Here is a 288,358-nt window from a genome sequence, read left to right as displayed (position 1 = left end):
TCTCCGCAGTAATACAAAGGACTGAAAAGAATGGTTAGCCATGATCCTAAGGGAAAGCTGGGGAACCAAAGTAGGAGAGAGTTCATGTGTTTGTATCTTTTATTTTTGAACCGGGTGAACATATTATGTACTACATCAAAGTATTAAGTAAAAAGAAAAATGAAGCCCCCTATTTAGGACAATGGTATGTATTAGAAATCAATAGAAAAATAGTTTACCCACTTATGAAGGAAATGGTTATTAACTTTCTCTTTCTTCAAAAGAAAGAGAAAAAGGAATCATCTGGGTCTCTAGAGGATTCCTCTTATAACATTTTAAAATTCAAAACCTCTGCACGTGACTATAGACACGTGAGTAAATCTAGGCCAGGGGCAAGAGGCCATGACTTTAGAATTCCTTCTTCGTTTATTATATTAATTCTAATGTCCAGTAGCCAAGCCCATCGGCTCGTGCACTTTTGGCCCTCGACAGGGGAAGAGTCGATTACTACTGAAAGCTTTGGGTTACGAACATAGAATTTGTACCTGTGGTTGATTGCTGCCCGGATGCACAGAGGGACAAATGATAATGAATTTTGAAAGACTCCTCTGCAGTTAATGAAAAAGGTATAACAGACCTTACTGGCCCTAATGAGAAGGTCTGAGATAGATTTAATTACTGGGCCAGGCAATGCCTACCCAAGATGCTCCGTCAGTTTCACAACTTGTAAGAACCAGCGAGGATTTGGTTGAGTGTGGACACCGCCTCGGTAAGACATGTTGAAGCTATTCATCATTCTGAAGTTTCATTACAGCTGTGACAGACACCGTACACTCCCTCATGACTGGTGAGTGATCTCGCTGAGCTCCTAAGAAGGCAGCTTCCTGTAAAAGCAGGTGAAACAGGGGCAGTGTGTCTCTTGTCTTCTCCTTCCAGCTTCCTGGCGGCCTGGATCACAGCACACATCATCGGGGGAGCAAAGGTAAGACTCTTAATCCAGAAGGCTGGATGCAAAGGTGGATGAGGCCACAGCCGGCACCAGGCACATTTGTAGAGTAAGCCAGGTCGAGATGAGCTAGGGAGGAAAGGGAGATTTAGGAGTAGACGTAGGAAGAACAGTGGTGGGCATATTTATGTATAAGGGTCATTATACATAAGCCATTATTAATGATTCTGAGAAGCAGACAGAGAGAAAGATAGGGCACTGCAAGCCCCCCCCCCCACTGCCAGGCCTTAACCCTAATCCTAAATCTAAGCCTAAACCTAAGCCTAACCCTAACCTATGCCATAGAGAGAGAGAGAGAGAGCAGACTCTGCACATACAGTACACTTTGTCATAGGAAACTCTGTGTAAAAGTCCTGAAGAGATTCCTTAAAAGTCCTCTCTCATCATGAGTTTAGAAAGATCTGGACATGGAAATGTGGCAGTGGCCGTAATAGGTGTAATAAAGCCCATTGGCAGGCCTGGGTTTGAACTCCTTGCAGTGGTGGTCCTCTTCAAATAAGAAGCCCTGAATAGCCTTGTTCCTCCTTAAGTGTTTATAGAATTATCTTATTATAAAGTAATAATAGCTTGCACCAGTGCTAAAAAGAACAGTGAAAGATAAGGGCCCACAAGCAGTGTGGGGCAGTAATTAAGAGTCCAGGATCTGGGAAAAGAAATCTCAGCTCTATCACTTTCTACCCTTAAAGAGATGGAAGCCAAATTATCACTTTGCACCCCAATCATCTCATCTCAAAAATAGACTAATAATGGTAAGAATAGTATTTACCTTGGGGCACCTGGGTGGCTCAGTGGGTTAAAGCCTCTGCCTTCGGCTCAGGTCATGATCCCAGGGTCCTGGGATCGAGCCCTGCATTGGGCTCTCTGCTCAGTGGGGAGCCTGCTTCCTCCTCTCTCTCTGCCTGCCTCTCTGCCTACTTGTGATCTCTGTCTGCCAAATAAATAAATAAAATCTTAAAAAAAAAAAAAAAGGAAGAATAGTATTTGCCTTGATAATGTTGTTGGGGAGAGAAACAAGTAAGCATATAGTGTGTTTAGCATGATCCTGGGAAATAGGAAGCTTCCAATAAACTCTAGCTGTCGTCGTGATTACCATCACTGTTCCCATCGTTATTATTAATATTATTATGACTCTAGTTTATCTTCCACTTCCCATATTTAATCTCTTAACAAATCACACAGCACAAAATCTGATGGCCAGCTTGGCTCAGATTTTTGTGATCTTGAATGAAAATACATATGCCTGTTGGTCCCCAGTCACGTTCTTCTGCATCTCGGAACTTGGACCAGGTGTATATCCGGAGGTAAAGAAGAATATGGCTGATACACTTGTCATTTACATTATCTGACAGTGTGAGTATTTGTTTCCTAGGAGCCTGATATTGAAAACACACAGCATGGCTAAAAGCATCAAATAAGAGTTGATATAGTTACACTAATCTGTGCCTTCTAAATTTACTGATGGAGGTGAAGAAAATAAGTTGGCATGGATTTTATACAATTTCTGGATCACACTAACCTAAATGCAAACAGTGCATTCAGATAAAAATATTGTTTCCTCCCATGAGGTTCCCAGTTTTGCAGACAAAAATGCCTCTGTGAAGTACATTACTTGAGACTGTGAGTGGTCTTGCATGCTGGAGGAGAAATTACACAAGAACGTCACCACTACATTTTCCAGAAATAAAGATTCTCTGGCATCGAGTCAAAACCAACATGGGGTCCCCGGAAGGACAGAACAGATGGCACCGGTGAAGCCAGCCTCGGGAGAGTGGACAGTAGACTTGCATGGTCAATGTGGACTTCCTGTTTGTGGTCTGGCCCACTGAGATGGGGGTGACAGAAGGCAGGAAAGAAACCAGACCCACAGTTGGCGGATCGGCCAAAGCTCCGGGGAGAAAATAACCACCTCAGAAACTTCACAGAAAATATTTGCCCCGGAGGCTCTTCCTTAGAATGATGCTGAAGGTTGTTAAATGTATCCTGATGTTGGGAAAATGAGAATTTTACTTTTTTCTTATACGGAAAGAAACACCAAGCAGAAAAGCATTGCCCTTAAGAACAAATTATTCATTATAAAAGTAGAAACCTCTTTCTTGCCAAGACTTATATTGAAGTTCCTTCATCATCCCATATGCAACCTTGTGGCTTAAAGGTTGGATTGATTTTTTTTAAGTTCTTAGGATCACCTGTACACATCCTTGTGTGCTCCCTCTGTTCAACAGGAAGACATTTGAAACCACATGTGTGTCTGCTCCCTTTCTGTAGTGTGTAGGCTAGTGTCAACACACTCTGTAGGCAACTCAGTAGACACTGAAGGAATTAGCGTTTCAAAATGAAACCATCATCTCCACTGTTACCATTATCCTTACTTAGTTCAATTCACCAACCTTTATACTGAGTCCGAATACATTATCATCTTTACACTTTGTTAGAGCCATCTATGCAAAACTGACAGAAAAACCTACAGTAAACTAGAGTTCGTAATCATCTCCACATATATTTTATTTTTTTAACCCCAAATCTCACAGCATTTTAGAAAGAAACACTACTGCATTTTTTAATGGAAAAAATAAAGTAATCATAAAAATGAATGCAATCTAAATCATAGCCAATAAAAAGTTAATAAATTATGGTAATTGATAAAATGGTATACTAGGTAGTCATTAAAATTATGGTATAGCTCTATATTAACAGAACACTTTCCTTGGAAAATTTTTTATTTAAAAAAATAAAAGACATTTAAAATATATAAAATACGATATCGGGGCGCCTGGGTGGCTCAGTGGGTTAAGACGCTGCCTACGGCTCAGGTCATGATCTCAGGGTCCTGGGATCGAGTCCCGCATCGGGCTCTCTGCTCAGCAGGGAGCCTGCTTCCTCCTCTCTCTCTGCCTGCCTCTCTGCCTACTCGTGATCTCTGTCTGTCAAACAAATAAATAAATAATCTTTAAAAAAAAACATGATATCTTTTTTTTTAATTTTTTATTTTTTATAAACATATATTTTTATCCCCAGGGGTACAGGTCCATGAATCGCCAGGTCCACACACCCCACAGTGCTCGCTTTGGCAGCACATATACTAAAATACGATATCTTTATTGTAAAAATATGTTTTGGTGTGTGTGTGTCAATAGGAAAGTAATTAAAAGGTATTTAATGTTTGTTTTCTACCATGCATGGGGAAAAGGGACAGACACATTACAACTGATTCTTGTTTTTGTATTTTATATATTACCACATTTTCTTATATATTTCTTATATATTACCACATGTTTTTATAACAAGGGAGAAGTATCATTTTACACACAGAAAAAAAGGTACAGCCAATTTAAAAGAATATGTAGCAATAAAGTTAAAGAATTTTTTAATTATTCAAAACCTCATCACCAACAATTGTTTAAAATTTTTTCATGCTAGCTGTAATGTTCTAGTAACAAAGCACAACAAAATCGACTGCCTTAAAATGCTATGATACCTAATGAATCTCTTTGACATTTAAGGACTCCCTGATCTAGGCTGAGTTTGGTTAATGTTATGGGCTGAATTGCATCCCCTCAAAATTCGTATGTTGAAGTTCTAAACCCTAGTACCTCAGAATATGACTGCATTTAGAGAAAGGCTCTTGAAAGAAGTAATTAAGTTAAAATTGGGTCATTATGGTGGGCCTAATCCAGTGTGATCGGTGTCCTTACAAGAAGAGGAAATTTGGGGTGCCTGGGTGGCTCAGTGGGTTAAGCCGCTGCCTTCGGCTCAGGTCATGATCTCAGGGTCCTGGGATCGAGTCCCGCATCGGGCTCTCTGCTCAGCAGGGAGCCTGCTTCCCTCTCTCTCTCTCTGCCTGCCTCTCCATCTACTTGTGATTTCTCTCTGTCAAATAAATAAATAAAATCTTTAAAAAAAAAAAAAAAAAAAAAAGAAGAGGAAATTTGGACACAGACATGCCTAGGGAGAGAATGCTATGTGAACATGAAGATAACCAACCTACAAGCCAAGAAGAGAAGCCTCAGAAGAAGCCAAAACTGTCAACCCATCTTGATCTCAGACTACTAGACTCCAGAACTGTGAAAAAATAAATGTCTCTTGTTTAAGCCCCATCATCCATGGCATTGAGTTAGGCAGCTTTGGCAAACTAATAGAGCTGACAGGAGTCGGTCTCCAGCTGTAGGTTGGCTGGGAGCTCTTGCTCTAGGGCGAGTTTGGCTAGGTTGTTTTAACAGGGGCAGCTCATCTCCACATGTCCAAATTCCTTTTTCAAGCACCTGGTTAACCCTGGGCTCATCTTTTTCATGGATGGCAGGAACCCAAGGGGATAAGTGGAAATACGCAAAATTTCCTAAGGCTTCATTCTGGAGCTAACACACTATCACTTCCGCCTTATTCTATTGGCCAAGGCAATTCACGTGACTAAGCCAAAGGTAGAGATCAAACACAATGTAAATTAGAGTCCCTAAGAAGTATGTCTACTGTGGGAGAGCATTGCAAAGTGGCACCACACAAAGTATGGATATTCCAACGAGAAAGGGGGGTGGAGGGAATTGGGGCAAATAGTGTAATCTATCATGTCTTAGATGTTCACATATGTTTATATGATCTGAAATTGCCTACTCTATCTATATATTTCCAATGTCATTTAATGTTTACTCTTATTCCACATTTTTAACGGGATTAATAATTTTCAATTTCATTGGCTATATAATACACCACATTAAACCCACTCTTTTCATTAATCAGGACTACACAGGTACAGAATCAATTGTAGAGTAGGTTAGTGAGGAACTAGAATAAAAGCAAATTTTCAATTTGCTTCTAACCATCAATCTATGAAATTAACACATAAATTAACCAACATACAACTTTAATTCAAATGGGAAGTTCATAATAACACAGTATAATGTTTTGTACATAGTGAGCATTCAATATATATTTGTTGAGTAGATTCTTTGTAAATTTATTTTGAATGTGAGAACTGTTGCTAAAATAACACATTAAAAAATGTGAGAAATCTCATTTGTTAAACAAAGGAAAACAAAAAAACATACAAAATACTGATGACAGTATTAACTGCATAATATTAAAATTTGGTATCCACCATCAGCCTTCTGCTTAGAAATACATGGAAGCATTTTATGGAACTGCTAAAACTTTTTACTCACTTCAGTGGAAGACTGACTAAAATTTAGCAATCTTAATAGCAATTATTTTTAACTGTGATATTATTTTGCCCTCCAAAAACAGTCCTACATTTATGCAAAAGAATGCAAGAAATTATCGAGAATTTTGTTTTCTGAAGACTAATAAGCCTCATTTTTCTAAAAGGATCAAAGAATGACAAAACTTTACTGAAGTTTCCTTTCTAAGAGAAAGTAAGTCTTGGTTCCAAGTTCATTTTCCAAATCAGGAAGCAGAAGATTTTTTTTTAGGAAAATATTGAACCTGAGAAGTAGAAAAAAACTTTTTTCCACTGTTTAATTATTTTTATAATTTGGTTTTAAAACATTACCACTATATATATTCCTAAAAAAGATTTTAGTGTCTTATGTAATCAGTAATGCAGTCACTGAAAAAGCATGTGGAAATTGCTGAGCTAAATAGCAGACATATACTTATTACATTTGGTACATGCCCGTGCTCTAGGGATAACTAAATGTGTGTCTGTACTATTCCTTTGTCTCCTCTTAGAAACCCCTCTAGAGCTCTGTTATGAATTATATTGTTTAAATATGTCCACACTCAGTTTCAGGAGAGTTATTCCCAAGTCACTTTCAAACTGAACACATGTTGCATCTGTTTTCTGTTTGGGAACACTGAATGCTTGGCACTTTAATTGGGATATTTTCCTTTGGAATGAAATAATTTCAAATATTTGCTTAATCAAAACATCAGTTTCCTTTTCCAGTTTCCATCATGGATTGTTGGTAGGTTTCCCAGATTCAGTCTCCTCTGCGTTGGAGAAGGACCCACCTCTCCTTGTGTGTAGGGGGGCAACAGAGGGAAATCAGGCGAGAGCTGGGCCATTAGCTCATCCCTTCTCCATACTCTGCCCCTCTCCAGATTCCACTCACCTCATATTCAAATAACTCTTGAAGTTAGAACTGTCTCACCTTTTTTCGATAATTTATAACCTTCTTTTTTTCCTTGACACTTTTAAGGGCAGCAGAAAAAGTTTTCGCACAGGTGAATTCTGTGACGTCACTGAACACTCATAGCTCCCTCCCCTGCCAGATTCAAGCACAAGTTCTTGGGGCCCTTGATCTTTGGGATACATGTGTGTGACAGAAATTAGCCCAGAAGCAGGGACAGGACAGGGCTTGGAGGATCAAAAGAGACTGGAGGGAAGGAAGACACACTGTTGCTGTTGTCCATGGGGAAAAGGAGAAAGGTCACTGAAGTGGAACTGAAACGTGCTTGTGGGTAAAGCTGGTGCTTCAACGACTTGAAGCAAAGCTCAGTCCCTTAGGAGCCCCTGGACCCAATCTCTCTACACCTCCGTTTCTCCACTTAGAAAACAGATGTGAAAATAGCATTTGTAATTGTTTTAAGAACTTAATTATAAAGATCTTTAAATGCCTAGTATTTTTTAAATTAACATATAATGTATTATTTGTTTCAGAGGTACAGGTCTATGATTCATCAGTCTTATGTAATACACAGTGCTCACCATATTAAATGCCTAGTATTTTTTTTTAAGATTTTATTTATTTATTTGACAGAAAGAGAGAGAGATCGCAAGTAGGCAGAGAGACAGGCAGAGAGAGAGGCAGGGGGCGGGGGATGCAGGCTCCCCGCTGAGCAGAGAGCCCAATGCAGGGCTCGATCCCAGGACCCCGAGATCATGACTTGAGCTGAAGGCAGAGGCTTTAACCCACTGAACCACCCAGGTGCCCCAAAATGCTCATATTTAATAGAAGCTCAATGTTAGTATATGATTTTAAATGGACACATTTGAAAAAGACTGTGAAGGGAGAAACAAATGAATGTTAGTGGATTGAATACAGAAATGAAGAAAAAAGATTTACATGAGAAGCTATCAAGCCCACTGACACATATTTCTCTACTTTATTGACCACAGGACACTTTTTTTTCCCCCACAAGGAATCTCAGAGGGCACTGACTGGTTAAAGACCTGTGAACATGATACCTGTTCAGAGATCACCAAGCACAACTTCACCTTCCATACTCTGTGCAGGAGCTCCTGAAAATAAATTTGTCGACATTTAAAGGCTTCCCCAAACTGTTGGAGCGTGGGGCATTTTTCTTGTTTTATCAAGTGCCAAGATGCCATGGAACTAGAGTCCGCAGAACCGACTACGGGAGACACGGGCTTAAATGTGGATCCTGGGCTTTGTTACGGATTTTCAACTTGTCTAAATGAAATTCAGATCAGCTAACTGGAGGGCACCCCTGGAGACTGGTCTGTAGCCTCCCCAAAGCGCAGATGCCTTTGTTCTGTGGCAAGCCTTCATCACGCTGGCTCAACAACAAGTTCAGGCTTTCCGTACATGTTCTTTTGTTATTTCTTAAGATTCTAGTTGAAGGGGTGCCTGGGTGGCTCAGTCGGTTAAGCCTCTGCCTTCAGCTCAAGTCATGATCTCAGGGTCCTGGGATCAAACCCCGCATCAGGCTCCCCCCTGACCCCTGCCTCCTTGTGATCTTTCTCTCTGTCAAATAAATAAATAAAATCTTAAAAAAAAAAAAAGATTTTATTGAAAACAAAACAAAGTGAATCTCAAAGTTTGCTTCTCTGTGGGGATTTTTTTTACCTCTAGCTTTCCCCCCATTATCTGAAAGCTAGAAAATGTTAACAATATTTCAGTGATAGAAAGTGAAATTAATCACATTTTGTGGTCAGTGAGTTGTTTTAAGAAACTATTTTATCAAACTAATATATATTTTCATTGTAGATAAGTTCAAAAATAGAAATAAACAGAAGAAATTAAAAATCACATTATGGATATTGGGGAGGGTATGTGCTATGGTGAGTGCTGTGAAGTGTGTAAACCCGGCGATTCACAGACCTGTACCCCTGAGGCTAATAATACATTATATGTTAATAAAAAATAAAAAAATAATTTTTAAAAATCACATTAATCCCATCATACAAAAACAACCACTGTTAATATTTTGACTTTTGTCCTCTGTACCTGTGTATTTATCACTTGAACAAAAATGTAGTGACATTATGTATTTGTTATGTAACCTGCTTCCCCCTCACTAATTAATATCTCTAAACATATTTCCATGTCAAGAATACAGGTTTAGATCATCATTTTGATGAGATAATAAGTATTCCAGTGAATTAATAAACTATATTTCCTTACAGAAATTTACAAGAATGACTATTTAGGTTGTATTATAAACCACTCCAATGAACATCTTGGAAGTAATTTTATCATGTTTGCCAACAGTTTTTTTAAATCAGGCTTAAAACCACATAAAAATTTACAGTTTCACACGTTCTTCATATTTACAAGCACCATCCTCTCTCGGAGAGCACGACGCAAGAAGATTCGTTAGTCTTCGTGCTTCTGATCAAAGAAGGAAAAGGGACAAGGCTTTTCCTTCTCCTCAGCTGTGTTTTCCCTGGATATTTAAGGCACCCGGGAGCCAGTATCTCTGGGGACCATGATACAGAACAGTCAAAATGTTGTCATCAAAACCTTGCAACTTGCTTTCAAAGTCCCTTCATATCTGGGGCACCTCGGTGGCTCAGGTCACCATCTCAGGGTCCTGGGATCGAGCCCCATATTGGGCTTTCCGCTCAGCAGGGAGTCTGCTTCCCCCCCTCTCTCTGCCTACTTGTGATCTCTCTCTCTGTCAAATAAATAAATAAAATCTTTAAAAAAAAAAAAAGACCTTCATATCTTCATTCACTAACTCTTGTCTTCAAATCCCACGTATAGTTTTGTTATTTATTTTTGTACCTGGCAAGTGTTTGGAGACAAGGTTATTTTAGCCTATGACAAGATGTGCAAGTTTCCAAATCATGATATATTTAATTTTTAAAAGTATATTCTAGCAACAATGAATCTCTACATTGGTATACTATTGAAAAACTAAGTGAATCCAGAAATCACAGATTAACCTTAATTGCCAAATTTTGTTCTGATCTATAGGATAGAATTTAAGTATTAATAATAAGTAACGTGAAAATGGGGCACGTGGGCCCCTCAGTCAGTTAAGCATCTACCTTCAGCTCAGGTCATGATCTCAGGGTCCTGGGATTGAGCCTTGAGCTGGGGAGTTGGCTACTTCTTCTCCCTCTGCTCTTCCTACCCCCCACGCCCAGCCTGCTCCTGCTCTAGGTCTCTCTCTCTCCAATAAATAAATAAAATCTTAAAAAAAAAAAAGAAGAAGAATTGACCTGTTCTTAATATTTTATATAAATGCAGTCCTAAAACAGGTGACTTTTTGTCTCTGGCTTCTTTAACATAGTGTAATGTTTTCAAGGTTTGTCTGTGCTGTCGTATGTATCAGTATTTCATTCTTTTTATGTCTGAGTAAGGTGTCATATTTACATACGAGAAGCTGGTCTATAGCTTTTTCCTTGGGGCATCTTCATCTGGCTTTGGAATCAGGAAAAGATTGGCCTCATCAAATGAGTTAGGAAATGTTCTTTCCTCACCTACAATTTTGGAAGAGTTTGAGGATTGGCGTTAACCCTTTAAATAATGGATAGAATTCACCAGGGACGCCATCTGGTCCTGGACTTTTCTTTGTTGGAAGGTTTTATTAAAGAACTTCAATTGTTCTAGGTCTATTGAGACTTTTCTGTTTCTTTTTGAGTCATTTGGTAATTTGTGTATTTCTAAGAATTTCTCCATTTCATTTGCTTCTCTAATTGCTGGCCCACAATTCTTCATGTCATCTCTTATATCGCTTTATTTCTGTAAGGTTGGTAGTAATATCTCCACTTCCACTGCTGATGTTAGTTATTTGCATGTCCTTTCTTTTTCTTAGCCTAGGTAAAAGTCTGTCCGTTTTATTAATCTCTCCAAATAATTCCCAAATTTGATGAATATATGAATCTACAAACCCGTGAAGCTCAATGAACTCCTGAATTATGACTTCATGGGGCACCTGGCTGGCTCAGTCAGTGAGGTACAGGACACCTGATCTCAGTGTTGTGGGTTCAAGACCCACACTGAGTGTAGAGATTACTTAAAAATATAATTTTAAAAAAATAATTATGAGTCCTCAAAGAGATTTGTACTCAGTAGGGTCTCAGTTTGGTATGAAGGCTTTCATTTTCTCAATATGTCACCTCACCTCCTGTGTTTCTGAGCCCAGAACCAATCTGGTTCAATTTCTGTGGAGGGGAGGAGAGGGGTGCCTGCCAGGCTTCTCAGGGCAGAGAAAGGTAATCTAGGGATCTAATCACTTCTCTTAAAGACATCAACCAATCTTCCCATTTTCACCTCTAATCCGCACTGCGGCATTCATGATGCCTCCCATTCTAAGCCTTTTGGAAGTTCTGGCAGGGAACTGACTGCTTCCTGGCTTTCACCCTTGCAAGAGAAGGTTTCAGTTACTACTCTTCTGTAACTTTCCAAAAATGACCATTTCTCTTCTCTGCTATAGTATCCTCTTACATTCCCCTTCTGGATTTATTTTTGTTCCTTTTTGATATACTAGGAAAGCTTTGGGAAGGACCACAGATAGAGTCATATCTCGTTTAATCTTTATATCCATCTGAAATTGATATTATACCCATTTTATAGAGGAGGAAACTGAGGCTCAGAGAGTTTAGAAAACTTGTCCAAAGTCACAAAGATAGTAAACGATGGATCCCAGTTTCAGTGGGAACCTTTATACTACCTTATCTAGTTTCATCAAGCTTAAGTGGGAATCTTTATACTACCTTGTCTAGTTTCATCAAACTTAAGTAGACACAATCTGCTCCAATGTCATCTGATTCCAGCAAGTGTCTAAAACAAGTGTTATTCTAGAGTTCCCCATGTTCTCTAAGTAAAGTTCAACAAGTTTATCCTCCTAGTGCTCATAACCCCAAGACTAGACAGATTCATTATTTTAACCTTCACTCATACTCAATACTGCTAGACACGGGAATCCTATTAGGCAATTGCCAGCAACGGTTCAAAAGGCAGTAAAGAGGAAACCAAGTGGGAGTGAGAGTGGCTGAAAGATGCTTGGTAGTCGTGCAGGGAAAGAATCCAAAAAAACAAAAAAAGAAATGGATTTACTTCTAAGGAATGGAGGACAAGGCCAAAGTGACTCGTTGGGCAACCTGAGTCCACAGATAACGGTTGATGATTTCCTACTCCACGGCACACAACAGCTAACACCAAAGAGTCCTCTGGAAAGAGGAACAGGCAGTTATCAGTGTATTTGCCTCTCAGCTCCAAACATACGGACGCACCGCAGTGTGAGAATTCAATCTTTTTAGATATTTCTCTTCTGCCACTTGGCGCAATACTAAGCTCTGTCAGTAGAGGGCGCTAGAGGGTGCCGTGGCTTTTCTGGTTCTGATGCGCTCTTAGCGGGTCTTTGCAGGTGCAGGGCTTCTCCAGCACCTCACGGCCAGAGCCTGGGCAACTCTTCTAGCTCTTGGCTCCTGAATCACCAGTCAGCTCTCTAGCACTGGGCCCTTGTAGTGTATGATCAGCAGCACCCAGCAGCTAGTCGTTTCACCTGTACCTAGCCAGGCAGCTCAGCAGTTTTATGGCTGAGTGCCCTCCACAAGACAACTTTCTATGAGTAGTTTTCGCTCCCACCTACAGGGAGGATTTCTGGCAAGCGTCGGAGGGCGGATTTCCGGGAAGCCCCACTACACAGTACCCCAGTGACTTCTCTGCCATCCGGTGGGCCATCAATGCGCCCTCTTCAGTCTTGAGTAGGGGAGGTGGCTCTTCTATGGGTTCTCTCAGTGGTAGGGGTAGTGGCTGCTCCTTACATCTGCTAGTCCTGTATTTTTTTTTTAAACGTTCTCTTCTTTTTTTTACTAGGCCATCCCTCCTTACTTTAATCATGTTATAATTAATGAGAGAAGGATGGTAGAATGGGCATTCAGAAAGCCCAATGCCGGGGTGCCTGGGTGGCTCAGTAGGTTAAAGCCTCTGCCTTCGGCTCAGGTCATGATCTCAGGGTCCTGGGATCGAGTCCCGCATCGGGCTCTCTGCTCAGGAGGGAGCCTGCTTCCCTCTCTCTCTCTGCCTGCCTCTCTGTCTACTTGTGATTTCTGTCAAATAAATAAATAAAAATCTTTAAAAAAAATATTAAAAAAAAAGAAAGCCCAATGCCTTACCATTTACTTAAAGATTTATGTTAATTTGATTTTCAAACAGATCTTAAAAGGGTATTCATCACTGAAGTGAATAGCACAAAAATCACACCTAAGTCTATTGCATGTCAATATTAAACTATACAAATAAATGTGCCTGGACATATTACCTTCTTTTACTTCACCAAAAAGAAGTTTTATTTGCATTTGATGGATAGGGAGGAGAAGAGCTAATAATGGTTTGGACTATGGATTGTAGAGAAAGTCTTTTCCAGGAAAAATACTGTATTTCCACTTGAGGCAAGTCCTATGGTGATCTGAGGAGTTAGCAGTTAGAGGTTAGAAGAGGCTGACTCCGGAAATACTCGGGAGAACGCTCCCATTCTTGCATCTAGAGGGCTGCTGGCCACCACTGGAGCACACAACAGTACCTGTGAGCGTCTCAATCTCTCTTGCAAACTAGTCAAAGGCAAGAAAGTTTGAACTTTCCTACTATCCTGCAGAATGGGATTTTTGAAGTCTTTCCTACCTAAAACACAGCATAAGTACAGTTTAAAAAGGCAAAGGGATAAATTCTTGTCTCTTTAAATCATTCAGTTTATTGTTTACCAGGCCATCGTGACATTTCGCTGGTATCTGTTAAGCCCAAGGAATTCTGACGTTTCCTCTTTTAACTTGAGAATGCCTATCTATACTTGCCTATACATCAGCCAATAATAAGTATAGACCACCTGATTGGAGGTCATCCTTGAAATGTTGATTTCCACCAGAATTTATTAATGATCCTAATCATAACTCTGTAAAGTACCCAAGATCAAAGAGGTTAGGTACACAGTTTAGAGCAGAAGTTGTAGAACAAGAATCCAAGGCCCCGTCCCCCGCGTATTTCCTTCACTATACTAAGCTACATTTCCTACAAATAAATTTCAATTCTCCTTTTCTATTGTGTATATTAAATGATTAAACCCCCATGAAAAATAGAAAATTATTCTTCTTCTAATATTCATTTCTGTCCTCGTTTTTACGAGAGAAGTCATGATTTACTACCAAATACATTCTTTTGTGTGTTATGGACAGAAAGCTCAGGAATTAGTGTTATAATTGTTTTACTTAAAGAAAAGTCCAAATGACTACACCAAATTGTAGCTTAATTCAAATAATATTGACTCCAATACTGCATACAAAAGAGTCTGTTAATATGTGTTACTCTGCTTGTTAAATGGACCAAGTGATTACAGGAGAAAACGCACGAAGAGAAGAGCGTTTAAACAATGGAAATGTGCCATCTTGTGGTGAGGTGAGGAAATGCAGCAATTGTCCCGCAGTTTTAAATACTGTGACTCTCCAGAGCATCATCTCTTCACATTAACATTGCTACTCATGTGAAGAGCCAATAACAACGTAAGTCCTATTTTTTTCTATAACCCATTCAAAGCAATTGTGCCTGACAGATTATCCTTAAGTAAATTGCAGGGGCATTAAGATCTTCCTAATTTTGCCAAATCTTACTGTCTTTCTTGCTAAAATCAGTTCTTAAAAGATTCTCTATTTACCATGACCTAAGAGGTTTAAAAAGCATCAGACTGCACCAAAAGGCTCAAAGGCAACCCATGTGATGTTTAAAGAATACCTGAAGGGCAGCTAGGTGGCTCAGTTGGTTGGATGTCTGCCTTTTGGCTCAGTCCTGGGATGGAGTCCTGCATCTGGCTCCCTGCTCAGCTGGGAAACTGCTTCTCCTTCTCTCTCTCTGCCCACCCCCCACCCCCCAATCTCTCTGAAATAAATAAAATCTTTTTAAAATAAATGAATAAATAAATAAATACCTGAAGATCTAAGACTCTCCTGAATCTTTTCAGCCCCGTCTATCACTCTTTACCTGACATGGTAACAATAGCAGCTAACCTTTATTGATTCCTGTATTTCTTTAATCTTTACATCCAACATGGGGCTCAAACTCATGACCTGAAACCAAATCACATGCTCTATGGACTGAGCTAGCCAGGCTTTCTTAACAGCAGCAGACAACACTTGTTGAACATTAAGTATGTATCAACTCAATCCTTGCAATAACCCTATGACATAAGAATGACTATCATCCTCCTCATTTAAATTAAATAGGAATGGAGGCACAGAGAGGTTAGTAAACTCAATATTATGGTGAAGAAAAAGAGATCGTACACTTTGAAATGCACTACTCGTGATAGCACACAAATCAAAGTTTTTATCTGAAACCTTGAAAACCTATGTCATTTATATCACCATATAAGTTAAGAAATGTTATGAATCCCAGAGAACAGAGAAGCTTCAGGAAGATTTTTACTGAAGGCACTGGAACCAGAAGTTGCGGATAAATTACTTCAATGCAAGAACTTCAAAAACTCTCCTCTATTGACAGAATGCTAGTGGCTTTAGTAGAAGGACAAAGATTAATTATATTATAGTACTTATTGGTACTTAAACAGTACCAATGCTGACTTGGAACAAGCACTCACCTATGTCATGAGGAAATGTGAAAAATTAAGAACAAAGCAACATCTTCATTAAATTAAAGGACCGTTTTTGTTTTGTTTTTCCCTGAGTTGAAGTCTTGGTTTTCAAAGTGCATATTTTAAAAAAGAAATGCTAGTGATAGTTGATAGCTACTCCACCCTGATCAGGAACATGATTCTCCTAGATGGTTTATATAACCTCATCTTGGGCTCAATGCCTTAGGCTCGATGGCTTTTTTTTTTTTTTATTAATTTTTAATTTCTTGTGTCGAGGGCTGACTTCCAATAGATCGCAGCGAGGGAGCTGCTCTGCTACGTACGAAACCCTGACCGATGATGGCTTTTAGCCACATGGCACACCTTCCTTCTTCAAAGAAATTAAACTAAGATGGTCCTTACTGTCCCCGCAACTGAACTGTATGAATCTGCAAGTCATTACAAAAGATGATTTGAGGCAGGAAAAGGAAGCTGTAAGGTTGTGCAAAAATTTCTATCCTTTTGCCTAGAAATTACCTGCTTGTGTTTTTTAATCATTTTTTGTGTAATGTTCACTTGGTGCAACGTTCAAATCGTCATGGAAGCAGCCAATGCTCCGGGGCTCCATTTCATGATCATCTTTGCTAGATATTACCATCAATTTTATCTTTTTTACACTCAAAAAAGATAGTATGGCACGTATTCCACCTCCTCCTTCTTTCTTCTAATGGTCGATTTTGAGATCTTTCCATAGTAGTGTGTACTTCTCATACTTGCTATGGCTGTATTCTTTCGTAACTTATCCCTCAACTCCTCCTCTACATTTAAGTCCTTTAAATCTTTTTATTTCAAACAATGTTGCATAATGACTTCTGAAAGTCAGTTGCACAAGTGTATTTCTCGAAATGGAATTTTGAATCAGATTTTTAATTTTTAAAAAAGATGTATGCATGAGCAAGAGCAGGGGGAAAGGCAGAGCACAGGGCTCCGTCTCACAACCCTGAGATCATGACCTGAGCCAAAACCTAGAGTCAGTCACTTAACTGACTGTGCCACCCAGGGCACTCCAGATTTACTTGTAATTTTGATAAAGGATGTTAAATTACGTCATTCTAGCTTATAGTGACTCTCTCTCTACTACAGTGTATGAGAATTTCCTCATCCTCTCGCCAACATTTTTCAAATTTATAATAGGTTCAAAAAAAAAAAAGGTCAAAAAATTACCTTCATAGATCTTAATTTGCATTTCCTAAGTGGTTTAAGATCTTTCTGTATTTAAAGATTTTATTTATTTGACAGACAGAGATCACAAGTAGGCAGAGAGGCAGGCAGAGAGGAGGAAGCAGGCTCCCTGCTGGGCAGAGAGCCAGACATGTGGCTCAATCCCAGGATCCTGGGATCATGACCTGAGCTGAAAGCAGAGGCTTAACGCACTGCGCCACCCAGGTGCCCCGAGATCTTTCTGTATATAATAACTTTTTATTTTTTCTTTCCCAGTATTCACATCCTTCATGCACTTTTTCCGTCTTTCTCTACTAGTTTCAGATATTAGCCTTTTCAACTATGGCCAAGTTGTAATTCTGCACACTGCCACCTGCCATGTCATTTCGCTCAACGAGTTATTTTGTTAGCCTCAATTTTTTTGTCAAATGTATCGCTTCTCCCGTAGTTTGGAGTCAGATTTTCTCTACTCCAATTCCTCTTTTAAGTCTCTTAAACAGTTTCTAGTACTTAGGGTCTCATTTTCTTTCCAATTTCTATTTTTCTAGTGGAAGGTAGGAAACTTTTCCCATTGGACTAACCACCATCCCAACACTCCTTTAGGAATAACCCCCTTTTCTTCTCTCCCCAATCTGAAGTATTTATCCATTAATTTCCAAATGTACAGATATTTACCTAGTTATTCTGATTTTTCTCATTAAACACCAGAACTTCTCCACTTTCATTTCTAGAAATTGTTACTGCTATTGTAAACAGAGCCTTTGGTCTTTCCACAGTTGTTTGGAGGTTGTACCAAGTCACTTGGGCTGAATGTGCATGTTTCACAATTCTCTTAAAGCTTCAGTTATATATAATGCTATTTGTAAATAGGAAAACAAAAAGGTAAACATGCCCAAGGAGGTTCATTACAGTACTGAAACAGATGTTTGATGTGTCTTTACAATAGAACAGTAATACACAGCAGCTAAAATGAACTACCATTTGCTCAGTGGTGTAGATCACAATATAAGAACCAAGTTACAGAAGTCTATGTATGTGATACTTTGTGTTTCAGGAACACTGAACACATTACCTTAGTCCCTTAATAAAGGACTGAGTTAATACCTAATGTCATCAAGGCTCAGATGCTGGATTTGCAGCAAGAGTAAAAGCATGGATAAAATATCCACGAACTTCAGAAAGTTACTTCTGCAAATTGGGAAAGGGGAGTTAAATGGCAAAGTGTATCAAGATGTTTCATACTGGTATATATTTAAAGGAAAAAAAAAAAACACTTGAAGGAAATATGGCAAAAGTGAAGAAAAGTGTTAAATCTGAATTGGTCCATGGCTGTCCATTACCTAAATCGGGTGCTTCTGTGAATGTCTAAAGTATTTCTCAACACAGGGGCTTACAGAGAAACATATTCCACATCATCTTCTAGAATTTTATGATTTTTATTTCAAAACAATCACTTTAGGTCTGGCAAAAAGGTAATTTCATTCATTTTGACAAGTTCCTAAAACGTTATTTTTTCTGTTGCATATCCTAGAGTAAGTATAAAGTACCCACTTGTCTGCTCCCTACCCCAAGGATGCAGGCTGTGGCTGCAGGCGTTCTTCCATTACCTTCAGTTGGATATCCAAGGCATTAAAATGAACAAATACTCAATGAACGGAAAAATAAACTGCTTATTTCCTTGGTTTGGAAACTTGTGTGCAATAGTGGAACCTGAATGCTATGCAAAATGCAGTAAAAGGACCAGGTTTTGTCTAAATAGGTTTTATTTTAGACAGAGTTAATATGAATACAGGAAAATTCTGGTCAAACACAACCATACAATTCCTTTTCTACTTCGTACATAGTGAGGATGGCAACGAAGTCACATATTGCTCAGTATGGAAGACAGTTTCCCTCTCCGATTAGGATTTCTTCTTTCAATTCAGAATTTTCATTTCCAGTTTTTGGGAATCTTTGGTTCAGCTCAAATATAATTCCTGATTTCAATCGCATTGCTAATATTATTAATTTAGAGATAAATTACTATAAAGAGGTGCCAATCTTCACTGGTGACTGGCCAAACTATAAAAACCAAGACAGCAGAACTGCTATTGCATTAAGAAATAAGTACTGTAAAATACTCTTTCCTGAACAGTAAATGGATAACCTTGAAGTTGTAATCAGTTATCTTTCACTCCTAATGTATTCTAATTGTACAGAAAGTCATGGTATTAGCCCCCCAAAAAGGATTTCATGTTGTAATAAACAGACAAAAGACAATCCAAGTACAATTTTTTAATAAAGATAATTACAAAAGATGGAAAAAATCAGCTCAGAAAGGCCAATTACTTCTTTAATAGATCAGTTTTTGACATAATAACTCACATCAATTTTAAATACTATCACATAAAGCATGGTGGAGAAAAGAAATTTTGCTTCATAATTAGAAAACTCACAATAAAACTTGCCAAGAAAAACAAAAACAAAAGAAAAGCCATTTTGAAAATAAATACAGTCCATGCCAAAGTAGTATAAAATGAAGCCAGAAGTCTTCAAAAAGAAAAAATTTTTCTTCCCAATACTTTCTCTTTTATGGTTTCTGAAATTGGTGAGACACTCAAATTCAAGGGTTGCTGAGCTGTTCTGATTTGGCTCTGTTAAAAGAGGCAACATAGAATATTAGAATTCTATAGGGTCATGCCCAGAAACACATGATAATGCCTTGTTTTGCGGGTACTGATTCCCTTAATCTTTCCAGTGATTTTTAGAATCGATTCCAAGTTATCCCATAAAGGCTGGCACAAAATTATACGTGGTCAAGTATTTCTATGCTTTATGAAAATAAAAAACTGAATTATGATTTTGCTAAACATAACTGCATTATGAATTGTGTTATGCTAGCCCCATGTTTAAATTTATCTACCTCCCAACACTAAAAAAATTCATATATGGAAATTAAAAGAACCATGAAAAGATCACATGAAGTTACTAGCAAAAGGTCTCAAATACATTATGTACAGGAGTACAAACTAATTTATGTTGAGTTATACAGTATTATTATAGTCTTTATCATTTTTTAAGGCAAACTACGTAAGTAACAGATGAACAAATAAACTGGATGGTTAAGATGGCATATATTACCTTACCCACAAATATGGACGAAAATTTAGAGCGCCACATACAACTTACTGATGCTCTCAAGCAAGTTCAGTCCAGCACTTCCCAAAATATACACCCAAAGTAAATGTATTATTTTTATAGTATATAAAAATCACTAGATAAGGAATATAATTTACCCTTTGGTATCTGTTTTTTCACCACTACTGTCCTTAGATTTATCTTCTTCCTTAACATCTAAAAACAAAAATTGGGAAGAGTTTAAAGCCTATTTTAAAATACAAAATATATACATTTTAAAAATATACTTTCCTTACAATATAAAAAGCTGTCATATATAAACAGTATTCAGGAATTCAGTAACTACAGAAGCTTTGCTAGATTCAAAGGTCAATGTAACAACCGAGGTCCTGCCCTTTTGAAGTTCTGTTTCACTCAGGCTGCAGTATTACGGCTGGGCTTGTGTTGTGGGGAAGTTCAGCCTACAGACATAGGCACAGCACTGAGGGAGGCTGGGAAAGGCTATTACAGAGAGAGACCTCTGAGAGGTGTCCTAAAAATGAATAGCTTTTGGGTGGGAAAAGGGATTAAGCATCCTGAACAGAAAAGGAAAAACTTAAAAGGACTTTGAGGCAAGACTGAATTTTTTTTAAAGATTTTATTTACTTATTCATGAGAGAGAAAGAGAGAGGGAGAGAGGCAGGGGAGATCCTGGAATCATGACCTAAGCCAAAGGCAGACGCTCAACAGAGACTGGACCAGCCAGGCACCCCAAGACAGAACTAACAGATTAGGAGGAAGAACTGAAAGCCACTGGGAATGCCGTACCGTGAGGAGACAGGAGAAGTAGGGAAGATAAGCTCAGAGGCACAGTAGAGCCTAAATCCCACTGCTTCCACCATTCACCTCTAACCCTGAAGCTTTTAATTCTAATAAAAATCAATAAAATAGTCATATGAACACTACAAACTCAAGACTATTAAAACAAATTAGCCCACGTGTGCTGAATTTCTTAAAAGCAGCATATGAACCAAAGTTCTAAAGCAATGACCTGACAAGAAAGATCCTTGATTATAAAACACTGTTATTACACATGCTACACAGACATTTCAGGGGACTGCTCTGACAATACAAACGTGTGTGACAATAAGGATACTATGACTTTTTCTGGACTACTGCCTTAACTTGGGATATGTAAACTTAGTAATTCAAAGTACCAAAATGGAACTGAGAAATGGAGGAAGAAAAAAGAAACAGCCCCAATAGGTTTTGATTTACAGATTTTAAAAGTTTTCTGTAGTAATATTTCTTTATGTAAGACAAGGCAATTTAAAACAAATGGAAGACCTTATAAGAAGCACCCCATCATAAAACAAATTTTTAAAAATTATCATTATCAGCAGTAAAAGTTACTAAGAGATCAATCCACTACAAGGTCATTAAGCCAAATCAAAAGAAGCGCTAGAAGCGCAATGAAGACAAGAAGCACCCTAGTGAAGGTGCTTTCCCATTTGAGGGGAAAAAAGCACAAAAAAGCTAAAAAAATTTTAAAATGAGAAGAAACTTCACAAATGACAATAGTATGTACTGATGGTGAAAGATTGAAAAATACTAGAAAAGCAATAGAGCTAAAGCTAAGCCCTCCTTACCTCAAACGTAAGTGGAATTTCTGGATGTCAGTCGGTACGTTAAGAGCAGACTGGAGCCATCATTGTGATACATTCAAAGTTAGAGTTTTAAAAGTTAGAGAATGGTAGGTAGCCTACAGAGGAGTGAATCATGAGTAAAAGAATCGAACTGCAAGTGTCAGTGTCAGATGTGCTGGGGAATCTAACCTCTCTAGTAAAAAAAAAAAAAAAAAAAAAAAAAGAACATGACAGCCAGCTTACTCATGAAACTTCAGTGTTGACAGATATAAGGAAAAGGATGCTGGCCTATCAGTTTTCCACATGCAATAGGGTCAAAATTAACAGTCAACCAAAACTCAAGTTTATCACCATTACTTGTATACAGGTATCAGGTATCAGGTATCCATTCCGTCAAGGAACGCACCAATATTAAGAACATACTTAAGTTACTGTGTTCCCTAACCACGAGCCGCTCAACCTAGCACGGAAGTACATAAAATCCTATTTTGAGGCATTGTAATATATGTTAAATAAAATGACCAAAGTATGTATAAGTACTCTGGGAACTGAGATAAGAGATTCTGGTAGTAAATTTACTGCCTAAGGCATCATTTCGTCAAAAGATAAGCTACCAACATTTTAAAGTTATGGCATCAAAGTATTATACCCCCCCCAACCCAGCTTCCACCCCCCTGTCTTTCCTCAGAGTTTTTATGTTTTCATCAAAACTTCTGAGCAAAGCCTACTCTCTCTCAGCTTTTTCACCATGTTGAAACTGGTCTAAGGATAACTCTTTTCTTGTGTCTTATTCCTATCAAATAAACGTTAGGTAGTTACAAACTACCTTAGAATTTGAGCTCTGGATGTGTGTTACAAACTATCTTAGAATTTGAGCTCTGGATGTGTAACCACTGTGTCTTTACCCAGTCTGTACCACAGTGTGACGTCTGCTGTTCTATGGCTGTGTCAGCAAGAGACAGTAAGGTTTTCTATACTGTAAGAGCAAATGTGACTAGTAACATTAACAGAGCAGGTAAGGTAAGCCCCTTTACCACATGGAAAAAAGTCATAATCACCCTTTAATACTTGCACAATTGACTTCAGGATTTCATTAAAAAATTGCAGTGAAGCTCATTTTTAAAACTTTTACAGAAATTAAAATACTTTTACAGAAAAATAAATCTGACCTGCTTTTTTGTCCTCTGTTTCTTTCTTGTCTTCTTCAATTCTAGCTTTCTTTGCTCCTTTCTTGTGATCAGCCACATTTCTACGTCCTCCTTCTCCTTCATCCTCAGAGTCTGAGAACTCTTCATCACAAGCTATTCGTTTGTCGGATGCTCTAACTGATTATATAAAAATGTTAATGAAAGTTGACAAGGCAGTCAGTCACAGGTTCTATAATTGCTGTAACACATTCATAAACAAATGTACCAACCAATTTCCACATCTAAAAGTAACAGATGCTTAATAATCCTAAGATTAGAACTGAATGCATGGTTTGTTCAATAAATGAAAATTTAGATTTGATCTAGGAAGAAGTAATTCAAAGAAACAGGAAAAGCACTTGGGGAGCTCACCAAAAAAAATTTGGAGGGACAAAAACTATGTTTTACTAATAGGAGGGGGGGATACTATCTTTATATAAAGAGTGACCATTTATTTCAGAGCTAAAAGGAGATGTAGACAGTAACATTAAAAATATCATTAATACCAAGTATGTTAGAAGGTCTACACCACAACATATACCATATTATGCTACAACTCTAGCAACCAATATTAAGTGGAATGAGAGACAAGAGAATCAATCAGAAGGTGCTTAATGTTACTGAACTCATTCTCACTGGATAAATGGCATAATTTTCCAATTCATTCCCAAATACCAGTGCAGGGTCTAATGCGGGGCTCGATCTCATGACCCTGTAATCATGACCTGAGCCATTATCAAGAGTCAGACGCTTAACCAACTGAGGAACCTAGGTGCTCCTTGATTGTATATATAGTCACATGAACTAAAAACACTGACACTCAAATGAGGCTTTCAGATACAAGAGGGGTGCCTGGGTGGCTCAGTGGGTTGTGGGTTAAGTGTCCGTCTCTGGATCAGGTCATGATACCAGGGTCCTGGGACTGAACCCTGCATTAGGCTCCCTGCTCTGTGAGGAGTCTGCTTCTCCCTCTCCCTCTGCCTACAGCTCCCCCTGCTTGTGCTCTCTCTCTTAACAAAAAAACAAAACAAAACAAAGTCAAATTATGTAAGATTAAAAATGGGGAAAAAGGACAACAATAATAGTGTCCTCATGGAACATGACCCATAGTGAAGTTCTTGGACCAACAAAACCTTAATTTGTAAGGCTATTTTTAACAAATCAGAAGAATGTAACAGTACACATCAAGGCATTATCTTACTAGAAATTCTCTTGTCTGGATCCTCTCCATCTTCATCTCCACTGTCTTCATGAACAGCATCTTCTGGAATAGCTTGCATCTGGACGCCAGGTGCATGAGGTAACATGCGTAAATTTTCAAATAAACGCTGTCTAAATTACATATGCAAATTTGTTAGACAAAATTCATTTTTCAAGTTTCTCTTAAACGTAAGAGGAAACATTAAGCAAAAATTTCATCGTTTATCTGACTTAACCGTGAGTTAAAATAATAACATAAAAGCAAGATACTTCACAGACTATCATTAACTCACCTAATACTCAAAATTTTCAACATAGGTACTATTTCATCCCTCATTTCAATGATAAGAAAATATAAGCCTAAAGGCAAATTAACCTGCAAATATCACACACCTAAGTTGTGTCACAGAGAGAGGACACAAACTTGGTGTGTACAACAGCCCTCTAAACACTTTGCTCTTGGAGATAAAGTTTACCAAATGTTTTGAAAAGAAAAATTTCACTTTCACTTTACTCAAGTAAGGCAAGAAAGTATACAATTTACAGTGCCCTTTGAAATTTAAAAATCCATTTTAAAAGAAAATGGAAGTATTTTTGAGCTATGAAGCACATACATTTTCATTATCTCAGAAAAAAATAACCAGTGATCTTACGGTTTCAAATGCTTTTGAAAAAGACAAAGGAAATATCTGATATGTAAAAATAAAAATAAAAAGTTTATCAAATCAATTCAGTGATCTCTTACTTTATCTTTTCCATATATTCTGGAGTGTTCTGGTTTGTCATGTTTGAAGGACTAATATGCAGTTTGAAGTCCGGGCCAAAATACTCAAAGTAATCATTATATGGCAATTCTATTAAAAACAATGAAATAAAGCAACATATTAAAAGCTCAATTTCACACAAACCCATGCACAAAATCCAGATTCAAGCTGTGAAACAGTCCCTAAGAAAACTTTCAAGAGTGACCGCTCTCCTACTTACATAGTTTGGAATCTACTCTAATCATTCATCTGTCCATTTGTATACACTGACAGTTTCGTACCATACAGACAGCACAATAGGACTACTTACCATTCGGAATCTCACAATCAAGGGCAACTGCAGTCTCGTAAGTCCAACACCGAGCAACATTACGAATTGTGTATCCACCTCCCCCAAGCATCAGTAATGGTAAATTAAAAGTTTTCACAACTTCTACACATTTAGCATGACCTGAGTCAAAAAAAAAAGGATTTGGGTAACAACAAATCTAAATATTCTGACAGTTTGACAAGTTTTAAAAAGATAATGGATGCAAACAACAAGTTTTACTCAACTTGTACTGGTGATTTAATAATGAGTAAAGAGAAAACTAGAAGTGAGACAAGAAAAACAACTTATACAATAAAAGATCTGATAAGCTGAAAAGTGCTTTAATGTTGATGACACTGTAAACACTGAATGCCACACCAAAATTCTAGTATAATTACCAGATTTAAGCTATAAAAATGAAGATACTTGAAGGGTGTATGCAAGTACTGGGGACAAAGTGGTGAAAAAGAGCTAAATCCCTCTTCTTCCATGATAGGAACTGAATATACAATGCGAAAACTGAAAGTAACAAAGTCTGGGACACCTGGTTGGCTCAGTTGAAGAAGCATGCAACTTTTTTTTTTTTTTTTGAAGATTTTATTTATTTATTTGAGAGAGAACATGAACTGGGGGAGGGGAGAGAATCTCAAGCAGACTCCGTGCTGAGTATAGAGCCCAGCGCAGGGCTCTACCTCAGGACTGAGCAGGGCTCTATCCCAGGGCTGAGATCATGATCTGAGCTGAAATCGAGAGTCGCATGCTCAGCCTCCTGAGCCAGACAGATGCCCTGAGAAACATGCAACTCTTGATCATAGGGTTTTGAGTTTGAGCCCTATATGATGTTGGGAGCAGAGATTAAAAATAAAATAAAAACAAAAACAAAAATAAAGTTAGTTTGCAAGTTATTTGGAGAAAGATAAACACCAAAACGAGCAACAAAAAACAATGAAAATGGCTGCCTTGGCTGGGATTGCAAGAAGCTTTATAAAACTATTCACGTATGAATTCAACAACAAAATAAAAAACCTAATTAACTGAAACAGCATTCCAAATGCATATATATACATCCGACAAAAACCAATAAAAAATACAGAATGTGTGATTCTGTGTTAATATAGTAGAGGTAAAAAATTATAATTAACTGTAATGGGAAGTTCTCAGAGAGGAAAAAAAAAAAGAAAACATATTCCTGGGACTATCACCCATTAAACCACTTACCTTTCACTGTCAGATTGAAGCAACCAAGCCTATCACCAGAGAGTGAGTCTGCACCACACTGTAGCACCACAGCACTAGGCTGATACATCTCCATCACCTTTGAGATAATCTATGTACAAGACAACAAATGTTAATACCTGTAAAATTATTTCACAAAACTCCATTTTGATTTTAAAAATAAAAATACTTACAGGCTTAAATATCTGCCCATAGGACTCATCATCTATACCATCTCTCATTGGAAAATTGACAGCATAGTATTTGCCTTTTCCTGCACCAATATCCTAAAATATACAATTAAACAGCTCTTAGAGACTATTTCATAGTAAAAATGCCTGACATGCTTATTAAGGAATTTTTTACAAGATTAAAAAACTAGGTAACAATATCCAATTCTGAATTCTTCTTTTAATTTAAATATAGGAGCAAGTGTAAATTCCATTATTAATGGATTGTTTTATTAAGCTGAGCAGAACCAATTCCAATTAATCTGTAACAGCTATTTTGGGGAGAAAGAAATTTAACAATTAAAGGCAGTATTACACATGAGACCAAGAAATAAATCATGAACAGAATATGTAAGACAACGTTATGAGTAAAACTGCAGAAAATAAATACTCTGAGCAAAAGAATCATGCAGGGTAATTGTCTCTATAATGCAGAATCCTTCTTGTGGCTCATGCTCTGGTGTAAGTTTATTTATGATGAAAGAAAAGCTCCAACTTCCCTCAAGTTTTGACAACTGCAGTCTAAAGCACCAAAATCTGCTCTTTAATTGGGCTTGAAATAAATTTTGTTTCTACTTGTTGAATTAAAACCACTCTAGGCATTAACACTTCCCAAAGCAACAAAAGAAACTGAGAGCTGGGTTCAGCAAGATATACACTTAAAAAATATATATACACCCACACACTATATATACTATTTGTATTGTATGCATGTGCAGATGGATGTGTGTAAATGTACCTGAGTGTACACACACATAATTCCTAGAAGAAATGGTATAGCACAAAAATTGAGACAAAATAGTTCTTTAACTGTAACACCAAAGAACTGGTGGTAACTGATTCTTAATGTGTTTTAAATTATGTCTCAGTAAACATGGAATCTTTAGGACTACTACTGCTTTTATGTCTCCCCTTAACTCTCATATAACGATCTGAGTTTGATTCATTTTAAAAAAGCAATTTATCCTTCAATATTAGAGTTTCCATGATCCAACTTCCAATGAAGAAAAAGTGGAGTTAGCTTATCTCCCCCAACAATTTTTCCTGAAGTAATCTAAATGCTTATATATACCTAAATAAAAAAACATTCAGATGTGGGTAAACTAAAGCATGGTGAATCCCTAAAATCCTGCTCTAAAAACTAAATGTGGAATATACTTTGACATTAAGATTTCAGAATACGGAAAGCTGATCAGCACCTCCAACTCCAGCCGAAAGCTGGCCCCTCAGCTGTTGCCCTTGTTGCACTCAGATTTATCCCCTCTAGTTCTTACTCTTAACTGCTACTTTTATCATACCCTTTTTTCCCTTAGACTCTTGCTCTAATAAAGCCAAGCAGTTTTAACAATGACCTAAACTCGAAGTAGCTTTCTTTTCTAATTTCGAATGAACTGGCAGGCAGAAAAGGGAATGTTTAGGGGCACCTGGGTGGCTCAGTGGGTTAAGCCTCTGCCTTCAGCTCAGGTCATGATCCCAGAGTCCTGGGATCAAGCCCCGCATCAGGCTCTCTGCTCTGAGGGGAGCCTGCTTCCTCCCCTCTCTCTCTGCCTGCCTCACTGCCTACTTGTGATCTCTGTCAAATAAATAAGTAAAATCTTAAAAAAAAAAAAAAAAAAAAAAGGATGTTTATTAAATTAACATCAAAGATACACAAAAGTTTTATGAAATTCCAAATATAACTCCATGCATAATGACTGACGTTGATTTCCTTACAAAATTTTGGGGACACCTTTATAATAACCAAAGGGAAATTACTATGATGACATTTCACACAAGAAGTGTAAAATCTTTAGTGAGTAAAAGAGAAATTCAACATCATTCTGAAATCTTTAAAAAACACCTATTCTCCAATACTTTCTAACAACTTCAATCAATCCTAAGAATATTGTCAGAAATGAAAACAGAGGCCACGTTTTACTAATTCTGACATTAATTAGGATTATACTGAAAAGAGACCTTCTATAAGCTTAAAACTAGGAAGAGCCTTCAATGAATTTCCACCGAGTACAATGGCTGTAGACCAAGGAATTCTACCGGTTTAGAGTAGTGGTTCTCAAACGTTAGTGTGCAGAATCAGTTTCAGAGGCCTGACAGGATATTCCCAGTGTAACTGCTAGTTTGAAAGTCATACACTAAGAATCACTGTATGTAAAGTTAAGACCAAGAGGCAAAGGCACTAAAGGAGCTAAAAGGCATGGAACCGAAAATATGTATTTGCAATTTTAAAAGCCACATAATTTAAACTCAAATAAAACAACCAACCTTCCATCCATTTATAAGTAAAAAAAAGATTTCACCATCACAACTCTTACTGAAAGAGCACCATCTTGTGGTCAAATAAAAAAACTCACATATAATAAGGCCACTTTTCATTTGGTTGTCCTATAGCTCGAACTACATACCACAGATACGAAAAAGAACCTTAATAAAATAACTTAGAATACTGAATGCCATGATAGGAGAAATTCCAGGCTGAATTTAAGACGACTATTTAAATTTATGATTAAATTTCAACATGTAAGTAGTTTGGTTTAAGAAAAACCAGCAAAGCGAAAAGCTTCAGAACTTTGTACAAACAAGATTTGACCAGTGGTTTTCACATTCATAAGATTAAAAAAAGCACTAAACTGAAGAAGATAACAGAAGTATAAAAGAAATAAATGCACTTAATGTAACAGGCAGGCAGGATAAGTTACGGTATTCTTTCTCTCTCCAAATGATATAGACTACAAATTTCAGAAGCCTAAGGAAAAAGAGATTAAAATTACGCCTATTAAATGAAGACTCATCACAGAAGGAGGGCAAGAACCCAAATAAAGAGTTATTTTCTTCCCCCAATTTTTACCATCAACAGCAATGCTGGCTACTATCAAGTAGGTCTTAAAGATGCAAATAAACATCAAAAAAACTTCTTCGTGCTTCAGGGATGTTCAAAAATAATTACTCAACCAAAGAAATTATTTATGGCTGAGCAAGAGAAAGCTCTCTCAGTTCTCACTAAATTTTTGCTTATAGTCAGCAAACGTGAATTCTAACAAATGTTACATAGCATATAAAATGACTCAATTCTGCATACAAGTTTCAAATGAATGACTGAAGAACAGTATTAGTTTAGATATGATTATTAGCTTCCTCCATTCTCCTAATTTTTATATCACAATACTTATTCAGACAGAAATTCAGTCTTACCCTTAAGTCTCCTGTTCCGGGAAAGTATTCCCCATATTTATGGAATGATACCGTCATTACACGATCTGTTGTATAAAAAGCTTCTTCAACACCATCACCATGATGGATATCAATGTCAATATATAAGACTCTCTGATGATACCTGAAAACAATGCCATCAGTTAAGTTTCTAAAAGTTTTTAAAAGATGAAAGAACCACCATGGGTTCAGAAAACCCATTTTTGAGCTCTTGCATTTCAAAACGTTTATCCCCTTTCTTTATTTCCAGCCTAAGAGATCAGTCAAATACCTAAAGTTCGAAGTTTGGCCCTTAGCTCTTCAAGTCCTTCCTTCAGCCCCACTCTAGGTAAGAAAATGTATTTACTCTCCCTCTGAAATCTGTCCAATTCTCCAAGTTTTAAAAACATACTACATGTTTCTATATATTAACAACTAAAGATTATACTGTACTTAGAGAATTATTACTTTAAAACATGTCTCTAGTAAATTTTCAGTGTTATAAAACAATGGTTGGTGATCTATTTTACAGCCCAAATCTGACCAACAAAGTCTTTTTGTAAAGCCTTAAGCTAAGAATAGTTTTTACGCTTTTAAACCACTGAAAAGTAAAATTAAAACAAGAATATTTCATATGTGACAAGGGAATGCAAATTCCAGTGTCCATAAAGTGTTACTGAAACATGGCCATGTTTATTTGTTTACAAATTATCCATGGCTTCTTTTGTGCTCTCAACTGCAAAGTAGAGTAGTTGTGACAGAAACCACATCTGGTACTCTCATCATTTCCTAGTGCTGCCTGGAGCACTACAAATTGTTGTGATACCGTTATAGCTCAAATGTGTTTTAGGAATCCTGTATATCACTAGACTGTGACATTTTTTTTTACCAGTACATACCCATGTCCAAACAGAGAAAATGAAATGAACTCTGAATGTCATACTTTCATGGCATGGTGAACTGAGGATTATTTTGTTACTAAATTAAATGGCAGAGCTTTGTGTGTTTTTTATATAATGATACCACCACTACGTTAAAAGAAAATAATATAATCTGACATTATCAAACTAAGCACTCATTAGAATATTCTCAACTCACAGGAAAGCAACATTCAGCAAAGTTATGGGGAAAAAAGACTGTCTCATTATAGTAGATTTTCTTCTCAAAATAATTTAAAAAGCTCAAAAATAATTTAAAAAGCTGTTAGTCAACCAAGTGGTTTGTTTTTAAGTGGCTTATCAACAGTCAATTAAATTATGACTGTTCATACCAGTTAAAGAAATTTGTCTATACAAATTAAATTAAAACCTGTTTAAAGCTATAAGCATGTGAGCAAAACCACTGCCCATAGATGAAGACACAAGAACCAAAATCAACAGGGAATTAAAAACCATTTCAAGTGGTTTCCTTGGCTCTGAATGAGTTAACTGAAACATTTTAGTTCTTTTATCTGAGGACTGAATTCCAAATTTTAAATGACTGAAAAAGCAGCCTCTATAAACAGTGTTCATGGAATTACTACAGGCAAGAACATTTTGATACTGAGAAAAAACTAATTCACTATAATCTGAAGTGGCATCTGCTAAGACATGTTACAACTGATCATGGTTAAAAAACAAACAAACAAAAACAAACAAAAAAACCCTGTAAATTTCCGAATTTTTAAGTCCCTCTATGGAGATCTCTCCAACTGCAGTCAAGGATAACTTTAGCTCTAATTCCTTTAGTTATTTAGAGACAATTACATCTGTTAGTAGAGAACAAAGCCTCATTCCATGTGGAAACTAGGCAATTAGCTAGACTCATTCCCTGAACAAATTTCCTTTAACACAAGGTTTCAAATTTTTGCCTTCAAAAGTTAACTTATAAAATGTTAGGACATAAACTTTCAGGGTCCTGTCATCTTTCATTAGTTGAAACTGTAACTCAAAATCTAAATCTCCAAACTATTTTTGGTCTTTTTTAAAAGGATATTAATGGGGGTTTTAAACATGTATATGCATTTCTCTTTATTAATCCAAGGAATGGGAAAATGTCCTGTTTTTCTACAATGGTTTGTAATGAAGAAGGCTCATCTCAGAACTATTTTTAACCTACAATGTTGCCTTGATATTTTTTAGAAGTTACAGATTTCTATGGTTTTAATTAAAACTTTTTCATAAGAAAAATATCAACATAAATTAACTTACTTTAGTAATTCAAGGATGGCAAGTACAATATCATTAACGTAACAGAATCCGGATGCTTCTGACTTCTTCGCATGATGTAACCCTCCAGCCCAGTTAACAGCCATATCAGTTTGTTGTCGATTTAACTTCACAGCCCCAGCTAAAAGGCAAGACAGGGCAGACTCGGAAGTTTAAAATAAAAAGTCAATACAACTAGACAAAAGCCCTATAGGAAAGAGAATGCCATGTACGAGTAAAAGAGTTTAAAATTACAAAAAGATAAGGCTCATCATCTGGACACCGACAACAGTTTTTTCTTAAATGTATTCCTATAGCTGTGTTCTGATTTTAGTAAGAGAGTATATATAGAAACTGGTAGCTAGAAGAGATATAGAGAGAAATCTCTATGTGAAAATACAACAGAAATAAGAAACAAAAAGTTCAAGTCATTATGATCATAAAGCATGGGGTTTATTTATTTTTAAAGAAAGAAGGTAACTACTTTTATTTATTTATTTTTTTTAAAGTGTGCTCCACGCCCAGCGTGAGACTTGACCTCACAACTCCCAGATCAAGTCACGTTCTCTACCAGCTGAGCCTGTGACGTGCCCCAAACGTGGATTTTTAAAGACAACTGTACTACTATAAACACACAGGCTACTTTTTGTTTCCAAAATCCACTACCACTAGAAAGCTCTGCTTTAAACAAATAACCCAAAAGTTATATACCAAATTTAAATCAACTTTTAGAACTGAATCAGGACACTTACCAACTGAACCACCAGTTGAGAGCTGACAAAACTCAAAGAGTCCATCAAATACTGGACAATCCTCTCCAACATTAACTGTGAAAGACGGATTTCAGTTAGAATCCACTCTATGAATTACAGGTTTCCTTCCAAAAACTACTTCTTACAAACACTTTTTACATTTGATACAACCACTGAACACACATCATAGAAGAAATCTAAATTTTGATATTTAAAAATAATTTGTCATTTTACCCAAGGTAATTAAAGTGTTACGTATGAAACACCACCACCAAATCTTACCAGGATTATTTGTAAAACATCTTTGCTCTATTACTAAAAAAATTAATAGCCATCAAAATATAAAAGGCATTTATTTAATTAAAACATACACTTACATTTTAGGCATTTCTCCTTAAATATACAATAAATTAATCAGGATTCTAAAAAATTTAAGCAAGTTTAATCCCTTTATGATTTACTTTCTCAAAAATCTTTAAGTGCACAGAACATCCATTAACTTTGAAATGTATTTTAATGAGTACTAAAAAAAATAAAGCAGCTGATTGCCTACCCAATCTTAAAGGACGGTAAGAATTAACTAGGTTCGTTAACAGCCAAGACATAGAAGGAAGGGGTATATAAAGCACAATGAAACAATACATACAGATCCCTGACACATGGCAATATATTTAGTTCCTTAGTACTGACCGGATAAAATGGACTTATTATATACATGACCCATTCTCAGCCTCTTCCCACCCCCAATTATAACCTTTTAAAAAATAAGGGTAATTATATTACATAGCATTTTAAACTCATAATTTATTAGCATATAACAAATGCATTTGAGTTTCTTACTGCTCAGATATAATCATAATCTTAATATAGTTATGTAGTAAATCAATCCTGTTAATTCATTTGCCCAATCTACCTATAACTTTTAATTTAAGCCTGATTCTCCATCAAAAAACCAGGGACAAATAATATGCTCTATTTACATTATAGCATTTTACTGAGTAAATGAAATAATCTATAGTAGAAATGCATACAAAGTTCTATAAATGTTAACAATGTCTAGCAACTACACTTTAGTATTATTAAAATTGTTCTTTTTAAAAAAATCATCACTGAGGACTATAGAAGTTTACTATACAGAACAGAAACATGATGAGAATGAACTTTAGTATCCAGCTTTCAAAAACTCTGTTCCAAACATTTTAGGATGACACTTTGCATTCCACTTTCAAGCCAACCACTGCTAATAATAAAATACTTTTTATCTATATAAAAGAGAATACTATATAGAAGAAAATCAAAAGCTTCACTCACAAAGGGAAGGAACAGATTATATATTACAATCCACATTAACTAAAGCACACAAACAAATAGAAGATGAGAAATATATACACAGGCTAAGGCCAATCGAAGTATAATTACTTTTTTTTTTTTTTTTTTAAAGGCAGGGGAGTAAGGTCTCCCCACCAATATCCATTACCCCAAAGTTAAAAAGGGACAAAAACAAAAGAATAGAGGAACATCCAAATAGCGTTGTGGCAGTTTGGCAGACCAATAGGCTTCAGGTAGATTTTGTTTTTTAAAGATTTTATTTCTTTATTTATTTGAGGGAAAGAAAAAAAATCTCAAGTTGACTCTGTGCTGAGTGCAGAGCCTGATGCAGGGCTCTATCTGAAGACCCTGAGGATCATGACCTGAGGTGAAATCAAGAGTCAGACGCTTAACCAATTGAGCAGCACAAGCACCCCCCTTTTTCTGTTATTTAAAATAGCTCTGAGGGGCACACCTAGGTATAGGTAGCTCAGTTGGTTAAGTGTCTGCCTTCAGCTCAGGACATGATCTCAGGGTCCTGGGATCGAACCTGCATCAAGGCTTCCTGCTCAGCAGGAACTGCCTGCTGCTCCCTTTGCTTGTACTCTCTCTTATATGTCAAATAAATAAATAAAATCTTTAAAAAAAATTTTTTTAAAGATAAAGTAGCTTTAATATTTTTACACTGACTTTTCAAACCAACAACTAATTTAAAAAAGTATTTTAGATCAGGCAGAATACCTAGATACCTAGATTTGGATAACTCTAATTATATGCTTCTAAAAATACTCATTTATACTTATAAATACTAATATATACTTTTAACACAGAAACGTACATCTCTGCATCTGCTTACTATACTCAGACATGTTATCTGGTCTTATTGAACGTAGAAATTTGATGTACTCATCACTGTGGTATTTTGTCATTTCTTCAGCAGTGGCTTTATGGGGCCTCTGTGAAGAAAAACATATGTCAGAATTGTGGAACTATAACTGGTTATATCAGAGTTACCAACACAAAGTACACGATTTCCCCTAACAGTCCTCTCAAAAGAACTAGGTCTGCCAGAACAAAATAAATTCCAAAGCTAATCCAAATTTATACAAGTGTTTTAGAAAACAGTAATCAATTCCAAAGCTAATTCCTACTCCTTTAAACGCATTACACAGGTCTGACTCCAACTATCTATTACTCCTACTATTTTAGTAGAAATTGGTCAACACTTACAAAGTTGAATCTGTGTTCAGAAACTACTTTTACTTTTCCCATCATAAACCTGTTCTATGTCCAGTGAGAATGAAATTCATTCTCAATTATAAGTCTTTGTCCACAGTCACTCTTCCTTTCCTTTGTCTATCCTAATTATTCTTGCTCCCAAGAGTTCAATTTCATTTATGACATACTTCTCCCAGATTTGCAGGAAGATTTATCCAACTCCTCTTCTGTAAATGTTTATATTTGAAAGAAAGTAACGCATTGACACCCAGTATTGCTAACTGCTTCAAGTCCTTTCTCTTGTGTTTTAAAAAACAAACAAAAAAACAAAACAGGGAAGGTTAAGGTCTCTCCACCAATATCCATTATCCACCCCAAAGTTAATATATAATTCCATCAGTGCAAAAACATTTAAGGCGGTTGTATCCTAAATGTTAGCTGTACAGTGCATGATCACTAACACACTGTTCCATATGCCCATAAGTATTTGTAGAATTTTCTACATAGTTCTTTCTCGTAATCACTACCCAGGTCAACTCTTCAGCAGCACGGCCAGATCAACCACTACTTTAACAAAGATATTTTAGTATGCTAAACTGAGCTGGTTCTCTAGAATGTGAAAAGATGGGGTATGAGAAACTTTTCAAAAAATGGTTGAGGAAGAGGGACAGACAGATCATAGCTCCCACCCTCTGTTTCCTCTGAAGAGTAAAACAAAAAGAGGATTTTCTGTTTTCTTCTAGAAAACATCGTGTGCTACATGCCCTTCAAAAGGAATAACAAACAAGTTTCAAAGCAGATTAAGGGAAAAAAAAAAAACACTGCTATGTATTTATCAAAAGGTATACTCACATATATTTCCATTTTTCTATATAAGCCATAATTTAGCAGCAAGTTATGGGTCATGCGGATTCTATGAGGTTTCATGGGATGACCCTGTCCATAATAATAATTTCCAATATCACCTAAAATAGAAAAAATACAAACTGAACAATACAGTTAAGAAATCTTAACAATCTAAATTTATGTATACCCATCATTAGAAGGCACTTACCATCTAAATAAGATTTAAAACCTTAAATGATTTTAGATTTTTCAACCTTCAAACTGTATTAGAAAACCAAAAATACTATGTACACATTTACATGTAATAACTCCATTAATGTATGTTTATTTATAAATTAAAGCAAGCAAGCTTTTCTGATTTTCAGTTTACCAAAATTTTATATTAACCCTAATAAAATACTCTATAGACACTTACAAAAGTAGTTTTAGATACTTTAAGTTGATAAATTTTTCCATATTTATGAGCAAATTCAGATGCCTAAAGTAAATTCTGAGTTTCACTGTTGCTATTTAAAAAGTTTAGAGCAAATATTGTTTCTTTCTTTTTTTTTTTTTTTAAGATTTTATTTATTTATTTGACAGAGGGAGATCACAAGTAGGCAGAGAGGCAGGCAGAGAGAGAGAGGAGGAAGCAGGCTCCCCACTGAGCAGAGAGCCCGATGCGGGACTCGATCCCAGGACCCTGAGATCATGACCTGAGCCGAAGGCAGCGGCTTAACCCACTGAGCCACCCAGGCACCCGCAAATATTGTTTCTTGAACATTTACTGGCATCCCAGAAATTCTTTATAGTTGGAATTATGGGGGTTAAAATGTTCTACACATCCATCACGGTCTATAAGAGGAAATTTTTGGCAAATGAAACTCAGATCCTAAATAAAGTTTTGCTCTGGTAAGACACACTCATGACATTTAAGATAGTAAGGATAATTTGTCTCATTCTTCATGATTAAAAGTTGTAACTGCCAGCCTATCTTTCTGTGACATCTTATATACTAGTGTTTTAAACCAAATTTTCATCTATCGAATTTCAAGAAATCAATACTTTTAGGTAATGACCCTGTGTTTTTATAAAATAATATTAAGGAAACCCTTAAAAATATACTGTTTTTTAAACGTAACAAGCACTTTTTGCAACAACCTGTATTAAATTAGAAATCACCATTGTTATTAATTCTAGTCTTTAAGTAATTCCACGATTTTATTAGGTCAACCCGATTTTAATGGCTTGATATTAATCATTCCAACATAAGTTGATATAAAAGCGAGGTATAAAGAATGTCATCTCCCGGGGTCCAGGGCGCATGGGTGGTTCAGTGCGTTAAAGCCTCTGCCTTCGGCTCAGGTCATGATCTCAGGATCCTGGGATCAAGCCCCACATCAGGCACTTGCTGGGCAGGGAACCTGCCTCCCCGCCCCCAGCCTGCCTCTCTGCCTACTTGTGATCTCTCTCTCTGTCTCTGTCAAATAAGTAAATAAATTAAAAAAAAAAAAAAAAAAGAAATGTCATCTCCCCACCATCAGGATAAGAAAAAAATCTTTCAAAATCCTGCCTAAATACACCCCTTTTTTTGTTTAATAGAAACTGAGAACTCAAAAACTGTTTCTCTCTCTTCCATATATTTGATAATAATCCAGGATAAACATTCCTATTGCATAACCTACCTATTTTTACCATCACTGCTTGAGTTTGTTGGTTTACCACTAATTTACTTAATTCTTCATTTCCAACACAAATTCTCCTCTGAAAACAATACATACAGCCATTTTAAGGGAAAGCCACCTTTCTCAAAACAAGAGACAATGACAAGACTAGGACAAGTAGCTAAGCAGGGCTAAGGGGAGGTGCAACATTCCTCCGCATTTAGGACAGTCCAGAGGCTATGGGTGAAACAAGCGAACTGTAAGAGCATCGGCTGCAAAGCTCCTCTCTACATGGCTGCACTACACATAGTTCCTTGAAAGAGGCTAGGTTTCAAATTCTTAAGGTATGGAAAGCCCACTAGAATTACAAGGCATCATGTACCCAACTTAATGCCAGGGAGATACTTCTAAGTTACCATCACTACCAGAAGAAATCCCAAGAGTTGGAATAAAGAAACTGTCTTCACAGAACTTCCAAATACCTCTGTGTAAGATAGGGAATGTCTCTATCTATTACATTTTAAGACCAAATTTCTAGTTATAGACATACTGAGAATCCAGTGGGAAGCCACAAATAATAAAATATGAAAGATGATAACCTACAGAAGGGAGACTACAGTTGGAATTTCTCTGCAAGACTGTTTAAAAAAAAAAAAAAAGAACGACAACTGCAGTAGTTAAATTTACTGAGTGTTCACTAGAAGATTCTATTCCAAGCACTTTACATGTATTATCTATTTATCTTCTCAGTTAACCCTATGATGTAGGTATTATTACTATTGTTCCCGTAGTGAAGAAAGGTGAGGTATAGCTGAGTCAGGGAACACTGCCGAAGTAACCTAACTCGCAAGCCAGAAGAGCTAGATTCAAACACACGCAGCGCAATGAAGATAATCGCAAGCAGTAGATACTAGGAAAGCAATGGCATTTTCAGTCACTAAAAAGAAAGGAAAAGCCTGGCAAGAAAAGGATGCAATATGTAATACAAATATTTTAATCAAGGTTTAGGATCTTTGTTATTTTAGAGAAAATGAATATAAGAAAACTACCTATTCAATTCATGAAAGTAACTCACTTTTTTTTAAAACCAACTGAGTCTTCAAATTTTGTATGAAAATATATAGTTTTCAACAACTTTCTCTGCTATAATTAAGGGTCCCAGGCCCATCAAAACTATGTGCATTTCCTAAATGACACGCGTCCAAGCCAAAGATAAGTGCTATTTCATTTATCAAGAATTCCCTCAAAATGTAAGGGGGTTATAAAAGAAACCTCTCCCAACATTTTCATATCTCAAAATTCTCTACAAGTTGCTTTGTAGCTATCCACTTCTTATTAAATATAAAATTTCTTTTCTTAGTTTAAGAACTTACACATTCCATTCATGATTTAAATGGTTAGTAACATAAGTTGGGCATTTTAAATGTTATCTTGATTTTTATCAAAATACACAAGAATGCATTACCAAGGAAGCAAATACATCCGGAAAAATTTGTGCAAAGTGGTTCCTTGAATATAACAAACTTTAACTCTCAATGTGAAGAAGTTACCATAGAGAATTAGGTACCTGCAAAATTTTAGAAATTGCTCACTCTTCAAAAGAAGCTATCAGAATGAAATGGCTACTAAGGTCTATACTCTCTTATCCAAAGTACTTGGGACTAGATGTAGTTTATTTAGGTTTTTTCCCCCAGGTTTTATAAATGTAGTATGTTACATCTGCTGTATATTATGTGGTATCCTGGGGTCTGCACAGGGTTCTATAATCAAACATTAATGTTTTTGCAGCAAAAGTGTGTGAATATTCACAGCAGAATAAAGACTATAAATATTAATTCAGATTAAGCTTTTGATTCCAAGTGAGTTAGATTTTTCTTCCCATTTTCAGATAATTCTGAATTTTAAGATTGTAAAATGTGACTTTCCCCTGAAAAGATAAGCAGGCTACAAAAATTATCCAGGGGGAAAAAAAACAAAACAAACAACAACAACAAAAAAAAACAAAGGAAGCAAGAAAAAGCTATAGTATTATTTTTACCTTCCACAAACTACTTACTTAGTCCACTACTAGCTTAAACACTAGAAGTCCACTGGCTTCCTTAACACCACTGTTCCTGGACTGTATTCCTACTGCATAGCCACTCTGCACCAACCTTTAAAAATATCAGAAGTTTCTCACGTTCATTCATTCATTTAACAAATTAAGAGACTGTTGTGCGCCACACACTATTAGGTGCTGGATTAGTCAGTGAACAAGCGTGATGCCCTAAAAATCCTCTTCTCTGCAATAAGCCACCTAACTCTTCAATCCATAAACTTAGAAGAGTTGTTCACCCTTTATACTGTACCACCATCAACCACCTCCAGCTCCATTTCTAATCCATCAGCAAGTTCTATCTGTTGTACTCCCAAAACCTCGCCTCAGTGTGCCAATTTCTGTTAGCCACAACACCACTGTATTCTATGCGGACCAACATGCGTTCAGTTCTTGCTTTCGGTCTTCCATTCATCACTCTTCACCATCCTTTCTCCACCGGAGTCTATTTCAAAATCCTTCAGTTGTTTTCTACTCCCTGAACCAAGTTCAAATCTCTTACTACAAAGTCTTTGTGATCTGGCCCTTTCCTTAGCCTAGCATCCCACTGTTCCTCCATGTCTTCCTTTTTGTTTAATGTGCCAAATCCTAACTACGTGGCCTTTGTAGTTGCAGTATCTTACAGGACAACTCTTTTAAGGCTGGCCCATTCTCTTCCTTCAGGCCTTCCTTGTCTTGAACACACTACAAGGCCCCCCACTCTTCTATCTAGCATACAGTTGATTTCCTTCTTAGGACTTAAATAATCTTTTGTCTAGCTGGCACACAGTAAGGACTTTAAGCCCTACTTACTTTCCTCAAAGATAAACCCGAAGTTGATTTCATGACCAAGTATAAACTAACTTATTGAATTAGAGAGGAATAAGTCTTATTAGCCAGTACAAACATCCTTATACTTTTGACTTTTTAAAAAATATTTTCTTTATTTGAGAGATAGCAAGAGAAAGCACAAGCAGGGGTGAGGGAGAGGGAAAAGCAGGCTCTCCGCTGAGCAGGGAGCCCAATGTGGGACTTGATCCCAGGACCCTGAGCCACAAGGCAGACACTTGAAGGCAGACAAAATCAACTGAGTCACCCAGGTGCCCCTTTATACTTTAACTTCTAAATCTGATCTCATCTGTCTTTCAATGCTATTATCATTCCCTAAGAGGTTACCAGTTCCATCTATTTCCTTAAGCAATTGTCAACTGAAGCATTTACAAGTTTTTGTTAGGAAAAAGAAAGAATTACTTAATACTTCTTTTTTGTATCAGTGGAAGGAGTTCCGCTCTTGTGTCACCAAAAGAAAGAAGAAAAATCTTAAATGCAAGATACTGACCTCTTCTTGGACATTAAAACTAGTCAGTATGGTAGAGGATAAGGAGTGGACTGAGGTCAAACAGGGATACTAATCTATTTTCATCTATAAAACAGACAAAATGCCACTGATCCTAACCTGTCTGTAACTCAGAGTGGTTGTAAGCAGAAGAGTGTTATATAAAAGTGCTCGATCCATAAAGATAAGGTATAAATCATTTATTTACCAATAATTCAAAAAATCTTTAATTTTTACTTAGATGGTAGAGATATAGATGTAAGCAAAACAGACTCTGTCCTCAAACTTATATGCTAGTGAAGAGGACAAAATTTTCGTGTTAGAAATAGGGTAAAAGTACAAGTGGTAAGGAGAAAAGCAATAATCAGCATTAAGGTAACAGGAAAAAAGTCTGATTAGGTGAAATCTGAAGGAAATGAGTAGTGAAGTATAGCTAGGAAAGAGGATCCAAATATAAGAAAAGCTGTTTTATTTGAGGATTACACCCTACTACTATGTTTAAACAATGATGTGTGATTAAGACTACTGGCACAAAGGACTCCGTGCTCAGTGCGGAGTCTGCTTGTCCCTCTCCCTCTGCTCCTTCCGCCTCGCTTGCTCGCACTCTCTCTCTCAAATAAATAAAATCTTAAAAATTCTGGTATTTATAAACTGCTGCTGTAAGTCATTCAGCACTCTGCTTTGCTGATTACCTATTTTGGAAGAAATGATTACCTATTTTATGGATGATATTTACACTACAGCTAAGAACACAAGCAATTTTATTAAAGGCTATCTACCAAAAGACTGGCACCGCTGTTACAAATAAAGGTCTAGGAAAATCTGTCAATTAGTTGGGCTGCCAAATAAATTCTTATAATCTCCTAAACTACGGGTATACTGGGAGGCATGATCTTGGTAACTTTTATATTCTTTGGATAGTATTCAGAGTTTTTCACTGCACCACTGGTTTCCAAACATTTTGATGCACCCTATCGAAAGAGGAAAAAACAAAAGCACAGAGCAGTATCTGTACAATTATATAAATTATGTTTATATACAGCCCTATTATGTTGTATACATTATAAAATAGGCACTAAATGTGATTGGCCTAAAGCTTAATTCAAAATAAAGTACACTTAACATTTCTAGATAAAATATTATAAATTATTTTTTAATAAAGATTTTATTTATGTGTGAGAGAGCACACGAGAGAAGGAGCAAGGCAAGGGCCAGAGGGAGAGGGATAATCTCCAGCAGACTCTTTGTGCTAATAAGCACAGAGCCAGACGCAGGGCTCCATCAAGGCCCTGAGGATCACGACCTGAGCTGAATTCAGGAGTCTGACACTTAAGGGACTACTCCACCCAGGCGCCCCCTAGATAAAATACAATTTTGAGTACTGTAATACGGGACTAACACAGTTGGTTTGCTACTTACATTTAAGTACAGAATTCACAACATATAGTCAGAAGGTATCTCAGCCACTAGGCATATCATTTTACAGAGTACCAATAATCATGCAATATATAAAAGATGACCAAGATTTAGAACTAAATTTTTGAAAACTTTGTGGGGGTATGGGTTAAATATCTACAGTAAGAAAAGTGAACTTCTCTTACTTTCCTCAAAGATTTAAGTATACTTCCTCATCCATCAATGCCTGAAGGTTCATCTGGAACCAGCATTCCAGTCATCTAAAAAGTTTAATACTGAACACTGTTAAAGCACGCAGAGAAGAATACATGTCTTTAGACGTTCCTTTCATTTGCTAAATAGTCTGTGTTGCCCAGAGTGTGCCTAATGGTCTCACTAAGCCTAAAGGTAGAACTCCTATGGTTATAGAACCCACTATTTCATTCCTGTATTTATCTTTCTTTTTCCTACTTTATCAAGCTAAAACAAAATAATTTAGTAAGCTAGCAGGTTTTTATTTTTACTTTTTAAAAAGATTTTATTTATTTATTTGACAGAAAGTACAGCAGAGGAAGAGGCAGGCAGAGGGAAAAGCAGGCTCCCTGCTGAGCAGGGAGCCAGATGTGGGTGGGACTCGATCCCAGGACCCTGGGATCCTGTACTGAGGGGAAGGCAGCCACTTAACCAACTGAGTCACCCAGGCGCCCTAGGCTAACAGATTTTTAGTTCTAACCCAATCCACAGTTTACCTTCAAATCTCCGATTTCTTTGGTGCAGAAACTGCTTTACTTACATCTACTCCTCCCCACCCCCGCCAAAAAGAAAAAAAAAATACCACTACCTTTTTAAGATGACAAAATAGGGTTTTTTAAGTAATGAAAATGTAAGCTTTTAGAATTGTTCAAAGTTTAGTATATATACTATCACATACTAATAACTGGCAATAATGATACCCAACCCATTTAATAATTTCTACAAAACGGTTTTTTTAGCCCCCGAAACCCAAAGAATAGTCCAAATGAAAGCAACTAAAAATTCCATTCTGAAAATGAGGCATGAGCCTTAGACAAAAGGCATATAACCTAGTGAAAGATTTCCAATGGAAGATTTAGTGCTGGCCATCAATAAAGTATCTGAATGGTCTAGAATAAAGTATTAAGTGACAATCACTGGACCTGGATATTTCCACTCTACCTATCAAGTACATTTCCTGCCCTAGGCATTCCATTCCCTCAGCAAAGACTCATCATAAAGAGGCCCAGAAACAAACAGCTATTCATAAAACTGCTACATAAGTGTACCCCTGGGTTCTACAATTCAAGTCTGGTAACAAGAAGTTACAAGCAGCTTACTTCATCAGAGCCTATCACTATCAATAGCAACCAACAGCTGTAGGAAGAGCCCTGGCACCAACCTCCCCAACTTTTCAAACCTTTCTCTTTTACCCCAACCCGACAAGAACAAGTCTCTAAACATTAGGAACAGCATCTTTTTAAAAAATTAACTCAAACATACAGTTATTTACTTTTCAATTTGGTCAGGGAATGCAGGGATTGGATTTTACCATTGTCTCAAAATATGCATGAGAACTTAAAAGAATGACTTTACCAAATATAATTCATATTAAATTAAAATGTACTCTTTAGTCCTCCAGGACGGCATAATTGCGATTTGTATTACACATATATGTAGTGCTCTCATAAGATATTTTAAAAATATAGCTGTTAACTATTTAGTACCGCCATTAAATACCAAACAATTCAGATTTCTTCTGTATGAATTTAAGTTCTTCCACAAATGACACAGGTGCTCATTTTATAGTCAGGCATTAAAAGATTCATCTTTGTTAAGTGAAGTAATATGGTATGGCCATTTTCAAATTAAAATCAGACTTACTCTGACCTAGACCTCTACCCAAGGTTTTGTAATATAGAGATAATACACCATATGCAGGAAACATCTTTCAAGATGCGTATTGCTTCAAACAGACCAAATAGGACTTGCAGGTCACTGAGCCTAGGTTCTTAGAAAAATATTCGAAATCCTTCTCTCGAGAGTAACCCAGTAAAAACTATTTACCAAATTAATGTCTTTGAGAAATCTGCAAAAACAGGTTACTACTGCATTTCCACAGGAAACAGGATTCAAGAGATTTAATGCTACTGCTCAACTTTCAAATCAGAGAACCCCTAGAATTACATTCTCTCATAATTTCTGCACCGCAAGCTCCAGCTTACCTGATTATTCAGTACTGCTGCATTACTCCTTGAAGTTTTCCTACACCAAAACTCCCAACACCTAGGAACAGCTTTCACAAACAAGATGCCCATGCTCCCCTAAACCTCCAAAGTAGGGTCTATTTCCTGATGGAACAAAGAGCCACAAAGAAGTGGGTGGTAACCGCCTCTCACAGAGGCAAGCCAGAACCCATCCAGTCTGCTCTGCAACACAAGCACTCACGGCTCCGCGTTTCCCCAACACCGTCCCATTTCCCGCGAAGACGAACTACCTCAAACTCGAAAACCCCATTTTTTTTTTTTTTTTAATCGAGGAAGTGAAGCCTTTTCATTTGAATCCTGAGAAAGTGGCGCTCAAAGAACCCGGCGAACAAAGGAGAGTGATGGAGCCCGGGCGAAACGGCAGAGTCCGTGTGTCCCAAGGCGGACGGAGGCCCCGACCCTCGGTAACTACTCGCCAGGACCGATCCGCTCGAGGGGTCCCGGCTGAAGCGGGAGGCGGAGAAAGGAGCCGAGGCCGCCGGCCAGCCCGAGACCGAGAGGAAGGGAGGGGCGGGGCGGGAGCGAGCGGTGACGGGGCGGGGGAGGGGGAAGAGGGGGCTGGGGGCGGGGCGCCCGCGGCCGCGGGGCTTTGTGTGAAGTCCGGGCCGGGGTAGATATTTTGATTCGGGGGGGGAGGGGGAGGGGTCGGAGCCGAAGCAGGGCACCCCGCACCTCCGCCCCCGCAAGTGGCAAGCAAAGAGAGCCGGCAGGCCATCCCCTTGGCCGCCTCCACGAAGACGGGGAAGGCCGGCACCGTCCCACAGGCGGCCGCCCGCGGGGCGGCGGACCGTACTGCAGGAGCAGAGCGGCAGGACAGAAAAGGGGGCGTCCACCTGGCTCCCGCCGCAGAACCCGCGGGGGCCGCTCGCCGCGGAGGGGCTCCCCCGGATGGCGTCGGGTCGGGAATGGGTTAAGAGGCGGCCAGACGCCGGTCCCTCCTCCTTCCCACCCCTCAGCACCGGCGCCCACTCGCGTCGGCGGCCGCGGAACCCGGCGCGGCTTCGGGCCTGGACCCCCAGCCCTGCCCACCCAGCCTCCTGCTGGCCGGGCCGCTCACCATCATAGTAGTAGCAGACTTTCTTCTTGCCGCCTCCCTGACTGTACGCCATGGGCTCCCCGGCCACCGCCGCCTCCCGGCTCCGGCTCCTCCTCCTGCTGCTGCTGCTGCGGCCGCCGCGGCTCGGCGGGGAGAGAAAAGGGCTGGAGCGAAGGTGGGGGTGGCAGTCCCGCAGGGAAGGGCTGGCCGGAGGGAGGAGAGGAGGGGACGCCGGGAGGACTCGGTACCGCCCGGCCGAGGGGCCGAGAGCTCGGAGCGGGGGGTGGCAGCGGCGCCAACTCGCGACACTGGGGAGGGGGAGGGGGCAGCCAAACCACCTCCGGAGGCCGAGGGGAGGTGGGACGTGTCCACTGTGGCCTTTACAGGGGACAAAGGGGTCCGACTAGAAAAAGAAGTCTCTTCAGTCTTGAGACGAGAGGCTTTCTGTCGATTATCCCTTGCATAGGGCGACGCCAATTGCAGTCGTGAAACGAAAAGAAACGGTTAGTCTGTTGCTCCGCAAGTAGATCGAAGGAGCGCAGAGCCGAGTGAACGCTCCCCCCCTCTCGATCTTCGCGCGGTGGTTGCGCCTATCCGGAGCCTGCGCAGTGGCGTCTTCCCAACCGTAGCCTTGGCCGCCTAGACCCCCTCCGCGTCGTCCCACGCCGCTCCCCTCCCCCACTGTCGCGAAGCTCCCGCCCGAGCGGACCACGTGCCGCAAACCGGGCGGGGAGAGACCACTACTGCACCCCTTCCGGCCTCTTCGAACGCGCGAGCGTGCAGCCCCCGGTCCCTGGGCCGGGTCGCTTCAGGTTTCTCGTTTGTTCTTTCTTTTTTTTTTTTGCTGGTAATTGCTCCGAGATTCTGACCTGTTAAGGGGACGTATTACAGATAAGGAGTTGTAGAGTGTCCTGCCTGGGTTTGAATATTTATAGAACGCATTTGCATTGGGGCGTAAAGCGCCGTTCTGAGCATTTGCGCTTACAGTATTTTCATTGATATCTATATATGGTAGATATCTGTTAATTCATTTACGACTCCCCCAAACTCTGGGATGTGTTATTTCTATTACTTCTTTATAAATGGGGGCAGATTAAGGAACCTGGTCCTCTCAACTGTTGAGAATCTGGGGTTTCAATTCATTCAGTCTTTCCCCCAAATCCGCACACCCTTTCTCCATTACACTACTGCTGCTGGCTGGACACTGGAAGATTGGAGCAGAAAGCTAAAAGAAAGCACTTTCAAAACTCATGGAAGTTAAAAATACCTGTGTCTCATCAAGTCAACAAATATTTATCAAGCACCTATTCCAAGCCAACCACATTGCATGTGAAGGGTGGGGGTACTGACAGCTTGCAATATAGTACTCTTACCCACTCTTACCCCAACTATACCTTTTATGATTTTTCCTAAATAGCCAAATACACACTCTCTTCCATACCCATCCAAAAAAAAAAGGGTGGGGGGAGTCGTCTTGAAGCAGGAAGCAGGAGCCTTTGGAGCCACTACCAAAAATATCGTATTTTGCTATTTGACTTCAAAATCCCCAAAGTATTTATAGTTAAAGCAGCAATTTTCTTGGCTCTCACCCCAAGAAGGTTAGGTCTGAAGTAACCTCTTCCCCCGCCTCCTGCCAGATCTTTTTAACAAGCACCCCATGTAACTGATAATGGTTGGTACCAGAGCAGTGGTGTGAAAAACACTGGCTTAAAGTTAATTAGGAGGTATTGACTTTCACAGTTTTACTCTATAAAGTCCCAAATCAACTTGATAGATTCTGAAAAGAAGCTAATATTCTCAGAACCAACACAGTGAAGTCTTGAAATGAGACTTTATTTACTTCAGGAAAATTTCCCATCCTTTGAGTACCACTCTGCCCCCAGGTCTATTTCTTTGTCCTTCACGTTGTCTGTCCTTGGGACTCTAGCTCAACACCATGTTAAGGTTGCTCACAACTCCTCTGAACTTCTCATTACAATAGTTTAACAAGAGGAGGGACTATGTCTGTCTTGGATATAATTGTATCTCTATGCCTATGACATGGGACAAGTCCCTTAAACTTTTTTTGGTCTAAATTGCCTTATATGTAAAATGAGGCAGTATTATTTGAAGAATATTTTCTCTTATAAATATTGAGTGGCTCAAAATATGGAATTGTTTTTAAACAATGAAAAACCATGTAAATATACGGAATTATTATGATTATTGTTACAGTATTAGTAATAATAATTATTGTTTGCATCCACAGTAGCTAACCTTGAACATGTGAGAAGGGCCTGGGCATATTTTGATTGTTGAAGAACTTGTCATTTATTATTTAATAATTTTACTTATTTTAAAAAATATTTTATTTATTTTTTTGCCAGAGACAGAAAGTACAAGCAGGGGGAGGGGCAGAGGGAGAGGGGAAAAGTAGGCTCCCAGCTGAGCAGGGAACCCAAAGCAGGACTCCGTCCCAGGTCCCTGGGATCCTGACCTGAGCTGAAGGCAGCAGTTGCTTAATGACTGAGCCATCCAGGCGCCCTTATTTAATAATTTTAAACTATTAGAAGCAATTATTTTACCCTTAGAAACTGACATTGGGGAAGGATATCTTACTGGTGATAGGAGCAGGCCAAGAGAATTATGTGCCTAAACATCTATAATGAACTTGAGATTATCAGAGCTAACATACAGTTACTGAAACCGAATGACAAGTTCTAATTTCATTTACCGTATTCAAACTCGTCTCTATCAACCCTTTTTACCATTAGATAAAAGAGTTTTAGACAGTATACAGGGGAAGGGAACAAGTTAAGAACATGTTAATTCACAGAATGCATAATTGAGGATTGTCTTTATTCTCAAACGATTTTCCTTCTCCGTCTATATGAGTTTATAATCTCGAAGATGTTAAGTGCTTTGGGATTATTCAGTGAAAGGATCTGTTAAACATAAATGGGTTATTTAGACTGTATAGAACCGATGAAGTATTTAGAAACTATTTAGAAACCGATTGCCTCAGCTTATGCTGAAAATGAAACCCTGATACTAACTGTAGCAGATATTCTAATTTTTAGTTACTGTAAAGGAATTGTTCATAGTAGCTTATTTCTACTCTAAGGAAATTTAGGTTTCTTGGTGTTAAATTCTATGTAGCAATTCCATAAGGTAATACAGAAGGTGGAGAAGTATAATAACTAACACTAGGGTATTGTCACAAGCTAAACCAGCCTCAAGCTGAATTCTGATTTCCTCAGAAGTGTGATTCCTATTTTTACCCAGTACTATAAGCCATAAATCAGTCATCTGAACAGTAGCACCGAACAAAGATTACAGTGTTATTTGAACTGTGCATTTGTGTAATAAAATTTAAAACTTCCAAATTTTATTAAAAACACATTTTTGGGGGGCGCCTGGGTGGCTAGTGGGTTAAGCCCTCTTCGGCTCAGGTTGTGATCTCAGGTTTCGGGGATCAAGCCCCGCATTGGGCTCTCTAGCCAGCAGGGAGACTGCTTCCTCCCTCTCTCTGCCTGACTGTCGGCCTGCTTGTGATCTCTCTCTCTCTCTCTGTCAAATAAATAAATAAAATATTTCAAAAAGACCATATTTTTGGTTTTTTGTTTTTTAAGATTTATTTATTTGAGAGAGAATGTGTGTGCCCATGATGTGTGGGGGGAGGAGGTAGGAGGTAGGGAGTAGGGGCAGAGGGAGAGGGAATCTTAAGCAGACTCTTCTGACCTGAGCCGAAATCAACAGTGAGACCCTTAATTGACTGAGCCACCCAGGAGCCCTGAAAACATATTTTTTTGAATCATAGCTCATTTGCTGAATTACTCAGTTGCATTGAACTTTTCAAGTAACCTCTGTTAGCCTGTTAACCAATCAATGCTTTGTTCCTGTCCCTTAAAACAAAGTATTACTTTGATCCACTTAAACAAATTTTCTAGTAAAATTCTAGACCATTCTGTGTCTGGGAAAGATCTACGTGCTGGTATCTCCCAGTCACCCTGCATGTGTATCTTAATTCTTCATTTTTCCTATGTCAAATTTTTTAACTTTCCTTCAAATGTGATAATTACTTCTTTCAACTGAGCACCTGCATTCTATAAATGGAGGGGGAGTATGCTTGTTGGGACCAGCAGGTGGAAAGCCAAATGATGAAGATAGTGAAGCAGGAGGATAGGGACAGGGACCTATGTCCTGCAGACCTCATTTATACCTGTACTAGACCTGTACTGTCCACCTCCGGACTTCTGGTTACCTGCAGGGGGAAAAAGAACCCAATTCAAAACAAACATTTGGTTAAACCTTTGTAGTCAAGATTTTGTTAAATGCAGTTGAGTACAATCCTACCTCATGTGAAATAGGAATTAGAGGTTAGTGGCTTCTGGTAATTTCCACCAAGAAATTACAGATCTCTGTTGAGAGCTAGCTTTCTGTGGGTTTTTGAATGTTTTGAGTGGAGGTACTAAATATCCTTCTTTCCAAACAGTCTATTCAGAGTGTTTGTATAGAGGACAGCTTTGGAAGATAGAGAAAATGGCTTCTTCTGGAGCAAAGGTAGGGATTGCTTACTACCCATTATAAAAGATTCAATTTCTCTGAATTCAGGATTCATCTCTTATAATGCAATGCACGACAAGTGTAGGAACTGAGGCTTGGCAGCCCCCCAAAAATAATACTTATACTCTGGTCACTGCTATGGTTGTGAAGAATAAATTATCTTTGTCTTTAGCACAGGAGTCTTGTGCCTTATACTAGCATCTATGAAACTGTGGTTGGGTAGCTTGTTAGCTTGCAAATAGGGTAAAATCTCAGACCCTTCTCATTTCTTTAGTTTTTGGTGATGAGGTTAGGATGCTGAGAAAGACATAACTTTCTAAAAATGGAAAGATAAGAGCTTTGTCAACCAATGGAAGTTGAGGGAAGTCCATGGAAACCGGTGGCAAACATCTGACCATGTTGCATAATCAACTGGGAATTAAATGGCCCTACAGTGTATTGCCTTTCAATGAGGAGGAAACAAGGGATTTCAGGCTGAATACCAGGAAATAGGGTTGTTGCTGCTGCTGCTGTTGTTTTTAAAGATTTGTTTATTTTAAGTGGGGAGAGAGGCAGTGGGAGAGGGAGAGGGAATCTCAAGCAGACTCCGGAGATGTGGGGCTCAATCTTACAACCCTGAAATCATGACCTGAGATAAAACCAGGAGTCAGATGCTTAACCAGGAAGTAGGTTTATAGACAGATGGCTGGACAGTATCCTTCTTGTGTAACTTTCCTCCTGGTGGGGGGTACTTCTTCACCATGTCAGAGACACTGTCAACCTGACCTGTCCTTTGAGACGTAGGGTGATCTCGCTAGGGATCCCCAACAACTGTAATCAACACTTTCTTTCTGGGGATACCCTATTCACTCCCAGGACTGTACTTATGGTATGGAAGCCAGGCATTAATTTTACTGCTTCCAAGATCACAGTAACTTGCACCCTCGCTGTAGTCATAAGAGATTTTCAAGTATTTAGGGACGCACCAATAGATTGCATAGGCTCCAGAAGACAATGGAGATCTCTCTAAAACAGAGCCACCCTTAGTTACCAGAGGAGTAATGGACTCATTTCTGTGCACTCTGTTATCCTGATGATGTGAGTCAGTCGGTTAGAAAAGATGGTAAGAAATCTGTCCCTGAGTTTAGCTAGAGTGATCAGTGATGCTATCTGAGCCTTAGAAGGCAGGTCTGTCTCAACTCACTGGCCAGAGTTGTTCTAGATACTAGAATTGCTCTAGAAGACAGATTTTGGACCATCCTCAATGCATCACCTGAACTTGGATTAATGCCTCAGAGCAGACAGGAAGGTCAAATCAGAGCCATAAGGAGAAAGCCAGTGGCCTTCTAAGGTAGATGCTAATGGCATATGAGATTCCAGGAACCTAGGGACATGATTGAGATCAATATGACAGATTAGTCTCATCCTGCCACTTGGCTATTGGTGACAGGGCCTTAATTCAATGCTGTATGAAACAGATTGAATGAGGCCTCTGCCAGTCAGATTAATCAGAGTGGTCAACAGGGTTGTAAATTCATGTGAAAATGTCAGTTCTGTGAAGAACTCGTGGGGCGGATTGTTAGAAGAGGCTGGCCCCTGCACGTTCTTGGCAAGTGTCCCACACATTCTTGCTGAATATGCTAGATGGCCAGGCTTCTCTGTCTCCTGAGACTGGGCAGTTTCGAAAGCTAGTTGCAATGGATGCCTAACTAGGATGGTGACCATATCCTGTCTAATGTGTCAGTACTAACGACTCACTCTCAGGGTAGGAGAGACTCGCTTCTGGTTGCCTGCTAAGAAATCTGGGCCCTTAGTTGTGGGTTTCACTTCTGCTGTACAACCCACTGTGTGTGCACGTTGTCCTCTGGGTCTATTATGTGTTCTTTCTGGGACTTAGAGGGGCAAAAGCAACAGACACCAGTTGATGTTGCAGCTCACGCAACTTGATGCTCAGGCAGCTTACTGTGCTGTGGGAAGTGAAGTACTTTGGGTCCGATCCAGGAATCTCCTGAGGTAGCCAGAGTCCGTGAAACTAACGAGTTAACTTAATTAGCTTGCAAGACGGGATAAAATCTCCATGGCTCCAGAGTTTGTGACCAATATGAAGTGTTGTTAGCACTGAGAAATGTTTCCTTACACTGTGAACCCACAGATATATCCAGCTTAGGGTGAGTTCTAGATTCTTCTTTGCCATCTTGAGGGAGAAATGTGAAAATTCCTAGAAAACTGCATATTAGCTCCAGATGGGTTTAATTGGGAAACTGCATCCGATTGGTAGTTAGCAGAGAAAAACTGATACACTTTTATCCCATTTGTGCTAATGTGAATACAAGGAAGTTGAGGTATTAAACAAAAGCACTTAATTAGAACCACAAATTATTGAAACTTCAGTATCTTTTTTCCTATGAACCTGGACAGGGAATGCTAACAACCTAGAACAGACATTATGTAGGAGCAGTGAAGGTTAGATAATGCCAACTGACTTTCTCTCCACCTTCTCTTGCTCTTTTCTAACTGACCTTTTTTTTTTCTTTTTTTCTAGTTCCATTGAGCTAGAGTGGACCCATGACCTTTTTCATCCAAATTTTACATTGCCGTGCCCCAAGAGATTACCACACTTCCCTTAACATCGCAGTGACCTCCACCTGAGTGGGCATAATGGCAGAGACGGCATTGTTTAGTGCTTTCCTTTCCTCTACAGTGAAGTCTCGTTTTCTGAAGCATTAAACTATCCCTATAGATTCTGGTCTTAGTTGACCTAGTGGGAGATTTGCTTCATAGGATGTTCACAGCTGATGGCCTGGTACCAAATTTTGCCACCTTGCTTTACAAGAATAAGTTGATACTAGATTTATAGTTTTTCTGTTGGTATAATATATATTTACATTTGTTGGTATATTAATATGTTAAAAAAAATTCATCAGACAAAGCTTTAAAAACAGGATGTTAAGGCTTGGATTTTGGTGTTTGGGTTTTTTTTTTTTTTTCTTCTTTTCCCTCCATCAGTTGCTTTATAATTTGCTCTTATTGCATTTCATTTGTGATGGTATGTTAATTAGCCAAACACATTTTCATTTTTCTTAAGCTTAAGCAACTAGTATTTATATGAGGTTTGGCTCAAGAAAAGATTTTGCTTAAAAATAAGACAAATAATATCTAAATTCACATAGCATTTTCCTAACCCTTCTTCCCTAACTCTCTTTTATCCTCCACCATGCCACGTGCAATTTATATCTTAGCATCTGTATTTTTTTCTTATTCATGCTTATCTCTCTTTACAAAATTATAAGGTACTTCAGGGCACGTATATTAGTTTACTAGAGCCGCCATAACAAGATACCATGGACTGGATGACTTAAACAGTAGAAATTTATTTTCTCACAGTTTTGGAGACTAGAAGTCCAAGATTAAGATGTTGGTAGGTTTGGTTTCTTTGAAGCCTCTCTCTCTGGCTTGCAGATGGCTCTCTTCTTGCTGTGTCCTCACATGATCATCCTTTTGTTTTGTCCATGTCCTAACGTCCTATTCTTTTATAAGGACACCAGTCATATTGGATTAGGACCAACCCTAACAGCCCCATTTTAACTCAGTCACCTCTCTAAAGAAAAGCCCTAGCTCCAAATACAGTTGCATTTAGAATTTCTGGGAGTTAGGGCTTCAGAATTTTGAGGGAACACAAGTCAGTGCACAACAGGAGGGAATCTTGTCTTATATGAAGGCAGATTTTGGATAACTGATGTAAATGCACACACCATTATGTTCTAAAATTAATCCAGGCTTTGTAGTGCATCAGAATACCCCCACTTATGCTGTAACTACTCTATAAAATGTATCAAAACAATTTACTTTGAAATTTCCTAGAAAGGGGATTACAAGGGTCAGGGCTCTTGGTTGCTACTTCTGATTACAATAAACAAAAAGAAATGTACAATAAACAAAAAGAAATACAATAAATGGGTATAGGTGGTTCACAAAGTTGGTGGGAAAGCCAGAGGACAGGCCTGAAAAATTGACAGGAATCAACCAGTGAGACAGACGATGAAACATAGCTAAATATCTTCATGAGAGGGGTCTGGTTACGTTGTTGCTTCCTCAGTGGGCATTGGACACTGTCGTTGCTACCATCACCAATACCAGCTCAAGACCTTGGAGTCAGCTGCCACTGTCATGCCAGGGTCATGCATTTTCTCTGCCTTCTCTGTGTGTTTACTTCAATACAAAAGTCGTGAGGAGGAGCATCCAGTAAATGGTTCTTAGGTTATATGCTCTAGCCATCAGGAATCAATGGGAGCCAAGTGTGTCATTTCAGTAGAAGATGAGAATTTGGCTTCCATAATGCATGAGTGGCAGACTGCCCAAACATAAGAAGGTCAAAATGCTGGTCACCCCAAAAGTGTCCATCTCAGATGTTGTTAGCCTTTTTATATAAGTAACTCTGATGGTTTTCTCTTATCCTGAAGGTCTTCCTTTTTTTTTTTTTTTTTTTTTTTTTTTTCATAAAATAACTTGGAAAACTTAATTTTTCTTATATTCAATGAGAAACTAAGCCATTTGTTTAGGAACTAAAGAAAAATTACTGTTTATCTCAGGCATCAGATCTAACTTTTGTCATTGTGATGGTTAATTTTGTGTGTCACTTTGGCTGGACTTAGTGCTTAGAGATGTGGCCAGACAATATTCTGGATGTTTCTGAATGCTGGTTAGTTTTACATGTCAACTTAATTGGGCCACAGGGTGCCCAGATATTTGGTTAAACATTATTCTGGGCCTTTCTGTGAGGGTGTTTCTAGATGGGATTAGCATTTGGATCAGTCAGTTGAGGAAAGCAGATTGCCCTCCATAATGTGGGTGGGCCTCATCCAATCAGTTGAGGTTTCTAAATGGTAGTAAAGACTGACTTCCTCCTGAGCAAGGGAAATTCTGCCAGCAGATGGCCTTCAGTCTTGCGCTGCAATATTGACTCCTCCTGGGTCTCTAGCTTGATGGCCTTTGGACTTGAAATACAGCATCAACTCTTCCCTAGGTCTCCAGCCTGCTAACCCACCCTGCAGATTTTGGGCATGCCAGCCTCCATGACTGCAGGAGATAATTTCTCAAAATAAGTCTCTGTTTATAGATACACACATCTTATTCATTCTGTTTCTCTGAAGAACCCTGACTAATAAAATCATAAAGATAGAATGAATCCTATGTCACTGAAGAATAAGCTGTGTTACATGACTGAAATCTGGCCGACCACAACTCTCTTATGTTGATGCTTTCTTTAAGCTATTAGGACACTAATAGAAACCAAAGAAGAAAATAACTGAATAGATAATTCAGTTTTTGTATTTTGCTGAATTTCCCTCTACACTGTATTTCCAAGAACTTATAACAGGCAATAAAGATTTTTGCTACTGCCAATGGAAAAATTATTCAGCATCTTTATAATAAAGATTTATCAGAATTTAGCTTAGCTTATTTTGTTCTATTAAACACATTTTCCCCACTAAATTATTTCCTTAATTACTTACTGCTTTCTGTTACATTACTTGCAAACACTCATTGGCTAGGTAGAATGGAAGCTGGGTTAATTATTTACCTTGCTTTTATTTCCTCATTTAATTATTCTACTAAAATTTTAAGATAATAAGAAATAACTTAAAATTGTAGATTCCCCAAAAGTTAATTTGCTAATTTAACTTTGGCATATTAAAATTGTATATTAAATAATTAAAAAGTAATCATGATGGCATTTTCTGATTATAATAGTGCTTGCCCTAGGAGCTTAGTTGGCACGTAGCAAAATTCTAGTAAATTTTTCCTTCCCTCTTTGTTCCTTCCTCCTTTCTTTCTTTTTCTTTCTGAATTATCTATTCTTTCAAGGCTGTTTTGCTAATATCATGGTTATAATCCTAGAATGATTTCTATAATGTGAATTTTTGTGCACTTTATGAATTTTGATCCCGAAAAATTTGGAAGTATTCTACTGGAAAAAAAAAGTTGAAGCCATTTATGTAATATGATTATTCTATTTTTCAAGTCAAAGATGTTTAATGACAACTTCATAATTTTCTGATCAGTGTTCATGTTAGAAAAAAGATCTGTGCTATTGATAATAAGCATAATATAAAGTCCCTGGGATGTATGACAATCCTTTCTTGTCAGCACAATTATAATTTATTCCTTTCTTCCTTCCTTCCATTCTCTTTCTTTCTTTCTTTCTTTCTCTCTCTCCCTCTCTCTCTCTCTTTTTCTTCCTTCCTTCCTTCCTTCTTTTCTTCCTAAGATTTTATTTATTTGAGAGAGAGAGACAGAGAGAGCACAAGCAGGGGAAGAGGCAGAGGGAGAAGCAGGGTCCCCGCTGAGTTGGGAGCCCAAAGTGGACTCCATCCCAGGACCTGCAGATCATGACCTAAGCCAAAGGCAGGTGCTTAACCGACTGTGCCACCCAGGTGCTCCAGCACAGTTAAAATTTCTTATTGACCAAATCACTTTGTCCAAATTAACCAGGTGAAGGAGTGAGGCCTGACACCGACCTGTTGTGAAACTGACTGCCTCCAGGCCCCATGCTCGTTTGAAAGCGATTAGCACTTGCAACTAAAGTTGATGCATAAAACTTTGGAATTATATAGAATTTAAGCTTTGTTTTACATGTAGTTCTATAGAAAAATAAGAAAATATAAAGAGGCAAAAAAAAAAAAATCATCTATCATTCATCTCTTTCTGGCCTGAAATAGCCTTTTGTAACATTTTGTTGTATATACTGTCCTACTTTGTAAATGCACATAAAGCTATGTAAGCAGGAAGAAAATACATTATAAAACGAAAATAGTTTTATCAAATAAAACTGTTGATATACTGTTTTATACATGGATACTGTTTTAAACTTACCTTTTCCTCTCAGTAATGCATTTGCATATAAATAAATGGCAAAGCTATTTCATGAATAAAGTAAGATTTGTTTAACCAAATCTCCATTAGATTTTTAAAAATCTCTGGCTCTTATAAAACTGTGCCTTCTTTAAATCTATTATAATGGATCTTTATACATTTGCTCAGTATTTACCTTAAAGAGCTTTTGATACATGGTTACCTATGTTTAGGTCCATTAGAATTACATTATAAAACTCTGCCTTTATCAAACATGGGGGTTTTTAGCTATCGTTTTTGTATGTACTACATTTTCCCCTTTTTCTCCTGGTTCTTTAAGTGAACTACGCCTAGTAACCTACTACTCCGTCCCCCATCTAGAGCCGGGATCCTGGAAGGGCTGTAAGTCACATGGCCTCCCTCCCCCCCCTCCCAGAGATGCGCTTGTGATCCAAATTGGACCAGACTATTACCCCAGGCATTGCTGATAGAGCACATCGAGAGACTTATTCTATCTGCTCTTGGCTGTCTTCCCTGGCATTAAGGAGAAGGCTGTTTGTACAAAGAGTGAGAGAAATAAAGAGGAAAATAGAACAGTGATAGATGATAGGAAGGAAGGACAGAGGGAAACAAGGGAGAGGGGAGCGAAGGGGGAACAAGGAAGGAAATATTGAGCTTCTGTATCTAGCCATGCCCGAGAGTTTGAACCACCTCTTGGACTCCCCAGCTGTATAAGCCAATAAATTCCTTTTTTGTTTTGTGTCTTGCTTAAACTAGGTGATTTGGATCTTTTTCACTTTATAACCAAAACAGTCTTGACAATACATGAAGCATTATAAAAAAATAAAAGTTGTAAAGACTCACCAGTCTTATCAATAAATTATCGTAATAGCTATACACACATTTATTTTCTATCATGTGCTCCACTATTTTAAAACACAGAATTTCTGCTGTCAAGCTTACATGGCTTATCACTAGTCTCTATTTTAAACATCCGACTTTGCAGGAATACTGCCCTTTACAGAAACATGATGTTTTCAGAGACTGAAAATTTGGCTTACAAAACTAGAAAGTTTGAATGTCTTTACATTTTAAAAATGTTATTCTATAATATTTTTTAAATGCTTCTCAGTGCAAAGAAAATATGATTTCAATTATACAAATTCAGTTTACTCATAACTTTTCAAGAACACAACATTATGCCAAGGGACTATTACATAATTTGTTTTGCGGTTGCATTTTTCCCATTCATGAGAACTTATCCAATTGTATTTTCGTCATCTTCTCTTGGCACATGCTCTGGTTGCGACACAGTTGTGGGACAGGAACCGACAAAGCTAAGGACTGGCATCACGTTATGAACTCAGGATATAGACGCTGTGACATCTCTTTTCTCCCCACTTTGTCGTTTGAAAACTCACCTACTATATTTAATAGGAAATATAATGTCTCCTTAAGGTCTTTTCTCCCAAATTGTTCCCCAACTGTGGGAGGTAACTGAGTTCAGAGGTTAATCCTGGCGAACAGAGATGGCGCTCAAGTCTGCAGTAGCTCTTCACTGCCACACGGTGTCACAAAAGGAAGAGCTTGCACACACTCATCACTTTGCTCTGGGAGTCCCGTGCTGGTCCAGATTCCTGTCCAGCATCCATGACATCCTCTGTAGTTTATCCCCATTCCCTGCGATCACCCATTGTTTCCTAAAGCACAACCAGCTTGTAAGTGTTGTTGGGATTCAGAGAACCTTCTAGAAGCAAGTATTGCCTGTGCCCAAATGAGCCCCATCCCCTGAACATTTATGTCCTTTTCGTCTTTTTTTTTTTTTTTTTTTTTTTGCAGGGGGGGAGGGTCCAGGAAGAGCTTTGTATTTTGACATCATTTTAAACTTCCAGTATAGTTGCAAGGATCTAATGAGAAACTTCTATATACCGTTCTTCCAAATTTGCCAATTATTCCCACATACATTTTCCTTTTTCTGAACCATTTAAGAGTAGGTTGGAAACATTCGCATCTATATTTCCTAAGGACTACGAATTCCCTTACACAACTAAAGTAGAAATATCAAAATTAGGAGGTAACAATAGTTATGTAATGCTATTATCTAATCCAACATCTATGTTAAATTTTCTATATCCCCATAATATTCTTATAGTTATTCCCTCATCCCTCGCTGCCCCAGTTTAAGATGCAATCCAGGATCATATCCTGTTAGTTAAAATGCCTGTTTCATTTCCTTTAATTCAAAACAGTTTTTGGTCTTCTTTTATCTTTCTTCATCTTGCCACTTTTGAGTACAGAACAGTTATTTTATAGAACATCTTTCTCTTTGTTTATCTGATGTCTCTTGTTATTAAATTTATTTTTCTTTTTTTTTTTTTTGCAGAAATACCATTGAAGTGATGTTGTGTCTTTGTCAAGTACATTATGTCTGGAGGCACATAATATCTATTTTCCTCATTAGAGGTCATGTTAACTGGTTTGTTAACTTGGTTAAGGTAATGTCCACTGGGTTCCTTCACTATATAGTTTTTATTTTTCCCCTTGTAAGTAAGTTATTTGTGAAGAGATAGTTTGAGATTCTCCTTGTGGCTGCTCGGTGTTTCTTATAGCATAGTGGCTGAGTTCTATGTAGGAACATATCAAGAGAACAAAGTAAAAAAAAAAAAAAAAAATGATCTTGCCTCCGAAGTCCCTTCTCTTCACTTCTACAGCAACTTGCATGGGACAACCACAAAAGTGCACCCCTATTCAAGGCCAGGGGATATAGAGCCCACTACACAATGGGTAGAATGTCAAGGTCACCTTTAAGACAAAAATGGATTGCAAGTCTTGGCAGCAATTTTTGGAAGATGCTGTGTGGCGCACGAGACAGCACCATGCCTACTGACTCGTAGCCCTTTCTCCAAGCAGTACCAGCCCTCCCACTGTGTGGTCAGTCCATTTAGGCCTCTGAGAACCCTGGCCTTAACCTCCAGTGGATTTGTTGGGGATCCAGTCATCTTGTGGGCCCTTCGCTGCCACCCAGTGCGGTCATCCAGATGGAGGAGGTGGCACACTCCTCTGAGCCATGTTGGCAAAGAAGAGAACACAGACAGAGAATGGTTGGTATTTCATCTCCTTGCCTTTCAGTTCCCATTATACGCACTTTTATGCTCTGGTGCTGGGGTCTGTGTGTATCTAACAATTGACTTCTTGTACCTTCCTCCCCAAGCCCTTCTAAGTTCCATGCTGTGAAATTCCTAAAGCAGTGGAAGCTTTTGGAGGAAATTGGAAAAGTCTCCTATTCAAGGTATAGAACATAGATTAAAACTTATCAAATTGTATACTTTGGGAGTGCCTGGGTGGCTCAGTTGGTCAAAGCCTCTGCTTCGGCTCACATCATGATCCCAGAGTCCTGGGATCTAGCCCCAATCAAGCTCTCTGCTCAGCGGGGAGCCTGCTTCCCTTCCTCTCTCTCTGCCTGCCTCTCTGCCTACTTGTCAAATAAATAAACAAAATCTTTAAAAAGAAAAAACAAAAAAACAAATTGTATACTTTGAATATATACAGTTTTGTGTTCATTGATTAATATCTCTAAGTGGAAAATAAAGAGTACTATGTACTCTAATGTATATACCCATTACACTTGTTTGTAATATGAATAGGTTTTAATTCACTGGTTAGAGGATAAAAATGGCCAAGAAAAGCATTTCTATTAATTGATAATATAATTTGATGTTAATTGATAATATAATTTCATATTAAATAACCATAAAAGAGGGCCACCACCTAAATTTCCTTTTACTGAAAACCTTTTCTTCTTCTTTTTTTTTTGAGGGAAGATTGTGACTAACTCTACACTCAATCGATGCTCATTGTTCTTTATAATCCTTAAAATCCTAGGCTGTAACATCTGTCACAGATTTAAGGTGACCTCAAACTAATCTCTGAGGACAGTGGATGGTTACTAGCTAGCTTTATTTTTGTGTAAATAATCCCCTGAAGTTTTCCAAAATGAATGGCAGCAAACCCAAAGGTAATGGTGTCTTCATCTCTAGGAACTGAAATTGCCATTAACTGCACAAAAGCCATTCCCTGGTTGAAAAGTAAATATTTTAATAAGTTTTCCTTGAAGAAGCATCACACACTACGGGGTCAAAAATTTGGAACTGGCCTTGGGATTGGCAGAGGATCATGCTGTCTGTACCTTCAAGTGTTGCAATTCAGAGGTCCTCGTGAGGTTTCCCAGAACCTGACCCATCCCGGTCACCCTTCCCCAGGGCAGGTGCTGTGTAGATGCTAAATTCCAGGGGTTGAGCCAGCTAAGGGGAGCCCAGTGGTCTGCAGAGCTCTGAAGATCTTAAATGTTTCTAATACTAAGAATAAAAACAAAGGCAGTAGGGAGAGTGTAGGAATGAACTAGCCGCTGCCAGGAGTCCTCATGCCTTAGTGGGCTGCTTCTGGATAAATTCAGTTGGTGGAGAAGAGGAAGGAGTCTCTTAAGCGACTGCAGGGCTGGAAACGTGTGTGCTGCCATCTGTCACCTGGAGTAGCCTCCACATAAAGGGACAGTGTGAACTCTGCTTCAAAACTGCGTTGTCACGGTTCCAGCCGCCCTTCCGTGTAGGGTGTCAACTTGGTGCCGTGCTCTTTTCTGGCACACATTCACCTGCTGGGCCCTTGCTGGGGCCAGAACCCGTCACCTGTCCTCTGTCACTTAGGAGAGGCTCCCAAACGGTGGGGTTAAAGAGGGTTTTCAGGGTTCCATTCCTGCCCAAACATTTGACGCCAGGCAGCAGGCTGAGGAAGAGGCAGGAGAGTCGTGGGCAGCTTACAGAGATGCCCCCTGTGCCTGCCCTGCTGGCTTCTTCCCGTCTACCACCGTCATGCACCTGTGACCCCTTCAAGAAGGTCACGTCATCAGAGGAAGCACAGTCAGTCACGGGCCATCTAGATAGCAGGGACTCCATGTCATCCAGGTTACTGAGTTTCACGAACTTCAGTCTTTCTACAGTAGGTATGGCATTTCCAGGAGCGAGCTCCCCCAGGGCTAGCCAAGGAACCAGTTGACACAGACAGTGACTCTGTAGGTCCCAGTGGTTCATGCCCTGAACTGATCCAGACCTGTGGGAGGACACTTGAGTCCACCAAAAAGAAAACCAGAATCTAAATGAGGTAAAGACGGAGCAGTGTTTAGTTGGAAATCTCTGCCGTGGAAGGGATCCTCCTCTGAAAACCCAAATATAAACCCTGCAATGATCTGAGTTCTGTGGCCCATAACACTGATCACTCAAGTCACATGTGACACTTTGCATTTCTCAGTCAGATTTCGTGAATTAACAGTGTTTGAAAACCTGTAAAATAGAGCAAGACACTGAATCCGTTAGGATGTTTTGTGTTGGGTGTAACTGAAGTCCTAACTCAAAAAAATGGTTTAAATAATAAATGCACTTACTATCCCTCCCTAAATAGGGAATCCAGAAAAGGGCACCCTTTGGGGTTGGTTGATTTCAGCAATTCAGCCATTCGGTGAGAGACCAGATTCCTTTGTTCACTTTCTCTGCCTTCCCTGAAGCCATCCCCATCCTAAGGCTGGCATCAGCGTGGGCAGTGGGCTTCCTTTCTCTTATCTGGTGGGAGAGAAAAAGACACAATGGGCTGTAAATCTTTCTCATCAGCTTTCTAGGCCAAACTAGATCACAGGTCCACCCGGAACTGGTAACATGGCCATGGAGAAGACATACACCTCTTGGCTTAGAGTCCAGAGCTGCTCACTTTGTGCTGAGAATGGGTCACGGGTAGAGCTCTTGATCGCTTCAGGCCCTGAGGCTGGCATTGACTCCTGCCCGGAAGCGACCGTCACGCCTGGCCACTCATCGCCAGCCAGAGTGGACTATTCCCTTTATCCCACGGTGGCGAACGCTATCCTTTTCCATATTTGTCATGTTGTGAAAGACATGAAATAATCTGATGAGTTTGTCCATTTCCACGTGACATGAAATATGCCTCTATGTGGTTAGCTCTCACGTACTTCTATGTTTTTAATATCTTTGATAAATTATTTAGATTTTCATTGTTTAAGAGTAGTTAATACTAAAAAAGCACTTACCCATGTCAGGCAATAACTATATTCATTTCATCTTCACAATGGGCCCATGAGGAGTTATTATTACTATTATTATTTTAGATTTTAGTTTATTAGAAAGAGAGCATGAGCGAGAGAGCACAAGCAGGGAGGAGGGGTAGAGGGAGAAGCAGATTCCCCAACTGAGCAGGGAGCTCCAGGCCATGGGGCTCGATCCCAGGACCCTGGGATCATGACCTGAGCTAAAAGCAGATGCTTAACCAACTGAGACGCCCAGGAGTTAGTATTTCTATAACCATTTTACAGATTAAAAAAATTGAGAAGTAGAATGGTAAAGTAATTTGTCCAAGAAAACACACTAGTGCCCTATGACCCAGCAATTGCACTATTGGATATTTACCCTAAAGATACAAACGTAGTGATCCAAAGGGGCACGTGCACTCAAATGTTTATAGCAGCAATGTCCACAATAGCCAAACTATGGAAAGAACCTAGATGTCCATCAACAGATGAATGGATAAAGAAGATGTGGTATATGTACACAATGGAATACTATGCAGCCATCAAAAGAAATGAAATCTTGCCATTTGCGACAACATGGATGGAACTAGAGCGTATCATGCTTAGCAAAATAAGTCAAGCAGAGAAAGACAACTATCATATGATCTCCCTGATACGAGGAAGTGGTGATGCAACATGGGGGCTTAAGTGGGTAGAAGAAGAATCAATGAAACAAGATGGAATTGGGAGGGAGACAAACCATAAGTGACTCTTAATCTCACAAAACAAGCTGAGGGTTGCTGGGGGGAGGGGGTTGGGAGAAGGGGGTGGGATTATGGACATTGGGGAGGGTATGTGCTTTGGTGAGTGCTGTGAAGTGTGTAAACCTGGTGATTCACAGACCTGTACCCCTGGGGATAAAAATATATGTTTATAAAAAATTAAAAATTAAAAAAAAAAAGAAAACACACTAGTCAGCATGGGAGCTTGTGGTTGAACCCAGATAATTCCTAAATCTTTCCTTCTAAAGTTTGATTTGGGATTCTCTGAAGAAGATGGCGACCTAATCCAGTCAGTACTCAACTTTTGTCTATATGTATCAGCTCATAATAAAAAAATTAAAATGTTAATTGTGACCAATGCCCATACACTAAACAAAAAATCTTAATACTTGCTCTTACTAGGGAGGCAAGCTTTCTGCAATTTCTACTCCATGCTATGCGCCGCCATTCTTTTTGTTTGTTTTTTTGAGGGGGAGAGGGAAGGGCAGAGAGAGGGAGAGAGAATATCAAGCAGGCTCCACACCCAGCATGGAGCCCAACACAGGGCTCTGTCTCACACCTGTGAGATCACAACCTGAGCTAAAATCAAGAGTTGGATGCTTAACCAACTGAGCTGCTCAGGCACCCCTATGTTCTTCTATGCTTGAAGGAGTAGGTTGTGACTCTCAAAGTTAATTCTAGTCCTACTAATAGGTCATGATTCACAATCTTTAATACTCTGATAATATAATGGGATTGATTACAGCGATGACTTCAGATGCTCAGTAATCATTTCTGAGCCAGGGCTCCAGTTCTTCAGGAAAAGTAGGGGGACACAGGCACAAGGGTAGAGGGATAACTGTGGTTCAGTGTAAATTAATCTCAAGGTTCTATTGGAACCTTGAAGGTTTTGCACTGTGACAATAGCAGGAAATGCAGGTCTGGGAGTCAGCAGCAAAGCGTTGAAAACCAGTCAATTCTACAAGAATGAAGTCGTGGGGAGAGAACATGCAAAGTGAGAAGATAGAGACCCAGGACAGAAGGGCAAGGAGCACCAATATTTATAAAAGGAGCAAATAGGTGCCCGCGGGACTAGTTGGACAAGCAGGAAGCCACGGGACAGTGTGGTCTTAGAGAAGATGAGGAAGCCAAGAGGGGCTGGAGAGGTTGGTGTTGGGGGACGTAGCAATCACATGGGAGAGACCCAGTTGAGTGTCCAGTGAATCGGTAGTCATGAGTCAGAAGCTGGTGGGAACTACCATGCTTCTTCTGACCCAAGTTTTCTATTGAGTTTCTAATTCCCGCTATTTTAGACCACATACCTGGCTAGCAGCCTTGATTCTTTTCTTGATTTCTGATCTTTCTGCAAGGTAGGTTCTGCCAGGAATCCAGCCTAGATCGACACCTGCGTGCCACCAAGCCCTATGCTGGAGATGAAGATACCCTCAGTAAGGCACACATTCATTCACCCCTTCAGGGAATCTCAACCCCAGTTCTGTGAAAGCAAGAATAGTTTCCTGTCCTTTTATAGATAAGAAAACTGGGGCACCTGGGTGGCTCAGTGGGTTGAGGCCTCTGCCTTCGGCTCAGGTCATGATTCCAGGGTCCTGGGATTGAGCCCCGCATTGGGCTCTCTGCTCAGCAGGGAGCCTGCTTCCTCCTCTCTCTCTCTCCCTGCCTTTCTGCCTACTCGTGATCTCTGTCTGTCAAATAAATAAATAAAAATCTTAAGAAAAAAAAAAAAAAAACCTGAGGCTCCCAGAGGCACAAGTACTTGTGCCAAGTCTCACCAGAGGTGAATAGTGGGGCCAAGACAGGAACCCCAGTGTTTCTGGCTCCAAAGCTAGTGCTTCTCCTTCACTCGTCTGCTTGCTGAGCCCCCAGAGCCCATCATGCCTTTAACAGCCACTCTCAGCTGGTCAGGCCTGGATCTCCTTCCCCAAATCCTGTTGGCTGCTGGCTAGGTTTTTCTTCGAGTTTAATGGGCCGCTGGACTATGGAGTGGTTAGCTAAGTGACTCCAGCTGTTGGAGCCATCCAGAATTATCTGCTGCAGTTTTCCATTCCATAGATCCAGTCAATGTTCAGACCCTTACCGTGACTCCAAGTTTCCTGTGCTGCCTACTGTTTGGTTCCCCCTTTCTACTTTCTCACCAGCCTGCCAAGGACGTCCAGCATATTCTAGGCTAAAATCCTCAAGGAGTATGACATTTAAGGTCTAAATTGATTACAAAACTCAGTGTGAGATGAAGATACGAAGTAGCTACCAGAGAAGTGAATGCAATTATAGACTGCTTTAATAAAAAAATTTGTCTGATGAAAGTTTTGGAGTATTGAACTTCTGAGCCATTCATAAATAATTCTAAAACAGTGTAGACTGTGTGTTCAAGGAGTCACAAAGTAAAAATGGGAGACTGCTGACTCCAAAAGGCCGGGAAGATTTGATCTTTGAAATGGGCTCTAAAATAGTGGTAGAACTGATAGGTGGAGATGGAGGTCAGACCTTCCAGGCTAAGTTAATGGTAGAAGCAAAGAAATAGAGGAAAAACTCATGGCCTCTGTGTGCAGCAGAAAGTGGGATATATGGGAGGAAATCAAGGCTTTAAAAAAATGAGGTTAGAGGCGCCTGGGTGGCTCAGTGGGTTAAGCCGCTGCCTTCAGCTCAAGTCATGATCTCAGGGTCCTGGGATCGAGTCCCGCATCGGGCTCTCTGCTCAGCGGGGAGCCTGCTTCCCTCTCTCTCTCTCTCTCTGCCTGCCTCTCCATCTACTTGTGATTTCTCTCTGTCAAATAAATAAATAAATAAATAAATAAATAAATAAATGAGGTTAGGTCATTAAAGACTTTTAACACCACCATTATTTCCTAGGTAGGCCATTAAGAAGTTAGCATTCTGGCTTTTCTTGCTTAGCAATCAGTCATTGGCGAGTCTGGAAGATTGTCTCAGTCCTCAGAGCCTGTTCAAGTCTGCATGAGCTGAAAGGAACAACAGTCCCATGTGTGAGGCAGAGAGAGGCAGATCAGGATTTGCGGCGACCTCAGGGGTGTGCTGGGAGCCTGCCTCGGGTGTCCTCCCTGGGGAGGGTCTGCTGTGAGTCCAGTAGCTGTGTAGCTAGGCGGCCAAACCCCTCCTTTCTACCTAGTGCTTTCCCCCAAGCAAGGAGTGCTTTCCCCAAATGCTTCTCAGCAGTTAGGGCTTCTTTACTATAAGTAACAGGGGCTTCTACTAAAGAAGAGTTTATTAAAAGAATTCAGGGGTGTGTCACAAACAAAAGGGCCAGTGGCAGTCCTGTTTTAGGTATACTTCCAGATCAAGGGTGGTGAGGACAGGAGCAAGGATTAGGGCTTCCTCATCTCATTGTTTTCTTCAAGTCTGCCTCAGTCATCTCTCTCTCTGAAGACTGGCTTCTTCTGCCTCTCCCATCCCCCCGCAGGAACCATGGCCAACCTCAGATCCTGAACCCCCCCATGGAGAGCCTGATTCTCTGTCATTTGCCCAGCATCTAGGAGAGGACAGTGACTGACTCATGTTGGTACAGTGCTTACCCCAGACTTAATCAACCATGGCCGACAAAGAGGAAAAATTATTTGAACCTGGCTGTGCAGAGCCACCTGAGTAAACTTGTGGTGGAGAAAGGCGAGGCCAGTGAAGACAACATGTGAGCTGCGCCCACCCCCGCCAACCAACAGAGCCAGGTTGTGCAGGACATGGATACTGGCCACATGTGGTTCGTTATAAATGTACATTTCTCAGAATTAAAATAAAAAATTCAGGACCACAGTCATATTGGTCTCATTCAAGTGCCCGATAGCCTCCCGGGGCTGGTGGCTACTGTATTTGGCAGCACACGTGGAACAGTTCTAGTATCGCAGACATTTCTGTTGGACACCTCTCATCTAGCCTATGGCCATTTCCGGTTCTAGCCCCAAAAGCCTCAAGCACCCCAGCTACTGCAAACAGCCAATTTTTTTTTTTCAGGAAATGGACAAGTCAAGAGTTAATTCTCTTTTATAATCAGGAAAGAAGTTCTTTGGAGACCCTGGGCCTAGTTCTTGATTACATTCCACCTGAACACCCAGCAGTGTCTCCTCAACCTCATCAGACCTGATTTCGTAGTCAGTCTTGCTCCCAAAGGTCAATGCTAATTAATTTAATCATGCATTGCATCTTTGTTTTAAAAAGCCACCAGGGAAATGGCATTCCCTTCAGTTAACTGTCTTGCCTAGTTCCCACAATGTTCTCTGCTTCTTTGGTTACTAGTTTCCAGCTCAGTCCTATCTATTGTCCCCTCTCAGACCTTTGTGTGGGAGAGACAGTCAATGCTCCAGCACTCAGCTCTCTTTCATTGGGTAGAGATGTCACTGGGAGGTGGCTGTCCAGCCAGGAGCTGTATCCCCCAGCCCTTCCCACATCCAGATGTGGCCATGTGACTAGTTCTCACCAGTGGAATAAGAGACTTATGTCACCCTCCAGGTGATTTTTAAAAAGCAATATGCACCTTCCCTGCTCTCGTACTCCCACCTGAATGGGAGGGTTCTGTCGTTTTAGGGATTGGCAGAGCCACAAGATACAGGGAGCTTGGATCTGGGGACCACTGCACAAGGTGAAGTTGCAGCCCATGATGATAATCTGCAATGGACTGAATATGAGAAAACTAGGCACTGACGTTTTCGAGGTGATTTATTACAGCATTTGTCTAGCATCCCTCTAATGGATACCTAAGTAACTTCCTTACATCCTCGACCTCCTTGCCTTAAATGTACTCTCCTACTCCTCCCTTAAGGGTTCAGTTCTGTAGCCTCCAGAAGAGGCTGCTCATTGGCCCGCCATCCAGAGACCAGGGGGCTGAGAGATGGCGTTTGCATTTTCTTAACTCCTCATTGTATCTTTCAAACCACTGCACCTTTGAAACTAATGCCATCCAGCTTTTCCTAGTCAACAATTAGGACGCAGCATCGACCTTGGGATATAGTCTGTGTGTGCTCAGGGAGAGAAAACGTGAGGATGAAAGGGAATATCAGCCCTGGGCCAGTGTCTATGGCAACCGTAAGAAACGTAGGAAGTGGGGTGCACATTCAATTCCCTGATTACCAAGAGGAGAAACACTAATTCCCTCCCAGGCTAATCTCTCTTGTTACTCTCACCACTGCTCTCTCCACTCGCTCATCACCTCAGCTATACCACTGCTCCAGAGGGTAGCCAAGGGAGATGCAGCATAAGACATCGGGTTGAAAAGCCTTCCCCCAAAAGACCAAAGACCCAATGTAGCAGAAATCTCTAATGTTTACATATCTCCAGGGTTTCATGTTTGTGTTTAAATCTCCCAGTGATGGGATAATATACTGATGATCCACTTTGAAAAAAGGATACTTTCATATATCTGTGTCTGTGTTTCTGAAAAGTCCTAAAATTCAATACTTTTCTTGCATATCTCGACTATTACCCTGTAATTGCTGATCTTAGGTCAGCACTTTTTTTGCAGGCTGTCTTTAAAAAACCTTACTTTTCTATAAAACCATCTAAGTTTCTTTGCCACTTATTAGATTTAGAGCTGATTCTTTCAGAGCTGACTTTCACCTTGACCTGCAGACAATAGCAGCATATGAAATTTGTGGAAGGCAGTAGCACTATCCTTTCTGCCTCGTCCACCAGCAACAACCTAAGAAATGTTGCCAACCTGGTGCATATGGTTAAAGTAACTCCCATATAACCTTTTTTCCTCCTTTCTTTTGGTTTGTTTCTCTTGTCTCTAGCAGTTACTAAATCTTGTGCCACTCATATCCTGCTCCATCTGATCACAAAAAAATGTGCATCGCAAGATGGTGTTCTCGTGCTATGGTAAAACCCATCTTTAAACAATGGGTAGAATGGACACCAATAAAGACGAGCATTCCTGAGTGGCAGAAACCAGGTAGGATGGCAGTCATTAGATGTAGCGAATCCTTGGGAGAACAATTTCTCCTTCAAGGTCCTGTGCAGGCATTTCAATCAGTGGCCATCAGACAGGCTCATCATAGTTCAGGCTCAATTATAGCTCAGATTATTTTTTTTTATTTCTAAGTAACTGAGAGAAAGAGGAATTGGGTATCTCTCTTTTTTAAAGATGTTATTTATTTCACAAAGAGAGAGCATGAGTAGGGTGGGGGGTGGCAGAGGGAGAAGCAGGCTCCCCACTGAGCAGGGGGCCTGATGTCGGGCTGGATCCCAGGACACTGGGGTCATGACCTGAGCAGAGGGGAGACCCTTAACCTACTGAGCCACCCGGGTGTCGTGGTATCTCCTTTCGTGTGAATTTTGCTTTTTCAGAATGAAACAGCAACAAAAAAATAAGTAACTGGTGTAACAGCAGAAGCACGGTTTCTTCTAAAATGAGGATCGTAGGGGTGCCTGGTGGCTCAGTCAGTTAAGCATCTGCCTTTGGCTCAGGTCATGATCTCAGGGTCCTAGGATCGAGCCCCACATCGGGCACATTGCTCAGCAGCGAGCGAGTCTGCTTCTCTCTCTGCCCCATCCCCTTTCATACGCTCTCTCTCAAATAAATAAATAAAATCTTTAAAAAAAATAAAAATGAAGATCATATTTAGAGCATCTCAAATCATGATAGTCTGACAAGAGGTCAGAATACCAGAAAATGGAAGTGTCTTAATTAAATAACCCGCAAATAATTCCATGGGTAAGCAGTGTGTTTTAAAAGGTTCAAAGGAAGCAGGATCCCTATGTAGAAATACGTAGTCCTGTCGCTTGCACTGTTGCACAGTTGTCACCATCTTTGTGTCCTATAGTCATAGATGCTGCGCGCCAGCCAGGGATCTTTACATTGTGGCTCCTGGCATAGATGCATCAGAATCACTTGTGTTGATGATATAAAATAAAGATTCCCAGGCCCCAAGTGTCTGCAGGTGTGCAGAGGGGGGATCTGAATTTTTAAGAAGTTGGTCTGATTCTTCGGCTCACTCCTGTCTGAGAACACCCGCCCTCTGCTCCTTCTGGAAAGGCAACAGTCTTTGAAGAGCACTACAGCACAGCTCTCCAAAGAGCACTACAGCATAGCTCTCCTCCACCCGAGAGACTTCTTGTTTCTCCCAGCCGAGGTCACCCTCCACCTGCTGTGTTTAACTGCTGGCTCCCAGCCTGCGGTCTGCTCACCGCTCTGCTCTCCGCTCACACAGTGGAGACCGGCCGGGGGGCACCTGTGGGCTCCAGCTCCTCCACTGGGAGGCCGGGCTTTGGTTCTGCATTTACATTTTTGCAAGCATACCCTCTTTTTCTTGGAGAGAGTAACCATTTCAAATCTCACACTAAAACAAAAAAAATCACCTCTACTGAACTCTACCAAAGCAGCTTATAACTAGCTTTTTTAGCCACTGATTCAGACAACAGAAAGGTCAGCAGCAGCTGGATGCTTGCCAGTGGGGCTGTCTTGTGCTTTCATGCTTAAAGAGAAACACCACTGAGCTAACATGAAGATGCTCCTTTTTTTATTTAAAAAAAAAAATGAGAGCTCTATCTTACTAACAAAACTAAACCACTTTCGTTCTTGGGGTTTCATTCTTATGGCACTTACAGAAATCTATTGAGAACTTCTTACTGAACTATAAGTTTTATCAATTGGTTATCATTGTGGAATAATTTATTTTCTAATAAATGTATAATTGAAAAACCTGATATGATTTCAACTCTGGAAGAATAATTAATAAGAGCACTTGGATTTTGGATCTCCACCCATATCTAATGCGAGTCACTAAAAATAGACCACTATCTAGGAGTTAGAATTTCTGGGCCAGTTTCCCCTGATGACCTTTGTCTTGATGTTTATGGAACTAGTCATTTCCCAAATATTTCAGCTCTGCTCTCCCGGTCTTTAGAAGAATAAAGAAAATCACAATAACAGGGATAGAATCTCATCCCCTCCAGAGAATTAGTGGGGAAATGAGAGACGGAAGAAAGCAAATGGAAATGTTCGAATTGGGGAAAATGAAATGAAAAGCCAAATGGGAATGGCAAGAGCAGTTGGCAAGAGGAGAAAGGTGGTGTGGAGGACAAGTGTGTCGCTGGGGAACGTGGAAGCTGAGTAGCACGCAGCCTCCTGAATGTTTTTAAGTCGGTTTCGATAGTGGCTAAGACAAGAATATTGACACATCACAGAAGGGGACATGCCAAAACTCTGAATAAATTTGAATGTCAATAATGTCAATAACAACGGACTACCTTCTATGATCACATCAGGGGCCACAGAGCTCCAGGAAGCAGAGCCTTCACTGGAAGGAAATTCTTCACAGCCTCTTTCAAGATGGCACACACATACTTCATTTATATTAAATTTCAAACACGGGGCGCCTGGGTGGCTCAGTGGATTAAAGCCTCTGACTTCGGCTCAGGTCATGATCTCAGGGTCCTGGGATCAAGCCCTGAGTCGGGTTCTCTGCTCAGTAGGGAGCCTGCTTCCCCACCCCCCACCCCCCAGGCTCTCTCTCTGCCTGCCTCTCTGCCTACTTGTGATCTCTGTCTGTCAAATTAAAAAAAAAAAAAAAAAATCTTAAAAAAAAATTTCAAACACAAAAATAAATTAGAATGAAATTCATTTCTGTCCTCACAACCTGACACCCTTAGAAATCTGACTCAGGCCAACCTAGAGCAAAAAAGCAAAATTGGAGAATTGTAGAGTAAGAAAAGACCATGAGGAAAAAAAGAGGAAAGAGAGTCCACAGAAGGCAAGACTCCTGGAGCAGGTATGGCAGCACAGTTTAATCCATAGACTATGTGAACCACCATCTGCAAGGAGAGACCCCATCCAGTTGGTGTGGTGATAGTTCTTTCCCTGGCAGCAGCTTTCTTTTCTTCTCTTTGCTAGAAATTTCCTTTCTTTCCTTTCTACTCACAGAGGGAAATGGAAGCCCGCTAGCAGAACACATCTTTCCACAGGACTCTGACACAGGAGTCTGCGTTTCCTGGTTTACACGACCGTCCTTGAGGAGAGGAATTTTTCATCGCACTCCGGAGACAAAGGAGCCTCGGGGATAATCAGTCAAGATCCTAAACATGGCGGCAGGCAGTCTTCTTTGGAACTCACACTTCCATTTCCCACAACTGCCCACAGGGTAGTTCAAATAAAACACTTGGCCAGCATTGGGGAGAGACCCTGAGGGGCATATCTTTCTCTTTTCCTCCGCATTTCATTGCCTGTAGTCACTCGTGGGAGGAGTGTGGCCGGATGAAGACACCGCCGTCTGGTGTTGCTGCCTGCAGGGAAGATGTTGGGTCTCGAGCCCAGCTCCCCAGTTTATCGCACTGTATACCCCTCTCCTGTTCTCTCAGTTTTGCTGCCTGGGGGGGAAAGCAGTGTTTGCTATGCCGGAAGTGGCTGTGGCAACCATTTGGATGTAACCTGGGGCTATCAGGGATACATCCATCTGTCAGGCCTGTGGGAGGAAGGAGGAGGAGTCAGCCGAGGTAGCAGCTCTGACGGGGTGCGCCTTAGAACAGATGTTCGAACTGCCAGGCCTTCTCGGTGGTGTGACATACACCTGGGCAGTGTTGGTATGGAGTGAGAAAGTGACAGAGAGCGGGGCTTCGTCTTTGCAGCCATTTTTTTTTTTTTTTTTATTTTTTTTTTTTTAAAGATTTTATTTATTTATTTGACAGAGAGAGATCACAGGTAGGAAGAGAGGCAGGCAGAGAGAGAGGAGGAAGCAGGCTCCCTGCTGAGCAGAGAGCCCGATGTGGGACTCGACCCCAGGACCCTGAGATCATGAGATCATGACCTGAGCCGAAGGCAGCGGCTTAACCCACTGAGCCACCCAGGCGCCCCTCTTTGCAGCCATTTTGTTGTGGCTCATTGCGGTGGTCTGATGAGCATGGATTTTATTTTATTTTTAGTTTTTTGAAAAGATTTTAGTTTCATTCTTAATCTTTTTTTTTCTTTATCTTTTCTTTCTTTCTTTTTTGGGGGTGGATTTTAATTTTATTTTTAATTTTTATTTTTTTTTAATTCCCTTTTTAAAGGGAATTTAGCAATCTGTTGAATTTCTCCGGTGTCGAGCACCTTGGTAATAGCTCATCTGCAAAGGGAAAGTTCCATTGTGGGTTGTCTCATTTTGTAAGAAAGCAGAGCAGCATCGATTTATTATTTTGCTCTATTTTAGGGATCCTCCCTCTCTAGAGATTCATTTTTAGGTGTCACGCTTTCTCTCTCTCTCTCTGTCTCTGTCGGGTGTGAGGGAAGCTTTGCAATATGTTTCTGTGAGACTTCTCAAAAGTGATAAATGAGATTTTCAATCTTCTCATTCAAACGGTAACTGCCTGAAAAGCCAAGAAGTGGAGTGAGGGGGCGGAGCTGGAGGTGACAGATTGATGAAGATAAGGAGAAATGCGTTTGGAAAGGGAGGGAGGAGCAAATGGAGCAAGAGTTGTAAAAACTAGAAAAGCAGTTCTAAATTGGATTTAGAAATGGCAGAATGACAAAGTGAAGTTTTCTATAGGGAGAAAGTTGCTAGGCTGCCACATTTGAGACAGCCTGGAAATTCTGAAAAGTGAGAATTCAAAAAAGCCAGAGAAGGGTGATTATTTCATAAGAGGCAGGCATTGATCAGAGGATCTGAAGAGACAAGGCTGGCCTGGCTCCTCTGGAGACGTTTCCTGGATTCCTTGTTGTGATTTGATCAAAATAGCTTGTGTGTCTGGAGAAGGTTAATTGCACATCCATTATGTGGGTAATACTTAGTCGCAGAGAGCTGACCGCACGAACCCTGGCATGAATATGGGATTTCTAAAGACCCCTCATTCTTGTCTTCCTCAGGGTGCCTTCCTTCCAGCACTGCGGCTTATATTATCTCAATCTCCACTGGTTTCTGAAAACTGCTTGGAAAGGAAAGATCCAAATGATCCACCCCCTTCAAATCTCACTGCCTCACAAATACATCCTTCTCCTCACCCCAGCCCGTGTGGGGTTAAAGGAAAATCGATTGGAAATCTCCATCGGGACCTACAGGAGAACACTACTGCCCAGGTTCGCTGGCTGTCTGGGCTTCCGTGACATCTCTCCTTTTGTCTCCAGTAGGAAACTATCCATGCACCTTCTTCCTGCCCCGCAGTCCTGTTGTCCTCTGGATATCGTCTGAGTGTCTTTGGGTCTCGCAGGGCTCAGAGCAAGGGAGCTGGACACACCTCATCTCTCTACCTAGCTCCAAGGTTTCCACTGAGAACCAAATGAACTATTGTATCCAAAATGCTTGGTAAAGCAAGGCAAGCCCATATATGTGTGATTAAAGTACTAGTCTTTTTTTTTTTTTTTTTAAAGAAGTACTAGTCTTAAAAAAGTCTCACTACAGAGCTCCTTTTCTTGCCTCTGCATGTCTCTATCTCATGTGTGTATATTTAACCTCATCAGCCCAAGAGTGCATCTGGCCAAGCATAGTTGCAAAGTTTCGGATGCTTTATTTTTTAAACAGTTCTTTCTGTGTCACCATGGAAGTGTTATAGGGTTCAGATTCCAATTAGTACGACTGATGGTCAACTCTTCATTATCAATGGACTTTAGGAGCAACCTGCATTGAGAAGAACAGGAGCTGGAGAAAGTGCTTTTATAATGAGCAGTGTTTTTCATCTACCTTAGCATCCTCAGAGCAAATTGAATTCGGTAATCCCCAAAAGGCCTAAAGATGAACTATCTTATTTTTTAAGACAAAGATGAACTCAGTGTCAGGGCTGTGCAAGAATATTATTGCTGTTTCTTTTATTATCATATATAGTACCTTTCTGTTGAAAAGCCAAAAGGCATTTTACAAAATCTGACAGTGATCCTCATGATGTCCCTCTGGGCTCAATAGGCTTCATTACAAACAATAAATAATAACTGCCCTCTATTTTGAAATGTCTCCTACAGAATTTATTAACAATGGAATGGATAGTCATGATTCATGGGTTCTAAAGGGAGTTTATTTCCTGGGAGTTAGAGAAGATTGTAGATTTCCATGGGTCTCTAACTGTTCGAGTTGTTTTGGTTCAAAGAGCTGGTTGCATCAGAAGGACTCCAGTGCACTTGAAAAGTATCTCTCGTAATTACTGGCATTTACTTTCAGATTGGAAAAAGTATAGACTATGATTATATTACATAAAGTAAATATGGGATGGTTATGCAATTTACTGACTCACTGAGGATCTGCCAACGAGATAAGAGCTACCTACGGGCGTGTCTTCCAACTGACTTTTCCTGATTTAGTGTTTTGTTTTTTAAAAAATATTTATTTAATTTTTATATTAGAGATACCATTCACACTTCTTGGCTACCTTTCAGATATTCATGAGGGAAGCACCTCATCCTCAGTACCTAGGGAGGAAAGAGCCCTGGGCAGTCATACTCGATACTATACATCCTTCTCTGTCCTGGATGTAAATGGTTACATAGTAGGATGGGCACTTGGCCCAAAGGCAGTCAGTGTATGCATTAGTCACCTGGGCACAAAAAAGGTAATCTGAGACAATTAGATAGTCTTTCTTGGGCATTTCATTTGGGATGTGCCAAGAGAATAAGTGTGTTAGCAATAGGGCAAGAAAGTGAAAGGGGTTGAGGTGGGTAATTGGACGGGGAGACAAACCATGAGAGACTGTGGACTCTGAGAAACAAACAGGATTTTGAGTGGGGGGGGGTTGGGTGAGCCTGGTGGTGGGTATTAAGGAGGGCACGTATTGCATGGAGCACTGGGTGTGGTGCATAAACAATGAATTTTGGAACACTGAAAAGAAATAAAATGGAAAGGGGTTGAGATAGAGCTAGGTCACGAGTGACATAAAACTATACACGAGTTACAGTTATGCATGAGCAGACACCTCAAGACGGAGAAAAAAATCAGAGATTAGAGAGTGAAAAAGCGAATTCATGCAAAGAGAAAACAGAAGGCAAGTGGAAGACTTGGTGCTCTGTGGACTGTGGAGCACTGCGGCAAAGACCTATTGTTGCTGAGGACTCCAGAGAAATCTTGGATTAAGACCTACCCTTCAGTTTATTCTCCAAGACTTGAACTTGAACCCTACTCTGACTCCTGTTTCTGTATACCTATGGCTTCTTTTTCCTTTATCCCGTTTGTGTGTCCCCAATACCTGGGCCGGAAATTTCCTTAGGACAGTGACCTTTCCAGTCTGAGATGGAGAATCAGCTATGTTCATTGTTGTGTCCACTTCACCAGTGTGTGGGTACAAGCCATAGCCATTCACTTAAAAAAATAGAAAACAAATAAATAAATAAATAAGAGAAAGGAAAACCCAAACCCGTATTTCCAGGATATCATTCAACAATCTTTGAGATTGATGCCTGCTCTGTAAATAACTCCTAAAGAGACCTCTTGCAAACTGCCACCAAGCTGAGGTGCCAGCTTAAAGGTATGAGGACAGGCATGTGTGCACAATCTCTGTGCATTCTCTTCCTAACCAATTTTTTGTCCTACCCAATGACGTTAACATCGGAGCTCATACTCAAAACACCTGACAAGTGTTGTTATACTTAGGTCTTCTCCCCAAACACCACTTCCAGATTTAGCTATTTTCTTTGGCCATATAATCTTCAAGAGCCATGCGACTAACTCTTCATTATCATTCTCGGGCTTTGATTAATGTTCTTTTGTAAATTGCTGAGTATAATTGTTGCTTTTGAGAAACAAAACTAGAAGGACTCATAAAGTGTTCACCATTTCACTAATGTTTACTCTCCTTGGTGTTATTTATTAAACAATTAAACTACTATTAGCAAATGGTAATTGCAGGGTATATAATGCGACTGTGTATGATATCAAGTGAGTATATTTTGCTGATAGAGTTTAATTTAAATGCTTATTGTTGATTGGTCCTTTTCTCTTAGAAAAAAGATAATAAGGGTGCCTATTCCATTCCACTTAGATTAATTAATGCATTTATTCAGGAAATTCTGGTGGTGTCATGAGTTAATGATGTGGAAATATAGTGATTTTTGAGCATATGGTCAGTGTGCAAGATAATTGTGCAGGCACAGAACAGGCTAGGATCGAATGGCTTAATCTCTGTGAGCCATTACTTCTTGTCTGTCTAGAGAGGATAGCACTCTTGAGTCATGACTAGCTGAAATCCTTTACAATTCCTTGAGGAAAGGAAATGTTTGGACATCAATGACCTCTCATGTTTTTCTCAACAATAACCTTTTAAAGTTATTTTTCCTTCATGGATTCCTTGTTTTAAAGGTGTCTATTTTTCGAATATATTTTAGTCATTAATTGACAGAAAACTATTGAGGGGAAGTCTGCCGATTTAAACTCATAATGGTAGGTATGTGACAGGAGTCTGCCTAGGAAGAAACCTAATGGGGGAAACTTTATGGAATTATTTCTTCATTCTTAAAATAAAATGGAAGGGGTAGGCCTGGGTAGCTCAGTTAAGTATCTGTCTTTGCATGAATAGACACTTCTCCAAAGAAGACATACAAATGGCTAACAGACACATGAAAAAATGTTCATCATCATTAGCTATCAGGGAGACTCAAATCAAAACCACATTGAGATACCACCTTGCAGCAGTTAGAATGGCCAAAAGCAACAAGACAGTAAATAACGTGTGTTGGAGGGGATGTGGAGAAAGGGGAACCCTCTTACACTGTTGGTGGGAATGCAAGTTGGTGCAGCCACTTTGGAAAACAGTGTGGAGATTCCTTAAGAAATTAAAAATAGAGGGGAACCTGGGTGGCTCAGTGAGTTAAAGCCTCTGCCTTCAGCTCAGGTCATGATCCCAGGGTCCTGGGATCAAACCCCACATCAGGCTCTCTGCTCAGCAGGGAGCCTGCTTCCCTTCCTCTCTCTCTTCCTGCCTCTCTGCCTACTTGTGATCTCTGTGATAAATAAATAAAAATCTTAAAAAAAAAAAAAGAAATTAAAAATTTAATTTAATTTAATCTAATTTTAATTTAGAGCTACCCTATGGCCCTGAAATTGCACTGCTGGGGATTTTTACCCCAAAGATACAGATGTAGTGAAAAGAAGGGCCATCTGTACCCCAATGTTCATAGCAGCAATGACCACAGTCACCAAACTGTGGAAAGAGCCAAGATGCCCGTTCACGGAGGAATGGATAAAGAAGATATGATCCATATATACAATGGAGTATTATGCCTCCATCAGAAAAGATGAATACCTAACTTTTATATCAACATGAATGGGACTGGAGGAGATTATGCTGAGTGAAATAAGTCAAGCAGAGAGAGTTAATTATCATATGGTTTCACTTACCTATGGAGCATAAGGAATAACACGGAGGACATTGGGAGAAGGAGAGAAGTGAGCTGGGGGAAATCGGAGCGGGAGACAAACCATGAGAGACTGTGGACTCTGGATTTCTTTTTATGTGACGTGGCTTAAGTTTCTCTAGCTGCATTTTTCTAGATATCTCTGTTCCTCGAAGCTGAGAGTACTTCAGCTGATATATAGCTTATAAAATATTAATAATAAATCTTTTCATGGAATCTCAGAATTGGGAGGAACTTGAAAAGTAATTTATCCAATTATACAAATTAAAAGTTTGACATGCAACTTATAATTGCCATTAGCTGTTGTGACAGTAGGCTTGCATTGACACCCTAAAATTGTCACAGTGAGCCAAGAGGTGGTATATTATCTGTAAGAGGAGACCTGTCATGAACTGAATGGTGTCCCATTCCCCACCCTCAGCCCTCATTTATGTGTTGAAGCTCTGACCCAAATGTGATTACATTTGGAGACAAAACTTCTAAAAAGGCAATTACAGTTAAATATAGCCATGAAGATGGGACCTTAATCCAAAATGACTGATGTCCTTATAAGAAATGGAAGAGACATCAGGCACGCGCACACAGAGAAATGCCCATGTGAGGACACAGAAGAAGGTGGCCATCTACAAGCTAAGGAGAGAGGCTTCTATAAACCTGCCAACACCTCAGTGTTGGACTTCTAGACTTCAGAACTGTGAAAAAAAATTTTTTTCGGTTGATTAAGCCACCCAGTCTGCAGTATATTATTATGAGAGCCCTAGCAAACAAATATGAGATCCAAACCAGATTGCTTTAAATGTAAGAAAATGTATCATCCCATATAACAGAGAGAGTTCTAGAGTTAGGACATTTCCAAGGCTGACTAATTAACAGCTCCATAATGTGAACAAGGAGCCAAGCTCTTTCCATTTTCCAGTCTGTTATGCTCAGCATATTGACTTCTAACCCCTAGGCTTGTCCACGCATGGAGAGCTGTTATCAGTCCAAGTGTTCTTCCGCTCACAGCTATTACGAAGCAGAAAAGCCAGCTTCTCCTCCTGCAAAGTGTTTGAATGAAAAAGCTCCTCCAGAAGCCCATCCACCAACTCACTCCCCCTCCCACAGTCCTAGGGTCACGTCCTGTTAGTTAGAATTGTGTCATATGCTTTTGCATTAAGTAATCCCTTCAAGGAGAAGGGGGATTACTGTGATTGCTTTAGATCAACTGTGATTCACTCCAGGGACAGGGGCCTCCAGTAACTGCTAACTGGGAATCATGGGATGGGGAGAGGGGATGAGTCTTGAAGAGGCAACCAACAAGATCCCTGTTGTGAGCTTATTTCATTTCCTGCTTTGATCAAAGAACTCTGACACGTCTTCTGGTATGTAAAATCGCCAGGGCAGGGAAGACAGTAACATCCCCTAAGATTCCCTAGCTTTCTCTGACCTTATTTCATGCTGATTAAACAGTTTTCTCTTGATTCATGTGGCTACCTAACCACCTTGATACCCGGTAGGAAGAGTCCTGGATAGCCGACTGACATCATCAGTGCATTGGAGTGGGGGATCCCATGTTATCCATTAATAGCTTCATGTTCTGACCCCACGTCACAGTGCCAGGAGTGTCCCTACAGTAAATAATTTGTCCATCATTCCTTCGGCACTTTTTGTGAGCTGGAGACTACAGGAGGCACAAGCCATTCCGAAGAGACTGGGATGAGCATCTATCTCTCTGCTGGGAGCTCACCGTCCAGAGATGGCCTTGTGGCTCCCGCTGTTACCTTCTGTTCCTGCTTCTTAGGATTCTTTCCCTTACTCGTTCTGCTCCTGTCACTGGTCCACGAACTCCGGAAGCCACATGTTTGGAAATAATTCCTAGCCTGGAATGCCTTTCCTGCAGGGATCCTTGTGGCGAATTCTCTCATCACTGTCCAAGATTGGTTCCCATATTATATTCACAAAGAGGCTTTTTTCTGTCATTCTGCTGAAGCTTCTAACTTCCCAATGCTTCCCATTGCCCTTCTCTGCGTAGACTTTTGCCATGGCACTTCGGACCACAGAGCATGCTCCGTATTTCACACATTCCTTTTATCTACTGCCAGTCTTCCCCTACCGGAATATAAGCTCCTCAAGGGCAGGGCTTTTCGTCTGTATCCCTCATGTCTACAATAGCACCCGATACATGGTAGAATCTCAATAAACACGTTTTTTTGAATAAATGAATTATCTCCTCTAAATAGAATTGATATTATACACGTTGCTCTTGATTACAAAGCTAGAAAGTGGAGGAACTAAGATTTGAATCCAAGTCTTTCCAATGAGAAAGCATACCTGAAATTCCTCATCATCTTTTGAGTTTATAAGTCTGCAAAGACAAGTACCAGACCCTGGATCATGGTGACCACTGGGGACCTTATTTCCATGGAGTCTTCACGGAGGTAGAAATTTTCTTTGAACATTTTATTATTTATTTGTCAGAGAGAGAGAGAATGGCACAAGCCACAAGCAGGGGGAGCAGTAGGCAGAAGGAGAAGCAGAGAGCCCCATGCGGGACTCGATTCCTGGACCCGAGATCATGACCTGAGCTGAAGGCAGACGCTTCATCGACTGAACCATCCAGGCACCCCTACACCAGCAATGTGAAGGGGGAAAAGTTAATTTGAAGAATTACTAGCTTGCTAAAGTAGTTAACAACTAAAAGGGGCAAAAATGGACTCCAAGAGGTAAAGAAATACTCAGTACAGAAAGCAGCACCCAGGGGCGCCTGGGTGGCTCAGTGGGTTAGAGCCTCTGCCTTCAGCTCGGGTCATGATCTCAGGGTCCTGGGATCGAGCCCCGCATCGGGCTCTCCGCTCAGTGGGGAGCCTGCTTCCTTCTCTCTCTCTGCCTGCTTAAAAAAAAAAAAGAAAGAAAGAAAGAAAGAAAGCAGCACCCATCCCTGGGCTGAGAGAGAGTGCACACGAAGGACACTGAGAAGTATTCACCACACATGCCAAGTCCCCCGATGGCCTAGTGGAAACCTCACACCAGGGTAAAAAAAAGAAAAGAAAAAAAAAAAAGAAAATCTTGGCCTCCTATTCTGGCCCTTGCACAGTCTCTCTAGTACCCTCTGTTGGCCAAGCCTGTATGATCTAGCCAGCAAAGGAGATGTGTTTATAGGGACCTGCTTCGGAGTCACAAAGCAGGGGCACCTGGGTGGCTCAGTGGGTTAAGCAACTGGCTTTGGCTCAGGTCATAATCTCAAGGTCCTGGCATCAAGCCCCGCATCAGGCTCTCCGCTCAGCAGGAAGCCTGCTTCTCCCTCTCCGACTCTTCCTGCTTGTGTTCCCTCTCTCACTGTCTCTCTCTCTCTGTCAGATAAATAAAATCTTAAAAAAAGAAAAAAGGGTGGATTTGCTGTGAGACAACCCATTAACACCTGGCCCACCAACGTAAGAATGGCCCATGAGGCCGTAGCTAAGCAGGTGATAGTGACTGCGCCTGTGTCTCCTCTCCACAACATCGGGAAGTTCACTGTCTTAGAACCTGCCTTAGCTGTTCTTGTCCATTTTCTTCCCACATACAATTAGAGAACAGTTGCTTTAGTCTTTTTGTCGGTCTGCTCAGGATTTCCATGTAACCAGATGGGGCGGCAGATGATTCAGCTGGAGAAAGCAATATTTGGGTTAATATAGTCTACCCCAATTTTTTTCCACAGTTAATTTCTTCCCAGTCTTATGTCCTTAAAGGGAGGATTGTAGAGCTCTTATCCCTGCCACTCCCATACACTGTACCCTCAGTTTGATTTTCTAGGCCCCGGGATGCATGGCGGTTCCAGGATATCCACGCATCTCCCGTCAGGAAGTAGAGACTGATTCTCTCTCTGTGTGTGGACATACAGAGGTTTGTGCTTTCCTCCTGAGGGGGGCTATAAAACATACTGAAACTGAATCTCCTCATTATTATTTTAATAAATATCAATTTATTAAAGTTTCTTTTTCCTCACGTCTTCAGATCGTTTGCCTGAAAATGGTGTGCCATGCTTTTTCCATGTCTATGGTTTCATCTTGCTGTGGGGAAGGATTCAGGGTATCATTTTGATGTCTGCGCCTTTCAGGCAAGCCATTTATAGTTTTGCTGCATGGGCATAACTGTAACCTTTTCAAAAGTAGCAGAGCTGGTTTCGGGGGAGAGGTGAAGTACATTAAAGACAATAGCCTCTCTCATAGTCTGAACTGAACTACAGTTTGGGTCACACAGTTTTCTAATTGGTTTGGATTTTCAGTCCATTAAAGGAAAGCTCTGATTACATTTTAACAGCAGGCCACTAGGCAAAAATCCGCTTTATCCGCACAATGACTGTGGTTCCATTTCATTTGAGAGTGCCATTGGAAGACACTTACTGTGTGCTGGGGAGTAGATGCGTCCTCTGGGGTCTCCCATCCTCCCCCCGCCTCAGAGCACTTGCTACACCCCAGAACCCTGAGGGAGGACACTCAGGAGCACCGTCTGATGTTCCATTAGCCATTCCAATGCCTTCCACATCAGCCTTGAAGCTTACAAACACCAGGGTGGTCTCTGCATGAAGAAAGAAACACATATAGGCCCCAGATCCCAAAGCGAGGTGACCTCCCCACAAATCCTTGGCTTTCCTATGCCTGGAAAACCAAGTCTCTCAACTTTAATAGCTAGTTGAGGAATAAGAAAGGAAACCATAGCCTGGGAACGTTGCAGAGTCCACTGGAAGGAAAGCAGGCAGGGGGCCTGGATGGCTCAGTCGGTTAAGTATCTGCTTTTGGCTCGGGTCATGATCCCAGAGTCTTGGGATCGAGCCCCAAGGTGAGCTCCCTGCTCAGCGGGTGGTCTTCTTCTTCCGTTGCCCCTCCCCCTTCTCCTTCGCTCTTGCTCGTGTGTTTTCTCTCTCTCAAATAATTAAATAAAGTCTTAAAAAAAAAGGAAAACATGCTTGAGAGTGTCCGTCATTTGTTATCTGAGATAGTCTTAGAATGACAAAAAAAAAAAAAAATGAGGAGAGAGGAGGTAAATAACTAGGATTTTCAAAACTATGTACCTATGAGCCTGGGATTTTAGGATGGCATGCTGAAATGCTTCCTGCAGGCTTCGATGTCACTAAAAATAATTATATTGAAAAATCACTTCCAGCCTTGGGAAAACATCATCCTAAAGACAAGCAGACTTTCTTTGCCTTTCAATCCTTTGTGAGAGGGGATTTGTCCTAGAAGACCAGTCCAAAAAGACATTTGTTTTTTAGAATGCCAATCCATCAGGGTTTTGAGACTTCACGAAATAGTGATAGTTTCCTGGTCAAACGAAAGCGTCCACATGCTTTGTGGGCAAAAAATTATAAGAGGCATGGCTTTTCTTTGTTTAAGATATAAGTGCCTTACTAAACTCCGAGCTCCTCAAGGGTGGGCACCATGAACCTGCTGGTATCCCTCGTGCGGGCTTGGTACGACCTATAGTCAGTGATCAGCAGAGGAAAGGAAGAGAGAAGAAAGAAAAAGGAGGAAGTGGAGGCAGGGAGAGGAAAGGGAGGGAGACTTCAGACAGGCACAGAAGAAACCAAGCCCTTCAAACAAGAGTGAGAGACCATGGCAGAAAGTGACGGGTCCAAGGTGAGAGCTACTTTGTCCTTTTTCCCTCCAGTGTTTTTTGTTTTTTTGTTTTTTTTCTTCTGTGGGGTTATTTTTCGTGTTCTTCAACACATTTTAGGGGGTTCCATCTGCTTTTCATAGCTTCATAGAATACATTTTTCTGTAGTGAAAGGAGCAACACGGGCTACCAAGAAGTGTCGCCTGACGTGTCCTTTCCCGCCTGCCCCACCGAGTCTGTCTATCACGGTGTGACGGGCAGGAAAGGAGAGCATTCTTTCGTCATTTAATCTTTCAGAGAATGAGGTACCTGGGAGCTGGATAAATATCTGTAAAGAAATTAAAGCTTTTTGGATTGAAAAAAGAGCCAAGGAAAGGTGAAGTCTTATTAGAGAGGACTCACTTGTTGCGTGTTACTGAGAATGAGTCTTTTGTGGAAAATGCAAATGACTTTTGTCCTAATAACATTTCCATGATGCTAATTTAAAACAATTCTTAAAACCTCAATTAAAAACAAATGCATTTCTTTGACTTTTATGTTTTAAAGGAAGCCGAATTTTAAGACTATAATTGAGGATTAATTACACTGCCCTTTTCCATAGACCTCATAATACAATACTGTGCACTGTTTTCCACACCTACAGAAAGCATTTCAGCGCTTGATTTTAGAGTAATTTTTCCTAGACTTTCTCTCAAAAGTAAATGATACTTAGCATATAACCATAGCGTATAACATTAATTAGTCAGGATTTCTTCTTACAAGTGACACTTCTTTGTGTGCCTTCTGAAAAGAATAGATTAATTATTTTGTGGTGCTGACTCCATAACATGGGGGTTGTGATTGTGGATTGAAATAAAAAAAATAGTGCACCTTTCATACTCTTAATGTACCTTCTCCACACCTATTGTCATCCTGGATTTCCTCTCCTGGAGCCGGGCTTATCAGCCTCTGAGAGCCAAAACGCACACCTCAACCTAGAAGCCCTCAGGGGTTCTTTTCACCTTTACAACGTCCCACAATCCTGCCAGTTATCAGTCCTGTAGACCCTGTCTTCTTGTCATTTCTTCTCACCATTCCCTCTCCTCCTCCCCAGTGCACTGAGAGCTCGCTCTTACCAGCCTCTGCCCGAGTGCACGGGGAAACGGAGCCATCCCCATCTCCAGTGTATTATTCTGTAGACTTGATGAAATGAACTCCATGCACCACTTGCCCAACATTTTGTACATTTGTAAAGATAAATTTTAGATACAGATGAATGATGCAATAGTTTTTTAAAAGTTGAATGTAGTAACAGCACAAAAAGCAATTTTTTCCACAAATTATAGAAACGTGTTTACTTTCATTAAACTTCTTACATTAAAAAGTTTGCATGTAAACCTTCATTTAGTTTTATTTAACATGCATGGAGAAAAGAGGACAAATCATTAAGTTTCTAGCTCGATGAAGTTTTGCAAAGTGAATAGAGGTGTGTGACCGTGTAATTTAAATTAGGTCCAGGAAATAGAACATTCGTAGAAGCCAGAAGTTCTCCTGTGGTCTCCTCTATTCCATACAGTCCGCCTCCCCTCGCTGCCAAGGATAACCACTAGCCTGATCTCCCTGACCTCTGCCACCGCAGACAATGTTTACTTGTTTTGAACTTTATGTAGTAGTCAAATTGCGGTGTAAGAGGTCAAATAGGGTGCCCCCCCCCCCCCGCATCTGGCCTCTTTTGCTCAATTGAAAGTTTCTGGGACAATTCATGTTGTGAGTAACAATGTATTTTCTCATTCTCATCCCTGAGACATCTTACCAGTTTTTAGGAATTCACCCTACCAATAGCTAACATCTCAAAGCACAACCTACCATCTAGGTAAGGCTTTCTTTATTGCTATAAAGTAATATTTCAAGTATTATGGACCATTGAAACTATTGTGACCAGTGTCTCGCCCGATCCAGGCCTCCAACGTGGCTGAGGGAGAGCTCCAACTAGGAGAAGAAATTTGGCCGTGCCATTTCCTTGGGCTTGAATTATTCGTATCCTCTACAATCTGATGTCTCTTTGCAGGAATCCTTTAAAAACCGTGTGTTCAACCCTGTATTCTCTTCACAGGGCTAGTTTCACTGGAATTAGATAACATAATCCATAAATGCACTTGACTGGGCCCTCATGAGGTGCACTATACCGTCTAAAGCGTGTGAGATGAGGAGGGCCCCGTGGGATCCTCATGGAACTTTCTCTACTCTGGCATGCAGAAAAAGTGAAGGCCTTCACATTAATTCATATATTAAATGCTAGTAGGGACACCTGGGTGGCTCAGCTGGTTAAGCAGATGCCTTCAGCTCAGGTCATGATCCCGGCGTCCTGGGATCGAGTCCCACATGGGGCTCCTTGCTCGGCGGGGAGCCTGCACCTTCCTCTGCCTCTGCCTGCCACTCTGCCAGCCCTTCCAAGGTATGTCCTGCCCGTTTTGGAAAACTCGGCTGAGAGAAATGGCTGTAGGAGCATCCTTCTGACTCTGCTAGCCTCTTATCCCACTGAAGTGTACCCTCCAAAGCTGCTAAGTCCCATTTTTTAAATGCATATCTAATCGAGGCATTTCCATGCCTGAAGCTTCACGCCCCAACCCCCTTCATTAGCTCTACAAATGGCCTCCAGCCTCCACAGCCAAGCTCTTCGCTCCTGCCCTTCAGACTGAGCTGAACCCTCTGCAGAACTTACCAGGCTGCCCTCTAGTCATAAGCCAGGCTGACACAGGCCTCTTTAACTTTTGCTGCTCTGCCTTCCTTGCCCAGAAGGCACTCTTGCAACTTGCACATGGGACAAATGCTTTTTTAGTTTTGCAACTCATCTTCTGATCTTAAGAAGCATCTTTTCCGTGCAGTTCCTCTTTTTCTGCGCTGGGATTTTTGCAGCCATTCCATGCAACAGGCTCCTCTCTTGCCCTAGTTTCTGGTGCCAGCACTTTCTCAAAAGGTACACTTTCAGCAGACAGTGATGGTTTATAAATGACCACATTCATTAGATATTGAAAAAAAAAGATGACTGACTCTCAAACTTTAGAGTGTAACAAAATCATCTGGAAGGATTTTTTTTTTTTAATTTTATTTATTTGTCAGAGAGAGAGAGAAAGAGAGAGCGCGAGCACACAAGCAGGCAGAGGCAGAGAGAGAAGCAGGCCCCCTGCCGAGCAAGGAGCCTGACTCTGGCATCGTGCCCTGAGCCGAAGGCAGCAGCTTAATTAACTGAGCCACCCAGGTGTCCCACGGAAGGATTTTCAAAGCACAGATAGTTGGGGCTTACTCCCAGAGTTTCTTATTCAGTCTTGTGCACACCACAGAAAAGATACTCCAGAAACTTCCATCAAAGCTCCCTTACACTGTTGGCAATAGTAGAGCAACCTGGTTGAGGTGTGGATACAATGATGCTGTGGAAAGATTATACACCATATTTCAAAGACTAGATGCTAAATAATGCTCCCCGGCAGCAGCACTATTGATATTTGGGGCTGGGTAGTTCTTTGGTATGGGTGGGCTCTTCTCTGATGTGTGCTTTCTAGGGTGGTTGCCACCATCCCTGACCTCTATTCGCTAGTCGCAAGTAGCAATTCTACCCTCATCCCCTCTGTGACCTCTCCCCCCAAACCCCCACCCCAGGCTGTAATAACTCAGAATTTTCAGACATTGCCCAATGTTCCATGTGGGGTGGGGGGGAATCACCCGTAGTTGAGAAACACCGTGCTAGATTCACCACTTCTTAGCTATGTGATTTGGGGCTAATTAGAAAATCTATGTTTTGGTATTACCCGTCCAATGGGTATAACACCCCCTTTAAAAGCTGCCGTGTAGTTTACATAAGCTAATGTGTTTGAAGGGCCTTGCTGGGCTCAGCTGGGCTCCCCCAGAAACTCAGTATTCTCCTGGCTTTCGAACCCTAGACAATTACATTGCTTCATTTGCCTTTTCCTCGCTTTCATTGACTTCCATTGCCTTCAGCCTTGTAATCCTCATGTTCTCCAAGGATTGTTTTTAATGACTCCATGGTTTCTTTTGTGCAAACGACTATAAAATCTAAATCTCTAGGTCCCATCCGTTTCAACTTCCCATTGTGCATCGGCAATGGCCTGTTGGATATTTGGACTTTGATTTTTCTTGCTGATACCTCAAATTCAACACATATAAAATGATTCATTCTATTCCTTTTTTCTTTCTGGTTTTCCTACTTAAATGAAATGCGTCATTCCTCCCTTTTTTTTTTTTTAAAGATTATTTATTTATTTATTTGAGAGAGGCTGAGCACCTGCACAAGCAGGGGGAGGGGCAGAGGGAGAGGGACCATCAAACTGCCCACTGAGTGCGGAGCCCACCTCGGGGCTCCATCCCAGGACCCTGAGATCATGACCTGAGCAGAAGTCAGACGCTTAACTGACTTGAGCCACCCAGGTGTCCCAAGGTTTTGACTTTAAGAACAAAACTGGAACTGAAAATTAATAAGTATTTTAATTAAGTGTCTGCAAACCCGGACATATTATCAACTAATCAAATGCAAATCGACTTTTAGACAATGAGGTACAGATTATACTTAATGTGGGATTTGGGTTCTCTTGGATATGTTTGACAGAAGATGGGGTTGGGTTGCCAAATTCAGTGCCTAGTCCCTAGGGACCATGATAGTCTTGAACAGTTCTTCTGGAGAAGTTGGAAATTCAGTTTTTAGTGGGAAATGTTTTCATTTTAAATGTTGGCAACTTATTTGTTTGAATTTTTTAAAAATGTATGTAAGTATTTGGGACAATATGGATAGACCTTGAAGGCATTGTGCTAAGGGAAATAAGAGAGGGGAAAGACAAATACTACATGCATGATACTAGTTATACATGGAATGTAAAAAAAAGTTGAACTCATAAAAAAGAGAATTAGAATGGTGATTGCCAGGGGCCAGGGGTGGGGGAATTGGGGAGATTTTGTTCAAAGGGTATAAACCTGCAACTAGAAGATGAAGTAGTTCTGGAGAATTAATGCACAACATAATTATAGTCAACAATACTCTATTATATACTTCAAAGTTGCTAAGAGACTAGGTCATAAACGTTCTCACCACAAAAAAGAAATGATAATTATGAGACACGATAGAGGTGTTAACTAACACTACTGTGGTAATCATACTTCAGTAGATAAATGAACCAAATCAAACTTTGTACATCTTAAACCTACATAATGTTATATGCCAATTATATCAATTTTAAAAATAGTTCATAGTCTAAATAAAATCTGTTGTGGGCCAGACAGGGCCCTTGGGTTACCAGTGTACGAATTTGGTTTGATTGGTTTGGATTATTGCAATAGTCTTGCTGATTTCTCCACCTCCGTCCTTCTGACTCATCTTGTTCACAGATCTCCCTTCAAACTTTCTAAATCTTCAATCCATTTATCCACAGGTTAAGTACAAATTGCGAAGCCTGACTTTCAAAAAATGACGTCATTTTGCTTTTAATTACCTTTCCAACTTTATTTTTCGTTACACCTGCTACAGGAATTCTACACTGTATTTAGATTGAACAAGCCAGGTGAATTACAACCTCTAGAGACTGGCTGACATGTTTTCCTTCCCCTGGATGCCTATATTCTCTTCTCCATTTATTTAATTCTTCCAGGACTTTCAAACTCATTTCATGTCTTCACTTTCTGTAAATTCTTTCTTGACTTTTCCAAACCAGTGTTACCTCTTTCCGGGATATTTGTTTTCTTTAGCATTCATTTGGTAGATATTTTATTCCACTTTGTTGTTTTAATTCATGTTCATGTGCATTTTGATTTTGTCTTCTTAATAAATGTTTGGTGTTATTGACAAATCTAGGGTAGTATATCCTGGTTCAAAGTCTAGAAAATTAAAAAATGTCCTTGAATAATAATACCATGACACCAAAATGGAGAGTCAATACGTAAAAAAGGTCATGACTCAATTTGCCTGGGAACATTCCTAAGACTGAGGCAATGTTGGACTGAATTGGCCAGATGTTCTGCTCCAAGTAAAATGTATTTTTTTTCAAGAGTGAAAGTCTGTGACAAGAAATATAAGGCACTTATTTTGCTCCAAAGCTTCTATGTATGTGCTTTTGTCTGCTTATGCCTTCTCCAGAAAGCAGTACAGATAAAATATAGCCCCAACTTACCATGCTTTGTATTGGATTGAATTTTCACTACTCAGTCACGGTTCTTGGTATCATATTGTCTATTACATTGTTACATGGGTCTTAGTACTATATTATCTATCACATCATAATGGGCTTTAAAGCTAGTTGTAATCTATTATTTATATTTAATAAAAACCGATCCTCCATACATAATAAGTTCCCATGTAAGGTCCTGCTACCCAAACCTTCCAAGAGTCGGAGGTTACAGAATCTTTTCGTCTTGCATCTGAGGGTTAACACGAGTGCCGGCAGTGTCATTACTAGCGGTTCGCTGACTTTGACCTCTGTACCTTTCCTCTGAGTGTGAGATGCTTTCATACTCCTTGTGGCAATCTAATTATGATGTTGGCTTTTCCTTTTTGTCTTCCTCAGCTCTACTACCTTGAAACGACATCTCGTATTACCTCTGTTAGTGAAAGACCATATTTTTCTGCAGCCAGGTTAGTTCCCCTTAACAGAGGGAAGCTTTGTCCATTAGTATTCCTGATGGGTTCCTAAAAATACAGCCTACTACTTTCTTTAGGACAGGAGTTAAACCAGCCAGTCTACAATTTTCTGAACCTAGAGCATCCCTGGATCTTTATCATTGTTACCTAGATTCAATTCCCTGAGAATTTCTCTCGGATTCCTGACCGATAGCACACCAATTAAATCACCTCAGTGTTTCAGTGTTGTGCTATAACTTTGGCCAATCAGGACTTTTAAAGATGAGTGAACACTAATTTTGACCACGTGACCAGTAAGTGTCGACGCTGCCGTCTTGTTCATTCTCTTGTTTTATGAGCAAATGAGCCTTGTGAGGAACACAAAGATGGTTTCCCCTGCCTGCTTGCGGAAGTTGATGTACTTCTGATCCCCTAAAGAGCAGTTTCAAGTAAAATCAGGCAGAATACATTGAAAGTAGCGAGCTTGTTTATTTCTTTCATTTTGAGTTAGACTTTTTTTTTTCTTTTCTTTCTCATCCTTAGCCTAATGGTCCATTTCCAAACTGGAGTTAAGTAGCTTTCTGTTCACTGGTGTTCTCCATCCCATCTGCTCGTTATCTGCTTGGGGCAAGTTTTCTAAAACAATTCCATTTTGTCAGTTTCCACCTCATTTAAATACATTCAAAAAGCTGTGAGTTACTGTCCTGAACATTCTTCCAAACTTTCAAATTAATCTGCCATTTAAAACCCCTTTGTTCTTCATTTTAACTTTTGCAACTTACCTTTCTCCAAGGACCCTTGACGTTATTATAAATGATTCCAGCAGAGTGTGGCTTTCTACTTCCTCTACTCCCGCCTTGCCTTTGGTCTTGGGCATTATTAAAAGAAAAAATATCCAGTTTCTCTTTTCTTGCCTAAGCTGTGAGTTTTTCTAATGTTACATTAACCTGTTTGTTAAAGTGGTCAATTTTTTCTAATATTCTATTTTTTATAGCCTATAAATATGACTTTGAGGCAGCAAATATCCCGGTTCAAAGATTGCTCTCACCAATTCTTTTTACCAGGATGCATACAATCTTCAGACATATAAATATTTTTATGCCAGAGATGGACGAGTCTGAGAACAGAGTGCATTTCTGATGAAAAGAATTGCTCTTGCATAAGCCCCAGAATACATTAATGAAAATGGCACTGAGGGAGTTGTCTGGCTGGTTCAGTCTGAGGAGTGCGCACTCCGTCTCAGGGTCGTGAGTTTGAGCCCCACGCTGGGCCTAGAGCTTATGTAACAAAAAGGGTACTATGGGCAAGAGTGGGCTGTGGGTGTCATTGAGTGAGAACGGTCAGAGATGTCTCCATGGAAAAGCCGACACGAGAGCAAATTTTTTTTTTTTTTTTTTTTTTTTTTTTTGTGATGGAGGATCCAGATAGGCAAAGGGCAAGGAAGAGGGCATCTTGGTTGGGGACAGTGATGGGACTGAAGATTACAGGCAAGAAGCAGATGTGGCAAGTCCTAATGTATGCTATTGTCAGTTAGGAGTGAGACCTAATTCTGAAAAGGCATTTGGGGCCAGATTATGGAGATTGAAAACAAAAAGGAATCTGGAGTTTGTCTTAAGACAAATAACATGCTGTTGGATAAATTATTAATCCCTTTGTATTTCAGTTTACTATGAAGTTAGAATAATAATAGTTCCTGTTGCATAGGATTGTCGTGAGAAATAACTGAATTCATGTTTTAAAGTTATTTTGTTCCTAGGGGCTCCTATTGTAAATTTACGGTGACGTTGCTTATTAAAAAATAAACACCATCATATTTTAACAAGAAAAAGTAACTGATCACAAAAATCACAACCATAGCAAATCTGAATTCGTTGAAAACAGTGGTTGAAAGTTATTGGATACTCATCTTTAGGTTCATTGTGTAAGACATTGACTTGATTAAAAAGAATTAAATTAATTTTGTGGACTGGAATGGATTTAGGGAAAGGAAAGGAAAATGAGAAGAGAGCCTGAGGTGTCGGGGATCTATCATTCTCCTCTAGATGATGACACAGGTCATGCTCTGCCTAACCTGGTCGTCATATCTAGCGTAATGACACTTTCGGAAACCAAACTGACTCAGTGTTGATGACCTTCCACACATCCGTGTTCACAGAATCGCTGAATTCAGTGGACCTTGGCATCCATGGAACACAATCTGCTCTCTTAAAGAATGAAACACGTTAAAATCAAAATGTTTGCCATCTGAGTGACAGTGCGGTAGAATAGAGTTATAAGGATTTGGAGGGTGGAGGTCACACAACCATTGTTGAGCTCCGTGCTTCCAAGCAAGTCGCTCAACCGTTCTGAGATCCTTTTCTTCATCAGGAAAACAGCAACTATTTCAGAAGATCACAGTGAGGATTCATGAAACAGTGTATCTCAAATGATAATCCTGGCACCAGGCAGACAGTAAGCAATACTCGGTGGTGTGTTGCGCGTGGCCTATACCAGCTGTCAGGAACTGATGGATAAATGATTAGGAATGTTGAGAGCTGGTAACCTACAACAAAATAAGTTATATTGAAATATACACAAAACAAATCACTTTGTAATCATTTCACTGTATTTTGTTATTATCTGTCTATGTTCTGAGGCTATTTGTATCTCTTGGATCTGTAGGAGGGAAATGTTATGTAACAATGGTCCATTGCACTTGTCTTCCCAGCTCTGCACTCAATGACTACTTGGTGGTGTGACTTGAAATCTCGGTGGAAGTATTTGTACCACAGATATTGGAAAATGCTACAAATCAGGGCTTCCCCCGTACCCGTCCCTTTCCTCTATCCTCCTGAAAAGAGCTGGTGGCTAAACATTTCCCAACACACCACTGGTAACCAAAAAAAATGTTAGTTTTCTTCCCTTTAATGTACGTGAAGTATCTGGCAGTGTGCAAGTGTAGTATACGGAATATGGTGGTGAAAAAAGTCTTCATCATTTTCCCCCCCCAAAATATTAATTTATTTATCTGTTTGTTTGTTTATTCATTAATTCATTCATTCATTCATTTTAGAGAGTGTACAAGTTGGGGGAGGGGCAGAGGGAGAGAATCTTCAAGCTGACTCTCTGCCCACCCTGAAGCCCAACTTGGGGCTTAATTCCGCCACCCATGAGATCACGATCTGAGTCCCTGTCAGCTCTGTCCCAAGCCCCAGGTTTGGTAACTCATCTTGGGCCTCACTCTACTCCTCAGAGACCTGGCAGCACTGCCAAGGGCATCTCCCCTGCTGGCCCTGCCAGGGGCCCTGTCTCAGGACCCTGAATCTCTACTGTTCGGCCTTTGCCTTGCCCTCACCAGGTCAATCTTCTGCTGCAGGGACAGCCTCCTGCTGGTGGCTACCTGCTGCCCACCCAGCACGAGTGAGTCTCAGGATTTCACTTGCACGTGGATTCACTTCCCCCAGAGCCTGCCCTCACTGTTAGACTCAGCGTTCTAGACCAGACATGGCAGCACCCATTTTTATAAGATTGCCATACTCAAGCTACCAACCCCCAACTTCGGCCTGCCGGGCTGAGCCGATTCCTCCCAGTCCCTGTTTGCCTGTTTCCCAGTTTGCCTCGGGGTCACGTATCCTGCTAGCCTCCTCCTTCTGTGGTTGGTTGAGGCAGGGCAGATCCTCTGACAAAATATGAAAAGAGCAGAACTACAAAAGGCAACTAGCTCTACCACACATTAAAATATCCTGTAAGTCCTCTATAAATAAGAGAGTTTGGGGCTGGCTCCTTGGAAAAGTCGGTCATTCCAGAACCGGGGCAGGGATACTACAGATGAACCGTGATGCCCTATGATCTTATTTCCTGGGGAAACACCAGAGTTTTTCTGCCAAGATCAGATACAGACGCATTTCTACCACACTTTCAAAGACCATACGGTTCACATGCTCTATAAATTATTCCTAAACAGGTGTCAACAAGCCCAGTCGCACAGATCAAGATCAAATTGGGCTCACTGCCACCTGTTTTTATAGATCAAGCTTAACTGGACAGTCACACTCAGTCACGGCTGCTTGTTTCCTCATTGTCTACGGCTGCTTTGGGGACAAGTTGAATTGTTGCGAAGGAAACCATGTGGACAAGAAAGCCGAAAATATTTACTGTCACTCTCGACCCATTATGGCAAAAATGTGTTGATACCTGTCTTAATATACTGAAGAGGAAGGAGAATTTTCTGATTCGTTTTTGGAAACAAGTTTAATGCTGATCTGTAAGCCAGATAAAGACAGCAGGAGGCAAGAGCCGCAGACCGGTATCACTCATGCATACTGAAGCATACGGACTAACAAAAATATACCAAAGAGTTGTTTTTCCGAAACCTCACTGACAATTGTTTTGATCAGAAATGTAGTAATTATGTTCAGCCACACACATCTGTGTCATCCCTGGTGGTAGTGGTTTTGTTTTTGGGGGGTCACTGTGCTTAGTGTTGGGGACATGAAGACAAATAAATTATAAATGAAATTATAAATATACTTACTGTCCATGGAGGGGAAGTAGACCCTGAAAATATTTTACTCAAAAGTGATGCTATTTATCAGGGTATAAATGGGAGGTGTATAAGCCGTTATCAGGTCAGGGAGTTCGAGGAAGCCAGTGCCTTGAGGATAGGTATATGGCCTTGTACATTGCCTTGTTCATTTTTTAAAAAAAGATTTTATTTATTTATTTGACAGAGAGAGAGTGTGTAAGAGAGAGCACAAGTAGGCGGAGAGGCAGCCAGAGGGAGAGGGAGAAGCAGGCTCCCAGGTGAACAGAGAACCAGACATGGGGCTCAACCCCAGGACCCCAAGATCATGACCTGAGCTAAAGGCGGACGCTCAGCCGACTGAGCCAGCCAGGCGCCCCTGCCTTGCTCATGTTGCCGGCAAAGAAGCTGGCACACATCTCTCATCCTGGTGTTCAGCACCGAGCCTGACTCCGTTCCCTCCAGGTGAGTACATTTCATTCTGCTCCGTTGGGCTTCGGGTGCCCGGCATGGAGCCTGGTCTTCAGCTCCTTGGGGGAAGGCACCAGTGTCGTGCACCGTCCAGTTCCTCGTGCTCAGGACTCAGCCAGCTCGCAGCCCCTCAGGGGTAGATCGGTTGTGCACTGCTGTTTCCCATGTGCCCAGCGCTGAGTCTGATGCTCAGCTCCTTGTGGGCAGGCATCTTGTATCATGTGCGGTTGCATTCTTTGTGCCAAACGATAAGCTTAGAATAATGGCTTTCTTGGTACATGGTTCATGGGGCCCGCTTGTGAGCCTGGCTCACAGCTCCCCCGAGGGTCTGCATTTCGCCTTGTGCACTTTCAGGTTCCTTGTGCCTAGTACCAGGTCTGGCACAGAGGAGTAAATGGAATGATTCTCAGTTGACTCTCAAAGGGACAGCAGAGGTCCCCTAGGGAAATGCAGGTAACAGGATTCTGGGTAAAAGAAGTAACCGGAAGGAGGCAGGAATGTAAGTGTTGAGTTGTGTATTGACCCCCGCCTCCTACTTTTATTCCTTTCTCTTCTTATTTGCCCTTCAGATTGTTTGCCCTCCCTGGCCAGCGGGGCACGGGGACATCTTTCCGGCAGCCTGCTGAGACCTCTACTTACCATTGGGGGCTACATGTTGGGGGGCTTGGTTCCACTGGCTGTAGAAGGTGTGTCTTTGCAGTGAGAAAAGCAAAGCTCAAGGAGCTTTCTCAGAGATGACTGTTAGGCTCAAGAAGCAGAACACACACACACAGAGTCGTATGTACACACACACACACATGCACGTGCGCGTGTACACACGCACACACATACTCCCTCTGGAATTAACAGCACAAGAAGCAACTTACTTTAACTTACTTTAACTTTCACATTCCCACTCCTCTATCTAGAAACAGCTTTTTGTTATTTCATGGTTTCCTGATGAAAGATGTCGCGGGTGGGAAAATCTTCAGCAACACTCCGAGTGTCAGAAACGTTCAAAGAGGAGGGAGAACCTGCTCTGAAAGCTGAGTTAAAACCCCTCTCTCTTCTGAATGCCCTTCACAGCCTCGGGTCTGGTCTTTTCAATTTGGCTTTTGAAGTTCTGTTATCTTTCAAGCTTAATTCCTCTTGGAGTGTGACCAACTTACCAGAGAAGTTACGTTTTTCAAAAGGAATACCCAAGCATTTCCATAGGAATAGGGATTAGTATTCCGGTGCTGCTTCTCCCATTGGCCTTTGCTCTGTTCAAAAGTGTGTTCTTGTGCAGACCTGTGAGTCCCACGCTCTGGTTTGCAGAACAGATTGACAAGGTCAAGCCCCATGAGTATGTCACAGGGATCCTGCCCTCCATCCTGCCCATCCTGCTGTGATGGAGTTTAGGTCCAGGTATATGAGGGCATCGCTTCTCAGAGATTATGGGGCCTGCCACCATGTTTTGAAGGTGTGGGTGTATTAAAAAGTGAAATATGTCAAAATATGTGATATGTGTCTGATTTTTCAGGGACTGCAGTCTATTCCTCCCTGGAGGTAATGCCGGTCTGACCTCTTTGCCAATGGGAGGCTTGGAGCCCGTGGCCCTTCTTTGACCTCCTGCTGCAAGTGAGGAGCCCTACATCAAACGCGTGCATCTCGGAGGGTCCGTATTTGGGGGTCCCTGAGTGGCATTGGGCATCAGAAGTACTTTTCAGCAAACAGTGATCTTTTGATATTTTTTATATAATTTAAATAGTTGAATTTTTTTCATTCACAATTAAAAAAAAAATCATTTGCTCTGGTATGAGTCTCAGGCCTGCTTGGGAGGGGGAGGTGTCTATGACACAATCCTTATCCTAAAATTGCTTATTGATACAGAAGAAATGTCAAGACACCATTCTCTTAATTATGCCGCACTGATTAAGACAAGGAAGTCAACATGTACATTTTAGGATAGAAAATAGTGGTTCTCCACCTGGGCTGCCTGTCTGTACCACAAGGGATAGGAACTGACATACCCATTTCTTTACAGTCTCTTCCAGAACTGCTGGTGGGATACTGAAGTAAGCAGCCCAGAGGGTCGGTGTTAGCCATATTACCCATTGTGCCTTGACAGGTGTGGTTCCATTGACTTGGGTAGAAAGTCAAGTCAAGACATTTCTTCTATGCACAGTCACAGCCTCTTTAGTTGGTGAATTTTCCAAAATCATTCATTCACCAAAGTATATTCCTGAAAGGTGTGCCCGTGTCTGTGTGATATAACCAACCAACCGAGATGCAAGAATCAGCTAGACTCATAGAATGACAATTTCAAGTTGCAAGTATTTTTACCATTAGCATAAGTAAGTGGACTAGGGGCCTGGGTGGCTCAGTTGGTTAAGTGACTGCCTTCGGCTCAGGTCATGATCCTGGATTTCTGTGCTCCCACAAGTCCTACATCAGGCTCCCTGCTCAGCAGGGAGTCTGCTTCTCCCCCCCCCCCACGCCCCAACCTCTCTCCTCTCATGCTCTCTCCTTCTCAATCTCTCTCTCTCAAATAAATAAAATCTTAAAAAAAAAAAAAAAGAAAGAAGTGGCTCCTCTATCATTTGGTTGTTTTACTTGTACATACAGGGCCTTCAATAATAAGTTCAATTAATATAATTCTTTCATTAGTATCTATTAATGATTTTCTAAACATGTCAAAGTAAATAGAAGGAAGTATTTCTCCTGCTCGAAGGCAGGAGCATTATTGTGTATATGTAGATCCCTGTTACTCCCCAGTATTCTGGGGGCTCGTGAACTGTCTACGTCTCATCCGTTATATTGCCCATCATACTGTGTCTGCACATTCCCAGACTAAGATGCATTCACATGCAAAAAGGTAGATGTCAAGTGTCCTTGAAAACAAAACCAAAGAGCTCTATTTCTATTATAATCCCCTAAACAGTGAAACTCAGAGCATGGTTTACTATGACGAACGTGGCAATTAGTTTATTGTTTCTGAAATTCACAATTTTAACTGGTGCTTCATTAAATGTAAAACCTAACAGTTTCATAGAGAACATTTAGAGAGCTGTCTCACGGGTGCCTGGCATGAGAAAGTAGAGAACAGAGTTTGAAGGAAGCCCTTGGTACTTAGCATTTGTATCGTACAGTACATTAAATATATAATGGGCATTTGGGAGCCCAGCAAAAGCCCTCCATGTCCACGGCTGTTTGGTGGGTTGGCCACCAGAGATCTAGTTGCACAGAAGACCTTAGCCTCTCCTGGCAGAGAACCAAACTTAGTCCAGCAGTAAAGCCTCCATCGTCATAATGAAAGAGGATTTATTCATTCAATCCATAAATCTTTACTGAATACCAATCATTGATTCTAAGTTTAATATGGTAACTATTCTCCAAATTTGTCTTCTGCTCTAGCCTGGCCTTATGGAGAGGGTGATTCTGAACATTGGAATGGGAAGAGATGCTTTGCTTGTATCTCCATAGGAAGGTTTAGGTACTTTTTAAGAGGCAGTAAAATAGGAGATTAGAAGGATACCCCCTCACATACATTCATACACTGGGGATGTGGAGGGTATGCAACACTGACTGGGGTAGCCACAATGCCCTGCGAAGTTGGCTGAGGTGCTGAGTGAGAGAGAGCCATAACTGACAGGTGCTCTGTGGTGTGGGCTGGCTTGTTCGTCAGCAGAGCTAAGACACTCTTGAGGACCTCTGGGGATGCTTTGAGAGCACGTTGCAGGGGCTGGGACCCATGTCGGGCATAAGCCAGCCAAAGAGATTGTTATTCATTATTTTCACATAAAATAAAAATTAATTATTTTCACATAAAAAATTAAAAACATTTTTTAAAGCTTTTATTTATTTGTCACAGAGAGAGAGCACAAGCAGGGGGAGCAGCAGGCAGAGGGAGAAGCAGGCTTCCCACTGACCAAGGAGCCTGATGTGGGGCTCGATCCCAGGACCTTGAGATCATGACCTGAGCCAAAGCCGAAGGCAAACGCTTAACCCACTGAGCCACCCAGGTGTCCCCGCATAAAGAATTTTAGGTTATTTCTCCAAATATTTCAAAGACATTGTTTGAAGGAGAACTTGAAAAGATTAAAGTGACTTTTTTGAAGACGATCCTAGTCACCAATAATTTGGCCAATTTAACATACTGTTCAAAATGAGGGTTTGTGTGGCTGAATTCAGCTGGTTAGTGTGTGTGTATAAACACAGATGACACTCAGTGTGAGTTTCCTCCCTTTGTAGTCTTTCCCCTGAGGGGGCCGCGGATGAAAAGCCAAGCACTGGGGCTATTCTGTCCTTGTGATTCTGACCACTCCCCTCAAATGCCATTTGCCTCCTTTAGCACAGAGTTCCCAAAGACATGCCCCCTACCCCCCCCCCCCCCCCAGTTGTCAATTCCACGTTCTGTGTCCCTATGAATTTCACACCATTTTTTACATTAGTGCCTCAAACACAACAGCTACAGATAATAATGCCAAGTAAACATGTTGTTCTTAAATTTATCTTTCAATTTAATTGTGCTTTCAGAGAAACTTGATACAGTTCAGGTGGAAGACTCAAGGCGGTGATCAAGCCAAAGTAACGCGATAATCACATGGGGAGGAGACACTGTTCCAGAACTGCTGAGAATCACAGCCATGCACACGTGTGTCCATGCACATGCACACGGTCGTGGCGTGAATAATTCTTCCTGTGTGAGCACCTGCCGTATCCTCGAATTAGCAAGACATATGTCTACCATTAATACTTCTTATGTTCGACGTAACGACGCTTTAATTAGGCAAGTTGTATTCTTTTATCAAAGTATTTGTTTCCAGATCAGTTGATGTGAAATATGAATTTATTGCGTTTTTCTTTTCTTTATGCATATTCACTTTGTTTGGCTGGACTGTGACACCTTTGGAATGGAATTTTTAAAAGGCAGCTGTGCAAATTTGATAGGTAATCGCTAACAAAAGAATGGTTTTGATTATTCCCATAATGAACCATTATCATTAGCTTCTTTCAACAAGCTTACAAATACAAATATGCCCATACATATTACATGTGTAATAAATGTGAGTACATTTTAATTTTAATGCTAATTCATATTTTTATACAGACTCAATACATGTTACTATTCAAGGTTGATTAAGTACAAGAGGGAGGAAATGCAGCCAATAAAACAAGATTAGAAAGAGATTAGAAACAAATTTTAATTAGAAAATCACCACCTCAAATCCTTTTAGGAAGTAGGCAGACATAAATAATAAAGGGAACCATTTAGAAACTTCCTAACAAGTAGTCCCAGGCTGGAATTCTGGAGGGCAACTTTCTGGTCACTCCTCTAACGCTAGGTTTTTCTAGTGACCTTTAGTCATTGTTTGCTAGATCTTTCAGGAGCTGGGAACATATTAGGTAATCAATAAGTGCCTTTGAATTTCATTAATCCCAGGAGAAAGGATCTCAGCTCTTTGTTTTCTTTACAGGATAATTTTTGAGGCCATTTGGAGGAGGTCCTGGGACCAATATGAAAAAGACCCAAGTCTCCCGGCTCTGAGCTTTGGAGACTTTGGATATTCTGGATCAAGGCTAGATTCTGTGGACTTATGAAAAGACTGGAAATATTTTCTCTTTCTAGTGTACTAACCTTACTGTTAAAGATACTGTTACATAATGTATACCTTATCATAAGGTTCTCTGCGAGTTACCATTAAGCTGTTTTTGTACCCTTTGAGCTTCAGGGGGATGTCCCAGATGGAATGAGGTTTGCTCTGGTTTTTATTACCAGGGAATTGTCCCCTCAAGGGTCACTCTGCTTGCATTTGCCCTTGGGAACTTGCAAGGGGGCCCCTGTCCTTCAGGACTTCCGCTTGCTTTGTTTGGAAATGCCCTTTGGGACTGATGCCTGCTGCTCTATTACCCTGTGAAGACGAAGGAGCATCAGCTGTATAAACATGCCAGCACTTTGGAGAGGACTCTGTTTCTCCTTATTTTGTGATTGTTTTCTACAGCTGCTGTACCAAATCACTGCAAGTCAGTCGTTTAAAAAGACACAAACTTGTTCTGACATTTCTGTCGGTCTAGCAATCCAACACAAGCTCCATTGGGCTAAAATGAAGGTGTTGGCAGGTGTTCCTTTCTGGAGGGTCTAGGGGCAATCCATTTCCTTGCCTTTTCGAGCTTCTAAAGGCAGCCCACGTTCCTGGGCTCACGGCTCCCTCCCTGTATCGTCCAAGCCAGTAATGCTGCATCTGTCTGAAAAGGACAGGAGAAGCAGAATTCTGTGCACTCGGAAATGTTGGAGGTGAGCCTGCTCTTTATAAAGTTACCAGGCTACGGGGAAGCCTTCCCCTTCGAGGCGGACGGCTGTTAAAGTGGGGGTGGCATGTGTGTTTAGAAACAATAGCCCTTTCACCAACGGTTCCCCAAGACCTGGTAGACAGACATGGTTCATGGACTCAGGAGGGATAGAAGGAGGCCTGTCAGGGACCAAGTCTGCTGCTGCTGACGTGTTGTACCTGAAAGAGTGTTTCTTCTCAGCTGAGCTGCCTGTACATAACAGACACTCGTTCTTTGGGATACCAGTCAGGGGCTTTCTATGGGAATGCATACTGTCGTCTGCTCACTTCTGCCTCTTCTGCTCCCCACCCCATTTTGAATTATTATTAAATAGCACTCTTATTCCTAAAAGGTACCCTAAAATGTCATTGGAAAGAAATCTTTGAAAGTGCATTCGCATTTGTATTTGTAACATGTGTAATAAGACACCCTTGATTAGAACCTTACCGAATGACCCTATTTGGGCCTAAATTTCATCCTTGGCTTCGCTGTAAAGGCTTCCTATGAAAATTGATAAACAGATGTTAGAGGGCCTGAGCAACTTGCTTAAGAGAACGGACTGTTTTGAAATGCTTGAGGAACACCAATTTAGAAAAAAAAATTATGCCAATCGAGAGGCTTTTATTCCATAAAGTGGATGCAATTAGATATTTTTCAATATATTGTTAGGGTAGTTTTGCGGCTCATCCACTTGGGAATAATTGCAATGCGTTTGCTTGAAGATATTCTATATTTTCACCTTGTTAGCCCCAGTTGCTAGGATTTTGCCGTATTTAGTCATTTTTAGGGGGAATGTTTTCGGCGAAGTTTTCTTTTTTGCTTACACTGTGGACTGTTCTCCTGAGCAGAGAATGGCTGCTGAGTGTGCCGAAAGAGTACAAGAGACTTCAGCAGGAAGACACTATTTACGATCATTTGAAATTCTCCATCCCTGGGAAATTCTCAAATCAGGCTTATGGAAGCAATCCAATTTGGCTAACTGCTAATTGGAGAAAGCAAACGCTTACTGGCAGGACTGGCATGTGGACTTCCCTTGTCCTGGGTTCCCACCTTCCCTTAGCAGCAACATGCCCCCCCACCCCCACCCCTACCCCGGGCCCGGGTAATGCTCCTCAGAGGCCCATCTACCAGGTGCAGCGCCCAACAGTGCTCTCGTGAGGCCCTGTCAACCTTGCAGCAATCAGTGAGGGTTCTTGCTGGTCGCGCCACGTGAAAGGTGCCAAGTCTAAGATCAGATGTGATTATGATGGTTCACACGCCTTTGCTTTCTCATACACAAGTAAGGACCCTAATGTCTTAGGTGTTTCCTGTATGGCAGTGAGGTTAGTAGGGAAAGTGAGTGTTTTCATCAACGGAGGGCTTCTGGGAGGTGATTTTGGGTTGAGTAGGGGACAGACTTGGAACTGGGGATGTGTGCCTCTGGGTCTGTAGGTCTCTTTTTCTCTCTGATCCCTTGGGACTCTCATTCCTGTTTGTGTATTTGTAATCAGAATTCCTTGCCTTCCAAAATGGTGTCATTTCAGCATTTTTGGTCCAGCAGAAACTTCACCATTGCTTAAAGTTTTTTTTTTTTTTTTTTTTTTTTTTTTTTTAATTCCCTCTTTGCAGTTAGAATGATGTCACAAAGCCGTATGGTGCCACCAAGCCTCCAGGAGGAACACAGAGATTTCATGATGTAAAAGGAATGACTTATTCAAGAGAGCCCTGGTAGGGCTAAGGTAATGAGCTGAGCATTTCTCTAGAGGTCTGCTGCCTGTTTGGTGACAACAGGAAACATTTTTCTAAACAAGGAGGTTTAAAACCTCCAGTGGAAGTCAGCTACTAAGTTATAGGATTTTTACTTCTATGTTGCTCAGTCAGCAGTGACTGTGGCTGTTTTTTTTTTTTTTTTTTTTTTTTTTTTTTTTTCCAGTGCAGTGAAACCTGTTTCCAAAACATCCTTCCAGTCCAGGCCCTCTGATTTAGGCCACTGTGGGGAGGCTCCAAGGTTTAAAGCAATTCTCAAACTTATTCAGGAAGCAGAACTATTGGAAATCACAGACCCTTTTTTTCCTGAGTGTGTTGAAGAAATGTTGGCTTCCTGGGCCAAAAATAACCAATGAGAAAAGTCAGTATAAGTCAAATAGAATCTTTGAATAAACTCGGAGAGACACATTGTTGGAAACTGCAGCAAAATTTAAGAAAAAATGTAGAACATAAAAGATGATCACTGATAAATTTCTATTCATTGTTTTAGAAAAATTTCTCTCATTGCCTTAGGAAAAGGCTGCCATTTATCAGTTTTATTGGTGGAATACTCAGGCTGACTTTAGGAAACACCTGTGTTCCAGTGGGGCATAATTTCACAGTTACTGTTATAATAATGGTACGAGCTACGCAGTGCGCTATAAAGAGTTCCAATAGAATTGATGATGGCATGTAATTACGACCTCGAGTGTAGTATTCAGAGCTTGCTGACAGTTGAGGCACAAGGAAATCTAATGCTACATTCATTATGTTTGATTTCATTCATGGCTTGAGGGAGAAGGGATTGGCACCTAGACCCGAGACCCTCTCTCCAGAGTCGCTGCATGGTAAGGGAGACGCTGGCCTGTCAGCCTGTGCTGGTGTCACGTCTATTCCATGCTGGGAGAATGGCATCATGGCTAATGGAAACGGGGAAAGATGATCACTAAGGCTGTAGCCTGAGAAGCAATATATACCGACACCAGAGGGGGAAAGGACTATTTATTTAGAAAAGTTCACCATCAAGTCACTGGACAGGAGAAACAACTCATGAGAAAATCAACACTTACTACAATCAAAAGGGAACCCATTGTAATTCGCTGATTTCTCTAGGCACACTCAAGGTGATGTTGAACAAAACTCCCTCAAACACTCAAACATCTTCTACCGGATAAGTAGCCATGATTGGGAAAAAATCCGTCTTTGGGTTGCTGTTGACATACCTCTTTCCAGGCTTTTCGGAATTATATTTAAGCATGATACAGAATATCTGATATTAGCACACACCCAATTTAGCATTAATTTCTCTGGATGGGAATAGAAGCCATATGTTTACGTTAGTAACAGCACCACTATGTATTTGATCATTTCTGAGCAGACTGATTTTTTTTTTTTTCATCTCAAAGAGGGAGTTCTGAGAGTTTGTATTCATTTGTGAAGCATCAGCAGCTTTCAGTACAGACGCCACACAAGTTTCCTAATCTTATTTCATTTAATTTCTCCACTGGTCTGACTCTGATTAGAGGTTCAAATAAAATTGTGATTCTTCTATGCCTTGATTATGTTCAAATATTTCTGTCTCTCTCCTGACACAGCAGCAATTGCATGTAAATTAATTGTTACAAAGTTGTAGCAGAAGAGCTAGTATTCTTTGAGGTGGCTCTATGACTAGATTTCCAGATGGCTGAGTTTTTTTTTTTTTTAATATATTCAACCTCACTTCATAAAAACATTTTCACAAGGGTACAGAAATCCAGCGGAGAAGCGTTATCTTTCCAAGCGTGCTCATTCGCACAGGAACAGCTTCGATTTGGGGAGCCAGCAGGGGGCGTGTAAAACAAAACGAGTTAAAAAAAAAAAAAAAGGTTGCACATAGAGTAATTTTAATCCATTCCATTTTTAAATACCACGATAAATTTAATTTTCACAATAAATTAAATAGCCATATTCGTTTACAAAATAGAATTACTTAGTGTGAAACCAGTATTTACAACAATATACATTATGTACATGACATTTCTCTTTGTTGACATAGAACATGGAAGTAAAAGGACTTTAACTTTCCAAAGTGTGATTGACATGCTACAAGTGACACCATGGTCTATACGAGAAAACAATAGTGCAAAATCACCACAGGAACTTTGGGACAATGTCAATTTTATGAGATATGACATTCTTTCAAATAATAAGAAAACAGTATTTTCTGTTTTCACGGCACCGATTCAGTAGCTGAACTAAAGAGCCAGCTTTCCCTTCGAAAAGAATGCATAAGTGGGTCCTCTACTTCCCGAAGCTTCACAGCCATTGGTACGTTTTCACACATAATCTTTTGGCTTAACTCTATGAAAATGGCGGGCGACAAATTCTGACTCAAAGGAAGACTAAGCTTTTTGAGAAGAGCTGAAGTCACTTTCCCCCAATACCACCACCTTTTCTTTTTGTAAATAGCTTAAAAGATGCAACTAGTCGGACAGCAAATTAATTTTTGTAACTTTTCAATAGAAAAAGAATTGATCTCATATTTGGTCACACACTGTGTATGTACAAGTATACATGGAAAAAAACGACTTGGATAGTTGTGTCTAAGAAAAGTGCATATTTTAATCTAGAGGAGACATTGTGTGTCTCCAGCCACAACACATAGTGTTATAGGACTTACTATTTTAGGGCCAGTTCAATGTCCTCCCAGTGATCTGGTAAAATTTTTGATTGAAAGGGTGAAAAAATTTGCGCAATTTGGTAATGACAGAGGGGTCCACCTCTGGATGAATGCGCCCCTTGCTGCCCGCCAGGCACTTATTAAAGATAATGTTAAATCGCAAACAGTAAAACCCTCTGGTGGCGTTAAAGTATAAATTGTATTGACTTATCCTCGGGGGAAGGTTTAGGAACTTCTCCACGAGCTGAAGTTCTGGCAGAGGTTCCGTGATGAGGCGATCTCCATCGACGATGTGAAATTGCTCAATCGGAAAGTACTTTAACCACCGTTCCAGGTGTTTGGTGTAGATGCTCGTTCTCACGGCCTTGTACTTTGTGTTCACTTCGCAGGTATTGGGGTCTATTGCCAGCTTCTCGAACTTGTAGTACGTTTTATTCTTCCTCTCCTTCCCCTCTAGCACCTGAGTGTAATCCGAAATAGCTCTTGTGGTCGGCTCCCTGACAATGATCAACAACTTGATGGATGAGTTCATTTTGTAGATCCTTTCCGGAACCTCCTCCGTGATAAAATACGCCGGGCTCTTTTCAATGGTGATTTGCTGTGGGTAGGAAAAAGGCATCTTTTTCCTGTACCACTCAATGCCCTTGGCGTAATTCTCATCGTTGTCAAAAAAGTGGATTTCTTGAGAGGCTTTGACCACAGCTGGATGGAGGTTCAGCATCTCCAGCAGGGCCCTGGTGCCTCCTTTCCTCACCCCAATGATAATGGCCTTGGGGAGCTGCTGGACCAGGTCATGAAGGCGAACCTGATCCTTGGAAGCGTTGCCCTTCCGGAACTCGTGCAGCAGGCCACGCTTAAACTGCAGGGCTCGGAGAGGGAATTCGGCCTGGCTGCGGGCTCCGAATCGGCCTTCGATAGGGCAAATGGGCTGTAGCCTGAAAGCAACAGACAGAAGCTTTTAGAAGCTCATGGCGACTAACGTGTCATTTTTCTGCTTCCCGAGTTGGAGTAAGACTTTAAATGCATAAATAAAACCACTGGTTCCCAGCCTGCTGCCATCCATAATGAACATATGTTTGGGAAATTTTATTTTAAGCAACCCAGTATTAAATGGAGCACACAGAATTGATGGGATTATTTTTATTAGTGCTCCTTAAAATTTTTATCCGTCAAGTACTTAATTGACTACAGCGTGTACTTATGTTCGCAGTCCAGGACAGGCAAGTGACACGAGCCATGCTAATAGACTTTTAACAGCTCGCCAGTTAACATCATTGAGGAATCGTGAAAGGCAGAAGAGGAGCTTCTCCAGCTGGGAAGGTGAAGCCTGGCTAGGAGGCCACGTCTTTTGGGTTCCGTGGGGTATGACTTCCTTGCAACTCTGCAGCACTCAGGTGGCTCTTAGAAATCTGAGATCTAATCTAAGAGAGGTCCTGGTCTCAGCCTGTGGCTAGTTGTATCGTCAACCTGCAAAAATCCAATCTTGGGACTTGCTGAACTTTTCGCTCTATGAGAATTCCTGCCATGGGCCTTGGGGACAGCTAGGTGGATGCTGTATTTCTTCTGCCTCTCTCTCTTTCTGTCTAAAGGGGTCGGGATTATGGTTTGACTCCACTGAATGTGAGAACAAACCCACTGCCATCCCCAAGCGCCGTCTCTCACCTCCCCGGCCTGACCAGAGATCAACCAGACCTTGGCAGAGCCAGAAGCTTGGGTCCTCACTGCCAAGCCCAAGGGTATCAGCGACTCAAGCGTAGGAAGGAGGGAATGCAGTGGATGGAGCCAGGAGGGAGGATTTCCACATCAGCGTTGCCCAAAATAATGAACAACCACCACTGCTTTTTTCAGAGAGAAAGGCATGATAACAATCGTAATGATATTAGATTAGAGTTACGGCTTGATTTGGCATGGCCGATGTCTAGGGGTGGTATATGGTGTTTCCTTTTGGGTAACACTCTGGAACCTAGCTGAAATTCATTATAACTTCCCCAAGTTTATCTGAAAAGGCATTTCAGCCTTCTTGCTAAAGGGTATAAGATTAGTCAAAATGCTGCTAAGCCAATCCTGCAGCTGAAGCTTCTAGCTAATGAGGCTGTCTCTTGCTTTTCCCGAGAGACCTACTCTACCATTCTCATCTTCTGTAATGTTTATAATTAAAGGGAGAAGAGGAAGACTTCGTCATGCCACAGCATTCTACAGAACTGAGGGAAAGGAGTTTGCCCATCTGTCTGGACGTCGATCTATCATAAGGCTTATGGAAAACTGTACTTTATATATTATTTGTTTGTGGTGTTTGTTTTTTTATGATTTTAGAAACAATTCATGCTCATTGTGAAAAGCATGAAAATATGGAATCGTATAAAAATGGGAATCACATTTGATATTTTAGGTTAACATGAATTTTGTTTTTACAAATTTGTTAATAAGTATGCTAGAGCTCTACATGGAAGATATAAAAGTAGCAACACATACATAGTCAAAAATATTTTTAAAATTGTGACATGGGGATATGACAAATTCATCTTTTAGCTCTTCTTGGGTAGTTGAGAATTAAGCCCCAGCTCCCCACACCATCCACTGGACGTAAAGGATGGACCTCTCGACAATGCATCTAGAATGATGGTAGTACCATCCTTGGGAGAATTGAGGAAGTAGTCAAATCCTTTTCTCTAAGGACTTAATTCTCTTGCAGAACTCTGGCCAAGAGAGGCTGAAATAGACTACTTCTGTCCTATTAGGGCAGGAAAGACTTTCTCTACTTCTAGAAAGGGCAGTTCCTTCTTTCCTTCCTTCCTCTTTCTACCTTCCACTTTGGGAGCCCAAACCCTGCAGAACAATTGCCTTTTTGACTTCCTAACTCACCATAGGAGAAAATACATTATTACCATTTCTTGAAGAGTAGATTCTGAGCATGGGCCTCAGATATGGAAAGAAACATGGGATCTTAGGACGGGAAGGGGGAGAGCTCAGCCCCTCACCTAGAGAGCAGGTCTTCAGTTACTGAAGGATAGGGCGAAGTAAGTGTGTGCTGATTTCAGATGTAATTTTGTCCATATTCTCAAATGAGAGGTTTTGGGAAAGCCCCAAACCCATCCCATTAGAGAGAAGAGACACCAAGTTAAAAATGAAAAGAATCGGGGCACCTGGGTGGCTCAGTGGGTTAAGCCTCTGCCTTTGGCTCAGGTCATGGTCTCAGGGTTTTGGGATCGAGCCCCACATTGGGCTCTCTGCTCAGTGGGGAGCCTGCTTCCCCTCTCCCTCTGCCTGCCTCTCTGTCTACTTGTGATCTCTGTCAAATAAATAAATAAAGTCTTAAAAAAAATGAAAAGAATCTTCAACTGAATAACTACTGTGCTAATGATCATTGAATCAATTACTCAATAAAAAGGAAATGACTGGAAGCTAACGAAGCGTGGGGGACGAACTTGACATAAAAGTTCCATTAGGGGCATAGGACAGTGGTGCCCACCTCAAGGCTCTTCACTAATAATCAAGTACCACTTTAAAGAACTACTTAAAGTCAGTGACAAGCTCTGGATTATACCATTTCCCATACTTAGCAACCAGTGAGTGGGAAGTTCACTTAGGAATTTTGAGTTGAAAAGCATCAGACGGATTCACTTTACCAGTCAAACCTAACACTGGCTGAAGGAAAATAAAACCACTGCAATATTATTTGTTAAATAACCTAGTGATAAGATCTATAGATTAGAAAAGGAAAACTGTAAGGAAGATATTTTCATTGTAAGTGTGGCTGGATTTTCATGGAAAATGGGAGTTGAATTCATAGAGAACATACTTCTGTCTTTCCAGTGCAATAATTCATTTTAAAGAGCAAAGAAGGGAGCTTCGCATTTCAGAAATGAACTTTTCTGTCTCTTCCAATCATACCAAATGTGAGACAGTCCAGAGGTACTCAGTGGGAGGGCAGCTGATATTTGCCTGGACTTCTGCAAGTCTAGTATCTCTCAACGGTTTGCTCATTTACAGTCAAGTGCTAGTTCTGTAAATTTCCTTTCCCTGGATCTTCCATTGTTCTCCGGGCAATTGCCCTGACCCGGCAGCCTCCTCATCTGCTACTTTCAGCTCCTGGAAACCAGACCTAATTTACATAGCTAAAACTGCCCAAGCCTGCAGCCATCTTTCCAAGGCAATGGATTCCAAACTCGATGAGCTCCTCTCCAGGCTCATACACAATCTTAACTCTCACAGTAGCACATTAATTGCTCCCTCATAAACTGCAAAATGAAGATAAATCGCGACAACATCACAATTTTGTGATGGCTAGAGGTCAACAACCAGATGCACACGGACCACACTAAGCTCTACTAAATGACATTTTTACTGTACACGGCTTTATCCCTTCTCTGAAAACAAATGTCAAGGCACACAGAATACAAATGGATCTTGACGAACACCTTGGTTTGAGCAACTTGGAGCCCTTTCTCTTAAAGGCTCAATAAATCAAAATCAATACTGCAGGAAAGCCTGATTCTTGGGAATTTTGAGAGAAGAGAACAAATGGATAGATTTAAGATTATGTCCTAAGGAAGTTTAACCCACTGAGCCACCCAGGCGCCCCTTTGTCCTAAGGAAGTTTAAATCAAGAGACACTTGAAGTCACACGGGCATACAAATGTGTTGATTACCTACCTATCCAAGCTCCCAACTCTGGCGACTAGATACAGCAGACTCCCAACCGCAAGGCTTCCCAGCACGAGCAGCTTCTGTCTGAGCCACGCCTGCTGTTTGAATAGCATGGCCCTCCATCAACCTTCAGGACTCCTGCAGCCTGAGAGACAGGGAGAGAAGGGGGACTCATCAACAATTGTCTCTAATAGGCTCTGTGGTTTGTCACAAAGCCATGGAGGGGGAACACAGGCGATTAAGTGATGCGTCATAGAGAAAAGATCCCATTCTGACCTTGAAAATGTTCAGTTATAGGTATTTACCCAATCTTGCCTTCCTTTTTTCTGGGCCATTGGTATAAGATCAAATGCTAAACTGGGGGGAGGTTACTAACTAGAAAGAACCTGCTGGGCAATTGTCAAAGTGAACTAATGCATATATTATGCTATATATGTACTTCCATGATTTTTTGTTTTGTTCGAACTGTAAAGGGGGTGAGGTCAAAAGCTAGTTCTTTACTCTCCGAGGTCATCAGTGATGACTATCAGGACCTCAGATGTCAGAGGACAGTGGCTCCAAGTAACCTGATGTTGCCCTTTGTCCCCTCTGCTGAGTCCGGGGGTTGGACTGACTGATTCTGGAAACATGCACAAACTAGATTCCCCTGCTGTGTAACCCCCCTGCTGGCTCTCAGTGAATTCACACAGATTTGGTGATATGGGTTTCACTCTTCTATCATGACAAAAGCTTACTGGGAAGCTTTGTACTCTTATTCCTGAAGTAAGGCTGGCTGAGGAGTGTAAAGCTTTACTAGTTCTATTATTAAATTTGGGGGAAAAAATGCAAGCTTCCAATTCAGTCTTTCTCATTACAAAGTAAATCCAATCCCCCTTTCAAGATAAGATTGTTTGTTTCTTATTGAAACTCAAAATAGTAACCTGAGAAGAGGGACTCCTGCAGTGGGCCATGGGTAGAAATTATTTTCTTGCAATGGTATTTCCATGTTTGCTATGTGGAAAGGGATATGCTAGGATTGATTGACTGGTCTATTCATCCACTCATCAGGAGATTACCGACCACCAAGAACATTTCCAGCGATTCTATTAGATTTATGGAGGATTCCAAAAAAGATCCTGAAAGAGTTTTAGCCCTTGAAAAACTAATTATAGGAGCAGAAATCGCAAAACAACCAGAGAACACAACCTAATTCATGATAATATATACATTATTGTTGAGGAAAGAAAATAAAGAAATGGTTGGGGAGGTGAGTTCCATGGGAATGCTTTTTCTGTGGAATATAGTGCATGATCTGGTGAGGAGAGTTTAGGAAGAATCCCAAAGGAGGGAGGTCAGAGAAGCATTTATCCAACAGTCAACAAATATTTATGGAACGTGCCTTATGTGCTAGATTCTCTACCGGGTGCTAAAGAGATAGATGGTGGCCAACATGGGAGTCTGTGGTCTAGTGGAGAAGATGGATATTAAACCAGTAAGCATCAGATTCCCATATGCTTACAAGTTGTACTACCAGAGGAAAATTATAGGAAGTAATGAGAAAGGATAATAGGAGGAAGTGATTCAGTCTTTCCTGAAGAAGTGACACCTTGTCTGACAGCTGAGGATGAGAAGCAAGGAGAGCGGACGAGGCCCAGCGGGTTTCAGGCAGGGGAACCGGCGTGCTCAAAAATACCAACGGGGAAGAAGTCTTGGCTAGTTTGAGAATTTAAGGAAGATGGTGACTGGACACAGGAATTGAGGGGGACAGAGGAAGGGCCAGGAGCCAAGGCAGAGAGGTGGTGATAGAAAGGGTCTTTGCGATACTGGGTGAGCCTGTTGGTTCTGACTGAGCACATCCTGTGTTGTATGTAGGTAATACGGGGAAGAGAAGGAAAAGAGGTATTTCAGGAAATTCTCAGAAAACCCTATGAGTATATTAAGGAGGGCACATATTGCATGGAGCACTGGGTGTTATATACAAACAACGAATCATGGAACACTACATCAAAAACCAATGATATACTGTCGGTGACTAGCATAACATAATAATAATGATGATGATGATGATAAAAAGAAAACTCAATGAAGTTATTTCCACTTTATGAACAGGTAAAGTGAAGCTCAGGCAGTTTTCTCTAACTTGCCCGTGATCACACAACTGGCAGAGGTCACGCAAAGGCAAAGGCAGTAACTTGCACTGTGTGACTCAGGGCTGCCCCGAAAGAGTCAATTTTGTGTCTCAAGGTTAATGTCTAATGTTGAAGTTGGCAGTTGGAGCTACAGGCCATTAGCAGGGGGGCTCTGATCCCTGTTGAAATGCAAAATAAAACTGCTCAGGTCCCCTAGTCATGGTTTCCTCCAGTAGCTCTGTGATCATCCGTGGGGCTGCTTTGATGCCCAGGGCCTCTCTTTCCCTATCTATAAAGTGGGGACAGGCTCTGACCTCCCCACTCTGTAGGCCCACGGTGAAAATGAAGCAAGGCTTCTACCAGGAACATGACTGGACACAGATTTATGGCTATGATACTAACATAAGGGATTGTGTGTTGTCTTTTGTTAGTGTGAATGAATTTCATGTGTATTCACGGTCAGAGAACAAAGAGCTATTATGTAGTTGAAGAAGGCCAGCTACCAATGGGGCAGATGAGAAGAGGAGAGGTAAATGTGCCTGTCCCGTGGCCTTAGGGAGGATCAGCAGCCCCATACAGAGAAGCACCTCAGACGAAGGCTGGGGAAGCCACCTGGCCTCCTCCACTACCGGAACGGAGTGCCCACACTCTCCTGCTTCACACTCTGTGGCACGTTCCCTGGCTCACTGGCGTCCTGGTAGGTCTTTAGCTACAGGTCACCCCGTGTCTAAGGCCGGGGCTACCTCCCAGTTCCCGGAGGCAGGGCCTCTGGGCTGACAGCCCAGTGTGGTCATCTCCAACCGCCTCTGCATTCCCGTGGTGGCGGTCTGGGCAGTCACAGCTGCAGTGAGCCCTCCACTGCTGTAGGTGCTGGATGAGTGTGAGTGGCTGCCTTCGTCCATGGGTATCACGACATCTCCCAGCAATGGGCTAAGCCATGCTCACTGGCTCAGAAGTACCAGAAGGCTAACTGAAGGGTGGTGAGCTTGGAATCGCTCTGCTTTGCTGCATAGGCTCCGGGGTCCCTATGGTAGAGCAGAAACTTCAGAAAAAGCACACCTGCCACCACCTTTAGAGATTCCAACTGGATGGGTCTGGATTAATCTTGCATCATGTTTTGCCTTTTTTTTTTTTTTTTTTTACAGTGGAGTGAATGACACACAAACCTCAGTCATAGTCATTTTCTACTTTTTTTTTTTCCATCTTGAGTCACCGGAGTTTAGCAAAGTCTTTCTCCTTAATTTCTTCTTGTCTTGTCTTAGGGAGAAACTTAATGTCTCCCTTATTTCTTAATATTTGGGGATGCTCGCTTTGTGCATTTCCCATGGCTGGTATAGTCTGATTATTCTTCTCATACAGGTTGTTTTGTCCCTCATCTGTTTTTTGGTTATTTGCTGGATCAAGTCCAATCTCTTCTTGAAAGCACAGGTACTTCCCTCTGAGGGCCCAGCTTGGATGGTCCGCCTCTTTCCTTCTTGTCACTCCCCAACACCTGCCTCTGTGGCCTTCCGGTCAGCTGCTTAACTACTTCTCACACCTCTTCACTCTGATCAGTTTCCTCCAGAATGGGCCCAGAATGGCTTTCCTCCATGTCCTCCTTCAAGACCTCCAGATCCTGTTAATAACTTCCTGGAGAGGGTGATCCTGGTGGATGCGCAACTTGGGGAGAAATCCCAATATGCTGTCCATTAGTGGGTGGGAGTGGGTCGGGTCCGCTGTGTAGATAATTACAAAAATGAAAGGTGACCGCTGGGCTTAGGGATAACACTGGGGAGACATCTGCATGTGGTGGGGAGTGACCGGGGCTATGAAGGCTATGGGGGAAGGAGCCCAAGATTTACAAAAATATCACAACAAGCTATTGAACCTTCTACTGCGATGCACAGGCCATCCGGTAAACAGTAGGTTATGAAACCTTACTGAATATGACTCGACTATTTTTTCTGCCACCCAGGAGGATCTTTCACTGTCAAAAGCACCAATACTCCACCTACAGACCCTCCCATTATGGTAAGTCCAGCTGTCACCGTGGAGGATTTGCTCCATGGGGTAAGCTTTTACTGCCAGTCTAGCTTCCGTTGGATGCCTTAAATAGGCTCACCGGGGAATCTCCAATCATTTGTTTACATCCCCTCTTCTCCTTATGACAGGCCCATGGCACCCTCCAAAGCATCCTCTTGTCAGCTGAGGATGTTGAGGAGAAAAACAGTTTTCGTGGAAGAGCTCGGCTCATGTGAACTAGTCGTCTGCAGTGAGGTGCAAAGACCACTGAATTGGGAGTCAAAGGCCCTAAGTAACATCTTGGTTTAGGTTTACAACGGCAACTCTCCAAATTTTGGTATCCTCACCTGTGCAAAAAAGATAGAAATGTCTATCTCACAGGATTATTATGACATAAGCCTTGAGTAAGACAATGTGGGATAGAACTTTATGAATTAAAAATAATAAAGAACTTTATGAATATTTGGGTACTTTACAAAAATGAAGCATGACAAATATCACCAGGAGGGTGATATATTTGTTCTTGAAGAGCATTTTCAAGAGGAAGAGAATAAAATAAATGCATTCCCACTAACAATATAATTAGATTGTGAAAAATAGAAACATTTTTAATATAAAGAACTTTTTTTAAAAAAAGATTTATTTATTTATTTATTTGACAGACAGAGATCACAAGTAGGCAGAGAGGCAGGCAGAGAGAGGGAAGCAGGCTCCCCACTGAGCAGAGAGCCCGATGTGGGGCCTGATCCCAGGACCCTGGGATCGTGACCTGAGCCGAAGGCAGAGGCTTAACCCACTGAGCCATCCAGGTGCCCCAATTTAAAGAACTTTCAATGGAAACTACTGTTAACTATTAGAATCCTAATACTATATTCTCTCTTCAAAGTGAGATGGCAAAGCTTGGCAAAGCAGAGAGTTACCAAAAACAAAGACAAAAACTCAACATTTACTGTGTTAGGCGGAAATCACTTGGAATTTTTCAGAAATGAAGAGTCCAAGTCAATAGTTTCTAGTAAGTGTCTCTAGGGCACAGGAAGTAAAATCTCATTCTGTTTTGTAGTCAGTCTCAGACCATATACTAAGGGACAGTATCCTAGTAGCCCCTGAATAAACCCTGCTAGGGGAAGACCAAAGGTGCTTGGTTGATCTAACATGCAAGATGCCTCTTTGGTTTCCCAGACCATCATGAAGTGCCTCAGCATCCGGCAGGGCGGGGTCTGAAAAGCTGGGAGTTGTTGGTCATGGTCAGAGCATACAAGCCAAAGAGAAGTCACACCATCCAAGGTTTACCGAAAATAGTGCTAAACTGGGGAGAAAGTTAACTGCTCTTCCAACCCCCAAGTTCCTTTCCTTTAGCTATGCCAGCTTTAATGGATATCTTAATAATCTTTCATCACAGAAAGCATACTGGTAATAGGCAATTTATATAAAATTAAAGTTTTTAAAAAGTTTATTATTTCCTTTTATGAACAAAATAAAGGTTAAAGACCTACAGCGACATTTAAGCCCTCCTTCATCTCCAGTTTTTAATCTCTCAGTGTTTTTCATCTGGTGTGCCAAGAACAGTACAATTACAGTTTCCCTAGATTACTAAAGCTTTAATAGACACTGTATCTTAGCTGAACAAAACAGAGTATCTAAATAACAGAGTACGTGGCCAGAAACGACACATTGTATAGACATCTGGCTGTTTCTTAAAAGCGGCACTAAGCAAAGAGAGAAGTGATTCCCAAGCTGAGACAAAGAAATAAGGGAACTCAAAAATAATAATAATAAAGATAGGTTCAAGTGCTGCTCAAAAGCTTGTAGACATGGTTACCACAAGCCTCTGGTAGCAGTAAAAACAGTAACAGAAACAGTACCAGTGAAGTTCACCAAAAACGACTGAACTCCTGTAGCAGAATTATTCCGAGGAAATCACAACGGTCTGTTGAGTATTAGCTCACGTAGCAGGAGCCTTATGAAGTGGACAGGAACTACACTTACTGGGCAATATGTGCTTACTTTCTTTCACATTTATCATCTCATGTTACACGATGAGACCGTTTAGTATGATCTATTTTATTTTTTCTGATGGAAACCGAAGAGCAGAGAGGTGAGCAGGTCATTTACCCAAAGGCATGTGGCTGGTAACTGCAGAAGGAGAATTTAAATTCACCATGAGGCGATGCCAAAGCATGTGGCCCCTTGATGGCAATGCCACTCGTGGAGCTTTGGATGCTCCCCTGGGAGACTCTTAATAAATACTTGTTTCCTGATTGATGAGAGCCGACAAAACCACTAAGCGCCACCCAGATTACCTGACACCGAACCTTGAAGGAGGAGATGGGGAGTTGAGAGAAAGTAAAAGAGGAAAAGAATCCCCATAGCGGGGGACAGGGGACAGGTGACAGGGGACAGGGACATTTTTGGATATTTTGAGCCAGGAAAAACGAAGGGAAAATATTCATAAGTGATGATAATGAAGATGAAAATGAAAGGTGCTATTCCTATGGGAAAATTATGGTTTTAAAACCTTACAAAGTGGTTTTCATATTCACCCTACAATTTCTTTTACTTTGGCTTCTTCTATTGTTTTTGGTTGCTACGCTCCTTATGACGTTTTTTTTTTTTTTTATTTCTTTATAGACTTTTCAGATTTTTTTTTTCTTGGATTGATGGAGAAGTGAGGTCATGTGTCAATATAATGTCCTTGATTATTTCTCTATTTTAGAATGTTTATTTATTTGTATAGTTATTCCCAGTATAGTTAACATACAGTGTTATATTCGTTTCAGGTGTACAATATAGTGATTCAACAGTTCCTTTCTCAGTGCTCATGATGATAAGTGTCATCTTAATCAACTTTTTCACCCATTCCCCCCCCCCCCCCACTGTCCACCTTCCCTCTGGTAACCACAACTTTATTCTGTATATTTAAGAATCAATTTTTTGGTTGCCTCTTTGTTTCTCTTGTTTCTTAAATTCCACGTACGAGTGAAATCACATGGTATTTGTCTTTCTCCAAATGATGTTTTTCACTTTATGTTACACTTTCTAGCTCCATCCACATCCTTGTAAATGGCACTATTCATTCATTTTGTGGCTGAGTAATTTTCCATTGTGTGTGTATATATATGCCACTTCTTCTTTACTCATCTGTCTACCAATGGACATTGCAGTTGCTTCCATATCTTAGCTATTGTAAATAATGTTGCAATAAACATAGGAGTGCATATATATTTTCATTTTTTGGGGGGTAAATACCCTGTAGTGAAGTTATTGGATCATATGGTACTTCTATTTTTAATTTTTTGAGGAACCTCCATGAAGATTTTATACAGTGAAGGAAACCATCAATGAAACAAGAATCCAACTTTTCCTACTGAGTGGGAGAAGATATTTGCAAATAATATATCCAATAAGGGGTTAATATCCCAAATAGATAAAGACCTTATACAAGTCAACACCAAAACCCCCAAATAATCCAATTAAAAAGTGGAAAGAATACATGAACAGACATTTTATCCAAAGAAGACATCCAGATGGCCAACAGACACATGAAAAGATGCTCAATATCACTCATTATCAGGGAAATGCAAATCAAAAGGACCATGAAATATCATCTCACACTTGTCAGAATGGTTAAAATCAAAACCATAAGAAATGATAAGTGTGGGCAAGGATGTGAAGGAAAAGGAACCTTAATGCTTTAATGGTGGGAATGCAGCCTGAGGCAGTCACTGTGGAAAAGGTATGGAGGTTCCTCACCACACCATTAAACCAACCAGATCATGGCAACCTCACCTGTCCTCTCCGTAATTTAACAACTGACTTTCCTTTTGATAAATTTTATAGCAGATTATCAAAATAACATTGCTTTTTATTGCAGCTTGATTCAGATTCTTATGTCTGATCTCCATAAGATCTTGGTTGAATCTGTTAGTGACCTCTCGTTATCACCTCATACCCAGCCTACCTTTCTCAGTTCTTCCCCTTTCCATCTCAGTGAATGGCACCCCCTCTGTCCACTGGGTTGCCCAAACTGAAAGCCTTGGAGTTCCTTCTTGACTCCATCTGGCCCTTAACATTCAACCAGTTAGTAAAATTCTACCTCCAAAATACTACTAGTATCGACCTACTTCTCTGCATTGTCATCTGTGATGGCCTTGCTTCAAACCATGTTCTCTTTCCCTTAGAGTATTACGGCCTCCTAAATGGGAGTAATGGTCTCCCCATCATTACTTTTGTTCCTGCCTCAGTTTGTTCTCCCTACTGATGCCAGAGTGGTTTTTCTGAACAGAAATTTGACCATGTTACCCTCAGGCTTAATGCACTTAAAAAAATTTGACAGACGGAGATCACAAGTGGGCAGAGAGGCAAGCAGAGAGAGAGAGAGAGAAGGGGGGTTTCGAGAGCCTGATACAGGGCTCGATCCCAGGACCCTGAGATCATGACCTGAGCCAAAGGCAAAGGCTCTAACCCACTGAGCCACCCAGGCACCCCAAGTTTAATACACTTTAATGTGTCCTTGTCATTTGCCTGGTTTTGAAAGACTCCATGCCCCTTTCCACTGCAGCTCCGCACAACCCCCAACACCTCCATCTACAACCGTTAGCACAGAAAATAATTTATATTTCTTTTCTTATCCTGTCTCATATTTTACTTTTCTCAGTTTCTTTAAAGAAAAAAGAATTGGAAAATCTCTTCCTAATATAACATCAATAGCATCCAGGGATGACCCGTCCATTGGAGTGCCAGGGCTGGTTTGTACTTGGCAAGTCAGTTGTTCATGCCATGATTAAGAGTTACATTATAGGAATTCATTACTAAATAAATTAAAACAAAGGCAATAAATATTTAAAACCCCATTATTTTCCAATTATCATACTACATTTTACTCTTATCTATGCTTTGAGATGAAGTCCACTGTCTCTGTACATTGAAGATACTACTGTGCATCTCTAATTTCACATTCAGTGAATTCATGTTGGTAGCTCAACATTGGACATGGAGGGAGAAAGGAGTTATACAACTGAAACGGACAATTACTAGAAATCATCCCCTTCCCCAAGAGCTGGCTGTTAAGTATTTACCGGCACACCACTGATCGTACTCCATTCATTTTCCTGAGCACGGTCATTAATCAGATCTTTCCCGAGCGCCTGCTGCATGGGCAGTGTGGTACCAGCTGCAGTCAGGGAAAGAGAGGGGGCCTCCCTCTCGCATTCCCCTTCTCTTTTGGCTTCCTCATATTCCTGCTGCTCTGTAGGGGTCCGTTTTCATTTCTGAGGCCCCTTACTGTTTTCCCTTTTCTAGGTCTCTCTCCTCAGCTCTCAGTGCCTCCTCCCAGTGTCTCCCTGCTTCTGCCACAGCCTATGTTCTCTAAAAAACAGAACTTAAAAAAGAATACAGTGCTATTATTTATAGCAACATTGATAACGAAAGAACAGTACAGCAGAAGGTCTTAAAAATCTTAAAACTATTGAACAGATCTATAAAACAATCTATATTGGTTTGTATGCAAGATTATACCGAAAGCTGTCCAGGCTTGGCAGGCTACCATTTTCTTAAATTGCAGTATTATTAACACGCTTCAAAACTCTCCTCCGGGCACCTGGGTTGGCTCAGTCATGCAGCGTCTGCCTTTGGCTCAGGTCATGATCCCAGGGTCCTGGGATGGAGCCCCACATTGGGCTCTCTGCTTCTCCCTCGCCTGCTCCCCTTGCTTGTGTTCCCTCACTGTCTCTCTCTGTCAAATAAATAAATAAATAAAATCTTCAAAACAAAACAAAACAAAACAAAACAAAAACCCCTCTCCTCTTTGTATTATCAGAGATCCCTCTTTCCTTGGACTCTCAGATATTCCTTTCAAGGCAAGAAGGGCTCCACCAAATTCTGACACTAAGATAATCACGTACCTCACTAGTCAACAACACAGGTTTACTGAGCACCTACCACGTGTAAGGCACTGCTGACACCAGGAATAATATAGAGAACAAGAGACACACAGACCATGCCTGTTGTGGTCCTCTAGTCGTCAGGGCCAATTCTTGAGGAAAGTGCAAGGAAACTGCATCTTCCCTTAAACAAGAGCCCAGATCCTCTGAAATGGCAGTGAAGGAAAATTCCCAGGAGCGCAGGGTTGGCGGGACCTCAGAGACTCCTCCCTTTGCCCTAAGACCCACTTTACCAGTGGAATGTTCCTGCCTCCTATCCAAGTTGCAACGGGCAAACCACTCTCTAAAAGGTACTATTCTTCCTTTAACAGGACTCCTTTTCTCAAAACCCTTTGCTGAGTGAAGACTTTACTGAGCGTAGTTAGACCAGACTTGGCCAAATTAAGTGCTTGTGACCAAACAGCGCTAGCATCATGGGTATGTGACTTGTGGGTCTGTATGGGGCTCTGTACTCAGAAGGATGCCATGCTTCTTTTAATGCTCTCTTGCCACAGTCCTGAGATCCTCAATTTCTGAACAAGAGGCCCCACATTGTCGTTTTGTGCTGGGCTGTACAGATCATGTACACAGTGCTGCAGTCCAATCTTCCAGCCTTCAAAGAATAGATCACTTGTGTGTTGACTATAACTCATTACAGTGGCGCCTCCTTTTTCCAGATGCTTGGCTTCAGGAAGCAGACATTGTCTTAACCCCATCACATAAGAACACCAATCTTTAGGTCATCTTACACAGCTGGGAATTCCACTCCCCTTCACTTCTTTAAGTTCTGTGACTTTTCCTGCGGCCCATATCTTCCCTGGGTCCCCAATACCGAAAATGGCGTCTGCCTTCAGGACACACAAAGCTTTACAGTCCTAAGTACAACATCCACAATGGGGCAAGTGCCATACAAGGATGATGTTCACACACACACACACACACACACAGAGTTGCACTCACAACAGCACAGGGGTTTCATTACAATAGACTAGTGGGGGGAAATCCTGTGAGATGAAGGGGGCAGTATCATCATTGGTAACATACAAATGAGAAAACCAAGAGACTTAAGGACTATAGGCATCTGCTCCTCTTGTGGGCAGAAAACTCTCTCCCCTTCCCCTCCTTCCTTCAAGACAAAACAACAACAACCACAAAACCCCAAAAAAACACAACCTAGGGAGTTCAAATGAAGTTATGCACCTGCTATGCAACTGTGGGTCAATCTTTTAACCTCCCATATCTTGTTTTTGTCACACAAGAAGGAAAGGGCTTTGAAATGATGAGTTCAGCAATCCCTTCTGGGTCTAAAGTTCTCTTATCTAAGGGATGCCACCAGATGAGCACTAGATGAGTATTCTTATAATGACAGATAAATGGGTAAGGAAGTAAAAACAATTGCAGTGGGGGGGAAATTAGTGCCCGAAGGTAAATTTCAATTTTTCTTATTATCCCCTAGTTTTAAACAGCTTGACCCCTTTCAAGATGGCTACAGCACATTATACTGCCTATTCCTGTGAAAAACAGTCCTCTCATTCTAAGACATGAAATTTCCTTGAAAAGATACGGACACTTAAGAAAGATTCTACTGATTAGCTTTCAATTTGCCCAGCTGTCAGAGAACCCATAGGAATCACATTTTGAAAAAAAATTAACCAAGGGCAGCTGAGGAAAATTGTCATAAAGAATTCGCTTTTCTTCTATTATAATGATCACATAAGAGAGCTGTAATGAGAAAGAAACAAATGAAGAGTCACAAGAACAAGGGCATGGAAGCGGTGTTCTGCGTGTGTCAAGTCGAATGTGGAGATAGGGTGTAGATTAAGAGGAAAATGGACACCATTTGTTAGCAGATTAAGCAGAAAATGTATCAGTCAGGACGCTCATAATTGCTCTATCAAATGACTGAGGAAGCTATTTAGTTCTTTGTTTCTTCAGTTAACCATGAAGGGTCAATGTTAGAAATGAAAAGGAAAAAAGTTGATAAATTATACAGAATGGCGGAGTTTATTACTGCCCTGCGTTTGGTGCTTATCCTCCTGGGAAATACTGCAGGAGCAGCTTTCAGCAAATTCCAAATTTTCAAATGGGTTCTCCATTTCTTCCCTCCATTCAGCTTTTGATATCATGCATACATAATTTATCACACGCAGCTCCCATTATTGTGTTAGCTTGAGTGGTCCTCTGGCTCTCTGTCTGCAGGAAGATACTCATTTTGCATTTGTAATGATCGAACTTAAAAGGAGCCAGTTAATTCTGCTTCTGTTCAGGGGTCTCATTTAGTGGAATAATGTCTTAAGGAAAGAGATGGGAACTGAATTGTATTTTGGCATAGAATTCCGATTACTCTTAATCTCAGTATCTCATTGCTATATGTAACTAATGTTTATGGAAGAAGAGTGTCTTTCCCCTGAAAGTTTCTTTTCGGTTCATTAAATAGTTGTTGAAGTTTAGTAAATTGTCCTGCTGGTGAGTTTAGAAGTAGAATCTTTCCTTCTCTAATCTAGTGTTTATACAGAGAAGTGTGAGTTGGAGAGGTAACAAGTATACTGGTATTTAAGTTAATATAGCATGGTCCAAGCAGCTCATTCCAGTAATTTAGGCTCATGCTGTTAAAAAGATGAAGTTCACTGGACAAGCTCTTCCCTCTGCCTTTCATAGCTAATGTCAATTTTATAGTAATATTAGTTCTACTTATTACCTCCCCCACTTCCCGCCCAGGAAAATCAAGTGTAATAGTCACTACCAGACAGAAGGTTATTTTTCAAATCTTATTTCCATTCTCACAAATGTTCTGCTTTTGGTGAAGATCAAATAAATGATGTCATTTTGAAAAAGATTTTATTTTATTTATTTATTTAAGATTTTATTTTATTTTATTTATTTATCTCTGCTGAGCAGAGACCCTGATGCGGGGCTCGATCCCATGACCCTGAGATCATGACCTGACCTGAAGGCAGAGGCTTAAACCACTGAGCCACCCAGGTGCCCCAGAAATGATGTCTTTTAAAGTCATAAATAAATTAGAAGTATGGTGGTATTTTTATCATTAATTTTTAAATTTTTTTATTAACATATAATGTATCATTTATTTTTTATTTGATTGGCATTCTCATTATCCCTTCTCTGCAGTGACTTTTTCCTCTTTTAATCTCTGTAACGCTGCCATACGTTTCTTTTATAGTGACTGAAAATGATGCTGATTTAACATTAAACATTTTAAGTGAAGAATTAAACCATTAGTAGACTGATTATACATAAATATGAATGTACACGTTTAAGTTACCAAGTTAGACTCAGAAAATTCAACAAGTTTAATGTAAAATTTAGAGAAATTTGAATGGATACAACTTCCTGAAACCTTTACAGAAAGAGTTCCTATTCTCCACTAAATCATCATAAAAGCACAATCCATAATACTACTATCCACTTGTGTGGCATTTTATAGATTTTAAAGTTATAGTTTAAACATTATTTTATTGGATTTTTACAACAAAGACATGAGGGACAACAATACCTACTTACTTCTCCACTCTATAGATGAGAAAACCAATGCCCAGATCAGGTCTGGTACCCATGTCCACCCAGCTAAGGACTGGCAGAGGTCAAAATAAAATATAGCTGTATTGAACTTCAGTGTTGGTGCTGGGAAAATGCATCCTCTTTCTATGAAGATGTGGCATTAATTTTAGTATCAAGACCTGATGTTCACTCATTAGTGCAAATTTAATCACTGGATGTTACAGGTTTTAAAAGAGCGCTACAGTAATTTTTGTTTAAGTATATGACTTGGATAAAAGGAAAGAGATATAGGGTAATTTGTGATGAACAAGTGTTAATATTCTTCCTGTGTCTCTCTGGTTGGATCATCAATTCCTCAGAAAAATATCTCGGTAGGAGAAATATTATAGTAGACTCATCAAGAATAGAAAAAGAGGAAATAAACCAGCTAATTCCTGAGTATAATAGTCATCATGTCAATTGTGAATTTAGACCATTAAATCCAATCACCTTCTCCCAACTAGTATGTATATTTTTGGTCAGGATTTTCATTCTAGCCTGATTCCTTAACCCCTTATAAATTGCACAATATTTTCATTATTACTGTTTTGCACAATTATTGTTGGTTTAGATTTATCTACATTTCTTTTATCCTCAGACACTATTCTTTTTAATTGTTATCAACTTTATTGAGATATAATTCACATACCATGCAATCCACCCATTTAAAAGTATAAATTCAATGGATTTTAGTACATTCAGACTCGTGCAACCACACCACAAGCAATTTTACAACATTTTCCCCACCCTGAAAAGAAACACTGCCTTTGAGTAGCCCCCTCCCCATCTCTCCCCCAGCCCGAGGCAACCACTCATCCCCCTTTTGCCTTAGTCTACCTTCTTGCATCTCATTTTCCTTTTGCCAGAAGTACAAGTTCCTCCCATTGAGCAAATAAACATTGTGACATTTCATATTCATTGCAGAAATACCTTCCTCCATTTTTCCTTCCCAAAGGGAAAAACAGGAAGTATTTCTTTCTTTCTTTTATATGTTTACTCTCTTATATGTTTATATGTTTACTCCCTTAGTGATCTAAGGATTTTTTAGTTGTTGAATTAGTAGTGAGTTGAAACTTCATTTAAAATAACAAATTATTAAAATGTTCTCTTTCAAAATTAGTCTTTAAAAAAAAAAAGGGCTTTAAGATGATTAGCATTCAGTAAGGGGTTCTTAGGCTAGTAATCACCTCCAGAACATAAAGAAAATAGCTGGGGAAGCAGTCAGCACCAAGAGGCAAACAACTTCACTGGGACCAGGGGAATGTACTGAGATGTCATTGAGTGGTGTTAAAGAAAACAGAATTGGACACTAGCTAAAAGTGGTCAAGACAGATTTTTTTCAGTACTACTACTGCAGCAGGAGAGAGAGTTCAGTACAGAACTGAGCTTACCTCTGATGGGGAGAGGTGACTGGGAGTTTTAAATAAAAGGGAGAATGAGGCAGCGGGCAGAGAAGGGAGGGGGCTCCAGTAGAGTTGGGAAAGTGAACAATTATTGAGTAGGAAGGGGGTGCTTCACTGTGATTAAGCCATCTGGGTTTGTTAATTGGTGCTTATCTGGAGGAAGAACAAACTTCTTATATCTTTGGGGTAAGAAGTGGTTTTGCAAATTGGAGCAAGGCACGCAACTAATTAGGCTCTTACTCTCCCCCAGGGTCTGGGAGGCAAGAGAGTGAGAGCCACCTCCCTGGAGGTCTGCATCTACAGATCCTTAAGGAGACAGTTCCGGGTGTGGATTTATATCTCAAAGGGTCAAGAGAAAGAATTTATAATTATAAGTTTTCTAGTTTCTGCTTTAAGAGGGTGTTCATGGGCCTACATCAGGTTTTGGTGGAATAAACAGTAAATTCCTTCGACGGTGTTGAGCTGTTGTAGGCAGACATTTTAAGGAGGGCTGGGGTTATCCTAGGGACAGGTCCTGAGGCTGCCTGAAGCCAGGCTGGAGCTTGTGCAAGACTGTGTGTGTCTGTGTGTATGGTGTGCTGTGGTGGTAGGGGGGAGGGGGGATGAAATTGTTTGTGCCGAGTGTCTGCAGTTCTTATGGAGTAAGGTGGAGGCCTCACTGAGAAGAGGGCCCAAAGGAACCTGACTGGAGTTCAGTCAAGGAGAGTCTCTGTCAGCTCCTACCATGTGGTAGGTCACGGGTCTGCATGAGCACGTTGTTGAATCCTATGTTTGTTTGTTTTTTGACTAGTAAATCAAAACAGAGGTTCCAAAATTTTCTTGGATAATCATTAAGAGTAAGAGTGGTGGCTATTACTTATGGGGCACTTAGTATAGCCCGTTACACTATATTAGTATGTTAAGTATTAAGTACTTAACATACAGGATCCCTTTTAATGGCTTTGTGAAGTTGGTTACTGTCATAACCATTTAAAGAAACTTGCCCAAGTGGCAGAGTCAAGAACCCTATTATTTCTAAGCCTGGGCTCTTAACAGTGATGTTATTTTAGTTTTAGCCTGATTATCATCTTAGCCTGAATTTTCCTCCTACTAACCGGACACTTTTACCTTTGTTACTGTTTAATACAGTAAACATTTGGATCATTGCCTTTTATTTGAAAGAGAATTGCTTTTAGGAAATGTCTTTAGGTGAATATTCACTGACTTTGTGTTTAAATATGAATGTCTTTTTTTCATGCTTATTTAAAAAATTATTTATTTTTAATTTTATTTTTAAAATTTAAATTCAATTCATTAACTTATAATGTATTATTTGTTTCAGGGGTACAGGTCTGTGATTCATCAGTCTGATGTAATAACCAGCGCTCATTACATCACATAGTTTCCCCAAGGTCCATCACCCAGTTTTACCAACTGCCCTCCTCTCCAGCACCACTCAGTTTGTTTCCTATGATTAAGAGTTTCTTAGGATGCCTGCGTGGCTCACTTGGTTAAGCAGCCACCTTCGGCTTAGGTCATGATCCTGGGGTCCCAGGATCAAGTCCTGCACTGGGCTCCCTGCTCAGTGGGGAGTCTGCTTCTCCCTCTGAAACTCCCCCTTCTCATGCTGTCTCACATAAATTAAAAAAAAAAAAAAAAAAAAAGAGTTTCTTATGGTTTGTCTCCCTCTCTGGTTTCATCTTATTCCATTTTTTCCCTCTCTTCCCCTATGATCCTCTGCCTTATTTCTTAAATTCCACATATCATTCATGCTCACTTTTGTAAGGAAATCTGGGTATAGAATTCAAGGGAAGTAGCTATTTTCTTGAAGCACATTCTATTAAATGTATTATGCCACTGTGTTCCAGTTTCCTTTGGTGCTGATTCAAAGTTGACAATCAGGCTGTCAGTTCTTTCAAAGCAATGTCTCTTTTCACTCTGCTTTTAAGATCTTCTCTTTCACTTTGGAGATCTGTAGCTTTACTGTAGGTCCTGGTGTAGAAGAAAACTTTCATTTATCTGATTTGGGATTTGCTAGGTTTCCTGGTTCTTGGGATTCATATGTTTCAATAAATTTGGAAAAAATAGGAATCATCATCTCACCGGGTATTCCTTTTTTATGTTATTTCTACTGCCTTTCTGAAGCTGATGCAAGTTATGTCAAACCGTCTCATTCTATTCTCTATAACCCTTGACCTTCGCTTAAATTTTCTACCTGTTTGGACAAAATTTTAGTTCATTTTTTTTTCTCAAGATTTTTATTTATTAATTTAGAGAGAGAGAGAGAGAATGGTGGTAGGGGCATAGGGAGAGAATCTCAAGTAGACTCCCTGTTGAGTGCAGAGCCCGATGCAGGGCTCCATCTCACGACCCTGAGGATCATGACCTGAGCCGAAATCAAGAGTTGGATACATAACTGACTTAGCCGTCCAAGTGTCCCTTTAGTTTATTTCTTAAGATATCTCCAGTTCACTATCTTCACTACATCTAATCTTTTGGATAGTATATTCATTGCATTTTAAATTTCAATGATTATATATTACTTCTAGAATCTAATATTGTTGGAAGGTGGTTGGTCATTGTTTTATGGTCTCCTGTTCCCTGCTCATATTTCCAAGCTTCATAAATTTCATTAAACACAGCTAGTTTAAACTCGATGTCAAAAAATCTCATTATCTGAGACCTTTGGGTTGGTTGTTTTACTCATAATATCTTACTTCCTTGTTTGTTCTGATTCTCACTCTGGGTTGTTCATTTTCCAAGGAGGTTTATTTTTTGGTATTCTTTGAGGCCCGGGTTGAGGTTGAATTTTTGAAAGGAGTTACAAATTTGCTTCTTTCTGCCAGTTGCCTGAGGGCATGGTCCTCTGGGGTCATGCTTGAGGTTTTTTGGACCATACGTGTAGGATGAATGAGAACCCCATACTCAAGAGAGAAAAAATGTGTGATTATGAATCTTCAGGGAATTTGGTCCTTTTATCCTGGGTCCAAATTGATTTCCTTATGGAGTTAGGTTTTATCTCTAATTCTTTCTTTCAATGACAGTATAATCCTCTAGAATACTATTTTTATGAGTTCTCAGTTTAGATTCCTTGCACTGACCTTGCCTTTGCTTTTTTCCCTCATAGCTGAGCCCACAAAACTATCAAAGTGGACGCTTAAGGATCCTACAGTTTGGCAGAAATTCTCAGAGTAATCCTCATTTTGGAACTTACTTGCCAATCATGTTTCCTGATTTTTATCTCATTTTGGGACTCTATTGATTCCTTACTTTCAAGCAGCCTTATAAAGATAGCTCTAGATTTATAGAGATGGACATATAGTTTAGTTATTTCACCATAGACTTTAGTTATTTCAGTAGCAAGTGTGACACAGACTATCTACTTGACCATACTGCCAGAAATGAAAGTGTCTTTTATTTTATCCCTTTATTCTTAAACTTATACAAATATCTTGCTCACCTCCTTAATCACTCAGCCAGCAGAAAATCTCTCCCTTCTTAGACATTCAAAGAAATGTTATCTCTTTGTTTCATCTTGTAAAGTGGCCAAAAATTTCTTTCAACTTAAGAAGAAAAGGAAATGGATTCATGTGGATGTGCTCTGATGAGATAGCAAAGGGCATTATAGGCAGGGAAGGGTTTCTCATGTTCCCCCTGACCTCTGCTCCTGATGTTATTTCTGTGATTATGTCATTATACAGAGCAAAAAGATTTTGTGGATTGTAATTAAGGTTGCTAATCAGTTGACCTTAAGATAAGGAAATTATCAGGTGGGCCTAATCTAATCAGAGGAACTCTTGGAAAGCAGGAAGTTCTCCTTAGCTGGTAGCTTAGTGTTCAACACGCTGCTAGAAGCTGGAAGGTGCAAGGACTTGGAGAGCAGCCTCTCCCAAGGGAGAGCAACTTCTGACCAGCAGCCAGAAAGAGCAAGTGACCTCACTCCTTCAACCACAAGGATCTAGATGCAGCCAACCACAATGAACTGGTATCAGTGAGTGATACCAGCCTATGAGACTCACCACAGACACTCCAGTTGAACCCACCTGCAACTTTACTTTTTTTAAAAGATTTATTTATTTCTATTTAAGAGAGAGAGAGAGGAGAGCTCAAGTGTGAAGTGGGCGGGGGGAGGCAGGGAGAGAGGGAGAGAGAGTATCCCAAGCAGACATCCCACTGAGAGTAGAGCCTGACATGGGGCTTGATCCCACCACGCTGAGATGATGACCAAAGCAGAACTCAAAAGTTGGATGCCCAGCCAACTGAGCCACACAGGTACTCCTACACCTGCACTCCCTATCTATGGAACTGTGACCTTATAAATGGGTGCTGTTCTATGTCACTGTGTGTAGTCAGTTGTTATGCAGCACTGAAAAACTAATACAGGCATATCTCTCCATCATCTGTAGCTTTAAAAAACAAAACAAAACAAAAAAAGCAGTGGTGACTTTCCCCTGAAGCTTTCTTCGCAGGTAGTACTGACTGCCAAACAGCAGAAGCTCAAAAGATACACTGTACCCCTTACAATGCTAGCTCTTACTTATCAAACTTTGAAGGGAGACTATAATGCAATTATGTTTGCTATTGGCAAGAAAAGGTCAATTTAGTGAAATGCTGAATACCTTGCAGTGAAAAGGCAGATCATTATATCTGACACCAAGTCAGTACTCTTGAGTTACAATGTGCAAACTACTGTCTTCATATTTCTCCCTTAGAAACGGACACCTCTGTGTCTTTTTCTCAAGCTAAATCCATGTTCCCCAACACATCTGTGGGTCTGAAGTGGCTTCTCTCCCAGATGATGCTCCAGGTCTGTGCAGCACAGTGGAACGCTGTGCATTTGCCTAGATGTTGATCTCCCCCACCCCTGATTTCTCTTTCACCTTTCCCGCTTCATTTCTTATGACATGCCCACATGGACTGTAACTTTGGCAAATATTTATTATTTCCAGGACATGCCTGACACCTTCCTAATTTTCCTCATGCTCTTCTTTCCACTCTTCCATTTCCACTTGCAGAAATTATACTTGCCTTTTAATATTCAGCTCACATGTCACTTCCCCCATGAATCTTTTCTAGATTCTTCCAGGCAGAACTGTATATTCCCTCTCGTGTTCCCAAAGCTTTTGCTCTTTGTTGTGTAAATAAATGTTCACTTTTCCTATGTTATTGCTAAATGACTGTCCTTAAAAACAACTGTCTCTCTACATATATATATACCCCCAAAGATGGCACAGTTCATTAATAATAGAAGTATGATCCATGTCTGTAAAACAGAAGCTTGGGTCCAGTGAGAAGAGCAAGATAATCAGGTGATGATAAAGAATATGTCTGCTTTTTCTCTAAATGTATGAATTAGTTCATTGATCACTGCTGTGTCCTTCAACTGGATTGCATAGACTTTACCTTTTTCTCAATTTGTGTAATCTGTGAGTGGACCACCATAGTCCACCCCCAATCACTTCAAACCCAGATAATTTCAACAGGTCATTTCCCATCTTGTGTCCACTCTACATACTAAAACTTTATTCAGCTGCTGAGAATTGGTTTAACTTAGTCACTGTCCACCTCAACACCTAGCAGTGCTTCCCAGAAGCCTGAAGCTACACTGCACAGAATGCCAGTCACCAGTCAAGAGACATAAAGACAAGATGAGATGCGATGAAATGTTAAATAGCCATGGGTTTCAAAGGCATAGTATAGAAATATAGGAACTATCTCATTAATAATGTTTTCTCTTGTTTATGTGTTAAGAAGATATTTTCTTTGGGCACTTAGATGGCTCAGTGGGTTAAGCGTCTACCTTTGGCTCAGATCATGATCCTAGGGTCCTGGGATCTAGTCCCACATCTGGCTCCCTACTCCATGGGAGCCTGCTTCTCCCTCTGCCTCTGTCTTTCATGAGTAAATAAATAAAATCTTTTTTTAAAAATAAGATATTTTGCTTGTACTAACTAAAAGGAAATGTGTCACTAAAATTAATTTTACCTGTTCCTGTTCATTTTTTCTTTTTTAATGAGGCCACTAAAGTATAAAAATTATATATATGAGATTCAAATAAAAACCACATTGAGATAACACCTTACACCAGTTAGAATGGCCAAAATTAACAAGACAGTAAACAACAAGTGTTGTAGAGGATGTGGAGAAAGGGGAACCCTCTTACACTGTTGGTGGAAATGCAAGTTGGTTCAGCCACTTTGGAAAACAGTGTGGAGATTCCTTAAGAAATTAAAAATAGAGTTACCCTATGACCCTACAATTGCACTACTGGGTATTAATCTCAAAGATACAGATGTAGTAAAAAGAAGGGCCATTTGTACCCCAATGTTCACAGCAGCAATGGCCACAGTCATGAAACTGTGGAAAGAACCAAGATGCCCTTCAACAGATGAATGGATAAAGAAGATGTGGCCCATATACACTATGGAGTATTATGCCTCCATCAGAAAGGATGAATACCCAACTTTTGTATCAACATGTTCAGGACTGGAGGAGATTATGCTGAGTGAAATAATTCAAGCAGAGAGAGTCAATTACCATATGGTTTCACTTACTTGTGGAGCATAAGGAATCACATGGAGGACACTGGGAAATGGAGAGAAGGGAATTGGGGGAAATCCGAGAGGGAGACAAACCATGAGAGACTGTGGACTCTGAGAAACAAACTGAGGGTTTTGGAGGGGAGGAGAGTGATGGGGGATTAGGTGAGCCTGTTGATAGGAGGAGGGCATGTATTGAATGGAACACTGGGTATGGTGCATAAACAATGAATCTTGGAACACTGAAAAAAAAATTAAAATTAAAAAAATAATTCTATGGCTTGCATTAGGCAGCGCTAGCCAACGGCATAAAATTCCAGCACCTGAACTTGGCATTGTGATTCACATGTGGCCTCAATGTCCTCTAGGAATCTCATCGCTCATGTTTTGCACATGAAATGTCCATCATGGCCAGTAATTTTTCCAGAAACTCTGTCCTTATTCTCTTCCTCTGCTCCGACTATTTTCTTCTTAGCTTTCATTTTGCTTAACCTTCTTCCAGGCTCTTGTTAGCTAGCTCCACTGTCTATAAGAAACCCTCTCTGGTCCTATCAACTGAAATAATTTTTTTCTTCTAAAGGGAGGATCCTGATATTTTATTAATTGTGAATATATTTGTCTCTTCTTTATAAAATAAGTGCTTAGAGGACAGGGACAGGTCAACAAGTCTATCTGTGGGTATATACCTCCACAAATAATAGCACAGTGTCTTTTCTCAGTGAATCTCAAAAAATGTGTGATGCATGAAGGGAATGGACGAATTCTATTTAGGAAACAGATTATATTCCATATACATATGTGTATATATGTACTGACATGTTTATGTGTGTGTGTGTATACATGCGTATATATACACACATACTTATAAATATTTCATAATTTAATGAAGAGGGAAAGATCACCATGAAGATTCTGAGTCTTTGGGGAAGAATAAAGAATGAAAATCCATAGAGAGAAGGGTGTCTGGGTGGCTCAGTCAGTTAGACAGCTGCCTTTGGCTCGGGTTGTGATCCCAGGGTCCTGGGATCGAGCCCTGTACTGGGCTCTCTGCTCAGCAGGGCCCTCTCCCTTTGCCCCTCTCCCCTGGCTCATGCTCTCTCTCTTGCACTCTCCTCTCTCTCTCTCAAATAAATAAATAAAATCTTAAAAAAAAAAAAAGAAGAAGGAAATCCACAGAGAGAAAAAAGACTGAGAATATCAGAACTGGAAGAGACTGTGGTGGCCATTATGTCCGCTTCCCTCATCTCACAGATGAAGGAGCTCCAGCGGGAGAAGTTGAGTGGGTGAGTGATCCTGCTAGATGTAAGCCACGTGCAAGGTCGACTGCGCCTGCCTCGTGCAGGACCTGACAGGCAGGAGTCAATGAACACTGGTCCAGTGAATGAATGAATAATACAAGGTAACCACACCTAATGAACTGAAACTACATTATGCATCTGATTCAGAGTAGCGAGATTTCGACTCTGCACAGAAACGGGGAGGCAAATTGGGAAGCAATAGGGAAGTATGTTTAAAACATTCTTCTTAGTCAAGCATTAAATTAATTTTTAATTTTTTTTTTCCTGTCAGTAGCATCTAAGCATATGTGGATTTACAAGAGTAAATGACAACTTTCTTTCCTGTTCAGATGACCCTTCCAAGGTGGTAGTGCTTATCTTGCTGCTCTGGATCTGTGCAGAAGAGAATATGAGCCTTCAGCTACTTGAAAAATAGCAGTGATGGGTTTTCATGGATTTCCCTTGATCTTTCCTGTCCTGGTCCCTTTTGTGCATTTATTTATTGGTTGGTATCTTATGGAGAACTCCTCTCACATATATTATATCCTAAAATTCTCAAAGCAAACTTAGTAGGTATTATTAGCACCCCCCCCACTTTGAAATGTAGAACTCAGAGAAGTTAACTTAATCTGATCAAACATCATACAGCTAAGAAGTGATGAGACTGTATGTGTCTCCAGCATTGTTTCTAAATATTCTGATTGCTTCCCCTATGATACTTTTATGAGTATCATAAAATACTTATGAATAAGAACACCTGTTCATTATAGCTGGGGCAAGAGGTATTATTCGAGGCAAGAGTAGAGGGTCAACCTCAAACCTTAGCCTTACCAGTTAATTTCTTATTCTTCAGAATATTCTATTCTATTCTATTCTATTCTATTCCATTCCATTCACTTTTTTGGTGGGGGGAGGTTGGAGGAGGGAGAGAGTCTTGAACAAGTTCCCCACCCAGCACAGAGCCTGACTTGGGGCTGGATCTCATGACTCTGAGATCATGACTTGAGCCAAAAAACAGGAATTGGAAGCTTAACCAACTGAGCTACCCAGGTGCTCCCAGAATAGTCTCTTTAAAACAAGGAGAAACAACTTTTGGGGTTTAGTATGAGTGGAGAGAAAATAACCTCTCAATAATTTTATCTACTATAACAACAACCAGAATAACTGTTAAATTGACTCCTCAAAACTTTATACTGAGGGTCCACTTGCTATATTTCTGAAACTCCAGTAATGGGGAGAGATTTATTGACATTTTTTGGGAACACTGTACTTGTACAATTCTCCTTCTGCTAAAGATTAGGAGACCTGTGAAAGCTTGAAGCTTTTGAAATGTGAGGCTTAGATGTTAATGATTTTTCTCTTTCAAAAAAGAAGGTGAAAAGAATGTAGGCTATGCTTTTAAACAGAATGATAAGTAAGACAACATTAATCAATAGATCTTAGTTGAGGTTGTTTACACAGGAGATCTGTGCATTTTACGCATTTTCCATCTGTGTAAGGCTATTCGCTTGTTGTGGATTAGATGCGATTGACACAATCTGACAATCTGGTTTATTAGTCTACTTTGTAAGTAACTGTATGTAAAATGCCAACATTTTCCCCACCTAGATCTCAGCAAGAAGACTTACTCTAAAGTGGTAAATTAATGTCCCAAGACTTCTCCCCCCTTCTGCTCTCCTCTCTTCTCTTTTCTTCCTTTCCATTCTCATCATGAACTTACTCATGGAAACTTGGTACTCATGCATATTACCATGGGAATGCTATGTTCCGCCATTTTGTTTGGGAAGCGGGAGTGAATGTCTGCTATTGCCTTACGTTGCAGGTTGCAGCCCTGCTCCTCCCATCCCCCTGCTTCCCTTTTGAGTCTGATGGACAGACTGAAAAAAGTGTGGATGAAATAAAAAGAAGCAGTTCGAAAAGACATGGACTTGCACTATGAAATCCTAGTGTCTCTTACTTGGTAGAAACTACGAAATGAACAAGAAGTAAATAATGAATCATTTTGCTAATTAACCCGGACATGATAAATATTGCTGCAGCTGAAAATCAGCAATAAAACTGGAGTTTGTTGAGTCATCATCTGCTATTTCTCTAATGTCCACATGTCTAGCGGTTTCAAGAATGTGTCAGATTTTTGTTACAAATGCTAATATTGAGTTATTTAGGGGAAAAAAGTCATGAGCACTTTCTATGTGGAAGAAAATAAGCATTGCTTGCATTTCAGGGGGCCTAATTATAACACCACTTTCTATTTTAGTCCTTATTTATTTTCCAATTCTTCAGGGATTGGGTAGTATTTAACAATGAAATAAGCGGTGCTCCAATGTCTAATTAAGATTTTCTTGGAGGATTAATAAGTCGTGCCTCATTAGCCCCACTGTATGAGAGGTGTTAATCTTCACCTTGTCATTCTAATCTTGAAATAAGTTTGTGGATCAAGTATTGAAGTATTGAAGAAAGTTGAGCAAACACTTTGATTAAAGCCACCAAGTCTTCAGATGCCAGTCCCATATTATTGATTCAAAGGTACCTCTCTATATAAATGCTTAGATATCTTTTCAAATGTATCAATTAATGATGGTTTAGATTGGCCACTGGAGGAAGCCGCCATCTTGGCCCTCCCTAGCAAAGAAAGTAGCAAATGTCTTTGCATATTTCTGGAATTGCCTCTGTTTCTGTGATGGATTTTTTTTTTTCCCTGCACACTGGGGTAAAAGCAAAGAAGCCAGAGTTTTCTGGTAGACCTCTGCAGGTTATGGCATGCACATTTGCTGGCAGTGTTCTGAGAGGAGGGGGCTCACGGACACAGCGACACGGCAGACAGCAAACAATGGACTCGCACACTCTGACTCAGTTAAAAAAAATCCTAGAGTTTTCTCTTTATTTTTCAAAATTATAATGACTTCATAGGCAAAGAAGTGGTTAGTGAAGAATAAATTAAAAGTCAAGTGTCCTCTCTTTAATTCTTAATCGCACCTTTGTAAAATTAGAGTTGGGCTAGACGCTCGCAGATTCTCCCGTTTTTAAGATCTAACCCATGCCGTGGTGATGTAATCCAGGTCTTGCTCCGGGAAGCCACACCTTTATTCTTGTTAACGAATCCCAGATAGTGCATCGCACATAGTGGGGGCTCAACAAATAGTTGTTGACTGAATGAACAAATGAAGAGGGACATTGAGATGCATTGTAATAGCAACTGCTGTCTGAGTCTTTATAATGAGCTTAGCAGTGGGAAGCTTCTCCTTAAGGAATTCATAACATCACTGGGGAAATTAGCTTAAATAATTGAAACTCAGAGAACCCACAGAGCATTCTGTGACAAATGGCACAATGTGTGAGGCTGGCTGAATGGATCGCAAGAGCTTAGAGAAGGTCCTGCGGATCTCAGATGTGATTCGGTAGCCATTTTGGTTCTGGCCGAAGGCAAAGAAAAATAAATGTGTATATACTTGCTAGACGTCAGCTATTTCATGTATACATACACTTAATACATATATTTGAGCCTTATAAAACCATATCATTCACATTTTGCTGATAAGTGAATGAAGGCTCGAGGAAGTTCCATAAGATTGTCTTGTGTAGTCCAAGGCCACACAGCTAACTAATGATGGAAAAGGAATTAGAAGCCATGACTGACTGGCTTGAAAGATCATGATCTTCAGACGCACCTAGCTGCCTGCATGGGGGGTACACTGGGTCATGGGAGATTCTGGGTCTCCCGCAGAATAGTGCATCTCTTATTAAGCTGTTGTTTTATCAAGCAGGTGAATGTGCGTCTGCCTACCCTCTTTGCTTCCCCTATCCCTACAGAGCCTGAGAAAATCCCTGCACGTGAACTCTCTCGTCCCCTGGGATTTTGTTTCCTTGGATACTTTCCGTCCACCCCTTTCTGTTCATCTTGGCTCTTGATACATACATTCATCTAGGCTAACCAAGCTGGCTTGACTCTAGGGATTGGTTTTGACTTCTAGGATGTCATAACATTCTTGCTCATTCTACCCAATTTTTTCTAACTTTTTGGCCCTGCCTTGTCCACTACCTTCTAAGTTATGTTATACATTTGTTCTTTCTTTCTTTCTTTTTTCTATTATATACATGTTACCTTTCCCTCATTCTTTACCTGGAGTCTCGGTGGTTTGAACTCTATTCATTGTTCTTAGAGCGTGCATGATGATAGGGTATGAACGATTCAAGCTGGGAGCACAATATGAGTGATAAGGAAACAGAAACAAGCCTGCCTTGTGTAGTGACCAGAAGGGCATTATTCGGGGTGGGGGAAGGGTAAAGATGGTTTGTACTGAAGAATGGAAGTAAGACTGAATGGAAGGTGTATTAAATGACAGATCTTTGAAAAGCCAGACGTAAGTGTATATAGATGGTAGTGTAGGAAACAGAGCAGCAGCACAAATGATTGGAGAAAACTGCTTGTTAGAAGTTTTTATATAGAAGCACAATTCAGTCTGGAATAGCAGTGACAGAGAGGGGAGGAGATATTAGAGTAAGGACAGCCGGCAGGAGACCGATGCTGATTTATCCAGACATGACGCTTAATACATCACCCTTGGTAGAAATGTGAATGGAGAAGGCTGAGTACAGAAGGTATTTTGAAGAAAAGAGAATTAGAAGTTGGAAGAAGTATAATATAAGGCATTTTAGGATTGTCTCTAGTTTTCAAAAAGTCATGGGTTTTTTTGAGGGGAAGATCAAGAAAGAGGTGCCCAAAGAAAGGAATTAAAGTCAGTTCTAATGCTTCACTAAATATTCACATCAGCCAAACTTCAGAGTGGACAGGAAGCAACTAGCAACAATTCTGTGTAACATCATCTGGTAGGAGAAGTTTCTGGATTTTGTCATTTATAGCATCCAAACAATAAACAGGTTTTCCAGAGGCATACGAAAGTCCAAAGACCAAATTTTTATTAGATGTATGACATAACCCCCTGAAGATCAGAAAGAATATATTTCTTCCCATCTTTTGACAGTACGTACTTCCAGGATATATATCCTTTTTCTTATGATCCTAACCCAGTGTAATATTGGTCACAGTTATACTATAGTGAAATTTCCTTGAATTGACAGTTGGAAGTAAAGACACCCAGAAATCTCACATTTTTAAGCTTTATAAAAGGCTCACATGATGGACATCTTGGGCTGGCTCCCATGATCCTTGGTTCCTGATGTTTGTGCCACTGTATAATCCCTTCCACCTGAGTGTGGGTGGGACCTATCACTTGCTTCTTAACCACAAGAACATGGTGAAGATGACGGGACAGCCTTCTTGTGGTTTTGTTGCATTATATAAGACTGTCAGGAAAGCTCACACTTTCCTAGGTGAGCTTCCAGAGAACGGAGCTCTGGCTGGCACCTTGATTGCAGCCAGGCAAGACTGGAGAGCCCAGCTCAGCCGTGCTCAGGTTCCTGATCCAAAGGAATGATGAGATAATAAATGTGTGTTGTTTTAAGCTGCTGACTATGTGGCCATTTGTTACACATCCTGCAAGACTGATACGTTCACGTTTGCTCCTTCTCTCTTATTGGCTCTACAAACCAGTGATGAGTGCTTCCATCTTCCCAGTACCCCCCAACCCCCGGCCAGTCCTGCTCCTCAGCTTTAATGCCCAACATCTAACATCTAACCATTATGCAAAATCGGTGACTCCACTCTTACTCCGTCCTTTTCCATGCCTCACACCCTCCACAGTAGTACAATTTAGACGACACAACCCGTGTCTGTCTTAGGGCTGAAGGCTACCAGAGGCCCACTTGCGCTCCCTCTCAGAGACACAACAGGAGGCAGTGGTATTGCCAAGAGGAAGGGGTGAATAACCAAAGACAAAACTGATGGACTGCTGAGCTGAGGCAGGGAGGTGCTAGGGCCTTTGCTCAGATCCCAGTTAATTCCACTGTTGCCTGGGGCATTGGTGGCCCAGAAATGACCTCACTTTATTGCAGAAGCACTTTTACAACTTACTGCACCACCTTTCATCAGTGCCTGCCCGGACCAAATATTCACTCTGACTTAGGTCTCATTCCTCCTCAAATCTATCCCCTACTATCATCCTAGACTCCCTTCCTAAAACAAATCTGATGATATCACAATATTTCCCACTGTGTTCAGGATAAATTTCCAACTCCTTAGCGTGGCCCCCAAACCCTTCCATAACTGGCTGGCCCTGCTCTATCTCTGGACGTGCCTCCAGTGATTCCCACCTCTCCCTCTGTGTTTCAATGAAACTGATCACTTTAATAATAGTTTCAGGGCAAATCCATGCTATTTTAATCTCTATATTCCTGTTGAAGTGGTGTTCATTGTGAGGGATGCTCTCCATAATTCTGAGACTGATTTCACCTCGTCCTTTAAGAGTCTGTGCAAATATTATAACCCTCAGGAAGCCTTCCCTTGCCTATCGAGGAGGATCTGTCTAGACTGGAATAGAGGCTTTGTGGGCATATGGTTAGAAAGGCATTAGAACTATTGCAAATTACTCATTTGATCCAAGGGAACATCACTCTTCAGCCAATCATCAAATCATCACCACACTTAATAGTAATATTAGAAAGCTCTAAACCTGTTATGCGGCTGCCCCAATGATAACGTAGTCTAGGTATCATTTTCTGTATTTTTTCCTTTGGCTAGATGAAAGTAGAATGAAGATATGCCTCTGTACCACTCTAACATTAAAACACACATCTATTCGGGTTGGATGTGTGTTTTTATCATTTAATATAGGAATTTTATTTCCCACAAAAAATGTTTTTCATGTTGAATCTCTAAGTGGCTTCTGAGAGGACTGGAAAGGTTATACAAGAGGAGAAAAAATGAGAAGAGATTTTAGCAGTTGCGCATTGGAATAACTGGAGACGAGAATTATTATATTTTTGATGCCAGAAATGTACACCACATATGCGGGACATGAAAAGAAGTCCACTTAGGGTTAAAAATTGGGGGCAAAAAGTCAGCAAAAATATGTTTAGGTAGGAGAATTGTCCAAGGAGTTAGTAAAGAAAAGCACGAACTTTATTCTTGAGTTTGTAAATTTACTAGGAATACAGGTGCCACTAGGGGGACCCCTAACATTCCAAAATTGTTGGGAGACCTGACTCACAGCACATCAGGGGCAATAGAATAATGAATAAAAATGCTCTGTAATTTAAAGTATATTCCTTAGTAACATTAACATTTGCATGTTTGTATAAAGCCTGAAAATGGAACTTTATTATTTTAAGGTTTACTAGAGTTAAAAATGTATTTATGGTAAATAATTTAGCAATGCAAAGGTAAATATGCACCTGACGGAGAAAGGCATAAAATGCTTCACTGAACTCAATCTCTTTAGTGTAGTAAAAGGGGAAAAATAGAACTCCATCTAGCTTCCTGATTACTTTTCTTCCCAAGTAATACAGAGTAAAAAGATTAAGGTTTTTACCACCTGAATTAGCCTACCATATTAATAGGTCACTATTTATTGATATAAAATAAATATCTATAAATATAGATATACGTAATTGGATATTAGAATGTTTAACTCTATTTAGCAGAATATGCAGAATAAACATTTTAAATTGTGAATACCAGTATATTACCCATTAAAGGAAGCTTTGAAAGTCTTGATCCTACATAGACGTTCTTAGAAGAAAAGGTTACTTTTATTATTAGGGTATATTGGATTTACTGTTCTAAGGCATGTAAAAAGAAAAACTCATTTAAAAACTTTTTTCCAGTAACATTAAATCATATGTAGGACCCAAAGCATTACTAGAAAAGGAACTACTGGATATTTAGCATCCTTTATATAGTATATTGTGATTCGTGGTTGTTTGCACAGACTTTCAGATGTGTCCATATTATGAGTACTGCATTACATATTTCTTGTTTGTTTCTAGTCTTGTCAAATATTGTGGTGTGAATATCTGAAAATTCCACATAGAACTATATTTGGAGTGCATTTTGTGCTTTGGGAAATATGTACCCTCTGGTCTACAGCCGTATACCACCCTGAAAACTCCTGATCTTGTCTGGAAAACATGTACCCTTTGAACAGAAGTAATCAGAAATATTTGGGGGGTGGTTTTAAATACAGATTTTTAAAGCTAATTCTATCTCCAGAGAACCAAAAATTTTGTGGGCTGGCAAGTAATACATTCTTATTTTTAGGTTTATCCATGTGTATTTTTTTCTATTTCTTTTCTACAAACAAAAAACAAATACATGACATATATAGACATTACTTGTCAGCCCTTTTCATGAGTGCTTGACAAAGCAAAGATGGTTTCTAAAAGGGAAGGATGGGAATTAAATATTAACATATGCTGTCTAACTCGGATTTTTATCCTAAGTGAAGAACATACTAAAACATTCAAGGTGGTATGATAAAGTTATGATCTTTTGCTTAATCTGGAAGCTTTTGGCTGTAACAACCTTCTGCTACATTTTTTCCTCTGAAACTTAACACTTAAAAATCAATGAAGCCAAACCCTTTAATTTGGCAACTGAAGTCAAAATCAGAAGATCTATTAGTTTGTTAAATGTATACTTTTAGACAATACATTTGAAAATACTGGGTGGCCACTAAATCTGAAAAGAGGCAAACATATAATAAATGATGTATTGATATTATATCACATATAGATAATAAATTAGTATTATCTATTTTTTCAGACTTTATAGCTATTCTCGAATCATTTTACCTCATTGTCTCAAGTATATATATTTGAAAGTGATATTTATATTCCTAAGCATGAGAGAAAGGCATCCTAGAATTATTTGGTGAATGTGTATGTTAAACAGCTATATAAAAACCACAAGAAAGGAAGCACATTTTTCATTCTGAATAACATTTTCTGAGTTGATTTGAGCTTATCCCTGAATGCGTAACTGTGTAAGGCCACTGGTATGTACATAGCTTTTTAATTTCAAATGTGAAAAGTGGTTAGGTAGTTTAATGCCACAGGGATGGCTAGATCATCTTACTTTTTACACACATATTTAAATAAATACATGCATAGATACACCTGTGTCTGTATATGTACACATGCGTGTGTATTTGTAACTTTACTCCTTGAGCCGTAATAAAGTGAGGCATTGCTGACAGTCTAGTGAACTACAATGCATGGGGTCTGTCTTTATTGAGCTTACTGTGTTGTCAGAGAGAACTTAATGAACATGTGTCCAAGGTTAAATAACAAGACAACAACAGGAATGGCAGGAGGCAGAAGAGCCAAGAGCTGGTCTCGAACCACCATGGGCAAAGATCTGTGGGTTTGTCCTGGTTTTCCCAGCTGCACAGAGGGCTGCCCTGGTCGCCTCTTTAGGGAAACCCCAGACACTCAGTCAAAAGCCTCAGTTTCTTAAACTACAGGTCCAACAAGCCACCTGGTTTAAGAGCTAGAGATCAGTTTCAACTGTTTTAAGACAGGGGGCCTAAACAGAACAGTTCCATCTACTTAGACCATGTTATGAGCAAAGTAATTAACTGTCTTCTGAAAATTTTTGCTACACATTCCTAAATTTTAACGCAGGACATTGAGTACAGAATGATCTCATCACAGTAATTCTCAAAGGTCCATTTCAGATTATTGTTTTCCCTTTAATCTCAAAGGCAAAGTATATAGATCGTAAAATTTGGAATATCTCAAAGGTCATTGAGTAATCAGCAAAAGTTAATCAATTGGCAATATTTTTTTTTTTTTAAATCACAAGTGTGTGCCTAAACCCAGTGAATCAAACTAAGTGGATTTAGCTCTTTAAGCTACCATGGAGGGAATGGCCTTTCCCTTATCAGTTTATTAGGGTTTCTCTAATCCCAATAGTTGATTTCAAATAGTTCACATATATTGGCAGACGATGACCTCTTTCCTCTTCCATACTAATTTTCCATTTTAATTGCCCAATATTAGAGTCCATGCCCTACCCCAGCTGGATCATGAAGGGCAGCTGAAACCCCCATAGATCTGACCCAAAGCTGCATGATTATTATGAGTCTTGGCCTTTCCTTATATTGTTCATCAATATTTACAGGCACTGCGGTCTATGAATAAAGCACTGCTCAGGAAGTTATTTCTACGGGTTGGGATGTGTGTGTGTGTGTGTCTGTGTGTGTGTGTGTATGTGGCTAGTTTTCCTACCAACTGAAGGAGAAGAAAAGCCCTAACTTCATGGTCTGTAAGCTAACAGATTTCACTTCCCACCCTATATTATGGTTATCTTTGAATCAAATTTTCTAAAAATAAACATATCTTTCAGAAATGATTTCTTTTGGGACACACGGGGTAAAAATTCCTAGCTTTAGCCTATGTGTATGTTATGAGCCCTATACCAACAGACCAGTCGGTAGGTAGGTGTGCATGGATCCCCACACCTTCCCACATACACATCCTTGTTAAGCTTTATATTCTCTTTCTTATTTTATTCCTGCATATAGGGATTCTGGGCCCTTTTTTTCTTTTTTCTTTTTTTTCCCAAGCAGAGACTGCAGCCCATGGACTAGCATCCTACCCTACCTCAGTTAAAGAGGAAAATTTGATGTCTGGACATGTGTAGTCTTGTGGAAAGGAACCTTATTTCACTCATAGACAAGAGCAGTAGTATGGCTAGCAGTATTTCCCCAGAGATGGTCTGATTTAAAAAAAAATCGATATCAACTCTTGACACATTTTCATTTACATCAGCGCATGGCTTTCAGTCGGGGCACAAATCAATAGGCAGCTTTTAACACTGCCCAACTCTTTCTTACTATGGGGCTTCAGGCAGGCCATTTGCTGTTAACATACCATGTTTCTCAGGGAGGAAGTTTAACTGTTTTTCCTGTGACTAATCACAATAGCCTAAACTGTAGCATTAATCACATGACATCTTCTTCATCACCACTTACAGCCAATTGACTTCTTACTTAGTCAAAGTGTTGGAAGGAGGCGACAGTTGTTCTGAGGGGGTCAAGAGTCAATGGGAAGAAGAAATATTTAGTTCCAAAACATATATAGTATACGGCTTCGAAAGTCGACACCATGCCAGACAGCCATTACAAGCCTTATCGCTTTGTAGGTAGGGTCTTGTGGACAAGATGGAGGGTAAGATTTGTTTCAAATTAAAATGGGAGCTAAGAGTCTTGGCATTTGGATTGAAAACCATTAATCTGTGCCTTTCTGTAAGCAAAAAGCCACATCCAGGGTCACTAGCCATCGACAAAGTGTTTTTTCTGACTTTTGAAAGTGAATTCTTTCTCTCTTTGTTTCTTTTATTTTTAAGCTAGTATGAAAATGCAGTTAGGTTTGATGCCCTGCGAGATTGGCGGGCTCTGCAGTTTGGCAGTCTCGATTAAATGTAATATCTACCTCATTACTGTAGCTACTCAGATTTCTAAATAATGAATCAAATTCTTACATTATTCAGAAGCCACAAAGAAAGAGGTTATTAAGCTGAATAAGCAGAGGCTCACAAAGGTTTACGAAATATTTATCTAGGGCAATTCCACAGCACAAAAGTAACATGTTTTAAAAATATATGAAGAGGTAACCTCCGATATCATATCGGATTATTTTTATATTATCCCCAAATAGCAATGATATCTTTTTAGAGCAGTGGTCCCTTGGGTCCCTGGTCTCCTCAGATACTCCCTAAAAAAGAAGTATGCGGTAAAATCAGTTTGAGAGATGAAACACCCCATCTTAGTGATTTATAGTGCCTAATGGAATAGCAAAGCCTTCAAAAATACCTTCAGTCAAAAAGACTGTGTATTTACTGCAGCATTTCCTCTCTGCCTAACTGTCCTGGTATATATTATTGAACTTCCAGCTTAGAAATGGTTGCCTATAACCCAGCCTACGTCAGGACATCAGGCATTTTCTCGGCACATAAGCTGGTTTTGGAACCACTATATTCAGCGCCGAAATGGGAGCAGATCATAGGCCTGCAGGGCTGTTATTGTTTATCTCCTCACCCCTGCCCTCTGGAGCATGATGACTGGTGTTCCACACATTTTGGGCAGGGTGGGGGTGGGCCCTGTACGCCTTAGGTGCCTCGGAAGAATCCTATTGTCATGGAGGGTGGTGCCGACCTGGGTAATTTGAAAGGTGGTAATAAACCTCGATGGCAGTAATTAGACCCTGGAAAGGAAGAGTGAGGCACTCGGGCTTGAGTGGATTTGCACGGTCTTGGTTTCCCCATTTAGAACCCTCAGTTTCTTGGATTGGATGTCTGTGCCAAACAGTCACAGAATATAACCTTATTTTAAATTCTATCATTAAAATTACATTTTAATGCCAGCCTGGGGGACTACAGCTAGAACGGTGTGAAGAAATTTAAAATCTGCCTTCGGAAGCATGCATTTCAGAAAAGCCCACCCTTCTGAACTGTAGATTGTGACAGCGTGCCCTTCTACTGGGGAACAGAAGTTGCTGGATCAAGACAGAATTTTAAAAACCTCAATAAAAATTTTTCTTGGAACTCTACACTTCCGATGACTTAGTTGTTGTAGAGACATTTCAAAATAAAATTCCAACTCACTGTACGTTAAAAATCAATACAGCACTTTTTAGGAGGAGACTGATTATATTTGAAAAAGGATCAAATAACAACTGCCAAAAGCTTTGAGAGCTTTCATTTTTTACTTTGTCCAGTTTTAACCTCTTGCCTGAATTTTAAGGCTTTCTTCTCTAGCAATGTGTATGAAACCAAGGTATAGGGAGAACTTAAATTTTTAAAATAAGTATGCATTTGGGGCGCCTGGGTGGCTCAGTGGGTTAAAACCTCTGCCTTCAGCTCAGGTCATGATCCCAGGGTCCTGGGATCGAGCCCCACATCAGGCTCTCTGCTCAGCAAGGAGCCTGCTTCCTCCTCTCTCTCTGCCTGCCTCTCTGCCTACCTATGATCTCTGTCTGTCAAATAAATAAATAAATAAATCTAAAAAAAAAAAAAAAGTATGCATTTATTTTAACATGTATTACAATGATGTAAGAAGCACACCAACCTCTGAAAAAGAATGAATATCACTTTTAGGGTGAGACATAAATAATCACAAAAGAAATCAAAAGATGATCTGATTTACAGAAAAAATATAAGTAAATAATATAGGTGGTAGGAGGATATTAAAAAAAAACAAAACCAAGAACTCATGAAAATGCAAAGGGTGTTCACATTTGCGAGCTGTAATTCCACAGTACCTAGCTGACTTCAGAGAACAGTCAGCAATTCCTTACTCCTTGATTGACTATATTCTTAGCATCTTATCCAGGACTCTAATTTCCAACATACTCCTACACATTGTATGCCCTTTGATATTTCAAACAACCCTGAGATCCAAATGCAAGCATTTGACTTGCATTTCAAAAATGCTTAAACCACAGAGATTTGGATAAGTTCTAAAATTCCTGTGACAAGCAAGTGACAAAGCTTGGAATTGTACCTCCTTTCTCTGGTACCTCGTCTGTGTGGTGTATTTGGAAAAAGTACTACCAGCTGAGGAACTACATGCATTCGGATTTCCAGGCAAACCGACACTCCTTGTCTTTTACCTCTGTTGACTAATTACAGGTTGAATGGACTCCTCGAGAGCTACAAATTCACGCTCATCATCTCCTTTTCTGAGCATCTGTAAATGTTTACATCAGTTGTGTTGGGTCCCTGAGTCCAGGTCCCCTGTAGCCATCTTATTCTATATTTTCTCCAGTTTGTTCCGTCTGGGGTTTTCCCAGACTAGACTCTTTCCTGCCTAGACTCTTTCGGACCCTGCAGAATCCTACACTTCACCTTCTCTCAAGAGCCACTCTTGGTGCCACTTGAACAGGGCCGATTTTATCCCGACACTTCACTTCACTTGGCTTTGTTCAGCTGTTAGGTATGCACGATGCAGGCGGTGGTCTTGAAAAGCTATGGAAGCTCTCCCAAAGGCCGACCTGACTTCTTTTCCCTTCCTTAGAAAGTTCTGAAGAACTAGGACACGGGGCCAAATGCAAAGGAACAGGAGAAGGCTTTGGGTTCAAATCCCCTGAGGATGAAGTGTCCATCAGAGGACATTTCCATGGCTTGGAATCTCCTTCTCCTCACGGCGGGCCGAGTGAAGAGCTCCGTTTTTGGCACCCTTCATCCATCCAGTCACTGAAAACTGACCGATTTCGCAGCCAGAACGTGTTCTCTGCGACACCTCTCACCTCCTCAGTTCCTAAGAGCACTTTCAAAGCTCCGCAAACCTCTGTAGGAAAAGCCTAAAAAGTCTGTGCTTCAGACCCCGTGAATTTTTTTTTACGGCCTCCCAGTGAAGTGTGAACCACTCTCATAGCTGTTAACAGCGGCTACATTATGTTGAGGTGATTTTAAGGTTAAGAGGATAATTGGGAATGAAAAGTTTTGCTTAGCAGGGGGAAAAATACGCTAGGAAAAAGGAGGCAGCAAGCCAGACGTCTATGGATGGCTCTAGGGGAGTTGAAAAAGCCACAGGATCCCTCAAAAGCCTTCCTGAATTCTAAGCCAAAGGAATTTGAGTAAAACTTTAACTAAGGCATGTGTTAGCCCAGTATTGCTGCTAGAGGCGATATTGTTTGGTATCGGGAGGTAGGGCTGTCCTCCTCCGTGAGGGACCCGTAAGTGGTCCATCTCTTCTGGCTTATACAAAGGGTAGCAATATTTTGCTATTTTATCTGATGGAAGTTTCTATTAGTGGTGTCTTTGCTACTGTGTATGATATGGATTATACTTTTTATTTACATTCATTGGGTCGGGAAATGTAACCACAGTAACATTTTCCCCTGTGAAGGAATATTTTTGTCAGCTTAGACTTACTTTTCAAGAATTAAATTTGGTGAAGAGGGTGGACCCCTGTTCTTCTGATCTCTACCGTTCCCATTCTCCTTAGGAAGAACATGCAAATCTGCCGTTAAAACTAGCTGCTCAGGTTTGAAATTCCTGAACAGAGGCAGGTTTCCATGTCAATAGATGTTTCCATACAATCCTGCATACGTCTTCTTCCTCATCTGGACACATCTCATGTTATCCAACTAGAATAGTTTGAGAAAATATTCTTATTTGTCTTATAAAACTACCTTAGGGAGATCAAATTAACATTGCAGGAAAGAGACAGAGGGATGAAATAGGTCGCACACGTGTTCTTTTATAAATGGACTTGACTCCTTATGGCATTAGCAAAATTTACATTGATTAACCAGTAAGCTGTAATGTTGTTTTCGATCTGAACTGAACAGATCAATTTTACTTAACACTCTAAGTTTTCTTGACTTTGGGGTGTTTAGGGTAAGTAGATATTATATTGCCTGTGGGAAAACACTACACTTGTAATTAAGCTAAGGAGGTAATTTTGTGAAAAGAAGAAAATAGGGCAAAGTTTTAAGGATAATGGGATTTCCAGAAAGGCAAAAACTCGCCCTACTTGAATGAAATAAATTATGTGATCATCCATCATATGACTAATCTAAGAGTAGCCATCTCTCTGTTAAAATAGACCTATCGAATGAAATGATAAAATACCATCATTTAGGAGAGGGATAACAAATTAAGAAATACTATTAACAAAGGAACCCTGTGTGGAGTTGGCATTCCCCAAACCCTCCTTGAACTGAATAAGCGAGAAAGACTTGCATAAAAGGCACTCCTCCTTCTCCATTTGTAATATGTTCTATTTGTGTTTTGCCAGGAACAACAGCATGACCAAAGCTATATATATAACGGACATATACCCACATTTTAAACAGATTACCTATAACTATCTCTTTTATTCAGTACAAAAAAATGCTGTCCCGATGTGTGACAAATCTAGGTAAAATGACTGCCCAGAAGAGATGTCCAAACAGTATGGGAGAATACTTAGGATGAAATTGAAACTTTCGAAAAAAATTCCTTGCTACTTTAGAGCTGAAGCTCATACCTGAATACAGTTGAGGCTTATGCAAGAATTCACTTATTTGTGATAACTATGAAATATCAGGTCCATGGCAAAAGTTGAAAAGGAAGATAAGGCTCTGAGAAAGTATACAACCCGCTATTCTTACCCAATACAGAGAAAAACCACTTGGATATTATTTCTGTTGTGGAAAAATTACAAATAAGATACAAATTCTATAAGGTTGTTACATATTTTACCAAATCTTAGTTTCTGTTACTGGTGCTAAAATTAGAAGACTAGCAGATGGCATATTAAAAATAATTCCATTAACCACATCTCAGAAATTGCACAAAAAGACTTGTGTTGGAAATCACAGTGAGAAGTAATTGGCAGCAAACATAAATTATAGTCTTCCCCAATATCCAAATTACTGACTAAAATTGAGTAAAGAATGAAAGAGAAAACACCACATTTTCCTTCCTATTTTACTTTCCCTTCTCTTGAATTTCAATTTTTGCCTTTTTTGAGAAGAAAAACAACAAAATATTTTAAAAAATGACCTCATGTCCAAGTGGGGTTCATCCTAAGAATGAAAATGTTTTAACATTTGAAAATGAAGTAATGTGATTTACCATGGTAATGGGCTAAAAAAGAAAAAACCGTGTGTTCACCTCAATAGACACTATAAAAGCCTGTGACAAAATCCAACATCCATTCCTGATGAAAACTCCCAGCAAATGAGGAAGTGAAGGGAATTTTCTCAACTTGATAAAGCTCCCCTATGAAAAACCCATAGCTCACGTCATACTTAATGATGAAAGATTTAATGCTTGTTCCCTAAAATCAAGAAGACAAGGAAGTCTGTTCTCACCCTTCCTGTTCATCATTGTTTGGGAAGTTCTAGCGACGATAATAAAGCAAGAAAAAGAAAAAGGAAAAGGTAGAACTGTCTCTACTTGTAGACAACATGATTATGGAGACTGATGGAACCTATAAAAATGCTACCAGAAAAAGCGAATTTACTGAGGTTGCAGAATATAAGTTCAATACATAAAAATCCATTATATTTCTATATACTAGCAGTGATCAATGTGTAATTCAATGTCATTGCAATAGCACACACATATGAAATATTTAGGAAATAAATCTGACAAAAGATATGCAACCCTGTAAACCAAAAATTATAAAATATTGCTGAGGGAAATTAAAGAAGACCCAGTAATGAACAGGGATATATACTCATGGGTTGGAAAACCCAGTTTTGTCAAGCTGCCAATTCTCTTTAAATTGATTTATAAATTCAACATCATCCCAGTCAAAATCTCAGAATGCTTTTTTTGTGGGGGTAGAAATTGCTGAGAGGATTCTAAAATTCAAATGGAAATTCACTGGCTTACAATAGTCAAAAGCAAATTTGAAAAATCAGAACAAGTTAGAGGACGAATACTCCCTGATTTTCAAACTTATTATAAAGCTCTGTTAACTAACCATATATAACTATATAACCGTACTGCGTGGCACTGTATAAAGACAGGCATATAGATGCATGGAACAGAGAGTCCAGAATAAACTCACATGCATCTGGAGAACTAATTTTGGGCAAAGGTACAAGGCAATTTTGTGGAGAAATGATCATCCTTCCAGTAAGCCATGCTAGAACAACTGGATATCTAAACGCAAAAAAGAACTTGGATCCAGATGCAAATATCAGCTCACAGCATCCTAGACCGAGTGTCAGACCTCCAATTGTAAAGTTTATAGGAGAAACTCCTATAGTTTATAGGAAACTCCTCAAGTGTATAGGAGAAGCAAAAACACAGGACAAAATCTTTGGGTTCCATCTATACAAAATTCAAGAAAATGAACTCGAATCTACAGTGACAGAAAGCACATCGGTGTTTGCCTAGGGGAAACAGGAGTAGCAAAAAGGGAGGGTGAGGAGTTTGTCTAGCTATAACCGTATGCAGATACAGAGGAGGGTAGGCAGATAATAGACAGAGAGACAGGCAGACAGACAGACAGATAGATAGTTGGGTGGATAGTCCAGGTCCAACCTAGAGAGGGGAGTAAGGCAGTAAGTCAAACAGAGAAAGTTTAATACACAGAACCAGGAGATTGGAGAAACCAGGGCTGGCTAGTAAGAGGTAAAAAGAACTCTACAGGAACAGCAGACACAAGGAGCAACTATCAACCTATATGCTGAGACTGAGTATTGGGGGGGGGCAGCACCCCCCCCCCGCCTCCTCCCAAGGTTGAAATACAGATCTTGCTGGAGAGGGGGCAGCTTTGGCTTACTGGATAGCAAAGAAAGTAGCTGTGTCAGCTCTGGTGCAACCTGACCGAGATCCATCCTCTGGGGTGCCTGGGGAGCTTTCCATAGGAGGTGTCTTCCTGGAGGCACTCAGCTAAGAATGTGCCCAAGGGAGCACCGGGGGAAGCTACTGACCGCCTGTTGCTGCTGGGTGCTGGGCACTGCCCAAGCCTGGCCCAGCGCTGGGAACAGAATCCAGAAGCAAAACCCTTTCCTCCTGTGATAGCTCTCCAGCACCCTCTACTGACGAAGCTAAACAAGGCGCCAGCTGCAAAAATGGCCCAGGTCCACTTTCATGGAGCAGGCAAAGATGTGTTTGGAGCTCCGAGGCCATAGATCAATAACAGCACAGAGAGATTACAAAAAAGCATGAGGAAATTGTTTTTTTTTTTTTTTTTTTCCCGGGGCGGCGGGGTGATAGATATGTTCGTATCTTGATTGTGGTAATGGCTTCACAGGTATATACATATGTCAAAACTAATCACATTGTACATCACAACAGGAGTTTATTGTATGTCAATTATACATCAATAAAACTATCAAAAATGTATACAGCATGACTCTATGCCTCTCCCAATAGAAGTAATCTTTGCATCTTTTAGAGGCTTAAGCTTAAGTGGAAGGTGTTTGCTTGTATGTATTTATTACTTTTTCACACCAAGAGACAAAGTTGTTGACTATCAAGCCCCTTGCTTCACTCAGAGTAAAATCCTCTAGACCCACTGTGACTTGAGTTTGGGAGCCAGTTTTGACTGAAAAAACTAACTCCCACTTGCCTGTCCAGTGGGGCCAGGGATTAAGCAGCTGTCCTCTGCATACATTCCAGGCCAGCCTCAACTTGGACTTGGTTCTCCTGAGCACCTACTGGCTGCAGCATGGCCCCTGCCCTCATCCCTCCCCAGCCAGTGTCCTGGTGTGACTGGATATCCCTGGACCCTTGAAGACCCCGCTCTCTTGGAGGATGGTGTCCACGGATGCTTCTCGTTCAAAGATTTAGAGCACAGGCTGAATTACCGCAGTGTTTGCCACCTTTGCAGTCTTAGAAAGTATGGACTCCCCTTCCCCTCACGTTCTGTCTCCTGTATGTTGAAGAGCAATTCTGCATTCATTTAATTTTATTTAGTGACTACTATATGCAGGTATTGGGTTCGTTATTAAGGAATGCACAATACAGACATAGTCTTTGCCATGATGGAGCTTACATTTAGTAGAAACTGTAGAGAGTATAAGCGGAACTCTCAACGTGTCACATCATTCCTCAAACGGGAATCATCATCAGCTTCCTAAGGGTAGGGACCCAGAAATGGTGCTCTCTAGTGATGGCCTTTCCATACATCCCATCTACTTATAGAACATTCACCTTTTTGGATGACCTTTTGGTGGAGGAGTTGTGTTGTTTTCTCCTTAGTCTACTCTAAATTAATCTGTCTAAAGTAATTAAAATTGTTTATGAAATATATGACTATGGCCTAGAGTCTATATATTGTTTTACTTCCCCTGACACTTTACCCACCGCCATCACTAAATGAATCTCAAGCTCGTGGCGGGGATGGGCGAGGGTGCCATGGGGAGTTGAAACACGCTTCAGTTCTTCCCTAAATCAAAAACTAATACCTGCTTTAGACCATGACCCTGTGCCTGCAGCTGGCCTGGTTCTACAGGGTCTAATTTGTCCTTATAGACGTTAAATTGTTAAATGTTAAAACTAGTCAGTAGAGACCATTTGACTTGAGAGTGGTACTAACCCCAGGCCAACAGCAAGTCTGAGAGGAGCGGTGTGTGGGTCTTATGGTCAAGGAAGTCTCTGTGGAGAAGCTTGGGCTTTGCGAGATGGTCAGAAAATTAAGAAGCAGAAAGCAGGAAGGATGGATGTGAGAATGTGGACAAATGTGTGATGTGGGCTGAGACATGTGAGGCTATTAGAAGTGTCACGGAAATAATCAGATGAATTTTTTAACACGGCAACTTGTATTTGCATATTCATAACGTAGTGGCATTTATTATTTTAGCAACATATTTAAAAGATGTAGTTTCTAGTTAAAACAGCAATTGGTTTCTAAATCCCCTTCAAAAGGCACAAGGCAAATCCTTATTATCTGATAATATTATTGTAATCATTACATTTAATTAATTATTGACCTCGGAACACATAACCATGCCATTCCATTTATTCTCCAATTTTGTTCAGTAGCTTTTTCATCCAACTCAGAATCACCTCCAAATTACAGAGAACATACAGATCTGGCCTCTTGCATTCAGTAAGCTGTCATTTTGTACTATTTTGGAAAAAAGTATACGCAGAGACCTGGAAGAAATTAATGATATTTTAATAACGGGACATGGAAACCATGCACTTCACAGGCAATTCTGTACTGGTTTCAATAGAGCAGAACTAATTCAATGCTTTCTGGGCAGAGTACACTAGAGAGGACTCTCTCAATGAAGACGGCAATGAGATGACCCACATTTGTATTGCAAAATAAACCATGAAACAGTTTTCGGTTCAAAATAGAAACTTCCTTACCAATTTAGATACAGAATGTTCCCTTGGTACCACAGAAGGCATCCCAAATGACTCTGCCACACTTTAGTGGAAGCAGGTACCCATAGTTTTCGAAGCCATTGACTAGCCCCTGAATAGAATGGCTACCCTCCTCACACAGAGCACCGGCCTTCTGCATCGCTGTTTTGGTCTCTGCTTCCCTTGGTGACAAATCCTTCCCCTCCCCCCCATCCCCAATCTGAGGTTGGAAGAGGAGCTTCCTTCTCACAGGTCAAAGCCAGGGACAGAATATGAAATTGGGCTTACTTTTCAAAATGGATAAATGGTACTAATCAAAAAAAAAAAAAAAAAAAAAAAAAAAGCACTGGGGGTGCTTGTAGGGGTGATAGATGTGTTTATTATCTTGATTGTGGTGATGTTGTGATGTTTATTATCTTGATGTGGTGATTGTGGTGATGTACACATACCACAATTGTGTGGTGATGATTGTGGTGATAAAGGTGATGTACCTTCACAGGTACATACATATGTCAAAACTAATCACATTGTACATTATTATTGTACAATGGAAAACTGCCTCCTTGGGTCAATACTAGGAATCTGACTTATTCAGAGGGAAATGACTTGTGATGAATTTGTTTGGGTCCTTCAGTTTCAAAACTCATCAACTTTGCCATTTCCAATAATTCTCAGTCTCTGAAACCCCATTTTTGAATCTGCTGCTCTGTGACCATCACTTCCATCTTATGGATTCCAATTCCCTTCTCCAGAAATTTCCTGATCTCATTGAGATCCATCATTCCTGGATATTACCAGTTTGTCCCTTTCTAAATCAGCCTTTTGAAACCCCCACTGTCTACTTATGGCTTGGATTCAATAGTCCAGCCCTATAAACATTCCTTGAAAACACTCTTAAGTTTCTCACTCTCTTACCTTTTCTTTGTCATTCTTCACCTGGCAAAACTTCAACCAAGGTATATGCAATGGACTGAATTATGTCCCCTTCTAATTCATACAATGCAATCCTAACCTCCAACCCAACTATTTTTGGAGATGGGGCCTATAAGGAGTAACTAAAGTCAAACGAGGTCACAAGGGTGCGGCCCTGACCCCATACAATTTGTGTCCTTATAAGAAGAGACATCAGAGAGCACTGCTCCCCATCCTCACCATGTGAAGACACAGCAAGAAGGTAGTTGTCTTAGTTGTCTACAAGTTAGAGAGTTCTCACCAGAAACTGATGACACTGGCACTTTGATCTCAGATTTCCAGCTTCCAGAACTGTGAGAAAAAACAAATTTCTGTTGTTGAAGACACCTAGTTTATGGTATTTTGTTATGGCGGCCAAAGCAGACAGATACAGTATTAGGCAGAATACTGGTTCCACAAAGATGTCCACAGCCTAATCCCTGAAAGTGATGAACCTGTTAGGTCATATGGCAAAGGGGAAGTTGCAGATGTAATTGATGTTGCTAATTAGTGGACCTCAAGATGGAACTATTATCTTGCCCCATGTAATCACACTGGAGGCAGAAGAGGGAGAAGAGGAGGGCCATCGGCATGTTGCTGGCTTTGAAGAGTGAAGGGAGCAGGAAGACAAGAAATGCGCTTAGGAAGCCAGAAAAGGCAGAGCAACGCGTTTTCCCTTGAGGGTCTCCAGAAGAAAGGCAGCCCTACTGACATTTTGAATTTAGCCTGGTGAGACTCATTTTTGATTTTTGACTTCTGGCATTAGGGTAAGTTTGTGTTGTTTTAAGCCACTGGTTTGTGGTTTGTTACATAAGTTTGTGGGAGGTTATAGCAGCAGTAGCACACTGATACCCATGGCTAAATCCAGCAACTATCTACTTAGTCTATGCCAGAACCCACAGAGCTGATCACTGGAAAAATTATACAACAAGCTAACTGGCCTCACTTCAAATATAGTTGACTGTGTAGGCCCAGGAATGGCTTGGTCAGCTAAGCATCTGACTCTTGATTTCAGCTCAGCTATGACCTCAGGGGCGTGAGATGCAGCCCCACATCAGGCTCCACGCTCAGGGCAGAGTCTGCTTGGGATTCTCTCTCCTTCTCCCCCTTCCCCCGCTCACAGGGTCTCTGAAATAAATAAACCTTAAAAAAATCTGACTACATGTCAAAAGTGACCACTTGACACTGCCAGACAAACTGGTCACACTTTTCTACAAATTAACTTTTCCTCCAAGATGATGATTTTGCAACTTTTCTTTCTTCTCCAACTCTGTCTTTCCTCAATTTACTCTCCACTTGTGCTTATTTCCTCACAGAAAAAAATAAATAGTTGGGAAATAGAGCTTCTTCCTACCATTTCCCTAATCTGCTTCTATTGCTACACATGCCTTTTGTCTTCTACATGTGGTAGTGGATGGACTGTGCATGAGCCAATCAAAAACCAATCTCTTCCACTGAGTCCTAGATCCCAACCCTCTTAACTTCTCAGGGGCCTCCTTAATGGCAGTAATGCTCAGTAGCTTAGGAAAAGCATGCATACGTTTTAATTCTATTTTCCCCCTCCCAGACCACATCCAGATGTATAAGTAACATCTGTGTGCTCTGAGCCCAATGACTTCTCGCATCCCTACCACTGGCATCTACTGCAGTTACCCTCTACCTCTCACCTGGACAGATGCAATAACCTCCCTCTCTTCATTCCCCATGGCACTATAGTATTTGAGGGAGAGAAAGAGTGAGAGAGAGCGAGCACGAGCTTGGGGAAGGGCAGAGGGAAAGAGAGAAGGAGATTCCCCGCTGCGCAGGGAGCCCAATGTGGGGCTAGATCCCAGGAGCCTGAGATCATGACCTGAGCTGAAGGCAGATGCTTAACCGACTGAGCCACCCAGGTGCCCCATCTTAATGATTTTTCTAAGGACTAAATTGAACTATTTCCCCACTTATAATCCTCAAAACTCTTTCTACTACAACCAATTAAAAAAAAATCCAGATTCCATCCTGGGCTATAAAACTTGATGTATCTGGGCACCTGTCGACTTTCCCATTTCATCTTTCCCAATTCTTCTCTTCATTTGCTCCAGCCATGCTGACCTCTTTCTTCCTTCTTCTGTTCCTCAACTAAGACAAGCTTATTCCCACCTCAGGGCTCTTGCATTTGCTGTTCCTTCTGCTTAGAATAATCCTCCTATGGGCTGAACTATGAAGTTCAACCATCTATATGAGGCTACATTTTAATTTTTGTGCTTTCCCAAATGTTTCTCTCTCACATGAAAAATATATGAAAATAACACATGACTATTAGAGTGGTTAAGAGTGTTTTTATTTCCTTGAAGATAATTTATTTAAAATCCCGATTTTCTAAATAGACTGGAAAAGTCTCTTGACACATTCAGAACAAGGAACAACGATGTTTATTTGAAGATGGGGATGAAGTGTGTGCAGTGTGTATAACGTGAACCCTGCAGTCTTAGAACAGCTTGAGTTAATCACACTGTTCTCTTAAAAAGCTTAACCAAATCTTTATTAGCTGGGTCTAGTTCTGCTGTTAGGAAAAGAGTAATGTTATACATCCATCCTATCATAACAGCAGTGATAAGATGCTAACCTCTGTGGAAGGGGTAACCCACTGACTCTCAAACCCTATTCTTTCCCTTAGACCAGAATCCTTCTACAAATGCAAAACGTATAGTGTAACTGCTGTGATCTTTCCCCCTAGTATCTCAAAAGTTCAAAGAGACGTGAAATAAAATCAGAAGTTGAACTATTTGAAGGAAGTTGTCTCTCCTTTTATTTTCTGTTTGAAATTCTGTTTAGCATCGAAGCAGGCTCCTGTGATTGAAGGTGGTAAATGACAGATAGGGTTCAATAGAACTCTGTGGTGAAGGGTAAGTATTTTAGTGTGCCCGTGACCTGATCCAAAGGCTATTTCTAGCAGTTTGTCAGCGAGTGCAGAGAAGGTTAGTGAGGTCATGCTGATATATGATCTTTTATGCTCTGAACATATATCATTGCAGTTGAACTGGCCCTATAATTCTCATTAACATTGAGCAGTTATCTTTTGATACTAAAGAATAAAATAAAACAAAACAACTGCTTTGTTTTATCCACAAACTCTAATATAAAGAAAAGTCGAAGCTTAAAGTTTAAAGTATTTAGTTACAGAAATTTACAGCATTTTTATTTTTAGCCCTAGAAGCAAAGATGGCTCTGGCATTCTCAGAAGAAAACCAAATAAGAACACATGGATGGGGTTGCTGGTGGGAAGTGTCTGAATGTTAACATCACCATGATAAATATTTAGTTCTAGTAGAGAATGAGATTACCTTGAAAATGTTCTAGCATCTTAGCCCACATTCCGTAAAGGAAAAGAGTTCTCTAAAGAAAGAAAAGGCCAAAGAGAAGCGAAGGCACTGTGGGATGAGAGAAAAAATCGCCAGCCAAGGAATTAGAAAAGCTGAGTTCTAGCTTCTGCTTTGCTGCAGTATAAGGTAAATGCCATTCAGCAAAGACCATAACCTCTTTTCACTGGGCGTTTCTTGCTTGAATTTCAAGAACCACCTCCTCGAATGTTTCTGAGTCAGCCCAAAGACCTACTACGAGGCGCTCAAATCCATTTGCCCCACACATCATTCTAATTTGGTCAGATCATCAGTGTCTCCAACAGCATTAAGAATAAAATGAGTAATTTTTAGCAGGCTATACCAGCTTTTTCAAGGCCTACCCCATGCTTACCTCTTTGGCCTATCCCTCTTCACTTTCCAACTTCTTTCCCATTCTCCTACCCTGCAGAGTCATTTGAGCTCCTTTCTAGAGCTCCATTTCCCCCACCGTTGATCCAAGTAACTCTCACTTCATGAGATTAAGCAATGGTTTAATTCACCTTACTGGCTGTCTTTTCCAAGAAGTTTTCTTCACCTTTCCTTCTGGGTTTGGTACCATCCTTTGTTATATGATAGCACTTACTATAAGAATCCATTTACTTATCTGTTTCCCCCTCCCTCCACTTGTTAGATGAAAACTTCTTGGCAAATAGTATTAAATCAATGCATAATTAATGAATGAAAATCAACTCTCCTTATTGCTATGATTTTGGGGTGGGGAGGGTTGGGGAATGGAGTTAGTCACTGGCTGATAGAATCATTAAGAAATCAAGTCATCAGGATCTAGGAATAAACCTAACCAAAGAGCTAAAAAATCTATACTCCAGAAACTACAGAACACTTATGAAAGAAATTCAGGAAGACACAAAAAGATGGAAAAACATTCCATTCTCATGGACTGGAAGAATAAACATTGTTAAAATGTTTATCTTTCCCAGAGCAATCTACACTTTCAATGCCGTCCCTATTAAAATACCACTGGCATTTTCCAAGGAACTGGAACAAACAATCCTAAAATTTGTATGGAACCAGAAAAGACCCTGAATTGCCAAGGGAATGTTGAAAAAGAAAAACATAGCTGGGAGCATCACATTGCCTGACTTTAAGCTATATTACAAAGCTGTGATCATGAAGACAGGCTTGTATTGTCATAAAAACAGACACAGAGACCAGTGGAACAGAATAGAGGGCCCAGATATGGACCCTCAACTCTATGGTCAACTAGTCTTTGACAAATCAGGAAAAAATATCCAATAGAAAAAAGACAGTCTCTTCAATAACTAGTTGCTGGGAAAATTGGAAAGCTACATATAGAAGAATGAAATTGACCATTCTCTTATATCATACACAAAGATAAACTCTAAATGGATGAAAGACCTCAATGTGAGACAGGAATCCCTCAAAATCATGGAGAAGAACAAAGGCAGTAACCTCTTCGACATGGGCCACAGCAACTTCTTTCAAGACATGTCTCCAAAGGCAAGGGAAACAAAAGCAAAAATCAACTTTTGGGACTTCATTGAGATAAAAAGCTTCTGCACAGCAAAGGAAACAGTCAACAAAACAAAGAGGCAACCCACAGAATGGAAGATGATATTTACAAATGACATTACAGATAAAGGGCTGATATCCAAGATCTATAAAGAACTTTTCAAATTCAACACTCAAAAAACCACCCAGCCAAAAAAATAGGCAGAAGACATGAACAGACACTTCTTCAAAGAAAACAAACAGGTGGATAACAGACACATGAAAAAGTGCTCAACATCCCTAGCCAACAGGGAAATACAAATCAAAACCACAATGGAATAACACCTTACACCCATTAGAATGGCAAAAATTAACAAAACAGGAAACAACAGATTTTGGCGAGGATGTGGAGAGAGGCGAACCCTCTTACACTGTTGGTGGGAATTTAAGTTAGTACGGCCACTCTGGAAAACAGTACGGAGGCTCCTCAAGATGTTAAAAACAGAGCTACCCTACCACCCAACAAGTGCACTAGTAGGTATTTACCCCAAAGATACAGATGTAGTGAAAGAAGAAGCACTGTACCCCCAATGTTCATAGCAGCAATGTCCACAGTAGCTAAACTGTGGAAGGAGCCAAGATGCCCTTCAACAGATGAATGGATACGGAAGATGTGGTCCATATCTACTGAGTATTACTCAGCCATCAGAAAGGATAAATACCCACCATTTGCATTGACATGGACGGAACTGGAGGGGCTTATGCCAGGTGAAGTAAGTCAAGCAGGGAAAGACAATTATCATATGGTTTCACCGTATGTGGGTCATAAGCAATAGCACGGAGGACCATAGCGGAAGGGAGGGAAATTTGAAGGGGTAGAAATCAGAGAGGGAGACGAACCATGAGAGACTATGGACTCTGGGAAACAAACTGAGGGTTTCAGAAGGGAGGAGGGTTGGGGGATGGGGTAACAGGGTGATGGGTATTAAGGAAGGCATGTGTTGTGATGAGTGCTGGTGCTATATGCAACTAATGTATCATTGAACACTACATCAAAAACTGATGATGTACTATACAGTGGCTAACTGAATATAATAAAAAAAAAAATCAATTCATCATTTTTACTGGGAATTAAAAATGTCTCTCCTTCCCCATTCTGGCTGAATGTTCTGGGGAAGAATAACTGATTAATTAACCAGATTAATTTTATCTCAGTAGAATGACATAACTGATAAAAGTAAACTTAGTCTTGAAGCAATGGTTAGTTCCTTTAACTTCCTAAGCAGAAGAATCTTAAATTTGGCTTCGAATGATTAGTTCCTTTCTGTTTCTTCAATCAACTTCCTCCTATCCTACTCTACGTTGGTTCTAGCTGATGATGGTTCAAAGCTGGGTGGCACCTGTCTCAGCCAGAAAATCGAGGCATCCTAGAACAATGGAAGAAAAGATTACTCCGTGCACAATCAGAAAATCTGGGATTGAGTTTGTCATTTCTTAATGTGGCAGCTTTGGCAACATACTGAATCCTTTAGGCCTTGGTCTCCTCCTCTGTAAATTAGGATGATGCCCAATTTACAGAGTAACAGTAAAGCTAAAATAAGATTATGCGTGCTGTGAATGCACTTTGCAAAGAGTTAAATGCTAAACAGATATGTCATTACTCTAACTCTAAACCCAAAGCATCAGTATTATTTGTAACCAGCTCTCTAAACCAACTTTTTCTTGAAGTTACTCCACTGGGCCAAAAGGACTAATTTGAATTTTATCTTCTCTGCCAACTGGTTAGGAGAGAAACCAGAAAAATGCCTAAAGAAAGGAGGAAGACTAGATCAGTACATCAAGCAGCCCAGATAAAATCCACAACATAGATAAATGACTCTGCTTAACTGGGAATTCAGCAACAGACATCTCTGCCCTATAGTTATACCCCTTGCTTCAGACATTTCTCTCTCTGGCCAGACATTCTCCTCAAACAGCAGCACTGTTGGGAATCCAGAGTACATTAAATGTCTACAGTGTCTCAAATTCTGAAAAACGCCTTTGCTACCAATTCTATATATTATGCCTCACAAGGTGCTAGAGAAGTATGTTAATATTACTCTTGGACCAGAAAAGGAGGGCAGCTAGCAACTAAGTGATTTGCCTCCGGTCATGGAGGGAATTAAAGCTGAAGTTAACATTCACAGGGCCTTCTCTTGGTGGCAAGGGGAGTCCTTTATTCCTCTAGTTATGGGTTTTCTGTATATGACTAGATTTACCAGTCTTTTAAGCAGGTGATTTTGTGATACCGTTGAGGGTTTGATGGGCTGAGTATACAATTCTTGCTGGCTTAGTCATTCCCACATGTCACAGGAGGCAGGCCTAATTTTCAGTGGAAAAATGATATATAGAAAGAAACTGATGTATAGTTAGGCAGGAAATACAAAGAAGAAACAGGACTGCAACTCATGCTTTGTCTTAAGAGTTTGATGTCTCTCCAGTAGACTCGTGATTCTCAAACTACTAATTTCTTAAGGATGAGAATTAACTGTATTAAAAACAATCTGCATATAATCAGACAATTACATGGGGTTACTACCATTATCTTGGCTGCTGGTTTCCATTTTTCTATTCAAGAAAACTTCCTATTCTGGTTAATAAATAAGTGAACTGGAGATTTTAAAATGTGTAAGTAAATATGAGCTCTGGTGGGTGGGAAAAGACTCCAAAACAGAATGCATTGGTAGAAAGTTCTGTGTCTCAGGTAGTAATCTCTTCACCAGTTATTTCTGGTTTTACTTTTAGACTGGTGGTAGGAAGCTACTGCCCCCTCGCTTTTAAGACAGGCATGGTATGGGGCTCACTCATGCTATTGAAATATGAGCAGAAATTCATACATTGCCTCTAGAGGTGAAGCTTTAAGAGCTTGTGTGCCACAGGTTTTCCCCCCTCTGCCACAGTGCCTAGAGTTTGTGTTCCAGATAGTAGCTCGTCTGTTTGCCTCGTACTAAACGGAGGCCAAATGGAACAGAAGAGCATTCCAATCTGTGGTGGGTTGCAAGGGGAAAAAAAAATTAAACCATTTAGATTTGTGAGTTGTTTTTAATGAAAAGATAACATATACTGTCATAACTGATAAGTTCATCTTATTCAAAAGGAACAGATACACTAAAGGGAGTAAGAGATTCACAAAGCACATGAAAAGGTATACAATGAATGGATACCCAGAAACTGAAAAAGAAAGGTAGAATGCAAAGGGTCTGAGTGAAGATAAATGGACCCGTAGAGAAGTGCCTTCGTAGGGATTCATCAGCCAAATGTTTTCCTAACGCAGATGGTGAAACTGGCTTGGTGCTCAGACCACCCCCACTGGGAGATTGTGACCATTTGATGTATATCAAAAATATTGTTCTGATAAAATGACAGAATCTGATTTCCTGACTTATCCAGAAAATACAGCTATCTTTCAAAAGCAGCACCATGGGATTTTCCAAAGCTGGGGAGGCAGTCAGGAGAACTGTAAATGGGAGTTAAGTTGGCTCAGTAAGGAGCCACTTAATGTTAAGGAAGTAATGAAAAACTTCGGAGATTACACAGCAACCCAAAGAGGGAACACTAGACATCAAAAATGTACTCCAGCTTAGAGAAAAATGAATCCAAAAGGCTTAGAAAAAAGATATTCATGATGTTGAAATTATAACATTTAAAAGGGACTGGAAATCTGGCAAGATCTAGTATGTTATGTTATGATAAAGTCACAAATAATCTTAGTGAGGAAACTCAGTCCTTGAAGGATACTATATTGTTCCATTAATTTAGTCAATAAATGTTCATTGAGTAATTGCTAGGAGTTAGAAATTGTGCTAAAATGTTGAGGGTCCAAAGAGGGTATAGTTCTTGCCCTCAAAGAGCTTGCAGTATAGTCAAACAAACAGATAATAAACCAATAAGGCTCCAACTAGCATTTATTAAATACTTAGTATTTGTTAGTGATTATGACATGGTCTTTACATAATTTTTTCCCCCTAAGTTTTACAAGCTTGCTGTGTAGGGGTTATTTACTGAAGCTCAGAGAGATGAAGTAATTTGGCCTTATTATATTCATATAGAAATTGACTAAACTGAGACTTGAAATCAGTTTTCTGTGATTTCAATATCAGTGTTCTTTTAACCCTGATGCCTTTCGTATCTAAGATTTTGTGATTTTTTTTCCAAAAGATTTTATTTATTTAAGAGGGAGAGAGAGCGAGCAAGCAGGGGGAGGGGCAGATGGAGAAGGAGAGAGAGAGAATCTCAAGCAGACTCATGCCAAGAACAGTGCCTGATGCAGTGCTGGTTCGTAGGACCCTGAAATCATGACCTGAGCCAAAACCAAGAGTTGATGCTTAACCCACTGAACTACCCAGGGGCCCCAAGCTTATGTGATTTTTTAAAATGCTTTTGAAATCTTATCGTGCCTGTATGTGTGTGTACACATAGGTACTTTAAATGGATGATAGATTTATTGAACAAAACAACAACAAAAAAAACTACCTTTCTATGTGATTACATTTTGGTTATTTTACTTATTTTTTTTTTTTAGTTGAACTGGAAGATGGTTTTAGAAACTCCTGGGACATTAATGATTTATAAACCATATTTTGAGAATCTTTTTAGTCAGTCACATGCAAAATGCTAAGTTGCTTTTCAGCAAAGAGTCTAGAAATCATACTTTATATAGAAAAAAGGATATTCTTAGATAAAATAATAAAATCTTCTCTAAAAAGACAAGCAGTGATCCAACTGGTTTTACAAATTTATAGCTGGAGGTCATAATTTTCTTCTCTGAGTGATTAGTTCTTTTTTTGGGGGGGGACTTGAATTCTAAGAATTGAAAAAAGGAGGTTTTAATATTTTTTTCCCAGAAGTCCCAGTAATGTACACCTATAATTGGAGGGAAATTTGGCATTGGAGACTACAGCTCACCGTTTAGTACAAGCCAAACAGCTAAATTGATTTTAGCATTCTGGAAGAAAAATTGCACCTTTGGTGCTGAATAGCTTCGCTGTGAGCATTGAGCCAGATATTAATGTATATTTGAAAGGAAACAAAAAGCATTCAAACTCTAATGGACCTCAGGCTTATAAATTGGAATTCAGTCACTTTAAATTAAGTTGGATTTCTTGAAGCAAAACTACTCTTATTATTTTTGTATTACTGCTTTGACCAACAGTTTATATGCCACATAACAATGTTCTAAGTTCTTCAGATGTAACAGAGATGGAAACATTTAGGCTGGAGGCTTCTGTGGTAATGCTCACTCCCGAAAACAAAGACACACACAGCTGAGTGTTGGCCCATTTCTTAGGACTTGTGAAGCCATACGACAGTCCACTCTGATGACTTTCTGTAAGCTGGTGCATCAAGGACAAATTTCCTGCACATTAAGTTTTTACAAATTTTTGTTGCTCTTTTGAAAATTTTAGAAGTCATACATGGGCATTGTATAAAAATTCGGAATTCCAGATAAACAAAAAATGTAATCCTGTTACGGAACAAAAAACACTAATAATATCTTGGCTTAAATCTTCCTAAATTCTTTGCTTTGTAGTCGAATTAAATTTCCTTATTAAAAAAAAGATACTAATTATTTATTACTTTATTTTTCACTTAATAACATGATAAAAGAATATTTACAAGTCATTTTATGTAGTGCATAATTATCCCATATGTTTTTTAAGCCAATCACTGGGTTTGCATTGAAGGTTGTCTCTACTACTGGATTATCATAATATGATTCCTTAAAGATATTTGCCACAGTTTTTGGGAAAAAATTGAATGTTTATTTTTTAAGAAATTGTTATTTATCTATTTACTTATTTATGTATCAGTACATTTGTTTATGTTAAGTGCATGTTAAAAATAAGCTTTAGGAGGTGGGAATACAGTATGGGCAATGACTAAGACTTAGTGTTAGATCTTAGTCTGGGAACTTATCCTACCCAGGTGCCCCTAGAGTTATTATTATTATTTTTTAAACACTGTTTAGACTCACAATTGTAAATTGAAAGAGATCTAAGAACTATTCTAGCCCAAGACTTTCATTGTGGAAATGAACACCAGCCAATGAACACTTACCTGCTGTTAAGTCCTGTCCCAGGCCAGCCTGAGTGCTAGATGCCCGGGTTCACTGCCTTTTATGTCTTTCCTTCCCTCTGGGAATTACGGTTCTTCCCTAGCCCAGCCCTGTCCCTAGGGATAAGCCTGGTTTGTGTAATGCTGAAAGAAAGGTCCAGCTGGGATCTTCTGGCCCTCTGCTTAGCCAAGCTTGCGACTGACCGCTTCCAGAATGTATGATGAGCTCTTGGAATCATGCCTCGACTGCCTGGATCCCTCAGGAGTCCCCTTGGCAGGATCCATGCCTTCCATTGAGGCTGACTTTTGGGGTCGTGCTTAAATATTTCAGCATTTCACATTTCACAACATTTCTTCCTTTCAACCATCACACAATTTAGTGAGTCCCTACTTTTCGGAAGATTGTCTGAGGCTGGGGATATAGTTGTGAATAACACAATCTCCACCTCCATGGAGTGGGCCCATGTTTCGGAAGTTCTGGGGAATTATGAGAAGAGAGGGAGAGAGACAGAGACAGAGAGAGGCAGAGAGCAAGCACCTTTATTGCATCCTGTTGGAAAATCCTCTCTAGAATTCATCTTCATCTTCAATAGGGTGATAGGTTTTGTTTAGTCTGGAATGATTGTGGCATCAGCTATTTCTAATATCTTTAGCCCTATGTGCTTTTTTTCTATGGTTTTCCCTTTAAATTCATGACAATCCTTGTTAACATAAGCTTGGAAGAAAATAAATCACCTAGGATATTGAAACTACACTTTAGCTAACATATGTTACAAATACATTTCCATACATACAGCCAACTGGGCCTCCACCAACTGCACACCCCCCCCCCCGCCTTTGGAAGAGTGTGTGTTGAACAGTAAAGTGTGGGGCACAGAAACAAAGAAAAAGGGATGACTCATGGGTCATATTATCCTCCTTTACAGAAGATTATAACATTTAGTTCACCAAACTCCAATCTGCAGATAGCTATTTTTAGAAATTAAATCATTAAGTGGGTGAAAAAAAACCTTTTTCCTATTTCAGTGTCAAGTATATACATTTTTTTTTTTTAAGATTTTATGTATTTATTTGACAGACAGAGATCACAAGGAGGCAGAGAGAGAGGAAGCGAAGTGGCTCAACGCCGAGCAGAAAGCCCAATGCGGGGCTCAATCCCAGGACCGAGGGATCATGACCTGAGCCGAAGGCAGAGGCTTTAACCCACTGAGCCACCCAGGTGCCCCTAGAGTTATTATTATTATTTTTTAAACACTGTTTAGACTCACAATTGTAAATTGAAAGAGATCTAAGAACTATTCTAGCCCAAGACTTTCATTGTGGAAATGAACACCAGCCAAGGTTAAATGGCTTGAGCTTCCTTCATTTCAGAGTTAGGATATCCACAAGCAATTTAAAGTTTGCCTTAAAAAAGTGAAAGAGCAAGGTCTCTATCCAAGAGAAAAATTCTTCAAAAAGTATCAAAGAAATGAAAATAAAGATTAATTAGTAGCTGTCCAATTAAATCAAATCCAAATCCTTTAGCTTGACATTCAAGGTCCATTTCCTCTTTCTACCAACACATGTTCTTCTCTCCAGCCAAATTGTCAATTTATGAACACGATTAACATTTTAAAAAAAGATTTTATTTATTTGACAGAGACACAGTGAGAGAGGGAACACAAGCTAGGGGAGAGGGAGAGGGAGAAGCAGCCTTCCTGCAGAGCAGGGAGCCCCATGCGGGGGGAGGTGGGGTTTGATTCAGGACCCCGGGATCATGACCTGAGCTGAAGGCAGACATCCAATGACTGAGCCACCCAGGCACCCCGAACACAATTAACATTTTAGCAGAAGCACGTAGATACATCACACCATTCAGTGGGCTAATCTGTGGCCTTACCCTTCCTCACACCTAGCTCAGAAACCCAGCCCTCATTTTCCCTAGACAAATGGGTCTTTTTTTGGCCACGGATCTTTGGTTCACATGTAATCTGTAAGGGACACGTTTACTTGCAAGTACAAAATGTTACTTTAGAAATGTAATATCTCTTTGCATATGTTGACATTTGATGTCTCCAAACGCTTTGTCCCCACCCCCCCATTTTTTTTTTTTTTTTTTACAACTTGCTAGAATGCACCAGGGAGAATTTGTTGCTGCCGTCTGGGTTTCTTTTTCGAGCATTACACAAGGATACCAGCTGCCTCCCTTCTGCTCTTTACATGGTGACCATCACATCTATTCTCTAAGGTGGTCAGAGCTGGCCTTAACAGCACCCTTGCACCCAGATGAAGCTTGCTGCCTATAACTTCCTCCCATGGCTTCAAGTCACCCCCGCAAGGCTTTCTGAACTCCCCAGCTTTGATTTTTTTCCAACTGCTATCCTGCTTTTTTGTCTGGTTTCATGACTGGGTTTGCCACTGTGGACCTAATACTTCAGACTCTTATCCTCTTGGTGCTACCCAGGAGTTTTAGAGCTGCTATCCCTTTCAATGCCAGCTCCAAATTGTGCCGGAACAGGAGAGACTGCCTTCTGCCCAGAGGGAATGAGGAAACTGGGAATGCAGGTTATACCAGTCGGGCCAGGCAATCAGCCCTGGGGTTGAGTCAAAAAGTTTGTACTGTCCTCACACTGTAAAAGCTTGAACTAACCAAACCCACTAGTGCCCACCCACATATGAGGTTAAAAGAATGGGTTAGGTTGTTTTTTTTTGTTGTTGTTGTTGTTCGTTTGTTTCTGTGTTCCTATATCAGACTGATATTTTGATTTATGTAAATGAGTTTTGAGAAGGTTTTGGCTTATACTTTTCTTTCTTTCTTTCTTTTTTTTTTTTTAAAGATTTTTTTCTATTTATTTGTCAGAGAGAGAGAGAGAAACAGACAGAGTGGCAGGCAGAGGCAGCAAGAGAAGCAGGCTCTCTGCTGAGCAAGGAGCCCGACTCGGGACTTGATTCCACAACCCTAGGATCATGACCTGAGCCAAAGGCAGCGGCTTAACCCACTGAGCCACCCAGGCAGGCATCCCAACTTATATTTTTCTACCCTTATGGCTCAGTTGTTTGGTAAGCAAATTTGCCCAAGATTAACCTTTAAAAAAAATCTAAATGTACCAGCTGATGAAAAATACACCCCGATAATGGCAAAAAGAACACCACAAAGGAGTCAAGTTTATCATCCTTCTTTCTCGGTACATTTGAAACAGTGTAACTGAGATGTCTCTCCTCTTTCAGAAGACAAAGACAAAGAAAGGAACCATATTATTAAAAATCAACTATCGATTTTCAGATTTACATTGTTTGGGGATCATTTAGTGTATTTCTCTCTAGCATCTTGCTTGATGGTGGTAAGGAAAATGTTCTATAAAACGAGCAAGTAAGATGCAGTATTTCAAAGCATGGTCCATGGGGTGATCCCAGCTGTGTGGTGTAAGCAATTTGCTGGGGGGGGGGGGCTGCTTTTGCTGGAAATTTCTTAAGACGGGCAGCCAAGATATAGGTTTATTTATCTCAGATTGGCATTAAAGTCAGTCTGGGGAAAGTAAATAAAAGGCAATTGATTTTTCTCTGGAAGATATGATATTCTACTAAAATATGCAGAATGGAATATGGTCAATAAATTATATGATTTTCTTTTTCTTTTTTTTTTTTAAATAAAACACTACTAAAGGCGAAATATCTTTAGAAAGAATTAGCGTTTTAGCTTTTCCAGTATCATAAGTCAAAAGCAACTAACATGTCCCTTTCAACTAAGAATAGTACATACCATTTGGAAACTTCATGTTTCTCGGTAGAAATTCCCTTACCCATGCCTACAATTTAAAAAGCGCATTCTAAAGGTCATTTAAAAATGAGTGTTCTGAAAAAAATCAGCTCTAAAACGTAGGGCAATCTATCAAAAATAGTTTTAAGGCTACAAAACTTGATTTTAGTTCGGCAAAAAAAGAATCATTACATTGTAGAAAACCAGTGTTCTCTCACTTCATGAAAGTTGTTAAATATTTAGCAAGATCAGAAGACACTCCGTTTCTGGCATCATCTAGATCACAGGGGATGCTGAGGAAACTGGTCATTAGGTAGGATTTTATTTCAGTAATGGACCCTTAGATCCCATATTCCTGTTGAAGGGTCTAACACAATAAATGGCATATGGGGGACCTAAATTGAACTCCTCCGGATTCATTGATTCACAGGCTACAGGCAGAGCAGTTAGGGAAGCCAAGCTGCAGTGGATGCCCAGAGTCTCAAATACATCAACTTGATGACTAGCTGACTGGCCTTTCTTGCTGACGTCTTGTCAACACAGGAGAGCCCAGTTGCTATTGTTTGACTGGCTCTCCAATGCAGAAATAGGCAAATTACCCTGGCGCTCCTTTGAAGTACAACGCAAGCTGCTGGGCTCTGCCAGGAGGAAGAGGAAACAGCCCTTAGAGACCTCTCAGCAAACATACCGGTTGGAGGCCATTAAAACAACACAGCTCTGAGGTACAAGCCCATCGAAGAAGCTTTAATCAAAGAGCAGCATGAATCTTACATTCTTGTTCTTTCTTCACCACGATTAATATCAGCAGATCCTTAGGGCACTCGGTAAGAGAGAACGTTGCAAAAACACTCCCTGGATACTTCCAGAATAAAGTGCCGAGTACACATTCTGCGCAAGGAAAGAATCGAGCGTGGAGGGAGAGGAAAAGAAAACAGAGGGGGCATTTTTAAGTTTTTTTTTTTAGAACAAATCATCCCTAAGTAGCAATTCAAGGCAGCTCCGGACAGACTTAGGCAAAAAGTCCAACCGGACTCCTGTTTCCAGCTCCTTGCCCCCAGCGCTCCTGGCTGTCTCGCTCCTGCCGGCTGCTCAGGGTCTCCGTAGCTGAGCTGCTGGGAGGAGGAGGCAGGGAGCTCCGGCAGTGAGAAGCACCATCTACACAGCCCTGCGGTCTTGGGGTGAACAGGCTCCTCTAGTTCCCTGCTGTGTAACAGTTTATCCGTCTGTCATGGGGAGGAGAATGCTGGCCCTTCCCGAATCATCCTGAGCGTGAAGTGAGGTATCTCATGAGCGTAGGATCCTGGCACAGAGCGGGGGAGTGGGACAGGTTCAAAAAATGGCAGCTGTTGGGGCACCTGGGTGGCTCAGTGGGTTAAAGCCTCTGCCTTCGGCTCAGGTCATGTTCCCAGGGTCGTGGGATCGAGCCCCGCATCGGGCTCTCTGCTCAGCAGGGAGCCTGCTTCCCCCTCTCTCTCTGTCTGTCTCTCTGCCTACTTGTGATCTCTGTCAAATAAATAAATAAAAATCTTTTTTAAAAAATGGCAGCTGCTTTTTTGATTTTGTGAAAGGATTCCTACCAGGCAAAGTTGACGTAACTGTAGCTCTCCCAGGGCGTTTCATCCGAAAAGGCATTTCTAGAGGATTTCGGAATTCTCAGGGCTCAAAGATGCCCATTTACTCGAGGAATTTGAGGCATCTTGATAGGCTGGTGGATGGGCTCATTTTTGTCCGGGAGCCTGCCTTGTGCCCCTCGGATACGTGCTCAGGCAGCTGTGAGCTCTGAACCTGGATCAGGAGAATTAGGTTCAGGTGACGGTTCTGCCCCTTGCCAGATGTGTGACCTTCGGCACAACGTGACTTAATCCTTTATGACAGAGGCTTGCTCTTTGGTAAGGTGGGGATCGTGATCTAGCACAGGGCTCATTAAGAGGAATTCGTGACACAAGGCATGAAACTCAGTGCTGTTAGTGGTCAGGGCTCACAGCGTAAATTATTACCACAGTCCAGTTTGTGTTCCCGCCATCGAACATGCCCTAAGAGTCATAGAGATTTCTTAACAGTGAGGCACATAACAATCTGACTGGCTAAAGAGAAAAAAAAAAAAATCCCCACATGTTCTAGCCTTCATTTGGTTAGCAGAATTTGAGAACCATCAAAATTACACGGGGAGACAATCAAGATATAAGCAACGAAATGCATGAATCTCAAAGCATTATGCTAAGTGAAAGAAGCCAGGCACACCAGTGTTCATTGATGGGTGAACAGACAGCAAACTGACTTATACATGCAGAGGAATATCGCTCGCCTTTAAAAGGAAGGAAATTCTGATACACACAACGTGGATGAACCTGGAAGACATTATGTTAAGTGAAGTAAGTCAGTCACAAAAGGACTAATACTGTATAATTCCACCCACATGAAGTACCTAAAGTAGTCAAATCCATAGAGACAGAAGGTAAATGGTGTTTTCTGGGGACTAGAGAGAGGAGAAAACGGGGAGCTGATGTTTAATGGGTAAAGAGTTTTGGCAGGGGAAGATGGAGAATTTCTGCAGGTGACAGCGGGGATAGTGCTTCACAGTGTGAACGTACTTAATGCTACAGAACTGTACACTTAAAAACAGTGAAAATGATAAGTTTTATGTTATATATATTCTACGACAATTACAAAAGAAAAAGAAGCCAGGCACAAATAGTACATACTATAGGGCTCAACTTATGGAAAATTCTAGAATGGACAAACTTCATCCATGGTGATGGAAAGCAGATAGTGGTTGAAAAGGTCTAGGTGATAACTTTCTAGAGGGAAGGGAATGCTCTATATCTTTAATGCAGTGGCAGGTATAGGGAATATACATTTTCAAAATCATCTAACTGTATACTTAACATGGATACATTTTATTATACGTAAATTTAACTTCACTGTGCTAGTTACTTTTTTAAAAAATTTTTAAATTCAAATACAATGTATTATTAGCCCCGGGGTACAGGTCTGTGAATTGCCAGGTTTACACACTTCACAGCACTCACCATAGCACATACCCTCCCCAATGTCCATAACCCCACCACCCTCTCCCTACCCAGCAACCCTCAGTTTGTTTTGTGAGATTAAGAGTCTCTTATGGTTTGTCTTCCTCCCGATCCCATCTTGTTTCATTGATTCTTCTCCTACCCACTTAAGCCCCCATGTTGCATCACCACTTCCTCATATCAGGGAGATCATATGATAGTTGTTTTTCTCTGACTGACTTATTTCACTAAGCATAATACCGTCTATGTGCTGGTTAATTTTATGTATGGCATTGACTGGGCTATGGTACCCAGTTGTTTGTTCAAACCCCCGATGTTGTTGTGAAGGCATTTTATAGATGTGATTAACATTTAAGTCAGTAGACTCTGAGTAAAGCAGATTACCCAGTGATATGGGTGGGCCTCATAGAATCAGTTGAAGGCCTTAACAGAGAAGACTGAGGTCCTGAAGAGGAAGAGGAAGGAATTCTGCCTCCAGACTGGACTGAGACAGCAGCATTAGCTTTTGCTGAAATTTCCAGTCCACGGGCCAACCCTGCAGATTTCAGACTTGCCAGCCCCACAGATATGTGAGCCAATCCCTTAAAATACATCTCTCTCCGTATCTCTCATCAGTTCTCTTTCGCTGGAGAACCCTGACTAATGTACCCAAAAAGATGATTTTAAAAGAAAAAAAAAATACCTAGGCTTCTTTATGAAAACAAACATTCTCCAATCCCACCCTGGATTTATTGAGTCAGAATCTCCAGGGTTCAGACCTGAGCCTATGGAATTAATTTAAAAAGCTCTTCCAGGTAATTCTGATACACACCCCTGGTCGAGCAATGGAAATGTGCTGTAATCACATCTAAGTCTAGCTCAATAATTAACATTTGAAGAATTTTAAAACCCATCACAGTTTAGATGCATGCCTTTTTATTTCATGTTCCTGAGTATTTTATATAATAATAAAACATGATTAAAAGGAGGCAAAATCACCACCCTCCAAAAAATATTGGGTAGAGGGACAAAGGACAGCTAAATGAATACTTTGAAGTTTGGTCGTCATTCATCTAAAGGATGATGTCAGGCAGTGTTGTAAGGACTGCAGATGTACGTAGAGATGAACAAACCAGACCAAACTCCTGCCCTCATAGAGCTTACATTCCAGCAGGGGGGCCTTGGAAAGAAGACCATTATGCCTATCCCCTGTGTATAGGCCATATATTTCAGGAGCAATCTAATGCAAATATCTACCACACAGGTGATCAAGAGGAAAAGAAGGGGGTAAATGAAATTTAAGTAGACCATATTTGAAGAGAGAATTTCTTAAATAGGAAACAAAGTAGAAAGTACACATTTTGTTTTTAAAATGTTGCAGAGATGAACTTTGAAAAAAAAAAAGTCCCCTTCCCCAAAAAACCCAAACTTCTCAACACGCAGCACATTGGACTGAGAGTAGATTAAAAAAGAAAAAAGAAAACAAAACGTGTAGCTGTTAACTACTTGTATCTTTATCGTACAATTGAGTTGAGAGTGCTGAACCAAGATTAGCAGCACCCCGGAGTGATGAAGACAATTCTCAGGTTAAAAAGTACAGGAGAACGAGTCAGTCATTAGCTCTAGTCCAGGGTGGATGTCACGAGGGAACCTGCACTCTTTACAGCTCTCCAGCATTGCTCTTTCAACGTTTAGTTGCTACAGATGTTAGGTAGTCACATATGCTTTGCAGTGAAGAAAAACGGCTGCTAAGGTCTTGTCATTGTAGAAAAGGCTGCTGACGAATTATTATTATCATTTTTTTCTCTTGCAATGGGCAAGGTAATCTCCAAGAAAAGGAGAAGCTAAGTTTCTGGCTTCTTTGTCCCTTAATGAATGTGAAATTTATTAAGGAGAGACTGCAGTGTGTACCACATAGATTTTATGAGGACAAATGAGGATATAAATCTTGTAGCACAATGTCTGGTCATGGGAAACTCTCAGGAAATGCTGAGTATCTTCACTGGTACTTTGATCTCAGGATTGGCTAGGCACCCCTTCAGGAGCCGGGGATACAAAGACAATAGAGACACACCCCTACAACAAGACTCTTCCTTCTAGCCCAGAGAGGGATGTCAAACAGGTAAAGCCTTCTAATTGCTGTTGTAGGGATCAGTGGTGTCACTGAAGGGGAGCTCTCCACAGGGGAGGGAAGGGGGTAGGGAGAATCAGGTGAGTCTTGCAGGACAAGGTTTCACCAGGGCTGGCTTTTGATGTAACTGCAATTGTTCCAAGGCTGTTCAGAAAAGAATACTTTCTGCCATCTGTGTAAAAAGTGGTTGTGATAACGTTGATATTGAAGCTGTGTATGAAACTCATGTATACAGTCATTCTCCCTGATGCTATATAAAGGCTCATATTATTACATTTGATGTTACGGTTCTGATAAAAGTAAAGCTGGGTGCAAAGAGTATGATATTTTGAGATGCACATGAGACAAGTTTGAGGTACAGAGAACATTAGAGATCACGTAGTCTACACACTCATTCTATTAATGAAAAAATCAAGGTGCACGCAAAGTCAAGTGAAAACACAAACACAGGTTCGGTCTCAGTGGAATGAGGTCTATGGGCAACAATCCACACCTGTTTGTTCTGTGCTGTCCAACGGCTGTGCCCACTAGCCACCTGTGGCTATTGAAATTTAAAATAATGATGATTAAATAAAATCAAACGTTCAGTTCCTCAGCTGACCTAAGGACATTTCAAGTGCTCAATGTGACGAGTAAGCTTTCATATCAGACAGCATATATAAAGATATTTTCACCATCCCCAAACATTCTATTAGACAGCTGTGTTAGTTTTCCGCAGTGAGAGAGATAAACAACTTTTATTCACTATTAAAAGCATTTCACAATGAATGAAGAGTTTAAGGTCATGACCCAATTTTCCAAATGCACTTCTAAAATTTCCTATGTAATTGCTAGCCCATAGGAAAATCTACCCCAGCACACAGATGTTTCGCAGGAAAAACTGGGCAGGCATCATCAGAGAATGCATAGTTTTCCAGATGCATCAAAGTTGCACATGCAATTTTGGAAATGGGGTGGAAACCACTTTAATGTTCCAATTGCCATATATTTCAGGAGCAATCCAATGCAAATATCTACCACACAGGTGATCAAGAGGAAAAGAAGGGGGTAAATGAAATTTAAGTAGACCATATTTGAAGAGAGAATTTCTTAAATAGGAAACAAAGTAGAAAATACACATTTTGTTTTTAAAATGTTGCAGAGATGAACTTTGAAAAAATTAGTGACTTTCCCTATACATTTAGGAAGGAAAAAATTGTAAAGCATTTTCCCACTTTTGGCAATAATTTTCCAAGTATAAAAATACGTAAGATATTAGTTCTTGAGAGATGTAGTTTGAAAGAGTATGTCGAATGGAGAGAAAATGGTTCTTTAAAGTTCTTAGGGAACATAATTTTTACATGATGATTGGAAACTGGGGGGAATTATATGAGATTAAAAAATTTTTTAATCTTTCAGGAAGCTGACTTTTGAAAGACTTTAACATTCTACTTTAAAGTTTGCTTGGAAGCCTAAGAAGTCAGAAAGCTACCAAATATCTTTGTCCAATTCAGTTTCTTTCCATGCATCAAAATCCATAAATTTCACTTCTGCAAAATTACTCTGCCATTTTTTCCTCTATGTTGTTCTTTCTGACTAGTAAAATTTATTACCAGGGCTCACCATGAGCTTTGGCCTCAATCCTGTGAATATTTGATATTCCAACATGTGCCCTTTCACCAAGGCCAAGGGAGTGAGTGGCGTGGCTTCCATGTGGAAATTTCTTCCACTACCATTTCGTGGGTTTTTTTCCCCCCCTTCAGCTTAATTTTTCTATACTTTTACTTTATAAGTGTTTTAAGCCTTTATCTTATTTGTACCCTAGTTTTTAAATTTTCTTCTGCATACTAATGAGTCACTTCTCAATATTCTCATAGCTTCCTATCCCAAGGCAGAACTTCTCCAACACTAGTCCACTAACTAATGCCAAGAGAAAATGAGCACAAGGACTGGGGAGTGACCATATATGTGTATGACATGGTATAGATCGTTGTTCTGTAACTACTATTTTGCATGATTTTATGAAATCCCAGCAAAACTTTGCAAAAATGCCCTTCATTTAATCTCTTGCTCTTGAACTAAAATTTATTGCCAAATGTGATTTCTGTTTTCAGACACCCAACACATCAGTTTTTGATGCCAATCTATACACAGGGCTTACTGTTAAGTTTGACATATTTTATTATGCCATGTAATTGCTGGAAATGAACAAAGATCACCCTCTCATTCTCACAGTAGCTGGCTAGCCAAGGTAGTCAGAAAGAGAGCTATTCAAATTTCAGCCAAATACCAGGCATTTTCTAAGAATGTGCTAGTGGTCACAAACAGAGCATTTTCCAAGCTGTCCACCTATAATATAAGAGCAACAGGAAACAGAGCAGTGTTATGGCCTGAAGCAATGGAGACAGTCTGGCCCAATTTAAACAAGACTTTTGGCCAGGTCCAAGGAGAAAAGGCGGATTTGTCAATGGCTACAGGCTCTGTAAATATTAAATAAGGTCTGCACCAAAGTATGCCTGTATACCAACTGTGAACCAGGGCTAGGTTTGCTAGTTCTGAAAGACGAGCTAAGTGCTGGATTTTTGGCTCCTGTCCCATTTACCACCTGAGGCTCAGGCTCCCTTTCAAACCAGCGAACCTTTGGAGGACTGGAGTCCTGACTTTGTTCTGGGAGATGTTCTAAGAAGAAGAACTGTGGGCTAAGAAGACGGTGTGTCCTAATGCCATTTTTCCTGTCCTGTCCTCCTTGTTCTTATCTACATTATGCTTTGGTCAACTTAATCTCCAGCCAACCCTCCGATCTTGTCCCTCTCCCCCAAGCCCTTTCATTTGACTTTTTTTGGGGGGGGGGATGTCAGAAAAATTAAGTCAGGTGAGAAAACGGATGGATGATGTGGCGGGGAGGGATTGTGTCCCAGAGCCACGGGCAGCGTGACCACAGCACTTCCCAGGTGGAGGAAAACCAAGAGATGGATAGGAGGCTAAGGGCGAAGAGCAGCAGCAAGGTGATATTTACAAGATAATGAACACCAATAATCCACGGCACCTGAGCTGGAACAGAGGGTCAGATACCAGAAAACCTACGTGCTCGCACATTCTCCCACTGCTCCCTGCTCACGCTGAGCCCTCTGCACGTCCACCTGGCACCCACACTCTTTCCTTTGCCCTTGCTCTTTCCCTGCCTGGAATAATCTTCTCCAAATATTCCAGAAATTCTCTCCTCTTCCTCGTCTGTCTTTAGTCAAATGCCATCTTCTCCACGAAGACTTCCCTGGAGACCTTATTTATGACGGAAGCCAACACTGTCTCCCTTCTCTGCTTTATTTTTCTCCACGTTAGTCTTGGTTATTCTAGCGTTCTAGATGTTAGTCTCATACAAGGGGCAGGGACACTTGTCTTTGCTTTACCTGCAGCATCTAGAATAGAGACTGACTTGTGGTCAGCGTCTAGGGACTACTGTCTGAATGAATGACTGAATCCTGCCTGCACTACGATTGTCTACAGACCTCGAAGACCAGGAACTGTTCTGTATCCACTTCATCTCTCTCACCACACCTCATACACAAGAGTTCACCTGTATCTGTTGTATCAAACTGAACTGGGCCTTAATTTGAAACCCTCAGCTCCACCTTAAGGGACCACGTTGTGTGGTCGTTGGCTACTGTGACGTATTGTCCTTGTAATATGGTTTTGGCACTGACTGACTCACTCACTTGAAAATACAATTCAAGGAATTTATGGCAATTTAAAAGCCTTGTTTAGTTCAAAAGGAGGTCACTGTAGAAAATGCCTCATTTCATTTGCATAATCCAAGTACTTAAAATCATTCTGGACATTTTCATGGAGGAAGATATGGGGGTATTTTTCATATCGAGCTCCACATTTTTCTGGCCTCATTTTTCTTCTTTTAATGATAATAGTTACAAAAATGGTATTTATGGAGTGCCAAAAGTCCTGTTTTTTTCATGAAGAATTACTTTTGAAGAGAATGTCATTCTTCAATACTTTGCCTTCTCAACCATATTCATTCAGAGAACATAATATATTCTGCTGAGGACCTGTTACCAAAGTATTTTTTTCTCCTAACTGACTATGTGGCTATGACAATATAATGCATCATAGCAATCTGGTTTCAGTGACTTTCTGGATAATGGCGTTTCCAAAGTAGAAACTGGAGAATGAGCTCTTCTTCAGTAGGTTATCTGGAAAAGATACTTTCTCTTTTAATGAAAACAATTCCTATTTCTCCCTTTCTTCTCATATATCCCATTAAAAATTTCAAAGTATGAAAGTCACAGCATGCTGGCTTTAACACTTAGATATGAGAAAATTATCATTGCATATAAGAAAGCCACTTATTTTTGTTAAAGCGATAGAAGTGCACACCAATGGATGCCTCAGAGATAAGACTGTCTGTAGTCCTCGTTAAAAATGTTGTGTCTCATTACTAGAGCGCCATCTACTACATTTTGGACTTTGTATTGCTCCACAAATGTCTGCTAAATTGATACACTAAACAAACAGTAAGTTGGTCATACCAAAGAGTGAAACATGAAACAGTGGCAAGAAATAAGACTTTTTCTTGCTGACCATTCAAAATCCCCAAGTTTCATTTCTCCTGTAGTCGAGTGGGAGTGCTCTAAGGAGAAGTCAGAGAGGTAAGTCTTTCTGTCCCAAGCACTAACGAGGCATGCACTGTTGGCCGGTCATTCTGTTCCTGCCTTTTATATTTGTCTGCCTTTTATATCTGATTCTTTTATTCCTATGACATCTTTCCCACTTCTCTCATTTCCCACTGCTTATGACTCCCTTTGACATCCAATACTATGTCCTATTGGTAGCACTGACTAAAAATCTTTAAGGAAAAGGCATTTTTAGACTTCCTTAAAACTCCCAAATAAGCACACAGCACAGATGTACTTAGCTACCATTGATTACAGTCCTCCTTTGGGGCAAATACTGGGATAGATGCTCTACACACGTTATCCCTAATCTGAAAAGTACCACTCATATTTTATAGGCGAGAAAATGGAGGCGCAGAGAGCTGGGTACATTGGTTAAAGTCCCACCAGTAGTAAGTGGCAGTAAGAAAGACAGCAAACATTCCCATCTGATTCCTAAGCTCATTATATGCCCAAATGTGCATTCATTCATTTGACAAGTACCTATTGAGCATCTATTATGATCCAGAGCAGATTAATGTACGGGGGACAGGATAGTCATTGACCTGATAAAATGAAGGGCATATTGCCCTCAGCTACTGGAGTAAACTTAAAAAATTATTCTTTCTATAAATTCACTTTTCCGATTTCCTTTGTTCTTCAAAAAAAAAAAAAAAGTTGGGGGAGGGTGGACTTGTAGTATCAGCTCAGTTAAAAGCAGAAGGTATTTGGGTTAATAAGGTCTTGTCTGTAATTGCTGTTAGGCCAACTCCTGGTTAAAATGATGGAATGCTGGAGAGGGCTGAGGGTCTTGACATTGGGAGAAGTCAGATAAATTTAAAAGCAGAAACCTGGGGGCTCCTGGGTGGCTCGATCACTAAGTATTTGCTTTTGGCTCAGGTCATGATCCCAGCATCCTGGGATTGAGCCCCTTCTCAGGCTCCCTGCTTGGCGGGAAGCCTGCTTTCCCTCTCCCACTCCCCGTGCTCATGTTCCTGCTGTCGCTCTCTTTTGCTGTCAAATAAATAAATAAAATCTTACAAAAAAATAAATAAAAGTAGAAGCCAGGGTTAGGAGAAACTGGGTTGGAATAAGCAAGTAACCATTTGGGGATATTCTATATACACTTTAATTTCTTTCCTAGCATTCCCTCGCCTCATCTGCCCCACGCTTATGAAGCTGAAGGGCTGGAAATACCACAATGCACAGTCCTTCGGTGACGCACCTATGTGGCTCTTCTGATAAACATCCAGAGTAGGAATTTAAAGGAAAACTTGCGGGCCCCACTCTTAAAACGCAGAGCCAGGCTGTGCGGGCCACCAGCGAGGGCAGTGGGGAGAGGCCCCTCCCAGGAGCACCACAATCCAGCCCAACAGCAAAAGTTTTGCCCCACTGCCTGCGTCTTCCCCCCGCTCTTTTCTGAGAAGCATGCCTTGTGTGCTTTGCTGCAGTGACCGAAATGTTTAGTTTCCAGTTGCCCCTGAGCTTTGTGTTGAACGACGAGGCCGTTGGGAATGAATTAATGTAATAGCTTATGGTGGCTGCTCTTGGACGAACGTGGATGAGGATATTGAAGGAAGTAGGAAAAGCAGTAGGAAAGGTGTGTGAGGAATTTGGATTCAAAACTCTTCCCAATGGCCACTGGCATGGGGCACAAGGGGGAAAAACGGGTGAGGCAGGCAGAGCAGACTTCTGTAGGTCGCTTCATCTTCTGGGTGCTAATCCAGCATGAGTAATCCTATTTAACTTTTTTTTTAAAGATTTCATTTATTTATTTTGAGAGAGAGAGAGGGAGAGAGATCATGCGAGTGGGGGAAGGGACAGAGGGAGAGGGAGAGAAAGAATCTCAAGCAGGCTCCCTGCTGAGCACAGAGCCCAACATGGGGTTTGGCTTCAGGACCCTGAGATCACCACGAGTCGGGATGCTCCACCAACAAAGCCACCCAGGCGCCCCCCATTATCTTTAATTCTGATCTCTATGGGTAAATAGAGAAGATGCCCCATAAGCTGAAGCTGAATTTAATTGATGAGTTCAGAATGAAGGATACAAGACTCCCATCCACTACAGACTCATATCCTGTTACTTATTTACTATACCTAGGATTCTCAACACCAGGCTAGGCTTTCCCTGGCAGAACTTGGATCTGTGGCAGAATCTGCATCCAGCTCTTTTAACTTTATGCATCTTTACAACTTTTTCTAACTTTGTTACGTGTCATCTTCAGCCGGTGAGGCGGCATCAACAGTGCTGGGGTCGAGAGACCGGCTGGGTTTGGATCGTGCTGCCAGTAAGTGACAGGATTAGAATCCACATTCTATTCCAAAGTCCACATACATCCAAATAGCTCATTCCTTCATGTGCTGACATTACTAAAGGCCGGGTGCTGGATACGTGAGCACAGAAAACCATCTCACCTTTCTGGATCTTGGTTTCTTCTTTGGGAAAATGTGGGGAATCGACAGGACCAGAGTGTTCCAAATGATGAACACAAAACCACTGGTTATGCTAGAGATGACTCTAAGTAATGCACCGACACAGAGTTAAGGAACACTGAGCTATCTGGAGAAGAGTTATTTCCTTCTAAATCCTCTTTCTCATCCTCCTGTTTCCTCAAGGAGAAAAGTCTCCATGTGATGCTACAATGTCTTCAGTATCTCTCAAACAATTTCTAAGATGCACCAAGAAAAAAGACCCTGCTATCAATTTCAGAGTTCGGGCAATATCAGGCTAGAATTTAATAACATTACTTTGCTTTGTCTGTATTTTATTTTATTTTTTTTGCTTTGTCTGTATTTTTATGATTAACTTCAATTTGTGGAAAGTGATACTAGTTTTCCATTGATAACAGTGATGTCAAAATTCCTTTCATAAAAAATACGTTTAAGGTAAAAATGTGTATTTAAATGGTATATGAAATAATTATGAAAGTGGTGGGTCAATATGACTGGCTGAAATCTGAGACACATTAGATGTTTGAGTTGAATTAGAAAACCTCTAAGGTCTGCCTACTCTTGCTTGTTACAATGTTCTAAGATTCCTTTGTAAGGCAAATGCAGATATAGAAAGCAAGGCATCCCCGCCCCCGCCCTTGGCTGTGGACCTCACAAAGGGCACGGGGATCACATTCACATCTGCTCCCAGGGCGTCTGAAAGAGCACTGTGGACAGGGTAGCACAATAAGGAGGATGGAGAGAGGGTTGCTCTGGGACTCAGCCACCAGAAAGATGGGTGACTCTTCTGTGAAAAATGGCACGTTTGCTATTTCCCAGATGGGAAGCTGTGTTGGGCAGAGCTGACGGCGCAGGGCTTAGAGCCTGGTAGCTCTTTGCATTTATTAACTGCATGATTTTTAGCAAGTTACCTAGCGTCCCTGTTTCAATTTCCTCACTTGTAAAATGGGAGAAAAAGGCCCACCAGGTTGTTATAAGGATTAAGTGACATGGAGTGTTGCAATGCCTGCAGAAGATTGGGTAATAAATGGTAGCTATTATTTTTAGTCACATGGGAACCAAAATGGCATTTTGAAAATACATGAGGTACATGATTCTAATATCAGAAGGACAGGGAATTTACGTCCTCATTAAAGTGTACTCACCGACTCTACCACGGAAGCCCGTGTCTCTTCCTGCCTCCCCAAACTTAGAGACTCTCCATTTACTCACGAACCAAGGACAGAAACCTGGGATCATTCCCAATTGATTCCTTTTCCTCCCTTTTCACTCAAGGATTGAAATGTAATCATAGCACTGCCATGGATGGCTAAAAACAGCCCGTGTATTAACTGAAAATTTTTATCATGTAAATAGAGATACTAAACTTGTTTTGCAGCATATCAGTAAATCAGTGATGAAGAAGTTATTTTTCAGATCTCAAAATTCCATGTAATATTTATAGCCTCTGAATATATTTAAAGCTAAGCATACCCGGGATAAGAAGAAGTTCCATAAGGGGAGAAATATGCTAACTGTGTGCAGTATATCTGTCCTACGAGGCCCAAGCATGCTTTATGCAGTGCCGAGAGTTTGTGAGTGAGGGATAAGCTGCATTTCCCTGGTTGTTCTTTTTAACTATAAAGGAAAGTGATAAATTATAAATGTGCACCAGCCACCCCAGGAAGACAACTTTAATTTTCATTTTAACACTATGTACAATACCCAACGCACGAAACTCAGCTGGAATGTACCAAGGAAGCAGAGGATATTTGGAAGGTGAAGCTGGGAAGGTGAGCTTGACCTTCCTGCCCCGTCACCACTGGTTAGGGACTGCCTGTGCTCCTCGTGCCCGGACCCACCCCTCGGCCACCTCCCATCGACCTGAGATGGTCCTTCAGGAGTTGCGGGCTTGTCATGCTAATGACTGCCAGACTATGCTCTTGGCTCTCAGATCCTTACATTATCTGAAAAAGATGAATATGTCCCAGCTTCATTTTTTGATCCGGGGTTTTTAATCTTCATGATCTAGAGCCAGCTGTCTGTGATGCTCATGAGATTTCTTGGTTTCCACGTTGTCTCTCCTTTCTCTCTCACAACCTAATGCCCTCCCCTTCGGTGCTTCAAGCCGGGCGCTGCCTTCCTCTCTTCACCATTCCTGCTGCTTAAGCTTTTCTCTTCGAGCATCGCTGCCTGGTGATTTCAAGGCGGAGGAACCTCCCACCTCCCACCAAGAGGGTGTGAGGAACGTGCCATGTACAGACATGGCGCAGTTGCCATTAGGAATTAAAAAACCAAAAAAGTTTAGGACTGGCCACCAATGGAAGGAATGGGTCAAAAGGAATAACATCAGGAAGGAATGCCATTGGCCTTTCTGTAGAATCCACTCCACGCGCAAGCACTGAACGTGGTCACGGGTCAGGGGCGAGAGGGGCGCTGGCGGCGGGGAGGGGCAGGAGCTGCCGGGGGTGAAGGGAATGCGCATCTTGGGAGGCAAAGGGAATTTCAATGTGGCCGTTTTTGAAAAACATTTGTCAAGATGAATAATTATATCACCAATAAGTTTGATAAACTTTTTTTGCCCTTGCATGTGAAATCACATCACGGTAAATGCCATTATGGAAATGTCTTCTGTATAATAAAACTCTTTCAAAGTCTCAGAAAAGGGGCTAAAATAATGGCAGTTAAGTGATCTCGTCTTAGGAACTCCATGCAAAGAGTCATCCCGAGTCAAGCTTTCCTAGCTGTTTGCTGGGGACAAGGAAGCGGGACGGCTGAGGGCTGCAGAGAACAGTTATCATTTCCTTTGAACTGTTTTTAGGTAAAAGTAATCCTCCCGTATCACTCATCATTCCCTGCCTCGTTATCACAGATTTGTCTCCTAAATATATTCACAGAGAAAAACTGTCAGGCTTTTGGAGCAGGAGACATGCAGGCAGGGACGGTGGCCACAGGGAGGAGCGTAGGGACTTCAGCCTCGTGGGCTAGGCGTGTGACTTTCCCGAGATCACTCTCCTCCATGTGCTCATTCTAAAGTAGCTGTCATTTTAGTAGCCAGTGAAAAGGGGCTAAAACGTGAAAACCAGGTGTGTGGTCTTGGGCAAGTTACTCACTGGGTCTATGCCTTAGTCTCCTCACCCTTGATGGTGGCATAACAACAGGACCTACTTCCTCAGACTGCTGGAAAGATTAAATGAGTTACCATCCATGCAGTGCCTACAATGATACCCAGCATGTAATAAAGAGTCCATAAATGCCTGACGGCCAAACAGTGGTTATCGTTGTTACAACACACACGCTGCATTCAGGGGAAAATCACTAGGGATAGTTATCGCCTCGCTCCTCTTCGAGATTTGTGTTTCTCTTAGGAACTGTTTCCATGTCTAAGACAGAAGAGGAGGTGATTTGGGGTATCATGTTGTTGCTGTTCTAAGGCCAGAGTTTGGCAGACAATGTAGATGTATTGGAAGTGTTCCCAGGGGCAATGTGTCTGCCCCCTCCACCCTGTGGCCTGATCTGACGGGCACATAACGGCTCCCGACAAGATGGGTGATTCGAGCGTCAGGAAGGCTGCTCTCCTGTATTCTGAGCCTGCAAGATGTTCATTCTGTTTTGGACTATGCAAAGACAAGCCTGCAGTGCTCCCAAACACCAGCAGGGTACAACTGAAGACCTCTCACCGTTTTTGGGTGACCTTAGACCAATATATTTAATGAGACGATGACATTATTAATGTGATTTTCCATTACCCATTGGTCAGGGGCTGTAATTTCACAAACAAAATCGAAGCCAGACAAACACCTTCTTTCTTACATCACAAAGAAAGAAATCTGTTTCGACCTTGGACTGTCTTCGATAAAATGAGAATGGGACACAGACTGAACATTAAACTCTCTGAGAATTCCTACGGTCTGACCAAACATGACCATTTCATGACAAGAGAACTCCCTGACCAGAAGATCGTCCTCACTTCAACGCATCTTGCATATGCAAGTGGAGAAATGGAACTGAATCTGGTAGGCTCAGAAAATCCATGGTCTGTTTTTTTTTTTTTTTTTTTTTTTTTTTTTTTTTTTTTTTAAAGATTTTATTTATTTATTTGACAGACAGAGATCACAAGCAGGCAGAGAGGCAGGCAGAGAGAGAGGAGGAAGCAGGCTCCCTGCTGAGCAGAGAGCCCGACGTGGGGCTCGATCCCAGGACTCTGAGATCATGACCTGAGCCGAAGGCAGCGGCTTAACCCACTGAGCCACCCAGGCGCCCCAATCCATGGTCTGTTTTAAATATGTTCCAAGCCCTGCTCAGTGGCAAATCCAACACCGTTGTCCTCAGGTAGATCTGGGCAATGATCTCAGCCTGGGTTCTTCCTGGCTGTGGGATCTGACCCATGCTTTTGTCTCCTCACCTAGAAAATGCTAAGTTGACATTTACTTCAAAGTGGTGTCAAAAGGACCCAAAGGGTTACAAAGAATCAAATGAGCAACCTTGCAATAGCTCCTATGACCGTGCCTGACATACAACAGTTGTCCAGTAGATCTGAGTCTCCCCGGCTCACCACTCGGTTGTGAGTCAGGACCTGAACTGAAGAGTGCGAGCCTTCAGCAGGTGGCGTCTCACCTGTCCCCATACAGTCTGTGCCCTTCCAGCATGCTCTGCTGATGCCCATGGACATTACTCTCTCTGCTCCCCTCTTCCTCATCCTAGCTCCTCTTCCTCTCGGTCTTGGTTTCTGACTTACCCTTCACTTTCTGGCATCCCTCATTATTTATCCCTCAGATTCTTGCCTCTGAATCTGATCTCACACCTTCCATACTAACTACGTTCTGCTTCTGGTATTCTGCTCATATTCCTTTAAGTTCTGACCCAGAGTTTGGCTTTGTACTTCTAGGTTCCTCATGGAGCCTTCCAGTCCTGGCTCACACACAGTCCAAGGACTGTCTCACTTTAACCAAACAATACAAAACAAAGCAAAATAACACAATACGACACTTCATATTGACCTTTCACCATTCTTCCAGGAATAGAGTTTCTTTATAATGGAAGATACTTTCTCAAAAATGGCTTAGCGCGCTTCTAGTCTCATCTCCAGTGTTGTGTGCAGTGGCTCCTGCTGCAGCCCTGGCCTACATGGACCCTGGTTTAGGCAAGGCTGAGAGCAAATAACAGCAGTAGGTTTGGAAAGGCAGATTCCCAGATCAGAGAATAAGAAAGATGAGAATGCTCACAGGGAGACCTGGAGCCTGCTCGATTAGGAGAGAGACTGGAGAGAGTGCGGCCAGGGTGGCTTATATGGATAGGAAACGCCCGGCTGCCCAAAGAGCTGAGGTCGAATGGGAGGGGCCCATTAAGGGCAGCAGGCAGGGTCGAGGACACCAAAGCAAATGATGATGGCAGATGTAGAAGTGAGAGGTCAGTCCTCTGCTGCCTGGGAAATTGCACGTGTGAGGAAATGCTTGTCTGGGTGTGCCATGGGAGGGCCCTGGCTTTCTTCAGCAGATGCAGGATTAGTGCCTCTAGTCACAGCCCTCTGCGCTGGGCTTGACCATTCTGACAACAGTGTCGCACTCAACCAAAGCTGAATTTAGAGAATTTGTAGAGGTGGTCTTAACTGAGTTATTATTATGCCTCATCACCTTTAAACCGAAGGACAACCGAAGGGAAGGTACACTGAAGTGAACCGTTACTAGACCCTGGCTAACAAAATGGGTACAAAGCCTCCATTATCTTCAGTAGAAGGAATGTCTGATCTGGAAATAAGATTACCCACAGCATTTCCATTAGAAATGACAAAAATTACCTAATCCAGCTGCTCCTGCTTAGAATTCTCTTTAAACCATAGTTCTACAAGAAGCATTCCTTGATAGTAGAGCCTTATCCTCATGACCGATACAAAGGTGGCTAAGTAGGATATTTGAGAGAGCAAACTGCGAGCACTGTGAAAGAGTGACTACTGTTTGAAACAAAACAGAACAAAAAAGTAACCAACTTTGCCCTTCTCTTATGGCAGAGACTGGCCTAACCTGACTAAATTTTGAGAGAATCATATTATTAGAGAAAGAAGGACTGGGGTCATTTGATCCCTACACTGGACCCCAAAGAAGATATTCCATCTCAGCTCAGATGTGGCTAAGGAGAATCATGGACAAGGGAGGACCACCCAGAGGCAAATGTTAGAGGTCATGGAGGTTGATGATCAAGTGAGCCCTCCAGGGTCTACCCAAGGGGACCAGTTTAGTAGGGCAGAGAGTCTCTGAAGTCCCTCCCTTGGCATTTGGGCCCTAGTGTGGACCAGGGATGCCTTATTTCTTTTCTGAGTGGGAGACTTCACTGGAGCTGTCCCATTCTTACATCAATACCATATACAGAGGGTCTGTGCGTAAAGGCAGACAACTTGTTTATAGGTCACCAGCAAATGACAAATATCTCTCATCCTGATGGAAAAAGTCGTGCACAACTTTGCTGGATCAAAGACCGGCGGGGACTTTGAAAGCACATGGAGATTTGGCTATCCAGAGACGCGAAGTTGGGTGAGGACTCCACAGGCTACGTTTTCCAACCTTTCTTGCCACTAGATGTGGCCATATGACTGGCATCTTCTGAAGAGAATGAGGATGGAAGTGATGGATGCCACTTCCAAATAACTCACTTGAAAGAAAGTTGCTTACACTTCATTTTGCTCCTCCATGGGTGGGAGTACCAGCACCTTCAATTATGAAGATGAAGATGGTTGAAAACAACATGAAGTTTCAAACCTGGGTCTTGGAATAACCTGTGGGAACACAGTCACCCTACTAACCTGGACTGGTCACTCCAGATTGTTAGGATGGTGGGAAATAAACCTCGTTGTAATGTATGTAAGCTGTCGTTGCTTGGGTTCTCTTTGTCACAGCAAATATATCTTTCTTTGTCCCAGTGCACGACATCATAATTTCAGAATGATTTTATGTAAAAACAAATATAGACATCGCTTCTAGAGTGATTTGAATTTGGAATTTTAGTTCTAGGTACCACAAAGTCATTTTTCCCAGACATCAATTCTTAGGTCGTGAGGAGTTTAGTATCTGGGGTATATCACCATCCTGAAATTCCATGTAAAAAAAGTTCCATTTTATCAACTATTCAAAGGTAGTCCCAAAGGAGATAAAGCATTCTTCAAAATCCTGGTACTTCTGCACCCTCCAGTATCAAACAGAGACAGGGTTAAAATACAGTTCTCCTTTGCTGGCTAGAGGAATACGTTGGCTAGAAGAGAAAGGAGACGTCTAGTGCCAGGAGAATGTTCTGGTACTGTGCGCCCAGGGTTATTTTGGAGACTAGAATTTATATTCTTCAGGGAGTAGGGAATGGCTAACTATGTTTTTCTTGGCTGCTATCAATTACTCTTGTTGAAAACTAGCCTTTTGCTCATCATTATTAGGTAAATAGAATTTAATGATAATTCCAATACAATGAGCTGCTTCAGATGTCTACACACACTGGAGGACTCACACAGATCTAGATGTTACATAGCCCAGTCCACACAACATTAACATAAAAACAACATTCAGCTCCATTAGGCTCTAGGGACAGTGTGACTGTTGCTCTGTGTTTGCCTTCCTAAAGTTTTCTAACACAGGCAGTTTCATAAGCAAATGTGCGGAGATCTAGGAGCCCTTCCAAATGAGTACCTCAAAACAGGTACTCACTTCATATATAAGAAATTAAACAAGGACACTTTACAGAGTAGAGAACCTGTGCAGGGAAAGCTGTAACTGGACCTAGATGGAGGTGTGGAGTAGAAAGTCCATTTCAGGTTCATTTGGGAAAGTTTTTATAAAGAATATGGGAGTTTACACACATTTGGGTTCACTAGGAGAAGATAAGGGGACCTGCATTCTACAATGTAGAGTGCAATTAAAAAAAAAAGACCCGCAGAAGAAGAGAACATCTGAGGGTGAGAGACATATTCAGTAATTACATTAAAACCCTGGAAGAGGGGTGCCGCATGGATTAGCCGCTTAGTTAAGCGTATGCCTCCTGGTTTTGGATAAGGTCATCATCTCAAGGTCATGAGATGGAGCCCAGCTTAGGGCTCCCTGCTCAGTGGGGAGTCTGCTTCCCTCCTCACTCTCCTTCTGTCTCTCTCTACCTGCACATGTGCACACACTCTCTCTCCCTCTCTTGAAGCAATAAATAAATCTTTAAAAGAAAAAAAAAAAACACCTGGAAGAAAGCACTGTTATTTGTAGCCATATTTATTTATTCATTATAAGTATGGAGAAAAAAAACCCAGGAGGGTCACTTGAGGTGTCTTAGTTCGAATTACATTGGAAAACTTGTGTGTGGGATATTTTCAAAGCTCAGAGTATTTTACTTGATTTTGAAAGTGATTTTGAAAGTGGGAAGATAAACATATTTAATAGCTTTTCATCTTGTACTTTTTACTGCTTTTTTAAAATCAGAAAACACATATTCTCTTGCCCCTTATAAATTTTAAATGACCATTTTTCAAGTCATTCAAATGAAGGCTGATTTAGACAGCATGAAGCACCTAAAAACGGTGATGAGGTATAGGCCTTACAAATTAACCATGTCCAGTCAGGATTTTTTGGTCTTGTTTATTCTGGGTACTATAATTTGACCCATAGAATAGCTATCTGAAACCATGTAATAAAAATCTTTTCCAAAAAGGGGTTCCACTGGATTGGTTTTAAGATCAGATGTCAGTGTTCTTTGATCTCTGTTGCTCAGATGTTCTCATTATGGGGAACGGAATTCAGCAGGTGTTTGGTTGTTTATCCAGTAAAGGGGAAGGTGAGCTGGGATTAAATTGTTATGACATCGCTTTGTTTTAGCCCTGCTGAGTCTCACTGAATTTGGAATAATCATGTTGCTGCAATAGCAATTTTGCTAAGTACAATAGGACACGGAAAAGCTTGGCTCGCAAACTAATGGGCTGCAGCCACCATCTGTGGGATTGAAATAAAATGCCTCTCTAAAAGAAATACTCATGAATGTAACTGGCCATCTTGTTGATTAGCTTTCTGGTGGACAGGATTCCAGTCACCCAAATGAACCAGCACAACCTCTCTCTGGAAGCCAATAAGTAGATGAATAACCATTTACTCCTGAATAAGCATTTGCCCAATAAATTCCAATATACTCAGAGCCCCTTTGAAAGAAGACACTTACAATCAAATTATGTAAAATGTATAAAATTATATCAACACTTTGCAAACTGTAAATTAAAATAGAAAAACATAAGTTCTCGTGCCAGTGTTTATAAGGTCATTCTTTTCCGATTCAACACATTCTGTTCCACTTTTAGATCCTATTCTCTGTGGCTGGGTTAACAGTATCCCGGCAAGTTCAAATTTATGTTCCTTAATTTATCCAAAAAGAAACTTTGGTCTCAGTTGTCAATATTAGCACACAAGTTTCTATTTTTAAAGAAAAAGAATCCGTCTTTGCAAGTGCCCAATTGTGTGTCTCTTAGTGTACATATCTACCCGGCACACAGCACTCTAAGACTTCAGGAACTGTGATTAAAACACCTAGAGTCTTAATGTCTACTTTCAACTCCAGAGTATTGAGTTTCTAAGGGCATCATTCTTCCCTGAAGCCCAGTTAGAGTTGAAGTTTTAGATAGTGAAAAATAATTTGGTAACTACATGTGCTAGTTTTTAGAAAGAAGGAAGCGCTTGAAACTCACAAGCAAGTGACTTACAGATTTACTTTCCTCATATTTCTTCTCTGAATTTCATCTTGCAGCACAATGGATTTTTTGGTCTCTGTCAGGTGAGGGGGGCTAGTGCTAGCTCCCTTCTCTGCTTTTACCCACTTTCTTCAGGTGACCCAACTCCCAAATGCAATGGACTCGCAAGGAGCTTGCCCCTTGATCAGTGTGTCCCCCTCTCAGCCTGGAGGGATCAGGTGCTCCTTTCCTGCTAAGCACTTTGGCCCGGGTTTCTGATAAATTCAGAAGTATTTCTGAATTTCTGATAAATTCAGAAACCCGGATAAATTAAGGAACATAAATTTGAATAAATTAAGGAACATAAATTTGAACTTGCCAGGATACAGTTAACCCAGCCACAGAGAATAGGATCTAAAAGTGGCACAGAATGTGTTGAATCGGAAAAGAATGACCTGCGGATTCCACAGCTTCTGCCTTGTCTTGATTTACTGGATCAGTTTTACTAACTGAATTTGCCCGAATCGGCCTTATAATTTCCACGCCCCTCAGTTTGCTGCATGTTTTTCTAGCCTCCTCGACACCCCTCTTGTTCCACTTTACAAGGAGTGCAAGTCTTGCCTCCGACCTCCCAGACAATGGCTGAGTCCTACGCATTTGCTTGAATATTTCCAGTGGCTCCATCTAACCAGTCCATCAGAACATACCTTATTGCCCAAGGTTTATGGTGTGGTAACGTGGTGACTACTCTCGTCAAGATACCAGGCTGTGGCTCCTAGTCTACACTTTGTCAGAGTACTTACAGCTGATATGCACCTTCTCGAGTATGTTCTATGGTGGTGGGGGGTGCCAGGCCCCGGCCTTTGCCCTGCTTTAGTATAGCCACTGGATAATGTTCAACAATCCCCCATTAAGTGACGACAGGTTGGAATACTTATATATTCTATTGGAATTCTGTTGTACTTCCTCATTTTCCAAATTTTGTCTGTCTCTATATTTTCACTGATACACTCTCCTTCTCACCCACCAGTTGAAAACTCTGCCCCCTCTTGATTCTCTGGTGTTCACATTCACGTTCATGTTCTCAACTGGGCAGACTCTCATCGTATGATATTGATGGAGACATCAAGCTTCTGTCCTGGACTGTATATTCCGTCTCAGTTCACTCTAGTTAACTCTTCTGTGCTCAGCCACATAGGACAGAAGCAGCAATACACTAAAACTACAAGGCCAGTACAAGACCCAAGTAATTGTCACCTCTCTTTCTTCTATTTCAAGTTTCTGGGACCCACTTTCCTCCTCTCTTTCTCCTCTATCAGATCAAGGACTCAACTGGAGTTAGCCATCATCACTTAATTAATAGCTACTACATCATACTCACAACAGTCCTGCGGGCAGGGCATACTCCTCATTTTGCAAATGAGGAAGCTAAGACCTGGAAAGGTCAAGATTATTCTGCCTCTAGCTCTTTGCTGTTCAGGTCCCTTCAAATGGGCGACGGTGGGCAATGAGGAATTACCCAGGGGACCCAAGGGGAGGGAGTGCACACAGGGTCAGGAAGGTTCTCAGGGCACTTTAATTTCTGGCTCAGGAAACTGGGCTGAAACAAAGGCAAATCCAGCTGCTGGAGGCACGGGTCTTAGACCTTAGTCTATTAATGAAGCAGGGGGAGGAGAAAGACAGGGGTAGAAGGATCCACGTATTAAGGGCTATATCTGGAATGGCTCATCTCTTGGCCAGCTCTGACCTTCAGAGCGGACTAGAGATCTCTATGATCAATTACTGCTTCCTGCCCAGGGGGACGAGAAGAGAGAGACAGCTTAATTTCTGATCTGCTCTTTTTGGATTCAGGACAAATAATCCAATTGGAACTATTTATAACTAAAAAGAAACACAAAAGAGGGGCAAACCGGTAAAGTTTGGATTGAATGTATTGAAGCAATATTACTTGTAAAGGTGAGTTGCTTCCTGCATTTGAATCTTACTGAAGTGACTTACAGTGCCCTATGAAACAGACCACCCCGTCCCATTACCCTGCCTATCTGACTTAGGAGCCTGCCATTTTCCCTTCCCTTGTCCTACTCTCTTCCAGCTACACTGCTCTCCTTCCTTGGAGGAAAGCAGGGGTAGGGACACATAAATACTAAGTGAGTTCTTAGGCAGTTGTTGGTCAGGATTCCTCATCCTAAGATGCCCTTCACACATCGGTGGCCAGGGTTTGCTCCCTGTGGCCTCTGTCAAACATGATCTCACCTGAAAAGTCTCCCCTGACTGTGTGCGTAAGAACACACCCTTTTCTGCCCATCCCCTTGGCACCCCCCACCCACTTACCTTTGCTTTCTCTTTCCCCGCTGCCCTTGTTACACATGTAACTGTCTGCTCCCTAACCCCCCAGCCCCACCTAGAATGAGAGCTCCAGGAGGGCAGGCCGTCTGCTTTGTTCACTGCTGTTGACCCAGCACCTGGGGGAGCCCCTAGAGAGTAGTAGGTGCTCAAGAAGTATTTGTTGAATGAGTTTATGCTAATTATCTCGTGGAATGACATCTCTCATGCTCAGCCCTAATATATTTGACTTGATTTATTATGCTTTCTTTTGTTAGGATACTAAATTTTAATACTGCTTTACTGTGCGACTTAATAAAGTATCTCCTCATCATCCTCTGTTCAATGATACGCGGCCCACAATGATAGAATTAAGATATAAATATATATAAAAAATAGAGAAAAAAAGGAGCACAAGGGGAGATGGAGAGGAGAAGGGAGTTGAGGGAAATTGGAAGGGGAGGTGAACCATGAGAGACTATGGACTCTGAAAAACAATCTGAGAGTTTTGAAGGGGCGGGGGGGGGTGGGAGGTCGGGGTACCAGGTGGTGGGTATTAGAGAGGGCACGGATTGCATGGAGCACTGGGTGTGGTGCAAAAACAATGAATACTGTTACATTGAAAAGAAATTAAAAAAAAAAAAGGATAGGGTAGCAAAGTGAAGCTTGTGGTGGGATTAGAAGACAAAATAATGCATCTTCTGCTATTCGAGAAACTTGGGAAAAAACAAAAAACAAAAACCAAAACAATAAGAGCAAAAAAACAACCAACCAAACCACACCAAACAAAAATACTACTCTTCCATTCCATTAGTTTGTATTAGTTCCATTCATTGTATACTCAGGGAAATTACTTCATTTCTCAGGTTCTGACTTTCCTCTTGGTAAAGTGGACATTATTCTAGTGTTCCCTCCTGGTGCTGGCTAATAAATGGTGAATAAATGAGACCCCAGGGTACCGAGGCCCTCAGTCCAGTGCCTGCCTGCTCCATGGGCTCAGACTGGAGAGGGAGACATTCACGGGGGAGGTGGGAGACAGGGGTGAAGGGTGCCCTTCAGGGCTCTGCAAGACAGCCGGCTCCTGAGCTCTACCCTCTAAGCGACAGAGCCACTGTGAGAAGGTGCCTTGCCTATGAAAGGGCCGATTATATCACACGCTTAAGTGACCTTAAGTATTTTTAAAGGAAAATTCCCCAAACACTATCCTTCCCAAAGCTCTCTAAACACGAATCTCACGTATTAAACTGGGCTCGGGCTTGGTGTGAAATTGTGAGGATAAACACACCCTCCATTTACAGATCGAACTGCAAGCAGTGCTTCTAGCTAGAGTTCCTACAGTTCCCTAAACGACTTTGCTATGCTTTACCCTGCTGCCCCAACAGGAACTGCCTGTGTGAATGAATGAGCTGCTCTGGGTGGACAATACTGTCAATAACAGCCACCAGGAAAAAAAAAAAAGTCCTGAGGAAAATTAATTTTCAACAGTGGAACAGACCAGGGAAAACAGAACTGTGCTTTTCCCGCTTGTGATTTATAACATGTCCCCTCTTAACTCACAATAATGAATCACCGACTTTTCCTCCTGGAGTTTATCCTTTCTCTGAGTTTGACTCTGCATATATGCACACGCGAGGACAGGAACTGGTTTTCCACTTGGAATTCATCTATGCTACCCTTCCGGAGCCTATTCTTTCCAGCATGAACAGAAAGTGTTCAAAACGAACTTATTCAAAGAGAATTTCTTCCTCACCCTGTTCATTCCTGTTTCTTTGGAATTTGCAGCTGAGTTTCATTAAAAGGCAAATTTCGAACAATTCTATTAGGGCATAAAATTCATATCCTTCTACAGAACATTTTTGTAATGCAAAGGTGAATGTCCAACCAGTGATGCACACCCATGAAGAAAAAAAAAAAGCAGGATCAAAAGTGGTATGTACTTTGTAGATCTGGTCTTTAAGTCTTTTTTTTTTTTTTTAAAGATTTTATTTATTTATTTGACAGAAAGAGATCACAAGTAGGCAGAGAGGAAGGCAGAGAGAGAGAGAAGAAGGGAAGCAGGCTCTCCGCTGAGCAGAGAGCCCGATGCGGGACTCGATCCCAGGACTCTGAGATCATGACCTGAGCCGAAGGCAGTGGCTTTACCCACTGAGCCACCCAGGCGCCCTGGTCTTTAAGTCTTAAAGTATGTATTTAACAGGTCTTAGTGCAACTGTCTTACTAATACAGCCATGTAACATGCTATTTAGTAACATATTCATCTGGAATTCCAACTTTTAGTTCTGTTTCCATTTATTATTTGGACCCTAACTGGCTCAAAACCAGCCTCTTCTTAGGGAAGTCTCCACAGATCCCCTTACTACGAAATCAGGTGGTTACACTTCTCAGTACTCAGCTTAATTCACATCCTTGGCAGTATCTGACACTAATGGCTGTTCACTGCCTTCCCGGAAACATTTTATCCTGTTGGTGAACATGATACCCACACTCTTCAGATTTTCCCACCACTTCTGTGGCTCTTCTTTCTCAGTGTCCCTTGAGGTTCCTCTCCTTCCATCTCTGTCTTACAGAACGGCTTTTCCTCAGGTCTCTTGTCTAGGCCACTCTCTTCTCTCTCTACAGTCTGTTGAAGCAGCCTTATGTGTCTGGCTGCTGCAATTACCCATGCTAGTTCCACCTTCATTTAAGATTTCTCTCCTGAACGCTAAGCTAGTTATTCAGTACTTACTGGCTTTGGCACTTAGAGAACACAGGTGCTTCACTCTTCATAGGCCCCAGAGGAACACATCCATCTTTCACCTCCACTTTCTCTTCCTTCTGCACTGCTTCCTTCAGTGACCGCCATGACTATCCATCCCATTGTCCGAGCTAAGCCTATGTGCATGATCCTAGATTTCCAAGTGTGATGCTTTTATCATTTTTCTTCTCTCCTTCCTACTGTGGAGGCCTCAGACCACGGTTACCCTCTACCTTGTTCACTCTCTTTACCTCCTACTTGGCTCCTGTCCATCCAATCCATTCTTCACTGTGCACCAACAATGGTGTTTCCAATATACAAATGGGATCTTGATACTCAAATTCAAAGTCTGGTCTGACACTCAAATTTAAAACCATTCAGTAGCTTTTTGTTACCCTCAGGCTAATGTCCAAGGTCCAAAGACCAGTTCATGTGGCCTTAATGGACTGGTTCCTCCTTGCCTTTTTAGCCTTCCCTCTTTCTTCCTGACACTTCCCTGCCACCCCCACCGCCCCGCCCCGCACCTCCCCTCTCCAACTTAGACTTCTCAGCTTCAGTCTTTCTGAAAATCTTCATCTCTCTAATGTTGTTTCCACTGCCTGGAAATTTCCAACATTCTTATTCCTCTCTTCCCTGGTCAGTTCCTGTGCATCTGTCAACTGTGAATGGAATATCACTTCCTCCAGAAAGCCTTCCTGGAGTGAAGTGCCCTGCTCTGCAGCTGGTACTGTCTGAACCTCCCATTTACACTGTGTCCCACTGCACCTGAACTGCCCGAGGACTTGCAAGTCATGTCAGTTTTGTGTGCCCAGGGCTGGTGTCTGATCTGTTTCTGGTGGAGCAACTGAGTAAAATATTTTTGACTCAAAAGTATTTGTGGAAACGTTAATACAAGAAAGGATAAAAGCTAGTGGTCAAGTTCCAATTGGCTTTATAGCACGTCTGCCTACCTTCTAGAAGCATGAGCAACAGAATCGTTATTATCTTTAGACAGAGGTTGGAAGAACACCCATCATAAAATTAAAAAACAAACAAACAGAACATAATAAAAAAATTAAAAGAGAAGAAGAAAGAGAAACAAACAAACTACACCACCACCCAACAGCTCCTGAGTCTCTTGTGCAGACACTGTGCACAGAGCTTCACCTGCACTGTTCTTTTGTCCTCACAGTGACTTATGAGGTAGGGCCATTATTTTCTCTAATTACAGATGGAGAAAATGATGCTAAGAGAGATAAACAATTTGGCCAAAGTCAGTTGGCAGAGTCAAGATTACATGAATCCCCGAAGTGCCCCCCCCCACCAAAGAAACCCCATCCAATAAAATGGATGCATTCAACAAAATGTACTGAATAGTTGTTTTGTGTAAAATGCCACAATAGATGTATCGGCACAACCTCTGTGCTACTCTTCTCCAGTGAAAATAACCAGGAACGGGGAAGAGTGGCGCTGTTTTGCATTTGGCCAGTTACTACCATCAGCCTGGCAAGAAATATGTTCCATACATGGAAGAATATGGCTGGGTGAATCAGAAAACTCTTCAGCTTCTCTGTACCAGATACTGTAATTTCATTATTTAGCACCACATGTGAATGCTCAGGTTCATTAACAGTCAAATCCAGATGCAAATGCAAATCGAGAAATATAATGGAAAACCAAATAGCAGATTCTCATTATCTGCCTTTTGTGCAAATCCATGCCAATGTTCTCTTTTGTAAACAAGCACTGAATTACAGTATTCCAGGCCTGATAGAAACCTAGAAATTACTTACCCCGGTCCTCCCAAGTATTTTTAAGCTTAAGGGCCAAAGGAAAATAACTAGTAAGTGTAAGAGATTGCCAGGACCCAGGAAAACTGGGTGGCCGTATCTATGAAACCTGAACCTGTACCTACCCTGAGTCCTGGCCCAACACTCCAAGAAATATACCCAACAGAGATGCTTTTATTTTTCACCAAATGACACAGATGGAAATGTTAACACAGCAGTTTTGTTTTTGTTTTTTGCAATGACCCCATACTGGAATCAATCCAGTGAACATCAATAGTAGACTGAGCAAATGAACACATGAGCCACATAGCGATGAAAACAAACTACAATCACGTGCAAACCATGCGGATTAATCTCAAAAACACGATGTTGAACAAAAGAAGTCATAATTTTATCATGACTTGGTTTATACAAATTTCAAAAAACTGTCTAGCCTAATGTATGACGTCAACAGTAGGAAGAACGGAAGGGGAGGGCTGGGGAGTGATCGGGGGGAGAGGAAATGTTGACGGTGGTGATGTCTGTCTCTCTTTTTTAAAGATTTTATTTATTTATTTCACAGAGATCACAAGGAGGCAGAGAGAGAGGGGGAAGCAGGCTCCCCACTGAGCAGAGAGCCTGATATGGGGCTCTATCCCAGGACCCTGGGATCATGGCCTGAGCCGAAAGTAGACGCTTAACCCACTGAGCCAACCAGGTGCCCCTGTCTCTTGCTTTGAGTGTCGATTACTAAGTATGTTCACTTCGCGACAACCACTGAGCTGTATGCTTATTACATGTGCATCTTTTTTACTGCATGTCTATTATACGTCAGCAAAATCATACCCCTTTCCCCCCAAAAGGAGAAACTTTGGCACTTCCCGTTATCCATCTCCTCCATTATCAAGAAATTCTCAGGCACATGGGAAAAACTTAAGAATGTTGTGAATCTTAATTCTGCTAAAACTAACATTTGCTTCAGGCATGTCAACAAAAATAAATACTTCAATATTGAAAACATTTGCTAAAGAAACAAATGTGTTTGATGAGAAAACAAAAAACAGTATTTCCTTTGGCAAGCATTTGTTGGATTGGAGGTAGCAAATGTAAAACTTCCAAGTTGTTACTGAATTTGCTTCTTTGCTCAGTTTACTCAAGAGTCAGAATTTTTGCGGAGTTGCATTTCTTTTTTTAAACTATAGGGATAAAAATAATTGTAACAGAAATAAAAAAGACTGGATTTCTAAACTGTTGCTCTGGCCATGTCCCAACTATGAACAGCTGTGTAATGTTTGGCATACAATAAGCATTAAAAATATATTTGCTCTATGAATAAAGGTCCACTCCACTGGGCACTTGGTAGAATGTTTCTCATCAATCTTTGTCACAGACAGGTACAATGAGTATTTTTAAAATACCGGATAAAGAGGAAATTACCCATACTTCTTTACTATTTTAGTTAATATATAATAAAGAATAATGACTGAAAAAATAAATCTCCATCATAGTGCTAATTAGTATTATTTACAAAACACCTGTAAATGACAGAATATCAGTAAATTATTTATGAAGAAAGACATCATTTAAGATAAAGAAGTTTTATTAAAGAAAAACTCGGAAGTCATTAAGACCTTAGAAAAATGAACCAAAAAAATCTCCCGCCAACTGAATTTAAGGAAAAAATTGAGAGTAGTATCACTCTCCCTGGAAGTCTTCATACATTAAATTGGTGTCAAGAAAACCTTAGAAAAGATTAGCTTTCAGGAAAAAAAAAACAAAACACTTGAATTTATATTTTCTACTTTTAAGTAGTATATTCTTACTGTGACTCTAAAATCTGTCTAAACTCCCCATTAACATTTTAAAAGAAAGTTCTCCAGTTCTTACCAAACAGAAATAAATAACACCTGACAACAGCATTAGGGAACATAAACATAAAATTACCTGTTATTAAAAACTGAGCACATTTTTCTCAAAGAAATATATTACTCAGCTGTAAAGTAGTATGTTTGCCATTCACACTAATGTTTCAACATTATGGTTCAATCTTCTAAAAAGCTGACACGGAAAATAATGGTGTAATAAACTAATTCATCATAATGTGGAAAAGAAACCGCTGGAATAAATTGTAATAACCTTTCAAAAACTAGCAGCTTTTAAAAGTATTAATTTCTACTCCAGATAATTGGAAAGGACACCTGGGTGGGTAGGCAATATTTTTTATGGGATTGCTCTGTCAGGAGCTCAGATTGTCTCTGGACTCAGCAATGATCATTTAGCACTAAATGACAGTGAATCTTGCAAATAGGTCTTCCTAGATGGTGTTTGCCATAAATTACCAAAGTCAACTCCCCTCAAGGTCAGCCATATGAGAGGGCAGGTATCAAACGGCCTTCGTGGAGACCCGGAGTGGTCCTCGGGTTTCTCATAAATGGACAATAGTTGTGTTGGTTGCCATAAAATCAACTTAATGGACTGACAACATAAATTACCATCAAACTTTGACAACATCCGTCCCTAGAAAACAGCTGAAGAATGCTTTTATATCAAAGCTGGAGAAAATGGATAACAAAATGCTTTGCTCTATACCAGATCATAAATATTTTTAACAATTCTAAGTGGGGAATGAATTAATATTAGAAGCTACACTATGTTTTACTCGAGGCATTAAAAACAGCATCTAAGTAATATTAAAATGACACTTGCTTTTTGAAGTAACTAAGATATATCATTGTAATGCAATGGAGGGAGAGAAGGAGTGTGTGTGTGTGTGTATGTGTGTGTGTGTGTGTACATGTGCATCCATGCATGTGTGTGTGTGTTCTAGGTAAGAAGGTCACATTTGCCTGGCACAGGGTATTTCACTAAACCTAGATAACTAAAAAGATTATCAATGTCTTCCTAGTTTTATTTTGATCTCTCTAGTCTAGCGGGCCCATAGGTAAGATAGGTTCTTGAGCTCTCATGGTATTTGGGATCAATCATTAATTCACTTTCTTGATGGCTCAGTTTTTCCATTTGTAAAGTACAACAATTACTATACATGGACATTACGAAGACAATGGAATTAGTCCTAGCAGGAAAGCTCCGAAGAAGCTCTAAACTGCTAGAGAGTCATATTAATATATTTGTGAAAATAATGTACTCCAGACAATTAATGACTTTTTGAAAGTCAATTTGGTAAAAAACAAAACAAAACAAAACAAAACAAACCAACAATAGGTGAACTACGAAATTGAAATTTTGGGGGTAAGTTAAACATGATTGTTTCGTTGAGTTTTCATTACACAGCTAATTATGCTTCCATCCTAGAACTGCAGTCGTTACCATTAGGAGTCACAGTAGCAGGACTAGTACAACATAAAGCTACAATTACTCTCTCAGGCATTTTTATAATCATATTTATTATCTCTTGGAAATCAGAACTTCACTGCAGATTTTGCTAAAAGAAATGCTACAGGGAATAAAAGCAAGATGTTCCTGCACCCAGTGGCACCTCAGACCATGAACAGTGTGTATAATGTCGGGAACTCTATATACTTTGTGAAATATAAAAGTTCCCAAACAGAAGGTAAACTTGGTCTATGTTGTGTCTTTCTCCCCCACATACCGTCACCTTCTCTCCTGGTCTTCTCTGCACTGTCTCTTGCACTTACTCTTTCCCGCTATCCCACTGTCACTTCTGTCTACAACCTCATCACCGTAGAACTGAATTACGGTGGTGGTTTCTCTGCTCCCGATCTCTACCAATCCTTCCTGCCGACTCCTGGCAAATTCATCTTTTTTAGAGCACTCTTTTAATGATGTCATTCTTCTGCTCAAAAATTTTCAATGAGTTCGCACCCCCTGGAGGCCAAAGGTCAGAGTCTTTAGCTAGAGTCAGAGCCTTTGACTATCTGGCCTCACCTCCTTGTCTCATCTCGTCTTTTCTAGTTCCCCTGCACAAAGCTACGGGATAATAAATGCCCCTGCTGCTCGGCCACTTCTACCACAGCTCCCGTCGGGCAGGCACCGTCCATCCTCTCTGCCGAGCCAGCTGCCTGCCTTCTATGAAGCCTTTTCCACTACTTCAACCCATAGTCAGCACCTCTAGCCATGAAAAGGGAACATCCACTGTTTTATTTATTTTTAAAATGATTTTATTTATTTATTTATTTGTCAGAGAGAGAGAGAGGGAGGGAGAACACAAGCAGGCAGAGCAGCAGGCAGAGGCAGAGAGAGAAGCAGACTCCCCACTGAGCAAGGAGCCTGATGCGGGACTCGATCCCAGGACCCTGGGATCATGACCTGAGCCGAAGGCAGCGGCTTCACCAACTGAGCCACCCAGGTGTCCCTGTTTGGTTTTTTGTTTTGGTATTAAAATGATTTATTTCGCTGTTGCAACATGGCTTAACTTCAGTTGTCATTGCTTAATGGTTTCCTAGTCTTTTCTCTTTAATTAATTTGTAAAACTCTTTAAAGGGTAGTGGTGTTTGTGTTCTTATTATCTGCCAATCTCCCTAGCATGAAGTTATGAAAATAATTAGCAATCAGTAGACACTTGTTTAATGAATGAATGCAAATTGCCTCTCTAGGCTTCCTGCAAGATTAGCATGAAAGCTACTCAGTTGTGCTGGTAACTTGTGGTATTCCCGAGCAGCAACTTCTGTATGTGAGCTTAATAAATCTGTTTTCATATTTAAGTTCTTAGTGAAATTCTAGATTATGAAATATAAGTCGATCACATGAGATTTTATAATGTTACAATATGACTTTAATGTAAACTTGGGCACCATTAGGATAAACACAAAGTAGTGCATATTCATTGAATTAATACTCATTTTCTGAAAATTCCTTAGCCACAGAAAGCTCAGTAACTTCTAAACAAAACTAAAATCATTCTTAGAATAAATTTAGAGAAAAAACAGTAGAGAAAAAACAGTATGCAGCAGTGCAGAATCTTTATTTTATAAATCAGAAATGTATTTTAGTTTATAATATTCTGCAGAAAGAATATGGATTTTGGAACTCATCAAGACCTGACTTGGTAACTCTGTTCTGCTGCTTACTGGGCATGCCATCTTGGATCTGTGACTCAGTGCCTTTGAACTCTAAAATTCTCACAAGGCAAGAGAAAATATTAATATCCAATTCACTTGAAAAACCAGAGATGAATGAACTCCTTTTGAGCTGTTAATGAGGCTAATGAATTCAAGGGCACCTGTGGCACCTACCCGCACATCTGGCACATTAATAAATGGTAGCTACGATTATCATTTTTGTTTTGAGAGCTTTTCTTTTGACTTCTTATTTCCTATTGCCTCTGGAGGAAGATGGCTTCCCCAATAGTTAAAGAGTATGAGTACAGCAGTCTAAAACATCTTTACCTTGGGGATCTACCATTTGCTAGTTTATTAATCTATTTACTAATGGATCTGAGTCCCAGTTGCATAGGTGGGTATATGAAGAAAACAAAATCTTGCAGGGACATTCTAAAAATTCAAAGTGATATATTTTACAGTGTCTAGCATAGAACAAGCACTCTGTTACAGTACAGATTGTAATTCTTATGAGTCTTCTCTCAGGTGCTATCCTGCCCTGTGTTAAAGAACCTATGTTCATGAGTATTTTTTAAGTAAAAGTAGGAAAATTTTCCTCCATTATATTTCACATCTTTGCAGAAAAACATAACTTGATATCATAAATGTTATTCTTATAAATAATATTTGTATAATGACTAATAGTGTACAAAATACCTTCACAGGGGCACCTGGGTGGCTCAGTGGGTTAAAGCCTCTGGCCTTCAGCTCAGGTCATGATCCCAGGGTCCTGGCATCAGGCTCTCTGCTCAGCAGGGAGACTGCTTCCTCCTCTCTCTGTCTGCCTCTCTGCCTACTTGTGATCTCTGTCTGTCAAATAAATAAATAAAATCTTTAAAAAAAAGAACACCTTTATAACGAGACAATGCTCTAAAAGTGTTCCCCAAATTAACCACTCTCTGCTGTGGTTACTCCAATCATTATTCTGGCAACCCATTCTACCATCAAGATGTTTAATTACAAACAATAATGATAAACTTCAAATATTAAGGCAGCTACTTAAAAGTTAAATGTGTTATGTCATAGGCCCATGTTTTTAGAAATCCTTGGCAGCTGAACTTGGTTAGATGAAACTGAGTGGTTACAGATTCGCCATCTCAGCAGTGGAAGCCTTCTCTAGTCAGGCTTTAACAAGAGACACTTCCAGAAGTGCTTTCTTAATTTCTCTTTGACTTCTTGAATATTGTTTAAAGTATCAGTTAGGTATGCCACTGTTGTCACTGAGGTTAAAATACAATTAAAAAAAGTCTGGTAGGTGGTTTCTGGAACTTATTATGTAAACAAATGAAAAGTAAAAATATGGGTAACTTTCTTATATCATGGATTAGATCAGACGCTGAGATTAATGACGACTTATCTAAACTCAGAAGACATGCAATTAAATGCTCAAGAATAGGGACACCTGGGTGGCTCAGTGGGTTAAGCCACTGCCTTCAGCTCAGGTTATGATCTCAGGGTCATGGGATCGAGTCCTGCATTGGGCTCCTTGCTTGGCAGAGAACCTGCTTCTCTCACTGCCTCTGCCTGCCTCTCTGCCTGTTTGTGTGTACTCGCTTGTTCTCTCTCTCTGGCAAATAAGTAAAATCTTTAAAAAAAAAATGCTCAAGAATAGAAAGCACTTTATAGTTCATAAGATGAAGTTGTTTCTACCAGCATAGTAACTTAACTGAAGCACATGCTTTAAACTCACCAAATACATTACTTCCCTCAATGTTTACAAGGTCAAAACCAGACATCAGCCACAACCTGAAGTGTATTGAGTTGCTCTGAACAACTTTTGGATGGATTGCTTCAAGAAGCAGCAGGCTGGTTCCCACTAAGACCCCTGGGGTGTTCCATACACATGTGTACTTTGAGAACCAAGTGTTTAAGGACAGTGTTACTATTTTTGTTTGTTTGTTTTTAAGATTTTATTTATTTATTTATTTGAGAGAGAGAGAGCACAAGTCGGGAGGAGAGCGAGAAGCAGCCTCCCGCCTTGCAGGGAGCCTGATGTGGGGCTGGATCCCAGGACCCTGGGATCAGGACCTGAGCGGAAGGCAGATGCTTAACTGCAGCCTTCCGCCTTGCAGGGCCTGGATCCCAGGACCCTGGGATCAGGACCTGAGCTGAAGGCAGAGGCTTAACTTACGGAGCCACCCAGGCCCCCCTAGGACAGCATTGCTCTTAATCCTTCAGATGAGCAGCCTAACAACAACCGTTCTTTACACAAGGTATACAGCTCCTGATGCAACTGTTGTTGTTTCCACTGTCTTATCCTCTATTCGGTCCTTTTACCCTCTATTCAGTTTAGTAATTGTGGCCGTTATACTTACATTTTAAAACATGATGTGACACATGATATGGGAAACCGCCACTTAGTGACTGATGACTGACAGCATCGGACTGGCATTAGTGCCAGAGCAGTCTTTCCTCGGTCTGCCTCCAAAACCCCTACAAAGGCGCGGCGTTGGCCTGTTTTTGGCCTTTGCTTTCTTTCACTGCCTGACATATCAATCAAACCACTCGGGGGGCTTCTAAACTCTTTCAGTGTCTATTTTTACCAGACGCATTAACTAGAGCTTGTGTTTATAGCATCAATGATAATTTCAAGGCTATTTTACAAACCAAATGTTTTGATCTTCATGATAGAGTGACATGAGACGAGGAAACAGGCATGAAGACGTTATCTGATGTGCCTGCGTCACTTGAAGCTAGTGTCCATACAGGGTACTGCCGTCCTGACTCTGAATTTGGGCTCACTTCACCCCCATCGCACTTCGCCGTTTGTTGGACTTACGTGGGAAATTCTTTTCACTAGTTGTGTGATTTTTACATATATTGGTCAGACCCTGAATTTTAGCTTCCTTGTCGGTAAATGGGGGATAACAATACCTAAATCATAGAGTTACTTTGATGGTTAAATGAAATGGTATATGTAAAATAAAAATTCTAGAATAAGGCAAGTGCTTAAAAATGTTAGTCCTTCCAATCCCCTCTTGTTGAGTCTTCACCTAAAGCTAGCTCCTTTAGGTCTACAGAGGACCTCTGAAGTTACTCTGTAAACCAGTAGTAGGCCAGGAGAGCTGAGTATATTACTGTATCACTAGGATGGCAACACTTCATTGAACCAAGGATTTATCAGTCATCTACTATGTCTAAGAACAGTGCTAAGTACTACAGATGCACAAAGAAGTAGCAGCGGCCAAGGAATTTTGGCAGTGACAAGAACCAGACTTGATTTTCTAGAAAATAAAGATACTCCAAGAGGGGCTAATCTGCCAAGTTTAACAGGACTTTTTGAAAATTCTCCCAAATAGTTTCAAATAGAATAAAATGATTTAAAAGCTTATACATATTAGAGTTTACTTTTGTATGGCCCATTTAGCCAAACCCCAAAGTGTTCTTTTTATAGGCAGTGGTCCTGTGTTCAGACCATATTATGACACGGGGTGAGGAAAGGAGCGTGGAAGAGCCAATCTCAAAGGGACCTAGGAAAGAAAAGCTTAAAAATGTGTGAGGTGTTTTGCTTTGTTTCCATGACTTGAGTCACCTAGATTATAAAATACCCTAGGGCAAAACTATCCATTTGGTATTTTCTCTGTCTTTCTCCTTGAGTGCCTGGGAACAGAAATATTTGCTGAGTTGAATTTTAGCCTCTGAGTCAAACCAGACAGACAACCCAAAAAAAGGTAATTATAATTTCACCACATTTGGATTAGCCCATAAGAAAGGATTTATAGGCAACTAAAACATGGCACATTGAAGATTTTTCAAGGTCAAGGCTAGTGAAATCTCAGCATAATTTTGTTTGCTATACATTGCATCGTTAGCAACAGTAAGTCATGTGTGAGGCAATGTGCAGTGCAAAACAATGCAGCGTTTAAGGTCAGACAAGTTGGCTCTCATTCTGCCTCTTCTTGTGATTTTAGGCCATGACCAGACCTCTCAGAGCCATAGATTTCCTCCTTTTCGAATGGGAATAATGCAATCTACCTTATGACATCATTGAAAACCTTAATTGAGAGATGGATTATTACATGTACGCACAGTAATTATTTGGTAACAATTTTTGAGCATCGAATACATATCAGACTATTCAAAGCACTTTTTATATAACTGGTTTAAACTTTACCATAACTCCAGGGGATGGATGTATTAATTATTCCCATTTTAGAGATAAGGAAATTGAGGCACGGAGAGTTTTTTGAAGAACCTTGCCTCGGCCAGTTACTAGCTGGCTGAGTGGGAGCTCGAGCTCAGGCTCAGGCAGTCTTGCTGCGGATCTGTGTTCTCACCGTCTTGCTTCGTCCCCTTGCTGGCAGAGCAGCTCATTACCTGCCCACTACGCCTCACCCTGGATTCTGGTATAAAAAATTCAACAGTTCCCATCTTTCCAGAAATAAATAGTTACACCGAGGACGCAGGGCACATGCATAGGGAGAGACAAAGGCATACACAACACAAGATATCAAACGTCAGAGCGCAGTGTAACTACAAGTTCTATGGCGGGTTCGAAGGAAGGACATAACTGGGATGGAAAATCGGCAGGCACGCTTTTTGTGATGTAGGTGGAACGTGACTTAGGTCTTAGAGGAAAGGCAGAACTAAAACCAGGAAGGAGGATTTGGGAAAGTTATTTCAGGTAGCCGAGACAGCAAGGGCAGAGACGCTCTGTGTTCGGGAAATTAGGCTTGGTGTCAGTGGGAAGGTTTCTACATGGGATCATTGAGACTGGAGAGCAGGAGGCACTTTAAAGTCATTTTTTAGAACATTTGAGAAGCCCAGAGAGGAGGAAGGACCACTCATGGAACAGCCACCAGGGGTTTCTGAAAGGCGGAGTATCTGCGCGGACGGTGCCATGTCATGCCAAGTAGGGCTTTTCCAAAGGCTGATGAGGCAGCAGATGTGTAACCCATGGGGTGGGAGGACCGAAAGTTCCATCACCGAGAGCATGTCAGTCCTCGGGACACATACCTACATTCAGACACTTCGCAAGGGTCCCACGAGGATTATCTGCTCGGTGGATGTTCCATGGCCTCTTCTCACCTACCTCCGGTCCTTTTGGCTTGTTCCCTGCTTGTTAGCACCTGTGGGTAGAGACGGAGCAAAACTGATTATCCAGTTCATCTTTTATTTTTTATTTTTTAATTTAATTTAATTTTTGTTTTTATTGTTGTTGCTGTTCCTCAGTAGCAGTGGGTAAAAATATGTTATGGGAAGAAGTATATTTTGGGTGATCAGATTTCCTTCTTTCTTTCTTTTTTAAAGGGTGTTTCCAGGGCCTTTATTAAACAATTTGCAGATGAATAGCAGAGCTTACATTGGAGCCTAACCCTGGAATATGGAACCCTTAATTCCCTTGGATTAGAGATGGATTTGTAAGTTGGGGACTGCCCACATGCACCTGCAGATAATGTTCCTGCAACAGAACCTTTTTTCTGCGATTGAAGTTTTTTAGGTGAGAGAGGTTAAACGTACTCTCCCTAAAGATGCCCACATTGTGTAACTCCAGACTGTCTTTTATGTATGTATGATGATTATCCATACAATCATTTTTACCTTTCTTTCCTACTACTTGAATATATTAAGCACTTGCTGCTTCTTCCTAAGTTGAATATAGAACACTAAGAGACCTGAGTAATTGTCTAGCTGCAGAGTACATGTTTGGCTCTGAAACTAGAGTGTTGTATTAGATTAAAAAAGAAAGAAGGAGATGAGAAAATGAAACAGACTGCAATGAAACAGGTTTGCAATGCCAAACTTTTTTTTAAAGAAATATTTCATTGTTTTTTTCCTCAGGCTATTATTAAGAGTATATATGACCTCTAAATAGATTGCAGGACACAGTCCCAATACATCATTATCACTAATATATATTTAATAGTAGATATAAAGATTATTCTGGTCCCAAATGGCCAGAGTATTCATCTTTTACACACACATAATTTTCTAATATTTATTTAATAGTAGATATAAAGATTATATATTTAATATATATTATAGATTATATAGATTATATATATTATATAGATTATATATTTAATATATATTATAGATTATATAGATTATATATTTAATAGTAGATATAAAGATTATTCTGGTCCCAAATGGCCAGAGTATTCATCTTTTACACACACATATTTTTCTTAAGAAAAAAAGATTTATGTATTTATTTTAGAGACAGAGCAAGAAAGGCAACTGGGTAACTCAGTTGGTTAAGCATCTGCCTTCAGCTCAGGTCAGGATCCCAGGGTCTTGGGATTGAGCCCGGCATCAGGCTCCCGGCTCAGTGGGGAGCCCACTTCTTCCTCTCCCTCTGTTGCTCCCCGAGCTTGTGTGTGCACTCTCTGTCAATAAATAAATAAAATCTTAAAAAAAAAAAAAAAGTGAGAGCGAGAGCAAGAGCATGTGGGGGGAGGGGCAGAGGGATAAGGAGAGGGAATCCTAGGAAGACTCCACAGAGTATGGAGCCCGATGTGGGGCTCGATCCCAGGCCCCGGAGATCATGACCTGAGTTGAGATCAAATGGCAGATGCTTAACCAACTACACCACCCAGGCACCCCACACCCACATCTTTTTCAAGAAAAAGACTTTAAAATTGTATACACTATGCTAATTGCCAGCTACCAAATCTCTTGTATCTCTTCTCTGATTAACACACTTTCATATGTTATGTCTAGTTCTTCCACTTGAATCCCATTCTCCACCTCACTATCCCAGCACTGCCCAAACAGTTCCAGAGAAACCAGAGAACTAGTAGAAAAAAAGTACATTCGGTTTTTTCAGGACATGGCACACATTGGTAGTGGCTACTTTCTAGCCAGAAAACCAGATCCATTGCTTGTGAGAACCTCTCACGTGCTCATACGCTGCTGACCTCAATGTGAGACAGAGGAAAACAAAGCCTCAACCACTCTGCTTCTCAATTTGTTTGAGAAGCTAGAATTATTTCTAAAGTTCCCAAATAAACAGAAATCATTATAATTATGAATAATTAAAATGCTAAACTCAAGAGGGCACTCAACATTCCTTACACTGCAGAACTCATCCCCTAAGGGTAGTACCTTCAATTAGTTCAGTTTTTACAACAGAAGAAAAATGTGACAGTCAGTAATTGCAGGTATTTAGCACAAAGAACAAAACAAGCTAACTTGCTTTTACATCACTCTCTCTCAGCCAGCAGGGGCACTGCTCTCTTTTGGATTTTTAATGTCTATACTAATTCCAGGACACAGAAAAGCAGTGTTTGGCAGAAGAGCAGAACAACATCCCGCCTTCCAAGTGCTAAGGAGATGCACGTTGGCTTTATTCACTATTTGGAATAAAGTAGAAGGTATCATATAACAATAAATAGTTTCAAAAGAGAATCTTTTAAAAGATACTTTACCTCCTGGGGATAAAAATGTATTATATGTTTATATAAAAAAAAGATACTTTATAAAACTTATCGATACATTTACTCAGCCTACAAATGTTTATTAAGCACTTAACCATGCATCATGGTTCATGCTAAGTGATAGTTACATTGCACTATAAAAACTAGTCAACGGTTATTTTTTTAAAAACATATACCAATTCCATAGAGAAATCTGAACATAGCAATATATTTTTACATTCTGACAAATATAAAGTTTGAAGTATATTGTTACTGTATATAAAATGAAGCTATCCAAAGCATTATTCCTCATTATCCTTGAAGTTGTAAAAAATTATTTTAGTTTAAAAAATTAAATCACAAGTTATTCAGATTTTTCTTCCTCTGAGGCTCCTCTATGAAAAGCATAATTTTTTTCTTACAAAATATTCCCATTTTTTTGCAATAATAAGCACTATTATAATGACTAGAGTTTTTCTTAGATTTTTAAAGAACTAAAATTCTTGTCTTTAGTTTAAAGTTTAAAATTCTTTAGTTTAAAGAACTAAAAATGTCATGTTGGAAATGGTTTAGCAATGAGTAACTACAGTTTTGTATCTAAGAGAATGTAGCAAAGCAAATTTTTTTGCTCTGAATCAATTTCAAATTAACAACAATGACCCAAGAAAGGGTTATCTGCCACATTGGGGAGATACATTTTGTCTTTCATTTAAGTAGAGGAAAGAATTCATTAGAAGTGTGGTGCGAGTAGTTTCCGAATGATAAATCTCAAGTCACCAATTCCACTTTTAATGATTAGTTGCCTGAGTCTTGTATTTAATTAAAATGGTTATTTTAAATGCTTATATTTAATTTACAGATAATTAGCTGAACCTCAATGTTACTGCTTCATCCATTTTGAAATTAATTAATTTATAAAATAGCTCAAAAAGTGCTGTAAAATTTTAATATTAAGATAAATCAGGGTTCCTCTGCATTTTGCGTTGGTTTCAGTTGTAACTCATAATGAGCCATTGGTGGTAGGTATGACCGCAGGGTATCCAGAATGGCTAATATGTAGTAGAACCCAATATTGATATGTCACTACCATTTCCTTTGTTACACATGATATGTACTTTAACCTCTTAGGTAATAAAAGTTTATATCATCAAGGATATGACTGTTTTAACTTTAAAGGGATCTAAATTTTAGAAACTAATTTTGGCTTTAATACATTTAGGAGGAACCACTGTTTTTAGCAAACAATTCCTAAGTGTGCAACAACTGGTGTTAAAAAAAAATCTTTGAGTCACTCTGACCATGGAACCAGAATGTGTTTTCAAGGAAATGTTCTGACCTTAACTTCTATTTAAACACACAACATAGTTTATATACCTAAGGAACCCAGAGAGAACAGGTGGTAACGCAGAACCAGTTTTCCCTGGCTTACAGAATAGGAGGAAATTCTAACCTCCCACAAGAACGACTGAAGTGGGTTTCCTGGTGCAATGAGCAACAGCATCCATGCGCAGCCTACTCCTCGGGGTGCTGCTCTAAGCTGTGCAAATTTGTCTATTAATGATATTGCTGTCATTTATTAGTTACTAAATAGGTGTTGACACTGACCTAAATGCCTCCTGAGCCGGTTTCATTAGGCCCATTTTACAGGTGAACGAAGTGAGGCCTAGGGAGTCTAAGGCACCTGCCAAGGGCCATGTAATTAGTGGTGATGGAGGCGGATGCAAAACCGCGCTCCATAGCTCTGAGTCTCACTGTCCCAGCTCACCAGCTCAGAGCTCCAACAGAAGCATTTTCAGTTGTGAGATGCTTACCACCAGCCCTGCTACCACAGCAAAATACCTCTCCCCTGCAATCATAGTGCGAGTGAATTAAAAGACGAAGGCAACACATTTGACTCAGCTATTAGGATTTAAAATCTGGCGCTCCCAATATCAATCAGTCTTCTCTCATATCAATCTGCACAGAATTTTCTGGTATTTCATTAAAACCTGGTCTGCGTCTCCTACTCTCCGATGAACCCTCCTAGCGGCGGAATCTGCTCCTGCCGTTCTCTGATATCAGCTCAAAACTCTTGCATCCCTCCCACTCTTGAGGAATTTTAATTCTGGGCAGGCTCAGCTTCCACGTGAAATGAAGTCACACAGACTGTTTCTCTTCTTTTCACACTAGTACAATTATGTGGCCTTCCAGGATGCCTTAAGCTATACCGTATCTCAATGACCTCAACTGCCATCTGTTTCTATTTCTTTCAGCCCTTCTCCCTGGTACCCTAAACAATGAACGATATCCCCACTGGAGAGTTAGACCTAGTGCGCTCTCTGCCAAGGATGTGGGAGACACATAGAGATACCCCTCCTATTTCAGTAAGATGATACGAGTTTGTGATCAAAACCAATGAGCTATTGATTTTCAGTTTGACATTCAAACTATCCACCATTATCCTAATTCTGGAAATCCCCAGAAGATCCAAAGCTTTGGCTCCATCACAGATTAATCACAACAGGGAAGTACTATGTGAGGAATGAGGAGAGGGAGACATACAGGCGCATCTGCTTTTTCAATCTTGCTAAGGCCTTTAAATGCCATCTGTTTTCCATTCTTTTCTGGCTACCATCTTTCCCTAGGTTAAAAGATTTTCCAATGACTGTGGAAAAAAACCTTGAAAACTAGTTTGAGATTTTAATTCTGTATTTCATCTGCCAAAGAGTGAACTACAGTTAGCCTCAGCAAGTGTTCCTAATAGATAAGGGAGTTGTTGCTTCACATAAAATTACACTGAGTCTAACGGTAGACATAGGCAACCATATCATCTTCATACTATCAGAAGTGCGAGTAAGTCTGAAAGGCATCCATTTTGAGGAGGGTCTAAGCTACTTTTATTTTACTTCAAATAAGGGTTATCATGGAATAAAACTGATAATTCTTTGGGGGAACAATTTTTGGAACATTAAAAAAAAAGTATGAAAGCGTAAATGAAACTGACGGTTGTGACTGGCAGTAAGTTCGGGCATTTTGTGTTCTTTTGTGTTTGCTTTGGAATGTTAAACAGGTCGGGTTCTTTGTAAAAGAAAACATTTTATTCAGAACATTCTCCCATGAAAGCCCTCTTTGACAAAGTGTCATTTTTTGATATATTAGTACATGTCTGCCCACATTTTATATTCAAAAAAGGCAAGCAATGTTTTAACAACTTTTGACAAGCGTAGGGAATAAAACTTGCACAGAATTGGCTCTAAGTGTAATGCCATAGCCTGATACATTTTCTATTTTGTACTTCTTCCTCGGAGACAACAACATTTTTAATTATATTAATTTCTGGTTGAAAAAAAAAAACCCCAGAAATTAAAGGTGTGTAATTAGAATAGGAAACTTTTAAGTCATCAGTAAAATGTGTTTTAAGCATACAATCTAAAATGTGTTGAGAAAAAAAGCTACAGAAACAGTAGTCAGTTAATTATAAGTATGTAACAGGAGCTAAGTCAAAGAATTTTCTAGAAAACTGGTCAAGCAATCTCAAGAAATTTAGCTACCTCTTAATTAAACTTAGAGGTTCCTTACCAGATCATAGATTTCAAAATCAAATCATCCTTGGTTTTTTGGCAATGCAGGCTCTGCCTAATGAAAACTTCTCTTTGATACCCAATGTACCTCAAGGCAACAACCCGCCCTTTATCCTGTGTCCCTCTATGACCCTGCATGACTGTTTTCTGGCCTCTTCTGTCTCTCCTAACACCCTTGCTCATTCATTCATCTAGAGCTTCTTTTAATTCCCTGAGTATGTCAGGTTCTTGCTCTATAACAATCAGCTCAGCTAATTTCTCCTCTTCTTTTTGAACTCAGCTTAGAGGTCACTTTCCTCATGAAGATTTCCCTGACAACTCTCTCTCTCAGTGTATTTTCTTTAGCTCCTGTAGAATCCCGTTCTTTCCAGACTAAGTCCTTGTCATACAGTGATGTCACTGCCTCCTTATCTCCCTGGATGGCCAACAGAGTAGAAGCTCCATGAAGGCTAAGACCATGCCTATCTTGTTTACGGTTGAATCTCTAGCTGCTTAGACAAGTGCTTGGAATATTCTAGATGTTCTCAAACACTTTGTTAAACAGTTTAATGACTCCTTTGAGTGAAAAGTTCATATAAGACAATATACACATTTTCCCTTTTGGTGATAACACACATCATTAAATATAACTACTTTAAAAAATGTATTGATTTATTTGAGTTGGCGTGTGTTAACGTTAATGTTCCCATTTGATTATGTCATCGAGCTGGAAAAACAAGTTTCACACTTGGGTCCAAGGGCTTTCTTATACCACTTCTCTCTACACAGAAAGTACAAAGTGGGTAACAGGAGCCACGGAAGAGTGTTAGACTCTGGAATGCCATGCTAGGATTTGCGTTAAGATAACAGACTTCTGATGGCAACCGTAACAGTAAACTGAAAGGGGACAGAAAGGGTTTATGGAGAATAATGTATAGCCTCTGAAAGAACAGAAAGTCTTGCTTTGTATCGCTGTGTCATTACAATGTGGTAACTTCTGTGGGGGGGAATGGGGGTGGGGTGCTGTGACTGGAAAAGGAGAATAGTTAAAATCAGGACCGATTAGTCAGTCAGGGGAATGGAGCTGGAGGAAGAGGGCATCTTATGAATATTGTTATTAGATAATCAGGAGCTGTAATAATCAATATTCTTTTGAAAGGACCTTAAATCTAATGAAGCAGCTGTGGATAACTAAATTATGATTATGACAAATCCAGGGAATTGGTTCAGGGTTCTTTGCATCCAAAATTCAAATAAGTAATCAAAGTGAAATTGCATTAGCTGACCTCCTCAAACCACCTCTGAAATACAGGAGGCATTTATAAAGAATACCCCAACCAAGTAACAGCATGACATAAGTGCTTCCATATTTCACAAACGCCTTTGGCTAAGAGGGTGGGTGGATGGAGTTGGGTGTGGGCCGGCGGGTATGCGGGGAAGGACACAGAATGAAGAGAAGGAGCTCTTACAAAGAGATGAGTGGAACTCTAATTTTTTTAAACTGTCACAGGAGCACTTCTCTTAAGTCAAGATTAAAAATGCAATGAGCTTACGGAATATCAGTTTCCATAGCAAAAGTTATATAAAACAATTTTTATTCCCATATAAATTAACACAGGTGCCACTGGCTTTATAGATTAATGTTGGCACTGACCGGCCATCTTATACAAAAAAGAGTCTCTCTCTGTATTTTTTAGCCTTCAGCCTTCATTATGTGTCTCTTTAGTAAATTCTTATTTCTTCTTCTGCAATATATTGTAATAGTTTACCAGGAATAAACATGGAGTTGTTTTCATCTGCTCCCTTCGGGGCTTCCCGGGGCCATCATGTGGATGGTAAGCAGCAAACAATTTCAAGGACAATAACAATGATGAATAAATTAAAGCTCCGTGCATATAGTTCCCATCAAAGAGTTACATTTGTTTTACTGAACTGTATTTTCATCTCAAGGACTTCGCCCCACCCCCCACCTTCATCCCTTTCCAAAATGCTTCTTTATAGCAATTCTCATTTCAAAAGGGTGCTTCACATTCATTCTGAGGAATTTAAGTTCTTCACACTCTTTTCTGGCAATATGCTTTTTATCAGATCAGTAAAAACAATGTGAAAACACCTGTCACAGCAATTTCGAATGTCTATCATCTACCAAATTATCCATAAATGATCTATGGTTGCAAGGTGGTCCTTGAATGAAGGACTTTTTCAGGAGAGATGAACCAATGCTGCGAGAAAAAGCCACTTGTAGCATTTGTGGAAACTTACAGCTTTTATTTTTATCGTTAATCAGAACCAAGAGAACATTTCTGAAAGAACTAATTTTGCTTTTCATTCACCCAGAGCATTATATATACATGCACGCCTACTCTTAGGTATAGACATTACTCAACTTAACTCCGCAGGGTTGCGGCTGGAAATGGAGTCAGACTGGTAACAAAGCATTTCCTGAATGCTTACCCAGGGTAAATGATAAAATGTCTACCCATTAACCCCGCCTCTCGCCAAAACAAAGAAAGGGGTAATTGTTGAATATGTACAGCTCTGGGTTTTAAATCTACTCTTTATTTCTACATACCAACTCTCTTCTGTGGTCTGAACTTGCATGCTGGTTACTGTCAGGAACTGGTGGCTCCCGGGTGATTCTGTTGTGCGGCCCGAATTGAGAATCCTGCTCTTATGCCTTCTGCTTGGCAATTTCCCATTTTTGTTGCAGTCACCTGTGTGCATCTGCTTCTCCCTCTCTAACAAGTAATCCCTTCACCAGGGCTCGAATGTTATATTTTCCTATTCCACCCCACCTTCTCTGCTCAGAACTTGCACCACAAATTTACTGTGTTTCGAACAGGAGGTATTACACATTTTAACATCCAGATTTTTTTTTTTTTAAGATTTTATTTATTTATTTGACAGAGAGAGATCACAGGTAGGTAGATAGGCAGGCAGAAAGAGAGAGGAAAAAGCAGGCGCCCTGCCAAACAGAGAGCCCGATGCGGGACTCGATCCCAGGACCCCGAGATCATGACCTGAGCGGAAGGCAGAGGCTTCACCCACTGAGCCACCCAGGTGCCCTAACATCCAGATTTAAAGAAACAAGTCTGTGTATCAAAATAGTGTTTACATTTCTTATCTTAAAAAACAAAAACAAAAACAAAAACAAAAAGAACCCCAAAACATTTGAAATAGCTAAGTCTTCTGACATGGGGTTGCTATTTTATGGGAAATAATAAAGGTATGAAGGGCAATGGAAAAATACATCCTTTTACTCCTAGAGTCAGTGTATTTCAGACTTAAACCTATGGGAACATAATGATGGTGTATTATAATCGTTCTAATATTCCTAAAGGTTTGACATTTTTAAAGAGCGTTTATAAGATTCAGATGGGGCTCAGGCGAATCTAACCCTCCTAGTGCTGTTTTGTAAAATGGTAGCATGGCTAAGGACAGCAATACCCAACCCTCAAAAAGCAATAAAGAACTCTTAAATGTGCTTTATTTCTAACTATGGTGACACCTTACAGTACTCTTTGTCAGCACTGTATTGGTCTCACAAGAATAAAAACAAATACTGAGGTCTTTACTCTGAAATCCATTTCTAGAATTTATCTTACTAACAAAGGACCTAGTCCTGTGAGAGGTGTTCTGGTTTTATAAAAAAGGAATTTCTCTTATTTGCTATTTGAAGGGTTATCTTTATTTGGCCCTGTTAATTTGTAAGCGTGCATTGAAAGCAACAAACTCTAAAATCATACCTTCCCATGATCCAGGTGATAAACCAAACAAAGGAGACTTAACTGAAATAACATTACTTTTCTTTCATGGGCAAAACTGGTACACGTATGCATTTACATGGGAAGAAGAAAAGAAATCCTGAACGTTTTTAAACATGAAAAGAATTTTGGACCAAGTCCAATTTGTTTTCGGCATTGTTTCTAGTGGTTCTTTATTGACTGAAATTGTGTATTCATTGAAGTTTTGCAAAAACACTTACTCTTACTTTTCCCTTTCTTTTATTTAGGCAGAAAACGATGGGCAGCTTATCTCAACACTTCCCTTAGCTATTTTGATTTTGGATTGTGTATACATGAACTCAGGGTGCCTCAAAATAATAAAGGAAAAGAAGGTATATTTCCAAAGCAACAAAGAAACAACTTGTTTTACTACGCTGTTACTGTGAAGTGTCTTGGATAATGGGTTTTTAGATCTGAGAAATGGCTTATGAATCGTAACCAAATCCATTTTCCAATCAGCCCAATGACAAAAGAATGAAAAACACAACAAATAGCATGGTAAATGGCCACTAAACAAAACAAAATCCATTCTGCAATTATTTATGTAGCCAAGGTCTCCACATTTTAGCTTGCCTTCTGAATCAAGAGGGAAAGATGTATATAAAAAGGAGATCACACATACACCCCGAGACTAAGGAGGTTCCCCAAACTGACTTCTACAGACTTCCACAAGTGTTGAGAAGGGGAGCTGGCTACACCAAGGGACCCCTTTCCGAAAGGATCATTGTGAAGCTTTAATTTCCCAAATTGTTTAAAAATCTGTTTTCCTTCTTGCCAGGCTGAGGTTTTTTTGTTTGTTTGTTTGTTTGTTTTTGTTTGTTTGTTTGTTTTCCAGAAATAAGATTCAGGAAAGCAAATGAAACATTATGGGACAATGGAAAGATCCAGGTAGACCTCTTTCTAGGACAAGAATACTGTCTTTATATAAAGCCTGTCTTTCCAGAGGGGAGAGATGAAAGAGAAGAAAAGCTTTTAGAGAATAAGAGTGACAATAGCTTTTTGCAAGATGCCATGTTAATAAGGGTCCTTCATGCATTTTTGAAAAAGAAATGAGCAATATTTATCATACCTGTGACAAGCTATTTGGCAGCCTATGTTTCCTTTGTCTCTTTTTACATGTATTTATCTATTACCAGAAACTGTGTGAGTTGCCCAGAACAAGACCTTTTTGTATGTGGGACATGGCTGGGGACTCAAGCTCAGGTTCTTGCAATTAGACTCATTAATGCCCTAGGACGTGAGCTCCACGAGAGTGGAGGGTTTTTTGTTTGCTTGTTTTGTTTTGTCCATTTTGCTCACTGCTACATCTCTCGTACCTATAATCTTGCCTGGCAGATAGTATGTATGGAGTAAATATTTGGAGTAGGAACAAATGAATGCAGACCAGTTTAGACTTCAAATTCTCTGGCCTTGGCTACTACACTTAGTTACCAATTCAAGAAGATATTAGCCTGTACTAGACACTGTGCCAAATACTAATCATTTAATTCTCACAGTAGCTATGTGATAAAAGCATTATTATCTCCATTATAGGATGTATAGTGAGGTACTGGCATTAGAATGAGGCAGTTAAGTAACTTGCTTAAAGTCTTGCAACTTGTAGAAGGTAGAGAAAAAAGTTAACCTAGCTAAGTCCAAAGCCAAAGCTCTTACTCACTATGCCAAATCCTGGTTCAGCGTTCCTTGGTTGATGACTCTGTCCCCCACACAGTCTTAGTCTTGTCTTTATTCTGATCCCTGCTCTTATCTAAACTCTGTTCTACCTCTGGTCTTAGGATCCTGCATTGGGCCTGATACAGGCTTTGCTTCAACATTCCAACCTCCCCAGTCCACTACTGTGGTGTTGTCTTAGCTTGGGATGCCACAACAAAATCCCATAGACTGAGTAGCTTAAGCAATTTGTTGTAGCACAGTTCTGGGTGCTGAAAGTCTGAGATCATGGTGCCAGCAGTCAGGTTCTGGAGATCTCACAGATAGCTATCTCCTTACTGTGTGCCCACATGGTCTTTCCTGGGCGCATGCACATGTAAAGAGAGAGAACTTTCTCTCTCTTCTTGGAAGGACACCTATCCTACTGGATTAGGACCGCAATCCTTATGACCTTGCTTAACTTTAATTACCTCCTAGAAGTTCTACCTCCAAATACCATCACACCGGGGACTACGGTTTCAAATTATGAATTTTTGAGGGATATAATCCAGTCCATAGCAACTGTCCTGAGCTAAACTGTCTGGGGCAGTAACACCAAATACACTCCATTTCCTTGCTTTGAACCACATGACTCTGTCATACTTCCACTGTCATCCTCTTTTGTTACTTTTCTGTCCTTGCTATGTTTGCCTCAGTTATCTAGAGATTAACTATACATATTTCAGTCAAATATGGACTGGATTTGAAGAACTGTTCAAATTCAAGTCGCGCACTCTTCCAACAGTAATCCATCACGGGGCTCCCAGAGCTTTGCAGAGTCTTCCAGAGCATTACGCAGGTCAACACAGACATAGGGTCATACACTTGAGTGCCAACCCTCCTCCTAGCTGATTGACAGAGAGAACATGGTAAAATTCACAAAAATATATATTCGAAAATATTGTTTGTCTAAATCTACCAAATCATAGATCCTTCCTGCTTCCCAAAGGGAAATTTCATAGATACCACGTGGCCTAACTGTGTCTAATGCTCATCATAACAATGTGCTATTTTCCTTTGTAGCACTGAGAATCTGTTCTGAGTGGACAATGACCACAGGGTCAATACAGCCTTAAATGTTCCTTGGGATATCCTGACTATTTCTTGGAATTTTCTAATGAGACCTCAGAGTCAGAAAGCATATTCTAACCTAATTATTACGAAGTTTCCTTACTACAGGGGGGAAAAAAATAAAAGAAGAAGACTTCCACAGTCTCTCTTGGTAACAATAGCCTTGTTCTTTGAATTTGTAGCAAGCTTCTCTTGGGGTGGCTGTGAATCCCATAGACGAGTACAAGAACGTGGTTTCAGGACCCCAGCAAGATTTCAAAATACTGCTGTAGATCTGACTACAGTAGACATGACTAACACATGAGTCCTGGTGCAGCAGTGTGAACATTAAAAAAAAAATAGAGCTTTCTTGGTTTGATAAAATAAGCATTCTTTTTTCAGGGAATTCAGGGGTCTGATTTTGTGTGTGTGTGTGTGTGTGTGTGTGCACATGGTGTCTTAAATTACAAGGTTCCTCTGGAGGGAAGATACTTCTTTATATGTTTCATTAGCATATACTTCTTTATATAATGTTTCATTAGCATCAGACACAATAGTATGTTTTCTATGTATGATTGAAACTTTTAAAATATAAGTATCCACAGTAAAAGCAAAGTTACGATTTAAAACAGGATGAGAATGTGTGTAAGTCAAATATATATTGTAGTATTTATAAGCATTCCTTGGAAATATTGTAATAAGTTATCATCATTAGATTTTCACATAATCACTGATGAATATAAAATTTAATTTATTTATTTTATAAATAAGAGACTGATCATCCCTAAGTGGGTATCAGGTGCTAAATTTAGACAATACTACAAAATTCAAATAGAAAAAGTAATTATTTTTTGCAATAGTTTCTTCTACCATTGAACAAAGAAAATGAAGTTTTCTATTGTTGGGCAACACCATGATAATTACTTTAATTTGTTTAATTTAATCTCAGCTTCTCTATCAGGCCAAGCTATACACTTTTCTACAATTACAGAGAAGAGTTCTATATGAGAAAACTTGGAGATCTGAGTTCCTGCTTTAGCTCTGGCATTAAATAGTTTTGAGACCTGGGGCAGACTGGTAAACCTTCTGGAGCCTGCGTTTTCCTGGCTGCAGGAGGAAGGGCTAAGGTAAGAATAGATGAACTTGTGCCAGAGAGCTCCTAACAGGTTCTCTTGGTGGCTCCAGGTCGTTGTTCTGTTACTAGAGCCAATAAAGTTAACCTCCATGAACAGAGAAAATAGCGAAGGTTACTCCAGGTGAGAGAGCTATCTTTTACGTGGTCACAGTGGCTAGCCTTGCCATTATTAAACAGAATGCTCCAGGTGGCATCTCACAGTTAGTGACTCTAGCCCAACAGATGCCACATTGGATGGTTCCTTACTCCTCCCTGAAATTCATTACTCATAATGACCTTTCACCAACTACTGGGGTTGGCACAGACCTCATTAGAAGGGCACTTTCCCATTCTCTCAGGGTTCATATAAGATAAACAAGAAATTTAGGTTATAGCATTTAGCACAATTAGTAGTTATAGTTACACATCTATGTAATTGTATCCTATCCCTCTTTAGGGTGTAAATTCTAAGACAACTAAGACTAAGCTGTTTTTTTTTCTTCCTTTTAAAAATTTGGTCTTTATTTTTTTCAAGGTGACAAGTGAACATATCTTAAAGAGACAGGTGTATGGGGCTTGTTAGGGAAGACAGTCTCTCTCTAAATACTCCAATGCCATTTTCACCTCTAAAACAGCTACTTTCAATTTGTCCAGCTGAATATTTTGGTGTTTTTTCAGTGGTTTTATAAATATCATGCTTCTATTACTTTCTCTTGAGTTTTTAGTTTTAAAACATAGAATAATGAGTTCCCTCTTGGAAGAGAAGACTTTGGTTCTCTTCACACTGTCCTGCCACATGGACCACACGAACTCTTACCACACAGCCTATGAGCCCATTCTCCCAACGCAGACCAACAGTGATTGTTGAGTTTTATCATGAAATACTACTATGGATTATCATGGGTTCTCAGCTGAGTCATGGAGTATACTATTTTTGTGGCCTCCTTTATACAAATCCCGACTTGACTGAGTAAACTAAACTTGTGTAGTTTAGTTTTCAATAGTTTGAGTCTTTTAATCCTAACTTTTTCTAATTGTGCAAATGTGTTTAAGTATATTAGGAATTCTGTCAATTTTCCTCTTTTGGAGAAATCTTCTAGAGCCTTCTGTCTGGTTTCATTCTAAACAAGTTGCTACACAGATATATCCTGGAATTTCCAAAGTTCCCTTTTGGATCATTACTTGTGTTTCCTGATTCTGTAAATCCCTTGTATCATACTTTTTTCCTTCTTTGGTGAAGTACATCCTCCAAAGGCTTTTTACAAAAAGGTACATGTAAGGTAGAGTTTCCTGAATCTTGTATATTTAAAAGTATAATATTGTGACGTACAACTATCCTCACAAATAATCAATAGGTCGCTTGGTATAGATCCTAGATTAGAAATGATTTTCCTTCTAATTTTTGAAGGCAGTTAGTGTCTTCTAGCTACCCAATATTGCTGTTGAGGGGTCTGATAATTATAAGGATACTATAGCCAATCTGTGAAATCTGTATTTTTGCTTTGGAATTTCTTAGGATTTTTTTTTTGTCTTCAGTGTTATAAAACATCTCAATGAATGTGGTTTATTTTTATTCATCGTGCTGGGCACTCCATGGCCCTCTCAGTGGGGAAACTCATGTTAATTCTGAGAATTTTCCTTTGATGATTTTTCCCCTTCATTTAAATTTTTTTCTCATAATGAGAAATTCTTAGTATTCAGAAGTAGAATCCTTAGACTAATTTAAAAAAAATCTTCTCTCACATTGTCCATCTCTTTAATCTTTTTGCTGTATTTGCTGGGAAAATGCCTCAGTGTCACCTTCTAATCCTTTATTTTAGTTTTTCCTATCTGCGATTATAATTTTGACTTCCAGGCATGTTTTTTCAGTTGTTCTCTGAAAGTGCCTGTTCTGTAAGCACACTCTTCTCATTAAAATGAGGCCAAATCTTGTCTTATCTCTTCATATAATCTCTGTTCCCTGAAGGGTATTACTGTTTGTTTTTTGGTCTGTATGTCAAATTAGATGCCTTCCATAAAACATGTGTTGATGTATTGTTGTCTACTTACAAACAAGAGTGAAGAGCTTTTGAGCATACAGAAATTGGTCAGTCACGCTCATTACTCCAGGGTGACCTGGCTGGGCTATTTCCTTAAGCAATTCCTTCCCCAAAGACTCATCAAACTTCCTTGGAGGATTCTGATTGCCAGGGTTCCGTGAGTCCAGGGACCAAGGCTGCGGATCTCAACATTCCATATGCGGATTCTCACTTAAATCCATTATTTTTAGTGTGGTACTGCTGTTCTCTCTCCCCCCTAATGTTCCCAAGTCCACTGACTCTCTGTTTTGCCCTAATCATGGAAAAAACTTAAGGGTTCTGACTGCATGGATGAGTGAGGGAATCTGGAGGGTGTCTAGTGTTGCTCTTAGTGATCTTCCTCTATGAAGCTCATGTTCACGTCCCAATTCCAGAGATATACACAAAGGCCATTTCCTGAGCCTTTGGGAGGGCTTTGGTGGAAACTGCATCACTTTTATCCTCTGCCCACTGCTGGTTTTAGGATTCAGCAGTTTTGGTCTTGCTAAATCAGTTTCTATGTCTATATGACTTTCCAACTTAAATGATTTATTGCTAGTGTCTCATATTCCCTGCTTTTGTCCTTATACTTGTGTGCCTTTAAACTAATTCTTTTTCAGTTGTTTCATTAGGGTTTGGAAGGTAGTTAATACACCATAACTACTATGGTCACCATGGCATCCTCATCAGCGAGGACAGTGCTTGGCACTTAGAAAGCCCCTCACAAATATTTGCCAACTAAGTGAAGGAATCATCACCACACGTGATTCTTTTCATCCTCCTCATATAAATGAGGGCTTACCAATTGAACAAATTCTCTGTATTTGTTCCATACAGATGTCTCCAAATATTTTGAGATATTAAATATCTGTTGCTGTTCTAACATGAAACTATATATGGAGCTCTTTGGTCTCCTAGAACATTCATTGTTGAGGTGAAGATACTTCTTTTTGGGCGCTAATGCATCATCTAGACTAGAACTGAATACCAGTCTCCAACAAGGACAAAGAACTCTGGGGCTGATATTGCCATCTGTCCCCTTTCCACTTAACATGTATATTAGTTGTTTGAGTAGATTCTTGGATGGTAAAGGTCACTTTATTGCTGCCCTTTGAGTACGGGGTCATCATGAATAACCCCCAACTGCAGCTGTGGCCAAAGAGAAAATGACTTCAACTGTTGACAAATGCTCTTGGTCCAGACCTACTGGTGGTCTAATCTCATTAAATATAGAAAATACGGGACAAAAGAAAACATGGACTTACAAAAGGATCCCAGTGCATACAACCTGACACATTTTCTTCCCCTGAAAAGAAGTTTTTCAAAATGTATATTCCACAAACACTCTGACGTGATCTCTCTTTGGCTCCCCCTCTGTATGTTATTTTCAGTTACAAAGCAATAATTATGATAAGGTGAAAATATCCTGAAAATTCATCATTACTGTCCTTCAATCCTGCCTTGTTGGTTATTAACACGCATACCACCCCTATGACAATAGGTGTCTTGTTTTTGTTAGAGTGATCCCCAAACAGGCCCCATTGAACTGCATTTATTCCCACTGAAATAAATGTCATGTTAGGGACAGAGCAAGACAACATGAGAACCACATTCAATGAGAATCAGTCTTGAGTAACTGCGAGGCTGTGAAAATAAAACAACGGATGCTGGCTCACGGCTGAGCCTTTATCTCCACTTTTACGCCAGCGCTAGGTAGAGTGTGGGGAATCCTCAGCGCTCAACCCTGCTCCATCAAACCCCCACTCACTCCAGGACCCACGGCTATCATCTGTTGAACCCCCACTCACTCCAGCACCTGTGGCAATCAAAACCTGGGGTTTGACAGTTATTCTGGGATGTGTGTGGTGGGGACTATTCTTGGAGGAAAAGCTTGGTCCTGCCCACTGTGGTTCCCCAGCCCATCTCCCTCGTAGGCCCCTGTGACCATCTTTGAAGCATACTCTCTGAATACACCCCTTAATTTCTGTGAGCAAAATATAATTCTGTTTCCATTTGGTTATCATAAGAGCACATGTATCTTTGCAATAGGCACTTAAATTTCAGTTCCTTCCAAAGGCCTCGAAACCTTGCCTTCTGCAGGCAAATTCTTCTCCAAAGCAAAAGGTGGCATATAATTTTCATTATCTTCTAGAAATGATAATCTGTTCTTCAAGAGAGAAAACAGGTTTTGGGTGCTAAATTCAAAACCAAAGTTTGTCGTGTCATCCTTGCATAAGAAATAACATACTGAGTATTAAATAACACAATGGATATTATTTTGGATATTGGTTTTAAAACTCAGAGAAGTGTTTTCACCTTCAGTAAGGGCAGGGCACAGTATTATAACAATTGTGGAAGGAACTTCTGTTGAGATCTCATGTATTCACATGGATTTCTCCATGGCCTGCTGGTGAGGACTGTAAATACTCCTTAAGTCCTGATCACATGCCAGACACTGTTCTAAGCAATTACATACATGAGCTAATTTAATCCTCCCAGTACCTGTAAGAGCTAGACGCCTCTTATCATCCCATTCTACAGAAGAGGGGACTATCTCAGACAGGCAAACATCTCGCCCCACATTCTACTGCAACGTGGCAAGAACACCAGGTGAACACCTGTCTATCTAAGATACACTCCACTCATTTGGGCCTACTCTTTAAAAACAAGAAAACAAAAAGCATATTACTTCTTTACTTCTTTCGGCTAGGATTTTTTTTTGGGGGGTGGGAGAAGAAGTTGAATAGTGATAAGTTCAAAATTAAACTCCAAGGCCAGGGTCTACAAGCTTGGAATTATAAAGTGCCAATGAAAAGGACAATATGCAGCAGCAAGGGTGACATTCCATTTTGAAGGTTTAGGAGACTGCCTCTAGGCTCGGAGGGAGGGCCACAGGTGATTCAGCTAGAAACCTCAGAGTTCTATAATTTGGGAAAAATTGGGCCCAGGGTTATAGCTTTTACCCTAGGATTACAGAGTAATGATGAATAAATCACTCCGATGTCAATAAAACACATATGCTATCACAGTTCTTCTTTAACAAGTTATATCACAAAGGGCGCCTAGGTGGTTCAGTCAGTTAAGCAGCCAACTGGATTTGGGCTCAGGCCATGATCTCACGGGTATCGGGATGTACCCCCGCGTGGGACTCCACGCTGAGCACGGAGTCTACTTGTCCCTCTCCCTCTACTCCAATCCTGCTCTCTCTCTAATAAATAACTAAAATCTTTTTTAAAAGGTTATATCATGAGCTTCTATGCCACAGAAGATGATCTGATTATTTTTTTGTCCATATCCATAGTTTCCATAGAAGATTATTATATATTAAGTTGTTTTTTCTTCCCTTTTAAAAAAAAAATTAACCTGATAGAATGGATATATCTCTTCTTTTTCTTTCTTTTCTTTTTTCCCCCCCCTAGATTCTATCTGCCAGCATCACAGCAGTATTAATGGAACCAGGACTAAGTGGCTAATGGCCTGCATGCCCACCCATGAAACACACTGAATCAGCAAGCTCCTATGAATCACTAATGTGTGGGAGAGTGGTGATCAAAGGTACCCACTTCCCGATGTAATCAGCTTTGTTAGAGGAGCAGACACATAAACGAACAATGCCTGTGTAGTATGGTGCAGGCTAAAAGAGAAATACAGATACGTGGTGGGGGGTGGGGGGAGGGAGAGAACATGTATGTGTGCATGTATGAGTCACAGAAGCTTTGATAAGGAAGGAAAACTACTCTCTGTGGAAAAGTCAGGGAAGTCCTCAGAGACGAGGCGATATATGAATCCTATTTTGAAGCATAAATAGCAAATCACAAGATGGTCCTGGTAAGCAAAGGTGTTACTGATAAAGGGAAAACCTCATGAAACCCAAGAATGAGCGAATATTCATTACATCATTTCATACACAGGGTCTACATGACAAACTTCGGGGCCGGGGGACTCCAGTGGCTGGGAAGTAAGCATGTGTGTGAGGTAACGTCACATGGAGCTAGGAAGGCAGACTCTGTCATCGCTCTGCTGGACGTGAACCCAGCACTGACCTTGAGCAAGTTCCTTATTAACTTTTCTGTGCCATGATTTCTTTATCTAGATAACAGGGTAAATAGCAATACCTAAATAGTGTTTTGGGGGTTAATGAGGTAGTATTATAAAGCCCTTAGTAAGTTTCTGGCACACAGTAAACACTCATATTATTATTATTATTATTATTACTACCCCAAAGAAACAACTAATCCTTAAGTAATTGATATCACTATTAAGGTGAAATTTCCTCCATATGTGTCCTCATGCAAACAATAAGCAATATTAGATTATGCTTATAGATTCCCTTGGACAGGTCCTCCCTTCTCTCAATTAGAAAGCTACTCCTAGAAGGCAGCTTCCCAACTCGGGAATTGTGAGTGGTGCCTTGAACGGCTAGGTCATAGCTCACGCAGGCATTCAGATCTAATTTATGAAGTCAAATGATAAATGGGAACACACACACACACACACACACACATATGCAAGAAACTCATATTGTCCCTAAATACTTCATGTATATATTTTAGAAAGAGAAACGTATTTATGTATTTGTTGAGACATGTAAGGTCTTCGGGGAGATGAATCATGTTGAGAAGAACAAGTTCTCATTTAAGCCAAATAACTCAGAAATCAATCCTCTAATTTTAATTGATTTAGACATCTTAGAGGACTAAATTTTGGCATTTGAATGGGAGAAAGACTTGACAAAATTTATTTTCTAAAAACTGCTCCTTCTACCTTAATCATATTAAATGATCGTGATCACTTCAAGAGACATTACTGAGAGACACAGGAAAAGTTCGCAGGATGCACAACATTTACATTTAGATTCCATATTTCATTGCTTTCCATGTGAAAGTTTTAAGTCATTATAAGTTTAGAAAGCCACTCAGGAATGGCTGTTCGGATGACATGAACAGGTTTAATTGGACCCAATTCCTCCAGAGCCAAAATTTCGCAGAACCGAGTTCCATAGTTAGGAGATCTTTTCTAGTCCCTAGATCAGGCCAATTTGTTTTTAGGATCTCCTATGTTTAGCTTGTGAGTTGGGGTTAAGGTGGGGTGAACAAAGCAGTATAAATATCTTGCCTCCATCTGTCCTTCCACTGAGCGGGGCTTTTGTGACAGAATAAGACAGTACATCCTTTAAGTAACTTCTTTTACTGTATTCTTTCTTTGGGTTAACTTTTTACTCTAAAATGGCAAATAGAAAACAGACTGCCCAAATTGCAATGACAAAGCCAAAGAAGTAGGGAGTGGCCCTTTAGAAAATCTCCTTTTCTGGCTTACAGCTCAAATACTAGCGTCTTTCCTAGCACCTTTTAGCTAGGCTGAGACACCACAAAAAGATCCCAAATTCCATGGAATTGAGTATCTGCCTATAAGTGGCAGTTACTAGGGACAGGTTTTAGTATGTATGCTGATAGTACACTACTATGTGAGTATTTTTTTGAAGTTGCCTGTTTAATGGTGTTCGGAAAGATAGTTTTTTGTTTTTTTTTTAAGGAGGGGATATGGTATCAATAGAAAGGAGAGAGTCAAGTCCCCGCGAATTTGTAAATAAAAAAGAAATATTTAACAAGAGGTAAGGAAGGACTAATGGAGGAAAAGTTTTTTTGAAGGGCAAAGTAGTAAAGGTGTAAGGTTCTTTTTTTGGTGGTTGTGGCCTTGGAAAGAGAAGATAATTTTAGCTATAGGAGACAGCAGGGAAGCCCCAGGACTCCAACCAGCTGGCCAGGAACCAGCCAGTTTGGGATGAAATGAATTGGGACTTCTTCATTCTATGGAACACTCAGAGTTAATGGAGAAAGGCAGGAGGTTATTTTAAGGGGTAATTAGCACACCTTTTCCCCCCACACACCAGCAAGGCTAACATGACAAGTGACTGGTCGGGCTGTATGAAGAAATCCAGGGATAGCTCTAAAAATGCCCAAAAAATTCAGTGCAAAATTAAGTAAATTACAGAAATGACTGAGTTTACTTGGAAGCATTCTCTATTTATTGTGAACTTTGCTTTGCAAATCATGGGGATTTAGAAAGATTTAGTAGAAATTACAGATTAATGAAAATAGCTACTTGGTACAATTCTTATTTTAAAGAAAAGAAATGCATAATGAGGTAATTATGGGTTGTATACCTAATTCTCATGGTGCCCTATGCCCGAGGACACCAAAAAACCTGTCTGACAAATACAGCTGTGCCTCCTATCTCCAGGAGCAGGAAGGCTTAGTGCCCTCAAGCAGTGAACTGGCCTATAAAGGCTTGCTTTTAGACTAAAAAAATATTTTATGGACTTAAAACATCAGGTGTGATTTTTCAGATAGATACCTGGGTGCTTCTAAGATACAAAGTAACTGTCCAGAGTGGAATTGAGGAAATACTGGTGGAGTAAAAAACATTAAAATAATAAAATATTAATGCCATTATTACCACAGTGGCAAAAGAGGAATATAGAATGTTTATATTTTAGCCTAACACATACATAGGGACATAAAATATCGTAGCATGCACAAAGACAGGGACAAGAGCAACACAGCACACACCAAAATAAACAGGGAGAACAAGCAACAAATTAAAAATTCAAGTGCAAAACTAACGTAAGTTTGGCAATAAGGACCAGGTATTATGACACAACACATACACCCACTCTTTCTGGAATTGGTCAGGTTTGTATTAGGTCAGCATGGCGTTTTCCAGTGTGTTAATCTGAAGAATGCTGGTCCCATGAGATACTTCATTAAAAAAAAAAAAAAAAAAGTTCTATGGTCAAGTATATCTGACCATAGAGAAATTGACATTGTGAAATATTGCAAAACGCTTTTCCCTTGGAATGTTATAATGCATGCGAGCAAATTAAAAGCCCTGAGAAGTCCTATAGTAAAGGATTGTTTATTTTCAGTTTACACCCAGAGCTCACCATTATAAGGACAAATAAAAATAAAAAACAAGAGGTTTAATTCTTCTTCCCATCCTTTTTTTTTCCCAAAGAGTGTTTACTTTAGAAAACTTATAATTGTCATTTCTTCTCTCTTTATTTTATTTTTTAGAAGATGCATTTATTTATTAAAGAGAAAGAGAGGGAAAGAGAATGAATGTGGCGGGGGAAGGTCAGAGGGAGAAGGAGAGAGAGAATCTCAAGGAATCTGACGCAGAGCTTGATCTCACAACCCTGAGATCATGATCGGAGGCGAAAATCACAGATGCTAGTTAAAGGTAGGATAAACTTTGTGTGAAAAACAGTGCTGTCAAGTCCTCTGATTTGAGGACTAATTTATTTTAAAAACATGTGTTTTTAATGGGTTGTATCTGCTTGCCTACACAAGGGGGTATACAATTCCTTTTTGTCTTTGCAATCTCTCAGCAGATTGCCAGTGGTGCATATCACATTTTCGTTTAATGCTTACTTAGAAACAAACATGTTTTCTTCTACTACCCTTCTGGAGAGGATTTCTGGGTCGTTGGAAAGATTTTGTTTTAATTAATTTTCCTCAACACCATACATATCTGAGCTATCAGCCCTACTCCCGTCCACCCCCCACTCCCACAACACACACACTTTTTATGAACACCAGTTTAAAACTGGACACATTTTAGGAAGGACTGGTTGATACTATTCTAGCTACAGTTTTGTAAAATGACTCAAATATCTTAAGATCCCGATTATTTTAAGAATGAGAATTAAGAAGGGCACCTGTGTGGTTCAGTTGGTTGAGCATCTGATCCTTGGTTTTGGCTCAGGTCATGATCTCAGGGCCGTGAGCTCCAGTCCTGTGTCTGGGTCTGAGCTCAGCGGGGAGTCTATTTCTCTTTCTCTTCCTCCATCCCTCCCCTAGCTCTTTTTTTCCTCTCTCACTCTCTCTCTAAATAAATCTTAAAAAAAAAAGAAGAAGAAGAATTAAGAAAATTTGCTTGTAAAAGAGACAAGAACTTAAATTTGCTCAGGTATCCCAAGCAGCCTTTCTCATCTGAACAGCAAAACACAAAACACAAAACAAAGATTTCTCCATTCTTTCAAGGATGCTATGTAGCCAGTACCATTTTTGATACACAGGACAGAACTTAATTTATTTACATACAAGGGAGCTTTAAGGTATGAAGGCTTACTTCTTTTGTGAAACTCTAGTTGAGAAAGGCTGGCTCATCTTCACCTCCTCCAAGAGCAGAGCAATTTACATGCTGATGACTCTTCCTCCAAACTTTAGATCCATAAGGCAATTCCTGACTTGAAATTTCTATTTAGATGTCTAATAAGCATCTCAACTCAATATATCTAGTACGAGACGTTATCTTTCATCCACACCCTGTTCCTCAAAACAGCTGTTCTGTTTCAGTTGATGGTAATTTTTTCATTTCCTAGTTGTTTGGTCAAGAAAACCTTGGAGTCATCCTAGACTCCTTTCTTCCACTTCTGCTAAGAGAATCTTATTGGTTCTACCTTCTAAATATGTCTAGAACTGGCCACTCCTCACGGTCTGTCCTACATCTCTTAGGAGTGAGAAACCATGATCTCTTGCCTGGTTATTCCTGGTTATTCCAATAGACTCTTAGTAGTCTCTCTGTTTTTACCACTGGCCTCTCTGCTGCCCAGTTATTCTCAGCATGTAGCTAGACTGGCAGTCCTTTCAATAAGTTATCTCTGAACACATCCAGGCACTTTCTTTCTTGCTATTCAAACATGCTAGGTACCTCCCACCTGAGTCTCTGCAACGACCTCTCCCTCTGCTTGGAATTTTCTTTGGCATGGCCACATTCCTCACCTTCAAATCTTTTCACCCAAACATCACCTTCTCAATGAATGCACCTTGACCACGTTACTTAAAATTGCAACTCATTTCCCAATTTGTGGTGTTCCTGATCCCCATTCTCCTGCTGTGTCTTACCCCATCCCCCCTACCCATAGTACTTACTTCCTTCTAATACACGAGGTAATGTACTTATCCTTTGTTTATTGGTATTTTCTGACTCTCCTCCCAGCTCTAATATTTAAGTACCATGAAGGTAAAGACCGTTATATTCCAAGTGCCTATGGAGCTCCTGGCACATAGGAGGTAGTCAGTGAATATTTGAACAAATTAAAAAAATTAGAGTTTAAAGCCAGCAGTAGGTGAGATGAAGATCGGATGCACAGACAAAAAGAAATCTCAATAGGCTGGTTGTCAGGTTCATTTATAGGTTAATGAGCAAAATCACAAAATCATCTCCTAGGAAATCATACGTCTAGAGTACATTTCTAAACAGTCTAGCACAATGAGGAGAAGCTAGCCTGGAGGCAGGGTAATGAAGCTGACTTTGGTGGATTCAGACAGCTCTACTATTTTATAAATTATTTTAGGGAGGGGAAGGGAAGGAAAAAACTTGAGGGTTATGCTCTTCTTTGAAAGTCAACCTGAGAGTAATCGACTGAGTAGGAGCTTATTAACTCCTCCTGAACAAAAACTGGGGTCATAAATCCCTACTGACAAAGTGGTGTTGCAAATAATTTAAATGTTGACACTACATGCAAGGCTCACAGGTGATAACTTCAATTTCTTAACCCAAAACAGAAGGAAGACTTGAGTTATGAAGCTGAGGTATGCTCAATTCTCTCATTTTATAATCCAAACTGATGGTTGGTTGATTATTTGGCTAAGGTATGGATTGGACAATTAAAGCACACTTTACATACTTCATTTTAACTGAAGATACATAAATCATCTTTTAAAGGAGGATAATGGGCTTCTGAATGTGGGTCTGGTGACTGGTGTTCTTTATTTTCTTCCCCGGTAGGTCACAACCCAGATTTCATCTACAAATTCATTTCATTGCTTTAAGGTAAACCCTTGAAGACACTTGTGAGGAATTTTGACTGGAGATGTCTTCTGATTAATTTTTTAAATTTAGTTTTTCTACTACAACTCATACTTACATAATTAGCTTTTTCAAAGTGATTTTATATGTATATTCTGGAATAATTTCTTGGGTAATTTTATATTCTAGGAATTGTTATATTTCGATTTTTTTAAGATTTTAATTTTTTCTTCAGTCTTTTATCGTTGTCTTGCTCATGCCCACTTCGATAGAATTTTCAGCAACTCACCTTTAGTGAATCTTCCTGAAGAGTTCATCTAAGGGCCGCCTGGGTGGCTCAGTGGGTTAAAGCCTCTGCCTTCGGCTCAGGTCATGGGATGGAGCCGCCGCATCGGGCTCTCTGCTCTGCAGGGAGCCTGCTTCCTCCTCTCTCTCTCTGCCTGCCTCTCTGCCTACTTGTGATCTCTGTCTGTCAAATAAATAAATAAAATCTTTAAAAAAAAAAAAAGAGTTCATCTAAGTTTTCATAGAAACTACATTCTTAAAATTTATTTATTTATTTTAGAGAGAGAAAGAGAGAGAATGTGTGTGTGAATGAGGGGAAGAACAGAGGGAGAGGGACAAGCAGACTCTGTACTGAAGCAAGGCTCAATCTTATAACCCAGAGATCATGACGTGAGCCGAAATCAAGTCAGACGCTTAAGCAACTGAGCCACCCTAATGCTCCTCACAGAAATTACTTTTGAACTTCACATTTATATTCCTAAGATTACTAAATATTCAATTAAAATATATAAGTATATAGAATATGATTAGCACAAACAATTTGGGGGCAAACATTAGCAGTTACTGGTAAGTACACAGCACAAATGGTGCGAACAAACACGCAAAGTGATATAGAGATGACTGCATTGCCCATGGACACTCTGAAATGCCTGAGGCACATTGGGTATTTTATAGAAGACATGGGGAGCACTGGTGTTTGGTTTTTGTAAACAATCATCAATTCTTCAATTATCTGACACCAACTAGGTATCCTACAATTCAATTTAATTTTGGCACTAGTACCCAGAGTTAGCACACACACTGCGCCATCCCCGCCACCCCCCCACCATCGCACTAGTACCCAGAGTTAGCACAGACACCCACCCCCCAACCGCCACCACAACCCCGCCCCAGGTTAAGGGTTCGGTCCCACAAGACTGCCCTCACTTCAAATGCATGTCTCTAGTCCTGGGTCTCCAACCTACTACCCACATTTCTGTCTGACTTGGTTTCAGATTCAAGGTTTCAGTATTCACTACAGTGACTCACAGAACTCAGGAAGACTTGTTACACAACTTAGGAACGACAAGATGGAAGACATGCATAAGACACGAAATGGGAGGGTTAGGGGGAGGGGGTTGCTCTCTCCCATTGTGCTGCCCCTCCCAGTATATCACTGTGTTCACCAACCCTGAAGCTCTCTTAGCTTTGTTTCAGGTTTTAATTGAAATTTCCTACATAGGCATTGTTAGTTAAACCACTGGCCATTGGAACGGAACTCAGTTTCCAGGCCCTCTCCCCTCCCTTGGCATTGGGAGGGTGGGGTGAAAATTCTAACCACTGAATCACTTGGTTAGTTTTTCTAGCTCCCTGTTCCCCCCTTAGTCATTATTAGCAGACATGGAGACAGTCCTGTCACCCAGAAAACTCCAACAGTTTTAAGAGCTTTGTTCCAGAATGGTCAGAAGGGGGAACAAAGACTAAATATATTTTTTATTGTATTACAAATGGTTTTGGTATTGTAGTGAGCCTATGTGTTTATCTGCTTTTCCTGTGGACTGTGTACTCGCTGGGGGCAATTTCTAATGTCTGTTTTTCTCCCCCCACAATACACAAAGCTCAAATACTCACAAATTTTTAATGAAAGAGCAACTGCTTGAATGAAGCAATCAAGTTGCACTTTAGTAGTCTACAATATGGCTCAGTAATACAAATAGGATGGAACTAGACATTTCAGCAGAAATGAAACTATCATATAAATTATAATAATTCATATGACAAAATTGTTATCAACTAAATATTGGGAGGCAGAAACCCTGATGCTGAGCCCCAGACTGGCCCCTACTCACTACATGTGACTGGGCAAGTCACATAACCGCTCTAATTCTGAATGAAAAATAATACCCTCTCTAAAAACACAGCAATAGTGTAAGGGTCAAATAAGTTGATGCACAAAAGTGCTTGTAACTTCAAAACACTGGTCAAATTAAAGTAATTAAGATGTTATTAAATATATAACATTAATAAATGTATAAGACTGACTTCGGAACGGAACAAGAATATTAATGAAAAGACATGGAAAAAAATTAGCTATAGAATTTATTTAATCCTGAAAGAGGCTGAAGATTTTGGAGTTGCATACATAGTTCCATCCAACCCCCTGTCCCCAACTCATAAAGTTTGAGGAGGCTGTGGCATTGGAGCGGAAAGGACATTGCGGAGTATATTAAAAATTATCTCGTCTTCAGTGCACTTTGGGTCTGATGCTCTAATCAATGAGAAATTTTCCTGCATAAAGGCTGGAGGATACAGTATATCACATTCAACTCTTCCCAATAAGGTTATTTATTGCTATTCAATTCCCATTGCCCTCAGGTTTTGGCAAGATTATAGAATTTATTCTCCTACACAGTGGCCAGCCAAGTAAATCACATTGCATACTTCCATTGTCACACATTTTTCTTACCCAGCATTGGTGGCTTTTTTTTTTTTTTTTTTAGCCCCTCAGAGTATCTTAAAGTTTAGCTGTAAGAGCTTCCTTTTTATAATTCTGCAATTTCGTATTATTGCTTCCTTCCTAATATTTTCTTAATCAAAAGTGGTGGGGGAAAAAAAAAACCTACTCAGGTAGTTTACAACAACAAAACCAGAGACTAGGTGATAATAAATATTACAGATGAAACACTTTGCCTTGTAGACAAAAGGTACCAGTTGATATTAAAACAAAAATAATATTATCTCGGCTATAGGGTCTCAAAACACTTCATTAGAAATACAGAGGCACAAACAGCTGCATTAGAGCAGCCTAGTGGGCTCCCCTAAGGACAGTAATAGTGAGGATAACTCACTCCCTCTGCTTTATGCAACCATTCTGAGTAAGTCCAGGCTCCTGAGATCTGCTCAGTTTATGCTGTACTATAACTCAGTGGCTCTTATTCTATTTATTTATTTATTTATCTATCTATCTATCTATCTATCTATTTATTTATTTATTTATTTATTTTAAACCAGCTCTGTTTTAGGCAGCCCTTTTGGGAGGAAGAAAAGACCCCATCATTCACCTAGATCACCTGTTTCCATTTCCTAATGGAAAAAATACTCTTGGTGATAACAATCCTATACCATACCACATTATATGATGTTATTACTATACTATATTGTACTATTCTATAATGCTATAATTATAATATAGTAATTAAAATTATAATATAGTAATTATAATTACTATATTATAATTAGAGTATAATAAATTATACTAGCAGCATAGTATTATTACATTTATAGCTTACCATTCTATACTATATATTCTATGCTGTACTATACTATACTATGTAATTTCTGAAGGGGAGTTTGTACAAATATCTATTTTAGCAAGAGGTTGCAGGAATGACCCATCTTTGAACTGCAACATATAACATGTCTTAATGTATAGCTACTGTGAGTTATAGGTCAAACATACTATTCATAAAAGTAGGGATCACTGAGCACTTCAGAGTTAACCAAACAGTGCATAATGAACAATATAGATAATGGCGACTTAGTATAATAAGGAATTATAGCAACTGAAAACCTCCCTACCTCAATTATAGCAACTCAAAACCTCCCTACCTCAGTGTCAAGGCACTGATAATGTGTTCTTTCTGAAAACTGGGGGAACCCCAATGTTGTATACACATTCGCAGGAAGTTTCCAAGCGAGCGCTGCCCTGGGGTCAGCTGATAAATTCTGCTAATCACCAACTTTAGGTTAGGAGTGCCAGGTTTATACTTGGTGGTTACAGGCCTACACTAAGCTCAATAAATATTCCTGGGCAATGAATACAGTGGATTTAGCTAAGGGCGAACAGGGACTATGGAGTTAAAACCCACAAGAGAGCCCATCCATTAGCCCATTTACAGTAATTTGGAACCGTGGGTAGGGAGATCATGCGGGCTGCACAGATTTTCAGAATCACGTCATAATTGCCAAATTGAAATCTGTATCATGCTCCTTCTTTCATTCTGATTTTCAGTGAAACCACACCTTCTCTGCAGTTGAGTCAATTCAATTAAAGCAACTTTTTAAAAACATACATTAAATTTGGGCACTGTTTTGCTTTGAGAATTATTAACTATGTATTTTAAATATTTAAAAAATATGCATTCCTAATTCCCTTTATAATTACGGAAGAAAAAAAAAACTTGTCTATCTTCTCTTTCATAACTTTCTTTTTAAAATATGTTCCCCACATATAATTCTCAAACGTTTTCTTCTTCTGAGCCCATTTTTTCCTTTTTGTTTCCCCGTCCTACATTTTCTCTCCCTGTGCATTCTCAGCCTTTCTACTGAGTATTGTCTTTCTTTTCACCAACTCACTAAGTGGCCCTGGAATCAATAATTTGGGATTCAAATTCTGGGTACTCATTGTAATGAAAAGAAAGCTGTTCACCCTGATGAGGAAAAGAACTCGTTCCTATTCCAGTTTTTATTCTGAAATCCTCTATGCTGGGAACTGGAGTGCCAGTTTGAATTTAAGTTGGTTAGAAATAATCCACTGAAGAATAGAACTTCAAATACTGACCGATGGGGCATCAGGAGGGGAAAAGCAAAAGAAAGGGAAGAAGGGGAAAAGAGAAAGTAGGAACAAAGGTGAGTGACTTTGGAGAGCAGCAGCATGAAGTTGGAGAGCAGCGGCATGAAGTTGAACGTTTTCCCTCCTTTTGAGGTAATTCTCAAGGAATAGCATAAAGAGAATTTTTGACCTATCTTTAAAATCCACAGAACCTATCATTCTCATAGAATTTTGTCATCACGCCCAGGTGGTTGATGGTCTCCGATTTTTCTGTCAAAGACCTAGGTGGCAAAATGGATACATTAGCCGTGGCAAAAATGTCAAGACGGTGTTGTGAGGAGACCAGATGGAATAAAACAGAAAGGCTGCTAAAATGCTTGGATAAAATATTCATTACGAGTAGTAATTACAAACTGAAATTAGGAAACAAAAGTTCTGTGGGAGCAGAAGGAACTCTGTAGCTCCAGTGCTCTGTGTGTCCCTCCTGGTATGTCCCACATTTTCATTGCCTAATGGGAAAGCAAGAGCCTGTTGTTGTCTTGGGCCTTCAATAAAATGAACAACATGCATAAAAAAAATTCTGTGATCACAATTCATGTATTAAGGAATTTTAGCTTATTTTAGCCATCACAGCGGCTACGTTTGTTGCTGAGAATATGATGGACAAGAAAACCACCAACACCTCTCCAGCTAAGGTGGTGGCAAGGCGAACACCAACTATGTGACAGAAGTGGTTCACGCGGGGCTGCGTTGAATGGCTTACTGTAGAAGTTAAACTGATGTTCCATGACGCTTCCAGAAGACAGATGGACCCCCTGATGTATTCCTAAGAAGATGAACCAAATGGCTTGGGCCATTTCTGTGTAATTCCGATTGTAGTTTCGGAGGTACCAAGAGCTGCGGCCCTTCAGAGAGACCAGGAGCCATGACCACACAGGCTGGCACCATTTAGGTGGAGCTCCCTCAGCTCTCATGGTGAGCCAGGATGGGCTTCCGCCAATCCAGGGACAACGTGTCACCTGAAGGCATCTTAGCTGCAATAATTAGAAAATTTGCACTTGAACTGAGAAAACACTGACATGTGTCTTCTACCTTTTCCCCCTTGTTCTGTCCTATGCCTCTCCTCCACATTCCCTATGCAGCCTGCAAATACTCAAGACTGTTTTTGGTCCTCTACTGTATTTTATTTCCTTGGCCTTTCCCAGTCCCAGGTGCCCTGCTCTGAATGCACGTTGTCTCTGGTCCAGTTAGAGTACAGCTCTCCAAGCACCATGCGCCGTCTCTCAGGCATGGCTTTGCGTGTGTGCCACCTCGAGGATGAGAGGCTGTCATCTGCTTTGCTCTGCAAATACTCTTACTACAAATCGAATCCAAGGTCATATGAGCTTTTGGGAGGCAATTATATCATCTCTCTAACTCATACTTTTAATAATTAAGTGAACGCTAGAATCTTTCATGTGTGTTTTCAAGTTCCTCCCAAGGCACTTTGCTTATTTATTTTTCTTTTGACGGGAAAATGGAACTTTTCAGTTATCCTCATTTCATGGTATTTCCCCAGATTTGGCCCAGTATTATAGCCAATAGAGATCTTCCTCAGCCTCGATGCTAACTTCCACGGTAGGAGTTACTCCTCAGTTTTTTATGCCATCTGCAAATCTGATTTCCAGGATGCCACTGGCTCCTAAGACCCATTCTAGAATCACTTTCAGGACAGTAAAATTAAAGATAAATTATACAGGGACACCTGGTTGCTCAATTAATTAAGCTTCTGCTTTCCACTCAGGTCATGATCCCAGGGTCCTGGGATCGAGTCCCACATCAGGCGACCTGCTCAGCGGGGAGTCTGCTTCTCCCTCTGGCCCTTCCCCATCTCATGCTCTCTCTCTCGCTCACTCTCTCAAATAAATAAATAAAATCTTAAAAAAAAAGATAAATTACACAAACATTTTATATGATCCCCATCTAAGTTTCTTTTCTATTAACTTCAGAAGCTTTTTTAAATGAGTTTTGTGAATATATTTCTTAATATTATGCTACAAAATAAAGACTTCATTTACCAAGACAAGTGTTTAACTTTATATACGTCAGTAGGAAATGTGTTAAAAACCAGCTTTCATTTCTGGATTACACAGAAGGACCAAAAAGTTATTTCCATTTATGACACTGTTGTGGTACAGAAAATACTTGGCGTAACAGACGAAGCTAGAAGAATCAAACAGAATCCAAATTAGACTCAAAGTGCTCAGAGGCTTTGAAATAGTTGAAAGAGCATGTAAAGGGATTGCTAATATCTAAGATATAATGAACGGGAGAAAAAGACCCTCCCATGACATGTGCATAGGTTATGTCCCCCACATTATTTTGCAGGGAAATATGTTAGAAAGACATATTGTCACACTCTGGAGCGATTTTATGTGAGAACTGGCAACTGGAATTCAATATTTTAGGCCTGGCTGCGGGTATGGTCTATAACTGCCTCTCACTAATCCCAGAACAAACCTATCTGTATCAAGGGAGGTTCTCCTCATGAACTGTTTGCTTACCTGGGGCTTAACAGGAGTTACATATCAAATTAGCAGGACTCTCCCCTCCAGGAGCCACAGAGCTGCTTCCAAGGACAGCAGGCCTGGTCTTCTGCAAAATCATTATCATGGTCACAGTGGATATTCCAAACTTCTGCTGGGTCTTCCCTAGGGGGAGCTTCTGGCATTGGGTTAGGATATGCAGGAGGGAGGGAGGTACATGATGTTGATGGTTTTGTGCTCTTTTCTCACTATGGGTACCCCTCTAATCTATCACTCCTCCTCTTGAACCCTAAGATCACGACACCAACTTTACATGCTCTAAGTCCTGGTGGTAAAAACAAAAGTGGTGGTAGCGGTTTATGATTTCTTATTAACAAGTACATGAACTGGATCAAACTCTTTTACACATCATTTTCAATATGATTCAACATTTTGGGGGGCTTCTAATTAGACATGTTTACTTTTGCAATTTGATTGAAGAACTCTCGACTTTCTCTATCTCTGAACATTTAAGCCATACATTGCCTGGAGTTTGTAACTCCCTTCGCTTGTCCACCACAGTCGGTTCATTGAGCCCTTCTGTTAGCTGTTTTGTTCTTCCAGCTCCTCTCCGAGGCATCTGTCTGTCTTCCGGCCTGCAGATGCTGGCCTTCTCAGCAGTGTCCTCCCTTTCCTTCATAACATGCCAGTCTGGGCTATTTCCTCTATATGCTTGTCCCCAGATATCTCAGGAGAAGATACACTTCCAGTTGTAAAGGACTTACAGTCTCCTGGGGCACGAGCTGAAACACAGGGCTCCTTTGTGGCCTAGGAGAATCCGGCCAAACCCTTTGGTTGGCATGCAAAAGCTTTCACAATTTTACCTCGCTGACCTGCCAATCCACCTCCGTTCCTCCCTCACAACCTCAGTTTCCATGTGGTGAACTCAACCCCGTCAAGTTGCCCACGAAGCTTCTTCCCTGTTTTATGTACTGGACTGCCTCTTTCTTTGCCTGTAACTAAATCCCAAGCCTTCCTCATGGGCTGTACTGCTCTTCATTTTACTGATAGCAGTGCATTTATTTATGTATTTATTTATCTTTTTCCCAGGACTCTTCCTATTCTCATGTCTTGCCCCACCACCCTGATTTTCTCTCCCTGGACATGTCCTTATCTTATCCTTGGATGTCCAGGTGCCCCTTTATGAACATTTATCTTGTCAACTGGAAGTAACTTTTTTCCTTCTCGGAACATCTGAATGTATTGATCTACTCCTTCCCTATAGGATGTATCCATTTTTAAGCTTCTAATTTGAAATGAATTTAGGCTTATAGAAAGTCTGGAGTTCCCAATATATCCTTTAATCAGATTCTTCGAATGTGAATCTCTCACGTAACCATATTGGCAAATGAAGGAATGAAGACTGCTACGATACTTAAATGGTTAAATCCTAGAGTTTATTTGGGTATCTTCAGTTTTTCTAGTAATGTACTTTTTCTGGTCCAGGATCCAATTCAGGATCCCACATTGCATGGCGCTGTCCTACTACTAGGCTTCCTCCAAACTGTGACAATTCCTCAGCCTGTCCTTACCCTTTATGACCTTAACAGCTTTTTACCATATAAAATCATCACATTTGTACATGTGTATTCCCTCACTCTGCCCTAAGTTTCCTGAAAGGATGTGTCACTGAGACATGTTTTTATTCCCAGTAGCACATGATGAGAACTCAATAATTACTACTTAACTATGGGCCACAAAGGATTAGAAAGAATAGTAACAAAATCTATGTAATGAAATAGTGAGCTATGTGCTATGGTAACTTCAAGTTATTATAAAAGTTAGAGGGCAAGACTGCAAAATTGTAAGACACAGAACTCTTTTGCAGATACTGTATCTGAGCCCATCTTCCCCAGGTGCCAAGAGCAGAAATCACTGGAGCTCATCATGGCGCAGGGATCCCTGGTGGCCAGCCGGAAGGGTAGATGCAGCTTCAGTCTCAGCATCTAGCAAAACTGTTGTCGGAATTCACGAAAAACAGACCTCATCTGCCCTTTGTACTGTGCACAGATCACTGAGCTCAAGTACTTCCTCCCTGCCTCTCTTAACACCTGGGTTTCTGTCCTGTAGCTTTCTGTTAAGAGACTCAGGACAGAGAACACCAATCTTCCTGCCTGAAACCCTGAATCCCAGCTGGCTTCTTATCTGGTTCTCCCTACAAGTGACTGACAGTATGTCCTTGAAGCCCCATACCATGATACCACAACTCACCTACTCGTTGCTATCTCCAGCTCCCTGGATTTCCTGAGTATGATAACCTATCTGGCTCTACTGTGACCACTCCTCTAAGAAACCACGACAAGGGGGCTCCTGGGTGGCTCAGTGGGTTAAAGCCTCTGCTTTCGGCTTAGGTCATGGTCTCAGGGTCCTGGGATCGAGCCCCACATCGGGCGCTCTGCTCAGCGGGGAGCCTGCTTCCTCCTCTCTCTCTCTCTGCCTGCCTCTCTGCCTACTTGTGATCTCTGTCAAATAAATAAATAAAATCTTTAAAAAAAAAAAAAAGAAAGAAAGAAACCACGACAAGGCTAAGCTGACAAGTCAGTGCTTTTTTTTTCCATGCTGTCATACCCTATGGTTGCCCTCCTTGGTCATGAAGGCTTCTTCTCCTTTTCTACCAGTTCCTACTGCAAGAGTCCTAGCATATTTCAGAATCGTGCCCATTTCCCTTATGACTCAGATACGCCGTTATTTCACTTTGTTTCAAATTATTGTGGTATCTGTCCAAATTGACACTTTCTCATTAGTACTGTAGAGACTGGATCTGTGTCCACCCCCCACCCCCCACCAACCCACTGCACTTGTTAGCTTCTGCCTGCCAAAGAGTCCACTCATCTCCTGAGGCCACAGAAGCTTTGCTTTGTTTTGAAGGGACTCTAATTACTGACAGCTGAAATTCCTTAATTTCAGTTCTACCCTGCATTAGCTTCAGATCTTTCACAAAGATCCAGAAATAGCTTCTGACAGGTTCAAGAGAAATTGAACTGATATCTGTTGAGTTTTAACCGGAGCATTGCTGCATAATTTTTCATTTTTCTTTGGAAGGTCTTAGCACAAAGGGAAAACATGCCTAGTAGGGTCCCACAGAGGTGTTTTGACATTAGGCTTAATAAAGCATGAAGAACTCATTAATAAATAATGTTCTGCTAGGTTAACAAATAAAGCTGAATGCACTGGCTAGACCCTGGAGTAAATCAAATCACGCATGCAGCCATGCGACTTGTTAATTTGCCGTGGTCTCTTCACAATGTCTGGTACAGCCCAGTGCAATGAGGCACAAATAAAACCAGCATCCTCTGGTTATGATGCAGACTGTCAATTTTTTTTCCCCCACACTCTGTGGGCCCCAAATTGTAAGCAAACCTTCACCGATGTTGATCAGGAGGCATTCCACTGATACATTTAATCTTTGCTAAAAGGAAGGTACCACTCCTCAGCATATCTACCCAACAGTAGACACAGGGATAGCCCCCCATCTCATCATATCCTTTGTCTCATGATCTACAAACAGGGAGCTCGAGAACGGGCTAATGTGTGTACACAGGCTAGTCTATTCAGCAACGTGGTCACTGATGAACTCTTTAACAGGCCCAGAAAAACTTCAGGGGCGTCCAGAAGCAGAGAAAAGAAACATCCTCCATTTTAAAAAAAGATGAAAGAAAAAGAAGGAAAGGAAAGGGAAAGGGAAAGGGAAAGGAAATGAAATGAAAATGAAAAAAAAGGAAAGAAAGTGCAGTGCTCCCAAGAGCTCCTTCCCTGGATTCCGAAGGTTGCCGTTTTTTAGCCAGAGAGAGATTCCTGAGTCAGTGAAAGCCCTCTCCCACTGCTGCCCTCCCCTAGCAGTGGTGGGTGAGGGGGGAAGCTATGGTACTTCAGGCAGTTGGATTTCTCTTTTGGTTCTCCGGTGCTGAAGGCAGCTGCCGCGTCACCAAGCTTTTCTCATGATTAAAAGCTGATGGACAGCTGTCACGTGTCAGTTAAGCATGACTCACTCCAGCTGCTCAACAATCTGGAGGGACACAGTCTCCTGCCCCACACTCGTCTGACGGCGCACGTTCACCACTCACGGGCTTTGCTGGAAAGCCAACCTCCATGCAGCACAAGCAAACATTTCCAGGCACCGTCTGATGAAACAACTTGTTGGGTGGGTTCGATTTCAACTCAAAGGGCTTGCCAACCATGCCCATATGCCCGTATTTACGCATCTTGCCAGACCTTTTATGTGGTTATGATGACAAAGTCATTGAGTTGCCATTTAAATCCTGCTCCAAAGCTGCAGATTTAAAGCAACCACTATCCTGAGAGCAAAAATATCCCATTAAACAATCTTACGGAATCTTTTCACAATTCCTGGATGCTTATATATATATATGTACATAATATGTAGACAGCTGTAGGATGATATAAAGTTATATATAGTTTCTTCATTTCCAAGTTTAGGGAAACAATGAAAATGAAGGAGCGGTCAGGGTTCAAAGTGCTGCATTTCAAGATTTTATTTTTGAGACGAGAAACCATGTGGGATAGTAGAAATGTGACTAGTTTATAGCGATCGAGCCTTACGCAGTACTTCCATTACTCATCCCCTTTAGCCTCAGTCGTTCTCTGATACTGGCAACATTACCATCTGCACTTTACATAGAGGAAATTGGGACTTAGGTCATACAGAGAGTGAGTAGCAGAACTAGGGATTTAAATTTCGGCAGTCTGATTCCAGAGTTCCCATATTCTTAATCCACTCAGGGATGGCTCCCGCCACTCACCAGGGACAACATGGGAAAACCCCCACCCCACCCCCAGTTAAAATGAGATGGTTTTCAATGCCAAGGTGGAAAACAAAATCAGAAAGAATATATTCATTTTATTACCTGAATAAGTAAGCAGCTCTAGCTTCAGTGACAAATGTCCTTGACATTCACTCAGGTAGATATTGGTTTGAATAATTTCCTTCAGAAAAGAAATAATACTCGAAACCCCAGTGTTGAAAATTTTGATACTTTTGGAAAAGAGGAAAGCTTGGTTGAAAGCGTTTGGAGTCTTTCAATAGGTATTAAGTTTTGAAAGAATGATGTCATCTCCTGATGTGCTGGGAGTGAGCTGGGATTCACACAGAACACCATGAAGAAATGGGAAACGGATACCTTGATTAGGCCTAGCCTGAGATGACATTATTATTATTTTTAAAAGATTTTATTTATTTATCAGAGAGAGAGAGAGAGGGAGAGCGGGCGAGCACAGGCAGACAGAAAGGCAGGCAGAGGCAGAGGCAGAGGGAGAGGCAGGCTCCCTGCTGAGCAAGGAGCCCGATGTGGGACTCGATCCGAGGACGCTGGGATCATGACCTGAGCCGAAGGCAGCTGCTTAACCAACTGAGCCACCCAGGCGTCCTGAGATGACATTATTTGATCCCTGTTCGGAATGAACACCTAACTTGCCTGTGTTGAGTTCAAATCACTAGGAAATACACATGAATGCAACTTTGGGCATAAGTTTTTGTATGCACCGAACTATTTACATATAAAATACAGAAAGAGAATTTATAATGGCCATCTCAATCCATATAGAATTCCTAATTATTATTAATTTGGTGTAATCTGACTTCCTTCTTTTGCCTCTGTGTTTTTACTTCCCCAGTTAGATTGAAAGCTCTTTGTGGGAGGAAACTGCATTCGGTATTTCTTTGTTACCCTGTGGAAAACAATTCTACTTTCCACAGTAAGTGATTTATTATGCAAGTCTGAACTCTAGACGAAAATGTGTAAATGCAAATGCTCATTCACAATAAATGTGGTGCCTTGAGGCACTATTTCTAGCTTATAAGTATTTGAATATTATATTACATGATATTGTCTGTCAAACCTTACTTTCAATCATATTACTTTATTTTTACCAATTTACATAATGTGTCAAAAGACAATGAAAGGCAAAGGTGCATTCAATTTTATTCACCTTAAGAGGCAAACTAAGACACTCTGATCACCTAGGCTTACATAGAAGGGAAAGCTGGTTCACTAACTCCTTTGGTTATCAGAGAACAATTCATCTAAGAAGTGATTAAAAATGGAAAAAAAAACCAACCACATTCCTTTGGGAAAATAATATGCAAAAAACGTGGAGCCTTCTAAATCACATAAATATTCATGGAAGGGGGAGAGGAAAAAAGGGATAGACATTTCCAAGGACATCAGTAAAGGCTTCAGACAAAATGAATCCAATCAATCAAAAATAAGCATAAATCAGTTATTTTCAGTTTCCTCCCTCTTTGGTAATCTGAAATATATTAGCTTTGTGTTTTCTTAAACATCCTTTTCTGTCATTGTTGAAAATATTAAACAATTAGTCTAAAAGGCTTAATGCTCAAATACTAATAATCAGCCATCACATTAATAAGAACCAGATGTAGTTTTAAATTACAATTTCCAATTAACTTTACCTATTAGAGAAGACTTTAACTGAATTGTGTTTTGAATATCAGAACAGATAGAAGATCCAGATTTTAGCTTTTTAGTCTTAGGGGATTTACAAGTGTACAGTAACAAGTAAAAACTGGGTAAACTGTACAGTTAACTTCATTCTCTATCAGACAAAACCATCAAAACCTTGATAAGTTCACAAGTACTCATTAAGCCTGCTGGACCCTAGGTATTTACAGCTGTTTTTCATAATCATCATCATCAATCATTTAGATCCTTGTACCTACTGCTTTACATACTTTTTAATTTACTTAAGATTTAAATTATATCGGTTTAATAAATGATATGCCTGGAAATGCCTATGAAAACTCTATTCTGTGCCTTGAGAAACCCCAATTTTGTCATTATATAAAACCATGGTTATATCTTTCATTTCAAGCAAATTTAGAATCAACTTACAAGAACCAAATGTACAGCATTTTAAGATGTATTATAATGCTTAAAGTAGAAGCTGTCTTAGAAAATTAACTGATACTGCTTTAATTGTTTAATATATTTTTTTTTCATATGAAACTCCCTGGGCTTAACAGAAAGAATTTTTAATGCTTTTTTGTTGTGTTTTGAATATACTGCCGCCCTGCTCTATTAAATCTACTGGAATTATTTTCCAATCAGTTACATAATTTTTCCCTTCTGAGGGTTCATAGAGTTTGCACATGACTCTGTATCATTTCCTAGAGACACCAAGGGACCTAGGGCCCAGATGCTACTTATACTGTTTTCTAAACTCAGCATTTTACTATTTATAACTTTCTCCTTCCACAATTCACTGAAAAATAATACAGTTGTATTTCATTTGTGCTTTATATACTGATGAATAGGTAAGTAATTTCAAGACTTCATAAATAATTTCACTTATTTTTTTAAAGAAAAACTCTCTAAAGATTACTCTAATTTTTTTTAAAGTCACCTCTGGTAGTGGTATAGGGGTTATCAAATATAGGAGGCCATTCTGGGAGCTCAGGCACACTTACAGGTAAGATGACTTTGTGGAATTCAAAGGTATGGTTGGTCAGTGTTCCTTATTTTAAAGGAAACATTATTTTAGTAATAACCACTGGAAAATCTCAGGTAGAGCGATGTACCTGGAAACATACTTCATTTGGATTTTAAAGAAAGGATTCTGATCCCCGTTCTCCAGCTAACTGGCTTCCTAGACATACCATCTAGCCCGCACAAATGAAGTCCCTCTTTGGGACTCCGTTTCCACACCTGCAAAGTGTAAGCAGGTGGAATACAATTTCTGGGATCCCTTCCAGCTCATACAGGCTGTGATGCAAGAGCACTGGTAGTTAGCACTGATAGAATATGAGAATCAACATGAAAATAATTCTTCAAGTGGGATCACAATATGAATAAATGAAAAATGACTATAGGTTATTTCTTTAATTTTTGACATTTTTATTAATTTATTTATTTTTAAGATTTTTATTTATTTAAGACAGAGAGAGAGAGTAAGGGTACAAGTTGGGGGGTTGGAGGAAAGGCAGAGGGAGATGCAGATTCCCCTCTGAGTAGGGAGCCCAATGCAGGACTCGATTCCAGGACCCCAGGATCATGACCTGAGCCACAGGCAAATTCTTAACTGACCAAGCCACTCAGGCACCCATATAGATTATTTCATTTAAATATGCACTCAAATTTAGAGTTCGATCCTCATTTTTCTGAGACTCAAGTAAGAATCTTATCTCAAGTGTCCATAACTAGATATTTCCAAAAATCCAGATTAATTCTAAAAGTTAATATATTTTTACCTGATGTTTGGATCTTTTTGAACTAATGTGGCATTGCTTAACATCCCTGACAAGAATTACGGTTACAGTGATACCATAATTTAAAGTCACTCCATAAATCATAAGCTTTCAGGACAAAAGACAAAAAAATTAAATCTAATGTCATTTTGTATTCTTCATCATTTGAACCCTGGAAATTCCACGGCATTACTTGGAGGGCATTTATTGATTATATCGCCCGTAACAAAACCGGGGCAAAGAACTCCAGTGCTAACACTTAGGTAACGCACAAGGTTGACTGCTTTAGTTTGGCTAAACTCTAAGGTAAAGCTCTTACGTGTGAGTGCCAACGCATGGAGGCTTGTCATTAACGTAAGAACCTTTGGAAGAGTCATCGAAGAATGATTCTACCCTCCAAGTCTGATCCACATACTCTGATTTTAAGTCAGCCAGACTGAACATAGAGAAACATCTCCCGAAGAGCTGGTCCTAATACAGAAGTATCAGATGTGGTCCCACTGCCATGCCCTCTGTTCTGTCATTACCCCCCTGCCTGTTTTACCTTTTCTTTTCTTCCTTTTAGGCCTTTGTGGGGTCCATATACTATGACATAATTCACTTCCTTGTTACAATTCATTAGTGTTGTCTGCATGTCCCCCGTCTCCCAAAATGCCACATTTTGTTCACTACTGCATCTTAAGTCCTAAAACAGCCTGGTACTTAGTAGTCATTAACCAAAGACTCTTTGAATGGAAAAAGAAATGAAGTTTGCACTGGATTATAACCTGTCCAGCTACAGGGCATCCTTCTCACTGGAATCACTGTACTATGCTTAAAAAACAAATACTTTCCAAGCCAGTGTAGTTTCTAAATTTCATACTGGGCTTGGCTGGACATTTACTTCCCTTGTTATAAAAAAATCAATCCTTAAACTTGGCAGTGTTGACCAGACACGAGGAAAATACAGCGGTCACGGCTTGGTGTTTATATACCTTACTCACGAAAGAAGAACAAAGAGTACAAAGAGTAGAAGTACCTGGGCACAAGCATGGAGGTAGGACAGTTTGTGGTTGTAAAATACCGGCTCAGACACTCCTCTCCTCTGTTTGGTTTTAGCCAACTTGATGGAACTGCCATCTAGAATGTTCTTATTCAAAGGAGAAGACCAATACCTTAGTAATGTGTGGTTTCCATAGTTCAACTTGTTTCCATAGTTCAACTTGCATTTATTACAGAGGTGGTTATTCTGATATCAGCAGACCAAAGACGAGAACTGAGCAATCTTTACTTTCTCAAACAAAAGTAAAAAAAATTTGGCCCACATAGTTGAGGCTTAGTAGGAGAGAAAGAAATTAAACTGGAGAAAATTTATGTAAATTAGAAAAAAAAAACTCTGCTCTTTAGGAATAAAATGGTCTGCTGAAATATAATCATTTCATTTAAATCCTTTTGCTGAACTAATATATCGTAAAGGCCACTGTATTACATTTTTATTTTTGAGTGTTTTTCTCTTTTTATTTTAATAGGAGTGTCACCTGCTAGCATATATGACATTTCTTCACAATTTTAGGTCAGAAAAAAATAAGCTTTTTTCCCCCCCATATAATTTTTCATGCTCTACAAAGTTTGCCATCATAAACCACTCTGCATTTAATATAAATAGGGATTGCATTAGAAAAGCTATTTAACTGTATTCCATTTCACTTGTGAGGCTAAGCGGCTTTGCATGGTAACTAAGTTGTGTTGCTGGGACGATGCTTGGAGGCCGTGTTAACCTGGAACTGGAGTTACCCAGATGTACCCTACTGGACTCAGGAGTCTGCAGAACGAGGGCAGGAAACCTGCTTCGAGGAGGATGGGAAACTGTTACAATCTGCGTTCCTAAATGGAATGAAAATTTTTGCTCAGCAGGAACCTCTCGATGGCAAAAACTCTGAAATTATATCCTGCTGTTAAGAATACCTGTTGGGGGGACGCCTGGGTGGCTCAGTTGGTTAAGCAGCTGCCTTCGGCTCATGTCATGATCCCAGAGTCCTGGGATCGAGTCCCACATCGGGCTCCTTGCTCGGCAGGGAGCCTGCTTCTCCCTCTGCCTCTGCCTGCCATTCTGTCTGCCTGTGCTCGCCTGCTCTCCCTCTCTCTGACAAATAAATAAAATCTGTTGGGGGCTAGAGGAAGAGGAACAGTCCACTGTTCTTCAAATCAAGTAAGTTTAATGTACACATGTACAGTCTTAGTGGGAGCTACAGTTGGTTTGTTTGTCTCCCAAAGATAAGCAACTTGAAACTCCCTTACGTTGATAATGAAAAAATTATTGTCATAAGCAAGTACTTGATTTTTGGTTAATAGGTAGTTTGTCTTTGACATGGAAATATTTTCTCTTTGGGCATCTGGGTGGCTCAGTGGGTTAAGCCACTGCCTTCGGCTCAGGTCATGGTCTCAGGGTCCTGGGATGGAGTCCCGCATCGGGCTCTCTGCTCAGCAGGGAGCCTGCTTCCCCCTCTCTCTCTCTGCCTGCCTCTCTGCCTACTTGTGATTTCTGTCTGTCAAATAAATAAATAAAATCGTTAAAAAATATATTTTCTCTTGAAACTAAATTTCAATGCAAGTGTTTTGCTTATAACAGGGAAGATGACTTTGTGGACTTAGTCCAACACCTAAAATGTGGACAACAGCTACTTCTTGGGATGTTTTTAGAAGTTAGGGCTATTTGCTGAACAAACTCCTATGGTAGCCCTGAAAACTATTATTTATTTGCAATTCTATATGTTCATTATATGATCATTCACTACAAAGTTCCTCTTTTGTCTTAATTAATGCTTTTTGGCCCTAAATTTCACTTTGGCTTTTCTAAATATTTTTTTCAAAGATTTTGTGTTTCAGTAATCTCTAAACCCAACATGGAGTTTGAACCCACAAGCCCAAGAGTCACATTCTTTACTCACTGAGCCAGCCAGGGTCTTCTAAGTTTCGCCTTTTCTCATACTAAGATTCTAACTCGTAATGTCTTTAGATTGCTTTTGCCTACCTTCATTTTCAAATTTTGAATAACTTTGTTTTGGACCCATCCTTGTATGCAAGCTGAGAATTTAGTTCTGTACTGTGATCTAATTGAAAATAATAATTTCTTTGAAAGAAATAAATGTATTCCATGTATTAATATGAAGGATATGACAGGATATGGATATTTTTTCATAAGATTTTACGTGTTCTGTTAAAGGTTTTGACAATCATTATATGGTCTGTTTGCCTTATTTAATATTTATATATAGTTTCTTGAGCATATTTAATAGGGTGCATATTTTCTTCTAATTTATAACTTTGTAAGTTCACATAATAACCAACATACGGAGTTTGTAACTTTACGTAATAACCTTGATCTTCTACATCTTTAGAATATTTTTCATTCCCTATGAGGAGTACAGAGAAGTTCTTGTCTTCTTTCTTCTCCCCATTCTTTTTGGCCTGGTGTTGGACAACAGCATGACTTCTCAGTGTCTTTTTTTTTTTTTTTTGGACTCTTAAATACTTCTATAACTTGATTTGTCAGGTTTAAAGGATATCCACTGATGCCTAGATATCGAGAATAAAGCAATAAGCCAACTTATTGCATGCACCAACTTGCATGTTGCACCCTCCTAATTTTTGTTGGTTGCTTTAGTTCTGTAGGACGTTATACTTGTATGCTCTGTCCCCCTCATCGACATACGTATTTCAGATTTAGTTTTACAGTGACATAGGTTTAATGCTCATGATTGGATTGGTTATTCTGCAGTCACCTATTGGTTTGATGGACTCTGTCCTCCAACTGTGGTCCCCAGGAGGGCTCACTGATAAGAGCAGTTCCTGAGTTCCTCTATGCTCAGAATATTTGCTTTTACACTTGAACGGTAATTTGGCTGGTCATATATGCCTTGGGACCCACTTCTTTCCTATGATGACAGTAAATTCATGATCTCCCAAGGTATTTTATTTCATTGTTAGATATCTGAACTGTAACCAGGTGAGTTTTGTTTCTTTTTGTAACTTTTGTGAAAATTGGTCTCCTTGAGAACTTCCAAAGGAGCAGCTTGTCGTCCCTGCCACATAAATTCCCAATCTAGGCTAAAAGTACCAAGTCATTGAAGGAGAGTTCTAAAGGCCAAAATGTCTCCAAAAAGCCTTTTTAGTAGACTCAATGATTTGTTACTCAGTAATGAATTACATCTTCCTTGCCCTCCTCCTTGTGCCGTACCCAAGTGATCTTTTAAAAAGCAAGTTATAGGGGGCCTGGGTGACTCAGTGGGTTAAGCATCTGCCTTCACCTCAGGTCATGATCTCGGGGTCCTGGGATCAAGCCCCACATCAGGCTCCTAGCACAGCAGGGAGCTTGCTTCTCCCTCTCCCTCTGTTGCTTCCCCTGCTTGAGCTCTTTCTCTCTCTCTTTCAAATAAATAAATAAAATTAAATTAAAAAAAAAAGAAACTTCTTAAAAAAAATAAAGCAAGTTAGAGTAATCCTTTCAGAGAAAAAAGGGACCTCTGGGATCATCTACTGCAAAGGTCTTATTTTAGGATGAAGAAACTGAAGCCCAAGGAAAGGTAGAGAGAGTTCTCCAAGGTCATGCCATTGCCAGGAAGCTGAGCCTGACCTTGAACCCCAGAGAATGCCAGGCAAGGGTTCTTTTCCTTTCACCAACTCCTCCAAAAATACAATGATCAATTTTTGTGTGTGGTGAGAACATTTAAGTTCTTCTCTCTTATGTGAGCTGATGGATATGTTAACTAATCTTACTGTGGTAATCATTTTGCAGTATATATGTGTACCAAATCATCATGTTGTATACCTTAAATGGATATAATGTTATAAATCAATTATCTCTCAATAAAGCTAAAAAAGATACAATGATCAAAATTGTTTCATTTCACCTAAAGAATTTAATGTACGTCCCATGACATACAAAAATCTACCTAATGTCTGGTTGAAAATTATTATTTCATGTCTCATTCTAACTATGTATGGAGTGACTCATGCAGGATAGCTGTACTAGAGAATTTTCAGTGGGTTTATTGTTCATTTACATTACATAATTACATAAATTGTCACTTTCATTTTCTGTTTCTTGAAATTGAGGAACTTCAGATAAATGTAGATTTAGTTTTCTTTCACCAAACTCTCTAAACCATCATTTTGAAATCAAATTACACAGTTTATGCTTAAAACATAAGGGCCAGATTCTATCTTCAAATACACCACCCACTCTCTAACAGCAGAATTTGGCCCTAAAAACCCATTAACAAATATTGTCATTAAACTAAAGAGCTAATTACTTTGGATTCAGACAGAATGAACAAAATCATAGGCCAACTGCAGCTGGTGGTAATAATGGTGAGACTAACCGTATGTTACACTGGAGATTTAAAGAACAAAGACGTATTAACACTAATGCAACCAAACATATAAAATTATCCTCTAAATGGAGAAAGCTATTATAGCGGAAAACTTCTTGAAAGCACATTGGAATTATCTGATAGATGAAATAAAGGATAATTCCAAGGAATTAATTGTCATAATTGGAAGTTACCAGTATTTAATGAAGAGAGAAACTTGAAAATTTTAGTGTCTTGCAATATCAACAAATGAAGAGTTATATCTAAGAATCATTTTCTCTTATTGGAAGTACTATCCTCACATTTAAATCAGTTTAAACTACAAGATGCAAGGGCTTTGCTTTATGGCTATTTTAAACAAAGGTTATCAGGACTACCTTTTAGTTCTATAAAAGTAAATTTCCCGGATAACTGAATATTTTCCCAACCCTTGAAAAATATTTTAAAATTACATTAATAATACATAATTTAGAAAAAGTTTTACATACCCTGAAAAGCAGTAAGAATCAAATATAATTTATCAGTTGAACATAACCATTAATAGTGTTTTGCTATATATCATTCCAATTTTTTTCCAATACATCTGGTGCTTTTTTAATAAAAATGGGACTATATCAAAACATGGTCTATAACTTGTTGCTTTCATTTACAGTGTATTATGAGTATTTCACCCACATCAATAATTATACTTTTACTACATAAATTTTAATGACTTAACAACTTCTTAAATTGAGAACAATAAACACATTTTAATCTTTTCAGGTATCTCACAAATATCATTATTATACTGTTTCATAATAACGCTAACACTCTCCAGAGATTGTTACACAGTAAATCTTTCTCCTGTACGAAATGGCCCCAGATGGCTCTACTGTTCTAAAGTTGTATCTGACTTTAGCTCTTTTCCTCCTTTGATATCAGAGTTCCATATAAAGCTGACCAAAGGGGAGGTGAACCATGAGAGACTATGGACTCTGGAAAACAATCTGAGGGGTTTGAAGTGGCGGGGGGCGGTGGGAGGTCGGGGTACCAGGTGGTGGGTATTATAGAGGGCACGGATTGCATGGAGCACTGGGTGTGGTGCAAAAATAATGAATACTGTTTTGTTGAAAATAATTAAAAAATAAATTAAAAAAAAACCCAAAACCTAAAGTAGACCTAACTTGGGTGTTTTCATTTTTAGATTAATGACATGAAAGATTATCTACTGACAATGAAAGTAATTAACGATTTTAAGTTGAATTATATTAATAAGAACTCAGGTACTCTCTTTACTTCTTCAACCTTCATCTTGGATGACAATTTCTTTCTGGCCTTCCTTACCCAAAAAATCATTATTGAAAAACATTTGCTAGGTTTGCCTTGTTAAAGAGTCACACCTTGCTAGACAGATGTTGACTGCTCTTTGTATTAACCTTTTACACAGCAAGCTTGCAAGAGAAAAACATGTGATTATATATGAGGGGACCAGACTAGGAAGAACTTAATGGTCCATTTCTGCTCTAAAACTTTATGCTTCTATTCTTTAACAAAGTTTCTATAATTTATTCTTTTGTTGTATATTTGCCTCCTGAGTATGGAGCCTGTCTCACTCAGGTTCCCTGAAACTGCACAGTAAGTTTTCTTTAGGGAGTCACAACTTCAGAAAAATATGCCTGTGATAATGAATGTGACTCACTTGAGGACACTATTTCATTCTCTTTCCACCTGCTCCTCTGCAAAGGAAAAAGGAAAAGAAAAAAAAAGGCAGAAGAGGATTTTTCTATGTTTCTCTGAAATAAAAGTATTACAGAAGATTTGCACTAAAAGCTTTATTAAATCGTACTTGAGAACTTCTTTGAATCATAAACTTGTATGGTACCTACTTGAGGATTTTACAGTTTGGGTGCTACAAATTTTAGGATTTTATCATCAGATGTGGCAGTGAGAGCATTGCCTATTGAGAACAATACTGACAACAAATGGATGTGAAAATTCATTATTACAGCTAATCTAATTCTGTAATTGTCTAGATTACTTGAAGAAAGTGCTACCTTGTTTTATGCATGTCTATATTCATTTTATTTGTGTAATACTAATAACTAATATGTGTAGCTAATTGCCACTATGGGGATATACTTTTTTTTTTATTAAGGATTTATTTTTGCCATTTGATATTTTATTGACAAGAAACCCTTTACAATATGAACACATGCACACAAAAACTGTCTATTAGCCTGAAATTCAATCGGAGGATTTTAATTAAAAATATAACTCTTCACTAAGAAATAGGATCATGTTGCACCTTTAAGGAACCATCACAATTTCAGTTCTGCATCTGCCTCTACTAATCACTTTTACCACTGGAGCAAAAAAGCAAACTTTACATAAACTTTAAACTGCACATAATAACGATGAAATTGCTAAATGAGATAAGGAAATATAATAAGGTGATATTCAAGAAATGTGCATATAACCTGCTATAAAGATATCACATGATTTAGAAGTTTTTATCCGCAAAGGACAATGAGTAGCTAATGGTGTGTTAAGCAGATTTGTTCTCTTGAAAATCTAATGCAGAGTTTTCCAAATGAAGAAAAAAAGAAAAAAAATAACTTCAAAAATGAAAAAATGCTTAGCCAACCCTGGTAATTCGCTCATTATTTCTGTCTTCTTAGAAAGTTCTTAGAATTGATCCAATAAGTATAAACATCGGAATAAATTAAAACATTACAGAAAATAGAGAACCAGCTCAAGACCGCAATGGGCACACGCTCACTCTGAAAGCAAGACAGGGACTCCTGGGACTTAGCCCATCACACTGAACTTGAAAAAGCTGTACAGAGAGCACGAACTTCAGTTTGGGGGATCAAAAAAGGAGCACTAATTTAGCACCTCTGTGCTAAATGTGCCTTCCTTATTTATTCTTGTAGCTGAAGGAAACAAACATAAAACCCCAGTTAGTATAAAGTTTGGACAATTAGAAGTATATCGTTTTGAATGTCAACTTCAGCATTTCCCAAAGGACCAAACCCACTTTCATCACGATCCTTTGGGGTGCGTAAATAAAATGCAGGTTGCTGGGTCACATCTGAGGTGCAGTGCATCTAACTCTCTGCGAAATACGCCCAGGAAATCAGAATTTTACAGACCCTCTCCCCCAACCATGTGACTGTCACTCACATTACTATTTGAAAGCCACTGCGATTACCATGACTTTTTGTGTGAAACTGATGATCAGTTATCAAAGTTTACCACTGAACCCTGCTTATAATTACACTGATATGAGATGTAACAACTTTTACAGTTTACATTTTATTTTCCCTTCTTGCTGCGGAACTATACATAGATGGCTATTTTCCCCATATTCAGTAACTGCTTTTAACTTTTGTATATTTTATAAAATATATTAAATATTCACTTTTGATATAATTAGGGGTACATAGCAATGTGATTTCCTTCCAAAATTCACTTACCTTCAAATCTGTATGTTTATTCAGAAAGTTCTGAGCAGATACGATGGAAATTTCCAAGAAGACTATATGCAGTGGATTCTCTAATTTCCACGTATTTCAAGGTTGGCCAACGAGACCCCAGAAGAAGACACCAGAAACGCCATGGAGAAGGTAAGACACCAATACCGGAGCCTCTGGGCACCTGATTATCTCTGAACAGAAAAGAAACATAAGTAGTCAGTCACCTGAAATTCATAGAGAATCTGCTATGGAGAAGGTTATTTTCAGTAAACTGGCAGTGTTACTAAATTTAAACTTGGCCTGGGTTTGCTGCTCCCTGATTTAGCACAGTTGTCATTTAAAATTTCACGTCATTGTGAAGGCAGAATTGCATGATGCTACTGCCTGCAGAGGACGCCGGTTGAATTCACGTGGCTTTAATTGACTATTTCTTCTAAACATTGCATCAAGTGTTATTACCAATTTTATTTTTGATATGCCGATGCTAGACTTTGGTGCTGAATTTCTTTCTAAGTCAAGGTTGATAAGTTCTCTTGGAAATACATCCTCACGTGAGCCTCTCTCCCACCCCCATAAAAGATAAAATGCGACGATACTTTTACAAAATCCCAATGGAATCATCTGGTACTTTTGCTATATTTTCTCTCATGCGTAATGCTTGCCAGGATAATTAGACATAAACAAAAATAATATCTTTCTCGTCAATATGTCTTGCCTCCTCAGGGAAACCAAAATTCTAGCAGTTTGCTGAATAAGTTAAGCAGACATTGGTAGGGGCTAATGGAAAAAGAGACTAAAACATCTCGTTTTAAAACTGGTAATTGACAGTGCAAATATTCTCCTAAAGAGTAGAGAAAGCGACATATACAGATAAATACAAAGTCAAATACGCAGGGACAAGAGCGTAATACACATGTAAGCATAGAGTACACTACAAAACAAGTTTTTCATAGAAGACATTAATGTTTGGCCACCCAGACACCCTTCCCAACTTTCTTCCTTCTTGCTATATTTCACAAATAGAGAACAGAAAATCAAATAAAATGCTCACTTTTCCAGTCCCCCTACTGCTAAGAATTAAGATTCTTAACTATAGGAAACAAACCGAGGGCTGCTGGGGAGGAAGTGGGTGGAGGGATGGGGTAACTGGGGGATGAGCATAAGGAGGAAACATGCATTGGTGGTATATGCACCAATGCATGTTTCCTGAACTCTACAGCTGAAACTAATGACTAATGTTAGCTAACTGAATTTAAATAAAAAAAATTTTGCTTTACTGATGAGAGATTCCTGTCCCTCCTCTCTGTTTCACGTAACTGCTTGCCCTGAATGATAAGGTTGTGATATTTGAAGGCGGAGCAGTCATCTTACCATCATGATGTAAACCACAATGAAAGCCCAGAAAAATGCAAAGATCTAAGTCTTCTGTGGATGAGCAGCTGAACCCACACTACTGTTTCTTCTGAAATTCTATTTGTTTTACAATACTGGGTTTTCCGTTGCTTGCTAACAGAATCATTGCTTGACAAAGTGTTGAAAAAAAACATTTGTTAAAAAGTAAATGCCACTGCTATAATGGAAGTGGTATCTATCTTTTTACATGATTATCTGCAAGTTCTCATTCTGTGGAGTCAAGGACAGCCTTCATTAGGCTGGTTAAGGCTGGAAGTTGCCTCCTTTTTTACTTCTAGGAAAGCTGTACGTGTGGGGAACAATGGGTCACAGGATGATGGTAACTAATTAGACCAAAATGAAATGGAAAGCCTAGTCTAGAGCTGGGTTTGGAGGAAGAGGTCCAGTATCATGGATAATAAAAAGATCTCATCTTTGCTTCAGGGCCAAAGCTATCACACTAGTTGAAATCGCAGTGGAAGAGTTTGAAATTCCATTAAAAAATTCATTCTCATTACCTTGTGATGTCCTATGGGTTCTTTGTTTGAAATACTGTTTCATCCAACAGTTCATTACTTCTTTTCATCAACATTTCTTACTCAGTCGCAGTCTGAGCTTTTACTATCTCTTTCTTAGACTATTGCTGTAGACTCTTTAACAGATTCACCTCTTCTTTTTTATTCTTAAACATTACAGGATGTCCTATAAGTTAAGATTTAGCTCCTTAAAACATTTGTTCAGATCCATCTTCCATTCAAAATCTAAGAGCTCTTTTTGGTCTACTGGATTAAGTCCAAGCTCCTTTAAATGGCATTTAAGTCTCCCCATAATATAGATAAAATTAATAGTAAAATATAGATTCTTCTAGATTTCCTATCTTCCTTCCCTAACACTCCACATGGTTCAGTAGAAGAATATGTCTTCACTGCGAAGGTACACCCTAAGCAGCTTAAGATAATCTATGTATCTCAATCTTTACCAACAATATTGGGAATAAGCACATGACCTTAAGAGGTTAATGATCTCCATTCTGATGTCTTCTTTGACCTATTATGTAAAAAACAACTTTCACTTTTCTTGCTGGACATAAACATGTGATCATGGAACATTTGGAACTACTGGCAACCATCTTGGGATCATGAGAGAACTTGCTGGAACTTAAATCGACACCAAAGAAATAGCTGAGAAACAGAAAAAAAGGAGCTGGGTCAGAGCATGTTGTTTTACCCCTGGACAGAGTTTTGCTTGTGGGTATAATACTGTGAACTTCTTAGCTATGTGTGAATTTATAGACTCTTCTTAAAAAATTATTATTACTAAGCCAATCTGGGTTGGTATCCCCTGTTACGCACAACTAAAAAGAACTTTGCAATATATTTTTTTGTGGCTCTGCCATTTCAATCATATCTACTTCTCTCTTATTTCTATTCTTTCTTTAAGGAGATAAAGCCCTCTTCCCCATGATACATTTCCAGATTTTTCTAATTCATAGTGAGAGAACCCTACTGTAAACCACTTTATTTTTCACTGTATGTACTAATAAGAGCACTCACCAAGATATATGATGCTATCATTTCTTTATGACTCTCAAATCTTTAGCTTAACATATTTTCCCCTATTTATCTCCAGACTTTTACTTCTGACTAGATGACATCTCAACTTGGATGTCTTGAAGGCTCTGCAAACTGAATCCATCCATAACCAAATCCATAAAAACCTTTCTCTCAAGAACAGCATTCCTCTAGTTTCCCTATTTTTTTTTTAATAGCACCATCAACATCAGTTGGAGAAGCCAAAACTCAAGATCTTTAACATTTTAAAACAGACTCAGAGTAGATTTGATTCTTCTTTTCTCCTCCAGCCCCAGGATTTGATCATCAAGCCCTTTTGATTTATTTCCTAGTTCTCAAATCTACCTACTCTGTCCATTTTCTTTTTATATCACCTCCAAATTCTCTCTCTTGCTCCACCACCATCACCACCACCACTAAGATATTGTTGCCTGGAATGCTGCTTAGATTTTTTTTCTTTCTTCCATCTCACATTTTGTTTCCCTCCAATATTTTCTCTTTGGGGTATTTAGAGTGATCTTTTAAAATTACACAGTGGAATATCAATCCCTTGTTTAAAAACCTTCAATGCCTTCCCACTGTTCTTAGGGTAAAGAACAAGGCCACATCACCCAATCCCTACCTAACTCTCCAGCCTCATATCCCTGGAAGACAGTGACCATTTCTGTTTTTAAATACACTCATGTTTTTAAAAACCCAACATTTAGCCGAGTGTTTGGCACAACAATAAATATTTGTTAAATGGATAATTGCTTTGTGTAACTCTTAAACCATGAACCACACTGTTATTTTTTCTTGTATATTTTATTTTCTGTATTACTTGTAAGTACACTGATGATAAGAAGTGTCATGTTTCTCTGTAACCTACAGCAGAAGGCTATGTGAGTAGGAGGGGTTCAGAAGGTATTCAATTACATTGCTATAGATATTTCTACTCTGATTCCTTTTTAAAAGTTTGAAGTTTATCCTCTCACACAATGGATAGTCATCACTTTTCTATAAGATTAAAAATGAATAAGGGGAAATTTGTTATGGCAAAAAATGGAAGTGAAAAATAGAAAAATTGTTTCTGATCCCGATTCTATGGAATTTGCACAGGTTAATTAGAAAGGACCTGTTCTTCTGCATCACTTGGAAAATCTTCACATAAGCCCTGAGTTATGTGGACAAGCATTCAAACATCGTGTTTGCAATTTTCACTGTCATTTTTTCAAATATTTTCTAGGTTTCTTCAGAAGTCTTTACCTTTGAAAAATAAAAGCAAAAATTCAATACTTTAAATAATTAACAACTGAAGTCTTTTTGGGTAGAGACTAATTTTGAAAAATAGTTACCACAAGTATACATTAATTCTTAGTTATTGTATATTTATGTGAAAATGCAAAAACAATTTCAGAGATTCAAAGATAGGTATGAAATTTTAGACTATGCTATAAACTGATAATACCCAAAATAAGAGAAATATTTCTCAGGGTAGCCTAAAATGGGAACACACATGAGCAACCCAAAAGCAATGAAACAGGAAGACAGGGAGGCATGCTTCTCAAAAGCTTCTGATCTATTCCCTGTGGCTAGATGATGTTTTCCAAGTTGGAGAATGATAAACGAAATTAGGATTGAGGGGATCTAGAAGGAGGGAAGTCCAGGACATAAAAGAGTAGACAGTGTGAATTTTCTACCTGAAAAAAATTCTTGAGCAGAATTGACCTGTTTCTTAAAAGTCAGTTGAAGTTTGCTTAAGGGATATTTATACAAGAGATAATTGCCTTTGGGTTTCTATAGGCCTGTTGTTCAGTTATAAGTATCTTCCAGTTTTTTCAGGATATTGAATCTGTTAGGGAGTTTGTAAAAATTATTTTAAAAAGGAAAGAAATAAGAGAAAAGCAACTTTTTTTCATGGAATGCATTTTGAGAATGACTACAAATAGTTGTCCTAAAAATCAGAGAGCAAGACAGTTTACTGTTTTTCCTCTAGGGTATTAAAAGATATGTTAGGAAAGCAGTGATACATGATTTAATATTTTACTGCTTTTCAAGCAAAATAAGAAATGCTACCAGGGTATAGACATGATTTTTTTTTCTGTAACCTAAGTCCCAAGGGATAGGCTGAGGTGGCACTGTTTATTTTGCTCCTCTTTAATAAATAAAAGGTGAGCTTAACTACATGATGGAAAGACAGAACCTTATGTTCTTCTTTACATATGCTGCTTTCTTGTATAAAGGAATAATGATTTTCAACTGTGAAGTATTTCACTTGAGAAACATTTCCATCTTATTTGTTCATTTCTTTATTGATTGACTAGATTTGTCCTTTTGCATGAAAATTGATACTTGTTCTAAAATTATAGTACAAGTCTTTTTTTTTTTTTTTAATTGATTCTTCTGTTAAGAGTATGAGATGGCCAATGGATGTCATTGCCTTTCTATACTGCTGTAGTGTAATTTTTAAAAACACATGGAATAAAGTTGGTTGTTAGAGTGCTAAAATAAAGAATATGAGAGTGCCCATTTATGCATATTTTATGTAGGTTTTCCTCTCAATCTTGCATGGAAATGCAAAAAGGTTTATTTACCTACGTCTAGCTCAAAGATTAGAACCCCCTTTAACAGCAATGAAAATTAAACAAGTAAAAGCCACATATAAGACATCCATGATTATCCCAAGATGATCAACCTTCTGTGATGTTCTCAATAGGAGTGACTAAAGAGTTTGGAAACTCCTAATCCTCCACTAAGGAGATCTGGAAATAATGACATTATAAGGAGACAGAACTGTAATATGATCAGAGAAGCTAAAATTGTATTATAATAGGGAGGGGGATGGCTAGATGACAGTAGTTAAAATGTTTTCTTTTTGAGAAGATTCATCTCCCATAAAACAATTCTTACACAGCACACTAGAGTTTTGTGGAATATGGTTTGGGCATCACTAGCTTTGAGATTAAAGGAGAGAAAATCCAGGAATCAGAAGTTGCCAGTGTTGATCAAGGTTTTTGGTGCTATTATAAATGGAATTGATCCCTTAATTTCTCTTTCTACAGTCACACTGTTATTTACAGGAAAGCAACTGATTTCTGTGCATTGATTTTGTATCCTGAATTGCAATATGAGTTCCAGTAGTTTGGGGGTGGAGTCTCTTGGGTTTTCCACATAAAGTATCATGTCATCCATGAAGAGAGAGTTTGACTTCTTCTCTGCCAATTTGAATACATTTTATTTCTTGTTGTCTGATTGCTGTTGCTAGGACTTCTAGTACTATGTTGAACAACAGGGCGAGAGTGGGCATCCTTGTCGTTTTCTGATCTTAAGGGAAAGGCTCTCAGCTTTTCCTCAATGAGAATTATATTTGCTGTGGGCCTTTCATAGATAGTCTTTATGAAATTGAGGAATAGTCCCTCTATCCCTATACTCTGAAGAGTTTTAATCAGGAAAGGATGTTATATTTTGTCAAATGCTCTTTCTGGATCAACTGAGAGGACCATGTGTTTCTTGTCTCCTCTTATTTATGTGTTCTATCACATTGATTGATTTGTGAATGTTGAACTACCCGTGGATGTCAGGGATACATCCCACCTGGTCATGATGGATAATCCTTCTGACATACTGTTTGATCCTATCAGTTAGGGTCTTGTTGAGAATTTTTGCATCCATATTCATCAGGGATATTTGTCTGTAATTCTCTTTCTTGATGGGTTCTTTGCCTGGTTTTGGGATCAAGGCAATGCTGGTCTTATAGAATGAGTTTGGAAGTTTTCCTTCCGTTTCTATTTTTTTAAATGGCTTCAGGAGAATAGGTATTACTTCTTCTTTGAATGTTTGGTAGAATTCCCCAGGGAATCCATCAGGTCCTGGACTCCAGTTTTGGGGGAGCTTTTTGACCACTACTTCAATCTCATTACTAGTTATTGGTCTATTCAGGTTGTTAATTTCTTCCTGTTTCAGTCTTGTTAGTTTATAGGTTTCCAGGAAGGCATCCATTTCTTCCAGGTTGCTTAACTTATTGGCATATAGTTGTTGATAATAATTTCTAATAATTGTTTCTATTTTCATAGTGTTAGTCCTGATCTCTCCTTTTTCATTCATAATTTTATTAATTTGGGTCCTTTCTCTTTTTGTTTGGATAAGTCCGGCCAGTGGTTTATCAATCTTATTGATTCTTTCAAAGAGCCAGCTTCTAGTTTGTTGATCTGTTCTACTGTATTTCTAGTTTCTAATTCATTGATCTTTGCTCTAATGTTAATTATTTCTCTTCTTATGCCTGGATTAGGCTTTATTTGTTGTTCTTTCTCCAGTTCTTTAAGATGTAAAGTTAATTTGTATATTCAGGACTTTTCTATTTTTTTGAGTGAGGGTTGGATGGCTATGTATTTCCCCCTTAGGACCACCTTTGCAGTATCCAATAGATTTTGGACTGATGTGTTTTCATTCTCATTGGTTTCCATGAATTGTTAAAGTTCTTTGATTTCCCTGTTGACCCAAATATTCTTAAGCAGGATGGTCTTCAGTTTCCAAATGTTTGAATTTCTTCCAAATTTTTTCTTGTGATTGACTTCCAGTTTCAAAGCATTATGGTCTGAGAATATACAGGGAATAATCTCAATCTTTTGATATCAGGTGGACCTGATTTCTGACCCAGTATGTGGTCTATTCTGGAGAAAGTCCCATGTGTGTTTGTTGTTTTAGGGTGCAATATTCTATATGTATCTATGAGGTCCAGCTGGTTCAGTGTGTCATTCAAAGCTCTTGTTTCTTTGCTGATTTTCTGCTCAGATGATCTAAGATACCTTGGAATAAACCTAACCAAAGAGGTAAAGGATCTATACTCTAGAAACTATAGAACACTTATGAAGGAAATTGAAAAAGACACAAAAAGATGGAAAAACATCCCATGTTCATGGATTGGAAAAATAAACATTGCTAAAATGTTTATGCTGCCCAGAGCAATCTATACTTTCAACATCATCACAATCAAAATACAAATGACATTTTTCAAAATGCTAGAACAAACAATCCTAAAATTTCTATGGAATGAGAAAAGACCACTAATCCCCAAGGAGATGTTGAAAAGAGAAACAAAGCTGGAGGCATCATGTTGCCTGCTTTCAAGCTATATTACAAATCTGTGATCACTAAGAAACATTGTACTGGCATAAAAACAGACACATAGATCAATGGAACAGAAAAGAGAGCTCAGATAGGGACCCTCAACTCTATGGTCAAATAATCTTTGACAAATCAGGAAAAAAATATTCAATGGAAAAACGTCTCCTCAATAACCGGTGCTGGGAAAACTGGAAAGCTACATATAGAAGAATGAAATTGACCATTCTCTTAAACCATACACAAAGATAAACTCTAAATGGATGAGTGAGACAAGAATCCATCAAAAACTGAGAGGATAACATATGCAGCAACCTTTTTGACATTGGCCACAGCAACTTCTTTCAAAACACATCTCCAAAGGCAAGGGAAACAAAAGCAAAAATGAACTTTTGGGACTTCATCAAGATAAAAATCTTCTGCACAGCAAGGGAAATAGTCAACAAAACAAAGAGACAACCCAAAACAATTAAGTCAAAAAATGGGCAGAACACATTAACAGGCACTTCTTCAAAGCAGGCAAATGGCTGGGGCACCTGATTGGCTCAGTTGGTTAAGTGGCTGCCTTTGGCTTAGGTCATGATCGCAGGTCCTGGGATCGAGCCCGACATCAGGCTCCCTGCTCAGTGGACTGCCTGCTTCTCCCTCTCCTTCTGTCCGCCACTCTGCCTACTTGTCCTCTCTATCTCTGTGTCAAATAAATAAATAAAATCTTAAAAAAAAAAAAAACTAAGAAGAAGACAAATGGCTAACAGACACATGAAAAATTGTTCAACATCATTAGCCATAAGGGAAATTCAAATCAAAACCACATTTGAGATACTACCTTAAACAAGTTAAATGGCAAAAACTGACAAGACAAGAAACAACAAATGTTGGAGAGGTTGTAGAGAAAGGGGAACCCTCTCACACTGTTGGTGGGAATGCAAGTTGGTACAGCCACTTTGGAAAACAGTGTGGAGGTTCCTTAAAAAGTTAAAAATAGAATTACCCTATGACCCAGCAATTGCACTACCCCAAAGATACAGATGTAGTGAAAAGAAGGACCTATGTACTCGAATATACATGTACACAATGAATGAAGCCGCAATGTCCACAATAGCTGAACTGTGAAAGGAGCTGTGATGCCCTTCAAAAGACAAATGGATAAAGAAGATGTCATCCATATAGACAATGGAATATTATTCAGCCATCAGGATGAATACCCAACATTTGCACGAACATGGATGGAACCGGAAGAGATTATGCTGAGTGAAATAAGTCAAACACGGAAGGACAACATATGGTTTCACTTATTTGTGGAACATAAGGAATAGCATGAAGGACATTAGGAGAAGGAAGGGGTAAAATGAAGGGGGGTGATCAGACCGGGAGGTGAACCATGAGAGACTACGAATTCCAGAAATCAGACTGAGGGTTTTAGAGGTGAGGGTGTCGGGAGATGGGTGAGCCTGGTGATGGGTATTAAGGAGGGCACGTATTGCCTGGAGCACTGGGTGTTATACACGAACAATGAATCATGGAACACTACATCAAAAACTAATGATGTACTGTATGGGGACTAACACAATAAAAAAATTATTAAAAACAAAATTTGCCAGTGTTGATTAAGATCTCATCCTGATCTCCTTGCAGCTGGAGAAGTCATTTACTTAGAAGATTCCTCAGACTTCCATTTGATCTGAATTACATCTCTCTCACAACCATCCATGTTTACTGGTGAGCTCCCCCTACGACTGCCAGGTCAGAAAGAGGCACTGTAGAAGAAAAGCATGAAGGACACCAATAGTTTGGACACAGAAGTAGAGTGGTTCAGATAGTTCATTCCCCTGGAAGTCTGACCAGAATGATGTCATCTCCCTGAGTTTAACTCTCAGGCTGATAATGAGGAAATTCAGATTGTGAGTGGTGGTAAATCCACAAGTGCATTCCGGGGTTCATGATAGGCTGCCATCGGTTCCACTGCTTCTAATATACCCATCTTCTTTAGTCTGCGCCTCTGTCATGGGCATTTTTTCAGGTCTTTTAAACACGTCATCATTAAAAAACCTGTTATTCATGAATTCCTTGTATTATGGTGATAATTAGTATAAATCATACACAATTCACAAAAGACACAGGCATACATGTTCAGTCTATCTAATTAGGTAAATACTGGAGACTTATTGCACATAGCTCTACTCATAATTTGTAGAATATCTTTGTACTTACAAATTTTTTCTTAGTCAAATGTTTATTCTTTCCTCCCTCCTGCTTTAAACTGTATTTATTTACTTGCTTTTGATTGATAAGAGTTGAGGGTATAGACGATGCCGTCAACATTCCTTTGCCCATAGTAGAATGTCTGGCTTACAGCAGATGCTTAATGCATGATGATGATCACAGCACATAAGATTTTGCAGGAGTGCAGAAGAGAAAAATGTATCTAGTCTTTATCTACTATCATTTTCATTTATTTCTAGAACTGGCAAGACAGAAGATTTGCATTACTTCTGAGTAGAGGCATGATGCATTTAGATATGCTTTTCCATCTCTCCACAATATAAAATATATGCCATATAACAATTGGTACTGCAATTTTATGCGGAATTGAAATATTTTAGACTTTGATGGGCTCAACAGATATATCCATACAGAAAAGATAGATGTCAAAGAACCGGAAAATGTTTAACTATCTCTATCTTAACCCTGCTAACTATGGGCCATGTTATCAGTGCTGTTTTCTTAGAATGTTTCTTGGGAAGTGAACTACACATACTTTATAAGTTTAAAAATGGGTCTACCTATGATAAAATGATTTGAGATATCTTCCGGCCTTGTAAAAAAAAATGGAAGTTATAAATGTGTTCCAAAAATTCTTCACAGCAATCAAAGACTAACGTATTTTTGGTGGAAGGCAAGGTCAATGACACTGAGAAATAAAGGAAATTCATGTGTTAATTTATACTACTGCACAGCATGGTGGGTTTTTTTCTCAAGTGTATTTGGGGGAAAAGAAATTAAGAAGCATTCCTTCTGTTAATGTTCTCAAGGGAAAGTTCAAACAAGTCCAAACTAACAAGATATTAATGCTGGATTACTATGGAAATCGCTCTGAAATGGGCATTGGTTATGTGGCTTTTAATCTGGTCTCTAATGACCTGACATGCTCAGTTCTTACCTAAAGGGTTTTTATTTGGTCTATCCACATAAAAGGAGGCCTGACCAAACCAGGGGTTTTTAAACCTTGGCTGCATATTAGAATATACATGGATTTGAAAAAAATACCCATGTGCAGGGCCCATCCTCAAGAAAAAGGAGGGGAAAAGGAGTCTTGTAAATTCCTCAGGGGATTGTAATATGCAACCTCAGTTGAGAATCACTGAATGTATACCTTCTAAACAACTCCAGTGCCCAAAGTTTATTATTCTGGAATTTCCGGGAAAGTCCCCTTTAAATATGCAGGTGCACGTGTGTGTGCACATACAAACACATGCACACACATGGAAATTTGTTCATTAATCTGAACTCTCATTTCTAATCTGATGGTAGTTTTCTACATTAGTGAGCTCTAGATTTTCAACTACATTATTGAGCACTAGATTTTCAACTAATACCCTGCATGCAAATCAGGTAAAGTATTAATTAACAGGGAAGGTAGTTACAGGAAAGAGAAGCAGAGAAATAAAACAGAAGTGCCATCAGAATACAAACTTTCTAATATTGTGCCAGCTTATCATAGAATACATATACATATAGAATCATATACAGACTTAAGAATTCTAAGCTTTTTATAATTTTTCCACTCTGAGCATATCTTAGCAACTACAGAAAGATAATCATGATAGAGGAAACAAAGTTCACTGCTACAGAAATACTGAGGCCTGGTCTAATTAAAGGAGACAAATCTATTTCAAGAAAGAAGATGCTTGATGATTGTTTACTGGATGAGTAAAACTCTCCCACATCTTAAATGTAGACCTTCTGTTTATCTGATGATTGGAAAAGATCTTTCCTAGGAAAATGTCAGTGGCTTGGGTTTGTTAAAGGAAGATCCAGAATGTCTCTGAACCTAAAACTGGCATGGGATTTTGTTAGGGAGGGAGGGATATCTGGTATAAATAATAAGGATAATCTGAATTAGACCTTCATCTCCTCCCATTTGTACTTCTCAGGCCACAGTAAAGGGGCTGGGATTATGGCTTGAAACCAGGATAGGAGAAACATGGCCCTATTTTGCCACCTATATTTCCCTCAGGCCTCTATTTCTGCTGTTGGTGGGACTCCTTCCTGTCTGAGAAATGACAGTAGGGACAGAATGCGAACGGTCATATCGGAAAGGCTGTCCAATTCTTAGATCCTCTTTTCTGGGTGTCGTGGTTTAATATCCAGAAAAAAAGGAAAACCACAGTCACTAAAATGTATTTAAGTGGATGACATTCATTTGTTCACCTAATAAATAGTTATGGTGTGCCTTCTTTGTTTTAAGCCGTGAGCATATAAATATTCTTAATTTGCAAGCAGACAACTTTATTTTCTGAACTCATTAAACGGTTTCAAGTCAGTTCTCAAGCTTTTACACATACACATACACACACACACACACCTGTCCTACTTTACTCCCCATTCTACCGGCAACTTTTAAAAAAAAAAAAATTCTTTACTAAGGTGACCTTAGGAGCTCTTCCATTCTGGGTTTGAATTAATGATGATGTCTCTGATGCCAGCTTTCACTCTAGTCAAAGCTCCTGCCTACTTTCTGACTCTGGGGGAGGAAGGCTTTCACCTTATGATGTACATCTCATTAGAGTTGCCCCTTTTCCCCCTCATTGATAAATCGCCAATGTATAAATCACTAATTTGCCATCTAAGTTTACTAAGCATTACTTTTTTCAATTTATTTTTAATTCCCATCTGAAAATACCGCAATGAAAAGAAATGACACACAATATTTCAATGTTAAGAGCAAGAGGGTCAGATGTGGGGAGATTGGGGAGGAGATATATCGGTAGACATCTACTGGTGGTGAAAAATATTTCTTGCAATTATTGAAATCATCCTTTGTCACTAAACATAAGACAATGTTGTTGTCCTGATTTAAAAGCTTCGCGAAAAACGGGAGCAGACTCACAAATATATTTTTGTAATTTAAAGTGTAAAAAAAGCCCACCATGTAATCTGGACTCCCTTCTCTATGTAATTATAGTCATTTTCTAAAGTGTCTAGTATGAAAACACAGACCATACTGTAGTTTTCAGTAATATCTTATGAAAAGAGCATCCCAGAGCTTAAAATCCCTGCATCATCACCCCAAACTACCCAAGACATTTGCTTTTTGGACACAAGTATTGATCACCTCACTGATAAAAATCAAAGGTGCCCTGGGTTGCCCAAGAACATTATGCCAAGTACCATCACTAGTGCCTGCAATGTTGCCAGAGGAAAAAAGAGGCGTGAGGGCATCTACCCAGAATGGTTTTTATATCAATGGGTTACATAATCAAAGTCATGAATCATCATTGAAAAGACATGCAATCAGCAGAACAGGATTAAAAAAGAAAAAAGAAAAAAGAAATCACAAGGTGATCTGTAGCAGTTGAAAGAGACCTCTTTTAGTTCTTTGAATTATGCCTAAATATTTAAAGAAACATCAGATTGTGATAGACTACGAAGAAAATATCTTATCTCCCTATTCTTGCCAGGCCCTTTATCTACAACTTCAAAAGACAATAACTGCTTTCTAAAAATTACCCTCTTTGATAAACTTTGCTTGGACAGTTTAGTGTGGAAAAGTCAAAACGTTCTTATGGGCAGTTACATACTTAATCGGGTCAGAACAGATAAACACTATTAATGTTTCCTTTTTCTTTCCTTCTCATTTTCTCCAGGCTCTGCCTCTGTTATTTCTTGTACTACTTCTGAAGCAATGTTTTCCTTTTTTATCTACTTTTATTATATATTCTCTCTACAACCACCCAGTTTTTCTTATTAATTTTTTTTAAAGCAGATATCCACTGAGAAAGATAACTTTTCCATTCAACTTTTCTATCATGAAGGATTCTCAGCTCTTATCAGGTAGAGTCATAATGTGGAAATTTATCCTCCTAGTAATAAGATCTCAGGTAATATCCCTTCACTATATTGATTTTGCAAAAAGCCACATCTTTTTTTTTTTTTTGGCCAGACTTTGAAGCACAATGATGACTTTTCATAGGAGATTTTAAAAAGGCATGTTGAAATATCTCCAACTAAACTAGGCTAAGGAGATTGTTTGAGGATGTGGAAAAGAGAACTATTAGAATAGGGAACAAAACTGCCACACAGAGTCATGACCAGATTCAAGAGGTATCAACATAGTCATTTTTCCAAAACAGTCAGTTAAAAATGTGAGCTTCTCAGAAAGACAGAAAATGGTGACATCATTTAGATTAATTCTCCTTTCTAGATTGAAAGATCCATGGGGCAGCTGTCTTGTATCCTCAGCACCAAGTTCAATACATAGTCTGTAGCCTTACTAGTCACTTGCGGCTTTAGTACTTGAAATAAAACTGGTCCAAACTGAGATATGCTGTAAGAAATACACACCGGATTTTGAGGATTTTGTGAAAAAGGAAAAGAACATAAAATATCTTAACTTCAATGGTGATTACATGTCAAATGTTTATATTTTAGATATATTTTACTAAAATATATTATTAAATATATTTTTGCCTGCTTATTCTTACCTAGTTAAAGGTGGGTACTAGAAAATTGACCACAATATATTTCTACTAGATAGCACTTGTGTAAAGAACTCTGTGTTACATGTTACTGAACAATGAGTAAATGCATGTTTGAATGAATGAATGGTGCCTTCATCAAGAGCTAACACTACCAGAACGAACACTACCTAGCTTTTGATAGAATGATACTCAAGAAAAATAGGTTTTTATAAATAGATAAATAGACTTGATCAATGTCACCAACCCTTCACCTCTTCGAGCATCCATGTGCATTGCTATATGCCTTTGTAATATCTCCTGATAAGGACATAGAATGTCTCTCCCTACTCCCTGTCTTTGGGTTTGGTCATTTGACTTGTTTTGATCAATGAAACATTAGAGAGCATGATATGACCAAAGGCTTGAACAATGCTCGCTCTATTGACTTTGCTTTTTGGTGCTTCTGCTACTGCGGTGAGAACTTGCCCAGGTAGGAAGAGGATGGGAGGCATGGAGAACAGAACTAAGCTGCCCCAGTAGAGCCTGGGCTAATCCCCAGCTGATTCCAAGCCACGGGAGCAAACAGCTGAGATCATCACAGCCACCCAGCCCAGCCTGGCCTAGATCAGCCAACTCCAAATGACTCACAGACCCATGAGATAGGTACGTGCTTATCTTACTTTTTTACATGCTGCCATGATCTTGTGGTTTTATCCAGCCTCTTCTGAAATACCTAATTACTGCAGAATTGCAAGTAAAAGCTCAGTTCTTTCATATTTTTGTAAAAAAAGAAATTGTAAAATGAATTTGTAAAAGCTCAGTTCTTTCATTTTTTAATATGATAATTCATACTGGAAAACTTAAGGTCATATTTGAAATTCCCCCTCTTTTTAAATTTTCAGATAAAATATTTTTGGCCATGGGGCGCCTGGGTGGCTCAGTGGGTTAAGCCGCTGCCTTTGACTCAGGTCATGATCTCAGGGTCCAGGGATCGAGCCCCGCATCGGGCTCTCTGCTCAGCAGGGAGCCTGCTTCCTCCTCTCTCTCTGCCTGCCTCTCTGCCTACTTGTGATCTCTCTCTGTCCAGTAAATAAATAAAATCTTTAAAATATATATATATATATGTATATATATATATATATATTTGGCTGTAACAGCTAGTATGAGAACTAGAGAAGACATTCTAGAAGAAGCTGAACAAATTCATCCCAGAGGTATAACTCACTGGTTATCAAGGAAAGTTTTAAGGGACGCTTCATCAGGAATGCTAAAACTCAAGTTGAATTGAATAGCACAACATAATTCTTATTTTTCCAAGAAAATAGTGGATTTGTTAAAGAGGTCCCACCTATGGTTGTTCCCAGGTTTTTGTTTGTTTGTTTGTTTGTTAGGGAAAAAGCTGTTAATATATGAGTACTCCCAGCTTGTTGAAGTTGGTACAGGCTGTCCACTCGAATCACTCATACCCTCCCCTCAACATGCTCCTGGGAAGGTCCTACTAGCTAGTGTGTGATGGATTCTTGGGTTCTTTGCGTTTCTGCGATGCTCAGTAAGAATGTTGACAGGGATAGAGAACTGAAATTATGGGTAGAAATATAGAAGGGGAAGATTAGGAGAACTGTGTCTTTTTCTTAAAGACAAAAAGCTGCAGAAGATCAGGAATGGCAGGGAGGACTCAGAGAAAGTGACGTTTAAGGGACCATGGTTAGAAAAGGAAAGGAAGTTTTAACAAATGCTCCTACAGGTTTTGTTGCTTCCATGATTTGACAATGTAAGTAGAAAACCCAAGTTAATTAATTAGTTTTTTAAAAATAATACCACTTCTCTGAAACTGGCTTCTGAGGATCACAACTTCTGCCAGTGATGATCTTGTACAAAAAGTTAAACATAGAATGGAGTCATAACACGGCAGAGAGAGTAGGAGAACACATCGGACCTACAGCAATAGTCGCTTCCCATATCGCTTACTAGCTGCCTAGCTGGACCATTTCAAAACTCATTTACTTGACTTACACCATAAAGATAATAATACATTCCATAATATAGTCCATACGCTGTCTTCAAGCTTAAATAAGACAGTGAATATTAAAATGTCTATCACATTGCTTAGACTTAAATGTTAGTTGATATGTTGAGCACAGTATTTTCTTTGTGAAAATTCAAAGTTTGGCTTATAGTTACTGTAAAAGTTGACCTGTATCCCCGAACTGTGCTCCAAAGGCAGTAGCAGCAGCTGGCAAAGACAGCTTTGTTTTCTTTACAGTTACTTTTGTGGGAGGCCAAAGGATCTATGCTTCTTGCCAGCCATAACTGATAAGGCTTTCCCAAGGTGGAGCAGACTGAAATGCTAGGAAGCGTAACCAATAAAATGAGCACTTAGGAGGACTTCCTGTTTGTTTGTTTGTTTGTTTTAAAAGAATTATTTATTTTTATTTTAGAGAGAGAGAGAGAGAGAGCAAACGTGGGGGCAGAGGGAGAGAGAATCTTAAGCAGGCTCTGCACTCACGACCCTGAGATCATGACCTGAGCCAAAATCAAGAGTCAGAAGCTTAACCAACCGCACCACCCAGGCATCCCTTATGGGGACTTTTTAAATTTTGAAAAATCACCTGATATGCTCTTCCATTACTCCCCAAAGTTGTTTTGTGGAGAAAAGAGGCTTACCCTTGATCAAAGTTGTGTCGCATATTGTTTCCAGAATTGAAATGTGAAAACTCGAGTGTTACTGCAGGGGAAATGATGCTGGTCGGACAGAATTCTAGTTTTCCTTAGCAATACAACCAGTGAATCCCAAGGTGATATCTAGGTTTTAGACACTGCTCTGCATGAGCTCTACAGAGCCCTATAGAAAAGGCATGGGCAATGTATGGTTTCAAATTACAATACAGAATTGATGGCTATAGGCAGCATCTTGCCCAAGGTTGCAATGAATGCATATAAGAATAAATTAGGTGAAGAAGAAAAATATGCTCTTCTGGAAATTGGAAAACACTAAGACAGGATCGTGCTCCTGACCTTACAAAAGGAGGGTTTAGAGAGAACAGAAGTACTGACGGGCAACCTCACCCACAGCTGCGAGACAGAGATGAATTATGAAAACCCACCTGGCCCTCCTCGCACACTTGTGAATAATGCTTACCAGTAAATGGTGAGTCGGGATCATCATCAACAATAATGTGCTGGGATGCAGCCAGCCCACCAGCACAGATCATCACACCAGAGCCCCCCAGGTGAGAAGGACAGATGACAACAGGATAACCATGCAGAGGAGGTTTGGTGAGCTGCGGCGGGGACAGCCACAAGCTGCGGAGGACAGATACGGGTTTGCAAGGACACTGAAGCCCAATCTCAAGGTACACGGTGGAGAGCAGAGGACTGCTGTGAAGGAAGAGTACCTGATAGATTGCTCTGACACACAGCCATCAGGGAGACTGGCCCCGTTTCCAAGACAAACACCAAGGAGACCTGGCACGAAGAGCGGACTCTCAGAATCCCGGGCTCTGTCCATAGCCGCAGAAGCCACGACCAAGACATCGTTTGCGCACGCAGGAGGGAAAGGAAGGCTGCATACAGATGACGTCGCAGCCTGGTTCCTTACGTTAGAGCTAATGTCCTGGAAAAGAGTCTGTGCTGCGTAGGGATATAAAGGTCAAAGCTTTGGGGAAAGGGTCCAGGGAAGATCGACCAGTCAAGTCTCATGACTGTGGCTTCAATGATGCAGCAGTGCACACCTTTAGGCTTCTTGTGCCGGTGAACAAAATAAGGATTTTGACAGACGGGGCCTCGCCTGAGAATTCTCAGGGGCTATCTGCAGCGAACGGCAGTCTAAAACACATCATGCTTGATACAGGTGCTGTATTACACTCTCTGTTAATAAAATGTCTTCGCAGAAATTTGTAGGAATCGTGCTTGTCCAGCATTCACTTATTTCCACAATGACAGGCCAAGGGAAAGATGTCACACAGCAATATTCCATGAACTAAATTACCAGGGGGAATGACTGAAAACCGGCAGGCATGGACGAGCCACGTGACTTTTGTGATGTGTCCGCATCCCTGCTTAAGTCACAGTGTTTTGGTGCAGATCGAAAGTGATAATAGATACAAGGATGCTGTGTAATCCATCGAGCTCTATAGACACATATTGTAGGCCTTAAAGTATAATCAAGAAGGCTTCAGCAACAGTGTTCAAAGCAGACCTCATATAATTTGCTCTTCTGCTCCTCTCAGGTTTAACAGATGAGAATATAGCTAGTCTGCCAGTCACTTAAGCTAAGGCAAATACCAAGCAGCTTTAATGACAGCTTCAGCTGCATTTGTATAGCAGTGCTACTATTTAAGAGAAAAAAGGAACAAATTCTCCTCCTTGAGCTGCCTTAATAGCCCTAAGGAAAGCCATCTTCCCGCCCACAATCAAGTTTTCCATCGGTGTGTCTGTTTAGACTTTACACGCATACCCAATATAAGGCTCACTAATTGAGAGTCACTGAAAAGCACATAGGTGGTATTCTGTTCTATTCTCAGAACAGGAGCACCTTCAAAGAGAAAAGATCCCTTTTTTTTAGCCCAATTTTTTATTTACATAGACAAAAAACCCCAGGGAAAACAAAAACAAAAAAAAAATCACCAATAATTCTGAATCAAAAAGTGAATTTCAATCTTCTGCTACAGCCTACTTTCCTTTATTGTTATCATGGGAATAAGAATGGTAGGAACAGATTCAACAACATTGTCTTTTCTAATTTTCTTTTCTTTTTAATCAGAGTTCCTACCTAAAATAAAGTCATGTGTTCTTTTATTTCTAGGCCTCCAACACAGAATTGGTAATTCACACAACTGTGGGTTATTATTTCCTCTTCTTTCCAAATACCACCCTAAGGGTAACATTCTACTATTGTTAGTCTTGTTTCAATACTGTAGTTTTTCCATGGTCATGAATTTAGCATAGAGAACCTTGGGGAGAGTGCTCTGTCATTTTGTAGTGGTGTCAGTTTGAATCGAGAGTACCAGCAACTCACGCAATGAGAGTTACCCCCGTAGACACCAATGTTATTGGGCTGTTTCCTACTCGTTCCTTAGTGATGAAAACAAAACTGTGTACCTTCATCAGAAATGAGAGAGAGAGGGGCACCTGGGTGGCTCAGTGTGTTAAAGCCTCGGCCTTCAGCTCAGGTCATGATCCCAGGGTCCTGGGATTGATCCCCACATCAGGCTCTCTGCTCAGCAGGGAGCCTGCTTCCTCCTCTCTCTGCCTGCTTCTCTGCCCACTTGTGATCTCTGTCAAATAAATAAGATCTCAAAAAAAAATAAATAAAATAAATGAGAGGGAGAAAAACAAAGAACAAGAGATACATCTAAGAAAAGCAGGAAACTTGAGGTCTGAGTTGAGTCTGAAAAATGAGTGATGGACAGAAGTATAGTTTTGAAGAAAGCCCCAAAGTTTCTACAAACAGTTTATAATATACAAATTTGGTGATTCCAAAATATTGGAACATATTCTGTAAAGAAACTGTCCCGTGTTTAAAATTTTGATAGTCAAAAATAAATTGAAGAAACTTTGTTTTCTAATCATTATTCAGTTTTTCCAGTGTCCTTGAACTCCATCCCATTTTGCACTTCTATCCTTTATGTAATATCGATATTTTTTTTCTATTTTGTATACTGGATTGCATGGCCTGTGAGCATGAAGCTGAGTTAGAAACTTTAATTTTTATTATTTGCTTTTGAAGTCAACAGAAAATTATTTTCCTAGCTGAACTTAAAAGACTAACCTTGGGGTGCCTGGATGGTTCACCTGCAGGAGCGTGCAACTCTTGATCTCAGGGTCATGAGTTTGAGCACCTTGTTGGGTGTAGAGTTTACTTAAATTAAAAGCAAAAAAACCAAAAAACTAAAACTCCAGGCTTGTTGTATTCACAAACAATCATATATGAAATAGCTACTAAGGGTCTTACCGATTACATATTTATATAGATGCTAACATTTTTAGGAACCAGATGTAGAGTGAATAGTTGAAAATGAAAGGGCAACTAATCTTTGGTTAGAATACCACAGTATGAATGGTTGCTATGAAAACTGAATCTCTACATAAGAAAGCAAGCATTAGGGGCACCTGGGTGGCTCAGTGGGTTAAAGCCTCTGCCTTCAGCTCAGGTCATGATCTCAGGGTCCTGGCAGCAGGCATTGGGCTCTCTGCTCGGCAGGAAGCCTGCTGCTTCCTCCTCTCTCTTTCTGCCTGCCTCTCTGCCTACTTGTGACTTATATCTGTCAAATAAATGAATAAAATCTTAAAAAAAAAAAAAAAGCAAGCAAGCACTAAGAGTTTACTATAGAAAGTTCTGTTGGCTCTTCAAGATTCACCCAGCAAATGACTCAGATATTTACCAGACAGCCCGAGGAAAAACTGCATGGTCACTAGATTGCTATGCACTATTTCATCTGGTTGATGGTTCATGCATTCATCAAATACCTGCTATGGGGCCAGGAACTATGTTAGGCTGTACGGATAAAATAGTGGGTAAATAGGGGTAAAATAATACAGTAAATAGGGATAAAAAATAGGGATAAAATAAAAGCCTCTTCTTTCATGAAGCTAATGTCTAATGATTCAGACAGTTTAAAATATTTTGGGGGACCTGACTGGCTCAGTAGGAAGAGCATGAAACTCTTGATTTAGGGTCTGTGGGTTTGAGGCCCACAAGGGGTGCAGGGATCATAAATTAAATAAATAAACTTTTGAAAAGTTTTTTTTTTTAAACTTTTAAAAAGTTTTAAAGAGCCAAATTTGTAGGAAAATAAAAATTGTAATAACCGAATAATAACACAGCTAATGACAATCCTCACTTTCCACAGCTCTGATATGCACAAATTTCAGTTAAAACGGTTCTGTGCAAAGCAAGGATTGCCTACAGCATACTACCAGCTGTTTCCATCCAAAACCAGAAGTTTTTCACTGAAGGTATTGCTTATTCAATCTTACATCTACTCTGATTTGTTTTTTAATGTTTTTCTGTGTATATGCTGTGTGAGCACATCTCTGTTCCTTTTGGTGGTCCCTGCTGATAGTAAGAGTGCTGCCCAGCTTTTCAGAGTCTTGTCAAGACTAGCCCATTTAATCAGTGAAATGCATGAAATAATTTCCTTGTGATTTACTCTCTTTCCTCCCTACCTAAGAAATATATTACATATCAAAAAAAAGTCAACTTCTAGAAATTTACTGCCTTGTGCCTATGCTTTTTTATTAATATTCTTTTAGCACATACATGCTAATCAATAATTAACCTTTGAGGCCCAAGGGAAACTCTTACACGTTTTTTTTCTTCTATCAACCATCTATTACTTGTACTTTCATTGTATCAACAAATGCCTTTTACTTTATTCAATCATGCATTCAAAGTGACAAGAAATAATTTGTTTGAGTGGTGAACGAGGTATAAAATGGCAACAGAAGTCCTTGTCACTCTTTAAATATATTCTTGTTGTTCTACTCCTTAAAGCTCCTTTTTGGCAATGAGGGTGAGGGCACTATAGAGTAAGTGAATGCCTCCTTCAGAACTAAAGTCTTCATTATCCCAATTTCTAAGAGTACTGACTGTGAGCAGCTCACAGGTGCACCCCTCTCCTGGTATTGCTCTTGACTAAAGGCAAATGCCCTACCGAAGGTATGGTTCCTCCCCAAGAGTTGGTTTATATCCAGTGACTGGTCAACATGGAATACAAAGGCCAAGACCCTTCCCTCAATTTAGGACAACTGGGAGGACCATCTAGGTTAAGAGCTTCCATGATAACCCGGGGTCTGTGTTGTCACCCTTGTCCAATTCTGCTTCCTTCAATTCCTTATTGCCAGTGTTCTCAAACACTTCCCCAAATTCCATGTACACAAATTTCCCATAGAGTGTGTTCTAGAAAATTTGTAGGAGGATACTGTACCCCATAAAAAACAAAGATAACTAACATAAAAATAAATCAATAAGGGGAGGAGTCAAGATGGCAGAGAAGTAGCAGGCTGAGACTACTTCAGCTAGCCGGAGATCAGCTAGATAGCTTATCTAAAGATTGCAAACACCTGAAAATCCATCGGCAGATCGAAGAGAAGAACAGCAATTCTGGAAACAGAAAAACAACCACTTTCTGAAAGGTAGGACCGGCGGAGAAGTGAATCCAAAGCGACGGGAAGATAGACCCTGGGGGGAGGGGCCGGCTCCCGGCAAGCGGCGGAGCAACCGTGCACAAAATCAGGCCTTTTAAAAGTCTGTTCCGCTGAGGGACATCGCTCCAGAGGCTACCTGGGGCAAAGCCCACGCGGGGTCAGCGTGGCCTCAGGTCCCGCAGGGTCACAGAAGGATCGGGGGTGTCTGAGTGTCGCAGAGCTTGCAGGTATTGGAACGGAAAAGCCGGCTACAGAGACAGAGCTGACAGTAAGCTCGCAGCTCGGGGTGACCTTGAACCGGTCGCAGGCTCGGTGAGCTCGGAGCGCGGCCGGAGGTCAGGCAGACGGGAGTAACTGGGCGCTGTTCTCTGAAGGCGCACGGAGGAGTGCGGCCCTGGGCTCTCGGCTCCTCCAGGCCGGAGACCAGGAGGCCGCCATTTGTATTCCCGTCCTCCGGAACTCTACGGAAAGCGCTCAGGGAACAAAAGCTCCTGAAAGCAAACCCAAGCGGATTACTCACCCCGGCCCCCGGGTAAGGGTGGTGTAATTCCGCCTGGGGCAGACATTTGAGAATCACTACAACAGGCGCCTCCCCCAGAAGATCAACAAGAAATCCAGCCAAGACCAAGTTCACCTACCAAGGAGTGCGGTTTCAATACCAAGGAGAGCAGCAGAATTCCAGAGGAGGAGAAAGCCAAGCACGGAATTCATGGCTTTTTCCCTGTAATTTTTTTTAGTCTTGCAGTTAATTTAATTTTTTTCTTTTTCATTTTTTGTTTTTTTTTTCTCGCCTTCGGGTAAAATTTTTTTTAACGGTTACCTTTTTCTTTTTTAACGATTTTTTACTAGTTTATCTAATATATATATTTTTTCTTTTTTATATTTTTCTTAGGTGTTTTCTTATTTTTAAATTCTTTTCTTTCTTTTTTTTTTCTTTCTTCCTTTTTGAACCTCTTTTTATCCCCTTTCTCCCCCCTCACGATTTTGGATCTCTTCGAATTTGGTTAAAGCATATTTTCCTGGGGTTGTTGCCACCCTTTTAGTATTTTACTTGCCCCTTCATATACTCTTATCTGGACAAAATGACAAGACAGAAAAATTCAACACAAAAAAAAGAACAAGAGGCAGTACCGAAGGCTAGGGACCTAATCAATACAGACATCGGTAATATGTCAGATCTAGAGTTCAGAATGACAATTCTCAAGGTTCTAGCCGGGCTCGAAAAAGGCATGGAAGATATTAGAGAAACCCTCTCGAGAGATATAAAAGCCCTTTCTGGAGAAATAAAAGAACTAAAATCCAACCAAGTTGAAATAAAAAAAGCTATTAATGAGGTGCAATAAAAAATGGAGGCTCTCACTGCTAGGATAAATGAGGCAGAAGAAAGAATTAGTGATATAGAAGACCAAATGACAGAGAATAAAGAACCTGAGCAAAAGAGGGACAAACAGCTACTGGACCACGAGGGGAGAATTCGAGAGATAAGTGACACCATAAGACGAAACAACATTAGAATAATTGGGATTCCAGAAAAAGAAGAAAGAGAGAGGGGAGCAGAAGGTATACTGGAGAGAATTATTGGGGAGAATTTCCCCAATATGGCAAAGGGAACGAGCATCAAAATTCAGGAGGTTCAGAGAACACCCCTCAAAATCAATAAGAATAGGCCCACACCCCGTCACCTAATAGTAAAATTTACAAGTCTCAGTGACAAAGAGAAAATCCTGAAAGCAGCCCGGGAAAAGAAGTCTGTAACATACAATGGTAAAAATATTAGATTGGCAGCTGACTTATCCACAGAGACCTGGCAGGCCAGAAAGAGCTGGCATGATCTTTTCAGAGCACTAAATGAGAAAAACATGCAGCCCAGAATACTATATCCAGCTAGGCTATCATTGAAAATAGAAGGAGAGATTAAAAGCTTCCAGGACAAACAACAACTGAAAGAATTTGCAAACACCAAACCAGCTCTACAGGAAATCTTGAAAGGGGTCCTCTAAGCAAAGAGAGAGCCTACAAGTGGTAGATCAGAAAGGAACAGAGACCATATACAGTAACAGTCACTTTACAGGCAATACAATGGCCCTAAATTCATATCTCTCAATAATTACCCTGAATGTTCATGGGCTAAATGCCCCTGTCAAAAGACACAGGGTATCAGAATGGATACAAAAACAAAACCCATCTATATGTTGCCTCCAAGAAACTCATTTTAAGCCCGAAGACACCTCCAGATTTAAAGTGAGGGGGTGGAAAAGAATTTACCATGCTAATGGACATCAGAAGAAAGCAGGAGTGGCAATCCTTATATCAGATCAATTAGATTTTAAGCCAAAGACTATAATAAGAGATGAGGAAGGACACTATATCATACTCAAAGGGTCTGTCCAACAAGAAGATTTAACAATTTTAAATATCTATGCCCCCAACGTGGGAGCAGCCAACTATATAAACCAATTAATAACAAAATCAAAGAAACACATCAACAATAATACAATAATAGTAGGGGACTTTAACACTCCCCTCACTGAAATGGGCAGATCATCCAGCAAAAGATCAGCAAGGAAATAAAGGCCTTAAACGACACACTGAACCAGATGGACATCACAGATATATTCAGAACATTTCATCCCAAAGCAACAGAATACACATTCTTCTCTAGTGCACATGGAACATTCTCCAGAATAGATCACATCCTCGGTCCTAAATCAGGACTCAACCGGTATCAAAAGATTGGGATCATTCCCTGCATATTTTCAGACCACAATGCTCTAAAGCTAGAACTCAACCACAAAAGGAAGTTTGAAAAGAACCCAAATACATGGAGACTAAACAGCATCCTTCTAAAGAATGAATGCGTCAACCGGGAAATTAAAGAAGAATTGAAAAAAATCATGGAAACAAATGATAATGAAAATACAACGGTTCAAAATCTGTGGGACACAACAAAGGCAGTCCTGAGAGGAAAATATATAGCGGTACAAGCCTTTCTCAAGAAACAAGAAAGGTCTCAGGTACACAACCTAACCCTACACCTAAAGGAGCTGGAGAAAGAACAAGAAAGAAACCCTAAGCCCAGCAGGAGAAGAGAAATCATAAAGATCAGAGCAGAAATCAATGAAATAGAAACCAAAAAAAACAATAGAACAAATCAACGAAACTAGGAGCTGGTTCTTTGAAAGAATTAATAAAATTGATAAACCCCTGGCCCGACTTATCAAAAAGAAAAGAGAAAGGACCCAAATAAATAAAATCATGAATGAAAGAGGAGAGATCACAACTAACACCAAAGAAATACAAACTATTATAAGAACATACTATGAGCAACTCTACGCCAATAAATTTGACAATCTGGAAGAAATGGATGCATTCCTAGAAACATATAAACTACCACAACTGAACCAGGAAGAAATAGAAAGCCTGAACAGACCCATAACCAGTAAGGAGATTGAAACAGTCATTAAAAATCTCCAAACAAACAAAAGCCCAGGGCCAGACGGCTTCCCGGGAGAATTTTACCAAACATTTAAAGAAGAACTAATTCCTATTCTCCTAAAACTGTTCCAAAAAATAGAAATGGAAGGAAAACTTCCAAACTCATTTTATGAGGCCAGCATCACCTTGATCCCAAAACCAGACAAGGATCCCACCAAAAAAGAAAGCTATAGACCAATATCCTTGATGAACACAGATGCGAAAATACTCAACAAAATACTAGCCAATAGGATTCAACAATACATTAAAAAGATTATTCACCACGACCAAGTGGGATTTATTCCAGGGCTGCAAGGTTGGTTCAACATCCGCAAATCAGTCAATGTGATACAACACATCAATAAAAGAAAGAACAAGAACCATATGATACTCTCAATAGATGCTGAAAAAGCATTTGACAAAGTACAGCATCCCTTCCTGATCAAAACTCTTCTAAGTGTAGGGATAGAGGGCACATACCTCAATATCATCAAAGCCATCTATGAAAAACCCACCGCAAATATCATTCTCAATGGAGAAAAACTGAAAGCTTTTCCGCTAAGGTCAGGAACACGGCAGGGATGTCCATTATTACCACTGCTATTCAACATAGTACTAGAGGTCCTAGCCTCAGCAATCAGACAACAAAAGGAAATTAAAGGCATCAAATCGGCAAAGAAGAAGTCAAATTATCACTCTTCGCAGATGATATGATACTATATGTGGAAAACCCAAAAGACTCCACACCATAACTGCTAGAACTTATACAGGAATTCAGTAAAGTGTCAGGATATAAAATCAATGCACAGAAATCAGTTGCATTTCTCTACACCAACAGCAAGACAGAAGAAAGGGAAATTAAGGAGTCAATCCCATTTACAATAGCACCCAAAACCATAAGATACCTAGGAATAAACCTAACCAAAGAGACACAGAATCTATACTCAGAAAACTATAAAGTACTCATGAAAGAAATTGAGGAAGACACAAAGAAATGGAAAAATGTTCCATGCTCCTGGATTGGAAGAATAAATATTGTGAAAATGTCTATGCTACCTAAAGCAATCTACACATTTAATGCAATTCCTATCAAAGTACCATCCATCTTTTTCAAAGAAATGGAACAAATAATTCTAAAATTTATATGGAACCAGAAAAGACCTCGAATAGCCAAAGGGATATTGAAAAAGAAAGCCAACGTTGGTGGCATCACAATTCCGGACTTCAAGCTCTATTACAAAGCTGTCATCATCAAGACAGCATGGTACTGGCACAAAAACAGACACATAGATCAATGGAACAAAATAGAGAGCCCAGAAATAGACCCTCAACTCTACAGTCAACTAATCTTCGACAAAGCAGGAAAGAATGTGCAATGGAAAAAAGACAGCCTCTTCAATAAATGGTGCTGGGAAAATTGGACAGCCACATGCAGAAAAATGAAATTGGACCATTTCCTTACACCACACAGAAAAATAGACTCAAAATGAATGAAAGACCTCAATGTGCGAAAGGAATCCATCAAAATCCTTGAGGAGAACACAGGCAGCAACCTCTTCGACCTCAGCCGCAGCAACATCTTCCTAGAAACAACGCCAAAGGCAAGGGAAGCAAGGGCAAAAATGAACTATTGGGATTTCATCAAGATCAAAAGCTTTTGCACAGCAAAGGAAACAGTTAACAAAATCAAAAGACAACTGACAGAATGGGAGAAGATATTTGCAAACGACATATCAGATAAAGGACTAGTGTCCAGAATCTATAAAGAACTTAGCAAACTCAACACCCAAAGAACAAATAATCCAATCAAGAAATGGGCAGAGGACATGAACAGACATTTCTGCAAAGAAGACATGCAGATGGCCAACAGACACATGAAAAAGTGCTCCATATCACTTGGCATCAGGGAAATACAAATCAAAACCACAATGAGATATCACCTCACACCAGTCAGAATGGCTAAAATAAACAAGTCAGGAAATGACAGATGCTGGCGAGGATGCGGAGAAAGGGGAACCCTCCTACACTGTTGGTGGGAATGCAAGCTGGTGCAACCTCTCTGGAAAACAGCATGGAGGTTCCTCAAAATGTTGAAAATAGAACTGCCCTATGACCCAGCAATTGCACTATTGGGTATTTACCCTAAAGATACAAACGTAGTGATCCAAAGGGGCACGTGTACCCGAATGTTTATAGCAGCGATGTCCACAATAGCCAAACTATGGAAAGAACCTAGATGTCCATCAACAGATGAATGGATCAAGAAGATGTGGTATATATACACAATGGAATACTATGCAGCCATCAAAAGAAATGAAATCTTGCCATTTGCGACAACATGGATGGAACTAGAGCGTATCATGCTTTGCGAAATAAGTCAAGCGGAGAAAGACAACTATCATATGATCTCCCTGATATGAGGAAGTGGTGATGCAACATGGGGGCTTATGTGGGTATGGGAAGAACAAATGAAAGAAGATGGGATTGGGAGGGAGACAAACCATAAGTGACTCTTAATCTCACAAAACAAACTGAGGGTTGCTGGGGGGAGGGGGGTTGGGAGAAGGGGGTGGGATTATGGACATTGGGGAGGATATGTGCTT

At 40.1% G+C, this 288,358-nt stretch overlaps 2 protein-coding genes and 1 long non-coding RNA gene across 5 annotated transcripts; 1 reads left to right on the top strand and 2 right to left on the bottom strand.

Moving 5' to 3' along the window:
* Positions 1-19,168: 19,168 nt before the first annotated feature.
* HDAC2 (histone deacetylase 2) lies at positions 19,169-46,158 on the bottom strand. Of its 2 annotated transcripts, none has more exons than XM_004753543.3 (14): positions 45,838-46,158; positions 36,060-36,172; positions 34,828-34,945; positions 32,682-32,756; positions 31,933-32,071; positions 29,747-29,888; positions 26,522-26,614; positions 26,331-26,439; positions 25,113-25,253; positions 24,784-24,892; positions 24,040-24,170; positions 22,821-22,976; positions 20,185-20,242; positions 19,169-19,542 (listed from the first exon to the last, which is right to left on the bottom strand). In XM_004753543.3, the coding sequence occupies exons 1-14, from the start codon at positions 45,887-45,889 to the stop codon at positions 19,512-19,514; spliced, it is 1,467 nt and encodes a 488-aa protein (XP_004753600.1). In that variant the 5' UTR covers positions 45,890-46,158; the 3' UTR covers positions 19,169-19,511. The 2 variants fall into 2 exon arrangements, with proteins under 2 accessions (XP_004753600.1, XP_012912175.1); XM_013056721.2 differs by lacking the exon at positions 45,838-46,158 and adding an exon at positions 44,739-45,227.
* Positions 46,159-46,182: 24 nt separating this feature from the next.
* Positions 46,183-60,584, top strand: LOC123392118. Its single transcript, XR_006606810.1, has 4 exons — positions 46,183-46,628; positions 50,291-50,358; positions 59,576-60,293; positions 60,404-60,584. It is a non-coding gene; the product is annotated as an uncharacterized LOC123392118 (long non-coding RNA).
* Positions 60,585-104,584: 44,000 nt separating this feature from the next.
* On the bottom strand, positions 104,585-259,592 carry HS3ST5 (heparan sulfate-glucosamine 3-sulfotransferase 5). Of its 2 annotated transcripts, none has more exons than XM_004753544.3 (4): positions 259,391-259,592; positions 209,535-209,647; positions 111,746-111,884; positions 104,585-108,027 (listed from the first exon to the last, which is right to left on the bottom strand). In XM_004753544.3, exons 3-4 carry the CDS (start codon positions 111,850-111,852, stop codon positions 107,097-107,099), a joined length of 1,038 nt encoding a protein of 345 aa, XP_004753601.1. In that variant the 5' UTR covers positions 111,853-111,884; positions 209,535-209,647; positions 259,391-259,592; the 3' UTR covers positions 104,585-107,096. The 2 variants fall into 2 exon arrangements, with proteins under 2 accessions (XP_004753601.1, XP_012912176.1); XM_013056722.2 differs by having other exon boundaries at positions 209,539-209,647.
* Positions 259,593-288,358: the final 28,766 nt, after the last annotated feature.

This window comes from Mustela putorius, unplaced genomic scaffold, assembly GCF_011764305.1.
Source record: "Mustela putorius furo isolate JIRA1106 unplaced genomic scaffold, ASM1176430v1.1 tig00000450_pilon_pilon_pilon, whole genome shotgun sequence".
Lineage (NCBI taxonomy): Eukaryota > Metazoa > Chordata > Mammalia > Carnivora > Mustelidae > Mustela > Mustela putorius.
The sequence above is the reverse complement of the archived record's forward strand: the minus strand, read 5'-3'. Positions and strand labels throughout refer to the sequence as shown.

Coding starts and splice junctions, on each gene's coding strand:
- HDAC2 (XM_004753543.3), bottom strand. CDS start 45,889: ATGGCGTACAGTCAGGGAGGCGGCAAGAAGAAAGTCTGCTACTACTAT. Junction 25,254..26,330: donor CTTCAATCTGACAGTGAAAG/GTAAGTGGTTTA, acceptor TTTTTGACTCAG/GTCATGCTAAATGTGTAGAA. Junction 24,893..25,112: donor TGATTGTGAGATTCCGAATG/GTAAGTAGTCCT, acceptor TGTTTTTAATAG/AATTGCCATATAATGATTAC.
- HS3ST5 (XM_004753544.3), bottom strand. CDS start 111,852: ATGCTATTCAAACAGCAGGCGTGGCTCAGACAGAAGCTGCTCGTGCTG. Junction 108,028..111,745: donor AGAGTTGGGAGCTTGGATAG/GTAGGTAATCAA, acceptor TGTTGCTTTCAG/GCTACAGCCCATTTGCCCTA.